The sequence below is a fragment of the Grus americana genome, chromosome 12 (genome assembly GCF_028858705.1).
Source record: "Grus americana isolate bGruAme1 chromosome 12, bGruAme1.mat, whole genome shotgun sequence".
NCBI lineage: Eukaryota > Metazoa > Chordata > Aves > Gruiformes > Gruidae > Grus > Grus americana.
This window is the reverse complement of record NC_072863.1, coordinates 9,979,475-10,265,997: the sequence shown is the minus strand read 5'-3', so window position 1 is coordinate 10,265,997 and position 286,523 is coordinate 9,979,475. Positions and strand designations below refer to the sequence as shown.

Here is a 286,523-nt window from a genome sequence, read left to right as displayed (position 1 = left end):
TTCTCTGCCCAGCCTGTAGTTGTGCTTGGGATTGCCCTGACCCATTGTGCAGGACCTTGCACTTGGCCTTGTTGATCTTCTTGTGGTTTGCACAGGCCCACCTCTCCAGCCTGTCAAGGTCCCTCTGGATGGCATCCCTTCCCTCCAGTGTGTCGACCCCACCACACAGCTTGGTGTCATCTGCAAACTTGCTGAGGGTGCACTCGATCCCACCGTCCATGTCACCAACAAAGATGTTAAACAGTGCCAGTTCCAATACCAACCCCTGAGGAACACCACTCGTCACTGATGTCCACTTGGACATCAAGCCATGGATTCCAGTGTGGTGGAAGATGAACAAGAAACACTGTCACAAATAGCAATATCCCCGAGTTCAGTTGCGCCTTCACTATAAATACTGACTAAAGATGGTAGACTCACTAAGAAAACCTGCTCATTTCTTAAACTAGGTTGCAAAGGGATGGAGCCGTTCAGTCCTGAAGGAACAGCTGAGTGTGCAGCATCCCCTCGGTGTTCAGAGCACACCCTGATACTATTCTCCAAATAGACGTTTTTCAGCAATCTGTACCCTATATTTTTTTAAGTACTCCTTAAATTAAAATCAAGGGCTTAATGATAAAAACTACACTTTTTTCCTAGGTTAATTCCCCCACAGGGCTGGGCGACTGCATGCAGCAAGAGACAAAACAGGCTTTGCACAGAAGCGCACTGAATTTGTAAGTAGCAAAAAAGCATAGCCACTGTGCTAAAAACATATTGGGAGAGGGCACAGAGTCAATTCACTCCAACAGGCATAAAATACCCCTTTCTGCCACAGTACTTAAACCACAGAATAGTTATCTCTAAAATTATCCTTGCTGTTGTGCATAGGGTGAGCTGCTGCGCAGAACCCAGCTGCTCTTTGGGGAGGGTGTTTGCGTGACGCAGCTGAGCACACTTCTTTAACCATTGCCTGCGGGATGTGTTTGTCCAGTTGGGCTGTTTCAGATTGGTTTCCGCGGTGGTGTCCAGTGCCTCACAGGCGGTCCGGCAGTCCCCTACCCGGAAGGTGGCAGCAGACGGCTGTTGGCTGAGCCCCCAACCAGGATGGCTGCTCTCAGGCTGGGGGAAGGGGCAGCTATGCAACCTGGAAAACATTTTTACTCTGTTTCAGGCCAGCCAAAGCCATTTCCAGAATAACACCTCCAATGGTGTCTGAGAGGTTTAAAATTGTAGGAGCAACTGCACAGGGTGCGAAGACAGTGCCTGTAGTGCATCCCAGGGAAGGGGGGACACCAGCACGTGCATGTGGCCCCGGTCAGTCGCTGCACTGAATGCACAGTACTGGTGAATTCTTTCTTTAGCCACTTGTATTATTGTGTTTAACAGCATTTGGTGGGGTTTTCTTGCACTATTGCTTTTTGCTATGTGCTATTTGTCTATGCCTCCAAAGGCCAATATTACAAGTGAATATTCATTCCTTTATTCCTTTGCAATTTATAGACCCATGCTGTGTTCTCCCTTGCTCCTCTCCTTTCTAGTAGAGCCTCGGTGTATCTACTTGTCCACTGCCTGGAAGCTGCTCCATCCCTCTGGTCACCTTTGTGCCTTTTCTAGCTCTGCTACATCTTCCTGAGACAGCAGGGCTGAAGCAGACATGATATTTGAGATGGATTTATAGGGAGGATCTGCTTTGTTTTCTGTTCCTCTCCTAATAATTCCTAACATTCCAGTTGCTTTTTAACACAGAATAGCCACTTAGAGTAAGAAATGGTAAGGCACAACTATATTGGTTTAATGAAGCAAGTTTCCAGGGAATGTTTTCTGCAGAAGCCAGTCTCGCAGCCCACATATTGGTGGTAGAGAGGGCACCTGGAAAGGGTGGCTGTGAGAGGACATGCCCAAGGATCTGCTTTCCCATCTAAGAACTAGCACTGACATTTGGTATTTTCTTAGCTGTTCACGGGATGTCTGGTTCGATGCTAAAAGCTATCTTTAATGAGCTTAACAGATAGGGGGTAGAAGGCCAGCTCTCCCTGCAAATTTCCCCATTTGTCAGTTCTTGCAGATTTTATGCTGTCATATGACCAGAAGGAGATGTGCGTCAGGTTACTCCCCAGTATTTTGGGGCATGCATATTGACAGGCTAGCAGAGGGTAGAGTCCAAAGCGGTGTCCCAGGAGCAGCACGGCAGTAGGGGCCTCAAGAATAAAAATGTGTTCTTTGGGGCAGACCCATTGGTCAAATCCATCCTGGTAACAAAGCAAGAGCCAAGGCTTCACACATGGGGCTGGCGGTCTCTCCTGCCTTGCACAGGGGTCCTTGTGCTGGCATTTGTCAGGCTGGCTGCAAAATGGAGTCAGATGGGCCATGAACTCGCTGCCCAGACTTGAAGGTGCGGGGGGCAGCGTCAGTGGAGGTGGAGACGAGTTTTAGTTTTTAGGAGTCCTTGGAGGGAATCAGACAGGCAGAAACAACAGGCAAAATATTTAAACAGAAACCTGAGGTCCAAACAGCATCTCGGGCACTGTGGTTCCCTCAGGGGCTGGGATAACTGAGCGACAAGCAGAGCATTTGCCAGGCAGCAACCCAGTAGAAAAGAGAGTCAAAACATGCTAAGAAAAGAGACGGAAACCCCTAGACTGAAATGTGAGGGGTGCCCCAAACTGGACCCCAGACAGCAAAACAGCCTGGAGGGGGGAAATGCTCTGTGGAAGGTTGAACGGTACTTTATCAACTAACTTATTTCCAGAAATCTTACATCATTTCTGAACAAACCACCATGCTACCCCAGCACAGCACTACGTGAGAAAGGGACGTAGGAAAGTGCTACAAACCTGAAGGATTCACTACAATTTCCTAGAGGACAAAAAAAACCTAACAGCATTCCTCCAGACAGCATCAGGCAATCCCAGTCCCTCCAGCTGAGGCGTTGCAAAGGGCAGGATGCCCCACTTTCACGGCCAGCCCTGCTGCAAGCCAGCGTTAGCTTTGTCAGGAACCCATGCCCTGCACTAGGTGTAGAAACTTGGCTCCACTTTGTACCCTGGAAAAGGAATAGCCTCTTCCAGAGTTCTAATGGGCCTTTAACTTCCATTTACAAGACATAGAGTTATTTTTCCCCATTGCAGGTTTAATTCGCTGAAGTCTTATTCCCACTGTTCATCTGGATCAACTCCGACCACTTTTATAGGCAACATAACATAAAGTGCTAAAACGTGGAGGCAAGAGGAACAGAAAAATCAGATTTGGGTTTTATCCACTCAAGATCAGAGGTTTAGGATTTAGTATTAAGCCACGTCCTAAAGCAGATCCTTCCTAGCTATGTTAGGACTGCTGCCAGCTCTCATGATTTTACTAAAAGTCCTCTGATGTTTAATGGTGCAGTTAAAACCTCTGTTCCTGAAGGAAGGTCAGGAGGTGAAAAAGTCAGCTTGCCTGTATTAAAAAGTCAATTTGCAATGCTGTGGCTGTGCGGGGAAGACCATAACCCAAGAGTAACTTAAAAGCTTGGACATAAGATGCCAAAAACCAAGGAACCTCTCAATTTTTTTTTTTTAATGTGATGTTTCTAAGTCAACCTTATCATGTTTGGAGCTTGACTTATGACTCTGAAATGCTCAGAGCACACTGCTGGGCCAGAATTAAGCCACAGTCAGGTCTCATCGTGAATGGGAATCTCTGTGCCACCACTAGCATTTGGAGACCTTTGTCCCCGCATCTCCCATTGCAGCAGCACTTTGTGTTGCACTGCAGTAATAGCCCCAGCTTGTTGCAGAAGCATAGATGCCTGAGAAACAGGAGATGTGCTCTTGCCACAGGTCAAGACTGGAGAAGAGGATGTTCATCTCTAAATCACACCAGGCTGCAACTATTAACCCTCCTCTTGCTGGGCTCCAGGAGGATGAAGACAGGGTTCAGGCTCCCCATCCTGTGCCCTCAGATGAGCAATGGCACTGTCATTCTCCGGCCACCCATCCCTGGAGGCCGAGGATGTCCCTGACCCTGGCTATGGATCGAGGAGATGTACTGTGGAGTGAAGATGGACTGTGGTGACTAGCAGGACCCCAAGGGGAGCCCAGGCTGGGGTGGGAAGTGAAGCCAAGTGTCGAGGAAGAAGGGAGGCTGCTTCATGTTGTCTATGAGTTTATTTGCAGCTGGTAATGTCTCCCTCAGCTGCTCCAGGAACAGAGCTTTTTGTCATTCTTGCCGGGAGTGTTCATAAACCTTGTGGAGCCTACTGTGTTAGCAGCAATGCCAGGAACAGGTGAAGCTCTGCACACATTGCGTCCTCCCAGTGACTGTCATTGGAGAAATAAGGGGCTGCCAGAGCCAAGGGGTTTGGCAACTCATGGGCACCCACAGGACCTGGGGCAGGCAGGCTCTCCCTCCGCTTCTGCCAGCGGGCATCCACCACCCCCTGCTCTAAAGACCCTTCCTAGCTTCAGTTTTCCAGCCTAAATGAGTTTGTGGCCATTTCTGCCTGTTCTTCAGTCAGCCTTATCCTCTGCTGAAACGGCCTTCCCCTCCCCGCTGTCCTGTGTGCCCCCAGGAGCGTATGTAGGCTGAAGTCCCAGCCTGCATTTTTTTGCCTCTTTCAGCACAGTTCTCCCAGCCCTAGTAACAGCCCTTCTCAAAGCCAACAAATGAAAAATTCCTAGTCCTAACATCCTGTTCTCAAATACACTATATGTAGCGTATAAGTTGTTTTATCTATGAGATATGAGGAAGGCTACTGCTGTAGATCGACAGCCCTTTGATTTTTGAATTTTTCATAGCTTCATGCAAAAACCCAGCCCATGGTTGCTCTGGCAGAGCACCAAGAGCTTCACTCACCGAACAGTGCTCCTGCTGCATGCAGAGACCTCACATCTCGTCTGTGTCATACCATGGAGTGCAGCTCTGCAGGGCAGCACAACCACATGATGCTACCAATAAAGACAGCAATATTTAATACCAGCCACTTTTTTACCACACTAAGTTGGCCTTGCCAAGGAGGTATCTGCAGGAGCTCCCAGGTTTCACACCTCCTCTAAGCCTGCAGAGAGCATACATCCTAAATTCAGATTTTCCCCTTGTCCTAGACCCAGCACAATGATTCATCTGTGCATTTGCTTAAAAGATTTCACTGTCGACCAATCCAAGGTTTCTTTGTTGACCACAGTTAATTTTGGTATGCAGAAAATGCCTGGGTAAAGACAGGAATCTAGCTGCAGTTTCAGTGTCTGCGAGCTGCCTGCTATATATTAACAACAGTTTAAACAGCTCTCGCTGGTTGAGTCCCAGTTGCCATCACTACAGTTTTATATTTATAATACTTCTGTGATATGGAAAGTAACTTGTGAAAACCCTCACCCGAGGAAGGACTGAGCTGAAACATCCTTCAAGGTCTGAGTAAGCAGGAACCTGTGGGTTTCTTAGCCTGCATGGATTCAGGTTAGGGAGGAAAATATGGTCTGAGATGCAACAAGCCTTGGATGTAGGACACGTGGCTGAGGGGTTTCTCCCTGTGGGAAAGACTGAGTTCAGATATCTTTATTTGCATATTAGTGGTGATGGAAGTTGTTTGTGTGCAATGAAAAAATAACACAGTCCAAACAGCTAGAGACTAGAAAAAGATTGATCGACTTTTTTTGCATAAGCCTATAAATTGTCCAGAACTTGCTCCTTTTTCTGAGAAACTGCTATCATCTGCAAAAAATTTGGCTAATTCCACATCAACACAAGAATGATGCAGGGGAGGCAGATTCCTCAGGGATCTTGGTTCCTGGAGAAAAAAAAAAAACCAACAGCCTTTTAAGAGTTCACCAGCTCTACACGAGGGGAAAAAAAAATATTTGTTTCTTCCCCTTGCTGATAGTGATAGAAAGGGAAAGGACCATCAGGAAAGTGCCCTGCTTAGACCTCGGCATCAAACAGCTGAGAAGGGTTGGGGAAGATGGAGACACTGCCAGAGGAAGTGAAAAGGAGACAAAGCCCCATGGGACATGCGGAGATCTCTTTTGCTCAAGGGGGTACACTCCAGTTGCTGGCACAAAGCTCACCTCTGTTGTGTATCTGTTCTCCCTGACCACCTCCTCCAAGGCCAGGAAACCCTGGCAGTGGGAAGGAAGCTGGTGACACAGAGGCGTTTTGCACCCTATCACAGCCATGAAATGCTGGAGGGTGCATCTGAGTGCTAGCAAGTGCCAAAGACAACCTTTTTCCCAGGGTCTCCTTGGGCGGGGGGTCCCCAGCACTGCCCAGGTGTTTGGATGACCAGCACCCTGCTTGCTGACGCTTGTGGCTGCAATCCCTGCTAAGCAACCCCAGTGGGGGAAAAAGGAGAGTTTTAGGTTATGTTTCTACAGCAATCCAGAAACACACCAACAGCCCCAGGTACGGCTACACCTGGTCTGATTTTGGAATTGCCCTGGATTTACTGACAGGCATGCAGAGCCTCTTTGGGTGCAATGAATCTAACATTGCATTTAGAAGCACTTTGATTCATGCTGTTAAATGTGCCTGGTCACGAATCTATGATGCAAATGAACACCACAGCACTTCTGGAAGGAAAAGGGACTTTTGTGTACTGCATACAAGATATTCTGGTGACGTGTTTATATCAGCTTCAGCAGTGTTCATTAAAATAGACAATAATTGCAGCATTTTTAAAGCAGGGTGATAACAGAATGTAGCTACAAACAGAATGTGAAAATGTAGCAATTCCACCCACTACCTAGCTTTAATGCAAGGTTTTATCTTCTAATTAGAGTCCCTGATCACACCTTTCTATGTGTGGTTGTCTTTGCTTGAAAATAAGCTAGGTGGTACAGATCATATGTATTTAGAGAAGTGCATTTTTATATCCATTTCAAATTACAAGCTGGTTCTCTGCTGAGATGCTCTCTTACTGGAGCCAGCCAGAAAAAAATACTCAAAATGTCATGAATTGAAGGCTAACTGGTATACTGGTGAGGTAGGCAGGATTTCTCCAGACAGCCATGCAGAGCTTAGGGAGGGCCAGGGCAGAGTTTTTCCTCTCTCTGAGCCATCCTGCCACAGTCTGTGTTAGAAACAAGCTCTGCACAAACTGTGGTGTGCACACAGACCATAGTGCACACTGCTGCTGGTCACACTTCACCTCCTTTAACTAGCTCCCCACCTTCTCCTTTGCTCCTGATCCACCCATGTATGCTGTGAGGACCTTGACCTCTTTAGCTGCTATGCAGCAGCCTCTTGGTCCCGGGCAGAGTGCAGTCCCTGCTCTGGCACAGTGCTTGCAGTGTCCTGGCAAAGGCAGAATCAAGCTCATAGCATAAAAGCTCCCATCGCTACTGCCCACCCTGGTCTTGTCAGATGGCTCCACCAGCCCGACCACCACCATGGTGGGTTTTACCATGCTGGAGCCATCAGAGCCCAACTCCATCCTGGGTCCATGTGCAGAAGTCTCCAGTCTAACACTCACTCCATCTACCCAGAAATCTTTGGTATATTTGCCTGGTTACTGATTTATACCTGGGCAATTTTCTGCTCATCTGGGCTGCTGAGGACTTTGGCTACCTTGGGGCCAGAGGAAGATCCTCTGTTATCTCAGCTGTTGGTGTCCTGCTCTGCTCAGCCACACAGGATGGCAACTTCCAACCAGCATGAAAAGCTGGAAGGAGGTAGAGCTGAGAAAGAGCCTGGAGTTGCTTAAAACCAGCTCACAGTCATTCATGATTCCCAAAGATGTTTCCATCAGAGACAGCCGGCTGGGTGATGGAGGGGCTGCAGGAGGTTATTGCATCCCAGACCTACACCACTTGATAACTTGCAATAAACTGCCAACAAAAGAGTGGTTTTTACCTTGAATGCCCTCATGTGGGATACTAGGAGCAGCTAGAAAGCAGTCATCATCTACATACAAAATCCTTACACATGACAGTCAGAACCAGGAAAGGGAATTCTGGATTTCATTCAAATATTAAAACTGATCATTGTGGTGGCAAACACGGACAAATTACATTTTCAGCTGTTCAGGTGAACCTCCCTGCTCTTGATGAGAACCAGAAATGGTTTAATGAAAATGCTGTGTTTCATCAAGAAGCTCTCACTGCTGGGAGTAAAGGAGATGATAAACATTTTTATAGGAGTTATTTATTACATACCAGTGTCCTGACAAGATAGGGGATATTCAGACTTTTTTCAGTTTCTTCTGTATACATTAAATCAAGCCCCAGAACCATTCAACAATTTATGGCCTCCTTTCCACATCGTATCAGTCTCTGCAGGTGCCATTTTAATAGATCTCCCTTCCAACAGCTGCTATTGTCTGCGCCCATCTGTCCTCTCCTTCCTGATAGCCACTGGGAACTGTAAGCTGTAACTCTGCATGCAGTGAAGAAAAATCTTTAAAAGATTTTCAAAGAATAATCAGCAAATTATAGGAGTTAGTGACCTGTATGTCAGGGTCAGATGGGCTGAGAGAGGCCCTTCTTGGAGATACTGCTTCATTTTGCAGCAGCAGTGAATTTCATTCTGCCCGAACTTGGATGAACACCTCGGGTAGCACAAAAATGACCGATGATTCTGCCCACAGCTACAGAAGCCTTGCTTCTTCCACATTTCAGACCTGAATGTGTGCTGCTGAGTGCTGGCTGGCCCTTTGGCCAAGCTACTGCATTGTCACACCGCAGCAAGGGGCTGCCCTGGGGCAGGGGCAGGATGGGGGCACCACTGAGGGCAGGCTGCGGGGCCAGGGATCGTAGTGCATCTGCCATCGTCCTCTTCTGTGCATCTGGGTGACACATCACATTTACAGCACCACAGCCACCTGCCCCTGGGCCTGCTGCTCCTCAGGGTTGCTTGGTATCATACACTGATGGATGAGCAGCACATTCAGCTCCTTTGTCTAAAGGCAAAGAGACACCCAAGGGGAGTCCCATCCTTCACCCTACTAGCAGCGGATCTGCAAAGGACTATGCAACTATGCAGAGGAGCAGGTAAAAGGGGATGATATTTTGGGTCAGGCACTTTAATTTTAAACTGGTTTTTGCTCTGCATTCCTGTAAGCCCTGCAAAAGCCCTGCTTTTCTACTAGCACTTGTATTTTTTAAAGATGTTAAAATAGATCTGACCATAAGCCCAGATGTACAGACAGTAAGAACTTTACATGTGTCATTTTGTGTCATTTTAAGCCATATTTAAAAAAAAAAAGTTTCTGAATATCAACTGGTCAATGAATTCTCTTTGGTTCAGTCTTGCTGAGTTGGATTAAACATATTTACTAAGCTATAGAAATGCTTGATAAGTTTTTTCTCTCCTCCCCCCCCGCTTTTTTTTTTTTAAACTCAGCATTCCCAGAAATTGCTGGTTGCTTTTTAAAACAACTGACAAAGTAAAACCCACACAATGCAAGAGAACTAAAAGATAGTACCACATACTATTTTGCTCAATTTGCTAAATTGCGTTAGCACTGTCAATAAATTTCTACTCCCTACCCTAAAAAGTTACAACATCTCATCCCTTTGTGTTGTTCACTTGCATTTTTTGTAAGAGGGAGACCAGGTAGAAACAGATTGTGCACAATGCTACCTACCCTTCACCGGACTTTATGCCGCCTTTGCACTGAATGGTTTAACAAGTGTGTGTCAAGTGTTATCATAAGAGCTGAATTGTAAAGTGGTGAAATCATCTGAAAGTGCAACAGGCCTAAGAGGCACAGCACAGTTTATGTCCATTAGAGCAAGCTCAGTCACAAATATTCTCTTGATATCTGCCAAGAAAATCTGTTATTTTCCAGCAAACACAGAGGCAGAAAGCTGAAAGCAAAGGGTATTTTTCATCATTAGCTCCTGTCCCTTTTGTTGCATGTTCTCTGTTCCACCAGGCAATACGGAGCCCAAATTCTACATAAAAATTAAAGAAAATAGGATGAAAAGATTTTTCAGGCTTTTAAAAAATAAATACCCATTAAGACCCTCTCTGCTTCTGCAGAGGTTCAGGGCCATGTGAACAGCAGGAGGGGTGCACTGCGTGCTGCAGGGTTTGGGTGACCAGTCTCACCCCCAGACTTCCCCTACCACTCTTTTCCCAGAGCCACAGTCAGCAGCCAGCTTTGCTGCTAGGTCGCATCTTCCTCAGAAGTGCAATTCATCGTGCAGGAAGGGCAAGTAACAGCCCTGTGTGTGCAGTCAAATAGTTTGTCATCTCTTTTCAGATCATTTTTCTATCTTCTGCTGCCACTGTGTGCTGTACTGGCAAGTGCGGTGCATTCATTCACATTACCCCGATAAACTTGTCAGCAGATTTGAGAAAGTAAATTTGTTTCTGCTCTGCCTAAGTCAACCGATGCATGCCTGTGTTTTCCTTTCAACACAGAAGTGTGGTTTGCTGGGATTTACCAACAGTTACTGAGCAGGATTTTGGTCCCCATTCAGATTCTGTCTGGTTTTGGATCTAAAATTTAATGGTAACATTTGGTCAGCTTTGAATGTCTGGCTGATTTTAGCTAAGAAATTTCTTATGTTATCTACTGGAAGCAGACCATTCATTTCTCATGACTACTCCCCAAACCAAGATGCAAGTGTTTTGCAGTACTTATATTGTAAAATTTACTGTATATCAGTCTTTAAGATCAACAGCGTGTGTCTAACAGTCTACACAAAACTGCCTTTATATCTGTATCTTACCTTTTACAGCTAATCCAGAATAAAACTGCGGATCTCTATATTGCACCACTTAGAAACTGAGAGCCGTTCTCCTGCCCTCCCCTGCCAGCACAAACTGCCTGCATGAGCCAGAACTGTCTGCACTGTAGTGAGAGCAAGAGATGGTCTCTTCCCAGACATGTCCTGGAAATGATCATCTAACAGCCCTACTCCTCCTGCTTTGCACCTGCCCAAATCAGAATCGCACACTCCCGATAAATACCCAAAGACATCTTCTGATTTGTTCTGTAATAAGATGTACCCAAGGGACTAATTAGGCATGGTTTGGGCACTAATTGCTTGGCAGTCCTGTTTGCCTTCAGATACCTTGTTACAGCAGTTGCATGAGTATTTGTTTCATCTAATCAATGGAAGGAAGTTGGGTAGCAGCCAGGTCTGCCAGGAGTGGTTTCAGTCCCTGTAGCACCCAGGGCAGAAAATAATGCACAAGATGCAGAGCTCTGTTGCCTTGACTCTGATGTAAAGCACCTCTCCTGGCTTGCAAATGGCATCTGGGACCCATGGACCTGCAGCTTATGGCGTGGGAACTGCTAGGCAGAGCTCGGTCCTTTGCCACAAGGAAGATGACATCCAATCAATCAGGTGGTGCTCAGAGTCATCCTCTGAGTCCCACAGTCTGCAGCTACATCAGTAGTTAGGCTTGAAAGAAGGTAACGTGGCATGAATGATAAGCAAACTCTGCATGAGCAGAGATGCACAATATTAAATGCATCATTAGTGCGGAAGCTTTGTTTAAAGCCAGTGAGTCTTCCCCTATCAGAAAGACTGGAAAGGTTGAAATGTCAAATTCCTGTGGGAGAGAAACTCTAACTTTCCCAACTCTGCCCATTATGTCTGTGCAAACTGCAGTGCAGTCTCTTACCACGATGCAAAGCTCTGGTTTCCCAACACACGTGGATCATCATGTTTGAGGTTTCAGGAGGCAGAGCCATTTGGGCTTGCTGCTCTGCCTCATGATCCACAGAATAAAGCAGGCTCAGTGTACTTCTCCAGACAGCACGTTCTTTCTGAAGTCAATGTCCTGGACAAGGTTATTAAGGACAACTTCTCATCAAACTCAGGCAACTAATCACTTGGGATTAGACCGTATGCTCCCTTCCCCCATGCCACTCGCTTCTGGGCAAGACCAAATAAATACCATTGCTATAATTCCAGACCAGCAGCTCTTCCAGGAAGGCAGCTCCATCTATGCACAGCCTCTTGAAGATTTTGGCCATGCCATGTGCATCTCTATTAAATGTATGGGTTTAGATGCTGTATTAACACCACTTACCATTTTTTCTGCTGCTGCAAACTACAGAATAATTTTTAGCTGACATATTCTACAGAAGCTGAGTAGGAAAGGGTTATTCTCCTGTAGCAAATACTCCTAACAAGAGAAGTATGCCAACATCCCCATGAATTCTCTGATGCAATAGTTTGAGGGACTTTAATGATCAGAACTGAGTCACTCAGAATATTTTCCTCAGAGCAATCAGTGTGTTTCACAACACCACCTACCACCACTAGTGTCCTGAGCTTACTGACCTCCTGTTCCTCCAAGACCTGCATCTGCCGTCCAGCGACACTCACAGTTACCTGGTGGGGAAAGGTACACCAGGTCAGGCCTTGGAAACAAAGTGCTGGAACCGAATGGGTTTAAGGAATTCAGGACCATAAATAAAATTGTCCAGATACTAAGTGTTAAGCTGAATCAGGGACAGTTGAAGCCGATTTATAATAACCACTACCAATTTCCAAATAAATAACAATTCTTAGTGGATTTGTCCCATTTCTTGGCTACATAGTGAATAATTGGGTCTAGTCCAAATATTGATCCAGAAAATTATTTGCTTGTATTGAGTAAACACAAACATGTTTTGCTGGGAGGCCATGACTAAATTATCCTGTTACTTTTCTTACAAAACCCTTTTCCCCAGTCTTGGCTGACATTTGCTCTCAAAAAGGAAGCTAAAGTAATTATTCTAAACAATAGACTTGCTAAACATCATCTTAGCATAGGAGTTTGAGATTCAAATTTTGTTGCTGAAGTTTCTTGCCAAGCCAGGCTTATGGTTCTTTGAAAAAACATGTCACTTCCAGGTTTTTGTTTTGCTTTTTTTCCCACTTGTGAATATGAAATCCTTCCATTTATCTGCACAGGAAAATACAAGCTTCTCCTTAGCTGGTAAAAATCTCTCTTCTGTGGTAATGGTAATTTTTAATTCTGCCACCAGGAAAGACATTGTTAGCTGTATAGCACTGCTCAATCCAAGTTTTTGCTGAACAGGGGAGTTCTGACATGAGACGACACTTCCCTCTCCAGTAAGCTGTGCCTCAGAGGCCACGCAGATGGAGCAGCAGGACCCATGATGTCTGAACTGCCTTCTGTAGCAATTCCCAGCCCCCTCTGCAGCTCTAAAGGAGTCACCAACCAGTGCTGGCATTTCTCTTTGCTTTGCTGCTGACAAGCCTGACCCTGACATCCTGGATAACACCCCTACACATTGCTATAAGCTTATGTCACCCCACCAAATACATGAAAATAGCTACACTTGGGGATTAAAGCCCTGATTGCCATAGGAGAAGCCTTGCTTAGGAGCACATCAGGTCAGGCTTCCTCCCATGGGTGGGAAGGGGGTGGCAGGTAGACTCTGGCACATGGGCAGGAGTGGTGTAAGGGCAGAGCTGCAGAGACAGAGCCGCAGAGACAGAGCCAGCTCAGCTGGCACCTGGGCTCTCAGAGCAGAATAACCAGTTAAGGTTATACAAACACGGCTTTGCTCCAGAATTAGTTGTAGGTGTTTCAAAGGCCAAGCCAGGTCTCCAGCAGATATTCCTCATGTTTTATTTGTTTTTATACATATGAGATTTCTTAGAGAACAGAACAGTCTCATGAAAGAGTTGTTAATGAAACCTTTCAGCCATAACATCCCAAAACTGCAGGAAATGCTGGAATTGTAAATAATAAATATTTTCATAAAAGCAGGCTATATGTTGTGCTCTCTCTCTGTCATTGTCTGCAGCTGGCAGACCTCATCTACAAGGTCTCTTAAAGAGATGCTTTAATCATTAATCAGAATGCTTTAATCATTTAATCAGAATGCTTCTGTGATACTCTTCTGTTTGACAAGTAAACCCAAAGATCCGTAAACAGAGACAAAAGCCTAACAGTGTGTGCCCAGGCTATCACAGCCCCAACAGCCCGTCCTTGCAGGGGCTGGCTGCCTGTGATTACTAGGATAACACCAGTTTCTACAGGAGCATAACAAGTAACATCAAAGGCAGCAATAACATGTTAACAAACCTATCCACAGAAACTGGAAACACCCACATCTTTTCCCTGGGATGACCAGACAACACAGAGCTGTGCTAGAGTATTTTTCCTGATGCTTTTCAACAAGTTGGGATTATTTTAGCCCAGATTCAGAATGGATCACAAGCCATCTCTATGCATATACCTCTTCCCTGCTGCCCAGACATAGAAAACTGCAACTCTACTCCATGGCATGCTGCTGCTCTGTCCCAAGAGAGCTATACAAGCACACCTACAGCCACACCACTGACCTGGAGAGGAGCAGGGAACTGGGAGAGGAGCTAGAAAAAGAAAGTAGCTGGTAGCCTGTTCTGCTTTATAATGAGGTGCCAGGGTTGCAAACAAGGAGCAAGTTTTACAAATGGAGAGCCACAGGTACTGCTTTAGTAACAACTAGCTCTTTACAGCTACTCCTGCTTTGTGCTATAGCTGCTTGCAATAAGTGACTGAGTGGGAAGCTTAGCTAAGGGCTGCTGTAAGCTCTGGAGTTTTTCTCCCATCTGGATCCAGAGCTGACGGGAAAGCTGGGGGAGGCTGAGGAACTGCTCCTGAACAGAGCAGCTGGAAGGGCTCTGTCCTGCACTTCACAGGGAGAGCACGGTGGGTAGGTCAGAAATGCTTCTGCAGGTCTCTGTGTTGCCTTGGCTCTGAGGCAAAGCACCTCTCCTGGCTTGCAAATGGCATCCGGGAGAGGTTCAGCTCTATAAAAAAGATAAAAGAGCTGCTTTCAAAGAGGAAATGGGCAAATTAAAACTGTAACTGGATTGGGTTGTGAGTATAACTTGCCTTTAGATTATTTATGTCCCATGTGCTTAGTCTTGATCATACTCATTACAGCACGTACAGCCCAGGACTGTTTAAACTCAGAGCCAGGACAGCTGAACAGCAGCCTTCGGGCAGCAAGGTCTTGTGGCTGCTGTGAGCAGGTTGGTAGGGAGGTGTCAGGAGGTGTCAGGAGAGTGACTGTGGCTCTGGACTTTCTTCTGAATCACACATGCTATTTCAGGATGATCACAGGACAACAAAAATATGCAAAGGAGTCACACTTCTACTTTTGGGGGGTTTTTTTGTTATTTTTAATGCATCCTTGCCTGATGTGTTGTCCTGCCACTTAATGTCTCTACTTTGTTCTAAGTGAATGATCCATAGAGACCCTCTGAGCACTGTTGATTCTGCCTGACACAGTCACCCAGAAAACAGATGGGATAATGCTCTGATTTGCAGGTGCACAACATGCCAGGCCCAGCCAGAGAGCAGATACCTGCCTCTAGTTCTTCCAGAGCAGCTGCTTGGTGCCCTCATGGGCATCTCTGCAGACAAGGACTATGGAGAAGCAGCTGATCTGTTTTGGAGCCTGTCTTTAGGGCTTCTCTAAGCAACAATGGTAAGATAACTGGTGTGTTTGACCCATCCTGAGTAAGGTGAACTCCCATTTGGGGAGCTCCAAGCGTTTATGGGCACATGTCCTTTATTCATCCATTGCAAACGTGAATTCTTGAACGCATCTTGCAGGTTTTTGAGATACTGCAGATCTGCTGAGTTACAGCAAGTAACTGTGTGTGCTCTTAGCCCTCAGCAAATGCAAGTTAAAACTCATTATGGTGCTTTGCCTGGCTGCTGATCCTTGAACGTACATAGCATGCTACTGAATCATTTCATGGCTGCGCTGCCATGATCAGCACTTTGGTTTCTGTTTGTTTAGGAGCCTGTTGGGAGGTCAGTGAGTACTGCAGTGTGCTCACCACCTCCCAGGGTAAACTCCTTACCCATTGCTTTAAATAAAGTGTCATTTAGATGGAGAAGCTCATTTCTTTTTGCGGGGAAGCAGTTTACACAGTAAACAAAGAGAAGAGAGAATAGATTCAGACTTCATTTATGTGAAAACATGGAAACTATAGATTACTGTTCTGCTGTCTCATTGCTTGAAATGACAGACTTTGAGGATTTTTTATGTAACAGATTCAAATGTTGGTTCCTGAGTCCATATTTAGACACTTGCTCAAGTTTTAAGAGTACCAAATATCCAGAATCTCCCATTGAGGTCAGACAGGATATTTCTGGGGTGAAGAGAGGACCAAGATACTCAGTCTTTTTTTATAAACAGACTAACTATAGAAGAGGATTCTGACTTTTGGCTTGTTCATTTTTGTAGCTATAGTCTGGAAGCAGCTTCTTCTTCTGAGCTGACCTTGGAAAATGTGTTAGGAGTATTTTCTGCTTTCCATATCAGGAAATGTTATTTGCATCTTAGACTCATTTTTCCTTTTTAAAAAGAACAAAAAAAGAACCAAATCACGTAGCAACAAACTGCAAACTAAGATCTTTATTTCATATTTTAAACTAAAGTATAAGTTTTTATACCTGAACCTTCTTTTTCACAGTAGAGATACTTCAGTCCAGCATCCAGCTAGTTCAGTGTTTAGCTGTTATAATTTGGTTAGTCTAAGTCTATGTAATGCATAACAATAATACTGTATTTGTGCCTTTGCCATCGCACATACCAAGACCGTGAGTGTTAAAACACTTCTGCATTTTTGTGGGAACAGTCCCTCAATGCTCTGGGAAGGTACCTCAGGGATCAATCTGAGCAGTGGAAACGAGTTGGCTTGCAGACAGGCCCGCGCCATGCCTGGTGCTTGGGGCCTGAAACGCCACATCAGCATCACTTGCAATGGCAAGTCCTGGAGGAAAAGCAGATACTGTGGAGGAAGAGCAGTGACAGGAGGGTCTTGCTGAGCCTGAGGCTCAGGGTGATGTGTGTCAAGAATGCCCATGGTTGTGGCACACAGCTGAATATACCCTGGGCCACATACAGACTTGTGGACATGCCCAAGTGTGGAGGAGGGATAAGCCACCAAGAACTCCCCATGCCACATCCCACCCTGGATGCACCATGGGCTCCTGTGCCCTTCTGTGGGTGCCAGGCTAAGGAGAGATCATGTACCCTGGCCACCACCTCCTGGTCCCACGAATGCCACGGTGAGGCCTGAGTTGGCTCCAAGACCAGCCAGATGACAGATTGCTGTCTTGTTTTCTCTGTAGCACATGCTTCTTCAGAAGGTCTCATAGCTACTGCATGAAGTCAATATAAAAAATGGTTTTAAAGAGCTGGATTCAACAAAGAAGAATCATATTAGCAAGATCTAAGATAGCCATCAATTTTTCATCTTGGCCAATTAATTCTTCACCTGTGCTGTATCTTTGTCAAGACAGAGCAGATCCAGCAAAGAATGTCACCACAAACTAATATGTTTTAGCAGAGAGATTTTCCAGAGAGCGTGGGTTGGAAAAGCAGCTCAGAGCTGTATAGCAAAAGCACAACATTACTAGAGATGCTATATCATTTTGCAATAGGATGCAAACAATTTTTCTCCTGCTTGTGTCATTTAATTCCAGAACTGCTGTGTCACTGTTACACAGTTTTTGGGCTCCAGGTCCTAGGAACTGTGAATCTGAAGAAAAATTCAGCTGACACAACCATCTTGGAAAGGTTGCCAGAATAAACATTCTCTCTAGTCTTGTATGACTTGCTCCAACACCAAATGGGGTCCAGAGTTCCTCCAAAAGTTCTGGAATGCTCTGATGAACACAATGAGTTGTTCCTACTTTCAGACTTGACACATTTTACCTAGGTGTAGTTATTACCTACACAGTCTCATATCATCAACCTGCCTGTGATGGCCTGGCTCCTGAGAAGTCCTTGTTCACAGTATGTAGAGAAAAATCTGTCATCAGTGCTGCAGAATCCAGATTAGCTCAGGAATTTTCCCTTGCTTTTTGAGGCATGTGAAGAAAAGTCTCATTAATGTTAATAATAATAAATTATGCAAGTCTTATTGCTATTCAAAGGAGAATGCTGAAAGGACAAATATTCCCCGAGCCAAATAGATGGCATCCCTCACACCTGGGAATGCTACACATGGATATATTCCCAGCAAAAGGAAAGGATGTAGGATGACATCCCTTGGAGCACATTAATGTGGGCTGTACATCCTCACCGAGCAGCTCCTACATCCAGCCTATCACTGCTGATTGTGCTGCAGAGTATTTTGTAAAAGGCCAACAGCCACTCTTTCTGTTGCTATTAATGCGATGGAAAAATTTACCTTCTTTCTGAAATGTCTTAATGATTACCTAGCTTCATTACTAGCTATTTGCATCTTAATTTCAATTTTCCCATTTTAGGTCAATTTTAAAAGTGCTTGTTCTTGAAAATGCATCCTCATGTAGGCAGACTGTGGTCAAGTCACCCTCCTTTCTTCTCCTGGATAAGTAGCCATGCTGTCATGCTGAAGGTATGTTTCTAGATTGCAAGTAATTTTTGTGGCTCTCCCTTGGTCCTCTTCCAAGCATTGAGCATCCTGGAATATATTTACATCAGAATGGGAGGTGCTGGATTTTGTTTTCCTGTTCCTCCCCCTTCCACTCCCTGAGCTTTGTAAAGCAAATTTCTGCTTCATATGCACAACTGATCGTCCTGCATGGATCTCAAGTTCAAGTTACCATGAATTCGTTTGTGTCAGAAAAGCTGTCTCAGCATAATCTGAGTCACTTGTATGCCTAGCAGGGAGCTATTTTGTTTTCTAAGGAGTTTCTACTAAAAAAGGGGAAAAGCATTTTAAAGCAGGACCTGAGGCTGACTATGAGGTTTCAAACTGCGCCAGCACAAGGTCTGGGTTTGCAGCAGTCTAGACAGCAGCCACCACATCTTGTGAGGGTGGCAGGAAAGCACGGTGCCCTCAAACCAGAGCAAGCCACTAGCAGTCAACAATTTGACTTTCTTTTGTCCCATTACCCAAGGAAATATTTTGGAACAATAAAATTTACCCAGGTGTAACAAATCATTTGCCTTGAGTGCCATTTGTCAGCTCCTCTGTCATTTGCCTGCTTTACTAATAACCTGTTCACAATGATGCATGTGATGGAGCTGGTCAGGCAGCCACAAAGCATCAGCTATGGGGTAAGCTCAGCTGCTTCAGCCTCATCCCACTAGGACAGATGGCAATGGGCAGGGAGTGACTGTCCCAAGGTGAGTGGGGCTGATGTTGTTTCATGCCTGGATTTTAGGAATTAGAAATGCTGATTGAGTACTTCTGTTAGTCTCTTGTATTGCTTTTTTGCATTTCTGCCTAGTACAGGCAGATGGAGAGGGTAAACTGGAGAGGCAACAGTTCTGGTTGTTTCCAACAGCCCATGTTCTTGAGGGGAAAGTGAAATGAGTCAAGACGTTGACAAGTTTTCAGGAAAAGGGCTCCACTGAGACAAAAAGAAATCTTAGCTACTTGACAGTATATTTTAAAGCTTTTCAGCTCATTAGTGAGAAGATGACTATATCGGTATCTGCAGGGTTAGTTAATACTGATCTTCCATCACTTTTAAATCTCATTTCATTTTATTTTTTAACAAAAATCCATAGAAATTACTTGCAGTGGTAGTACGGTACCTTCCTTATAGGTTTCTGCAGTAATTCTCCATTTTTGAAGATAGTTCAGCTTGTTATTAGGATAAATTCCAGCATGGTAAGATTTCTTCCTTTGCACTCTCGAGGTCATGTAGATGGAACTCCAGGCATTCAGCAGCCCAGTTTCAACCCTCATCAGGCTTGTTCATGGAGCAAATGAGAAGAGGAGATGCTTCTCCAGACAAACTCTGTGTGGAAGCAGGAAGCTGGAGCGTGCAGCTGTGGACAGAGCTGTGACTGACCATAAATTCAAAGCTTACATTTATCTTGCTGCAGAACGGAGTCACACAGCAGTGATTTTTCCCCCACTTGCAGATGTCAAGATGAGATATGCCCATGAAAGCTTAATGCTCAAGCCTGACCTTGAATTCGTGAATAAAATGTAATGTCCAGAAGGATTTACAGTAGCACTGTCCAGCAGAATTAGGAAGGTAGCAAGCCTGTCTGTAGTGCATGCAGGCAATAGTGAGCAATCCTTTGTAGCTCCTCCTCTCTCTCTGCCCTAAACATATTTTTTTTTTTAATGGAGGGAGGAAAGTGTGTCCTTCTGCAAGGTAACAAACAGTGTGGTTACAAAAATGTGGTAAGAATAGGAAAAATGGGAACACTTTCACTACCTTCAGCTAAAACAAGACAGAAAGTTTGTATTTCAAAGAGCACTTCTCATAATGCATCTTTTTTCCAACAGCATAACACACTTTGTTCTCAGATTATCAGTCACAGAAGGATCCTCGATGGTTTCTAGTTGTTTCCAGTGGTATAGGTGGATCTATCAGCCTGTATTGTCTTTATCTCCTGGAGTACGGCACCCTCCTTGGTGAGAAATGCTCTTTACAGTACAGTATTCCAGCAACCAAAACTCATCACATCTCCATAAAAGAAATAGTTGGACGGTGTTGTGGTATATACTGGAAATGTTTCCCTGGTGTAAACTGGTGCTGCTTAATTGCCTAAAGCAAAGTTGTTCTCTTTTAGAGCAGATGAATACTTGTACTTTTATACTACAAAGAGCCTTCAGACCTGATGACATAGTTAAATTTTGCACAACCAGCACCAAATCTCATCTTAAAAATAAAAAATGTCATAGTAGATGGGTGAGCTGCTAGAAAAATGTGACACTTGGAGAAAATCCAGTTGATCTGGTAACAGATTAAGACTGTCAAAACTTGTGGTAGGTCTTAGTCTACACAGAACTACTATGAATATTGCACAATGAGTCTAGGAAGTTTGGGGTTTTCATTTGACTCAAATCTCACCTACAGCATAAATTGATGGTGTATGAGCAATTGGCCTGGCCTAATGCTGCAAAATGTTCACTTGAGATGATATGTTCAACTAAGTGCGTCACCTTGTCTTGTCCCATTTGTGCAAACATTCATGCACGCAGGGCTTTGTGGGCATTAACGTTCACAGTGGCTGCTGCTCTGACAAATCAGGACACTTGTGAGACAGAAGGGATGATGGTTATTAGATGTCTTCCAGTACAAATGGGGTCACACTGCTCCACGTTCACTCCATGCCTGGCTGCTCCTTTCTCTTCTCTCCCAGAAATCTCTTACCCAGTGACAGGCCAGTCCAAGCAAACAGCAGCTCACAAACAACTCACCATCTCAAGTATGCTTTTTACTGAACAGTTACCGACAACAAGTACATCAATAAAAAAGTACATGTTCATTTGTAGATAACTCACAGGCAGAGAAAAGCTGGCCTTATGTGGCCTGGTAAATTGTTTGTAATGAATAATTCAACCAGTCAAAGTGCATTTGCTAATAAAAGAGAATGGGAAAGGAGATGTGCTAGAGGCAGCAATGTGTTGTCAAGTCAAGATGAAAATGAAAGCAAGAAGTAGGGCACTTTGCTGCCTTCCCTCTCTCCCCTGCATTAATACCCAAGAAAGTTTAGAGCCTTTAAAAGCCTAAGAGCTTTGCACTCTGGCAGGAACCTCCAGAAATAAGAGAGGGCACTGTGTCGTACCGTTCTTTTCTTGGGATTCTGGAGTGTGCACGAATCCCTCACTTCTGTTATTGCACATTGCCATTGCAATGGGTGCCCAAATGCTCTGGTGGGGCTGGCTTATGCCACGTGAGGGGCTGAGCAGTGTCTCCCCCCAAAGCCGCTGAGGCTCAGGGTGACCGATGAACACAATGGCTGTGCGCACCAGCAACTGGTGAGACCTGCCCTCTCTGCAGCTGTCAAGTTTCAGCCCAGCAGCAGGATTATGCAAACACTAACTGATTTCAAACACGCTCCAGAGAAATTTAGAAGCAGCTGGTGATTAAGAGGATGGAATTATCACAACAGGTTTCTTACTGCCCTGTGTGACGTTATCAGCTGGACACAGCATGCTGCCCACCAGCTGAATCAGCCAAGGCTGTCGTTAGCATCAGGGATGCTGCACGTTTTTGACCCAGTGCTGGTTAAGGTGCTGCCTCCACTTGGAAATGAATGTTAGCAAAACTGGCTGGGCATCTGCAGGACAGCATGCCTGGCCTGCGAAGAAAGCAGTGTGGAGAGCTGACAGTTTTACAGGAAAGCTTCCAGGCTTTTCTTTTCCCTCTTTTCAACTTTCACTTCAGCTGTAATATTTAGGATAATCAGATAATTCAGAGGACATTTCAGATAAGTCAGAAGGGACATTTCTATGTGCGTGTTACATCTCAGTCTCAAAAGATGCAAAGAATAATCTTTGTATGTTCAATGTGCTGCACTGTCACCTTCCTCGTGACAAAGTGCTTCCACTGGCATGGCTCCTGGTGCTGAGGGAGGCGGCAGCTGGGCTGCGGGCAATATTAGGACTGTGTAATTGAGAAATGCTGCTGTTTTCATCACACTGTGGACCATATGCATTGAGAAGAAGGATTTTGCTATACACATCTCTGCAATGGGGAGTGTGATATGGGGCAGACCTTGGGGTGGGACAGGAGTTCAGGCAGAGCACTCTCTGTAGGTGATGGCTAGGTATTTTTCCCTAGCTGAACCTCAGTCTTCTTATCTGTTCTTTGGGCGCAAGGGGTATTAACCTCATTGATAAAGGGTTTGAGATCCACTAGGGACATCCCCTTGGTAAGATGAGACGTTGTTATTAAAACATTTTTAATTCCTCCATGACTATTTTCAGACCCTGTTTTGCAACAGAGTGAAAAAAAAAATTATTAATGCCTCTTTCTTCTCTTGGCTGCTCTGCTGCAGTCCCAGGTCCTTGCTTTAATACTCTCCCCATCATGCTCCAGTCTCCTTCTGTAACCCACCACTGTGGTTCACTGTTACCTATATCGTCCATGGGCAACCTAACCATATGGATGTCTTAATTTTTCCTAGATGATCCTTGCTCCAGGAGCCACTAGAACAAAATATCGCTTGGGAAAAGACTTTCTCCAGTTCTCATCCTGATACCTGGGAATGGCTGGAACAATTCTGTTCACCTTCCCCAGAGCAGAAACTCCTTTGCTGTGTTTCTTGCTGCCCCATTCCCAAATGCTGCAGCTCCTCTCATGGCTGATTTGCATTTCAGCACACGCAATCTCAGCTGGATGGTAATATTGACTACTGACTGTTTTGGGCAGAGGATGCATATATGTCTGTCCAACGAGTAATGCACTGTGTGCACAGCGGGGTGCATTAATTCTTTATTTTATGAGGGCTGGCAGCGTTTGCTGACTTCCTCTCCTGCAGAGATGAGAGTGGAAGCATCGTGCCTTCTTACCGGAGCTGGCCTCCGACCATCACTGCTGTTTGTTATTCACACACCGGAGACCAAGACTAACAGTGGTTATTATATATGTTATTCAAGGGAAGGAGACAGAAATTGCATTAAACAGAGTGCAGTGAAACAGTTCAACAAAGGGCAGCTTTCCTCAAATGCATCTTAAACATCTTAGTGCACTGCTGGGATGCCTAAAATGCTTCTGAATTTACAGTAGGTATGTATTTCTTACAGGAGCCAGTCTTTTTCCTTGCAGGGCACAGGGACTGAAAGCACTTAAGAGCAACAAAAGGAGGCCAGTTTGGTGACTGAACACAGGTTGCTGTTTTAAGAGCCAGAAATAACAAGCCACTTTTGAAAAAGAATCACAGTCAGAGGCAAGAAAGGCACATCAGCCTCACATGCTACATGAGGCTGTCAATACCTCCAGGAGGTGGGCAGCAGATCCTGGCTCATGCCTTGCAAGAGTCAGTGTCTCATCAGCCCCATTTGGGGCCATCCCTGACCTTGTCGGACAGGGCATGGTACCCAGCCCGGATGACTGGGTTGCTCAGCTCCCTCCACCCATAGCATGCCATTTCCCTGGCTGCCTTTCCGCACTGCCAGTGCTCCTTGCAGACAGATGGGGTCAAGGTGATCTGCTAGAGTAAGATTTCAAACCTTGTTATGGTGCACTTGTTCTCAGTCAGGATTTACATACCTGGCATGCTTGTTGCTTGGCCTCTGCTTTCTCTGTCACCATTAAAATTAAGGGACCTGTGAGCATGACAGCAAAGAAGAGAGCATTCAGCATCTATTATACTGGCTAAGGAAGAAAGCTCTGGCAGGACAGCATATTCCCTCTAGGCCTGCAAAATACTGTGTCCCTGTTTGCCTTTGAGACAGCCCAGTGAAGCAGACTCTTCCCAGAGCATCAAAACTTCTTGCCCCAAATTCACAGTTCAGGAGAAGCTGCTGGCCTGAGCCACTTGCCTAACCTAAGCCTGAGGACAAGGCTGCTGTGAAGAGACTGATTTGCACCAGGGATCATCAGGAGCAGTGCAGCACCCTGACATCCAGCACCCCAACATCCAGTGCTTTCCCCCAAGCTGCATATCAGTGGGGGGGAGCAGGACAGCACCGGCTCACTGCAGTGACACAGGCTGCAGAGCTGATGTCTCACGGGTACGTCCGTCACAGGCATGCACCAGGACTGCCTGCAGGACAAGGACACGGTGTTTCCCTGCTCCCGACACCACCTCTGCTCTGCTATTTCCTTTAGTCAACTCCACAGCTGGAGTTAACTTCCCACCTGGAAGCAGTTCCCTCACACCCAGCCTGGCACCGCATTTAGAACCGTTCTGAACTTTCCCAGCTTTGTAGCCAATCAATTCTGAAAAGAATGCTTTTTGTAGAGATGCCCTCCTTCTCGCTGGCCCCTTCCTCGCATCCACGAGGTGCCCCCAGGGCTGAGCACGCGGGCTGTAGAGAGGCAGAGCACAGTTTGACGGAGCTGCATGGTACTTGAGTGCTTATGAGCTCAGTGGAAAAAACTGTTGAGCTGTGGGAAGCAATGATCTTTCAATAACCACTGAAAAGTGTATAGTCAGAGATTTAAGAGCAACCCTGGCAGAAAAACAAAGAGAAGCTCTGGGTGAACTAATCCAAAAACAACAAAAGAAGTTTTCCTTTGCCTCTCCTGGGTTAGAGCACTGCCTTTCCATAACATGAGCCTGTCTCGCTGTCTCTTTCTCACACGCACCCCATATACTCCTGACCAAAAAGTGTTCAGAAAGGAAAACAGCTCTGCTGGGGAACATTAATTTGCAGATTTTTCTGTACTGCAATACAAGAGGAGAAAGAAAGGCGGGAAAAAAGTGCCATGAGAAGCCCCACAGCGCAGGGTAGGTCAGTCCGCGAAGGCAGCTGAGGAGCAACAGAAGCAGTGCTGTGCTGCCGGCGCATCCCTGGCAGCTGCACGCTGCCTGCGCTGCCTACACTGCCTGCGCTGCCTGCGCTGCCTGCGGGCAGGTCTTATGTCAACAGATCTGCCCTGAAGGGAAGAGGGGAGCAGCAGTCACGGCATGTGCAGAGATACGCAGCAGTGGGACTGGCACAGGGATGGTCTCTTCTTCCTCACCTCGAATGCCTCTGGGCTTCGGAGGGTAGATCTACAGTGCGCGGGGAAGTGGCTGTTCAGGGAATGGGGAAGGAAAGGCACGTGGGGAACCATTACTCAGTCAAGCTTAGTTTAGTAACTCATAATCATAACACGTCACAAATGACACAGGGCATTGCTTCATGAACAACTTGGCTTGGGCTCCCACCTCAGACTGGATGGGGTTTGGTCTCCTAAATATACATATTTGGGAAGGAAGGAGAGCTAACATCCTGACATCCTTTCACAGAGGCATGAAAATGAGGATCTTGCTTGCTTTTAGGGTTTAAAAGGTTTTTAAAAGTGAGTCCCAGGAGGGCTGTGATGACTCCATCCCCAAGCATGGCTCCACACCTGGACCCTGAGCCTGCATCCTCGGGCCAGGGGCTGTCACCATGTGCTTCCCGTCACATCCGATGGGTATTTCCAGGCAAACTCTGCCTCACTTGGAAAGTTCCTGCCTGCCTGGAGGTTATTATTTGCAACAGCGCTGGCTCCTGCAGAGCGCTGGATGTGAAAGGCAATGCCTTGGGGGAGCGTCTTTCCTGCAGTCCAGACAGCTGCTTTCTGCACCAGGCCACACCCCAACATTGCCACATCTGCTACACGCTGAGGGAGCAACCCAGGGAGATGCTTGGCCATACCTACATGGAAATGCCCCATTCCTCCTCCATTTAGTGTCTTAGGAATGCAGCAGGCAGAGCTGCTCTTAGTTAACAGTTTGTGTAGCAACAGTATTCACGGGGCAGTTCTGACTCCCTCACACATTTGCCTGCATCCCTCTGCTCCCACCTCAGCAGGTCATCTGCAGCTTGCTGCCTGTACCAGGCAGGATATAGGGGCATGATAAGCCTCTCAGCTCATCCCTTACTTGCCCAACAAAGAACAAGAAAAATAAATTATTTGCTGTTTAAACAGTCAAAATTCAGTAGATTTTCAGGATTAGGGAAATTCTAGATTTTTTATCAAGATATTTTGACATCTGGCCAAATGAACACGGTTGTGTTGGAGCAAATCTGAAGATTTAGAGAAAATAGACTGACATTTTTAGCATCCTTTGCAATTACATTTCTGATTTTTGAAAAATGCCGACCACTTTAATACTTTTTTTTTTTTTTTTTCAAAAAAAAAAGCAAAGAATAAATACGTATGAAAAAATAAGTTTCCTGGAATATTTTGAATCACTGTGGAAGATGAGTTTTTAGTTTCAAGAGCTTTGGAAGAGACAAATACCTTCGCTCTTCACAGCAGCAGGCACAGCTCGTGGCCAGGGAGCTGCAGCTGGAGCAGGCTTTGTCCTTCAGGGCAGCCAGCAGCACGGCTGAGCTCCCAGGCTGCATGGAGCTGCATGCCTCAACAGCAGAACCACAACCAATTAATAATTATTTCTGCATTAGTCTATGATGCCTATTTTAATATTTACATCGTACATTTCTGCCCTTTTGCAGGCAGAAAAGCTGACATTGTATAAATGCAAACTTCTCTTCTGTTAGAGAACAGATGGTATTGTCCAATGTCTCTGCATGTTTATCTGCTCCTGAACCTTCCCCAGCTTCTTTTGTGGCTGTTATTTCTGCATATTATCTCTTTGTGCCACTTGTCAGCAGGGAAGGACGCTGGGTTTCCCTGCTGAGTGGGACCAGACATGCATGTGTGCTCCTGCAAACACCTTCCCCAAATGCATCGGCTTCTCATGGCAGTCCTCGGGGCACACACCTTATGAAATAGTACAAAAATAGTCAGCACACAGCTCAACACACTGCTCTTTCTTCAGAAGTACTCAAGACCTGGACTGGTTTGGGAGGAAAAGATTCTCCTGTGAACCATCTCCCTTCCCAAAAACAGCTCCTTTGAATGACTTCCCGAAATATCCACACAGCTCCAGGAAAAGCTCCAGAAATCTGAATTAGAGAGCCTTTGCTCCACAGTCAAGACTTCAAACATTGCCATTTAGCAGCCTTCTGAAATACAGTATTTCAGTGTCTTTTGCTCTTTGCACAATAGCAGTAATACGAAGAACTCTCACAAGCACAGCTGGTCCAAATAACTATGTGTATGAAATCTAAACAGACTTCTTGGGCCTGGTACATACATCCTGCTGCTCTGGATGATTTCTAAACAGAGAACACAGTGAGCATCAATTGACAACTCATAAACTATTGAAAAGGGATGCTGGGCTGTTTCTGTATCCTGAAAGTGCGCACTGTCTGGAGAAAATGGGAAGGAATAGTTTTAGGTTTGAGCTTGGCTTTAGTGAAAGGATTTAGACAGCTAAGTACATTTAAAAATACCTTGGCCTGCAGTTTCTTTTCTTTTTCTGGAATACCTATTAAGTAGCAACTTAACCATCTATTCATGCGAACATACAAACAGCCCAAGCCCAGAAGTGCTCAGTGAATTCTTTCTTAAGAGGGAGAAAAAGGAGACAATCTATAGGTCTGAATTTGGGAGAGACTGATCTCTCTGCTGTCTTTTCACCCCTCCACAGACCCACTTTCCTGTGCAATGGCTGTAGATGGCCACAGAGCCGGCAGACCGCTGCGGTGCAGCAAGCTGTGCGCCTCAGGCTGTGTGTGCTCCAGGTTTTGGATTTCTGTGTGACCCGTATGCATAACCCAAAAAAATTAGAGCGTTGTACCCAGGGGATCAGCCCTGAGCCATTCCTGATGGGACTTAATATATGGCACGAGATCTGCTGAAGGACAGAGGATAACAGGCTCATTTGTCAGCCTGTCCAAAGCAGTTGTCTTCTGGATCTATTTCAGCATCTCAAATATTTTGCAAGCCGCTATCTCATGCAACCATACTAAATTTTTGCAGACACCACCATGGTGGCTTCACTCTGGGTAAAGAGGCCACATTACGCTTCATTACTGTCACACCATAAGCCTGGCACTGCTGCACATGCTGAAATCCTGGGGAAGGACTCTGTATCTTGTCTTCATGATGCTGTTGACACCAAAGCAAAAAACTCTACGTGGCCCGTTACAGAGATGAGCTAAGTGAAGGGTTTAGTTAATTTCTTTCCTTCTTGGAACAAAAGGGAAACATGTATTATAACCATATATATTGGTGAACATTTTTTGTGATTTACTTGTCTCTCCTCCAAAAGTGATTCTTGGCCAGTTCAGATGATCATGATTTGATTCTTAAAAGCTTGATGGCAGACAGAGACGTGTCTCTGTCAATATGCATAAAAATAATAATTTTATTTTATATAACATGCACAAAAATTCCAAGGATTTTGTCCACATAAGTAAAAGCAATACTAGATATCCATTGATCTACTGAAATCACTAGATCTACTGATACGCTGGACACTATAGTTGGGAATTTAGCTATCTTTTTTTAGGAGCATAGAATCTATGAAAAAAGAAAAGAGGACGTGGAAGTCTCTGATAAGGGAGAAATCCTTGTTGCAGTGGTGAAGTCCCGGTAACAACGTCATCTGCTTCCAGATACCAGGATCAGCAAAAACAAGGAGAATATTGGAACAGCATTTAATGATACTTTTCTATGTAAGGATTCAAATAGAACACGCAGCGGAAAAATATGCATTTCCTTAAGACGTGCCAAAAGAGCGCTGTGGATATTGCTGGTGTGACTGTGCACCATGCCAAGCACATGGTGCGGGTACCTGCCTCCAACACGGAGAGTTGCAGGGCATAAGCCAGGGCATCGTTGATGATCAGATTGTCAGGAGGAGATTTCTCCATTCAAAGTGAGAGTTCAGTGACTTTTTTTGCAGTTTTTTGACTCTCACCAGAATATTCCTGCCAGCAAACTTGTTTATTTGGATATTTGTGGAAGGTGAATCATAACAAAGGAATCAGACGCAGCTGAAACAGGCTGCCGCCCGGTTCTCATTCTGGCAGCTCATTTTAGGAAAATGCCACTGATTTACTGCCATCCAAAATCCTGTGGAGAAATCAGGCCTTCACTTCTCAGACACGTTTGATTTTTCTGGCTATGCTGGGTAACACGGGAGTTATTATTTAAATGGAAACTGTAAGTACAGTGAAAGAAAAAGGGAGAGAGCATCATGACTGCTATGATACCTTCACCCTCAGCAGCCTGGAAGTCATGTGGCATTTCTGCAGAACATCAGGCCAAACAGTGCTGCTTGATGGCCAGCTTTCTCTGTAGTGCTGTGGGAGACCTTTGCAGGGTTAAAGAGGAGAAGGTAGCGCTCACCAGCCCCTGCTGTGCTGCAGGGATGATGCTTCTGCTGGTGATACTCTGAGTAGTGACTGTGCAGGTTCTTGGTACTGTGACTCATGTCCAAACAGCACCACAGCATCAGCCTACAAACCCTTGGACATGGTGTCTTCACCTTCCACCTGGCAGCATCAGCAGTGTAACATGGTAAAGACTGCAAGGAGCTCATCTGCTTTGGTGCTGGGTGCTAGGCAGGGCATTCCTCACCTGTATTTCTGGCCCAAAAGCCAACCTACAATACCAGGAAGATCCACCTTAAACAGCACAGAGTGCATCCTTATTTATCTGATACACGCATGTTATTTTGGGGATCAGACACCTTATTTATGATAGGAGCCATGGTCACCAGATAGTGTCTTCTGTAGAGCTAAGGAGGGGCCATGGCAGGAAAAGCTTTTCAGCCTGCACAGGGGGAAACTGGGTAGCAGCACTTGGGTTGTGTCCCAAGTTTGTGCATGTAATGGATTTTGGGGCCCAGTTCTCCAGCAGCAGTACAGGAGTGTGGGCGCTCCCCACCACGTGGGAGCCAGCCCGTGGGTTGTGCTCCCAGGATTGCTGTGTCAGACGGGGGAGGGAAGAGACAGGCACTGCTGCAGGTGATTTCTCCTCTCTGCCACTTCAGTACCACGGGCAGGACTATAAAAAAAACATTGCAAAGTTTATTTAAGGGCTTGGCTTCCCTTGCTCTGCAGTGGATACAGTCCAAGGTAAAGTCCAAACTTGAGACTGTCACACTACCTGAGGGACACTCTTTTTGCTAATGCTGACACTGCTTTTCTAATGCATCTGAAGCTTTGCTGTGGGGGTAGATGCTAAATCCAAAAAATGAGCCACCATTACTGCTGCCGTCGCAGAGTGAGACAGGATCTTTCCTGAGTGCTCCCCACTGGGCACCAGGATCCTTGGGATGCATGGCTGGCAGGGGTGATGCCTCTGGGAAGGGAAACAGAAAAAGCATGTTGTGCCAGGATCTGCCATGCCAGAGCCCAGCAGAGCAGCCCCTCTGCATGGCCACACTTGCTCTTCTCATCCATACTCTGGGTAATCAGTTCGTGAATTGAAAAGCTGCTCTCCAAAACTCTTCATAACCAAATATCCCCCTTAAATCTGTTGCTTTCTTCATGTTTTAGCTGTTGGAGAAGTTACATCCCGTTTCAGAACAGGGGGCAAAGTACCATACACTGAGATTCAAATGCTCCCATTCAGAGAACCTGCAAAACACTGCTACAAAGTCCACAGGCTGGGAGGCGGCAAGCAGAGGTGCTGTATGTCACACCCTTTGCCCCCTCACTGCACTGCTGCCCTCAAGCTGAGCTGCCCCTGACTTTGCCAGTGCTAAGAGACAAGTCCCACATAAACACTCAGAAGAAGATTTGGCCCCCAAAGGTGTGTCTGGCAGCGTCCTGCCCTAAGAAACATAGAAGCCAAAAGCCCCAGGCCCCCCTGCTTGGCAGCACCCTTGGCTCCCCCTGGTACCAGCAGCCTCTGAGCTGCTGAGCCTGTCTTGCTCCATGGCAAGGAAACTCTGTTTTCTCATCACTGCCTCCAGCACTGGAAACTCCAAAAACTAAGCCAGAGGGGGCTTATCAGGTACGAGCCAGATGCCAGGTTCAAGGGCTGGTGAACTATGGCACCCACTGCTATTTGCAGTCGGGTGATTATATGTTCACAACAAATATGCAATCGGTTCAGTGTGGTCAGGAACCTGTTTCGTCACGTGCACGCCAGGGCACAGGTATGGGCTTGAGCTGCCTTCTTCTTATTAAACTCTTTAATGATTTTCTCTTCTGCTGTATAGCCCCTGAGCTGCTGCCCACGCATAGTTCACACATCTCCCCTTCACAAAATGAATGCACAGAAGCATTTGGGGACAACTGAAATTACTCCTGATTTTGACAACAGATAGAGCTGAAAAACATGTTTGTTTCAACATCTTCTGTTTTCCCCTTTGTTTCACCTTAGGTCCTCTGTAACTATTTGAATTTCCAATGGAAGTTTTTAAAATGCATTTTTTCCATTACAAGTGACCTCAAGGGGAGTTAAATACAGGGTTAGGAAACACAGCAATGTTCAGGTTGAACTAAGTGCTTTTGATTGCTCAAGATTAAATATTTTTCTCCTCACGTCTTGCAAACCCAGATCTGTTCTCTTTTTGGTTTGTTTTGACCCCTGAGGTGACAAATGCTCCTGTGCCTGCTCGAGGGTAGGTGTAACACCAGTGCAGTAGGTGCACCTTGTAGTACATTTCGTGTTTCTCCCCCTGGCGTTCTCATTTGCCTTGAGCTCTTCGAATCTGAAGCCTTCATCTCTGCTTTCTAGCACGTTTTCTCCTTTGCCAGCTGAGAAAAGCATGTTCAGCACTGTAACGGCAGAGGCAGCCACGCTGAGCCCTGCAGGTGAGGGCTGTGGCAGAGCAGGCTCACGGAGCTGCAGAAACCTGCTGTGCCCCTGAGTGCCAGCATCAAGATTTTTCTTATGAGAAGGGAAGGATGCTTACACTTTCCCTTGGTGGATTTTTTTATTTGTGAAAGAGCCAATCTGACCTCAACAGGTCCTCTTGCACATCTTGCTTTGGGCAGAGCCAAGGCCATGGACCTGCATTACCCTTCATACCTTTCTTGGGAGTACTCCAGCAGCAGACGGGGACACAATCCTCTTTCACTGTGAGCTTTATAACATCTATTCATCCGCTCTGTCAGAGCAACCTCCACTGTCAACGTGGCTAGGTGGGCAGCAGAGGAGGCAGCCCCATCCCCATCCTCCTACATGGAGGGGCAGCATGGAAGCAGCTCCAGCTGGCACCCCCAGCCAAGTGGGTGGCTGCCTTGCCACACCAACAGTGCCCAGCTGCACAGGTGGCCATTCCTTACCATACTGCAGGTCAACTGTCACTGCTGAAAGCATCCTTACTTTGCAAGACATGAGGATTCAGAGGATTTTGAGCTTAGCAAAGCATTTTGGAGATGCATCGTGGCACAATAAGATTCCTTGGTTTGTGGTTCCTTCACTTTCTGCACTTCATTTCACACGAATTCCCAACACTGTTCACTTTAGGATGGATATTTATCACACACGTTGCCTGTCCCCAGCTCATCAGGGACAGTCACTTTATCCAGACCAGCAGTTTGATGTGTGGAAATTTCAACATCTGCATCAGCGGCTTGTCTAACTCTCCTTCCCGATGCCCCAGCATGGAATATTGCCATCCCTGATCCTCCTGCCAACGTCTGCTTAGGGTACAGAAATGTCATACGAGAGAGTCCTCACTGACAAAACTATAAACACGGGCAGCTTTACGGGAAAGCTGGTATACCATTATACATGCTGGAGATAACTGCACTGCTAGGAGAGAGATAACACAGACAATAAAATTCAAACACTGAGTATTTGCCCAGTAGCTTGTGAACTCAAAGGCTGCTGGAGGAAGCAGGGAGCAGCTTGTATCAACTACTTCATGGTCAAGGCCAGGGAAACAGTGAAGGAGAACTCAGGGATGATCTACTAACAGCCGGACCCCATTGGGCAGATCTGCATTTGTGGTCCCTTAGTGACAACTGCAGCCCCCTAGTCCCAACTGTCCTGCTAAAACGGGCCATGGACCAATCACCTGTGACTCCACCCTCTGCCTGTTTTCTTCCACACCCAGCATTTTACAAGGAAAAGGGAAGAGAAAGCAGATTCAGGTACAAGCAGAAGTGTGAACTGTTCACAGCTGAATCATGCTATTCCTGCAGCAAATGAGGAAATACTACACTCTTGCATGCATGCCACTGAATAAATTATGCTTTTAATAATAGTAATGAGGCTGAAAATCAGTTTTGCACACATGTGGGTGTGCAAGAGTGCTGTCAGGAGCTGCCCCCCATGCAACAGGTGATTCCATAAGCTGCCCTGGCTGCCCACACCGCGGGCAGCTGCCTACACCCAGGGCTCGACCTGCACAGGCTGTTGTTTTATCAGTTGTGTGTTCCTAATCCCCCCCGCCAAGTGTTACGCTCCCTTGGTATGCTCAGCGCTACCAGCGATAGCTGCAGTTCTGCTTAGCTGGAGCAGCTGAGAGCGTGAGGAAGGGTGGCCTCCAAGAATTCTTTATTTTCATGCTGATAAAGATCGAAGTTTTTCTCTTGATGGCTCCATGGCAGTTCCCAGCTGGGGAAGAGGTGTCACTTGGGAACTGAGTGATCTGTGATCTGGGGTGAAGGCAGCTGCCACACTGATAATGCAGGGCTGCACATGACACCAAGGGCAAACTGCGAAGGGCAGTTTGGGACAGAGGGACTGTTAGCCCCTGGTGAATCTGTGTCCTGTGTCCAGAAGGTAAAGCTGTCATTAAAGGTTGTTCGGATCACAGCATATGTGTCACCCAAGGCCTTGTCTATAGATAACATGGGTTTGCATTGCCGTGACCTTTCCCAGCCCATCACCCTCCTGTACCCCTTGGTGATATCAGTACTGCCTCCATAATCATGGCTCTGAGAAATCCCGCGTGTGGACCAGCACCCCACTGTGCTAGTGGGACATGGGCACCAGACATGATCATGTTTATCTCCAGGCACCTAAATACTCTGAATAAAGGGTGAAAGTCAGCAGATAGACACACAGAGCAGTGCATTCAAGGAGGTGGCATTGTGGAGGAGGGTTGAAAATTCTAAAAATCATGCAAAATATTGCAAGCCTTAACAAAAAAGTTGGGCTGTGCCAAGGGGAACATCCAGCTCACAGATCTGAAGGATTCAGCTGCTAGGTGGCATTAGCTAGGGTGGGACTTGATAGGGGAAGCTTTAAGGATCCTGTTTTGCTCACTCAGAGATTATTATCATGATGAGAAGATGCCAGGGTCTCAAGCTGAGATTTAAACCTGAGGAGCTCTGCATGCACCAGAAAGATGGATGTATGCAGAAAAGCCTTCCTCCCAGTTGGGGATGTAAAACCATTACAGGCTTATTTGCATTGCAAGGCAAAGGGTTTATTTGTTATGCAGTACACACAGCGCATCTTCCAGCTCCCAGGTCTGTGAGGCTGGTCCCCAGTGGGGAAGTTAGATTTTTCTCCCAGTTACAGGATGGGAAAATAAGGGTTTGGCTGGTGGAACAGAACAGGAAAAGGATCACTTATAGCTGGAGCAAAAATAAATACTTAATTTTGCATTGACTTAAACACTTTCAATACCTGCAGCCTTGTTTAAATGTTTAACCTCACATTCAAAATGAAGTGTCAAGTGATGTTGCTTTAAAATGTTACACTTGAATCTGTTGTTAGAATTTGTATTCCCCAGGATTTAGGAGCAATTTGCTGAGTTTGACCTGACTCCACACACTTTCTGTTGCTCACCAGAGCTGACCTTTCGGGGGAAGTTTACTATTCACCGTACAGCTGACACCCAGCTTTTGTGAGATGGGCCAGTCTGATGCTGTTTGTGGTTGAGTAGGAGCCCAGAGACAACAGCAGGGCAGCACAGAAAGATGAACCAGGACCCATGGGGCTGTGAAACAGAACCACTATTCTACACCTGTATTGCATTTGTGTGGCAACATTTTGGTAGTGGGGGGGGCTACAGCAGTGGCATCTGTGAGAAGCTGCTAGAAGCTTCCCCAAGTCGAGTCTGTTTTGCTTGTGATGGTAACTGGGGAGTGATCTCTCCCTGTCCTTATCCCAGCCCATGAGCCTTTTGTTATATTTTCTCTCCCCTGTCCAGCTGAGGAGGGCAGTGATAGAGCAGCTTTGGGGGGCACTGGGCCTCCAGCCCGGGTCAACCCACCACAGCCCATCAGCTCAGAGGAGTCAGCATCCCTTTTTGCAGCAAGTCAGTGCATATGAGCAGGACCTCTGGGCTCACAGCAGCCACCCTCACTGTGCAACTCAGTGGTGAAAAACAAAATCAGGAAGGTATAGCTGTGAGCCCGGGAAGGAGAGTGGGGATACATCTGCCAGCATTGGGTATCATGTACCTGTTGGCAGAGCACATCTGGGTCAGCGGGATGGTGGGTAGCCAGCCTTGCCAGGGAGCTCATCAGGACCTTTCACAGTGTAATTTCCAACTCTTTGTAAAACAGCTCTTTCAATATAATCTTTAAATAGTTGCATTAATAAAGAAACAAAACCTGCAGTGAACACAGGCCTTTAAAATAATCTGTAAACAAGGCCAGATTTTTACAAGCTGCCTTCATGGCTAGCTGGCCTGACAAATCCATCAGACAATATTGCAGTCATCACCACTGCAGAAAGCGTGTTTCAAAAGATAAAGCAAGTTTTAGTAGCTTACTTAGCAGCTATGTGACAGAGAAAGCTCCCTCAGATTTTCTTCCAGTACCAATTTGATGGACCGTAAGCAAATAATGATTGGAAAAGCCTCTTTTTGCAGATCAGGAGGGAATATTTAGAGGCTGAAAAATGTTTTCATGTGTTAATGCCTTTGGCAGTGCTTCATTCTCAGATTTCTTATGAGATCTATGTGTGAACACAAAACTAAGTCAATTGTAAAAATATTTAGTGCAAAATCAAACCTAAGGCCAAACGTTGCTTACCCTACTTCTAGAAGCGCTTCTTATTCACGACTTTCACAGCAGTTGAAGTTGGTTTGGATAGGAACACCAAAACTATGAAAAGTGAGGACAGATAATGCTAAAACAGCAACAAAAAGCGTAGGCAGAGATCAAAACTTTTCACGCTGCCAAGTTTAAACATGAGGTGAGATCTCTGTGGGGCAGATACATGTCACTCTGTCCATCAGAGGAGCTTCTTGCTCCATCTGGGGCATTTGGTGCTGGTAGCTCTTAACACTGTGTTTTGTCTCCATCTGGAGCACAGGAGATGCTGAAGTCAGGAGAGCTGTAATCACAGACACCACCCGCCTGAGCCAGCTCCGGTGCCTGGAGGCAGGCAGCTGGGCTGCACGCTGCTGAGCACATGGCCACCTCTCCTGCAAGTGTGGCCCTTCGAAATGTCTTGGGTCACTCATCCCTTGTCAAAAAATCTGGATCTCTAAATAAATGCAGCTTTGGGCTCTTCCATCAGAGTGGCTGCTGGGGCAGGGACACAAAAGAGGTGCAGACATGCAGCCCTTAAACCTCAGAGTGATAAAATGCCTGGGGCAGATGTTTTGGGGAATAGCCTTGGCTTGCGAGGCTGGGAGCAGAGGCCCACAGTGCCCTTCTGAGAACCAGTTCGCCCTTTCTGTATTGGTCAGTATGGCCAGGGCCTGGCTATCTCAGGGAACCTCCACATGTGGCAGCAGAGGACTTCTCACTGGTATGACCTGCCATCTTTAAAAGAACTTCATTTACTGCTGCAGAAGCAGGAGGACATGGAGTGCCCTTGCTTGAGGACAACACAGCCTGTTTTCTAATTCTGCCTGTGCCCAGCCCACTAGAGAACCTTTTTTTTTTCCCCACAAGAGTATTGTTTTCTTCTGTTTTTAAGCCACGTTGCAGCTATGCATACCCTTCTATCCTGCACATCCCTGTCAGCTCTAACAAAGAGAGCAAGATGGGCTTCTGGGAGGAATTCCTTTCTGGAGCTGATGCTGAGAAACACTTTTTATGAGCTGTTTACTTTCCTTTTCCAGTAAATGACTTTTTTTATAGACCATGTTGGTCAAAACCTGCAGACTGTTGTCAGGCTGGAATGTGAAATGACAGGACAGCGTCCAGTTAAAAGTAGCTGTCATGAAAGCTATGTGAGTGCAGAAAACGAGGTTTCTGCTCACCCATCTTAACTGGCACAAATGCTCCTCAACGTCAGTGAAGGAGAATATCCATGCAAAACATATTTTGTTATGAATTCATAAAGAATTGCCTGTCCAAATGAATTTCTAATTTTATGCAGCTTCTTTGTTGTCAAGCACTCTATGCACAGCCACGACAAGGTACAATCCTGCTCTGGGTGAAGAGGTTTTTTTGGGACATGGGAGCTTTCCGTGAACTCCTCACATAGACTGCCCCAAGGCTGTACACTCCTCAGAGGTGTTGAAGTACCATTTGCAGGACTGGGCTTGCTCTCAGGCCAGGCGACTGCTCTTAGAGAAAGGTTTTACGTTTCCTAAGGTGGTTGTCATCACATTAGAGCTGTTGGTTCGTCCTCATCTCCTCCTGCCTAGGAAACACTAAACATTAGCTACAGACTAATGGCTGAAGAGGAGGCATATGGAAAGGACTTTCTGCACTGCTGGAAATAAGTGTGGTAATGATTCCAGAATGCAGACCGGAGGGGAAATGAGCTGGGCTCTGGCCACGTGAGGGCCAATCATTTTACAACACGGAAATGCAGTTCTCTTGTTCTTTTTGAAGAAAATATTCCATGATTTTAAAATGAAGCTTGCAGGAGTTTCGATGCTGATTAGTCATTGTTCCAAAGGAGGTCTTTAGTGGGTTACCAACCTGCAGCCCAAAGCAAATGATTTCAGCAGCTGACAGCCACGTACTGCAGTGACCCAGCTACCTAATAACCTTGCCTAGAGTCAGGCACCAAAAGAAAAAATAATTTTAACATGTCTAGATCAGCAAAAACTAGAACAGCAAGAGCTAAGCACAGGGAGTACAGTGGTGGAGTCAGGAAGGAGAAAGCATTGCTGCCAGCTGGATCCAGCACTCCGCACGCTGCTGCCCTGAGGCCTGATCCACACTCCTGTGCCAGGGGGAATGGAGCTGAGCACCACTTATGGTGCTGGGGATGAGGCTAACCCCATTGCACCTACATCCTGCAACTGTTCCATGCACTGTAGCTGCACCTTGCATGCTGCTTGGAGTCCTGCTCAGGTGGGAAAGGAGAGAAATCCCAGCGTGACTGGCACTAAGAGGTGCTTTCCTGCAACAGGTAGGAACTGCAATAGCGGGAGATAAGGCTGGAAGGGCCTTGGAGAGGGTAGCTAGTCTGTCCCATGCCCCACAGCAGGATGACCTGAACCTGAACCACCCTAGACTGATTTTTGTCTACCCTGTCTCTGCAGTTCCTCATGTTCTTCTTGTCCATCACAACCGGTTCCTCTGCTCTCTGCCCTGTCACGCACATCAATTACCACAAAAGTCACATTATTTTCAGCCAGTTTTCTCTTTCCTGCCATGACTGTAACAATAAAGCTTAGGGAGTGCAAAGCACTGATATGTAAATGTTGGCCGATGTGCCAGCACCAGGCGATGGACCCCGCCTGCGCTGGGGAGACTGGCACCGACCAGAGCCTCCCTGTTTTGATGCAGCAGGAGCAGCCCTGCTCCAGCAGCACTCAGCTACCTGCAGATGCAATTCACCCTAGGAGGATGAAGCACCTTCCTCGGATCCGCAGATCTGCCTTGCTGCAACACAAGCCTGTAAAATCAGGGTGCCTGGCCTGATCTCTGCTCTGCAGGACACAGGAGGAGGCAATAAAGCCTTGCGGTTACTGGACCTGTAAGAGAAACTGCTCCACCCAGTTTGTCCCAGCCACTGCATTAGATTTCGTGCATTCTGGGCCAAACTGGAGCTACATGGGGTGTTTAGTTTGGTAGGCATGGTACAGCCTGGCCTCAGAGCTGGGAACGCTCACCCCCAACCATAGTCTGGCCACAATACTGCAAAGCAACTTCTGTACTGGGCAAGGTACAAAGGAGCTGAGCGTGTGTCACCGATATACTTCAACACATGATCCTGCTGCCTTTTATACACAGCGTAGCCTGCACAAACATGCATATGGCTGGATAGAGAGATATGCATTTAAGGATAACCTATATTTTTCCCTTTCGTAAATATCCTTATCCAAAATCAGCTTATGGGAATTCTGTGAGCCTTATCTTGTTCTGCAATTTTCCTGCTTTACACAGTCACTAATAGTTCCCTATTAGCACTGGCACATATCCATGCTGTCTCCCAAGCCCTGGGCTTGCAGGAATGTAGACAGCCCTGCTCTGCTTCCGCTCACCATGGATTTTGGAGGCTGTGAGGTGGCTGAGTTTTGTAGGAGCTGGGGGAAATTTGTGCCAGTATGAGTAAAATGGGCAAAAGGTAAAGGGGAAAAAAAAATCACAAATGTATTATAGACTAAAAAGACAAAAAAGTCCAAATTAGTTACTAGCAAATGGGGAAACATTAGGAACACTAGACGTAGTGCCGTGAGCAGCAAGACGACTTCCTCAGTTATCGAGCACAGCCTCCTGCTTTCATCCTGTAGCAGATGAATATTATTCATTAGCTGCCATACAGTGTCTGTGTACCTAATTTTAACTTGAGTTCGGCCAAAGGAAGGCAGAGTGGAGAGAAAGAGGAAAGCAAGGCCATTGCTTGCAAGCCTGACCAGCCTGAAGCCCAGTGCTGTGCAGACAGGAGTCCTCCTTGGCGGACTTTCCAGTTCATCCCATCCCCAGCTCTCCATACCATGCAGAATTGCCTGCATTAGCAGCCTTTTTGTTTCCTGCCTCCAGTCTTGTCCCAGTGCAGAACCAACTGCATGACATATCAACCCGGTCCTAGCTTGCCAAACCACCAGGCTTTTCCCCCTTCAAACCCTTCCTAAAAACTCATTCCAGGGTGACGTTGTCCAGCTCTGAGCGGATGGCCAGGATTTAATAATAAGAAGCTGCATGCAGAACTTCAAGCCACAGTAATAACCAGGTTACTGCACATCAAATTGTCAACCTAGATAAATGACCAAAATGACCAACTGTCAGCTGCATGAGCAGTGAGTGTATTTTCCACAGTTTGCAGCTAATTCTGCTTGGTTCTTCTGCCCAAAACTACCTATGTCTGACCTTCTGCATCTCGTGCTCTCTGGACACATGATTTTCTTCAAAGACAGTTGTTTGTACCTTGGCTAGGAGAAAGAGAGTGTGCATTCAGTAGCTTTTGAGAGTCTGGTCTTGATGGGTTGATAAATTAAGTAAAGAGAAGAGACAAAAACACCTTCTCATTGCCATGCTGGTTTTTGGTTTTTTGGTCCACAATGATGAAGGAGGGAAGTTCACCCTGTTGGTATGAACTGCAAATAAAATCTCAAGTCACCCACTCTCCTGCATGCTTCAATGGTCAGTGAGTCCTCTGGAAGCTCAACCCATAAAAACCCTGTAGTTAAGGGTTGTACAGACATAACGTGAATAACTCTTGGCTTGCCACTGCTGGGTTGGGAGTGCAGAGCTGTCCTTATGCTGCATGGGCAATCACTGAAAAACTCCCCTTGACAGGAAAGATCATAATTTCAAACAAATAAAACGTATACTACAGAAGAGAGGCAGCATGAAACCCCGGACAACTCCTTCGCCAAAGCACGAGCCCGCCTTACAGCAGAATAAACCGGAGGCACTGATGGTTTTACAACGCAGTCCAGAGTCCCACGACTTGTCATCAGTCTTGTGACTTGTGGCAGTCAGGACAGCGAGAGGGACGGCAGCTGGCAGACAGCTTGCCTACTGCCTGGCAGGCTGATAACTTTGATGGGTAGTCTACATTCACGTGAGGAGTCTCACAGACTTCTTTAGACTTTGAATATGGATTCCTTGCATGGGCCAACCTTGCTGGATAAACTTACTGATATTTATTTCCCAGAAGTTGTTTTTAAGTAAAGAAGTGCCCAGAATTATTTGAGTAAAAGTTTCTAGCAGGAGGTAAATTCAATTTTCTGTAGTTCAAAACATTATGCAGATTTCCATCTGCTTTCTTGCAATGGAAAAAAAATAGTTCCAGCTTATTAATCCATTCATAGCACCACTCAGTTGTTCTCCTTGATTGATGACAAGTGTTTTTGACGTTAATATCCTGGTTCTTAGATTCTGTTAATGTTGTGGGTAAGTATTTGCAGAAACCAAAACAAAAGTCTAGTTGAGAACAGATGCCCTAATTCTGATGGAAGAACTTCACACCAACTCCTTCAAAGCCCCTTTATTTAAAGGCCACTTCTTAACTCGTATGGTTACCACTCTCCCAGTATGTTTTGCAGTTTCCCTGTCTCTGGCATACTGCACATTAGGGACACAAGTTTTAAATTATCTCATCAGGCTTCCTCCCCTTCTTCCTGATTGTCAACCACCCCTCACTTATGGTCTATGATGATCTTGATCTTAAAGCAGCTAGCTTAGACGTGGGATATCAGGCATACCTTGCAAAGATGCAACCATACGATGTTTCACAGCACCTCTTAGGACCATATTGTTTCTTGAGTACCCTTTCCGAAAGGCACAACCTCCTCTTTAACAGACAATGGGCTTTTTTTCTTGTTAATGATGTTGGCAGGAGCTCTTAATTAGAAATGAGTTAGATTTGCGACTGAGAACACAAACATTATATATCATCGTAGTCCCTCTCTAACTTTATTTCATCCGAGCATTGCCTCAGTAAGACGCTCTCACAGGTAAGTGGTCATAATTATATGCTAAAACCATGTATTATTCAATAACCCAGCCAAGAGCAAAGATATAAAGCAGTATAGGAGATGTGTTGCTAAGCTATCTGATAAGAAGCTTACATTTAAACAGAAATAATTAAAATCCATTTTACTTCTGTAGGCACAGAGTCACACTAACATTAATCTGGCAGCAGCAAAGTCTGTTAAGAGCTGGTCTGGCTTTCACTGGAGTCAGTAGCAAAGCTGTACTGGAGGCAAGGTCAGCCCTTCATCTGTCTGGTGATGATTATTACAATAAACTGCATTTATGGAAATTTATATCCTTACAGTTAAAAATGTTCAATAAAAAAATCCAGCAGGCAGTCCTTCCATTGTGGATCTATAGCCAAGGCTTTTCTGATACCTGTTAAATTCACCATACTCTGCTAAAGAAGAGAATTAATGAAGCACTGTTTAAACTCATCTTCAAAAAATACAGCCTATTTCCTTCCTCCTGAGTTTCTATATGCTGGTAGTTTGTGAAGTCACCATCTTAAAAGTGCATAATTTCTACAAAAATATTTCACTACAAATTTATTTAAAAGTCATATTAAATAAAACTACCCATGGTGTAAATCAGGTTGGAAATACCTGTTGCCTGTCTGGCCCTAACCTCAGTGTTCCTGCATGCCATTATGTGGAAAGTCCCTCTGTGTAAACAGTGCTCCACGTCATTTTCTTAATAGCAATTGTTTTGAGAGGGCTTTAGAAATGTCCCAAACATAACGTCAAGCACTGGCCAACACTGTGCTCCAGTCTCTGTTCAAAATCTCTCCATCGGACTTTTTGTAAGGGCACTGTTTTTCCCCTGTGACCTTTGCCAAAATTTCACCTTTCCTTCCCCAGCTACATCACCTGTGGAAGCAGTGAAATAAGAATTCAACTGTGTGCTGTCAGGTGCTCTTGAAAACGTTTGTTCACTGTTTCACAAAACAGTAATTGCTGAGCCTTGTGTTTATTTTTCGCAAGAAAGGGAAGTTAGTATCTGTGTTAATGAGTGTTTTTAACCATAACTAATCACCCAAGAATGTGCAGTTGTGTGTTTTTGCAAAGAAGGCATTTGCTAGTTATGTGTAAATGAATCTCCACATTTTGACATCTCACTCAGAATATAGTAATTACATTGAGTGTGCAATAAAAATCTCAAACTGAGCTTGATGACTGCATCAGGATACTAGGTGGTGGTTGTAGCTGAATTAATGGATGTGTCTACTACAGCTTAACTTTCTTTGTGCATGAAGACATGAGGAAATCCTAATAAAGATGCAACTGGTAAATGTTCAATATGTTTAATACTTTGCTCCCTCATTTGGTGAACAAAGAGTTGCCTGTTTTGTACTACTGGTTTGGACAAAAGCAGGGCATGGAAACGTGTAATCTGCATTTTCTGAATAGTCAAGATCTACAAAGATGATTTCATGACTCAAGCTCTTTTATGTTGGCATGCTAGCAAAATCTGACAAAAAAAATAATCTAAAGTATATGTTTTTGCTAAAATTTGCAGCCAGGATCAGAAACATTCACAGTTCTGTTGTGTTTGTAATGCAATGTGAAGCATTGGCCTAATCTGAACACAGAACTACCACCACAGAGTGTAAAATTGAACTAATCCTTTAAATCAGTATAAAATTACTACTCCTTTCTCCTGAGAGCTAGTCTAATAAACTGATGAATATGTAAGAGTTTCTGACATGCAATGAGAAATCCATCTGTATAAAAAGAATAAAAGGACGAAGGGAAGAGAGTCTAATTCTTCTCAGGAAACTGCTCCTGCTAATGTGACGAGGAAACTCCCGCTGTGAACTGTGTCACTTCCATCATGTGGGACCACTCTGTGAGACCTTGTCATTTTGTAGCTTTGGAAAATTAACTGCAGAATGATTTTTCCTGACAGTTTTGACAATGAAATGTGTTTTGTTTTATTCTGTAATGATCGGACTGACAGTCTTTTTGTAAATAATTCATACAAAGACTCATAACGTGTGGCTATGCAATTCAGATCCAGAAATGTGCACCTGTAACATTGACAACATTGAGAAATAAATACTCATTAGAATGGATTTTACTGGACAGTTCTAGTCAAATATGTCCTACATTTATTTAATTTTTAAAGAGGAGAGAGAGAATGATCTAATGTTAGTGTGCACCTTATCTATTAATAGTTTGTTAGGTAACTGCCACTTTTCTGCAAGTTTAATTTTTCTGACAGTGGTGGAAAACAGTTAAACACACACACAAAAAGGGACATGTGCTATGACTTTATACAAGAGCTAGCACCTTGCATTAATGTTCCTGTTTTATGTCTGAATTTATTACTTCGTGCTGTTCTCACCTCCAGGCAAAGGAACGGCTCATCTTTCTGACCTGAAAAGGGTCTTGTGTGCCTGAAAATATATCTGCTTTTCTTCTAAAACCAGAAGAAGGTATTAATACCTGAGCCCATGTTTTCTCCTGGCCGCGGTGGAGATGGCAGTATTGGGTTGTTGGGGAGTATGAGGTCCCTCATTTGGGGAAACGGCTTCCCCCTTTTCTAGCCCAGCTCTGCAGTGCAGCTCTGGCTCCCTGGCTCCTTTTCTCCATTCACCTCCTTCTTCCCAGAGAAGGTTTTTGCTTTTTTGTTCTCATTTCAAGGCCTCTCTTGAATTAACTTATGTTCTCTACCATTTCTATGCAAAAGCGTCCCTAAGGCCCTTGGTTTCCTGAGCCCTTCTAGCAATTTTCAGTGTGAATGTCTGTGTGGCAAATGTAGAAATTAGGACAGTTATGAGGCCACCTATCCCAAATTGGACAGCAGAAGGCCAGGTGGGGAAAGGCCGTGGCAATGCTCCCTGCCCAGGAGCACAGGAGTCCAGGGTGCAAGGGCCCAGACACCCATACCCCACATGTTCCTTGTGGGAGCCAGGCTCTGGACCAGCCCTTAGCCTCTGTGTGGGGAGCCTCTTGCCCGGTGTGCCCACCACCACCAGTTTCTCCCGGGCATCCTCAACACCACCCAGCGGGGTTGCTCGTGTGGAGACCCGGGCAGATTGCAAAGGGAGCCCCTCGCCGCTCTGTGTGTCAGGGCTGAGGGAGCCAGAGCTGCCCATGCATGGGAGAAAGGATGCAGTCTTGCATGGCAGCGGGGATGCAAGCACAGGAGGAGGCAGGGATGCTTGTGGGGAAGAAGGGACGCCTGCTTGGAGGAGAGTTGCACGCAGCGGAAGAAGAAGAGATGCTTGCAGGACAGGAGGAGTGCACGCACGGGCGGTGGGAAGGCAGGACAGAAGACGGGGGCGTGCCCTGGCTGGGGCCGCAGCTCCTCCCCGCCCTGAGTGACTTCGCGTCCGCCTAATCGCCGCGCCGGGACGCCGTGATGTGCAGGTGCACGGCCCAATCCGACCGGGGCGGCGGGGCTGGGGCGCGCCGAGCGCGGGCAGCGGGGCTGGGGCACGGTTCGGCAGGACGGCGCGGGTCGGCATACGGGAGGTGAGTGCTCCTGGCAGCTCTTCCAGCGCGGCTCCAACTTGAGGAAGGTTGCCGGCGCTCGCCCCGCCGTCCAGAGGTGCGCTGGCCCGGGAAGAGCATCCCGGCGGGGGGCGCCGACCGTCCCCAGCGGCTCCGCGGGGCCCGGCCCGGCCCTCGCTGCCGCCCGGCTCCGCTCCCGGCCAGGCGTGTCCCCGCGCCGCCGCTTCGGGTGGGGGGGGATGTCCCGGGACAATGGGGCGGCGGGACGGGCGCGGAGCGTGGCGGGGGGGAGCGGGTGCGGAGCCGGGGCGGGCGCGGAGCCCAGCGCGCATCGGTGCCCGCCGGGACGCGGAGTACGTGTCCGCTGGGCGCGCTCCTGCCGCCCCTTCCAGCCTCCCCGCGGCGAGGAAAAGGCACTTGTCTAATTCGGTCCCCTGGAAAACCACCCCCGGGCTGAGCCGCGGCGGGCGCGGGAGATACGCTGGCCCGTGGCCGCTGTTAGGGGGTTTGGTGCGGTCGGGCTGCGCCGTGAGCCCCGCGGCCGGGATGGCGAGGGGCGCGCAGCGAAAGCCCCGGCTGCTGCGAAACTTCGGGCTTTGTGCGAGTTGGTAGGAGCAGAGCCCGGCTGCAGGGGAGGGGAGGTGCTGCTTCCCGCTGCGGCTTCCCGCAGAGCAGTACTGAAAAGGGGAATCGGTTTGCATTCAACTTTTATCTTTTGCGCAGGATAGCATTCCCCAAAGCAGAAAAAGTGAGGAAATTGGAGCCAACTTCTCATCTAATTGAAGCAGGGTGGAATAAAGTGAAGTAGTGGGACAGCTGTGTGGGTTTATTTTTATACATCTCTAATTTGGACTGGGAGAGGAAGTGTTACCCTGCTCCCCCGAACAATGGCTTCTTGTTGGGAGCCTGCAAAGGGGGAAGAGCAGGGAGTTTTTCAGGAGATGAAGCTTTAGACTTTCCTTTGCATAGGAAAGGATGGGGCACCCTGGCACTGGCTGTAAGTATTCTAATGGATAGCATCAAGTTCCGATGCTCACAGAGATAACAAACTCTACAGGCGTGACTGTGCTCCAGTTGTAAGTTTTTGTCTAAGTGGAAATAGTGGTGAGACCTGTGGATGGGAATCTAACTTCCAGTTAATGCTTCCTTGGGACAGGCTGCATGTGTCTGCTTTGTAATAGCATCCATACCTTCAAGCAGGGCATCGCTTGAACTCATTTATTTCTTTTCAGGAGAGCTGTTGGTATAGCTCTGAGCAAGTGCCGTTGAATCAGCCTCTGAGGTTGTTATTGCTGTTACACAATCCCAGTGGAATGCGTGTGCACATGAGAGCTGGGTTTCCTGTTTTTGGTCAGTCTGTAGAAAAAACTATAAAAGATAATAGATATCTCAGATAAATTGCTTTTGCATGACAACTTGGAGCCATTGTTCAACCAGTAACACTTGTGACTTCTCCAGTGAGCTTGGTAACCTGAGAAGAAAAACTCCTTAATGCTGGAAGACTTGCTCAGAGTAACTTTAAAGACAACAGCTGGAACCTGGATATAAAGAGGGAGTAGTTACAGAGATCAGCATATGTTAGTGCTGTGCGTAATGATGTCTAGAAATTCAATCTGTTTTGAAAAGAAATCTTGTGCAAAGAGGAGCTGCTGGTAGTTTGTCAGTGAGAGAGCAGTGTTTCAGGGGGGATTAGTGGACACAAGGCGAGTCCCCTGGGTGCAATATTCTGCAGCTGATTTCTGCCCCGGGGGTGTTTGATGGCCTTGTGGGATGTATGTTCTCCTTGTGTGGAGAAGTTAAATTCCAGATCTGCTGGTTTGCATCTCAATAACTTTTTTTTTTTAAAGTATGTTATAAAATAATTTGCTAAAAGAAATCTTTTTCAAAATACTGCTGTTATCACAGCCTGTTAATCTTGCCAAAAGTTTAACAATTTGAGGATGTTGCTGGATTGTTAACCAAGCTCCTTTGAAGGAATTCTCTGCTTGTGAAAGATGAATTACTCATTCTTTGTCTGTGTTAAGAGATCATAATGTGATTATTAAACTCGGTTATTTAGTGCTAGGTATAAAGAATTACTCTTAAGCAGGGTCTTTGTTCTCTTATCAAATCTAATCTCACCAAGTTTCCCCTCTTATAAAGTAGCCAAACATCTGCCCAGATTAAAGAATGCCCAAAACTCCAGAAACCTATTTACTAGTTTTGGCTAGATTAGTTTCACAGCGTGGAGGGCTCTGGGGTCTGACGACTTCATTAGGTATTTGGCTGATGGATGCTTGGATTTGGGATAAATGCAGAGGAACTCCTTCCCCTGAGGCTCTCTTACTAAATTCTCTGCTCCGGGTTTCAATTGTTGTGAGATTAAGATGGTGAGTGAAGGAATCGCAGCCTTGTTAAATGGGTTTGCTGCTGAATCCACTCATGCGGGATCTTCTAGTAACTCTTTCCTGTGTTTACTTGGCTCTCTAGTGCAGCAACTTAACTGGCTTTGGAGAAGTGGAAATACAAGCAGTTCTGACTTGAAAGAAGCAAATGAGAGTGCTACTCAATGATTGATTGGAAAGGATGTTGGGGCAGTAATTCAGTAATTTTGCTTAAGCAGCTGCCAGTGATCTAAGTGATCCAAGTGCCTTGTGAATAGCTTTATAGGTAAACTCCATGTTGGAAGTACTGTTTCTGTCTTTTGTGCAGTAAAAGTGCAAATGCTCCACTTCTTGGAGCGTCAGTGCACGAGTTGTGTCTTTGCTAATATGTATAGCGTAATGCATTGAGAGAAGAGAAATGCCTTTCTTTTAATGTGATTGGCAGTGAGTTTAGGGAGGGTGTACCCATCATCTTTCTATATAGATATTTTAATCCACTACCTTATGGTAGTGATCAGTAGCAAGTACACTTGATCAGTTACGAGAGCTTCATTTAGCACTTGAGGTTGTCTTGGTGGTGATATTTCAGGTGGTAGTAGTTTATTTGGTGACATTGCTTAAGTACACCCTATCTGTGTTCTTGGTAACCTATTTTACATAGCATTAAATGATAGGTGGTGAAACACAAAGTGGCTGTTTTTTCAGCTAAACCAAAGACTGAGTTCTGCTTTATAGCACATTTTTCAGGTGTGGGGTTCTTGTTTTTTGCTTTTAAGTTACAATGTTTTACATCTCTTTCCTTCTTAAAATGCTGAGTGCTGTGGACCAGAATGCTCTGGGGACATTTGTCCTTTAGATACAGGCCTGTTAGCTTGAGTTTCTTGCATGTGAACTGCCCGTGGCAGAGGAAGTGATGGTAGAGCAGCGTCTGGCCTGTTTGCCTTATTCCAGCACAGGTTCGATTTAGATCCAGCAGTGTCCTGCAAAGTGCAGTCCCAGCTCACTAACGGTGCTCGACAGTGGTGCTCAAGGGTGGCTCTTGACCTGCCATGTTGGGAGGCAGGGACACAGTGATGCTCCTGAGATTGAGAAGGGAGTTAGAAAGCAAACCTGGAGAAGGAAGGACAGAGACGTCAACTGACACAGTGCTGCTTTGCAGGTTGCAGAAAGTCCTGAAATTTATGTGACTACAACTTGGTTTTTATCTGTGTGTCGCAGAGTAGCAATAAACAGTAAAAGAAACATGGTTTAAGTTGGTGTTTTGTTCAGGCTTTGAACGTTACCTTGCCTCTGTGTATGTTAGAGCAATAATTCAGGGTAGAAAAGCAGATTTTCATTTCTCGGTGCCAGCTGTTTAAACATGTGACTGACAAGCTATCAACCTGCATAGTACAATAACAGATATTGATTTTTAACTTATTAGTTACTTGTTTCTTGTCATATTGGGAATAGCCACAATATGATGTGTTAATATTTATTAACTAATCACTGACCTTTGCATACTTGGCACTTTTTTATCTAAGTACTACTGTGTATTAAGTATTCTCTGTATCTTTTTGGACATTGAGCTCATGGAGTAATTAAAGTTGCTAATTACATAAAAATCCAAGCATGAATCCAGAAACTTCTACCATCAGTTCTGTGAGAAAGGTAGAGTTAAATACTGAATTTAAAAAGTTTACCAAATAACCTTAATGCATATGCAGAACAAAATATTCCTGAATATCTTTTCATTTCAAGTATGTTGCAAAACTGATACCAACTCTTTTAATGAGGGTGATGTAAGGTTGTATTAAATCAGTATTTGTTGGGTTACTCTAATGAATGTCACAATATTACCTTTCTCTTTCCTGTCCCTGATCCCCAAACCCTTTGATAGGCATCTGTAGACATATTTGCACACACATTCCTGTTGGCACTTTGGGAATTGGATTATTGCACAAGCAGCAGTGGCTGTGTTTGTGGTGAGTAGGTCTTGGCTGAGCTCTCCCTGCAGCGCTGCTGATGGGAGCGTGCATGGAAGGACTTTTTCCCCTCTGACCATCCCAGAGAGTCATTCAGGCTCTAACACAGAATTAGCTTTCCCTGCTTGCACCATTAAAGCCCTTTGCCAGCCCAGATGTACCTGCTGCTCTTGCTGCTGGTAGATGAGTAGGTGGGAAGGGTGACATGTGTGATCTCATGATTGAAGGCAGTTGGATGATGGTCTGACATTTGGGCTCTGGGTGATGTGGCTGGGAGAGATGATGCTAACCAGCTGTCCTGGAGGTTCTCTGAGCAGTGCTGGCTCAGCTGGTAGCTGGGCAGCTGTAATCACTTTCAACCAGGTGACTGCTGGCCATGACTGTTGTGTCCCCTGCTCCACACACTGAGGTTTGGGTGTCCATATGGGTGTACTGTCTCTCTTGGATTTATTGGATGGCAGGGCGTTAAAAGTAGGCATCCCTGGTGTGGTCTGTGCTGGTAGTGGGTATGGGTGGGTGGTGCTTAGACACAGCAGCATTTAGTACAGCTTCAGTCTTAGCAGCTGCCTAATTCATGCTCTTCAGTGCTGAAGTTGTAGGTGATGGGTCAGGCTTGTCCTGTCCGTCCTGGCTAGTGTTTCCTGCCCTGGATGTTCTTCCTGCCTCTAGATCAGGTTTTTCTGAAGTAGAGGCTTTGATAATGCCTCTACATCACGTTCAGTGCTGTGAGATTCACTTGGAGTACTGCAGTATGGCCTGTAAGAAGTCTCCTGGTTTGTGCACATCCCTTTCCTGAGTGAAGGGCTAGGTTAGGTGTAGATTTCCTCCAGTTTACCAGCAAAGTATGAGCCTGTCTGGGTGGCATTGCCACATTGTGCCATCAGCTTGGGGATGCGGAATCCCAGCTGTCAGAAATCCTCCTGTCATGGCCACCAGCCTACCCAGTCTCCCTTGGCACATCGCACCAGCACGCCTGCTGGGGTGGGTGTGCTGTCGCACTGAGTACGTGCAGCCCATGGAGGGTGATGGATGCCTGCCCTTTTAATTGATGATTGAATAGATGATTTAATTACAGCCAAAAGATGGGACTCATGAGTGTTTGTGGTGCAGAGCCCAACCCTGGGCAGCAGGTGCTGTGTTTGAGATTTCAGGTATTTAGTGTCACCCTGTGTGATAAGGTGTTGGTGTACCCTGTGCGATCTGCCAGTCACATAAAGAGCAACCTGTCTTCTCGTACCAGCTAAGCAAGAAAACGTGATGAATCAATGGAGCTGGAAGACAGAAGTCACCGCTTAAAAGGGCTGGAGAGTGGAGTGGGAGGAGAGGATATGCCCACCTTCCCTTTGCTAATACCACTCTGTTTGATCCAGAGGTGGTGGCATTGGAGGTAATCAAGCTCTTCCCTGTGGTGGCACGTCTGACGTCAGTGCTGCTAACAGGCAGCTGCCCTGACAACAGGACTGCCTGCTTGGCCCAGTCTACCCTCTCCTGGCAGGTCTGTTCCCATCAGAGGGGTGTGGACCTCCCTGGGCAGGATGCTGAGCTATGGTGGCCAGTGCTGTGCATGGCCAGTGCGCTCAGTCGCTGTGACATCCACCAGTCTCTTGGGAATCTGTAATCTGTTGGCTTTCTTGGTAACAGATTAAAAATGCCAAGAATGACAAGCAAGTCCTGTCTGGCCTGCTTGAAAGAATTATCTCATGTGTGCTCTTACAGCTGGTATTTCACGTCTGGGTTTTGTGGGTTAATGCTTGGGCTACTCAAAACTAGTTTTGTCATTGGTTTTGTGAGGGCATGATGATGAAGAGGCAGCCTCCATGTCCCCAGGAGAGCTGCTATCAGCAGAGATGGAGCTGTTAAGAGCCATTCTTTCCCTTTTGCTTATTTTGCCAGTTGATTTCTGTTAGTTTATCTCCACCTTTCAGCAGCCGCGAACCGTAAGGGCAACTGCTGCCCATGGAAATGCAGCGTCCTTGGCAGGTGGGCTGTTTGCCTTGAGTCCTCTTCCTTGTGTCCCCCTGTGCCGGCTGGTCCGTGCTCTCCAACACCCTGTGCTACGGGGCAATGTGCATGTTCCTGGGGGTGAACTGGCTCCTCCTGCAACATCCAGACTATTCCCATGGGCCACGGCAGCCTGGGCACAGCTGATGTTTGGGAATCGGCATGGAAGAAATAAAATAATTATTGGTTTGACATGCATCTGAGGGCTTGGGGAGCAGGACAACTCTCTGAAATGGGAAGCTCTGGTTAGAACTGCTGCCGATTGCTCATGTCAATCCATATGGGCCATATGCTTCTAACCAGTCTCCTTGTCTCATTTCCTTCTCTGAAATGCTTACAGCTGTTTTTCCTGCCTCTTCAGTAGGTTTTTTATTCCTGTAAAAAGAGCGACAGCTCACAGATGCTGCTGGGAGTCCCCACTACATAGCTGAGAAGAAAGACTATTACTGTGATCTTCAAGAGAAGATAAGGTGTAGTGTCTCTGCAGGAGGCCTAGTTTCTGATGTTTTGAAGTAAGCTTTTTTTGTCTTGTCTTCTTTTCAAAGGTGAAAATAGTTTGCTAATTCACTGTTTCCCCATCACGTACTGCCATTAGTGATGGAAATGAGAGAGCAGGTAGTTGGTGCTGTCACTTACGCGTGGAACAAGGAAGGAAGAAGTGATGTTGGCCATGAACATATTATCTAGTGTTAAGAGGTGTTCAGCATCCAGTCTTGCTGCTATGCTAAGAAAATCTCGGTTGAACTTCACAATGTTGCTTAAGTGTTGTCTTTTTTCCTAAGAAGTCCATGACCAAAGTGATAGCAGTGCCTGAGGTTCATCATTCCTGGTCCTCCACTTAGCCCAGCGTACTGACTCTTTTGTTCTTTCCTTTTTGCATTCTGCCAAGAGCAGTAATTGCAGACTTCTGTAGTGGGGTTAATAATCCAGCTCTGGTCAGGTGAAGAAGGACCTCTAGAGATGCTGATGCCTATGTGATTGTTTCACAGTTTATGGATGGATGTTAAAGGGGCATCTGAAGACAGTGAGAGAAGCTGTATGTACCCCCTTTTAGACAAATGACCAGTGTACTGCAAGGAAGGTGGGGTTAATATGGTAGGGCAAATGGCTGTGTTGAGGTGGCTTGAATGCCAAGTTGAGACAGTGCCTTTTACAAATAAACCCTAGTGGTATGTTTATGTAGGAAGTCTGTGCGATCTTGTGTTCATTTAGGTGCTGAGAGCACATAAAATATCTCTGCTCTTAGTGGGTTGGTTGCCCGTTGGCAATAAACCCTAAATAAGCAATATGTCTCTTATTTTCCAATCCTCAGGTCACTTTGGTGGCCCTGCTTTGCCTTTTTTGCAGTCCCAACATAACAAAAGAACAAGGTGTCCCAACAGCTGTTGTATTGGTGCCTGAGATAGGAAACCTTCTTGTATAGGATCCCGGTGGTATGTCCATGGCTGGTGACCATTTTCCTGCCTCATCCTCCCAAGGGTCTCGCTGCTGTGCAAGGAGCCACAGGTTGGCTCTTCCTCCTGTGCAAAATATACTGGGGCTGTACTCTTCTCAGCCTGTGTTATAAATGATACTTTATAAACCGCTGTAGAAAATAGAAAATAAAGTAATTGTGATTTGTGTTCTTTTAGAGCCCTGTTGTTTGGACCAAAATACACAGGATAAGTCTGGCGCTTCCATCTATTGACTTTTCATAGCCTCCTTTGTTTCTGATTTATATATCTTTTTATTCTAAATTCCTCCCATCCTCAAAATAGAACAGACATCAGGCTGTAAGCAAAGGTTGCCAGACATTGGTCTTGTGGATTATAGTGGCTTTTTGGGCTGGTTGGAGACTGAGCCCCACCCTACGTAGGCTTGGATTAAAAATAGCCTTTCTTTTCAGCAGGCCGAAAACTGTACAGAACACGTTCACATCTTGGTTTCTGGGACACTGGCAGCTACGGGAAACCCTTCAGCTGTAAAATACCTCAGAAAATCTGTTTGCTGCTAATTCATCCAAAAGTGCTAAGGTGACGGCTGTCAGGGAGGTGTACAGCCAAGTGTCTGACTGCCAGCCATGGTAGTTATCATAGATATTGAGTCAAGTCTTAGCTGTATTTCTTGCAAAATCTGAAAGAGTTGAAAATTGTAGACCACAGGCTCTGTAGTCCAGCAGCCTGGAAACAGCCCCTGGTCTGTCCATGTTAGTGGAGAAAGTTGGCTGGATGGGCTGAAGAAATGAATGCATGTCCTGTGGCTGAGCCTCAGGGGCAGGAAGCACTCAAGGCCTCTTCTGATTCCTTAAATGCCTATCTTGGCTTAGGCTGTTGTTAAGAAAACACTGGCAGAAGCTCTTGTGCTTCATTACCTGTGATGGTGCAACAGCAGGTGTCTCATGGGTGGCAGGGGGACCCAGAGGCTCTACTTTGAGGGGAGTGTTTGGAAGTGGAAGAGGTTCCTGGATTGGGATGTGCTTTCATGGAGAAAGGTCCAGCAGACCTGTAGGTCATTAGCTCTAGGAAGGAAGGACAGAGCTCTGGCCAGGTGAAAATGAAGGCAAGTGCTTCCTACAACTGCTCTGCTACCTGGTTGTATGAGCTTGGCAGGGAGTTGGATGAGAAAGGGCACGTGTGCTGCTCTGATGGCTAGAGGCCATGCATTCAAGGGGAGATAGCAATCCTGGCCTAAAAACACAGCCTTTTATCTTCTTTCCTTCATGTTAATCAGTTTTGATGCTTGGTAAGAACAGCAGCAACATTTTGGGGCTGCACTAGGCATTAGGCTGCCAGTTTAAGTATGTCTCAGCTCAAAGTGCTGTGGGGAGTAGTACAAGGGCCAGGAGACTCCTGCCCCACAGCCTCCAGCTCATTCCTGTCTCTCCAGACCTGAGCTGCACACTCCTCCCTCTTCTTACAAAACAGAAAAAAAGCATTAAGGGCAAGAGGTTGACCAGTATCTGGTGTGGTGATCTCATTCCTCCACTGCCTATTGGAAAAGTCAAGTCTCAAAACCAAGTCTTCTCAGACTTCTCAGGCAAGTCTGAGTGATTGGCCATGGGATAGCAGAAGGTAAGAGTCAAGAGTCTCCTTGCTCTGGGCATCTGTTCTCTGGCTTGTGAACCTCAACTGTTGACTTCTTGTGTTGTTTAAGTTGTTTTCCACTGTCCTTGGATGAGGCAGCAAGTTGGTTTGTAGGGTGGTAGCAAATGCCAGCTACTCACAGGCTCCTGCCCACTCTGTGGGGGAAGGCAGCACGCGGCTCATCTGGGATGTGGAAGCAGACAGTGCTGCCTAGCAATTGAAGCCTCCAGCTTAGCCATAAGCCTCTACAGTTGTTTAGGGCTGGGGTGGGAATATATGAACAGGGGAGTGCGATGGGAGGAGGGCAGGGAGACTTGCCTGTGTCCTGTTACATGACTGTTTATGACTAGCGTGCTCTGTGGGCCTGGAATGCTTTACGTGACCTTGTTGATCAAACGTCTTTCTGAAGTGCCTTCTTCTCTTCACTTTTTGTAGCCTCTGCTTTGGCCTGTTCTGTTTCTGGTTCTTCTATTCTTGACTGTAAAAAAACTTAAAGTGAAATATTGTCTCTCTCTTAAAACCATTGTAAACAGTCATGAAACTGGCTGTAGAAGGGCCCTAGAAGGATTTTGTTTCTCCCAAAGCCTAGGGATAGAGCCTTCAGCCTTTGTCTAACTCAGCTGCATGTTTTTACTTTAGCTGCGAGTCAAGGGACTATTTGTTCATATCTCAAATTCTTAAAGTGGAAAAACTGACTCCTGCAGTTATGTCCTTATTACAGACTTTTTTTTTTACTGGAGGAAACTGATTTTTTCTTGAAAAAAATGCTAACTAGGCTGCTTTTTAAAATTGTATAAGTACAGGAACTTAAGGCATTGCGAACCGTTGCCCACTGCAGGGTCAGGTCAAGGCAAAGAAAAACCTGCAAAACACCGATTTTGGAAAAAGCATAAAGAAGAAAAACTGACACTCTGGGAGATGAGCCGGGCTGAATGCCGAATAACATCAGAAGTGCTGCTGTCCTCTGTCAGTGTTTCCAATATCAGGCCCTGAACGAGGCTGTGGGTCAGGGGGATGCTGTGTTTTGCAGGAGGTGTCAGTGACCGCTGGTGCAGTAGCTGGAGAGGTCTTGCCTCTGGCGTGCAGTAGGTAGTCCTGTCCCTGATCGGGGTCCTGTTAGTGCAGCTCCTGCCAGAGTTTTGTTTGATAGAACTGCTTCTGTTGCCTTGGCTCCAGATGATGGGGAGATTGTCTTGCTAGGAAAAAAAAAATTAAAAAAAATTAATTACAGAGCTCTAAGGACATCCTCTTGAATTCCTACTGAAATTGTTGTGTCTCATTGAGGTGGTGGGAAATGAAGCTTAAGAAAAATCCCCCTTGTTCTCCCTTGCTTTTTTTTTTCTGAAGATAGACATATGAAAAGTATTTTGATGCTAGAAGGAAAATAGGAAGGCATGTGATTCTACACTCAATTTATATATAAAGGACTGATTTTTTGCCAATATGTTAGGGATTAAATTGGGGCTCTCCAGAGCTGAATGCACAAGACGTTTAAAAAGCAGGTTGAAGACCTTGGATAGCAGAAGCTTGTACCCTCTCTGGATTAGATCATAGAATCATAGAATGGTTGGGATGGAAGGCGATGTGCAGTGGGTTCTTACTGAAACAAGGTTGCGTGGTCACCTGTGTGCCATTTACATGTTCTTCCCTGCCTGTTGTGTTGGAATCTGAAAACTATAGCTAAAGTCCTGCTTTTCTATATGCTCTTTCCCTCAAAGTATCTTTGCAGCTTGGCATCACAGAAGCTGACTGGGCGAGCGAGGTGTGCTGCACGTAACACTCTGCATTGGTAGTGTCAGAAATAGTGGCTACAAGTGACGCAGTTTGTGTCAACATGGAGTGGTGAGATGAGTGTTTTTGCTTCATGAGAGCATCCCACCTCTGATGTACCCATTAGCTTCCAACGGAAACTGAAGACTGGAGCACTTTGGTTACCATATTTATAGCAATGTGTGTGTCTTCCTAGATTTGATCAGATTTTGTGTTTTTTAATGTTTGTATTGGTCTTTACCCCAGTAATGTTGCTAGTGGAAGTGGCACTGTCCCACTGCAGAAGCCCATGGCACCAGGACTTCTGCTCGATAGGCTGTCCTCAAAATAACAGGGGAGGGGGATTGCTGATCTGCTTCTTCCACTGTCTTTCCAATGCTACAAGGTAGAAGAGTGTCTTGCTCTACTCTCACAAACAGTAGGACTGAGCTTGCTGCCTTTGACTCTGCCCTGCTGGGAAGGATGGGGATGGTAGATGAAGTCCCATCCATTTCCACAGTTGCTGTCCGTGTTTTTCTGGGAGAGCTCAGCGCAGCCCCTCCCAGCAGGCGAAACTGCTGGGCGAGCACCGAAGTTTTCAGTGTGTTGAGATCTGCTAACCAAGTGGAAACTTGAATTCAAGCTACGCATCCCTGTAATTGGCACTCATATTTTGTGAAGCAGGGCTTCAGCTGGGTCGCTTGCTAAACAATGTCTCAGATCATAAATCCTGGGTCCTTGTTTACGTTGCCGTTGCAATCTTGTGCTCCTTCCTGCTAATCAGCTGGGAAGGGTCTGTGAAGCGTTGTTTGGATTTGGAGCAGGGCTGTGGTTTTGAGATTCCAGGATGCTGAGTCTTGTTCCAGGGACAGGCTTGGATGCTCTCCTGCCCTGGAGCCTCTGCAGCAGAACGCTAATAAGCAGGCTGATGCTCCAGCCTGTTGATGTTTTCCTTGGGTTAAACCAGTGTTTGCCTTCTGGTATAACTGCTGAGCAGCTGCAGTGGTATATACATATATATATCCCACTATAAATCCTGTAGTTAAACATTTCCTTGACCCAGCATACAACAAGGTGCTTGTCTCCAGCTGGTCACAGAAATAAAGGAAGTGAGTTCCAAAGCAATATTGCAATTAAGCTTTTTCTTCCTGAATTCTGCACAAAATGTCTTGCCTCCAAGAATGGATCGTGAGGACTTTATTTTAGGGAATACATAGGGTGTTGTAGGTGTATGTAAAGTTATGCTGTTATGACTGGTATTGTGCAGACAAGCACGGAGAAGGTAGGCCCTGCTTTTAAGAACTGTTTCTGAGGTAGCGACACTTTGAAGGAGGTCAATAGAGAACAAATGGAAATACATTTACAAATCTGTTTGTGTTTCTCAGTGCTCCTGGAAGTAATAAGCAAGTTTGTGAGTCTTTACTTAGGTAGAATTCACCTTTCCATAAGGAGAGAGGGGAAGTGGGGCCTTCTGAAAACTGAAAATATTTTGAATAAGTGGCCTTAATGTCTGACCTAAACTTTAGCCTGTTTTTTTCTGCACTGTTTGGCCGAGATGAGGACTAAGCTTTCCTTGGGGACATGGATGGGAGGTTCCAGTGCAATCTTGCCCCTGCCCTTCTGTTGCCCACCCCTTTGTAACATTCTTGTTGATGTAACTTCCAGCTGGGTTCTTGCCACCATTTTATATAAACCAAATGCTCAAGCAAAGGCAGCATAGTCAGACTTCTTGTTGAAAACTTGAAAAATGTACATTGCTTCTGCCCAGCTAAGAAGCTCCTGGAAGTTGGTGTAGCTCTCCTGGATGAATGGTTTTGGCAGCACCCAGCCTACTTCAGTTAGATCCATCGCTAATGGCAAGACCTTTTATGCCTCCCTTCACTAAGGGGTATATCTATAATTTTTTTTTCTGGGTTATATAGGGTTGTTTTAGTAGGTCACTTTGCTCCCTGTCTTCTGAAGGTCTACATAAAGAGGTTGTGGAAACACATGAAATGGAATAAGATTCTGCCCTGTACTCATGGCCTTGAAACCCCCTGTTATGCAAGAGCCATTACAACCAGTACCAGTCAATAATTCACTTCAGCAGCTAAGGCTTTGTGCATTGGGTTGTTATCAACTTGGCACATAGCAAGGTATTGCACTTTCTTTTAGTTCATTGCCCTTTCACGTGTAACACTGTAGCTAATATTCTTGATCAGCATGTGGACCTCTTTGCTGTTATCCATGTCCTACCTTGTGGTGTTATTGCTTCCAGCTATAGATCTTCCCCTCCTGCCTGAGCTCCAAACTTGCTTTGTGCCTTCTATCAAATAGCATGCCTTGCTTAGTCTTGGCTTTATTTAGGATCTGTAGATGTATTTTAATTTTTTTTTTAATTTGGATGGATGAGGTTTGTTTTTGGTCTGGGGTTGTTTGTTTTTTAATACTAATTCATAAAGCATTAAACTCAGCAGCAGCAGACTCGAGAGTCTAAGAAATCTGCAGTCAAAGCAAAGACTGACTTCACAGCATAGAGGTTAGTCTGCTACTAGTAGCTGTTTTTTATGGGCCGGAAAATGTGAGACAGCTTACTAATTAACAGTGTAATGAGCTGTATGGTGAAGATTGCACTCTAGGGACCTGAAGGCTATGGGTGACAACTTGCAGTGTATGTGTGAGTGGTAATCCAGCTCTACCTCACCTTTCTGCACATCTGAAAAGAGTTCAATAGTCCTGGGAGCCCCTGAAGTTAGCTTCTCCAGCAGGCCCATCCTGCAGATTTTCTGTCACAGTCTGAGACAAAAGGAGCAGTTAGGGGGGAAGCCAACAAATGCAGGCATGAGCTAAATACTAGGAAAAGCTTCAGGGTCCCTTGAGGAGAGATTGTGGACTAGTTCTACACAGCTGAATTTGTAGACCCACTTGCAAAACATGATGAGCTGTGTGCCAAAATCTTCTACCTCCAGCATCTGGCAGGACGTCCAGATGAGATACCAATAACTCCTTAAAAATCTTCTTAGGCTGGGCTGGGCATATGGTTGGTCTGTGCCCAGGTTGGTCTGTGACTACCAGCTTTGCCTTGACTCCCCAGCATCGAAACCTTTCTGATAGTGGGAGGTCACCCACAGATGAGTTGTGTGGGGCTGAAGAGCCACCCAGTGGTAGTCTCTCTCAGCCTCCCTGGTTTGCAGCAAGCAGACTGGTCTGGGCAGTGGTCAACAGTTGGCTAAATAAATGTGTCTTTGCTGGTGGGAGCAGGCTGTGACTGCAGTGGTATAGCCTCTTCTTGCAGATAGGTAGAAGATATTAAGCAGTTCCTGACCTCTGGTTCTGCATAATTGCCAGTCTTGCCACAGTGCATGGATTTATTTTTTGAGCCACATCCTTCTTGCTCTTATCTTATTTTGAAGATTACACCAATTTTATTAGTAATCTAATAGGCTGCTTCTGTAGGCAAGTCACTGGTGGTGCTTGGCATTAGGTAGAGCTCTTGTTTGCTGTTGATTTTTTTTTTTTTTTAAATCAAAATGAGGTACAGTGCTTGGCTTTGGTAACAGTATTTATGTTTTAGTATTTGGAAAGTGAGTGTTCTCAGGGGAAAAGTCTGGCTCAAGTAGCTGCAAACTTCAGAGCTGTTGCTGCTGCTCAGGCTGCAGAGTAGTTATCATTGACAGAAAGTGAAAAGGCTTATGATGGACTTGTATGAAAATATGAACCACTTGTGAACAAAGGTAATTTTTATTGTGGTACAATTTGCAGTTAAGATTGTTTTTTGGTGTCTCAAAACTTTTTTTTTCTGCATGTCAAAAGGCCTTAGTACAAAGAACTACATTCCTATTAAACTGCAGCTTTTGCAAATTAATCTGAAGTTTATTCCATGAGGATGCAGTCCACACAAATGCTTTATACTTCTCAATTGTAAATGTATCTAAAGTGGATGTTGTTAGAAAACATATCAGACCAGCTTCCCTGTTCAGAAATCTTGGGCAAACAGTCACTTGTGTTCTGCAATAGTGCAATTCTAATATAAAGCACTGTTTCCTTGAGTAGTGACTTAAGGTGGATAGTCGTCTGGAGTATCTTCTCCAGGTGAGCAGAGGATTGCTAAGCCATGTCAGGACTAGCTTGGGTGATGGACAGACCTGGCAGCTGAGGTGAAAGATGGAAAAGTATGTTTGTGCCGGCAGGACCCTCCTACCAGACCTAGTGCTACCCTTTCTCCAGTGGCCTGGTCTGTGGTGCGGCTGAGCTGGTCTAACTGGGGTGGTGTGCGAGGGTGGTCCCTCTCTGCTCTGCCCTCCTTCCCTGTGCTGATGTCCATTTGACCCAACAGCGAGCTGGGATGGGGGGACTGAAATGCAGAGGGGGAGAAGAAGGACAGGGTGGCCTTTGGACGGCAGCCTGCAGTGATGTCTGCCCTACTTGGGTGCAGTTTTACTGTGTGTTCAGGTCAGCTCCTCTTTGCATGCTTTGGTCTTCATCAGCCTTCACCTCGTGCAGTTGTAATTGCCCAAAGAAAAGTGTTTTCTTTGGGGGCATGGTAGGTGCAAGGTATACTTCATGGTGGGTTTGGTGGAGCTGCAAAGCTGGCTTAAAAATATTCCCCACTCCAAGTTCCTTTCAGCAGCCTCTGTTTTGGCTCAAAGACGACATAGTAGAAAGGATGGGAAAAGTGCCTCAGAACTGGTGGTATGTTGCTTAGGCCCGAGACCTGCCTGCAGGACTGACTGGAGCAAACCCCAATGGTACCACAAACCCCTGTAGCATTTTTGGCACTGGCTTCTGCCCTGGGAAGTGCAGCAGATCTGGCAACTGCTTTTCCAGTGAAAGTGCACAAAGAGTTCCCAGGTCATCTTTAGGTTTTTTTCCCTTTACAAAAAAAAAGCCACCCAACCCTGGAGTCCCCATTGTTTGTGATCTCAGGGGAATAACTTTTCCTTTTTTTTTTTTTCCCCCCGCGTATCCCCTCTCCCCACCCACTTTTTGTGTCTTTCAAATTTAATAACGTGGATGACTCAGTACTAAATATAAAGCCTGTTTCCGGCATCATCTCCCTGTGGCTCATTTCCTGGAGCTGACCTCAGTAGAGCCTCCGATTTCCTTCTGAAATAGCAAGACATGAATGTGGTGGGTTGACCCTGGCTGGAGGCCAGGTGCCCACCAGAGCTGCTCTATCACTCCCCCCCTTAACTAGACAGGGGAGAAAGGGTATAATGAAAGGCTTGTGGGTCAAGATAAGGACAGGGAGAGATCACTCGCCAATTATCGTCACAGGCAAAACAGACTCAACTTAGAGGAAAATTCATCTAATTTATTATCAAGGAAAACAGAGTAGAGCAATGAGAAATAAAACCAAATCTTAAAACACCTCCCCCCACCCCTCCCTTCTTCCTGGGCTTAACTTCACTCCCGGTTTCTACCTCCTCCTCCCTCAGTGGCACAGGGGGACAGGGAATGGGGGTTGTGGTCAGTTGATCACACGTTTCTGCCGCTCCTTGCTCCTCAGGGGGAGGACTCCTCACATTCTTCCCCTCCAGCGTGGGGTCCCTCTCACGGGAGACAGTCCTTCACGAACTTCTCCAACGTGAGTCCTTCCCACAGGCTACAGTTCTCCATGAACTGCTCCAGCGTGGGTCCCTTCCACGGGGTCACAAGTCCTGCCAGCAAACCTGCTCTGATGTGGGCTCCTCTCTCCATGAGTCCACAGGTCCTGCCAGGAGCCTGCTCCAGTGTGGGCTTCCCACAGGGTCACAGCCTCCTTCAGGTGCTTCTACCTGCTCTGGCGTGGGGTCCTCCACGGGCTGCAGGTGGAATCTCTACACCCCCTCATCCTTCCTCCATGGGCTGCAGGGGGATCTCTGCTCCGGCGCCTGGAGCACCTCCTGCCCCTCCTTGTTCACTGACCTTGGTGTCTGCAGAGTTTCTCACATCTTCGCACTCCTCTGGCTGCAAAAGCTCTCACTAGGTTGTTTTCTCCCTTCTTAAATATGTTATCACAGAGGCGCTGATTGGCTTGGCCTTGGCCAGCGGCGGGTCCGTCTTGGAGCCAGCTGGCATTGGCTCAGTCAGACACAGGGGAAGCTTCTAGCAGCTTCTCGCAGAAGCCACCCCTGTAGCCTCCCCCCAGCTACCAAAACCTTGTCAAGCAAACCCAATACAATGACATATCCTTTGCATGGTGTTCTGGACATGCTTACTGACTTCTTTGGTGACTGCATGGCTCCCTGCTCTAAGCTGTGAATAACTAATCAGGTAATTACTAAGCTGAGCGTTGTTGGAGCACAGGGTAAATCGGGCGAGTCCTCAGATCTGTTTTGCACTGCAGAATTGTACTCTAGTTTGCAAGCTTTTTTTAAATAAAGACTAACTTTCAGTCCCTACTGCATATGCAAGTTTTTTATTAAATAAGCATGAGCCAGACTAGTGTCTTGCTTTCTTCCTGATGACAGGCTCGCAGAAAGAGCAGCTCGGGAAGTTTTTTAGAGGGGAAAATCTAGCAAAGACGGATTTTTTTTTTTCTTCAGAAAGACTGATAAATTAAGGAGCTGCACATCTGCTGGCTGCCATCACCACACCCCAGTGTGGCAAGTCTCGGGGCATGACGCAGAGATGAGTGGTGCTGGCACTGCTGAAGTGCTATTTTAGGTTTGAGTGTAATTGCAGGTTGGACTGACAGGACAGGATTTGGAGTATTTGGAGAGCAAAGTGCTCTTACAGCTGTGGAAAAACTGGCTATTGCTGAATCTTTGCAAATGTGGAAGATAGGTATTTCATGGGCATGGTGTGTGCATCAGTTAAACTACTCATGGTGGAGCCACTGAGAATCTCTGCTGAGTGACAACAGTGGCTAGCAATGCCCTTTCCCTTCCCAGCAGAGGAGATGGTAATAGCTGTTAGCCCTGTAAGGATGCATTACACTTGCCTGAAAAAAGAAAAGTGAGTAAGAGGTTTGAAGTCCCATGGGCTGGTGGCTTTTAGCTGTCTGCCTCTGCAGCGTGAATCTGCTACCTGCACACTTGCAGGTGCTGCTTTTCTATCGCTGCAACATGGATGCCAGAGACTTCAGGATGCCCCCTGGAAACCAGGAGGTTTTTATTTTCTTTTCCCTCCCAAAAGCAGACATTGCTCCTGCAATGGCTTTGCCATTGATAGAAGCCACAACCTAGTGTGGGGGCTGGGCTTTGGCATGCTCCCCAAAGCCTCAGCACTTCCTAAACCTTACAGGATGAATTTATACTGTGCACCGTGCTCACACATAGAGTGAAAAGTGGAGGGACTTCCTGAAATAAGTTTCTTCAATTTTGTTGCATGTTTGCCTGAAAACTTTATAGGCTGGATGCAGTCACTGCTTACATCAGAGCGGCCAGATGGGGTCCTTGCACCCAGGGGCTGATGTGATACTGAAGCCAGTTGCTGATGGCAGGTCGGAGCAGAGCCAAAGCTGCTCTCCCCTAAACCCTGTCTGATGCACAGGCAACCTTATCGGTGGAGTGCAAAAGTGTTTTTCAAGCCAACTTCTTTTAAGTTGCAGCTGCAGTTCTGGGCATGAAAAACTCTGTTTTGTTTTCTATTACATTTACCATCCTGAGGAAGCTGGCAGGTTGTGGGTTTGGGGTTGGGGGTTTTTTTTTGGTTTTTTGGGTTTTTTTTCATACCTCTCTTGAAACTTTACAGCAGGAAGCTAAATTTTCAGGTGATACCCAAGAAGTGGGACCAGCTGATGGCTCACTTTCCTGGCTGATGTCATTTCTAAAAGGAAACAAAAAAACCCAGCCTATTGGTCAAGTATTTTTAATTTTTAGAACAGTCATGGGTTCTTCAAATTCCTCACTAATTCAAGTATTGTGTTTATTAGTAAGTGACATCCTTTCCTTTTAGCTATGGTAGGGCTCAAACCTTACGGATTTATCAGGAATAGAAATTTCTGAAATATGTGATTATAATTTGGAAATCCCACTTAACCTTTTTGGTGATTGATTCTGCTCCTGTGCATTGCATCAATAACTACATAGTACATGATGTTTCTGTTTGTGCCTTCCTGGTGGGTAGCAGATGTCTGTCCTTCAGTGCGGACTGAGGCCAAATACGTCTAGATCCTCATTGTTCTGTTCGTGAGCTTCTGGTGGTTTTAAACACATCCATAAAATGAGTACATAAAACAAAATACAAGCTCCATGTCACTGTTTGTTTGGACAAATAGAGAGCTAGCAAAGCAAAATGCATTTAATTTAAAACATTAAAGGTAAAAGAGTTCTGGGTTTTTTTTTAATTAAAAATAGTTTGCTTACCTAAAATCTTTATATCTTACTGCCTCCTGTTCCCAAGTGCCAAGCAATAAAAGAACAAAAACTAGTTGCTGGGGGAGGATCCCCCGATCCCTGCTCCATGATGCTTCGAGCCACCTATCCCTTAGCCTTTCTTAATGCATCTTTTTCCGACATGACCGCATCCCTTCTGTGGCTCTCAGGAAGCGACCTCCCATTTGCTGGGCGGGGATGACAGGAGGAATGCTGGCTGTCCAGATCGGTGTTGTGGGCGTGGGAGACGCTTCAGTGCTTGGGCTGGGCGAGGGAGCGATTTGTCTTCCCCGAGAGAGGAGGAAAGGTAAGGGTGTCTCCTGCTGCAGGCTGACGTTAGGATGCTGCTCGCACAGCTGGCTGCTGCTCAGGGTTCTGGCTGGCTGCAGGGATGCAAGCACATGCCAGAGATTGCCCTGCAAAGACTTGTTTTGCTTTTATTTTCTCTGCAAAATGTCTAGTAATTCCTAATGCTGTAATAGTTAAAGGAAGATAGCTGTAGGCAGAAAGAAAAGATTAATTTCAGGTTTTAATGTGTTTTAAATATGGAATTTATCTGTGCACCTGACTGAGCAGCACATGCAAACAGCAGCAGCGGCAAGTGCTGTGACTGACTTTGCATCACTGAGTATTTAATTTTTCAAGTGAGGGCTGAGGGTGTGCCTTCCCAGAAGTCTCAGTCTGGGGCACATCTTACCCCATCTCAGTGCAGCAGGCTTTTAAAAACCAGAACTGCTTAAACTTGCATGTTAGAAGTGTTAAATATTTAAATCTTTGCCTTGCAGAAAGCGCAAGGAGCTCTGAGTACTTTTGGGAAATGGCTGTGGGCTGCTGGCTGTGGTGGCTATCTAACTTTTTGGAGTCTTTTGCCTGGAGAGGCTGGGCTCTGAGTGCTGCTTTGCTGTTGCGGTGGGAATGGCAGGTGGCATCACAGCCTGGAAGGAGTTTGTTTCCAAACTGAAGAGTTTTTCTCACTCGCTGTGTTTTCTGGTGAAGGCTGGCTGTATTTGGTGCTGGAAGGTGGTGTAGACCCTCTCCAAATGCTTTAGCAGTTGGTACTGGCTAAAACACATACCAAGTACTTTTAAGTATTGGACTGAAATGCTGATTTAGTTGTGCTGAAAAACTTCAACTTGTCTGAAAACCTGTAAAACACATCCACTGTAGCTTCTTCATGTCCTGATTTTGTTTAGATTGAACATATTGCTCTGAGGTTTTGTTTAGTTATATTTTACCCTGTATTTATTCTGCAAAACATCTGGCTGTAAAGAATGATTTCCACAGCTGGAGGACTCTCACACCTCCTGAAATTTGGAGTGGCAATGAGGTTATGTGCTGTTTATAGTGCAGGCATTTCTTTAACCACTACATCTGTCCTAGGGGTATTGGGTGCTGGCTGAGCTGCTAAACCAAGGGAGGAGGCAAAGCAGCTTGAAGGGATCCAACAAGAAGTTAGTCCTAGGCTCCAGGAGTGCTGGATGCATCTTAGAGATCCTGCATGGTCTTGAAACCTGCTAATTAGGGTGCAGTTTGCAGAGATTATTAATGCTTGTCCAACATCCAAGAGTCAGCAGAGTAGAGCCTCCTGATCCTGGACTGGCAACTGCTACCTTTTGCTCCCTATCACTCTTCCGTGTATTAAGTTAAATTATAGAGAAGTGTGGGGAACACCCTGCTGTCAGAGTAAATGTGATTTCACTGTCATGGCAGCCTCCTGGGAGGCAAAGACAGCAGCTCTCCTGCTCTTCTAGCCATTTCACATTAATCTTTTCGATTAATGTTTCTGCTTTTGTTAACGGTAGATAGGATCTGTACCATCTTCTCTAGAGAAAGTAAGTATTGAATTTACAGGATTTTTTTCTACTTCCAAAAGCTGCTAGGACAGCCGTAAGATACTGATTTATTGCAGTCTAGTGTTGCTTTCCTGTTCTGAATCAAATTATTTTGACTTCTTTCCCTTTTTCCCAAGTGCTTTCTAAACAAGATTACAGGCAGCAGGGGAAGGACGAAAAAAAAGGTTTTTCTTTTTATCAGTATCTCTTTCTAGTAAGACATCAGTTACTGAAATTCCTGAGTTTTAAGACACTTTTGAAACATAATTCCAATGCGTAGAGTACAGTTTGTAGTTTCTAGTGTTTTGTTTCTTATTTAAGAAAACATTCATTGGCACACTTCTCTGAATGTTTATCATCTGGGCAGGGGCTGTGGGGACTTCAGCCCTGACTCTGCCATTTCAGGACAGCTCTGTTTACCTTCAAACTGATAAAACAGTCTGCAAAATCGCTTGACCACATCTGTACTTTCTAAAAGGTTGCATGAAACCCACCCTCCCAAAATTAATTGCTGAAACTCCCTATTGTCCAGCTCGCCAGGGATCGGCACCGTCATGTTGGGTGTTTGGCTTGCAGGAGCTTGTTTCCTGGCATTGAATAAGCAGTGACTGTACTGTGATTTAATTTAGGGATCGGGTTGATTCCTCTGCCTGGATGGGAGGGAAGTTTTAACAGACTGAGTAACACTTCTTGCTTTATCACAGCATATTGAGTATCAGTCGCTTTACCTGCTGAGCAAAGGTACTACCTGAGAGCAGAGGCTGGAGGTGCTGGGGAACGGGTCTGGGCTGTGTGCCCTCAATTCCCTTCAGCCTTTGAAGGGCTTTATCCAGCTGCTGGGGGCTAGGGCACAGGCTGAGGTCTGCAGCCCACCCCTGTAAGGAACGGGCCTCCTTTGGGGCTGAATATTGGGAAATTGAGAGACACGTGCTTAAAGCATGTTGAGGATAACCTGCAGGTCTTGGCAAGCAGGTTCCAATTGCTTCTGGGGAAGGAAATTCACACTGATTCAGCCTTGTGATCCTCATCCCTCCTCACTTACGCAGGCAGAGAACCCATTGGCTTTCCCACCATTTGCTCTGAGAGTCCCATCATAAAATGAGGGATGCCTTATGCCAAGTTTTGCAATGGGCTGTTAGAGGTGGGTCCTTCCTTGAAGTAATTTATGGTTAAGATAACAGAATAAGCAGAAGGAAGTGTTTAATGCTGGTCTTTATTTGGGCGACTAGGCAAGAATAAGAATTACTATCAGCTTAAGAATTTCCTGAGGGACTAGCATGATTTTTCTGTGCCTGAGCCAGGAATTTAAATGAAGCCTTCTGAATCTCAGTTCATTAGCTGACATCTGACCCGCTCCCCCCCCCCGCCCTTTTAACTTAAACCTAAGTGCAAGAAGGTATCTCTGAATGTTATTTGCTTTTGCAAGTTCCAGGCGGGATGAGTTTAGCTCTTCCTTTCCTGAGAGGTCTTGAAGAGATCACCTGTCCTGTTTCATGTTGGACTAATTAGTTAATGGGGAATATTGCTGTTCTGTTTTGACTGATGTGAGCAAACTATTGAAATTCAAAAGTTAGTTAAACCAATCTAGTGGGTTATGATCTCAAATGTGCTCTAATCCTGGAGTATTTGCTCTGCTAAAATTGGAGGTGTGCCAAAATGCGATGTTTAGGAGAAGTATTTTGCAAAGAGGCTTTTAAGGACTGATTGATTGGTGCCTTGAGCAGTATTTTATCTGGTTTCTACTGTGCTCTGTAGATACATGTAATAGAGTTGGAGCAGCGAGGCAGTCGGTACGCCGTAGCTGTGAGTCTGCAGCGTGATGGGTGTGTGCGAGTGCAGCTGCAGGGTCTGGGAAGCAGCTGCTCTCCTCCTTGAAAGTCAGCACTGTCCCTGCAATCCACTTGGCCTGGCCTTCCATGTCAGGAGCCTTCAGAGAAGAGTGTAGGTCTGCAGAAAGCTTTCCATGCTTCTCCCTTCCATTTGAGTCCCAAACCAGTTTTATGGTTAGTTCAGCCTCCTTGTAGTAAATGCTGGGTCATGAGAGTAAGCAAGCATCCATCTAATCTACTTCAGGATTGCAAGTCACCACTTAATGTGCATCACAGGCAGCTCTGGCTCATGGTCCTGCAGGGCTGGATGGGGATGTGTGTGGGGGGACTGCCCTGACAACTGGTGAAGCTTCCCTACCCTGCTGCCCCCCCCCCCGCCCCATGTGCAGCTGGAGCAGAGGCATTTGTGTTACTCTGACTTCTGCTCCCCATCAGCCTTTGGGCAATTGGATATCACATGGCTGAGCATCCTCAGCTGCTTGCTCTCTTTCTGTTTTCTGTATCTGCGAAACAGAGGGATTTCTGTACTCAAATCCATACAAATTTCTGTGTCATATCCCCAGCTTTCAGTATTCTGGATGCTGCCCTGAAGGATGTGGCTTTCCTGGGCTTTTAGCAAGAAGCTGATTCCTATTTGACACTGTGAGCAGGTTTGATGCTGAGTTTGGGTTTTCTGTGGGTACCGGCTACAGCTCGGTTCTGGGTCAGGGTGCCGAACATGCTGACTGTTATCCGAGCCTGGCTGCACCCCACAAAGCCTCCTTGGCTGCGCAGAGGAATCAGAGGCATATGAATTGCCTGATGGGTCAGCAGTTGTTTTTAGTAAGGATTTAAGATGATCAGAGCTAGTGAATCTGGTTCTGTCTTGAAGGGAGAGAAAACACTTTGACTAGCAGGCAAAAAGTGAAGGATCAGGTTGTCCAGGCTTGTCCATGGATGGTGGGGCAGCAGTTAGACTAAGCAGAAGGCATAGGAAAACTGGTTTGCTGCGGTTGTTCCCATACCATTGGAGTGACCCTGTCTCTGTGCAACCCAGATCCCTGCTGGGCATTTACCCCAGCGCTGCTAAGAAAAATCTCTGGCATTGTTCTACCCAGGTCTAGCTAGGAAAAATTGGGGTTTTAACCTGGACCTGCTGGAGGAAAGTGGGTGTCCAGAGGTGGATATCCCATAGAGACATGTCTTCAAATCTGGAGCGAGCCACTAATGGGACTTTTGCTGATTTAGCAATGCTTCAAAAACAGCAGCAGGAGGTAATCATAGAATGGTTTGGGTTGGAAGAGACCTTAAAGATCATCCAGTTCCACCCCCCCCTGCCACAGGCAGGGACACCCTCCACTAGACCAGGTTGCCCAAAGCCTCATCCAACCTGGCCTTGAACACTTCCAGGGATGGGGCATCCACAACCTCTCTGGGCAACCTGTGCCAGTGCCTCACCACTCTCACAGTAAAGAATTTCTTTCTAACATCTAATCTAAATCGACCCTCCTTCAGCTTAAACCCATTGCCCCTTGTCCTGTCACTACACTCCCTGATAAACAGTCCCTCACCATCTTTCCTGTAGGCCCCTTCAGGTACTGGAAGGCCACAATTACATCTCCCTGGAGCCTTCTTTTCTCCAGGCTGAACAACCCCAACTCTCTCAGCCTGTCCTCATAGGAGAGGTGCTCCAGCCCTCCGATCAGCTTTGTGGCCCCCTCTGGACTCTCTCCAATAGCTCAATGTCTCTCCTGTACTGGGGCCCCCAGAGCTGGACGCAGTACTCCAGGTGGGGTCTCACAAGAGCAGAGTCGAGGGGCAGGATCACCTCCCTCGACCTGCTGGTCACATCTCTTTTGATGCAGCCCAGGACACGGTTGGCTTTCTGGGCTGCAGTCTCTGTATAGGATTGGGAAGAAGTGAGCTGTAAGGTAGGAATCGCTCTCTGCAGTCCTGTGTCCTTTCCCTGCGATGCAACAAGTGGCTGTGTAACAGCTGGTGGGCTACACAACCAGCATGGACGAGTCAAAGTGTGTGCTGTGTGTGTACTGGCTGTGCTGTGTTTAAAGGCAGTAGCCTGAGGAAACTGGAGAATTGGGAGGTGGGAGGTAATCAATACAAACCTCAAGACAAGCTTAGAAAAATTCAGTATTAAAACTGAGTTTGTGTGTAGTTGGTCCTTGGCCTGTTGAGGTGAGTTGTTTGGTGCTGTGTGTGGATGATGAAAGCTGGATTAATAATGAAATAAAGCTGGCTTTGGGTGATTGCTTAGCAGGCGTTACAGCCCAGTGCTGTTCAATAGTTAAAGCATTGCAGACTTTGAGAGCAGAGCTGTAGTTTCATTGGTGTTGAGCCCAATGTGCATGTGGCTGGGAAAGCTTGGTTGAAAGAGAGAGCCAAAGATGAGAGATGCAGCTACTCAGCCAGGTCTGGCACTGCAAAGAAATACCTGCTCAAGGCTTTGTGTGCCCCTTTTCTCCCGAGGCAGGGGAAACAGCTGAGTCGATAGGAACACCTCTGTGGTTTGCATCCATGAGTACCACCTTCGTGCATAGAGCAGCAGGAAAGTAATTCTGGGGGACAGTGGTTTGTAGTAGTGGCATGCTGTTGGCAAGGTGTTAGACACCGCAGCGGTGCAGTCTCTGTGGATGGGGTAGCATCTCCTAATCACTGCTCTTATCAGGATGACACCTATCATCATGTAGAAAGACAAAAGCATAGCGAAGGTCTGGTTTCAGCCCGTGCCTCTGACAGGTGACTGGAAGGTAATTGCCAAACAAAAATTTGTGTGCATCCAGCAGCCTGGTGCTTGCTAATAACCATACGTAACAAGTGGGTGCTGTCTTGGAGGAATTTGATGAATAAAACATTGTTTGAAACATACAAACTGATTATGAGCAGGAGAGGATGGATTGCATGATAGGTTTTCATTTACAGGCTATCAATCCCTAACCTTCCCTGTCTCCCCCAAAGCAGTGATAAGTATTTATCTTGGAGGACTCATCAGACCAAGTCTGTGCACCGCAAGCTTCCACTTCCTCCTGTTGCTGTCAACTTTGAAGATGTTATCTCTAAAACATCTTTGCTTGGACTGGACCAGAAAAAGGAGCCAGTAGAGCTGCTGGGTGTGCCTGGTGATGGGGGGGGGGGGGAGGAGGTATGTGTGCCCTCTCCTGCCTGCAAGCATTTCTAAATGCAGCATGAGCCTAGGGCTGGCTGGTGCCTGTGGTGAGGGTTCCTGCAGTGTCAGGAGATCCCTGCAGCATCCCAGTCACCTGGGAAGGGGTGCAAAGAAAGCTCTGGCTTTCAGCCCTCACCAGTGACTCACTTCCCTTACTGCTTTGCCCTGAGCAGTGGCTGCCCTGGGCTGGCCCAGCAGCTCCGGGGCTTGCACAGCCATGTGGGCATGGGCATGATGCTGCTGGCCCCATGGACGGGTCTGCGTGGCAATGGGGGAAGAGTCCCTTGCAGCAGAGGGCTAGAAAGGACTTTATGGTGACCAAGAATCACACACCTTGCAAAAGGAGCTGGGGGGTGTGTGTGTGAATGGGGCAAGGGAAGTAGGGGAGTGTGGATGGCTACCCCATTCTCTGATGCGGCTCTTGGCAGGGCTCAGCCCTACCTGCAAAACAGGGAGGAAGAAGAGGATGGGGTGAGCCACAGGAAGCCTGAGGGCTGGATCCTATGTCAGCTGAATCACCGTCAGCTGAATCACTGGGATTCCCTCCAAATTAGCTCCAAATTGGTGAGGTGGCTACGTCAGTGCCCAGTGCCATGAGCCAGTGCCTGGGGCTCTCGCATTTGCCGTGGGCTGCAGGGGGACTGAGCGCCGCGCCTGGTTGTCTGTCTCGTTATTCCTAAAGCAAGGCTGATTATGTGCTGGGTTCATGGTCAGAGATGTGGGTTTTGAAATATTTTTAATTAGCTAGTGACTTGCCTTCTCATGTCTGGAGCCTTTGTCATGAAAAGGCAGCAAAACCGTAGGTTCCTCTGAAAAGGGGAATATGTACGGGATGAGTCACTGCTCCGGACTAGGCCTAGCTCGCTCACTTTTTTTTTAATCAGATGGAAAAAGGACTTATTAATACCTTTTTGTTGACACTTTAGTGTGTCTCTGCATTTGCCTGAGTAAATGAATTGATGCTATTAATCAGTCAGTTTTAGAGATACTGAAATAGGGTGGGCTAGGGAGGGACGGAGCAGCTTGGTTTTCAAACTAACTTGGAGAAGCAAATTCTTGCATTTGGATCAGCAGCAAATTCCAGCTCTGTTTCTTTTGGAAGTGTTTGAGTGGCTGTTGGGAAATATTTGGTTGCCGTGTGCTTTCAAAATTGAATTAATTCTCCAGCTTTCAGGGAGATGTGCGAATGCCTGAATGCTGCTTTCTTCCCCCTCGCCCCCCCATTTTCCACTGATCCTCTGTGCAGGATGCGGCTCCCAGGGCTTCCCCAAGAGGGGAAGAGTCTTGTGGACTTTTTCTCCTGGCTTGACTGTTGTTAAGTTGCTGTCTGAGCAGTTAATCCACCCAAAAGTCCTGGTTAGCTTCTGGCACTTGTGCTGAAAGTGCTGAGCACCGCAGCGGAGGCATCCCTCTGGTGACAGTCCCCACTGCAATGATGTGTCTCCAGGTGGCTTACAGCTGTTAAAACATGGGCTGGGGCAGTTTTATTTGACCTGCCTGTATTGCAGTTCTGTCTGGAGAGCAAATGAACTAACCCCTATTCAGTGACTGCGGTGTGTTTAGAAGCTATAAAACTTGTTTGCACAGAAACTTGATACAGCCTCTCTCTGGGACGGAGTTGATATTCGACAACCTGCGATGCACTTAAAGCAGCTCTGATCTGCAGCACGAAGTGAAGTGTTCAGAGGACAGAAACTGGCTGTGCCGTCTGCCAGCTGCTCAAGCTACTTTTGTGCATCCATGTGTTATGGAGCTGCTTTTGCTTTTCTTCTTTGGGGTGAGGGATTAAGGCAGAAGCAAAAGGGATCTAGAGCAGGAATAGCTTCCTTACACACTCTGTTTATGTGTGCATTGACTTATAGACCGTCTGTCACCAGGGTGTAAAATGGGTGTGGGATCACTAGCTCCCTTCTGTCTCCTCTTTTCCCTTGTTCTCTCTTCCTCCCTCTAAATGGGTCTTTAAATGTGAGTTTGTCTCTGGCTGTCATTGTGTGCACTGACAGAGACTTTGCTCGCGGTAGAAGTGAATGTGACATGGTGAGGCGTGAGCAGCGTGGTGCTGCGTCCCCACAGGGCTTCGAGTGAGGCAGCTGAGTGTGATCCCTGTGCCAGTGTGATAAAAAGGCTTTTTATGTCCATGAAGACAAAGCCTCTTGTTTAAAAATGCATCTGAATGAAAAACACGATTCTGAATGCCCTAGACTAAGCTATTAAAAGCAAACAAACAAACAAACAACTCCACACAACAAAAAAATGAAAAGCTCCCCTGCCCCCAGCCCAGTGTGCCAATGTTGGTGTAATACCTCTGCATTGCAAAAAAACCTGTAAAATTGCTTTGGGAGCTTAGCAGTCCCTGTCAGCTTGTAACTTTGTGGCCCACTAACCTTTTCATATACTGTTGTGTCATAACACACTTTCCCCTTCCCAGACAGTTGTAACAAGGTCAGCTGTCTGCTTTTCCTCTGTTGGTTCAAATTCTCCCTCTCTCTTCTGAAGCAGAGAAACAGAGAAGCAGCAATATGAAAACTGAGAGGTAAACCTGTTTTATAGACTTACTGACTGAGCTGACCAGCGTAGGGGCTAGAAGGGAAATTTTTTTAAGTAAAGACCCACGCAAACAACTGCAGAGCATATCCAGGGCGTGATAAAGTGAAACAGCAACTTTTTTTAAAAAGCTCTCAGCTTATGGTGGTGTTTGCTGCTTGTTTTAGTGTTAAAAATGTTAGAGATAGCAGCAAATTAAATTCCAATGAAGTGATTAGATAACGATGCATTTGGAAATCCCTTTTTAAGGGAAATCTTCATGGCTTGAAAATGAATTGGTGCAAATGAGGATTAGGAAGAAGGCAAAACTTGTGAAGGAGAGTTGGCCGAGTTTTTAGTCTTGTAGCTCAGCCTCTCCTGCCTGGCAGCTCATGCCACCTGCCTGCGTAGCCAAAACTGTCTCCGTTCCTAATAGCGTTCCCCAAGTGTTTCAGCCAGTTGTGAAATCCACCTCCCATGGCATGCCTCAAGCTTGCTCAGAGTTGACTTTCTTGCTGAACAACCCCTTTATGCCCTGGAAATAACAGCCAGGTTTGGTGGCGCTGAGGCTCGGGCCACTGGGCACCTGTGGGAGTGCTGCAGCAGAAACGGGAGGTCCCGGTTTGGCAGAGTGGGCATCCAGCAAGATGCGCAGTGCTGCACACAGCATTCCTGCATCTTGCAAGGACCTACATGGTAGCATTTCCTTGGTCAACTAGCCTAACTTAATCTGTGAAGTAGTATAAAAAATTTACTGTACTTTTTTTTTTTTTCCCTTGTCACTCTGATGCAGCTTTGCTGCAACTCCTCCCCCCTGTTCCATTCTTGCAGTACGAGCCCAATGATGAAGTTGACTGTCTTGCTGTTGGTTGTTTTTACTGACTGCTAATCATCTTGTATCCACTGTCAGCTCTGCAGACTCTGGGAGGTGGGGTCTGATGTGCTTTCCTTCATGTCTCTGCAGTGATGCAACTTGTTGACTTTCTCTGCTGCTAGCACCTGTCTGAGCTGCTTTCCCAGGCTGCCACACCTGCCCATCACTCTCATCTCTAACGACTTCATTCTTTCCAGACTGAGTGAAGTGTTACAGAAAATGAATGCTTACAGCTACAGGCAAACTTGTGTTCTTGAGCTAGCAAGTGCTTGTGAAGGCAGCTGGGAGCCTCAGACAAAAGAAACTTGCTAATCAGAGCACAGGCATTTGTGAAACTGAGTCTCTTGTTGCTTGAGCGGTGAGCCAGCCTGTTCAGGATCCTGTCTTCCAACAGTCTGTAAACCCGAATTCACCCCTCATCCTTTTGCTTACAGAAGAGGAGGTGGCTGTGTCTGTTCCCATAGGCAGAGGAGAAACCTTTTATTTCTCAGCTTACAGTGACTGTAGCTAACAAAGTGGGAGCTGGAAAATCTTGGGATGCAAATCTCATTTGAAGTTGCACTGAGCCTGCCCAGATCTCCATTTTTTTAAAGACCCTGAGCTAGAGCTAGCACATGTGCTAGAATGTGCTTATCAGTGCCTACCTTTTTGTTCATGCACAGGGATTGCCCTGTTTGCATTGTTCCAGCGATTGCTGATCTCACTTGGTCGTATTGGCCAAAATGCCAACAGGGAGTCTGATGCTGCTGTCACAAATGTTGTGGGATGGGGACGTGGGCTTTTTCCCATCCTATGGTGATTGATACCTCCTGTCCAGGCTGGCCGGGTGGCACCTAATCAGTGGTTGGAAAGGAGGATTATAACAGATGGGTGTAGGAACTGTATGCTTCTCGGCTTCTTAAACACCAGGCGGATCTGATCAAAGTGGAGTTTCTGCATACTCGGGATTTGAGTGGGGCTGATGCCTGCTGTTCCACACTTGTGGTGTTCCTGCCGTGCCTTGCTCAGGAGGGTGGAGGAGGTCAGTGGCAGTGCAAACAGCCTATTGCTTACATGGTTTATTGAGAGACTGACTCTGGGGAAATAGGTAGGTGTTTGTTCAAACAGTTTTCTTGTAGAAAAGCAGACTATTTCCTTTTTGCAAACAATATCATGTATATGACTTTGTGCAAAAAGACCTTTTTCAGGTGCTGTTCAGAATCTTTATTATTTGGGTTTGATAGCGGTGTGCTCTTGGGGGACAGACAGGTAGGCAGAGTTTTCAGTATTTCTTGCATTAATATTTTAACTCTGGATTCTGATTTTGTTCAAAGTTGTGGAAAATCCCTGGAGATGCTAGCTTTTCTGACTTACAGAACACACTGGGGGTAGCAGGTACCTTAATGTGTGCAGAACAGCATAGCCCATAAAATAAATACACAGAGCTAAATATTAACAAGGCTAATGGGATTTTTGACTTGTTAAGGACTGCATTTCCCATCTTCTGAGTTTCACACATCTGTTTTGTCAGTGGAAAGATAAACATGGCTTTCAGAACTGTAGTGACCTTGGTACTGATTGTTGCTATACTGCTGTTCAAAACTGCATGCGTTTGAATGCGGTCTGGTTTCACACTGTCATTTTTCTCTCTTTAGGTACTCCCTAAGTTCATGAGATGGCCAACACCATGCAAATCTCCAAAGATGAGCTGGAGGAACTCAAGGAGGCCTTTGCCAAAGTTGGTGAGTCACATTGAAGAGGGCACCTTGCTCCTGGCTGCTGTACATTTGAAATGGATTTACCCTACCCCTCTGAGCAGCGGTGCCAGCAGGACGTGGGCAGTCAGCTGCTCTTGTGATGTTCTCCATGCCAAGGAGTCCCTTGGCAGCCTTGTTGCTTCTGGCATGTCACTTCTAGCCAAGGAGCAGAAAGGAAGGGACATGGGCAGTCTGGCTGTCAGTGAGCACTGGCAGACAACCTTGCCCTGTTGCTCCAGAGTGGGCTTTGTTGGTTCCTAATGGCAGAAGAAATACCCAAACAGGTATTGCATTACTTAGGCCCAAGCAGTGCTTCAGGGCTTGCACAGTGCTTCATTCTGATGATGCTGGTTTTGGCAGATTGGCTGAACTGTGCATCTGCAAATGTAGGTGCTACGTTTCTGGTTTGTGCAGGTGCATTTGAGGCACTGCATTTGGTGAGCTTGTAGGCAAAACCTAATTAGTGGCTGTTTACCTGGCATTATGGAGCAGCTTGCGGTGATAATAAAATGCTTTGCGGCTGCAGTGCATGTGCATTGCCCTCTGGTGGCTCTATTTCCTCTGTGGTTCTCACCTCCCTAACAGCCTGCGACACTCAAAGGGTTGCACAGCCCAAGCTGCTCTGCCTGCCTTCCAGCTTTCCCCCTGCGCTGGCATTGCAGAAGCCTCTGGCTGCTTCGGGAAGCTGAAATGAGCAGAAAACTGACATAATGGCGCAAATTGTTTTCTGCTGGTTTGGTTTCCTGATAGGGGCTTACTGGAGGATCAGAGAAATGCCATGGAGGGGTGGGATGGGAGCTGGACTGCAGCAGTGTGGGCTGAGGTCAGCATGTGCAGCTGGGGAACCATAACCAGGACTGGCACTGGCCGGGGACGAGTTGCACAAGTGATCAGAGCCAGTGTTTTGTTTTCCTAACTGGACATTGACATTGCTTGAGCACTGGTTATAAATACAAATTGGTAGTTGCCTGGCATCTGTATCAGGTAAACTGTCCTCTAGAGCAGGGTGGCTCTTAAAACTCTCACTTGCTCTAAATTTGCAATCTGCAGAGATAAATATGAATTTCAAAGACAACTGATTCTCATAGAGCAGTATTCCTTGTTGGGACTTCCAGCAAGTTGCATTTTAGGCAGTTCCCTCTCCTGTCTTGCTCTTCCCAAGACTTTTCCAGCAGATGGAAGTGAGCTGCCACAGAGGAAGACGAATGACCATTGTGCTTCTTGCTGCCTAATGTGCCTCTGAGTGCAAACCTTAATAAGGCTGGGATGCAGGCAGCCCGTTCTGTCCTTGGATAAACTTAAAATGATTAACCTGGCTGGAATGTGGTGGCTTTTTGTCATTAGTGTGCGGGGAAATTATTGAGAGAGGCTGGCTGCCTTTGCACTGGAAACATGGAGAAACCCAAAGTCAAATCCTGGTTTGTTATAGTAAACCAGCTCACCGTGCTCAGGAGGTAGGTCATTGTTTGGTTTTAAGTTATAAAAGCAGTGTCAAAACTTAGGTATTATTGATAATTAGCCTGGACATACCCACAAGCGAGATGGGATCTGCTCCTCCTTTTCAGCCACCTTCTGTTTTGTGTGCTATAGGCGTGGTACAGGCCGCAAGTATTGCTGTGGGACGTGCCTCTCAGGAGTGTCTTTAATGCTCTCATTCCTTTTGTTTTTGCCTGAAGGAGCCATATTTGCCCTGGGATATAGAACTGGTCACTAATTGGGCAGCTGACTTTCACTGGGAGCTTCTAATGCCATCTCTAGTGAATGTGAAGAAAAGTTGGACTAAGGCTGCTATTTAAAATGAAGCCTTTTTTTCATCTCCCAGCTACCTGGAAAACTTGGAACGCAGCTGAGAAGCAAGGTTATAGCAAAGCTTAGCTGATTGGCTTCTAGGATGTTGTAAAGATGATGTGGGGAGGAGGAAAAGTCTCACAGGGTGGTTTGCTCACCAAGACGTGCCCCACTCCAGTGTGTGGCTGCTTGGGCTTCCTGGAGACCTGCTTTAACTCTAGCATGGGGCGAGTTGCTGCTCTGAATGTGTAGGTTGATGGGACTTTGAAGGTGTGGGTTTGACCAGCTTTTCTGTATGCAGCTAGACTGGATGGAGACATCTGGTGATGCTGGAAGGCAGTGAGGTGTGTTACTATGTACCCTGTCACCACCTGCCTTCCTTGGCACTTGAAGGTATCCCCTCTCTCCCATGCAGCTGGTGTGCTGTTCTCTGACAGCCAGCAAAAGGCGAGTCCCATAAACTGCCTACTGCTTACTAGAAGCAGTCCATGGGTGAGAAACCATGGTTTAAGGTTAGTACTAAAGTCAGCTACAGCTCAGACAAGCAGCTCCTAGCATCCTACAACCAGGTATTTGTATTGGAAGTGACCCAAGTGGTAAACAGCAGTGGGGAATAAAGCATTTTAACATCTGAAAAAAGTAATTAAGTGGGGCATAAGAACTGTCTAGGCTTTTAATGACCCACAGGTTAGTGGGAGAAGAGCAGGTTGCTCCAAATCTCAGCTGATCTCTGAATTTGTTCTGTAAAATTGGTGGGGGGTGTGTGTATATGTATATATACACACACATTTGGCTGAACAGTGACACTTCACAGGGGAGGCATGGCAGAACAAAATCTGCGAACTTGCTCTGTTTATTTGTCTTCCTTCTCCCTGCTTCTAATAGCAGAGATAAGCATCTTTTCTGGAAACGCGAAGTACTTAAAAATTGTAACTCAACTGAACACTTTGTTCACCGCTGCAAGGTGGTAAAACAATGCTCCGAAATGTTAGCTTAAGGCAAATAGGGATCTGTGATCCTGCTAGAGTGTGTCCTGCTGAGCATATATCCTTAAAAGGAAATGTGTGGGTTACTTTTCCCTCCTGCATCCTGTTATTTAAGCTATTTTAAGTACTTGTCGGGAGGAGGCTGAGCCAGAGCTTGAAGCGGCTTTTAGGTTTTGTTTATTGTGGCTTTACTGCCCCACCTGCATATGGGCAGAAGATGGTGCCATACATCACTGCAGTGACCTTTCCCAGGTTTAGTACGCTGGCATGCATGCATCTTTCAGTAGAAATAGGAAACTTCTGATGTGCTGTAGTTTCCTTTCCATCAGGCAGATTATAATGAATCCAGGCTGTAGCTTGTCTGTTAAAAGAATTTTGCTTTCTTCCATTAGTAATTCTGGGCCATACGCCGAAGGATTTCATTTGAGATAGCTTCTATTTTGACAGCCTCTTCAGCTGTTGAATACCATTTCAGATTTTGTGAGAGAGGGATTTTAGACCACCTTCTGTCTGAGGTCTGGCCCTGTTGCAGGACATCCAGCTAGGCACCATATGGTGTGCCTGCAGTAATACTGGATATAATTATGGAACTTGCTGGTGCTGCAAAGGTGACTACATTTTTTTTTCTTTTTTATGCTGCTACTTTGTTCATTTGTCTGTGATGCCAGGGGGGCATCAGAGACAGCAGGAAGGGAAGCAGCTGCCCTGTGGGATAGGGGTCTCAGGCCTGTTTGTCATGTTTACAGGGCTAAAGGCTTTTTGACGTGTTAAGAGAAGAATGGATCCGTATTCCACCACATAGTCAATCTCTAGTTAAGGTTGCTTGAGTCTGCTACCAAGCCAAAACCACGGACTAGCACATCTATCAGGCTTTAACACTTAAATCTGCCGTCCTGTGGCCAAGAAGCTAGAACTTGAAATGAGAGTATCTTTACTGCAAAACCAGTAACTTGGTGTGGGGTCTTACAGTTGAACCAACAGACCTGTCTTGCTCATAAATCCCACTCCCAAAGTGTCTGGGACATAGATGCCCTTTTAATCTATGACGTAAATCAGTGATTATTTTTTTTTTTTACCAGGAGACTATGGAAGAGTAACTCTTACAGGTGGGTGTTTGGGATGTTGTTAAGAGTTGGAAGAACTTGGGTCTTGAGACCCAAGGATTTTGAGTGAGTTAAAGTGCATTATTCAACAGTGTGTGTCCTTCACGCTTGATCATGTGCTGGCTGTCAGAGCCCAATGCAGGTGCTGAGCCACTGGTGTGCAGCTCCTCCAGATGGGCAGCATCTTTGCTGGTGCCATGCTTCCAAGTTGCATGTGCTCACATGTGAGTGTGTGTTTCAGATAGCTCTTCATGCTGCAGAGCTGCTCTTTTTTTTTTTTTTCTTCAGTGAACAGAGGTAAGTCTTGTTTGAGCTAGGCACACCCGGAGGACTGGGAAGATGCTGTTTTGCAGGGGTGAATGAAACCCTCAAAATGGGCAGATGTTGACCCAGACTGCAGTAAATTCCTGATATCTGCCCTGCAGCCAGATTTGATGCTTTCAGGCTGAGACTGAGGCCTGCTGAGCAAGTGTGGATGGACCAAGCAATGACTTGGGTTAACTCCTCAGTTGCATTATAATCAGTGTTTTTAAGCAATGGTTTCTATTCTGCAAGCAAACCAATATAAATGCAAGACTGGGGCTTAATTCCTTGAACTAGGTTGTACCCTTAAAAGACATGCAGGGCTTCATGTGTAGAGCTGAGCTCTAAACAGGTTTAAGCATATTTCAGCTGGTGCATCTCCAATGTATTAGAGACAGGGTCTTTGGAGCTTGGTTCCCTGCCGTTTCACCCAACAGGCTTCTGCTTCATGAAATACCATATATTGTGTGTTTTTTCCCTTTCACTTCTGAATAGGTTCAGACATGATGTATGCAAGAATGGTTCAGAAACACTTCTGAATGCTTAAGCTAGAGACATCAAGAGGAAAACCTTTACCAAATCTGAATCAAAATTATACCTGTGATCCTATCAAGGATACAATATGTATTTTTCTCTTTCCTTTGCCTACTAACATTTGGGTAGATGTAAAACTTAGGGTTTTTAGGTGGTGGATTGATTGGAAAAAGTGATGAACAGGTGTTTCTGGATTTACCTGCATAACTTGACAGCATGTCAAAGGATTGTGCTCAGTTCAGTCAAGCAATGGATGTTGGCAGTAGGCATGCTGAGGGTGAAAGCAAAGTTTTGTTTTGGGTCCATAGGCCCTGAAGATTAGCAATCCCTTCTTGTCTGATTTTCTTCACTGGCTTTGAGGCAGGGAAAAGATGCAAATTAGATTTAGTAATAAGAAAACCGTAACAGAAGAAGCTGCGATTTATCTAGAGGGGAAATAGTTTGCTGATGACATCTCAGGCTGGACTGTTTTATAAAGCTTGCCTTTGTAAGCTTATATTTTTTTGGAATAAAATTCTAAAATTGAAGGCCAGACAGCAGCCTGTTGCCATCATTAATCATTGGCTTAAACCTCTTTATTTTATCAGCATTAGTGTAAACACTGACATTTCATAAAGTAGTTTAATGTATTTATTAATCCACTGGAATTGATGCTCCTCTTTAGTTCGAGACCTGGGGACTGGGATGTAGGAGGGAGCACAGGTTTGCTCTGTGTTACTTTGGATGTTTGGCACTAAGCATTTGAATTTCACTTTCTTGTTAACTTTTAAAAACAATTTTAAAATCCCATATGGATCTGGAAAATGAGGAAGGTTGGAGTGGTGGTGAGGACACGCTGCTTGCTGGAACTTTGCTGTGAAATAAAACCTAAAAACCACCGCTGGCACCTCATTAAAATTAAATTGACTTTCAAAGTTTGCTAAAAATAAATGGACTTTAGAGCTATCCTGATTGTTTTCTTTTATGCTTGAAAGTATCTCCCTTTAAGCATAAATACTGACCCCAGTGGCTGTGGTGTGGGATTCCCTCTTGAGCAAAACCAAATACTGAGGCTGGTGCAGCTCTTGCATTGTGCAGCCTGGGGAGCCGGCAGCAGCCTGCAGTCTGCGAGGGTGTTTGGGCAGCGGAAGCTGTTGCTTGGGTGGAATTTAACTCTACATCCTTAGGGAGAGGCCGCTGCCTTGTAAATAGCACAAAAATCCTCTCATGTGGGATATGGGCAGAATGGTGGCTGGATGAAGCCAACCAAGCAGGACCAGGTGCCGTGTGGTGCGGTGCGGTTTTGGCAGCCGGTGGTGGCGAGCTGCACTCAGCAGTGCAGCATTACAGGGCCAGGAGCTCTGGAGGTGGGGGAGCAGGTAACACAGCTGCTTAAATGCAGAGACTGCATTAAAGGGCTCAGCTGATGGTTGTCAGTATAGGCACTGCATTGACTTTGCAGAGCCTGTGGTTGAATGATGATCAAAGGAGACTATCAAATCTCTGCCTCCTCAGCCCATCCAAGTATTCCCCACCAGCAGCAGTAATCCAGGGTTGGTATCTCCCGGCAGCCCCAGCCCTGGGGAGGAGATGGCGGTTCAGGCACTGAATTCTTCCCTGGGCTGTCTGTACCACTTGCTTACAGCAAAGGGATTTTGCCATCACTACTGAGCTAGTAACAGCATAACATGCCCTGAATCCCCGTCCCTCCAAACATGCCAGGGAGTCATGCTTATGTCTTGGGACATGAATCTGGGCTGTCTGACTGTTTCAAATGCTCTGGCTGCTCATGGACCTGACTCTGCCAAAGCCTGGGCACCAGCCATGCTTTGAACCACACTGTCTGCTCATCCTGGTGAGCCTGAGGAAGGAGGTACCCAACTCTTGCCTGTCCATGGTGGCAGCAAAACTTCACTTGACTGAAGAAAGGCTAGGGCTGCTGGATTTGGCCCTGTGCAGTCAGTAGATGTGATGAGGTCCCAAAATGGGTTGGGATCTGTTGATGCGAAAAGCTCCAGATTCACACTAGGTTCTTGTTTTCTTTCTTCCCAAATTTAGTAGGCGATAATGTCTTGCTAAGCATGCAGTGCTGCTGTGGCTTGGTGGTTGACAGTTAAAGCAAATGTCCTTACAGAGCATTCTTGGGCAGCATTAAAATATCTGGCTGCAATTTTCTGTCAGCGGTAAATCGATAACATCATTATCAACATGATAAAAAATGTAAATGCAGAGCTGACAGTGTTTTCAGTTCAGAAAGTAAGAAGTGCTGTGTTTCATTACCGTCTATTTTTAACACACAAAGCCAGCTGCAGTTAAATGTAAAAAGAAACACTCTGGAGATCATTTATGGAAATGCAGATGCTCTGTTGTATAACTTTTACACTCACCATCCTGGTCAGCTCTGCTTCAAAGCTGCCGTTGTCCAAAGCTGGAGAGATCTCATAGCTTGTACTGGGACCCTCTCTGAGGACGTGCCATGTGTATTTACTGCATGCCTTTGATTCCTGGTGTATTCTTGGTGGTGTCCATTAAATAGTGTACTACTGGGGCTTGGTATTTTTGGCGTGGGCATCCTGCTGTGTGTCCATGTCCTGCACAGATCTTGCTTTCAGCAAAGATGAATGCTTTGTGCAATGTGGCCCCAAAACAGGTATGCTGTGACAGGCCACACTAGGAGATTCCTCCTTACCTCCATGTGTTGTAGATGTCCCCAGTGCGCAGATTGCTCTCTGTAAAGCATTTCGGAGCATGGGGGCTGTGTTTCTGTCCCGCTGTCTGGGGCTGGTCCTTTCAGGGTACTGGTGTGTTTCTAAAATCTTCTCCTGCCCCCTCTCTTCCTCAGACCTCAACAGCAATGGGTTCATCTGTGACTATGAGTTGCACGAGCTCTTCAAGGAAGCCAACCTGCCTCTCCCTGGGTACAAAGTGAGAGAGATCATCCAGAAGCTCATGATTGACAGCGACAAGAATAAAGATGGGAAGATTAGTTTTGAAGAGTTTGTCTATGTAAGTGGTATTTGTGAATTTCCAGTAGCCTGGGGGACTCCTTTTAGACAAAGCTAAGGGAGGGGGTAGAACGGGTTGAACCTAATCCTTGTTTTCTTTCTACAAACTGATCACTTTTGAGGATTTGCCATGTAAAAATCAATTCTTTGTACAGATCTCTGCATATGACTGGTCTTTTGTGCTGTCGCTGCCAGCCTTTAGGTTTGGACAGAGGGGAAATATGTTGGGTTTTAAACAAAAAACAAAAAGAATCCGTATGCTTTTCCTATATGAGAACTTTGTTGGAGGCCGAAAGACCATTTCCACATGAGGTGACAACTGGAAAAAAGACTTCCAGTTCTCCAAGCTTACAGTATTGACTGGAAGCTCTTCAGTTTTCCAGACACATAGATGAATGCTTGTTTTCTCAGTGAAACAGTATAATTTCCTTTCTCAATTTAATGGGACTACAAGTATTTGCTAAAGATTTGAGAGGGCATTTCAAGACACACTTGGAGATTAGTCCTAGATGCCTATCTAGGAAAATTCAGATCCGTTTGCTGCCTTAAAAGGGAGGAACAGGAGTGAGGAGATAGGAGAAGCTGGAGGATGGGTCTAACCTTCAGCCTTTTTCTTTAGAAATAGGTCAGGGTGTTGGGTGTTTTTTGGTGGGTTTTTTTTTGTTTTTTTTTTTTTTTTTTTAAAAAAGCACAACACTTCTGATATACTGGTTCAATATCCATCCCTTCATCCTTTTTATACTCTGATGACTGAATGCTGAAAGAGTAATAAAAGTATATGCGGTACATTGAGGGAGCTGTTTTCATGTCAACTATTTTTCTTGATATTTCTTAATTTATCTTCACCTTCTATTCCTTAATTATTTTCAGACCCTCTGAACTTTTGAGTTCGGAGTCAACTAGTAAGTTGGAGTTTGTTTGTGGTTTGTTAACACTTGCATGCTGGGTGCATGTTCAGCTGTTGGTTTGAGCTGGTCCATAACCCTTAACTTTGCACTAGAAAGGAAGAAATAAATCTCTTCTGTCACATTTGAATGGTAGCAATGATAGACTAAACATGAAATGTCTTACAGGCAGCTAAGCTGTATAGTAGAAGCAGTGGTTAGTGGTAGGATTTTTACAAACAGAACTGTTGCTGTTTTCTAACTCTGAGCACTTCTGGTGGGGTTTATGCTACAAAGGATGACATGAATTGACTTGAGGTTGGGGCCAAATGGCTTAGTGGTATCTCAGTGTTAAAGCATGTATTTTCAAAGAAGATATGTAATACTAGTAATTAGTCCAGCAATTTTAAAATAAATCTGTATCAAAATCATGATGTTTAAAACCAACCAACTAGAAAACCCAAAACTTTTGGGCTCTTGATTCTTCACTGAGCTCTACCTGATCACTGGGGTGAGCAAAACCTCTACGTGCCGTCAGGAGATGGTTTAAGTACACTGCGTCATCTTCTTGACTTGCCACCTTCCCTGTGTTTAAGGGACAGGGAAGGTAAGGTGTGACAGCCAGCAGGCTGGCCCTGCGGTGACACCTCTGCAGCCAGGTGGGCAAGTCCCTTCCTCTGGGGTTAACGTAAGCACTTTGTTATTCTGCTTTACAGTGCTATTCATTGCCTTTTTCTTGGTAGTGTTTAGAGAACCTGCACGTTTCAGTTGTGTTTTCAGCGTGGTTGAAATTAATTTGGTTAAGTTTTGAGGGAATTGCGCCAGGCTTCCAAGCCTTTGAATACTTTTTTTTCTAATAGTTGCTCAGTTCTGTAAGAGCTCAGGGCCACTAATAGTAACATACAACCTGTGCAAATGGCACGTGTAATGTTTCTGCGCTGAATCTCTTCTCCCCTCAAAAACAAGGGTGTTTTCTCAGTTAGCCCAAGGGAGCTATTGGGGGAGGGGAATCCTCCCTGGACCACTCGTGGTTACACATTACTGCAGTTTTGACTCTTACACATGTAAGAGAATTGTTTCTTGGGTTGTGGACAAAGTTTTGTGTCAACTGAAGTCACAGTCACACGAGCATCTGGCTTACGCAGAAAAGTTAAAATTACACAACAGCTTTCTCAACTTTGGTCCTGTGGAAACTGCTGCATGTGTACCTGCTATCAGACTGCAAAGGTTTCACTTTTTTTTTTTTTCTTGTGGTCTCTTGAAATCTACTTGACAGGGTAAATGTATGTGAGGTACTTCATGCTTAATGCTTCTGTTTCAGTAGGCACTTGCAATATGTGTTTGAGAGAGTGGGATGACTCTCTGCCCACTATCCATGTTAAATTTAATGCCACTACACCCTTGTGGGGCCTTTCACATTTGCTGATTTTACTACAAAGTTTGCTTTAAAGCCAAGAAGAAATAGCTTCTTTCATGGTCCTGTCATTTTATGAGATGAGTTTTTCTTGTCTAACAGAGCACTTTAAATTGTAGATTTTCCAAGAGGTGAAAAGCAGCGATATCGCTAAAACATTCAGAAAAGCAATTAACCGGAAGGAAGGAATCTGTGCGATTGGGGGGACCTCAGAGCTCTCCAGCGAGGGGACGCAGCACTCCTACTCAGGTATCGCTCTGCCTTTCGGCTGCTCTCCGGGGTGAGTGGAGGCTGTACGCCAAAAATAGTAGATTTCTACTGCCCTGCTATGTGCCGTGCTTTTGTTCTCTGATAGCTGAATGATCTCCTGTTAAGGTGTGAGCAGGACAGAATTAGAGGGTAATGCAAGATTAGCAGTGTGTAAATTAAATGTGTGCTTATTTGTTTTATTAACTGTGCTTGCTGAGGAAGTCCTTGTGTCACACTTGAATATAATACAGTTGTTGAGTAATGAGTAAATAACAGTAATTGGAAGTGAAAGTCATATTTCTTTAAACTTTGTGTGACTAATAAAATAGTGTAGTAATGATAGTGGGGCTTTTATTTCCCTGGGCTATTGTACACTTATTCTTTTGGGAAAATCTTTGCTATGTTATGAAAAAGCCTGTATTAAATTTACAATTGGTTATCTTAGAGGAAGAAAAGTATGCCTTTGTGAACTGGATAAACAAAGCCCTGGAAAATGATCCCGACTGTAGGCATGTTATTCCAATGAACCCAAATACAGATGACCTGTTCAAAGCTGTGGGAGATGGGATTGTGCTATGGTAAGTTGTGACAGCTCCTGAATTTAAAAACAAACAAAACCACCACAATGACTTCCCAAGACTGTAGTTAGGGGAATTTTCATCCTATTCTAGGCTGTTTTTGTGACTAGTGTGTGTGCATAATGTTTTGCACATACAAAAAGGGGCTCAGTCACCCAGGCTTTCATTGTCATTGCATGATGCCTCAGCTTTGATACCAACTTCACAAGGTGATGTTTTTGTCTAGTGTTTTTGTTTGGGCTTGAGACTGAGTTTGCTGAAGGGGAGAAGGTGCCTTGCAGGAGCAGAAGTTGTCCTAGTGCAAACTCAGCCTGATGCTAGTTAGCTTGGGGAGGGCAGATGTGTTAAATAGCCTGTTTTCTTGGATGTTTAGACAGATGGTAACCTCTGTGAGAATGTTAGGGACCTTATGAATTAACTGAAAGTTGGATTTTCTGGGAATCCTCTTGTTGATTTTGACAATAGCTGCACTAAGTAACGTAACGTATTTTGCTGCATGATGAAAACAGAAGGCATCCAGGGCTGCTAACCACCAGCTGCCTTCGATGTATGCGGTTTCTTTTGGTTTTGTGGCTTTGGTTTGTTTTTTAAATATAAATGAATTAATATAGTGGAGAACTGGATCAGTCTGGAATTTCAGTAACTGTATCAAACAAAGGACGTTTAGTGGGCTGTCCATTGCTTTTAATTTCTTTTTTTTTTTCCTCCTTTAGCATGTGATCTATGTTTGTTTTTTCTTATTTCCCCACTTTCAAGTAATTCAGTGTCCTGGTTCTGGCAAGGATAGAGTTAATTTCACAAAGAGCCAGGACAGGTGAGCCAAGCTGGCCGGGGGTTATTCCATACCATCTACGTCATGCCCAGATTATTTCACAGATCTCATTCCCTTAATTCTACGGGCTATCACTCTAAAATGCCTGTCAAGTTCATTTAGTCCATGGCTTTTGGGTTCCATCTGCCATTACAGTCTCTCAGAGCAGGAGCAATGGTGCGTGCTACTGGATTGTTGCACGCTACATCCGGAGTTTTCATGGCCGGTGTATCTGGTGTGGTCCATGATCACAGTCTGGATGTCAAAGATGTGATTTTTAATGAAGTTCCTGGGCACCAGTTGAAGTCAGTTCTAGTTCCATCATCATGGCACTTTGTTCAGTTTCAAAGTCCATCCTTCATTAGTTTTGGTAGATTCTTATGGTCATACCATTGATACAGTATATAGCTATTAATATCATACAATTTGATTTATTGGCTATTTTCACCTAAAATCAAATCCCCTTGGGGTACACACCGGACTTCCCCATCTTTTCTCATCACCCACCAAGTGCACCCTGGTCCCTGAGCAAAAGCAATCCCACAGATGGGCTTGCCTTTGCCTGAAGCGGAGATAACCCAAACTGTTTTACCCAACATATTTTTCACGCGCACTACAGGAACTTTATCCCCTTCTACTGGGCGTGGAAATTTTGATTGGGCAGGGCCAGCTCGATTGGCAGATCCCCTAGTGTTAACTAACCAGGTAGCCTTTGCTAAATGTGTGTCCCAGTGTTTGAGGGTCCCACCACCCATTGCTCTCAGGGTAGTTTTGAGCAGTCCATTGTACCTTTCAATTTTCCCAGAGGCTGGTGCATGGTAGGGGATGTGATACACCCACTCAATACCATGCTCTTTGGCCCAGGTGTCTATGAGGTTGTTCCGAAAATGAGTCCCATTGTCTGACTCAATTCTCTCTGGGGTGCCATGTCGCCACAGGACTTGCTTTTCAAGACCCAGGATGGTGTTCCGGGCAGTGGCATGGGGCACAGGATATGTTTCCAGCCATCCAGTGGTTACTTCCACCATTGTAAGAACATAACGCTTGCCTTGGCAGGTTTGTGGGAGCATGATGTAGTCGATTTGCCATGCTTCCCCATATTTATATTTCAACCATCGGCCTCCATACCACAGAGGCTTTACCCGCTTGGCTTGCTTGATGGTGGCGCATGTTTCACATTGATGGATGACCTGTGAGATGGCGTCCATGCTCAAGTCCACCCCTCGATCACGGGCCCATCTATATGTCGCATCTCTTCCTTGATGGCCTGAGGTGTCATGGGCCCACCGAGCTATGAACAATTCACCCTTACGCTGCCAGTCCAAATCCACCTGAGCCACTTCAAGCTTGGCAGCCTGATCCACCTGCTGGTTGTTCTGATGTTCCTCAGTGGCCCGACTCTTGGGTACGTGGGCATCTACATGAGGTACCTTTACAACTAGCTTCTCTAGCCGGGCAGCAATATCTTGCCACAATGGGGCAGCCCAGATGGGTTTGCCTCTGCGTTGCCAGTTGTTTCGCTTCCACTGCTGTAACCACCCCCACAGGGCATTGGCCACCATCCATGAGTCAGTATAGAGGTACAGTGTTGGCCACTTTTCTTTCAGCAATATCTAAAGCCAGCTGGATGGCTTTCACCTCTGCAAACTGGCTTGATTCACCTTGTCCTTCAGCAGCTTCTGCAACTCGCCGTGTAGGACTCCATACAGCGGCCTTCCACCTTCGATGCTTTCCCACGATGCAGCAGGACCCATCAGTGAAGAGGGCATATGGTTTCTCATCTTCTGTTAGTTTATTATATGGTGGGGCTTCTTCAGCACGTGTCACCTCCTCCTCTGGGGACATTCCGAAATCTTTCCCTTCTGGCCAGCCTGTGATCACTTCCAGAATTCCTGGACGACTGGGGCTTCCCATTCGAGCCCGCTGTGTAATCAGTGCAACCCACTTACTCCACATAGCATCGGTTGCATGATGTGTAGAAGGAGCCCTCTCTTTGAACATCCAGCCCAGCACTGGCAGTCGGGGTGCCAAGAGGAGCTGTGCTTCAGTGCCAATCACCTCTGAAGCAGCTCGAACCCCTTCATAGGCTGCCAATATCTCCTTTTCCGTTGGAGTGTGGCGGGCCTCAGATCCTCTGCATCCCCGACTCCAAAACCCCAGGAGTCGCCCTCGAGTCTCCCCTGGTGCTTTCTGCCAGAGACTCCAGGTAGGGCCATTCTCCCCGGCTGCGGTGTACAACACATTTTTTACATCTGGTCCTGCCCGGACTGGCCCAAGAGCTACGGCATGAACTATTTCCTGTTTAATTTGTTCAAAAGCTTGTCGTTGCTCAGGGCCCCATTTAAAATCATTCTTCTTCTGGGTTACGTGGTAGAGAGGGCTTACTATTAGACTGTAATTCGGAATGTGCATTCGCCAGAAACCCACAACGCCTAAGAAGGCCTGTGTCTCCTTTTTGTTGGTTGGTGGAGACATGGCTGCTATTTTGTTGATAATATCCATTGGGATCTGACACCGCCCATCATGCCACCTTATTCCTAAAAACTGGATTTCCTGCGCAGGCCCCTTCACCTTACTTCGTTTTATGGCAAAGCCAGCCTGCAGCAGGATTTGGATTATTTTCTGCCCTTTCTCAGAAACTTCCTCTGCTGAGTTGCCCCATACAATGATGTCATCAATGTATTGCAGGTGCTCTGGGGCTTCACCCTTTTCTAGTGCAGTCTGGATCAGTCCATGGCAAATGGTGGGGCTGTGTTTCCACCCCTGGGGCAGTCGATTCCAGGTGTACTGGACGCCCCTCCAAGTGAAGGCAAACTGTGGCCTGCACTCTGCTGCCAAAGGGATCGAGAAAAATGCATTAGCTATATCAATTGTGGCCTACCATTTGGCTGCCTTTGACTCCAGTTCATATTGAAGCTCCAGCATGTCTGGCACAGCAGCACTCATCGGCGGTGTGACTTCATTCAGGCCACGATAGTCTACCGTCAGCCTCCACTCTCCATTGGACTTCCGCACTGGCCATATGGGACTGTTAAAGGGTGAGCGGGTTCTGCTGATCACTCCCTGACCCTCCAGTTGACGAATTAGCTCGTGGATGGGAACCAGGGAGTCTCTGTTGGTGCGGTATTGCCGCCGGTGCACAGTTGTGGTAGCAATCGGCGCCTGTTGCTCTTCAACCCTCAGCAACCCTACAACAGAAGGGTCCTCCGAGAGACCGGGCAAACTAGACAATGGTTCAATTTCCTCCGCTTCCAAAGCAGCTATTCCAAAAGCCCACCAGTAGCCTTTTGGATCTTTGAAATACCCTTTCCGGAGGTAATCTATGCCCAGGATGCACGGAGCCTCTGGCCCAGTCACAATGGGGTGCTTTTGCCACTCATTCCCAGTTAGACTTACTTCAGCCTCCAACAGTCAACTGTTGGGATCCCCCCGTCACACCAGAAATAGATATCGGTTCCACCCCTTCATAGTTTGATGGCAGTAAGGTGCACTGTGCACCAGTGTCCACTAGGGCTTTGTACTCTTGTGGGTCCGATGTGCCAGGCCATCGGATCCACACAGTCCAATAAACCCTATTGTCCCTTTCCTCCACCTGGCTGGAGGCAGGGCCCCTCTAATCCTGCTCATCATAGTCACTATTCACCTCTTGCAAAAAGGACTTAGAAGTCCCTTCAAGAGGATCATAAGTACGATCGGGCCTTTCACTTGGTCTGGGGGGCTGCCGGGTGGAAACTGGAGCGGCATTCTTTCTGGAAGAGTCCCTTTTTACAGCTGTCTTGCCTTGTAGCTCATGTACTCGTGCCTGCAGGGTTGAGGTAGGCTTCCCATCCCATTTCCTCATGTCTTCTCCGTGGTCACGCACATAAAACCACAGGATATCTCGTGGTGTGTATGCTCTATATCCCCTCTCTGGAGCAGAAAAATGCTTACTCCTAACAGCTGCAATACGGGTCTGCACAGGTGGGGAGTAAGATATATGCTCTTTGAGTTGCCGGACGTCCTGGGACAGTTTCTCCACAGCCGAGACGAGGGAGGAAGAAAGGCTCTCTTCATATTGCCGGAGTCAGCCAGCCACTTCGTCCACTGTGGGTGCCTCTTCACTTTTCCAGTCGATGACTGCCAGTGAGTTGGCGTACGATGATGGTGCACTTCGTACAAATTTTCGCCACATGGGTTGGGTACACTGGACTTCATCGGGGTCTGTGGGCAACTGTGCAACTCTATCCTTGCCAGAACCAGGACATTCAGATCTTCAGGTAACAACTGAACTGAGGAGGAAGTAGTTCGTAATATAAAGTAAAAACTTGCCATGTTTTCTGTTGACTAGAAATTTTACCCACTGAGCTCTCAAAGTGTTTGTGCTTTTTTTGGGGCAGTTTTTTCTTGCCAGCAGCAGTACACCTTTACAACAGGAGGAAGCACATTTTCATACTAGAATCTGCAGTAGATGTCAGCAGAGCGATGAGTCTGCGCTAGTTCAGTGACTGCGCTGTGAATAATTCATGTGCTCCTTTTGCTCCAGCAGCTGAGATCAGTAGTGGCCACTAACATGTTTAAGGTTTCAGGCTTAGCTATTAGTTACAAATACATTCTTGATAACATAAATATTAACTTCTGATTTACACAACCTTGATTTTAAAAAAAACACACAAAACCAAACGGGCAAAAGGAAATGCACTGTGGTGAGTATTGTAACAGTGCATTGAGTTTTGTTGAGATTAAATACTAAGTGTTGTTCGAATATTATTGTTTTTCCTCCTACCAGCAAAATGATCAATCTTTCTGTTCCGGACACAATTGATGAAAGAGCAATTAATAAGAAGAAACTCACGCCATTTATAATTCAGGTATAATACATTTCTGTATTTTTTCTGAAACTTATATTCAGATGGAATTAATGAAAACAGCATGATGGCTCAAGGGGTTATTGTGCAAGTCTGGAAAGGAGCGAGTTTTATAACTTGCATTTAATTATTAAAGGCAGTTTTGTACTGCGCATAACTGACAGTGCTGTGGGTACAGCTCAAAAGACAAAAATGCTAACTTAATGACAAAATGGGTAAAATGGCTGAAATGCTGTGCACGCTTGATATTGCTGCCATGATTATATATGGCACTGTCTTTTTAAAACAATATGGTTATTGGTGTTGGCTATCTATGAATCGTTTCATAGTACAACAGGTTGTTTTTGCAAGGATGCCTGTGCGTATGTGTATAACTTAACACTTCTCCAGCTTTGTTCCTGTTGACGCCACTAGATGCGACTAACTCAGAGGCTGAAACTAAATACCAGAGGCTGAAATTAAACCCCGGTGCCTAGTTCAGTTCTTATTGATTCAGCCTGCTGCTACCACAGCTCTGTTAAAACTTCACCGGAGAGCAACTGGGAGTGTTTCCTCCGAGCTCCTGCTGTTGGAGCAAGGATGAGTAGGAAATCTGGTGCTGGATGAAAGGCGAAGCAGCATCTCCCCTGCCTGTGTCTCACTCGGCTGTGCTGTTTGCAGGAGAACCTGAACCTGGCGTTGAATTCTGCATCTGCCATCGGGTGTCATGTTGTCAATATTGGCGCAGAGGACTTGAGGGAAGGGAAACCCCACCTGGTCCTTGGGCTTCTCTGGCAGATCATTAAGATCGGCTTGTTCGCTGACATCGAGCTCAGCAGAAATGAAGGTAAACTATAAGTGATGACTTCTAAAGCATGAACCCCGTATTGCTTGTGCCGTCACCTCCAGCACTGCCTCTTCCCTCCCCTCCTCTCTGCTGAAAGAGGTGTACTCGCCCTTGGGTTCATCGGGACGTGTGCCAAGCTGAGTGCTCTCCAGCCTGTTAATAGCTGTGAAGCAGGTTCAGGTGGGTGGGTTGTGCCATCCTGGTAATGTGTGTCAGCCTTGGAGAAGTGGCTGAACACAAGTCTGTAAGTCAAGATGCATCTTGGCTCAAGCCCTGCAGTGGGAATGAGGGCATGGCTTTGTAATGCCTTGGGCTGGGCAGGCTCTCCCGGTGTGCTTCGGCTGTAGGTACGTAATGTGTTGGGAGGCGGCAAAAGCTGCTTGCATCCTTTTAGGATTATAGACAACTGCACATCTTTCTCAAAAAAAAAAAAAACCAACCCCAAAACAACAACTAAAAGAGGAGAGCTTCAACTCTTTGGCAATGTGTTTGCAATGACATGGTTCTCCTAAAATCCTTCTTGCTACTGTCAGTGGTGCAGCTGAGCTCTTTGTTCTTGGCGGTGGGCGAGTAGTGCTGCAGCTCTCCCCCTGTGCTTGCTTGGTGCTGCACAACAGCCTCCAAAATTTCAACTTTTCAAATCATTCAAAGAGCTCTGTTATTCCTGCATGGACTATCAGAGCACCCAGATGGATGGAGGGGCTTTGGTGTCTTTTATTTAAACTTCCCAGTCATGAAGTGGTAACGTTGTTTGGCTTAGACTGGAAATTCATGGCAAGGGAAGCACCGGCCAGCTGAAAGGGTGCTTGTCTTGGCTTCTGTGGCTTTTTTTAACAGTGCATATGAAACTGCTTGGAAGCACTTTTCCATTGAGATAATATAAATGTACTTCTTAGCTTACTGTCATCAGCTTAAAACACTGCATGTAAAAATCCAGAGAATTTTGTTATACAAGAAAATGGAAAATATTATTTTATACACAGTTTTCTAGATCATTCATACTCTTCTCTGTGTAACAACCGCCTCGGGAAAACTCTGCTAATACCCAGATTATTTTGACTTAATCAGTAGTTGGTATTGTTTTCCCCTTCTCCCCCTGAAATGTTGCTGCAGCTCTAATTCTGACATGTAGGTTTGCCTCTTGAAAACTACTTCCTTCCCCTCACAAGCATTTTTCTTGTAGCACTGGCTGCCTTACTTCGTGATGGTGAAAATCTGGAGGACCTTATGAAACTATCACCAGAAGAGCTGCTCCTAAGATGGGCCAACTTCCACTTGGAAAACGCAGGCTGGCACAAAATCAATAACTTCAGCTCCGATATCAAGGTACCGAGAGCTCTCCTGGCCTGCACATGCCTGGGAAAAGGCTGGGAGCCAGCCAGGGTCATGTTTGCATGTGTAAATGAGGCCCTTCATCCCCAGACAGGACCTTTCTTAAGCCTGCTCAGTGTATTAAGGTTAACAGGGGTTTCGTGGACAGTGTACTTAAGGTACTGCAGTGCTGTTCCCTCTTGCCATGAGGTTGAGCCCAGCATTTAACTGTCTGGGGTGTTTCCTGCAGTGCTAGTGGGCTCCTGCTGCAAAGCTGTTGCATGTTTTAATCAAGTAGGAAACTGGTATTACTCATGTGTTTTCAAATGCTCTTAATCCATCTTTTTTGATGGAAATAATTTTTTCAAGGGCATGCAACTTACTCAGGGTGAAATGCTTAACTGCATCCCTGGAGAGCATGACTTCCACATACTCTTGGCAGGCAATGGCATTTCATCCAAAACATCATGGGCTGGAGAGAGGAAGGGAAACAAGATCCCTTATTCTCTACACTGGGCTGAGTAGAAGTGGGAGCGAGGAGTCTTATAGCTATGTTTCAGATGTGAGGGGGTGGCTCTCTTAGCACTAGTGAGAAATGAAGGGTGGTGACTCCTGGTCAGTGTGGGGTTTTTGGGCACTGGTCTCAGCAGGTTTCTGGAGCTTATTCTCATGGCCAGCAGTTTTGAGGAGGAGAAAGAGGCCTGAAGTGGATTCCAGGTTTAAGGACTGTTGGGATGGGAAAAAAAAAAAGAATTGATAATTGAGGTGCATGGGGAGCCCAGAAATCCCCTCTGTGTGTGCATATCTTGTCTGTTGGCTTGTCTAGTACAACCCATGGACTGCCAGGATATGCTTGAGGTCCTTCTTAGTGCTGAGGACTAAAACGACTTGCAGTTGATAAACAATTACTGCAGCTATTTGCCGCTCCTAGTTTGTGACCATCCCTGGCCTCTCTCCTTTAAGCTATTCTAGCTAATGGGCAGGCACAGGAGAAGACATTCAGGCTTCATATAATCAGCTTTTTGCCTGAACTTTGTCTCCACTGAGCCATTTTCTTTGTTGCTGTAGCAGTAGGAATGGCTGCCTTGTTTAGGGGTTAGGGCCACGTTGGGGCATCTGGCTGTGAGGGCCATTAGAGCGAGCAGCATGGGGTCACTGCCTCCTCCAGCTATTGGAGCGGAGGCTGTGACACCGGAGCTTGCAGCAAAGGCAGCTTTCAAACAGTTAAAACCCGTAATTTTAACCTTAAATATTTCTAACCTTTTCCCTTTCTGTTTCCTTTTCTGCTGCCTGGATTTCTGCCATCATACTCTCTTTTAAGCTTACAGATTTTGGTAATTCAGTAAAGGTACATAAGCCAATTATGCACAGTGACTTTTTAAAGATGAGCCTGAAATGAATTGTTATGGTGTATACACTGCTGTGCAGGAGACCTGAATTTTCTTTTTCATCCATTTCAGGATTCCAGAGCTTATTTCCACCTCCTAAATCAAATTGCGCCTAAAGGGCAGAAAGAAGGAGAGCCTCAGATCAATATTAACATGTCGGGTTTCAATGTAAGTATTCAGGCTGTTGTGTCCTCATGCTGTAGAATCATGAACTACCTGTACCCTATAATTACCCCGTGACATCTTGTGTAAAGTGTCAGTGGGCATGTGCGCACCTCGGGTATGTGCTAAATGAGTGGTTGTTGCAGCCCTGATCACTACCCGCCAATTAACATATATGGTTGAGAAATCATATGTGTTTTTGCTCCATTTGGGGCATGCTGGCTTCTGCTTTTGAACCACTAAGTTCAAAAAGCATAAAAGTTTGAAAGCATCTAAACTTGGAAAGCACCATGCTATGAAAAATACCAAGATAAATGGGGACAATTACATCCACAGCAGTAGGAATTAGCATGCATGCTTCATCTCTTTGTTTGATTAGCGATTGATGCCTAATGAAGGTGGATGGAGTTGTGACATTGCCCCAGGTAACAGTCAGGAGCTTCCCATCTGTTTTGTAGTCTGTTCTCTTCCATGACAGCTCTTGTCCATTGCATCCCCGGCAGGAAAAGGACGACTTGCGGAGAGCGGAGTACATGCTTCAGCAGGCAGATCGGCTTGGTTGCCGGCAGTTCGTCACACCAGCTGATGTGGTCAGTGGCAATCCCAAACTGAACCTGGCCTTCGTTGCCAACCTGTTCAACAAGTACCCAGCACTTACGAAGCCTGAAAACCAGGACATCGACTGGACCCTACTGGAAGGTGATGGCCATATCAGTCACAAAATTAGCAGGAGGGAAATATCTGAAGTAAACGCTTGTGTCACTAGAGGCTGTGCTGTGCCAGGGCTGGGAAGTTGGTTTTGCCGTTTCCTCCGATGGGCAGGAGCACCTCAGTAATGCAGCAAGACGTTCATGGGAGCGCTAATTGTTGGCAGAACTGGGATTAGGGCTTGGCTGCCTGGCTCTCAGACAGCACTTACCTAGCACTTGTGTGAAAGACCTTCCTGCTACTTTTTCTTGCAGAAAGTGCAAAAGGCATGCTCTTCTGAGGCCTGGAGAAATCAAACTGATATCCAAAACTAGATATAAGGGCAACCCTCTTCCTCTAAAAAAATTATAGTAGAAAAAAATACCCTTTTCTGCTTGAAAACCTAATTGATGAGCTATGCCGCTTAAAGCTCCCTGCCATGCAAGGTGGAAAACCCCACGCAGTTTTGAACTTGCAGAAGTTGCACGAACCTGTTTTCTCTCATCTAGGAGAGACACGTGAGGAGCGGACCTTCCGCAACTGGATGAACTCCCTTGGTGTGAACCCCCATGTAAATCACCTCTATGGGTAAGTGTTAGGCTCTTGGGAGAGACCCAACTAGGTCAGACTAGAGATGGGCCCGCACTGGTGTCCTGTTGCCCACAGTGCTGAGCAAAGAGCTTGAGAAAGGGTGATGGTAGGGAGTGGGAGATGCTCACTGTACCCTCCCTGCAGTTCATAGCTTAGGGATTTCTGAGCCAGCACTTGGCACACCAGCAATTGGCTTTAAGGGCTGAAGACAGTTTATTTTCCCCTATCTTGTGTAAATTGGTACCCTGACATCCCAATACATTTAGATCTGCTTAAGCAACTGGAACTAAATTTCCTGTCACCTAATTTTAGGGCTTAACCAGCACGACATAGTTAGGAGGCAAGATACTCTGGGTCTCTGTAGTCATTGGAGAGAGGTGGTTTTTATGTAGCAGAATTCTTCCCTGGATCAGTTGCTGATTACTGTTAAAACCTGCTTTAGCTCAGCAGCTAGGTGAGCATGTTGAGCATGGAGCATTTCTCCTGCCCTGAAAACTACAAAATATTTTGAATTTTTTTCTTTTTAGGGTTATTGAAATTGCAACAACCTATAGAGAGTAGTAATGGTGTCACATTCACGATGTCACAAAGTTAGAGTGCATTTAAATCGTGAAACATTAGGCTTAATCGATGTTTTCCACTTTAGCGATCTCCAAGATGCACTGGTAATACTACAATTATATGAAAAGATCAAAGTTCCTGTTGACTGGAATAAGGTTAACAAGCCTCCGTACCCTAAGCTTGGGGCAAATATGAAAAAGGTAAGCATTTCAAAAGACTTTAAAAGAAGCCAGGGATACTAAAAAGTCCTGTTTGAGGCTTCCAGTCAAGTGAGTGTATTTGTGAGTGATTTTCTGTTTAAACTCTTTTCCTATGTAGCTTGAAAACTGTAACTACGCTGTAGACTTGGGAAAGCATCCAGCTAAATTCTCCCTGGTTGGCATTGGAGGACAGGATCTGAATGATGGAAACCCAACGCTGACACTAGCCTTAGTCTGGCAGTTGATGAGAAGGTAGGACCTGTCTCAGACATGTGAAAGTTGTGAATGGAGTACAGAGTTTGAGAGGGTTTTTTTGCCATGAGAGCACCGCAGCACTGGAACAGGTCACCCAGAAAGATTGTAAAACCTCTGTCCTTGGGGAATTTCTGAGACACAGCTGGGCAAAACTGGCAGAGCTGATCCTGCTGCATGTGAGAGGCTGGAGCAGAGACCTCCAGAGAACCTGCTGGTGGATCTGTGAACATCCTGCTGACCAGAATCACCTCTCTTTTGCCTGCTGTTCAAGTCTGGTCCACATGCAGAAACCCTAAGCAGGAACATTTACGCAGCTTTTATGTTCTGGTTTTTAATTTGAAATTGAGAAACATCCCAGGGCTGCTTTATAACCCCCTTCTGCATTGGAATAGGGGGAAGAAGAAACTCATTAACAAAGTTGATCATTCTTTTTCTTATTTATTTCTGAAGAATTCTAAGATGATGCAAATATATAATATATATCTGCAAGATAGCTGCATGGTAGCTTCTTATTTGGCATTAGAGGTCAGAATGCTAACTTGTGAGTTGATCCACACCCTTTAGGTAATGTGTTACCCCTATGGAGCAAATGGTCAATGGTAAAATAGTTTAAAAAGTGTCCTGAGCCTGGGCAATTTTGGAGCTCATATTAAAGGACTTGAAAGGCTAGAAAGCCTAAATGCTTTAACAGAAATCACACTTCAGATAAGATAGATGATTCTTCCTTTTTGCTAAAGGAGTAAAAAAAAAAAAACCCAACCAAAAAAACCAAGAAAACAACAACAACAAAAACCAAACCAAAACAAAAAACAAAACAAAACCCCAAAACAAAACAAAACAAAAAACCCCAAACCAAAAGCAGAGCTGAGACAATGTGAAGACTTTCCAAGCCGCCATGGGCTTGCATTGTATCCTGGCTGCACGCTCACCAGGGCTTTGCCCAGGCTCTGTGCCTAATCTTGTTCTCTCTGCTGGTTCTCAGGTACACGCTGAATGTCCTCGAGGACCTGGGTGATGGTCAGAAAGCTAATGATGACATTATAGTCAGCTGGGTAAACCAGACCCTGAAAGAAGCTGGCAAGTCCACCTCCATCCAGAACTTCAAGGTGCAGGTTCCCCTCTTGCATCTGAAAGGAGAGGGGTGCCCAAAAAGTATTTCCTTGGCTGGAGGAACAGCAGGGACATCTTGGAAAGGGGTTTAAACGGGACAGGATTCTGTCTGTGCTGGGAACAAAGTAGCTTCAAGCTACCGGAGAGGAGACTTTTTAGGACTGCCCACAGTGGGGAATAGCGGTGGGGCAAGAGAGCTGATGGGGTGTCAAAGGAGGGGAGGGTGGTCAGGCTCTGGGGCAACAGTGGGGGCTGAGATGCTGGTGAGCATTTGTAGGTGGCTGTTGCCCCTTGGGGTCTGGTCAGCAGGGCAGACCTGCTGCCTGCACATCAGTTACTGCTTTGTATTTTCAGAGCACTTGCAGTAAATTAGAGTAAGGATCTTGTACTATTACCAAAGGAGAAGCAGCAGTTTGGTTTTCCCTGCGGTCCGGCTGGGAATAACGACTGACACCGCTGCTTTGAAATGGCTTGTTTAAAGATTGTTTTGTTGCACGTTGCAGAGCAGTTGAATTGAGGTGAGAAGGACGCTTTAAGGATTAGACATTTGTCTTTACATATCTGTCCCTGTATTCTCTAGGACAAGACTATCAGCACAAGCTTGGCGGTTGTGGATTTAATTGATGCTATACAGCCTGGTTGTATCAACTATGACCTTGTAAAGACTGGTCATCTATCAGAAGATGACAAACAAAATAATGCTAAGTAAGTTTGCTATCTCAAAAGCTGTTTTGCATTAAAAGAGTGCACCTTCTATGCGCTGACCTTAAGCTGCAAGTGTTTTTACCGCAGTTTATTACTGTGGTTTTCAATCTCTTTTAACACTGTACCTTTTAGACAGGCAGCACTTCTTGAAATCTAATTGCTGTCCTTGCTTGTAACGCTGGAGGGAGTAGTTGGCTGGACTCTCTCGCTTGTTGAGAGAAATGCAGAACAGCCCAAGCAGTTCTTAGCAATGATATTCTGTTTCCCACCTGTTTGTTCAGGCGTGTGAAGTGCTCAGCTGGTGACTCAGGGTTTTGAAATTGAACCCTTGTATGTCTCATGTCTTGCTGAATCATCATAGGTTGTCAAGTTTAAAGTATGCCCATTAAAAAATGCCATTGAAATGTGTGTTCTGTGACTGTTCTGCAGTGGCAGAATGACAGCAAAGTTTCTTACAGATAATAGTCTCACTTGATTATTCTTAAAGAGAAAACAGAAGGGGAAGTGTAAATGTTAGATGATTAATCTTTGGTTATACATACTATCTGTTAGCCCTAACAAATATTAATTACTTTTTTTTTTTAACTGTTGGTAAAGTGGACTTCACATTCAAAGGTCAATTTGCACATTAAACACACTTTCCTCTACTGTGGAAAAGGAATACAGCAAAAGATAAAAAAAAATTTATAAAACAGATGTGGTGTGATTGGACTGTTCCACATTCTGAATCTTAATAAAGAGGATAATAGGTAAAATTGTCTTAGACAGGGCAGGAACTGACTAGTCATTTATTGGTAGCGGTCTCAGTGCTGACCCACTTATCTTTCCATGGTGAATAGGTATGCTGTGTCCATGGCAAGAAGAATTGGTGCCAGAGTTTATGCTCTTCCAGAAGATCTTGTGGAGGTGAAACCGAAGATGGTCATGACTGTGTTTGCCTGCTTGATGGGCAGAGGAATGAAGCGAGTATAAAAGGGTTGATCCATGTAAAGAAAAAAAACCAAAACACAACAAAAACCCAACCTGCCACCCTGGGTGCATAAGTAGCAGATCAGCTATGATCATGTTGAAATGCTGTTGGCCTAGGAACTGTTGAAGTTCAAAGGACTTTGTTTTGCTTTGCAAGACAAACTCTTATCAAAATTCTCAGGGAGAGGAGTTTTAACCTACAGACGTGCTCTTTTCCCAAAGGAAAGTTTAACTTAACAAGAGCTCACAGAAATGCATTCATAACAGACCTGCATCTTGCAATACTGCTCTGGAGCTGTTTTCACTCCATTATTTCTCAGATACTTGGTGTGTGTTTTTTTTACCCCTGAGGGCTTTAAGGTGGTTGGTATGAGTTGTAATGGAAACAAATCTAATTTCTATCTGCAATCCAGTTTAATTTCTGTCAGATGGTCCAAGCGTATTCCAGATTTGACCACTTCCTTAACTTTGCAAATAAAGCTACAGTACAAGTTGGGACCTGCAGGCCAGCTCGCAATGCTAAATGAGAAATGTATAATTAAGATGATGGATCTTCCTCTGGTATTCTCTGTACATGGTGCTTTTTTTATACATCTAACTATTTTGATTACTTTACAAATAAAGCATGGCAGTTTTTCTCTTGCTGCTTACAAAAAGGGGGTTTTTTGTTTGGTTTTTTTTGTTTGTTTTAAAGTTATACTATATGTGAGAATACCACCATCCTTGGACCTCTTGCAGTAACATTTGGTATCATGTTGCTGATGGCACGGTTACACCTGAGAATGAAAGTGAATGCATTTTTGTATGCATCTTGGTTCAGTTCTGTGCACCTAGAAAATAATTTTTACAAAAATCTGCATGAAAACTATAACTTTTTTATTTAAAATGCTGTCGGATATAAAACCATACTACACTGTGGGGAGGTTTTGTGCAGGGAAGAGGCAAATGTTATGAACAGCAGGGTTCAATAAACTGAACAGCAAATGTGCTGGAACATAAAACTATTTTTACAGATAAAAGGAAGCATTGTCGCCAAAGAAGGAAGATGCTATATCCATAGGATTTAATATTATCTTGCTTTGGCAAGCTGTTTGCTATATTTTGAGATCATATTGCTATTCCAAGCTATTCCAAGTGATGTAATATGGTGGCAAAGCATTAGTTGAAATAAAAACATTTAAATACACCCTTCTCTCCTTATTTACAGAGACCCACCACGGCAACCTTTCCTCAGCTACTTTTAGCTTTGCTTTGGTTGAACTTTTTGTTTTGTTTTGATCTGTAAGATACCCCAGAATCAGGGTGTGCTTGAAGAGCTCTTGTTTTCTGAAATGGGCACTGGCAGTGCAGTTATTCTCAACCTGCATTTTAGTGAGGCTTTGCCTTTTTGGTAGCTTCTGTAAAACTTTGCTCTTGAAGTCTTGCTGTGTGCCCAGCGATGATGTCTGCAGGTGCAGGGGAAGAACCCCATTAGGGCAAAACCCATAAGGAGGAAGAAAAGTTGTTCCCTGTGCTAGGGACATGCTGTTGGGGCTTGTTTCCAGAAACCACAGGTCTGGAGGCATAGTGGCAGCTGACACAGGTCTGGCATGATTTGAATCTTGAGGTGCTGTGGTGGGAGAGGGGATGTCCAGCAGCCACCAGCTGTTGGCAGGGATTTGCCTACTCACTGTGCGTGCTGGAGGGACATGGTGGTCCCAGTGCACCAATTCCTTCAGTCATGCAACCCATGGGTGAGAGCCCGGGCATCTCATGAGCTTTGTCAAAACAGTGGCCTGACAGAAGTCAGGCAGAAGTCCCCAGAACCACCAGTGACTCTGGTGAAAATCAGGAACAATTTGTGTGAGACTGGTGTCATGTAAACAAACATCTGTGACCTTAACTACATAAACCTGGTTTGGGTGGTCCCTCTCCTCACCTATCTAGAATGATTTATTTTTTTTTCCCAGTGGTGAAAACAGGTAGGTGTGTTTTGTGCAAGAGGCATGTTGCAGCTTGTCTGCCTATGGAACGGGGATGAGTTTGTGAATTAACCCAGATTACAGGTTGGTGCCCAGCCTCCTCTTCAGACATCATCTGGGGCAAACAAGGTGGCACAGCTGTGGGTTTAAGCCGCTTCAAAACTCCCACAAGCCAAATGCTTGGGGGAGTGTGGGAATCCAACTACCAAACATGTCATTCCCCATCCCATGCTACAAACTATCCTATGGTGTGAAGGTGCTGGTGCGAAGAAATTCTGTTCCAATGCTACATTGTCAGGGCACCTGAACCATGTGCATGGTTTTATCCTTGCTTTTCTTTTTAAAGCAAGGAGGGGGAAAAAAAAAAACCCCAAGCCCCTCTTACTGTGATCTTGTCCTCCATGAGAGACTTCTGCAGAAGCAGATCCTGCTGGAAAGTGATTTCTGTCGAAGCAGATGTTACACAAATCATCTGGAGCCCATGGTAAGAATCGCGTGGCTTCTCTGTTCCCCTGTTCGAGTCTGTCAGGTAATTAAGCATAATCATATTGGTAAGATTATTTGGGACTCACAAGGCTCTGCCTTGGCAGTGCGGTGGGGTGATGTGGGTGTCTGTGTGTGCCAGATGAGTCCCTGGTGACGCAGGTGATGCGCTGCAAACACGCAGGTCATGCAGTAGAAGCTTCCACCCTATGAGAGATTTTTTTTGGCGACCAGATGCGAGGGTCCCCTGTGCAGTAGCAGGCAGTGAATGTGTCTCCAGCATAGGAGTGACAGAGCAGCCTGGGGCTGGGGTGCCATCCAGGGCCGACCGCTAGGTAGTACAGCCAGCTGCACCCGTGGGGCGAGCGCTGCCCAGCAGCGAGCAGTGCCCACGGGCTGGGTCCTGCGTGTACGGGCCTACGGGGGGACCTGCTCAGGGTCGGGCGGCCAGGGGAGCGTGGAGGCGGTTTGCAGTGTGGAGGACAGGGAATCACACCTGAAAACGTGGAGTGCTGTGATGCTTTGGGAATTGTAAGTTTGGGACAGAAGAGTGTGGAGATGCAGCTTCTTAGAGAAACTTTTGGGTTCAGTGCTTGAAAGATTATCTATTTCTCTATTTTCCTTGCTTGGTTTGAAAATGGTGGTTGGAGTGAGATGTTGCCTCCTTCTCAGCCCCCTTTCTCTGGTGAGAAATCTTCCTGTGCCCTTCCTGCAGCCGGTGCTTCTGGGCTGCAAGCCACATGCCACCTTTCCTCATCTGTAATGGGCAGATGCAAATCTGCTATTCAGTGCTGGACCTTCAAAGCATGTTGAGAGGTTGGTGGTGCCGAGAGCACAGCAGGGAACATTCTGTTAAAAGCAAAGGAGGAGCACGTTTATTTGAAGCAGCAGCTTCTTCTGTACTGTTATGCCTCATGTGGGCTTCAGACATGAAAGCTGATATGAGGGCTAGTGAGTGAGAGGGACTTAATTTTTCTATGTGTAGATGATGAAAACTGGGCAGGTGAAAGGGAGGAATTTGGCAGGGAGCTGGAGAGGGGCTGCTGTACCTGAGAGGAGACGTGCAGGAGTCCTGTCTCCTGCAGGGGTCAGGGCACGGGTTCCGATGGCACCAGCTGGGAGCGCTCGCTGCTCAGAGTGCGTGGGGAGTGCCAGCAAAGCCTCTTGGTGATTTATTGCACAAAGCCTCACTGTACAGCCAGCTGGGAACTTTCCACTGGTACAGTTTTTTCATAAGAAAATATATAAACAAAGCTTCCTACAGGAAATGGCATATATTTTCACTGAAGATGGAGTGATATACCACGAATAGAGTCACATTCATCCCGCTGAAACAGTGGTCTAGTGATTTATAGCACTGGCTGGAGTTATAGTGTAATTACGGTCAAAATTCTTAGACTTTGGAAGTGACCACATGTATCTGTCTTTTCTTATCGCTGCTTTATCGTAGTACAGAATAAGCACTTTAGTTGCACTCCTGTTGAGTGTTTAACAAGGTGGTGGCGTAAAAGTGGAAGGAATATTTTCTGCAAGCATCCAGAGTAGACAAGACTTTCCTTTATATAAACTTTTCACCAATTTATATTTTTCAGTGGAAAACACCTACTTTTGTAGAGACACTAAAATTTGCTGAGGTGGGTTTTGCTTGCTTGTTTTTTTACTTCTGCCTTTTTCTATTACAGATCACTAGCACAGAGGAATGCAAAAGCAAGAAACAAACTGGAGATTTTTTCCACTACCTCCCAAAGTACATGAAGCTGAGGAAAGTGAGGATGGTGCTGAATGCACAAACAAAATGTAAGCAAAAATGTATTGACCATTGAATACTTTGCACAAATCTAATCACAAATCTGATAACCAGGAAGATGTGGCACGTGTGGTATTGTTGTGCAGCCCCAGTTTGTCCCTTCACTGGTGCAACAGTAAAGGTTGGTCTTACTCTGCACTCCACGCCAGGTTTTCTTTGTCAAAATGTGCTGGTTTGTGTGTTTTCAGCACTAAGCAAAGGTTTGTTTCTCTCTTACCTCTTAACAGCTTGGGATAATTCCTCTTAAGGACAGGGACAAATGTGGCGTGTCTGCCACATGTTCTGTTACTTCCTTCTGTGACTGCTCAGTAAACATTGGGCATGTCTTGTGGTAAGTGTTTATACAGTGATAATTCCTGAAAATTTGGTCACCTCTCTGCAATGTTATCTAAGTGCTCTTCCTTTTAGAAGTCAGGTGAGAAATAATCACTGAAAGCATCTTGGAGAAAAAGCCAAAGAACTGTAAAAGTCAATGTTCCTTACACCTGGCAGTGCTGCCACCAGCCTGCATGGCCAATGGCAACGTCAGAGCAACGGAGGCAGCTGTGGTCGGCAGGGGCTCTGCTCACCGTGGCTTTAGGAATTACTACATTCCTGAAGTCTCCCGAAGGTGGAAAATAAAGAGACACCATGAGGCACAAATGCTGTCTGTGCAGATGGTGCCTTCTGCGCGCCAGCAGCCAAAGCCAAGGGAAGACCATGCTAATTCTGCAGGACAGGTCTCCGCGGGCAGACTTACTCACTCTACCTGTGGCGCAATTTAATCTCTGCAGGAAATACAGATCTGCGAAGTGCAAATACCCAGCATTGACTGTCCCTGGTGCCTGAAGGACAGGATTTGTCATCGCGGTTACTATGAGCACCAGACACCTTGGTTAAGCATCGGCAAATGGTGCTGCTGATTCTGGAGGCTGTGGGGCTGCTCCTGCAGCCCAGCATGGGGAAGTGCTTCCTGCAGAGCAGAAAGGTTTTCCCCTGCAAGGGGGTCTCTGCCAGGCAGCAGTTTAGCCCAGCAAGGTGTGTTATCTGGCCAGGAACATGTTGCAAGTCAATAATGATGCAAAGGAAAAAGCATCCAAAAATACTTAATATTTCTGGATATGACTACATCAATGGACAAGGGAAGAGCTACGGATGTCATCTGTCTGGACTTCTGTAAGGTCTTTGACACCATCCCCCGCAACATCCTTTTCTCTAAATTGGCGAGATATGTATTTGATGCATGGACTGTTCAGTGGATGAGGAATTAGTTGGATGGTCACATGCAGGGGGTAGTGGTCAATGGCTCAATATCCAGATGGAAACCAGTGACAAGTGGTGTTTCTCAGAGGTCTGTATTGGACCAGTACTGTTTAATATCTTCGTCAATGACATAGTGGGATCAAGTGCACCCTCAGCAAGTTTGCAGACGACACCAAGCTGAGTGGTGTAGTTGACACACCTGAGGGACGGGATGCCATCCAGAGGGACTTGGACAAGTTTGAGAATTGGGCCCACATGAGAGATTCAATAAGGCCAAGAGCAAGGTCCTGCATATGGGTCGGGGCAACCCCAGGTATCAATACAGACTAGGTGTAGAATGGATTGAGAGCAGCCCTGAGGAGAATGACTTGGGTGTATTGGTGGATGAAAACCTCAACAGGAGCCGGCAATGCACGCTTGCAGCCCAGAAAGCCAACCGTGTCCTGGGCTGCATCTAAAGAAGCATGGCCAGCAGGTCGAGGGAGGTGATCCTGCCCCTCTACTCCACTCTCATGAGACCCCACCTGAAGTACTGCATCCAGCTCTGGGGCCCCCAACATAAGAAGGACATGGAGCTGTTGGAGAGGGTCCAGAGGAGGCCATGAAGTTGATCAGAGGGCTGGAGCTCCTCTCCTGTGAAGACAGGCTGAGAGAGCTGGGGTTGTTCAGCCTGGAGAAGAGAAGACTCCATGTTGCAGCCTTTCAATACTTAAAGGAGGCTTATCTTTTTAGATGGGGACAAAACTTTCAGTAGGGCCTGTTGCGATAGGACAAAGGGTAATGGTTTTAAACTGAAAGAGGGTAGGTTTAGACTAGATATAAGGAATAAATTTTTTACAATGAGGGTGGTGAAACGCTGGAACAGGTTGCCCAGAGAGGTGATAGATGTCCCATCCCTAGTAATATTCAGGATCAGATTGGATGGGGCTCTGAGCAACCTGATGTAGTTGAAGATGTCCCTGCTCATTGCACGGGGGGTTGGGCTAGATAACCTTTAAAGGACCCTTCAAACCCAAACTATTCTATGATTCTGTATGAGCTTGAGGAAGGCTGTGCCTTTGAACCTGCGCTGCTGAAGCATGTACAACTTCTCTGCATTGGCGTGCCACCACGGGACACTTATTTACCAGTTTCACAGAACTGAGTGGGATGTTTGGAGTGGCTGTGCAGGGGATAGTGAGTGAGGGTGGAGATGAGACTGTGATCAGTGTTTAATCACTGAAGAGAAATGGGTGTAGTTTAACTTCTTATACTGTAGATGAGATTCATCCCATGTGGCTGCTTGTGGCTCTGGTGTGGCACACGGATGACACGAGAGCTATCTAGTGGAGCATCATATAAGCTGTTTTTAATATACCTGCAGAAATAGAAAATTCCCTTTGGGAGAATAGAGAAGGCTAATCCGTGTGGGGGAGGAAAGAAAGGTGAATACTGCTGTGATGGAGGCATCATGATGACCTGTAAGTGTCTCCCAGCAGCTGGAGGGAGGCAGCTTGGGGGTATGGCACTGGTGCAATGCCATGCCAGAGCTTGTCAACAAAATGCAGGGAGACACAACTCGTACAGACCATCCTGAGACAAATGAGCTCTTTGCAGGGGTAAATGCAGACCTGCGTTAGATGAGGCTCAATACTGCAAGGAGTAGCTGAGCGATAAAATGTTTTACTTGGTGACATTTTCGCTCACTCCTCCAACACTGTCTCATATTCTAAGAGCAAAGCACCTCGTGTGCCAGCTGTGGGAAGCTACCACGCATTCACAAAGATGCTGATGGACCTAGCCTTTTCTGGGGACTCCAAATGTGCTGGAACACATGCAGTTTATTCCTACTTCAGCAGTACTCACGATATCCCCAGCGTGAGCTGAGCGCAGGAAGGCAGCCCTTCCCTGAGAGATCACGTGTGGCTGTGGTCAGTCAGGAAATGGGGAGGACAGAAGCTGTGGTGGGGCCACGCTTCCCAGCCCCATGTCACCAAGCACAAGCCCTAGCCCTGAACTTGCTAATGTGAGCTTCTCCTCTGCATGTGAACATTACATTGAATTTTGATACTAGCATTTCAGATTTGAGCATTGTCCACGAATGAAAGCGTTTATTCCTATATAATAAAATCCCTCTATTTCCATATAAAATCTACCTGTAATGAAAAACATTGTTCACAAACAAATGGTAAGAAAATAAATAAATGGCCTCCACTTTATAATGTAAATATTGTCAAAATGTGGCCATGGAGGCGACCCATCCCCTCACAAAATACCACATGTGGCAGACAAGTGCCAGCAGGATGACCTTGCTGGGGAGAGTGGGGGGCCCGGGAGCCGTGCTGATACCCACCACCCTGCACTTGTCTTCACTTGCCAGCTCAGGTGGCACCATGCAGTCCATCAGGTCCCCTGGATGGGGGACATTGAGCGCTGTGGTGTTGTGAGAGCCCAGGAAGGCACAGTGCAGCCCTTCGATCACTCCCCTGCGTGTTGCGGTCCACCGCCAGAACCAAAGCATCTTGCAGTCGCATTTCCAGGGGTTGTGGGATAAAAACACATACTTCAGTTTTGGCAGTTCAGCGAACAAGCGGATGGGTAGGGAGCTAAGGTTGTTCTTGCTCAGGTGAAGGAAGTGCAGCTTGTTTAAGTACGAGAAAGCAGAGTCTGAGATGAGGGAGATCTGGTTGTTGTTCAGGTACAAGTTTCTCAAGTTCAGCAGATGTCTGAAGGTGCAGTCAACAGCAGTGATTCTGTTGGCTTCAAGGTGCATGGTCTTGAGCTGGATCAACCCGTCGAAAAGCTGATTAGGCAAATCAGCGATGAAGTTGTGTCCTAAATTTAACACGCCCAATCTGAGAAGCTTCTTAAAAGCGCCATTTTGAATGATCCATATCCGATTCTTCCTCAGATTCAGATCGTACAGGGTTTCCAGGTCCTTCAGGGAATCTCTGCCAATGGCTTCTATGTGGTTGCCCTCCAGGGACAGCCTTGTGAGGCTGGAGAGATTCCTAAAGGCTTGTGGGACATACCGCATGTTATTGGAGGCTAAATCAAGTCTTTCTAAAGAAGGTAGGTGTGAAAATAGAAGTGGGTGGATTTCAAAGATGTTGCAGTGGGACAAATCCAGGCTGATGAGGTTTAATAGTCCTCTGAAAGTGTTTGCATGCAGGTAGGTGAGACGTGAGTTCCTGCTGAGGTGCAGCTCTCGCAGCTTGCTGAGAGCGTGGAAGGTCCCTGGGGACAGGAAAGTCAGATTGTTTCCATCTAGCCAGAGGCTGTGGAGGAAAGTCAGGTTTCTGAAGGTATTGGTTGTGAGAATCTGCAAATAATTATTGGAGAGGTTTAAAGAGACAGTAGATGCTGCTATTTCTCCAGGGAGGGCTCTCAGTCCTGCTCTGTTACAGTGGATAATCTCTTCAGGTGCACATTTGCACATGCTTGGGCATGAATCGGAGATATTCAGACTCAGTCCAGCCTTTGCTGCACAAGTAAATATAAATATAACAAGAAAGAACATGACCAGCCACAAGTCAGCCACCGCATCTAATACCTGATGGATAGTAGAGAAGGAGGCAAGAAAAAGAGCATGTACCTTTTGGATAGGTGAACCGCAAGCATTGCAGCGTCGGTTGGGCTGTGCTTTTAGTGCACAGTGAAAATAAATTACCTGGTTCTTCCTGCTGCAGACCAATGGGGATCAAGTCTTCAGGCAGATAAAAGCCGATTAAGTGCCATCCTGCTGTAAAGAGCATTACTGAGAGGCAGGGAGATTTCTCAGCTGAGCATCACGCTCTGACAATGGCTTTTCCCACCTCCTGCCCTCAGCAAACAGCAGCAGGTAACAGACTTCCCTCGGGATCTGTCGGGGAGAGGCTCGTACTCCTGGGTTGATCACCGTTCCAAGGATCTGCTTGGCAGTTTGCGCAAAAATCCTCTGTTTTGGAGGAGCATTTTTGTATTTTTCTCCAGTTAAGGCTTCAGCAAAGGCAGCTGAGAGCAGCCCTGCCACCCAGATGTGAGATGGGGGCCTCTCACCCTGGTGTGGCTACACATGCTGCAGATGCCTCGGGCTCATTCAGGCTGTGATCCGGATGCCGAGGAAAGCAGAGCCACGACTGAGCCCTGATCACAGCCCTGTCAATGGCTGTGACTCCTCTGCAGTAAAATGGGACACTGCCAGGAGCTGTGCAAGCCTCCCGCTCCGTGCTAGCCCGGAATGTGCGGGGGAGTGCTGTGTCCTGGTGGAGCCTCTTCTCGGGATAAGCCCTGAGCCATCTCTGAGTGGTAAAAGATGATCCCTGTGGGCAAAACACAGAGCACCCCAGGGGCACGCTGCCTGTCTCCAGCAGGTTTGAAGATGTCACTGAGCAGCTGGAGCTGGGCTTGGGTCTGTAAAAGCCCATGTCCTTGGGCCCCTCCCTGGTTTTCATCCAGTACCCAGAGTGCAAAGGAAAAGTGTGGTCGGGAAGCTGATTGATGCACCCGGCAGCCAGGGATCAGCAATCTGCAGGCTGATCATTTTGCTTACAATGCCAAGAGGACTAGACCCAGGCCTTGCAGCTGACACGTCAGCAGAGCAACCAGTGACACAGTTACTGCTCTTGTTTTTTTCTCCCTCTTAATTTTTGTTTTCCCGCTCACTTCTCTCTGCTGGAGTTCATATTTTTTATGTGTTTGAAGCACCTTCTCTCAGCCCCCTCCCTTCGGGTGCATTGCCTTGCTCTTAATTTCATGGTCTATGTCAGCTTTTTTCTTTTTCATGTTTTACAGATTTGGGTTTCCTTTCTCTCCCCTGCTCCACTAGCTGTCCAGACAGTGGCTAAAAACCAAGTATATGATATGCCCAACAGTATGTGTGAATTGGAAAAATTTGCAGATCCATTGTCTTCTCGGCAAAGCAGATTGTTTCCTGTGCTGTTAAATCACTGTGTTGGCTTCAGCTAGTTCTGTTTTCTTCTTTGTGTTTTCAAGCAACAACCCCCTCAAAGAACAGCTTCTCCCTGTAAGCTTGGCTGGGATGGCTGCGTTGTGTAACTGAGACCATCTTCTAGCTGTAAACAACATCATTCATTTAGTTAGACAGGCTTTGCGGCAGTGTTACTAGGGGCCAAAAGCTGGTTTTCACCCTGAGAGCAGCGGTGATGGCACCTTGCCAAGGGGCTTGTCCTGGGAGCCCCGGAGGAAGGTGGAAATGTGCACTGCTCGCCCCATCCAACTACGCACGTTTGGGGCCACACTGAAGGTTTTGGTGAGTGAATCTTTGTTTTCTGTATTCCTGGCTCAGCTGGGACTGCTCCTTTGAGGATATCACTTTGGAGTGGTGTCCTGCTGCTGGGATCTCCATGGTGTCTCTTACCTCCTGCTGCAGCACAGCTGTGAATATCCATTGCTCCGTAACTTTGTCCGTGTATCCCTGTGAAGGAGACAGATTTCTGTTGGCCTCTTTGCAGGATGAGTGAACTGCTCTTTGTCTGCTAGGAATGGTCTCGCCTCTAGCTGAAGTTTTGTAGCTCAGGCTGAAGGTGGATCGCTTGCTCTGGTGTCCTTTTTATTCTACACAGGCTTTATTTCTGGTTGTAATTCTAGCAGCGTTGCCCAGTGCTCTCTCTAATTCTCCTTGATTTCATGTTGGAAATTTTCAGAGACCAAAAGCATGCAGCTCTTAGAGCTCATCATTGCCAGATGTTGCTTAACTGGACTAAAACATAGTGGTGAAACAGGACCACAGAGCTGCAGAATGTCTCCTTGCTTCAGAGCCTGTAGGCCCAAGGAAGCCCGTAAGTATCAAAATGACCAGATTTTTACACCTTGTCATGGTTTTTGCAATTCCGGGTGCTCCCTGTAGCATTTCCGTGATGCACAGGGGGTGGTAGCTGCCTTGCCAGGATTTCAGATGTGGCTGCTGCCTGGGCCACACTTACTGGTGACAGCTTTGGTTGCAGCTGCCCTGGGGGTGGAGGCGATGCAGTGGTGTACCATTGCTCAACACTGTAGAGAGCTAAACTTTTGCTGGGGGCTGCCTGTTGATCAAGATAATGATCACGGGTATATCCTGTGTGTGCTGCAGTGCCCAATGCTCCTTTGCAAGAAGCGCTCAGCATTGCCTGTCCAGTTTCTGCTTCCTGAGCATCATCGCTGCAGTCAGCAGTAGCCAGCATCACTACCACATCAGATGCTACAGAGACAAGATATGGTTCTTGAGAAGAACAACCACATGAATTTTCTCCCTAGTTACTTTTTTGACAAATACTTTCCCACTATGGTCCATTGAATTATGAGCATTCAGCTCCTGGGCTGTCTTTTCCAGGCTCAGCTCTTTGTGCTCCACATGCAGGGATTTTGGTTGTCTCGCTCCATCTGCTAGGAGAGTTTTCTGGAGTGCATCATGTGTTTTGGCTGAGGTGGCTCATCCTTCCAGCTTTAATGGAAAGGCTGAGACACTGCAGGTCTTCTGTTAAAATGTATTCCACCTATTGCATGACCATGATTATATTTTGTCTTTTCTTCAGTCACTGATTTATCTGATATTTGGGATTTATAGCCCAGCACACCCACTTCAGAAATTGTTTGTAGCTGATGTCAAAAGCCTTGCCTAATACTGTAGATTTTAAGGAGCTATATTCTCTTTACAGGATCAAGGTTTGATACAAGCAGTCCAAACATCCACTTTGGGATGGTCTTGCTAGTCTAATGAGTTAAAGAAGCAAGGTTTGCTCTCTTTAAACTTTCTGGTGGGCAAAGGCGGAGTGAGCAGAATCACTTAATAGTTTGTTGATAAAAGAAGGATTAAAGAAGCTGGAATACCTAAGTGTTAGGTATACTCTTACTTCCTCAAAGCTTTATCTAGCTGATGACCTCTCTTTCATGTGTATCTCAGCATTTTTGGTACATAAGAGAAATTCCTGACAAAAACACTTAAAAAGTGGGAAATGATGCTTGCAGTGAGTACAGTTCAAAACAGCAAAGGAAGAAAGATTTTTATTTTTAAAAGATCTCTGCAAAGAGACCCCCTGGGTACTCTGTAGCTCTATAAAACTGGACATGGAGTCCTAGCTGTTCCTAAAAAATCACTGTGAGACCCTAGAAAGAAATGTGAAGTATGCTCCCATACCCTTTAAATGCTGGGTTATATACACATATATTAATACTAATAAAGCAGAAGTTAGACAGGAGGGAGCTCTCTCCCACAAGCTGTGGGCATCAACGTCTTGACTTCTGCTGCTCATCACAGCAGCTGGTCTGGGAGAAGTGAGCAGGAGAAAATTACCTGTCATGAAAAATTGTTCTTTATGAAAGCTGAATGTGGGTTCCCATTGCGATCTGGCTGAGCAGGTCTCAGCTGCTGAAATGCTGTGCTTTGGCCACAGCAGCGTCAGTGGGATTTAGGCTCTATGCCCATTGTGGGCAAGCCCTGGTGCCTGGTGGTTTATCATTATCTGGGGCCATGGCTTGAAGCCACGTGCATTCGGGAACAGAGCTCTGGCTGAGTGCTGCAGTGCAGCACCGAGAGCGGGCAGCGGTGCCAGGGCGCGCGTGCATGCGCTGCCTTTAATAGCAACGAGGGCAGCATGTTTTCAAAGTCACTTATGTGCTTGTTTTCTTTACTACTTTTAGTAACTTGTAAAATGCTTACGGCCAATTATTTGAACAAACAATGTCATGGAGTATAATCTCAGTCTTGGCAATGCTATCGGCTGGACACAAACATCTCATAAAAAAATGCTCTGGAAAAGTTTTCTGCGTGCTGGAGGTGGAAAGGGTGTCTCGCTTGCCTCCAAACTGCCTCTGCCACACTCTAGACACTGAACTGCTTCAAAAACTGACTTCTTCCTGCAGGTAAAGGGGACTAGAGCTTTCTGATACCCAGATGGATCCTGGCTGGATAGCCCTTGTGTTCACCGCTGCTGCAAAGTGGAAAAGCAGGGCTTTCCTCAGGCCTGCTCAGTGCTTCCACGTGGAATCGTGGCTTCAGGAGGGAAAGTGAAACACTGACCAAGGTCTTCCCTTTAAAAAAGCCTAGTAGTTCTCCTTCCTGGCCAAAACACTGGGCTTGCAGACACCCGCTGTGAGAACTGATCATGCTTCAGAGGTACGTGAGACAGTGTTAAGACCCAGCATGCCAAGGCACGAACCACGGATGCTAGTGTGAGCAGGACTTGCTGCCTCGGCCATCAGTTTTCAGCTGATTGCTGCTTGCAACAGCTCTCCTCCCTAAAGCCCCAAAAAGCATGTGAGAAAGCAGCCTTCTCTGCAGGAGTGCTCTGGGGCTGGGGAAGGACGAGGGAGATACTCCAGTCTTACTTGCAAGACTGAGTAATTAATCCCTACAGAAACCTTTAAACAAACAAATGCGGGAGGGAGGAATGCATATAAAAGTTTATGGAGTGCTGGGAGAACTCAGCTGCAGGCAGGATGGTTTCAGTGCCTGTGTGCCTGTTGTTCGGCACAATGGAAATCATCGCTGACGCGGTGGTGTGTGGGTGCTGGGTCCCCAGCTCCAGCTGCCAGCCCCGGGACCAGGGAGTCAGGGCATCCTGCTGTAAATTGGCACCAGAGGGGTCAGAGCCATACTGACCTATGTTGGGTTATACATCCTGGGGAGCACATTTATGAGAGATTTTTTTTCCCTCTTGCTTTCTCAAAAAGAAGAAATCAAGCCCATGAATACAGTCTGCATCTGGATCCCACGTTGCTTTGAGGATTTGCAGGCTGGCAAGGTTTAACCTCAAGAGCTGGCTTCACAGCCTGCTGGCGCAGTCAGATGTGCTGCCTGTTCGGAGTATTCCATCTCTGACAGCAGCACTTCCTTGCAAAAACCAAGACCTAGAACTCGGGGAGCACGAATCCATTATTATTTTTTGCACAATTGATCAGAAGTTGCTATTTGAATTGTGTGTGTGTGTGGTTTTGTGTGGGTGTTTGTTTTGGTTTTTTGGGTTTGGTTTGGGTTGGGTTTTTTTAAACACTTCTAGTGACTGCTTTTGGTGCGCGGGCTTGAGAATGGAAAGGTAAACCTGAGTGCTGTATGTGGATATGCAGCAAAAATTCTTGCTTCTCTTTATGATTTTTTTTTCCCTTGGTATAAAAGGCATGCATAAAATCCTTCCCCAAATACATGCCCCAGGAAGCACTAACTCCTCACCACTTAATATCAAACAGGTCGTCTTGTGGTGAAAACTCCCAGCTTTCATAACTTCGCAGCCAGATGAATGCTAAAAAGGCTGAAGACACTGCGCCTGCACTGAGCTGTGTGCTGGGCTCTGATGCAGCAGATCCATGTGCTGGATTTACCAGCCTGGCTGTGGACAAACATGTCCCACGAGCTCGGGGGCATTAGCTCAGTTGCAGCACCACATGGCACAAGGATGGCTTGTGCATGGACAACTTGGGCGTCTGTATCAGGTGTACCTTCTGTTTCACAGCCATTCATGTACAGGCAATGTCAGAAATAGCGGGAGGAAGAAAGAAGTAGTGGGGGAAATAGAAGAGGGAGGGGTTTTGTACATTGGCTAAATGGAGCTTTGGAGTGAAAACTTAGGGTCAGATAAGGAATCAGATGCATTGAGCACTGGTGGGGGTAAGAACGGGAGCAGGATTTGGCAAAGGGCAGCCTGAGGTATGACCCCCTTGCACCAGGTGCATCAGGCCAATCTCTCGTCTGCTAAGAGTTATGAACCCAGCACAAAGTTTCAGTTTTGGAGGTAGAACAGAATAGACAGTCAGTATGTGTGGGGATCAAAAGTGCATCTGGAAAGGAAAATGTTATATTTAAACCTAAACAATTTGTGTTTGTTATCTTTGCAAAATAAACATTCTCATGCATTTGACATTTTCCCCTGCATACAAAGCATGCTAGGTGGAATGGAGCAAGATCTTTCACCGGTTGTTTGTGTGTAAAGCAACCAGCAGCAAGAATTTCTGGCTGAGGGTGTCCTGTCACATACTGTTAGTAAAAAATTGAATACATATGGGTCAGAGTGAGTGCTGATATCTCAGGTCACTCACCCGAGAGCCAGCAGTCCTCTGGGTCTGAGGCGGGGTATGTACAGGTGCATTTCTTCTCCTTTGTAGAAGGACATGTCACCTCTGCACTTGCACGTCCCACATGCCCCTACTGACCTGCTTGGTAGACATCTGAAGAAAGAACAGAGGTTTTGCAGCGTGTCTCTAGGAGGTGCATCATCTGTTTAACGCCTCTTGAGCAAAACAAGTCTCCTGCTAGTGGTTGTGTTATGTGGGAACTGAGTGCCAATCTTCATCTTAGAGCTTTTTGGTTAAGTTTTTACTTTTTCAGCCCCCAAGCTATTATGGATGTTAGTGTTTCCTTTACAAATTTTCTTTATTTTTTGTTGAGCAATGCAAATTTCAATGGTTCCAGGGTGTCTTCTCTCCTCCTCTGCCTTTTCCATAACAACCTCAAATGAGAGTGGGGAGGAATGAGTGGGAAAAGGAAGAGGAAGGGATGCCCCAAAATCAAACTAAACATTTATGGAATGGGTGAGTGTGTGCATTGGGGAGGTTCATATATATATCTCGAGATAAGAAGGATGTGCTGACGTGTATGTTGTCTAACTCTGAGTGTGACACACAGTGCTTGAGCCTTTGGGACAGATGAGGTCTTCCATCCTGTGCAGTGATTTGGTATTACCCTCACTCAAGATACCTGTGATGTTTGGGTCTGTTTCTGTTTTATCTGCTCTCAGCATGTCATTTCATTGAGCAATTTCAGCTTTCTTTCCCTTCCAGTGTTTGCCCCAAGCACAGGCACTGGGCATGTTTGCAGCCTGACAGTCCTGACCACTGACTGCTTTGTCATTGTGTCTGTGAAGCAGTAAATCAGCTGCACTGTGATAAATAGAAATGCTGCATGGGCTTCCCCGTCTTTAAATAACCCAGTCTCCTCTTGCACAGAAAATGCCAGGAGCTGGACTCTTAATATGAGGCAGATAAAGCCAAAAGCTGCCAAGGAGTCCTCTCCCTGCCTTGAGAAGTAGTGCTCTCCTCCAGGGGATGTATATGAGTTTGCTGATGAGCTTTTCCAGCATGCTCTTTAGCTCTATCTAGGTCAAAGATACAGCTGGGCAGAAAGGTGAGTTTGTTCTCCACAGCCTGCTGAGCCCTGAAGATGCTGGTAAAAGGCTCTTTTCCCTGTTTCATCTCTCTTCTGGGTCACCTTGGTGTAAGCAGAGCTGGTTATAGAGCCTGTGATGCCTGTTGTCCCTGGTGTGCTGCTGCGCAGTCCCAAAGCAAGGCAGGCACCAGGGTTCCCCAAAGCCACCACGGTCGGATACGCCTCACTGCAAGGCTGTGCCAGTGCTCAAAGAATGGGATGAGCTTGGGTGCAGCCCCAGCTGGTGATGGACAGCCAGCCAGCAGCACCTGGCTGGGGCAAAGGGACATGTCACTGGCAAGGACTTCTGTGGTTGCTTTCCACGTGCAGCTTTGCCTGGGGAGCACAACACACGTGTCCCCAGTAGATGGGCTGCTACTGCAGAAGGAGATCACAGTCAGGGTATCAGGGCAAAAGGTTTAAGGCTTACGGATGCTTACTTTGCCCCAGTGCTTATCCTCCAGCAGCTCCCTTGGAGCTCCTTCCAGGGAGAGGAGGCTGGGACCAGGCGGAGCATGTGACGCGAGGAAGAAGCAGGCATAAAAACTCCGTTTTCTGTGAATGGGAAGTTGGTGTGAGCATGCAGCCTTGCCGATCTGCTCTCTTTGGTTGTGTGCTACCCCAGTGAAGCCTCAGAGCCAAGCCTGCTGTCTGCCACGTGGATTTGTCCTGCTGCGCTCCTTGGTTCGAGCAGTGTGCGTATCTTTGCAAGGACATGAGCAGTGGCTTTCCTGTTCTATTAATTGGGAGAGAGGATCTGCTCCCTTACACAGGCAATACTGGTGTGAATGCTGTAATGTTCCTCCGCTTTCTGTCTCTTTGTGTTCGCCTTATGGTCAGCTCTGCCAGGACTAACAGCCTATGCCACTCTCTAATGTATTAGACAGTGCTGGGACTCCATAGAGTGCATGGGAATTCTCCTGCCCTCAGAGATGCGTGAATCCTTGCATGGAGGCTCACACATGTTGCATGTATACCTGGGGAGCAGAAGGGGCTTGCATGTGGTTGTATCTTCCTGGCCCAAGAGCTTCAGTAGAAATCCACCGAGATATTTGTGTGAAATTCTGTTTTCTTTCTTGCTTCCTTTTTTTTTTTTTAGTTGTCGTGTTCCTCTCTCCTGATTTACTGCACATGCTCACGTGGCCTTGGAAAGGGGGATTCTCAAACTGTTTTGCTTCCAAAAGGAAAAGAAGCTGGCGGGCATTCATATTTCAGTTCTCGAGTTATGTCGGTTAAAGTCTCCCAGTAGGAAAACGGAAGATATGAGAGAGCAGATTGCTGGTGGTGATACTCGCTAGAAGAAAAACAGAAAAAAGGAGCATGAAATTCTAGAGCTACATCCAGACAAATGTGAGGTTTGAGAGGTATGTTTTCTGTCTGCTGTTAGAACATTATTTCCATTGATTTGATTTGATTTGTGATAAAATGCCTCATTGTGTCTTAAGTAATAGTAGGAATGACTAGTTTAGAAGCAGATTCTAAGCCAGTTCACGTGCAGAGCGGGGGGAGCATGTTTGTCAATGAAACCTTCTCAGTAATGTAGCTGAAATTAATTATGGTGTGGTCCATCTGTTAGAATTAAGGGAGCTATGTAATGCTTTATGACTAGTTCTGAGATTTCAGCTTCTGCAGGTTAAAGTGAGGGGCATAAGATTTAATGGTGAAATGGGGCTCCAGACCCTCTCCTGAATCTTTGTCGTCCCCAAACAAAAAGCTTTTCTCTGGTTTAAGACCAGATTTAAGATTATAGAATGTGGGCTTGTGATCCAGTATTTGGAACTTTAAATACCAGCACTCTGCAGAAATGTACATTAATATTCTCCTATTTAATTTTCATTGTTGAGACAATATAATAAAAGTTAATTTTTTGTTAGTATATTCAAAGTAGCATATTGCATATGTTGCATTGAGCAAATGATAAGCTATGGTATACTAAACTGTTAATACAGAAAAGCACATTTGAAATGATCAGTTGCCTTCTGTTAAATGAGGTCATTACCCAATTCTATCGTCTCGTCTTGGTCAAAATTTCTGTTATTTTTAGGGCCCTTTGAGAATTCTTAAATGCCTGACTGGTTCCATAAGGACTTAATTAAGCAGGAATTGTCTCTTTCTATTATGTAAAATAAAATATTTGAATACGATATCTTCTTTATTGACTATAAAGTCTTAAAGTTTGAAAAATGTTCTGCTTGGAGTGCAGACATGAGCTGTTGAACTGGAACAAAGACAGACCGACCTGTCAATTAAGTCTCCTATTTTAGCAGTTTTGTAGCTCGAGTTTCCTCTACTGAAACCCAGTCCTGATGTTTCTAAGTGAATGGCAAATACCACTGTTAAAAGCAATGCCTGCAAGGACTGAGTACTTGACTGTCTATTGCTTGTATCCACATTGCAAATATTTCTTTTACTCTTCTGATTAAAAGCTGTCATGAGGGCAGGACATGCAGATTTGCTTTGAGAAGGGCTCTGACAGCAAATGACATGTTGCAAAGGCTCTTCAGTGTCTTCGTATCCAGCCCTGTGAACTAAAAAAAAGGTCAAAGCTTGCTTTCCTAATAGCCTTGTTAAAATGCTGCTTTCATGTCTGTGAAGTCCCAGGAGACCCTCAGGTGTGAAGTACCTGATCCCCACTGGCAAGTGCTGCCTTTCTATTTTATTGTGATGGTGCAGAGTGCTGGAAATAGTATGAGAAGGCTGAGAAAAGGATCACAAGGAGCTTCAGCGCTGCCTTTGGTCACAGAAGTTCCCAAAGTATCTCCAGCTCCTGAGTCAATAATCTTTCTGCTCTGCTGGCCACAGAAAGCACCATCTGTAATCACAGATAAAACCCAGCTGCTTGCTTCTCTGCCAGGCTAATTAAAAAGTGCAGTGACCTCTCTAGGGCTAATTGTGTTCTGTTAGTGAGATGGAAGAAAGGAGTCCAGCAGGGTTGCCTGGCATTTCAGCACTCAGCTTACTGGCATAATTTTAAATTGTTTTTATTTTATTGTGACTATGTGATTCCAGAGCTAAGACGGCTGCAGAGTGCGTGTCTGACACACGGTTTCTGATCTGCAGGTGAGCAATGTGATAGAAAAGTGCTGCTAGCACATGAATTTTGTGCAGGACCTCCCTTTCCACCAGCACCAACATGCAGAGCAACTACTCCTTGGTCATTACCACCAGAGAAACTCTTCAAGTCCTCTATACAGCACTGACAAACTCATCGGCTGCATTGCGCTCACCCCCTCCCTGCCCACTTACCTCTTCAGATTATCAGTTTTCACTAATTCCAGCACTCTTCTCTGTGGTTTTTGTTCTGGGGTTGGTTGGCAACAGCGTGGTGGTTGTGGTACTTTGTCGTCACAGTGGCCCCAAAACAGTTGCTAATATCTACATTTTCAACCTGGCCATGGCAGATTTGCTGTGCCTCGCCACCCTTCCCTTCTGGGCTACCTACTACGCGCAGGGGTACAACTGGCTCTTTGGCTCTCTCATGTGCAAAATCTCCAGTTCTGTCCTGTGCTTGAACATGTTTGCAAGTATATTTTTCATTACATGCATGAGCGTGGACCGGTACCATGCTATCGTCCATCCTATTCGCTCTCAAAGAAGAACTCCACAACAAGCTTATTTTATAGCATTGGTTGTGTGGGGCCTTGCCTCTTTGTCCTCCCTCCCAACTTTTTATTTCCGTGACACTCACTACATTGAAAGCTTGGGGGTCGATGCTTGCATTATGGCCTTTCCTCATGAGAATTTTGCAAAATGGTCTGTGGCAACAGCCTTCCTGAAAAATGCACTTGGCTTCTTCATCCCCTTGACAGTGATCACCACGTGCTACATCTGGATCAGGAGGCACTTGCTCAAAGCACAAGACTTTGGGAAAAACAAGCAGAAGAGGGACAAAGTCCTAAAGCTGGTGGCTGCTGTTGTTGTAGCCTTCTTAATTTCCTGGCTCCCATTCCACATTTTAACTTTTTTGGATGCCTTGGCTCATATGAACATCATCAATAACTGTGACGTGACAGGGATCATCGACACAGCACTGCCGTTCGGCATCTGCATGGCATTTGCCAACAGTTGCATCAACCCTTTGCTGTACTGCTTTATTGGGAACCAGTTCCAGGAGAGGCTCCATCGCTTGTTTAAGCGACGAGTTTATCAGTTCAACAGCCATCAAGAGAGCTCTTCTTTGAGGAAAGGGAGCTGCTTCAGAGATGCTGAGACCCCTGTGGGCAGGGAAGGGGAGCCTGAGTCCTTGCTGTAGGCACTGGGTCATGATGTGGGGCAGTAATGCAGATGGCTGTCCCTGCAGCAGTGACGCTCCTCTCTCCTGTTCCCTGTGTTTTGTGCCCGTTCATTCACCAGCTGTTTGAAGGAGACTCTGGTTTTCTCATATGTAGAGATTTATTCTTCCTTCCTTTCTGCAATGAGCACTCAAGTTTTACATGGAGGGAAGATTCTGGCCAATAAATATATTGATGGCATTTTAAATATCAGCTTGTGGAGCAGTGGAGATCAGGCGAGTGTTTAGTGTAACACAAAAAGACAAAATATATCAAAGAACAATTGCATGACAGCTACAGTTGTGTATGCGCTGAGTATTATATCCTAAGCTGATTTTCTAAAAGAGATTCTCACTAGAGAATGTGTAAATAAAGCAGTGCAGATACTTCTGTACCTATCTGTAAGAAAATATTTTGACCTTTATTTTATATATATTTATATGTATTTTTTAAAATACATGGCTAGAGATGTCATATGTAAAATGCATCACATATACCTCCTGCTTGCTTAGACCTGGGATCCTGAGACCAGGTGGAGACACATTTCTGCAAACTGCTGGAGGCAGGAGAGTATTCTTGGGGGAAAGTACAACCACGTGCATGTTTTTATACCTTTCTCATAGCAGGTTTTCAGGCCAGATGGTTCTTTGCTTTAATTCAATGTGGTCACTTTTGATAGTAATGCCCCAGGAGCCGAACACACTATGTTCCACTGCTGCGTGGGCATGCTGAGTCCCGCGCACTGTCTAGCAGCCTTCGGGAAAAGGACTTGCTGATTGTCTAGACTTTTTGAATTTTAAATGTCAATTACTACTGTAATTATGGGGTACTGTGTACAGAAAGACTAGGTGACTCTGTCTTGACACAAAGACAGAGTCTCTGAAGCAGAACCATGGCGTGACTCTTAAGACTTACCTACATCTCAGTATGGGAGTTTACTCATTTGTAAATAAAAGGGGAGGGGGGAGAGTATTTGGCAAATCCTGATTCTATTTTGAGGTTGCTTTTGATGATTATTTGAAATTTTCATTTGCTGGAGAGGTACTGGTCCTTTTGGACCCTTCAGAAAAGATCATGTTTGATAGGCTCAATCTGAAAGAGGGATCTGTTAGCACCTTGTGCAATTGCCAGCAGGTTGTCCCTAGGCCGAGTGACCCAGGGTCACCAAAAGATCATTAGCTTCAGGGAATTCTCTTTGACAAGTTACTCGAGGCTTGCATTAGCTGTTTTGGGTCCATAGGACAGAAATTATACCTGCCGGTTGGGTAACCAGGAGTCTGGCCTCCCTGGAAGTCCCAACATTGGTTGGTATTTGAAAGCTGTGGGAACCTGGTGCAGGAGCCGTCCTTCACTGTTAAGGTGGGAGGTAAGTTTCTTCACTGGTGTCTGTGAAAATGGGATTATGCAAGAAATGTGCCAGTCTGAGTGATGCGAGGTGAAAAGTTTATGCAGAACTTGGCAAAATGGGGGCTTGATCACAAATGACCCCTTCTCCCTGGTCTGGTGGTCTGTAACGGGGTATGTAGCTGGAGAGATGCTTGTCCCAGAAAGTGAAAGAGCTGCTAATGCATCTCCCCTGGAATGTTTTTGTTGAAAATGTTCCGAGGAGCTAATAGTGTCTGGGGCATCGGATATTTCTGGAAGGACAAACTGTTAATTGCTTAGCAATGAGCACAACAACGCAGTCATGCTACAGCAAAACAAATCAGCATACTAAGAAAATTACCAGGTGTTCAAAGTGGCAGGCTCAGGGAAGTAATAAGAGGTTGTGGAGGCTTTTTACCTTTGCTGCAATACAGGTCAGCAATGAACACAACTGTGCCATTAAATGGCATCTTTGTAGTCTCAAAACAAAAGCTAAACTACACCATCTCAACCCAGTGGTGCCTGTGCTTCAGCTGTACCCGTCCTGAGTGTAAGCACAGACTGCATGTTTTCCACACGTCAGTTCGGACCTGCTCAAAAAGAACAGTTTTGAACAAGTATCATGCCTTCTGCCTGGTATGCAGACCTATCCAGACAGGGAAATACTACAGGAATCTGAAATCCAGCTCCTGTTGCATTTACATCTGCAAGAGGCTAGAGAAAATGAGGACAAAGCTTGAGAAAATGAGGACAAAGCTTTCCCAAGGAGAGAGCAGTGATGCAGCATCTCCCACTGCTGCAGCTGGAGGGCAGGGATTAATGACCACTTGCCAGGGCTGAGGCAGCTGCACTCTCCTAGAAACCGGGGGGGGGGAGGATTAAATGGAAGGCAAAACTGAGAGGGGAGGAAAATTCCTTCTTTCAAAATGCAGTTTCAAAAGAAGTCTACCCTGAAGGTCATATTCTGCAAGAGTGACAAACCAAGTGACCCCATAAGCTCGACACTGACATTTCTGTTTGTCAGATCTGCCTTGTACCTCTAATAGGTCATGAATTTGAGCAGTGTGGTTAAACGAATATCCAAAAAACTCTGTCTGGAGAGGAACCTGAAATGGAAGTGGGGGAGGTGCTGTATCAAGGGCTTTGCTTTATTTTTAGAGCAACTTGAATAATATCAAGCTCTATGAATTTCTTCCATCATGCTCAAGTTTCTCATGGGATTTTTCAGGGATTTTTAATGGAAAAATGTGGGGATTTTTTTCACAGTTTCAGTGTGTTGTGTTTATTTTTTCAAGATTTTCTGCAAAAGAATGCAGATAAAAATTTAAGTAGGCTTGTTTCCTTGCAAATTTAGAAGCTACTTTTTTTTCTTTCAAGAGAACATTTTGCTAATCTATGCAAACGAGTCTAATAGTTGTGCAGTGCTACAGTATCTCTCTGTCAGTCCCCAATTCCCCCTCCCACCCTGGTCCTTTGCAAGCCCTGTGTTCCCTTAGGCGCTCCTGGAAAATGCAGACAGCCTGTCCAAGGCAGGAGCCCTGCAGTACTTTGGCAGAGTGTGCAAGCCTGGGAGCCCTGCAGTCCCCTGCTACTGCCCTGAGATTGTCCCCTGGAGTGATTCACGCAGTTTTGGCGGGGACATTGGGAGTGTGTGGGGTTGCTCAGTGTCTTGCTCACTCTGCAAGTATGGCAGGATGGATTTATGAGCAACAGCTGGATTTTGGCTGGGGCTGCACCTTCTCTGCCCTGCCATGGTGCAGTCAATGTCAGTGGAGAGGAAAGCCTGCTGTGGAAGGGGTGTGTTGTGACCTACCAGGTTGAAATGCTGACGGGTTTGGAGTCAAAGCTGAGAGTGGTGGCAGGGTTTCTTTGGAGAGGGGAATGTCCTGGAGTACTTCTGGGCCTGTCGGTGGGTCTTTCCCCAAAGAGGGATGGAAGGGATGGTTTACTACAAGGATCGGTCGGTCTCTGTCATATTTGCACAGCAAATCCTGTTTGTGGCTTCCTTTTCTAGCTGTATTGATTATTCTCAGCTTAAATGAATTGCAGAAAGAGTCTCAGTCCAAACTGAGCATCCTGTGTGTATCCCTGAGCTGACTTCAATATATGAAGCAGAGAAAGTCACTGGCATTTATTAGCATGAGCTAGTGCTGGGTGGTGAGCTAAATGCTTTGTTTATGTAAGATATACAATAAGAAATGTTTGGTACAGCATGTTCTCCCTGAGAAGTCAACACTGCCTGAGCCTCTGCTGGCACCCACTCAGCATGCTTGTCCCATTCCTCAGGCCAGATTTTGGGCAGGAATATCATCTTGCCACCCTGCAGCCGACTGCCACAGCTTGGCTGCCCTTCACAACACATCCCTTTGTCCTGTCTGAAGGGCAAGGGGGTGCCATGGAGCAAGTGAACTGCTCATGTTTCCCTATGAAAATGAGGTCTTTTGGATACTGTATTTGAGTGGTCCTGGCTGGAACGCAGGAAACCTGAAGTGAGGATTGAGGTTGTCTGGCAGGCTTTCCTCCGTGCTGGCAGACTTGCTGCTCTTGTCTCAAATCTCCTTCCCTTGAAGGAAAATGACTGCTGTTGTTGGGAAGGGCCGCTCCGTTCAGCAAAGTCCTGGGATGTGCCTTCCTCACGTCTGCCTGCCGTGGGGTCCAGCTGGATGCAACAGAGAGGGGCTTGTTGCTCTGGCCCATGGGCTCTGCTGGGAAGGGTTTGTGAGTCTCCTACATCTTTGTCTTACCAGATGCTTGCCTACAGAAGGAGCCCAGTGCTGCTGTCTTCACGTCGCATAACCTCTGGGCTGGGTACAGTGGTGTTGGGGAACGAGTGATGCACTTCACTCGCAAAAGAGAAGCAACAATGTATTTTATTGATATAAGGCAATGATTTAGCAAAGTTCAATGGTAAATGTGACAGCAGTTTAATAAGATTCGATGGCAAACTACGCTGGATTATTTACTGCATAGAGGACAGGGCCAGACAAAACTGTCGGGGAGACCCTCCCATTGAGTCATGAGGTTCAGAGAGGACCCCCTTGCATTCTAAACTTCTCAGAGAGAAATTTAGGTGCGGCTGGATTCAGACTTAGTCTCAGACTTGGTCAGTGGTTTATGTCTAAAGGATTATATATGCACAATCAATTTTTTATATCACTTAGCTAAGATTACAAAGTTTCAGTGCACTTATTCCCAATTCACTTACCAAGTATCTGAAGTGATAAGGATTCTTTCAGCCTTGAGGAGTAATCTTGAGAGGTGTCCCTGCTCAAGGGGAGATCGTGGTGTGCAGTCCACTGCCGTTCAGGAGAGCTCAATGGGCCCTGGGCTGTCCACTATTTATGGGGTAAAATGATTGACTTATAGTCATATTTGCATACCAGCCGTATTTTTGCTGGTGCATGCTCAACTAGCCCTCAGTTGTTGAGCAAGGTGTGTATAGCCCTTAGCTATTGTGCTGTTATCTGTCTCCCCAGAGTCCAACTTAAGCTGAATGCAGCCATCACGATCGCTACTGGTGGCTATTGCTTAAGCAGAAGGGGGGAAGCACATCACCACAAGTGGTCAGCCTTGCTGTTTGCCAGAGCATCCACTGAGGTACCTGGCTGAGAGCCAACACTCCCGTTTGCTAGGTTTCATTAGAATCAAAAGAGGAAAGAACAAGACCCAAAAGCCCAGACTAAAAATTGAGATTTGTTTATGGAAAATAGCAGGTTTTGTGTGTGCATGTGTGTGTGTTTAAAGGGAAGTAATGACTAACCCTGTGGGATACCCAGCTGCCAGCAGCAAGCCTGTGTGCGTTCACCTCGCCTAATGAGATGTTTGCAGACCTTCTTCCACACCGGCATTTCCACATCTGTAATCACCACTCTGCAGTATTCTGGTGCCACTGGGAAGCAGGGCTGTGGGATGCTGGGCCAGTGTTTCAATGGGGGCACACCTGCTGCCATGGACAATAAGGATGGGAACCAGAGGGGCTTATGCCTCTTCTGCATGGGAAGCCCAGAGGCACCTCCCCAGAGCGCTCCTGTCCTTGATAACCCATAGGACACCCCTCCCTGTCTGTGCCCAAGCTCTAATCCTGCCTGCTTAAATGTCAGCCCTTACATCTGTCAAAGACCATATATAGATGGTGGTGTAACTCCTTCAGCTTCCAAAACCAGCTTTTTTGCCTTTGCTGTCTGTCTGCCAGTGGGAGCGATGTGGGGCAAGAAGCCAGCAGGCGATTGCACAGGCCTGGCTAAAATGTTTCTGGATCTTGGTCTTGGAGTGGAGAGCCCTGGGACAGGGAGCAAGCCAGCCTCTCTCATTGCCTCTTTCAAATGTTTACTTTCCACTTCCTCTTCAGCTGAGACAGGATCTAAATTTGACATTATAAGCTCCAGATAGAACTCTGTTAATCCCCAAAACATTTCACAGGGACAAAGTAGAGTAATATGGAAGTGGATGAGGGTCATGACATTAATTTCCCTGCTGTGAGATACATCTGAACTTACCCCGTCTCCCCTGCTGACAACCAGTAGCTCTTCAGTTTAAGCAAACATAAGTTTGCGAAGCTCTGCTCCATCCCTGGAAGACAAGCGGTTACGGGCAGCCAGGATCTAGTGTGAGTTTTGGCTTTAAAAATTGTAAATTTAAATATTTTGTTGTTTTTACAGCAAATAAGAAAATCAACAATACCCAACCCAATGAACTGCAACAGTGCAAATGTGACTTATCCAACACAGCTGCCAAGTCAACATGACAGCTAAAATGAAACAGAGGGCAAGGCTGTCTCTAGAAATCAGACTCAGCTTGCAACAAATGAAAAAGAAGCTTTTCTAATAGGAAGGAAAATGGTATAATCATTAAATGCATTTAGACAGAGATATATTTAGTATATAAGATACAATTACTGTTGAATGATGTGTGGGAGAGCTTGCAGAGACAATGCAATGAAATAGAGAGATGTCACGTTCATATAATATATCCATAAGGAAGCAGAAGCTGAACATTATTATTGCTGTTTAAACTTTGGTTTAACAGTGTCTTCTGCATTCCCCAGAGATGCCTCTGAGGTTGTGCTCTGAAGCTATCTGCCCACACATAATGCATGTTCATTCACTGTGGAGGAAGTACGTGCATGTAAATGTGTTTGCTGTGCTGGAAGCGTGGGGCTGAACTCTGAAATAATTTGTCTGTGCTCTAAACTTGCCTCTTTGTGCTGTGCTGCAAGATGGCATGTGGGCAGCTGGCACGTGAGCCCTGAGGCTGGGCAGTGGAGAGCCGTCAACCACAGCCATCCCTGCCCCGGGCACTCTGGGGTGCTCGCTAGCTGGGGTGTAGTGTCATACACAACACACGGCCTCCTTCGAAAATCACAGCAAAACATCTGCATTAAGCGTTAGGACAGCATCCAAACATGTGGCTCTTTCGCAATGACAGGAAAGTGAAAATTATGAATACAGCATGTGCTAGGCATGCAGCTGTGTCATGACAGAGTAGAAAAAATATAGTAACTACCACTGTCTCTGGACAAAACGAAGCACTTAATCTGTAGTCTTAAAATCTGTTGCTTCCCAAAGTCTTTGATGGGATCATGTTTATGTGGCACACAACTGTTTGGTGTCTTCACGTGCAGGGGAACATGGTAGTTTTCTTTGCAGATGCTGAACAGCATTTGACTTGCTCTGGTAAGTGCTTTAAGGAGTTTTACACGTAATGAAATAGATCTCACAACTCATGCTGCTTGCCTCTTACCCTGCAAACACCTTCACTGACCCCGGCAAGGCTTCTTCCAAAGTAAGGTCAGCGCAGTTTGGCGCTCTATACAAATCTTTACTGTTGTGAACTCTGGGGTTTTAGAACGTCATGAATCCCTTTTTATCATGAAGTTCTGAACGTCCTTGTTTTACTGTATTAACTGTCTCCTCTTAGGTGAGCATGGTGTGCAGAATTTGTTCTTCAAAGTGCTTGTGCTTCTTTGGAAGAGGATTCCTCCATGTGCAATTCAGTACACATGAAATATGTTTGACAAAAGTCTACTTAAGAATGGACTTTCAGGCCCAGATAGACTTTGTAATGTAATCAACATGTTTAATAGTAAAAAGATTTGGTTTTCTTTCAAATCTGTGGTAATAGACTGCTGCAGTTCGGAACATGTGGGCTTTTACTAGGGAAATGATACAACCCAAGGGAGTCGTTTTCAAGGACAAGTCTAGGAAAAAAGACTTTAGAGTATGATACTAAATGTGCTATATTAACTGGGGAGGGCCCTGTGGACATTGCTGGCACTCAGCCTGGGATCTGGCAGTCTTTCATCTGATTTTATTTTGATCTTCATACCCTACAGGAATGCAAAGAGATCTTTCTTTCATCCACTGGAACACCCAAAAAAGAAATTACCCAGAAAAGTCAGGAATGTTTATTCCTTTAACTCTAAGGCCAACATGGATCTGAACTACAATACAACTAGCTGCTTTTCTAGCTACTAGCCATTTTTTTGCTGAGATTTGATACTTCGCAGGTAACTCTGTCTAGGATGAACTGGAAACACAAACAGGTAATGAAACCAGATAGGAAAGTTCTTAATGTTGGGCTAACCTGTAGCTAATTCAGCTGCAAGAGTACCCAGAGCAGACTTCATGCTGAAGGCAGGAGCAGATTTTATCCATACTCAAGCTGGGTGGGAAATTATGTTGTTGTGGATTACTAAAACAGCACTTGGGTTAAGCAAGACTCTTATAAGACATACCATAGAAAAAGAAATCTGCCATTTGAAAAAAATGTGAGAGGTTCATGTAGAAAGAACAGGGTGGATTCAGCATGAGGGTCTGTTGAAAACCTCTGAATAGTTACTGAGGAATGTTCACAGGTTTTCCTCGGGTCACAGAGCAGGTGACAGTGCTGAGGACTTGTTCTGGTGTGTTGAGACACTGGTAACACGTGGCCCAGTGAATCAAGCTAGATGCGGTTGGAGACACATGAAGAATTGAGAGGTTGTTCCCGGAGCTCCCTCCTACTGTGGATCCTGTCATAAATCTTTGCTGTGCTCATGTTGCCACCTGTGCCTGTCCTATAATCTTTGTCATAACATTACCGCAGGTACATATGTTAGGTATGCAGGTACATACGCAGGTACAGCTGAAGATATAACAGTAAATTCAGTAACATTTAACGTCCTCTCTGAACAGCTCATAATAAAGTACCATAATGCTGGCAGTTAACATCTACAGCTGTCGTACAGAACATTTCCTTTGCCCTTGCTGTTTCCAAGCTCTTTACAGACCCAATATTTAATGAAAGCACATAGACAAAATCTGTCTTCAGCTTGATTGGGATATTAAACCCGCCCTGTCACTGGTTCAAGAAGAAAAATACTCCAAAGAAGCAGTGGAGCTAAGTCAGAGGTACAGCAGCACAGCAGGGCGAAGGAAGAGCTATGTGTTCTTCATGTGATCACCAAAAGAAGTCACTACCCACTTTCCTCTTCATGAGGAGTGTCCATAGGACTCCCCCGAGAAGCAGCTTGTTGTAGATCACCCTTGTGCTGGCTCTTCATTTAGCGGCTCTGCAGGATCCAGTCTTTGCTCTCTGCCTGGCATGAAGCATTTACCTGTTCTGTAAACAAATTCATCCCATTTTTACTGATGGAGAAAGTTACTGATCAGCCACACCATGGCAAAACATGCTTTATTTGCTCATATGATCTCACATAACAGCACATACTGCTCTAAAGACTGAACGTGCTTGCAGGCATTTGTTCAGCACAAAGCTTATCCTGCAGAAGCACAGTGATTTTGCAATAAAGTGATTGTGCTTTCTGTGGTTGGGAAATACTGAAACACAAATTAAGAACCCCTGTCCTGAAGCCATTTTGCCAGAGCTTGCTCTTGCTGTGAGCAATGCCTCATTTCCTCCTTAGCCTCTTCAAGAAAGCTAAATGCTCCAATTAAACTATTATGTGCTGGTCTCTGTGTTAGAAACCTCAATCCCATTAGATTTTTTACCATCCATGAAAGTCTCCATGAGTCATCACAGTTTTCTGCTTTTGCAGCCCACTTGACAGCAAGAGGACACACTACTGGAGTACATGAGCTTTATTCAAAGGGGCTCTGAGTGCTTTTTTGGATCTCACCTGAGAAAACCTAAGCAGAATAGAGAAGAGTAACTATTCTACCTTCACATCCTCTTCCCTTCTGTATGCTCTTGCATCTATGAGTTGGATGAAGGGACATTGTGGGGGTTTTTCAGGAATAAAATACTATGTGTACCTCCTTGGAGGTTGCTGTGTGGATAAAACATTGTTCATGGCTCAGGCTGCAAGCCAAGTTACAGATACTCAGTTCTGTATTCTGAGTTACAGTGAATGCATTCCAGTTAGGAAACAATGACTTCTTTTGCAATATTCACCTTAAAACCCTACTGAACAAAGTTCTGTAGATTTGCTTAATGATTTTTTTTTTTTTTTTTTTTACTTTTAGTTAAGTCCTTATGTGATATAATGACATACTAGACCTTCTCTGAAAGAAAGAGGCCACCTAGTGCCGAATTATAGGCTGCTGCAGAAAACCGCCTGCTTGGAAGGTATGAAAACATAACTTTAGTGTAATAATAATACTATTTGTGTTTAAGAAAAAGAAAAAGAGAGACATAGACATTGAAAATCAGATTGCAATTGGCCATACTTTAAAAAATTCAGCATGTCTATTTTATGGGTGGATCTACTGCTTATCATAAAAATGAGTGAGATTTGGCAGTCTTTAAGTTACTGAAAGTTTAGTTTAACACTCAGAAGAAGAGCAGTTCCACTCTGTTTGGTAACTACTTGGACATACTTGTGAAACCCCCACTACCCCACGGAATACTATCATAGCTGAGTGACAGGTGAAGGGTAATTGAACATATGTTCATGAAAGGTAACTGGTGGTGCCAGACCAGCTGCTAGGACGCTACAAAAAATCCCTGTGGGCTGCTCTCATCTGTGAGCAGGGATACCACCGGCACTGCAGGACCTCTGGCTTCCTTTATATTCAGTGGTGAAAAAGGTGCCCCACCAGTTTGTTTCATGGCTTATAAGTCTGAATTGCCTGCTAGCATTGCTCCTCTTTCTGCATTGACTTTTAAGGGAGCTTAGAGCTACTGGTATGTTTAGAGGAGGGTCTAAACTTATGGGTTTTTGACCTAACATCCCTTTGTTGTCTTCTGGAGATACTTAGCTTTTCATGCATTGTCTGCACAAGGAAATTGGGCTCCTAGCTGGCTCTGATCACTTGGATGACTAAAGTGGGTGACGTGAATAGCTCCTCAAGGCATGTATCAAGCATCTCTGTTACATATTGGTCTTGCATGCTTTAGGTGTTTAGCCAGGCTTCCAGTGACACCCTTGCCTTCAAAGGGAACCTACTCTATAGAGAGTGCAGGGTAATCTGGATACATACAACCACTGTTGGGAAATGCCTGTATCCATGTGGAATAAGTCTGTCTATGTAACATGAAACAATTTCCCTTGGAGAAGAAAAGCACTTTTCCATGATCCCTTCTGAGCCTTGGTGTTGTCCAAAAATATGCCTGAAACAATTAGAGTTCTTAAATTTTAGATTCGTCATATTTTGGTGCTTAGTTTCTCTTGTTAGTCACTGGCAGCTGAAACCTTCCTAAAGTTTAGTACTTTTCAAATTAGACCTTAAGTATCTTCTCTGAAGCACCCAGAAATGGAGTTGCCCAAAAGCAGTTTCTGTGCACTTGTGCCCATTTTATTGTATTCAAGCAGTATCATGAAAATACTTCCTCCCTATAAATATTCACTATGCACATCAGGACTTTATTTTAGTGCAAGCCCAGGGAATGCTAGCATGGAATTTCACAAGTCATTGTATGTTGCCCATATTATGGTCCCCGGTAGCACGGAATTCCAGTAAGGTCAGTTTTATTTTTTATGTAGCTATAATAAGAGTAGAGTTCTCAAAAAATTCTACATAGAAGTAAAGAGTAAAACAGAAGACAAGGTAAGATTTCATTTAAGATTACACATTTGTTCTGTGTTTGAGGCATTTTGCTGCAGGCATAAATTGTCGTTTTCCAGATTAGATGGGAATAGCAAAAAGAATAATAATTTTTTTAGAAAAGTTGCATAACTTCAGACAAAAAACACATTTAGAGGACTAAATGTGACAAACTCCACAGATATGAATATTACTTTATACCTAAATAAAATATTTAATATGTTTGGAAAATGCTTGTGGCAGTTTCAAGTGACAATTCCAGCCTTTTTACATATTTCAGTAGAAACTCTAACTCAGTTTGGCACCTATATGGGTATTAAATTAATTTCAGAGCAAAGCAGTTTTTGTTTTCTATTTGCTGGAATCTAAGTTAGTCATAACTTAATAGGAACAGAAGGCCTCAGTACCTGGCTTTAATGCCTCCCAGTTATTTGGCTCATATCAAGTCTATCCCAAGTGTGCTGTTAGATATGTCCTCTGTTCATGAATAGGACAGTTCAAATAGTGTGAGCTTAGGTTTTTCTCTGTGTCTGTCTAATATATGAAATTCCAAGATTTTAAGACAGGATGGATGTTTATAATCGTCTACTCTTATCTCCTGCACAGGAGCCTGGTGAATTAAATCTTGCATCAGCCAGGGCCTGTGGATTAATTTAATCAGTGGTTTTCTACCTCTTTGGATATATGAATCCTAAAAAAAAAAGTCCTAGGAAAGTGCAAGTCCAAGAGAGTTGCAGGCTGTTGTTTTATAATTGTTCTTTGTAGACCCTTAGAAGTAGTCCACTGTTCTGCAGGGATCATGGACAAGAGGCTGCAAACCACTGAGCTGTGTTTTCCAACAGATTGGAAAGCCATGACGTATGTGATTGAATATGATTGTAACATGCCAAAACCAAATGTGCATGTGCCAAAGTGTACATGCACAAACTCATATGCTCTTAAGTCAAAAGGTATCATAGGTAGTAACGCTGATCCTCTTACGTCTATAGAGTAGTGCCTCCACCCATGAGCCATTGATATCAGTATTATTTACAAACCAGTTAGATTGATCATGGAGAAGGAAAACACTCACTGCATGGAGGACATCAAAAGCTCTCAGAAAATATTGCGGGTAAACATGTCATTCTTTGCTGGTGATGATCTATCTGGTAGGAAATTTTGTTGGAGGTTCGTTAACTTTGAAGGCAGCAGCAGACAGTATCTTCATGTCCCCTTCCAAAACACAGTCCAGGAATAGTGCACTGTAATTAGAGTCTGCAAATGATGTGTCTGACAGTGTGTTCATTGCAATGAGCAGTCCCTCCTCTGGGAACTTCTGGTCTGCAACTAAATAGTGGAGTCCTCTTCTCAATACGTACAGTCAAAGCAGCAAATTTGCTGCGTCTTTCTGTTGTACCTTTAACAAAAGCTGTTTCCTCTTCTGTCTGAAGCAAAATGATTACTTGAGTATATAAATACCAACTGGTAGATTTATCAGCAGCTCTCTTTCCTTTCAGAGTGCTAACTTCTGCCTGCAGAGTCCTCCAGAGTTTTCTGCCTTGTGCAATTGAGGAATTGTTTGTAAACCCTTAAGATACAAGAACTGAAGGAATGCTCCAGAGCTTTTCTAATAAGCTTCAAAATTCCCTAGTAGTATTAATGTCTTAAGTTTCCAAACCTGAAGAAATAATACAGATAAAAACTGCACACAGAATGAACACACACAAACAAAAATGCCACGTTTCAGTCAAGAGGGAACATTCTTCTGTAAGGTTCTTTTAAACAAGATATTACCAGATTTTTTTTTACCATTTCCAACAAAAAATAAAGCTAATATTGAGAAACCTGATGCTGCTTATTAGTGTTGTTCACTGCAATAACTCCCAATGAGAAAGCGAAGCACCCAAAGCTTCGCTTTCCTTTCCCTTTTCCATCCTTTGCTTTTGTGCAAGCCTACCGAAGCTGTCTTTTAAAAGCTGTCAGATCAGAGTTTCAGAGCTGAACCTGACCATCCTTGCCCTGAGTCAGGCTGGAGTCAGTAATCCTTGTCAGCAATGATCTCGTTAGTTTTACTTTTTTTTTAAGCTTACCTTTTCTATTTTGCAAATCTCCAACCATCTCTACTCGCACATCTTCCTTGTGGCTCACAGTTCTTACCAAGCTTTAGCACTGCATTCTTCAGAGCTGAAGTTAGATTTTTGTGTCTGATTTTACTTGTCTTTTGTCTCCTGTGCCATGGTTACTTTCGTTCTTCTGACCTTCCTTGATTTCAGGAGAACTGGTTACGCTTTATTTTTGTTTTCCTTCTGATAGAAAACTTGTTTTGCTGAGTGATTTTACTTTTCAACGCGGCAAGTTGCATACAGTCAGACCCAAGACTTGGTTGTTTACATTGAGTTTCTTCCAAATTTGTTAACCTTGCCCTCTTCCTTCCCTCGAACCCCATTACACAAATGACTGGAGTAGTGCTGGCATGCTCCTGGAATATGTAACTGTTACAGAACTTAATACAGGAATCCTGCCTTGTACTCCATTAAACAAACAAGCACATCACCGTCATCGGCTGTCGGAGTTTGCTGCTTTATTTACAAAGTGGGAAGCTATGGCTTCTTTCTCTCCTTCAGCTCCTTCCTTCATTTCAGTTTCAGAAACTGAAGTTTCTTGCCGTTGGGAATGCTTCGTAATACCAGTAAAGCCAGTAATTCCTCTTTTAGAAGAAAGGGTGTGGGTGGGCTGTCAAGGCACTTTCGAACTCCAACATCAAACCCTATTTCTCTCTCTTCCAACATGTACAAAAAGGGCTTAAAACAGAGCTTCCTCAGGGAAGAGGACCCACTCCAAGTGACTTGCAATGGGAATTTTCTTAATTTTTAGCAAATACATTTCTTTAAACTACTGCACTGAGATAAATCCAAGGAAAACCCTAAATCAAGCATCCAGTAATTCTACCTGCATCTAAATTTGTGCCAGGCTCTGTACTGGAGAAGACGACACCTCTCCAGAGGATCTTTCTTTAGTTCCTCCTTATTGTCTTTCTGTGTTATTTTTTTTATCACTGCCCGATGTAGGAAACCTAGTGGTATTTGTCCAAGATTTTTGATCGAATAGCTCTTTATTCACAGCCTTCTAAACTCCTTGTGTGAGTCATAAAAAGCAATTATTTGTGTAGGTGTAACTCTGTGAATGTTCCTCTGGGTCCCTGCACATACTGCACAGAAAAACTACCCCCCCAAAATTATGCCATGAAAAATCTATTATGTACTTCCTGAAGAACTGGTCAAGTATTGCTTCAGTGTAATCCTCTAAACTTTTTGCTGCAGGCCTTAATCCTCTAAACAGGTATTTCTCTAATTCTCAGTAATGTACTTTGGGACAACATCCAACACAGGCAGTGACAGTGCTTCCTTTTCTTTCTCCCACCAGGCGGCAGGTCAGAGGTTTTCCTGTCACTTGTTTTTTTCGATGGGAGGAAAACTGTTTCTGGGAGCACCTGGGGGTGGGGGGGGTGGGGGGGTGGGGGAAGTCTGCTGTTGTATTTACCTTTGGATGGATGGAGGGAGGACTCGTCAGTGTTTGGTTTTGATCTGGCAGCCAAAGGGTTCCTGGTTCTGTTTCAATTCCTTGGAAGCTTTCTCATACAATCACAAAACTCTCCCTGTTGAGCAACAGTTTTGTTCCTCCTCTGGAGCATAACTACCTTGGAAAGATCCATCTGGGGCACAGAGTAACCACAGGGCAAGGAACTGCAAATCTGACATCTGTCTCTCCGGTTGTTCAGTGGTGAGATCTGCTCAGGGCAGTTTGGAGTTGGACACTCTGTGGTCCATGTCTGGCTGCTGTGCTGTGCTCAGCTGGGAGGTCTCCAACACCAGTTAAGGAGAACTGTGCTCACCAGCCCTGGTACTGCAAAAGTGGAGCCCATTCTGATCAGACTGGGTGTGATTCCTAGACCAGCCCCAGATGGGTGGGAACTTCCTCCCAGCTACAGCTATGTGCAAGTCAAAGAAAGTCCCATGGGTGCTTTTCAGTTGCACAGTCTGAAGCCTTTAAGGGAAGGATGTTCCTACACAGAAGGAAAGTTGTCCGTGTTCTTCGCACTGTTGCATTACAGTGGGGAGGTTACTATGCCGTGGCACTCTCAGTGCACGCTGTGCAAAACTGTACCACAGACATGACATCAGATGCAGCCTGTGTGGGTGGGCTCCGGTTTGGTGCAGGCAGGCTGTGGGGTTTTAATTTTCCTGAAGTGCAGGGCCAGAGAGGATTCCTGAGAGAGGGTGAATATGGTGGGGAAGAGGGAGGGAGGGAGGGAGGGAGGAAGGAAGGAAGGAAGGAAGGAAGGAAGGAAGGAAGGAGTTGCAATCTCACCTTTACTTTTTGTTTCAGCAGAAACACCTTTATCTTGAGGTGAAGTCCTCCACCCCTTCCTCCACCCTTCCAGTGAGGTCACTGTAGCTGAGGAATGTGTACATGAGTTTTGAGAGAGAGAAAAACACTCCTCTCCCACATCCAAATATAGCCTGTAGAGCTTACACTGTCCTTAGACTTAATAGCATGTCACCTGCTGGTACCAGTATTTTCTGCTGCTAGTACTCCTCCCCAGTCTAGTCTGGGTCTGCCATCAGCTTCTGAGAGGCTGCCAGAAGTTCAGCTTTGTTGTCTTGAAGGGCTGCAGAGTCCATGGACATTCTCCTTGTATGTTGTCTTGATATTTTTACCCCCAGTGTGATCCTTGATCAGGCATCAGGGAGCAAGCTGGCAGTTGGTCTTTGTTTTCAATGTTCTGCAAACGTGTGCCAGCATCCACAGCCGATTGGTTATCTGCTTCCATTCTGGGCCTGAAATTACAAATTCCAGGGCAGATTGGCTGGTGGGTGATGGGAGGAGGGAGGTTAAGGAGATGTAGCTTTTGGTCGTACAATTAAGAACATCTGCCTCTTTCCTCACTGTACTCAGATTCTGGAAGGGGTGTCGCAAGGGCTCTGGGCTCTGCCTGTGTTGAGGCACATCAGGACTGAGGAACACACACACCTATACATACAGCTTTTTGGGATAACCACACGTAATCTTCAATACTGTACTAGTCCTACTGATAACTCAAACAGGTGCAAGGTCTTGAGTTGCTCTGCGCTACAAAATACTACACAAGAATAATCTTAGGTTAGATATGTAGCTTAGTAGCTATCCCAGTTTTATATAGGAGGAAACAGAAAGTTGAAATTGCCCTCTCAAGTCATGTGTCTGCATTCCAGGCATATCCCAGCCTCCCACCAGCTCCCTGACAGCTGTGGGTGAGAAAGAAGATGGGAACTGGTCAGCAGTGGGTCTGCGTCAGACTCAGGATGGATGGTAGTAGTTTCGAGTTCCCTGTTCTGTCTGGCAAGCCATATGCTCTCTGCTTTAAAATTTGTAAGAATGCACTATAAGCCATGAGAAAGTGAAACAATGCCAGTAATTCCATTTATCTCACGTGCTTTTACAATGTAATAGAAAAGGAAAATTTGTCTGTCTAGAAATTCTGAGAATTCTTTTCTTCGGAATCATTATGAAAAGCTGAATTTTTTGTTTACTATAACAAAATTTTTCTGATAGATTTTACTTCTAAAAGATCAAACCAACCTGATTAAAATAATTTTTTTTACAAGATCAAGACATTCCATGAATTTATCATTGTTAAAACCAAGATATTTAATTCTATTGAGCCAAAAGTAACATTAAAATTGAATTAATTTAAGTTGAAACAAAATATTTCTGTAAAGAACTGATACAAAATTAATGCTGCCAAAGACCCAATACACAACTCCACCAAGTTACTGCTCTTTTGGAGGATTGTTCTGTGGGCAAATTTCCAGCTAGCTCTAACAGCAATTGCAAGAATGAGACTGGTGGGCTTTTTCCATCATTCCTAAGTCTCTAAGGCAAATAATTTTTATAGGAACATCTTGCGAAGCAAGTAGAATATCTAGTTTGGAGGATTTAATTTGGCAACTGCCAATTATTTTTAGAGTAGTTTCTGAATTCACCCTTGAAACTACCGTGGGCATGGCGTTACTGAGAGCTGTCCGTGCTCCTTATGGGAAGGGCAGATGATTGGTTTCTCTACAGCTCTTGTCCTCTGCAATTGCCTTGGATCCAGTCATGTGCCTGCAGGGCAAGAGTGACTGTTTCGGTATTCCCAGTGGGAACACTGGGACTGTCTTTTCCTGGAGGTGATGAAATCCTGATCCTGCAGTGCCAGTTCTGTTTGCAGCTTTATGGTGTGTGCTTTCTGTTTGCTGTTCCCGGGCCTTTAAGTAATTTCCACTGAGTCAGGTCGGGTTATTATTACACTGGGGAATTCCTGTTCTCAAGAGAACGAATAGTTCTGACCTGACAGTTATTTCTTGTCTTTTCCTCATTTCTCTTCCAGAAACACTCACCTTGCTCTCTCCCCAACTTTGTCATTCATTCTGTGATTATCTGTGACCTTTAGGAGTGTTTCCGTGCCAAAAGCCAAACAAAATTCTCTTTACCAGTGCAGTAACAATTTCTTCAGTCAATGCAGCGCTTTAAACAGTCAGTTGTGACTATCAGTTTTGTTTTAAGCTGCTTTCTGCTCACAACTGTGTACATGACTTCATACAATATTCTTGATCAAATATGATTCCCTACTGGATTTCTAATCTCATCAATATATTCTATGGAAGGACATGGTATTTTACCGAATACAGATTGAAACTCATCCCCAAGCTCTAGCTTGCAGTTCAGAGCTTTGGTTCTGAATTTGTCCAGTGGCTCCACTTCTGAACTTCACCTTGTTTCCTAGTTGTTGTTCAGATAAACTGGCCTTCCTGTAACATTTCAGCCCTTCGGAGAATAAGAGAGCTTATAGTCTTTCCTCTATGTGCAGTCCTAAAAGCAGGTTTTGAATCCAAAGCTTAACTTTATAGTCCTGACAGCCATCCTAATGAATCTAGACATTTCTTGGAGCGCTTTTCAGATGAAAAAGGAGCATTGTACATAAGCAATCATAAATTCTGTACTCAGTAAACTTTGGAACACCGATGGATTTATTTTTATTTACACATTATTTAACTAGAAAACTATACGGATAGCCTTTCAGAAGATGTTCAAAGTACAGAAATACTGCTGTATTAATAATGAGTACAAAATGTCTTCACAACATACAAATCATCGCTGTCTTTACATGAAGAGCAAGTATTCAGTGGCAAAGTACACTTTGGTCTGAGAGCTGAAATATGGGCAGAATTCACCGTAATCAGCAACCAAAAGATCCATATGCATGTAAGACTAGGCAGAAGCGTGGACATTGCATCACAGGAAGGAAGTGTTTTGCACAATATATAAGAATTTTCACAGATTGTAAATCATTGCTTGAACAAATTGTTCATTGTGTAACGTGCATGCCTAGTCCCATTTCCTAGTTCAGCTCCCTGTACCTTTAGCAAGAGTGAAATAGCATTTTAAAGTTTTACTAAATCTTAAGAATTTTCATCTGTCTTATAAATAATAAGATTTACAAATAATGTGAAGCAGTACCTTTGCATTAGAACAAGACATTAGAATTGAAGTCACTAGAAGCAGTTGGAGCCTTTACCCATTAAGTTGATTGTGCTGCTGGATTCCCAGTCCATAGTGAGTAGTACCTGGCTAATGGGGCTGACCTCCATGTACCTCATGATATGGTCAGGGTTTTCTACCTCAGAGATGGTGTTACTGTCAGAGATTGTCTCAGTCAGAAAGCCTATATCTTGAGAATCCGATGGAATAAAATTTGGGAGGGTTATAATTAACAATAAACTTAATGACTAACTAAGCTTGACGGCAATGAAAACTTCCTAACTGAGAACGCTATAGCAGCTTATACAAGACATTTCTTTTTGTTTACACATTCTGCTCTCAACTGTGTGTGTGTCTGCAATCTCATATGATTTTTATGGTACTTCAAACAATCTTTGATTGTATTGCATTGACATCACCATTTAAGTTCATGTAACGCTTTCCCTTCTCTATGTACATACAGTGCAAACAAAAATCAATGTCAGAAGCAGAAACAGAACTAAAAGAGCAAACAATTAAACTCCCGTAACTGATACTGCTACATTTAGTAAGACAAAATCAAGATGCATACCAACCTTGACCTGAATGCCACAGTGATGGTGATGAAAGACAGTACGGGAATGGGTGCTGCTCCCGCATGAATGCTGCCAGATGGTCCTACAACCTCTTTGTATTTCTGTGGTGAATCTGCTCTGGTCCATATTTCTTTAGGAGCACAAACACATAGATATTTTTCTTCCTTACAAGAATGTCTTTTGTTTCATTAACTGCAGTGTCTTCGCAGAGGTGTCAGAGAATGCGGGAATTGATGTATGTTATATATGCATCAGCATTTTCTAAAAAATAGGCAATAAGCACCCCAAAATATTAATGTCCTTTTGAAGTCCTTATATCCTTAGATGATAATGGCTGCAGTTCTTGCGAAAGTAAGCTTTCTTCTGAGAAGTTCAGGATTTTTGGGGTTTTTTTTTTTTTAGTGGAAAGTACCTTTTATTGGCTAGTTTAAGAACCCAGCAGGAGCTTTGAGTAAGGCACTTCAGTAGCTGTACAGTACCTTCCTTTTTAAAAGTGCTTTACAGCACTGAGTATCTCTTTCCCCTGGATTTTATTCCCCCTCTCCCCATTGAACCACCACTCTGTATGTCTGCTGTGCCTCAAATCAGTTTTCTTGTGTGGGTCTGTTTCTCAGCATCTATCTGCCTTAATCAGCATGCCCAGCAAGCTCTTGGGGACCAGGACTGTCCCTCAGTACATCTGGTACGTGGGCTGAGTCTCTTTGATACCATTACCATACCAATCAAATAGCAATAAAATAAAATGGTGAAATCCTACTCATACTTCTTTATAGCTGGAGTTATCTAAATATAAGTTTTCTAATAACCTGCATGAATTACGGACAAATGCATGGGCAGGGAGTAGCATACATGAAGAACAGGATGGGGAAGCTTTCTGAGGGAAGGCTGTCACAGGGAGGGAGCTACTGCAGGAGAGGGTTCTGTGTGTACTTTTCCCCAGGTATTACAAGTTTGCTGCACAGGAAAGTGTAATAAATGAGCCTCGTGTTGCTCCGGCAAGGGAAATGTGGCTTGGATCTCTTGTCTCAGTGTGTATATCTGGTACCTAACTTTGTTCTGATTTGGATACTTTGGAAGATGATGATTCATACTTCAAAAGTTCTTGGTCCTCAATTAGTCATGACCTTGCGGTCGCTTTTCTTTCCAGGGATCCTAGCCATGGCTGTGTGCTCTGTCTGGTGTGAACAGCATTTTGCTACATAGTCACACGCTCTGGTTGTCATCATGATATGGTCGGTCATTTTTTAGGTCAGTGGTGTAGGCACTGCAGAAATGCTGGCATGGAAAGTTTTTATCTATGCAAATAAAGGGATCTGCAGGGAAAGAGACAACTGCTCTGTGACCAAGATAACAGAGTGTTTTGTGCCAGATATTAAATTTCTTCTACCAGGTGCCAACTTCTCAGCAATCTCAGGCAGCAGCTGCTGTCCAGTCCAGCTCCTGCACACTCACTGCCAAGGTGTCCAAGTCCAGGCAGACTGTAAATGAGAAATGGTAGCTTCAGTGGTGTCTGTATTCCAAAGCATGTGACTTTCAAGATCTTTTGTGTTCAGTATGATTTTGGACATGTTATTTTTCAATACACAGCCTTTCTCTAGCAGCAGTAGTTAAGCTAATATTGTAGGCCAGTTACTTACAAAAAGAAACAGATTTTAATTGTGGTAAATCCTAGGGCCAGATTAGGACATAGCAAGGGCAGTAGGAGAAGGAGAGACCAAAATGAAAGCAAAAAACGGTTGAACCCTGCTGCTGGCACCTATGGAATAACATTGCAGGTCTTTAAGGCAGTACTGGGTGGGAAGGGGAGGCTGCAGGAGGGTGTGCAAGGAGAGATTTCTTTGCAGCTCTAGGACATAATTCCTTGCATTAGTCAATACAGGAGCTTCCTCTCATCTGAAGAGAAGGAAGTTGCAAGAAAGACCCAAGTAAGGTGAAGTCCCACCTTACTTAAGTCAACAGAGTAGCCTACTCTGTGATTTCCATAAACACAGAGGATTTTCTAGGCTGGTGGAAAGTTAGTGAGTTTGATACTTCTATATCTTGAATCTTCATAAAATAACTGTCAGATCCTGTTTGAAAAAAGAAATAGCTGTTTCTTGCAGATCTTTCAGCATATTCCTGTTGACTCTGGAGGCATTTTACTTCAGGCAGTTGGGAGTTATCACAAGAATATATTGCAGTTTGGACTTTGAGAAAGCGAGCTGTACTAAGACAATAAAGTTGTTAAAGATGGTCATAATGTTGTCAAAATTTTATTTACATTATGGGATTATCTGCCTAGATTCTCCTGAGCAGAATCCAAACTGAAAATGACTGATTTTGAGTCTTGCTTTCAGACTTGGAGTGCTGCTATGAGCTTCCAATTATACAAACAAAGTTGAATCTAATTCTCAGCACTGTAATCTCTGTTTGACCCAAATTTAGGCATTATCTTTTTGCCCATTTTTGAAGAAAGATGCAGCAAACAGTGAATACAATTAAGCTACAGAGAACTAGAAGCAGTTTGTACTGAAGTGCTGAATACACACAGAATGAGCTATGAGAGCTGTATACACTTTCACCTTTGTTACTAGAACTATAGCCTAGCCCTGGTGAGGTTATGTCTCTGAATGGGATGAAGTACTGGCCTTCTGCAATAACTATTGTTGTTATGACACTGTTCTTCACCTGCAGAGTACCTTTATTGCGGAAAGATGCCCCAATAAAACAGGAGACTGTCTTTGAAGAAGGGGCTACAATATTTTCATGATTTTGACACTAACAAAAAATAACTGAAACTGAGCACCAAAACAAATCTGTTGGATATTAGAAAATATAATTATATGGAAAGCCAGCTAAGAAAAAAAGTCAGATCAAGCAAGACACAGACTAAGTACACTAGCTCAATGCTTTTGGAGCGGTAGGAGTATTAATGAATATGACGGATGAAGCTATAACTTAAAACATGCTACAGATTAGAAGCAGATGCTTGTACCAGCTTGCACCAGATGTTACCAGATAAAATAGACTTCAAGTCTAATAAAGGCAAGCTTGGTGCTGTAGTTTTTTTAACTTCATCATTATTAGAAGGAAACATGAAATTAATTAACATCAGAAGTGACCAATAAACAAGAATAGTTAATATGGGCAGGATCTAAGAAAGCCAAAAATGTTTTCTGGTGCAAAACATCATCTCAAAATTCAGTGGAGAATTTAATTTTTCTGTTTTCCACACAGGAGATCAGAAAACAATTTTCACTGCCAGTTGAACTAGCATTCCCATTGCTTTTGATTTCTTTTGTCTGTTTGCTTGAATGAGGATTTTTAGCTTAAAAAGCATTTATGAATTTTAATTCAAAACTAAAGTTTTTCAGTGTTTTTTTTAAACAAATGTCCAATACTTTTGCCTTAGGAAAAGAGACTTGGAAATTCTTTACCTGTCCGAGATCACCAACAGTACAAAATGGTACAAACCGGTGCAGTACAGCCCTCTTCACAGCTTGTCACCCGGAGCTACAGCAGAGGCTTACACAGACAACTGCAGGGCCAAGAGTTGCCTCTTGTGCCCGGGGTGGGGACAGAGCCAACCCTCCTGAGTCCCGCTTGGGCTTTTACTGGAAGGGAGATGTGTGATAAAAACTGGCACCTAGCACATTCCTCCTTACTGAGCTCGAGTATTTTCTCTCATTGCAGTGTCAGGCTCAATCTTGTTTTCAGCTTTTTGCTTTGAAGCCTGGGCCAGCCCCGTGCTGTGCTGTGTGTTTCACAAGGCTCTGTCGACCTGATCCCCAGGTCTTTGCGGTATGACGATGTTTCCTACTTTCTTGAACTTTTCACTGGCTGGCCTTTACCCTGTGACCGCTGCAGGTGGAACTACGCGCTAATCCATTTATGCCATCTTCCTGCTCGCAAATCTGTGGGAGGAGAGGGTTCGATAAAGGCTTTGAGTAAACTCCTTTTGGGTAAAACAGAGAAGGGCAGGTTATCTTGGGTTATCTTTACGTCTAAACTCCAGCCACTTCTATGTAAATAAATTACCTTCCTCAATGCTAGGCCAAGTAACTTTAAGGAAAGTTTAAAAAATACACCTCACACCTTTGAAACAAACCAGCCAGAAAACAAAACCAGAGCTAAACAATTGGTAGTATCTGGGAGTGGCCTCTTTACACAGCTCCGTGACAGGTATTAATGCCGCCTACATTTCCACCTGCCATGGCTTCGCAGCATGATATGCAGTTCTGGGAATCTGTGAGCAGGGAAAAGAAAAGTGGAGACACAGCAGGAGGTGTGCTGCTTGCATTTAACACCTTACTATGGGGGGTCTCTCTTGTTACATGGGTTGGAGAGCATGAACAAATAGAGCTTGTGGCATAGTGAAACTGGCATTTCTAACTAGGCATCCTTGCTCCTCGGTCCCTTCATTTTTCTGAGTATTTTAACTTGTGAGAACTGCAGTGTGTGCAGAGGCAATAGCCACAGCTGGAGGGCGGACAGAAGCACAGGAGGCTGTGCTGAGTTTCAGAGGAGAGGCATGGCCAAGCAAGGACAGGGAGCGCATTTGGGATGCTGGATGCCACCATTCTCCTGCCATCTCCTCTTGCCTGACAGCACAAAGCTGGAAGCAGTGTTAAGGCCTGATGTGCCCAAATAAATCCACAGCTTTGGAGGATCACAGTAATTGGTACTGTCTCTCACAGCGTCCTTCTGGATAAGCTGTCCAGCACACAGCTAGACAAGTCATAATATGTTGGGTGAGCAATTGGCTGATGGGTCAGGCTGAAAGGGTTATAGTAACTGGGGTTACATCAGGCTGGTGACCAGTCACCAGTGGGGTTTCCCAGGGCTCAGTTTTAGGGCCAGTGCTCTTTAATGTTTTTATAAATGATCTGAACACAGGAATTGAATGTACATTAAGTAAATTTGCTGTCAGTACTAAACTAGGAGGAGCTGTGGACTCCCTCGACAGTAGAGAGGCCTTACAGAGAGATGTGGATTGACTAGAGAGCTGGGCAATCACCAACCATATGGTTTGGCTTTAGGTAGTCCTGTGAGGTGCAGCGAGTTGGGCTCGATGATCCTTACGGGTCCCTTCCAACTTGAGATATTCTATGATTGTACAATTCACTTAGCTCAACATGGACTTGCAGGGGAGGAGGCTTTTAAGTTTTCCTGTGTTCAGGGCTTGCTGACAGAGTCAGGAATATGATTATTTGGAAAAACAAGGAAAAGACAATTTGCAACTTAAAAAATTTATCTTAGCTTGACAGGAGGTTACTGCAATCTTTAAAGCAATTAGCAAATCTTCATAGGGTCCATTTAGTAGGGTCTATGAAAATATATATAATTAAATGTAACCTAAAATAGTCTCTGGCAACTTCTATGAGGACCTACTGTGTCCCATTTGGGAAACAAAAGGAATTTCATGTAGCTTTGTGGAATCCAGTTCCTCACCTGGCCTACTGATCTCTTTGCTCATACAGAAATCTTTTGATCTGCATGTAGCTGCAAATAAAAAAGAGAATTGCTGTTACATCTGTTAGGCATCGCACCTGACAGGTGATGGTGTAGTTTAACAAAGAATTAGAACATCTGACATTTCTTTCCTGGTCTAAATAGTCTAATCCACAGAAAGCATACTAGGCAAGAAGTATGAAATTATCTGAGGTTTTTGAAAACAGAACTAAGGAATAGGATTTAATAGGAAAAAATATACGAAGAGAAGGAAATTGATTATATTTTCTCATTTTGAACAAATACAAGAATTAAATCATCACATTCTCTTACAAAAGCTATATATACTCTTTGCCTACTAGCTTAGGCCAACTATCAATCCATTGCTATCCAACTTCTATCTTTCCTCTAAAAAGAGAGAGGGAAAAGCTTATTTAAAAAGGTATTATTCACTGAATGAGAATGTACCTAGGATTGTATCCAAGTGTTTTGTCATAAAAAGAGGTGAAAGGGGACAGGAAGCATAAAATATGTAGAAAAAGGTGTTTTGCTGTGGATTGCTCCACATGATTTTTAGGCCATACTGGCGTTTTATCCAGATGCTGACTTTTGTTTATAGACACAGCCAAACTGCATATGTGGGACTTTGTTCCAGTACTGGAATGTTGCTATTGAATAAACAGCCTTATTCTCAACTGCCTCTGAAAAAGCCCCTCGCTAGAGCAAAGAGCCATCATTCCCAACACCAAAGGGTTGCCCATGTGCATGTCCCTCCTTGGCAGAGGGCACACTTAGCACACTCCCTCACAAGGTGTTTCAAGTCAGATGCCCAAGAGAGAAGGTCCTAGATCATTGCTGAGGTTTGAAAACTTGGCCGAGGAGGAGGAGGACTGGTCCTGTCATCAGGAAAACCAGCCCGATGGGTTTTAGTACTGTTAACACAGCTTGGTTTCTTCAGCAACTGTAAACACGAGTAATCCTTCAATAGCAAATAGTTGTCATGGAGCTTCTGGAGGAGGAAGAAGTAGTTATTTATAGAAATGGCTTGGAGGTCATCTGTGTGTCTTTGACCAATGTGACACAGGCTCCAAGGCTCATCCTCATCTCAGCTTTGCATGTACACAAGCTAAGCTTGGCATCTCATTAGAGGGGTGGGGAAAGGAGATAGTGTTAGTCAAACAAACAAGTTATGCTTGTTATCCTTCTTCCACAATTAAGCTTGAACTTTGTCTCTTTCTCACCATCCTGCTGTGAAATTGGAATTTCTGTTGTGATTGCATGTGGCTTAGGTTTTGTGTATGTTGGTTAAATGGTGTCTGGGCTACATATCAGTCAGTCCAAACTGGAAGAAACAGGAGCAGATGCACAAGGAATTGGTTGAAGAGAGAAAAGAAAATAGCCAACACACGCACACACAAACACACCATATCTACTGCATCTGCAAATTCTTCTTCATTCATGACACAAACTAAGTGTGGTCAAAAACCTTAGAGGCTGACAGATTTCAATAAGGGTGAGAAATTAGATATTGTGATCTCACAAAAGCGCTTTTGAAATATATTTAAATCCAATGAGGATAGATACAGCAGATTGACTCAGAGATAGTTGCAGAGGGACATCATGGATGACATCACAGAGCTTTATTATTTCATTATTATAAAGTTTCACAGGTCATCACAACATTTGTGTATGTGATGGACCCACCATATTATCTACGTGTGGGATAGACAGAAGTGACTCTGGAGCTACTAGTTGCTGTGATTTCTTGTTTTAATGGTTCCTGTCAAGTCTTCAGTTTCCTGTGTCATCTCAAATGCCATCTCAGCAGAAGAGTCGATGGGGGGGGGGGGGGGAATGGGGGGGAAATGCGTGGTTTCTTTATTGGATGTGGGTTTTTTTCTCAGAAGAAAAGTATCTTCTATTTTCCTAGCATTAGTCTGGCAAGAATTTGTGTTTCACAGGCCTGGGGAGGTGACCTATGTACTGCTTTCTACCTGCTGAGCCTCTGAAGTGCCATACTATATCCAAGCTGCATCTCCAGACTTCAGAAACATTAATATCTTTTATCTGCCTTTTCCTGTTTAATTGTTTCTCTATGGCTGTCAAAGCCTTATTTTAAAATTTTTCCATAACTTTAAATGACTTTAGGGTGTTAGAAGCTTTTAGCTGTTCTATGTCACTATTGTTTCTTTCTCTCAACTCCAGCAGTCTTTTGCTTTGGTGTTGCTTTTTTAAACACTGAAAATTTTTCTGAAATTCCTTTTTTTCAGGAGTCTCATTTGTATTACTACTGGTGTTCATCAAAGTGGATCTCAGAACTGTCAGCAGAAATGTTTGTGGTAACAATATTAAAACAGGACATCACTGACTGCCTCTGTTCAGTCTGAGACAAGGATAAGCTACTTCTCTTGGCTAGCTTTTAAAGGAAAAAGCAGTTTCAGCAGAAGGGACAAATTAAGCAAGACCTGAGTCCTTGCTTCAGCCTAGAGCTCCATCCTCTCAAGTGGTATAATATTCCAACTGCAGAGGTTTACTTCATTTCATATGAAACAAGCACAAAGCATGTTCACTTCATAGGCAGGAGGCTGGACTAGAGGTACCTTCCAGCCTGACTTGTTCTGTGATTCTAAATAGTGTATTTCTCAGTTCTGTGGCAGAACTAATATAATGCTTAGGTTAAGTTGAAAGAAAAAAATGTCAATTACAACAAAATTTAAAAATCTTTTGAAAAGAAAAATGAAAGATTATGTTACAACATTTTCCTTTTTTTTTTTTTTTAATGCTCAAGCTTTTTGCTGAATTTGAGACTATTTAGGCCTTTGGAAAATCAGTTACGATGAATTTGCTATTTATAAAGACATGTGTCACACCTCCAGTGACTTCCTCCCAGACACTTTTCTCATTATAAGACAGACTAATAAAATCTAATCTTCTGCAAATATAGTTTAGCTCATTTTGTCTCCAGTGTCTCAAGTGTTAACCAAAGAAACACCTTAATAAATAAATGTATTGAAGTGATAAAAACTTTAGACTTACTGGTTCTGCTTTATCATCCTGCTAGGATTAACAGCTTTTCAAATGGTTGGAGAATGTGTCTCTTCTGTTTGGGTTGTCATGTAAACATGATGCTTAGATTGTCTTCAAAGGTTGCATCGTTGTCCTCCCTGCACTTTGTCCTTGGCTGTGGTTACCCATGTTCAAAGAAGCTTAATCCAGACTGGAAGAGGTGCAGAGAAGGGATGTTGGAATGACTAGAGGAACTGAGATGTGACTAGAGGAATTTCGTTTATTTACCTTAGAAATACCAAAGACTGAGAGGAGATGTGATAGGTCTCAATACACAAAGGGCAAAAGGAAAGATGGGAGGAAAGAAGGGGAAGAGGGGGATAGCAGCAAAGGAGAAAAAGAAAGCTAATTAAGAACAAGTACAGTTGTTAAAAAAAGTACGTTTGATCTTCAGAGGTGTCAGATTGTGGAACAATGCTCTATCTGGAGTAGCAGGGGGAAAACCTTAACTGGTTAGATTGTGGTTTGATCATTTTGAGAAGGGAATGGAATGATACTACTGTCTATAGCATATTGGATTGCATGACCTAGATCTGCCCTTCCCGAAACTCCTGCTTTGTGTCTTCTGACATCACAGTGACCCTTCCTACTAAAAAAGCAGACTAGAATAAACCCTTCTAGATCATCCATTCTAACAAATCTTTATAGATATGTTTATTTTTTATTTTTTTCCCCTGATCCTGTAATAAGAATGCTTGATAGCTTCTTTTGGTAAAGAAGATCCAGGTGCCAAGTTAGTAAATACCCATACTATTTTGGAGCAAAGCCAGCAAGTTAGCCATTTGCAGTCTGTTTTATCATTTGTGACCTGAGCGTGTCTGCGAAACTCCTGACCTTGTTCAGAGTGCTATGTGGTGATTGTATTCTTGTGTTTGCAATCTTTCTCTTTATAAGTGAAAGGCCTCAAACAGGCATCCATGTAATTAAATATTGTACTTGAAATATTCAAACTAGTGTAGATGTTATCTGACCTTGATTTAGGCAGATAAGGAAGGACCATACCTCAATCTTTGTATAAACAGCCATCAGCATAGCAGTAAATCTGTATGCCAGTATGGCAGATTGAACTCTTCTCTAGGGTTCAGTTTCCTCTTGCCATCCACACCCCCTTTATCAGCCAATGCATGCTCACGGAGAAAGCATATTCATTGTCACGTGAACCAGTGAACCCTGAAAAGCCTTAGGAAACAGTCAAGATAAATGTACCAGAATTTCTGATTGAATTGGTATCACCAATAGTCTTTTAGTCTTTGGGACTAAATGGGAAAATGTTTCTTTCACAACACCATCAACCTCCTTGTAATCTTGTTGAGGTTAACAAATGAGAATATGTATTTGGCTAGTGTCTCAGTCAATTACCTCACACACAGAATAAGCCCCAAGTGCATGTAATTTGAATGCAAATGAAAAAAAACATGATTGTCTTCTCACCAGTTGAGCAAATGGGTAAATGCAGCCCTCTTTGTTTGTTTATTTTCTACCACAATGTTTCCTTCCCCCTACTTCAAGATTCACTTAGCTAGGAAGGATACTAGTTAAAGAAGTTTGGACACAAAACTCTAATTTAGCCTGTAAAGCAACACTATATGGGCAAAAGCCAAGAAATGTGAGCACTGAAACATCTGAAAGAGAAACCCTCCCAATATTAACTACTTATTGGAAGGACTCATGTCCCTGTGTTGCCCCCTCTACTACCAGTGCCTAGATTAGTATCAGTGTCATCTTAATGCTGCACACTTACCTGGAGCCCTTCCTCAGTGTCCCAGTAAAGAAGGCAACCATGATTTAGACCCTAGGAAGATTTAGGTGATGTCTTGTTCTATTGCTGTGCACGTATATCAGAGTAGAAGTGACCAAGTTACGTGCTGAACAATTCCTTCTTTCTGGAACCACATTCCAACATCGAAGCTTATTTTCCAGGGAACAAATGAAAAACAACAGCAAAAACCCCTCTCACGCCAAAGCAGAAAGCAAATTGTCATGTAACTAACAAAGCTCTGCCTTACAGGAGCATCTCCTACCCACAGAATCTTGTATAAGTAGAACTGGTAGGTCTTCCTAAAACTGGATGTTTGCTGGCACCAGAAAAGCATGGCTGGAACCAATGCTTGTGAGGTTACCATTTGTTTGTTATCTACCACTAGAATGGCCTACATGAAATGCCACCTTGAAACATCTGTAGAACAAAGTGGCATGGGATTAGTTAATGGTATTCTACAAAGCAACAATCAATAAACATAGAATCTTACAGTTTGGTCATGAATCATCAATTTTTAAATTAAAATTAACACTCAAACATTATTGTTTCAAATTAATCTAATTTCTCCGTACTGCAACAGCTCTGGACTGTTTGTACTAAGTTTTGGAGTATCAGCTCAAATGTGCTTGGAATCAGATGGAATAAAGGAAGGAAGTTTGCCAGGACTTTTCTCAGGTCTCCTGGCACTGCACCGTGCAATTGGGAAAATGATCATGTTACGTGATTGTCTGTAGGCCAGGACCTGCTTTGATTAAAGCATCTAATCGCATTACTTGATTAGATTCTTTAATTGAGCCAGGTCCTCTCCTTTTGATAGCCTGAAAATATAAAGGTTTTTGACTGCATCCTTCAGTCTGCTATAATATGACAAATATGCTTACTTATTCTGGCGTGGGAGGTATGGCTGCAAAGCATGTATCTGGATATGCAAACAAATGCAGTCTCTGTGCTCATTTCTTGGTTTTGACATAGCCGTTCTTTAAACTCTGGGGCTTGTTACTATTTTTAACTTCTTACTGGCTATCAGGACCCAGCAATAAATCTGTACAGCCTCTTTACATGGTCCTAAAAACAGTTTCATATGCTCAGTGCTGCATGGAACAGTCCTGGAGACTTTCTCATCACGGACAGAAAATCTGGTTCTCTCCTTCAGCTTTTACAACTGTTTATAAAAAAACCCAGAGAGAAGATGAGCCTTTGGCAAAAAGAAACTGAACATCATACAGCCGTCACAACCTGATTTTCACTATAAACTGGAGCATTTCTCACAGCTAGTCTTCTACGAATCAGTATCTGCTATCCATCACAGATTATACGTTAACTTTCCAGGGGCTGCTCAATCCCTTTTTTCTGGTAGTCGCTGCTGCTGTGACATATCCTGGCGTTCCCTGCCAGGTGCATAAGTGTGGGTTCTTGTGTCTTGCTTCATCGCATGGAAAGGACATCAGCCCAGTTTCTTACTTTGCATTCCTGCACTCCTGTGCAAATTTTACTCCCTTGCTTGCCAGTCAAGGAGAGGTTGTAATGACGAGTGTGGGAGATTACAGGATTGCCAGACCAAGATTATGCAAAGAAACTCACAATTGAAGAAAAGTTTGCAAAACTTCACAATCCATAAGTGTCTGGATGAGTGCCATAAGATGCTGTTAATTGCCCCAGCTTGAAGGACAAAATGTACCTTCGTGAGACTTTTTTCACTTGAACATTAAAACTAGCTACAGAAAATGCAGGTTCTCTGAGAATAAAAAAAAAATAACAGTGTAAAACTCAACACATTATGAAGAAAATTAAACCTTTTCAGATGTGAGGAAAGTGGAGTGTATTTTTTTTATCCTGTGGAGTAAAACATTTGTAGAAGTGGGCATCCTTTACACTTCAGAGCAGCAGTAATCTGGTGGAAGCAGGTTGTTAACATTGAGTGTACTAATACTTTCAGCAATTCAGCAGAGGAGAAAGTGATAGCATTCTTGTAAAATTTTCAAAAAATTTAGGAACAGTAGATGTACATTTTTTTCTGCTAATTGTGGCAGAATATATCTTTCAATCTCTTCTTATATCTGAAGTAAAAAAGACAAAAAAGCTTTCTCTCTTCACTGTGCAGTGATGCTTGCCATGGAGGCAGAAGAGATAAAACTCTGTTCCATCTGGAGCCCTGATCCCAGATAATTCATGGACACTAAAATGCTGAAATGAGATGTAAGTTGAATTGCCAGGAAAGATGAATTTTCACTCTGCACAACTAATGGCAAAGTGTCTTCTGAGAAATTCCTTTCAGATGCACACCTGCACTGAGACCTCACATCAGGACTGTACTCAGTCCCCTACCTTTCTGTACTGAGACTCCTTGAAGTCTGATAGAGACTTTGGCCCTTCCCCTAAATAAATTTCCAGCCCAGAGTGCCAATTAAGTGGAACTGCAATCCAAAACTCTAATCCTAGAAGCTGCATGCTGGGATGCTGCCTAACCCTAACATGTTTAAACGCTGTAGGGCCTGAGTTTAGGCATGGGAAGCCAGGTAGCCTGGAAGACCCTGAGGTTCCTCAGTGTTGGCAGCTCTGAGTGGCTTGATTAAAATCAGTGTTTCATCAGAAAATGGCATCCCTTTGGCTGTTGAGGCAGGTGCTCTGGGAGTGTGCTAAGAGGATGCACTTCCAAGCAGGTGTTGCTCTGCCACCGTGCTAATGGCATGGTCGTGTGAAGGAGGGAGCTGCCTTCACACCCCTTTTACCCAGCCAAGGCTCTGGGCTTTTGGGGCCAGATATGGCTGTTCCTGATAGTGCTGGAGAAGAGGAGGTGCTGGACTGAGAGGATGGGCAGCTCAGAAAAGCCTGAGCTGGAGGGAGAGAGGCCTCGGGGCCTGGAGAGGAAAGCCAGGGGAGTGGCAAGGTTTGTGACAGCCAGGGTGTAGATCATGGGTATTAAAATAACTTATGGTGTTTCTAGTTAAAGCTTTTTCCAATCAAGTATGGATTATTTGGGGAGTGGTCAGTTTTTTTCCCTGCTTGAGAGGAATACAAACACACTCCTGGGTGTTAAAGGGGAGGACGTGCTGTGGTGAGGATAAAGGAGGTTCTTTATCTGAGGATAAGGTTCTGGGATTCATGGGGTCCGGTCCTTGTGTCCACTCCAGTTCATGTGCTGCTTAAAGTACTTGAGCAACCCTACCTCTGCTCTCCTTTTTGTAAAAGGACCAATTTCTGTTTTAAAGAATTTCTAAGTCTAGTGATGGAAAGAGCTGTAGAAGAACTAGATAGTAGTAGAAATAATAATAATAATAATACCTCTATCATTCATGTTCTTCTGAATACCTTCTAAAAAAAATTCTGAAGGTGTTCAGCTAAGTAATTGTTATTGTAGTGTCCCTGTAACATTGTTTGCTTAGGGGCATGGAGAAGTAGTATATTGCAGTATATATTAATGTATGAATCCTGCTTTTTTTTCTTTTAGACTTAGAATTGTGTTATTGTTAACAGGTGATTTTATGCTGTTATTACTTGATATCAGCTTGCTTTTGCTTGCATGAGAAATCCCACTGACAGATAAGCTATTTCTGAGAGTAATTGTTAACCTGCAGGAACAGATATCACACAAAGGAAAGTGTTGATGGAGGTATTTCCCTTCCTAAGATGTTGGGCATGGCTAACAGCCTGGCTTTTATCCTGCTGTGAAGGAGGACAATAATAGGATAATTCTCTTGGAGATCACATAGCAGGGCTGCATGTTACCATATAAAACTAGCTCAATAAAAGGTGGACTGAGCTGAAAGGTCGTCTTTTTGCTGTGTGGTAGTCAATGCCTGTATTTCAAAGCCTTACTGCTAGTCAAAAGCTTCTCAAGAATATGTGTTTATGTTATGCGCTGTGAAAAGCTGTTTGTGTGTAACTAGCAAGAAGGTATAGAACTAAAAAAACCCCACCTTCCAGCATCTCCTGGATTTGCTGAACTCCACAAATATTGGCACTTTATACTGGGCAAGAATTTGAAAATTAAGCTGTTAATGAGATTGATTAACTCAGTTAATCATATTTGAAGATTAGTATTGTACTCGTTCCTAGGCTTTATTTTACTCCATTAAAAATGACTCCTTGGCTTCTGCTGATCACACCTCTGAAATATTTCCCAGTAGACAAGTCATTATATTCCGACACTTATGTGTTTGCCAATCATTAAGTTTTGATAATCGCACGCTCCCAGGTTTTAGTTCTCCTGTACTTTATCTCTTCCCTTTTATTAGCTGTATCTGTTGTTACGTCTTTCATGCTACAATACCTGAGGTTTTGCATTTACACAGTGTTTCAGTACCTCACAGACAAGTTGAACGTGTTTGGAGCATGCCTCTAGGATCGTCAGGGAGGGGGCAGGTGGAGTGAGACCTGCGTGATGTGTCTTGGACAGTCTTGGATGTTTGTTTGGCACCAGGCTGCTTTGTCCAGGGAAAGCTGAGATGATCTGGACCATGTGTGGAAGCAGAACTGTGGGAATTAGGAGCCCTGGGCCACAAATGCAGTTTTTCACTGCACTCTGGTAACTCTTATGCAAGTCAGTTTTTCAACAGAAATTATCAGAGGTTTGCACAGTTGATATAAATGCCTAGCCTCTATTTAATCCTACTTCAAACACTTTAGTCCTTTTTTGGTTGATTTGCTCCTTATTCTAGATGGAGCTCCATGTTTGAGAAGTGTCATATATTCCCATATAGCAGCTTTAATAATACCTGACAGATCGACAAGTTCTCAGGGACTGAAGACAGCCAGCACTACAAGGGAGGCCATGTTATCCTGGAAAGAGCTTTGGTCCAAGAGAGCGAAGTATTTGAGGAGCACATTCCATCCAACAATTTCTGAAAAGACTTGAGTGTCTTCTCAGGTTCTATGCAATTAAAACTAAAAAATAATAAAAACAGTGGAGATCTATGTATCATAGATACAAAACTGACAATCTTGCAGATAGCATTGAAAACATGTTGATTAATTTTGTGGATGGAGATTTGTGGCTCCCTTTTGAGTGGCTGGGACAGTAAAATCTTCTTCCAAACTCAGTGTAGTAGAAGAGCAGTATTGTAGAGCCTATTCAGTTTTACTGAGTTTATTTCTGCCTTATAATTTTTTCCACATGCATATGGTAAAGCTTCCCCATCGCTAACTTGATTACTGTGTATTATGTTAACTGCAGGTTGCAGCCTGCTAAAAATGCCTGAAGACAAATTTGCTTTCCATACAGTTTCAAGTCTCCGCCCTCAAATATAAAAAAGGGATTTTCCTAGGAGCATGACTTAGAAGGCATTTTGCATCTACAGCACTTTTGCAACTGTTCTGTTGTGAGGAGATAAATGAGTGAGTAAGCTTTCAGCTGCCTCTTTTGAGTTATGATAGCAGACTGTCCATAGAGGCAAGTAGCTCAGCAGAAGTGACCTTTCTGCACTTATCAACTCTGAGATGGCCACACAGATGAATCCAAAAGTGCTGAAGTTGGGGAAAAAATCTGATTAAGTACCACTTGTTGAGCTTAGGCCAATACAGGTCTTTTTAATATGATTACATAATGCATAATAGAGTGTATTATTTAGTATTACATTAGTGAACCAAACTCTTCAGGCATTACTCCCCCTTTCTAAGTTTCTGAATCAAAATGTCATACAATTTCTATTCCATTAAATCTTTAATGAAAATGAACTTGTGGTTTGAGATCCGAATGGAGTAGATGTGTGCTTCCTGCAGCCTGTCGAACAGCAGCAATGAACATCCCAGCTATGCAGAAAAGGCACAAAACTTATAAAGAAAGAAAATAGAACCAGGAAGAAGGATGTGTAAAAGATCATCTCCTTTTGCCATGAGCTAAATCTCACCCTGAAAGGATCAGCAGGGTTGGAAGCAGAATCTGCTTCATATCTCATTTGTCTGAGGCACACAAGCCATTGGATGAGGGCCATTAGACCTAGGCAAGCCAGTATTGGCACGAGGCCTCTTAAGTAATTATTTTCCACTCTCTTTGTGTTTTGCTATAACCCTGAAGTCTGCTCCATAAGTACCTCTCTGAAGCAGCCGATGGCTATTTCAGAAACAATTGCCTTTGTCTCTGTAATTTGCATTGCCTGTGCCCTTGAGAATATGTTCATCGCTTCTCCATCCTGTATTCTGAGCGGTAGGGCCACTTCTTGCTATGCCTTCCTTCTAGATATACTTCTACCTTGCTTATAGCTGGCACACAGTGAATTAATACATTTCTCACCAGATGCAGAATTCTCCTTTACTTTCATGGGTTACTTGCCCAGTGATTGATTTTATTTTATTTCAAGTTAGTGGTAAAGGTTTGGTCTAGATCACCTGCAGTTCAGTTCATCACCAAGGAAACTGGTGCTCTCATTATCACTTGGTCTTTAAATCAAGGCTGATACTTTCTTAAGCAGAAAGCATTAATTTAAATGTGAATTGTAGGGCTTGATTCTGTTCACCTGTAGAGGATAATGTCTGCTGGTGCAGGAGCCAATAGCCTAAATTTTCTGCCTTGCTTTATCTGACAGTTTAGAGCAGTCCCTTCTGCCTTTCTGATCTTCTCTTCTAAAGAGTGTGATGTGGCTGTGGAGTTCTGGATGAGAGTAATTACATGTTGTTGAGGGATGGTTAGATGGTTTAGGTAATCTTCCTCAGGTCCTGAAGGCCAACATGGTGGTGGTTTTGTTTGGTTTGGGTTTTTTGTTTGGTTTGCATTTTTTTGTGGGGTGTTTTTGTTTGTTTTTTCTTTTTTTGTGGTTTTGTTTACTGCCATTTGGTTACCTGATGCTTGTCTGTAGCTATAGGGAAGCTGCTGTGCTTATACTGGAATAAAATGTGAGGAGGCTGTTTCTATCAGCCAACAAATACAGCTATGTAGTCCCTCACTCCGATCTTTGGCTTTGTGGGAAGGTACCAGCATCCTTATCATGACCATCTAATGCACACTGGTACATGCCTTGTCATTTGGAGGTGTGGAACAGGTTCATAACACCGCACTGGGTCCATGGGGCAAGTGTCACGTAGTTGCACTCACAGGTATACCAGAATGGCAGCTGTGTGTAGTTTGATTCCTGTGGCAGGGATCTCCACAGAAAAAAATGTTTTGGTCTGTAGGTAGCCAGACACAGCTACACCAGCTTTTCATGTAGCACCTTGTGTGCTGCTGGTAGGTTTGACTGTTAGCCTTGCAGAACACAAATAATTATCCCTGCACTTGGGCTCTTGCTTACTTTGGGCTAGGGCAGACATTATTTTGAACTACATGATTCACATCTGGTAGGTGGACGCTTCCATGTGCAGCTGCCAGTGCTGATCAATCTTCTCTGGATGGGAGAAAACTTAAATAGTTTTGAGATTCATGACTGTTTTTCCAGGACTTGTGCACGTTAGAGATGGCAAGGCTGCAGGCATCTCTTGCCCCTCTTCTGTATCACTTTATCCTAGAGAGGACTGCCTGCCTTGTAGACACCCAGTGATTTCTTTTTACCACTTTAATGCCAGGATTAGTGCTATTCTAAAGCCATTGCTCCTGTTTTCAGAGTGGGTTTTCTGGTCTTTACCTCCTGCCAGTTGAGAGCGGGAGAGATAAACGAGCCCCAGCTTTGTCTGCTGAATCAGTTTTGAACATGTGTGTCAGGTGCCAACATTAGTAAGCATGGCTATTGCAGAAGATAGAGATTAAGAAACAGAATTTACTCACTGTATTCTTAAATAAGCACACCAAATACGTCTGCTTCCAACGCCATAGCTGTGTTTGTGTTAGCTAAGGGCAATACCCAATGTCTGATAGTATCACTGGTGCAACCGAATGGAAAACACGGGTATCTCACTGCTCCTAAGAAATGTCAGAATTGTTTGCTGTGTTGTCAGCATGTTAAGGTTATCATTAATGGTCAGGCTTTTTTTCCCCTTCCTCCCCCCCCCCCCCCCCACTGGATTAACAGAGTGTTCAGTAAGTGGAGTTCATAGTAATCCAGGGGTGCTTTCCAAAGAAAAAGGGTTACTTAGATACCTCAGTCCATCTCCTGACCAGCAGCATATCTCATCTATGGCAGAGCCAAGCTGGCTTTGGTTTGCTGGTTATCTCTGTATTTCTAGCTGAGACATTCCAGCGGTAACTTGCAGGGTGCTTGGCCGATGGGTGGCTATGCTAGCTGCGAGGAACCAGCCCTTCAGGGCTCAACCTGATGGACCTCAACCTCTAGTGAATGCAAATCAAACTGCTGTGCTATTTAGCTGCGTAGCTAACCTAGAGGCAAAATGAAGCCCTGCTTCTGGTGCAATTTTCTTTTTAATGATACTCATCTCTCCACTGTTCACTCCTGGAATTTTGACTGTGCTGTGATTTTCATGTTTCTTCTTTAAGTACAGAAGATGTATTAGAAATGAAACTTTCACATGGTCAGAAAAAGAATGCATCCCAAGAGTGGTTATCTCCAGTATAGTTTTACTTTTAGTCATCTTGAGTTACACAGAGAGAATGCCACAGTCAGTGACTCCGCAACATTACAACATGCACTTAATCCTAATAAGGAGGGAGAGGCTGTGGCTAACAGGTTGTTTTTCATCTCATTTCAGTTCTAAACAAGCTGATAGCCAGTTCTGAATCATAAGTTTGGAAGAAAACTTGGTGCATTTGTCAGGCCCAGCATTATTTACAGGAACATTTTTGTTTCCCCCTGGGGAGATAGTGACCCACAGATACTGAAGTTACCCAGAATCCAAACCAAAGCCATGCTATCCCATTTTATTTCAAATTCATAACTCAGATCAGGATTGTCAAAAAGGTTCATTTAGTTTATGTACAGTTCAGGTAGGCTTTGGAAGAATATGAACTGATTTCTCAGTGTGTCCTTGGCGTGGGTGGATTTTGTATTGTTTCATACAGAACTAGCCTGAAGATTTGTGTTTGGTATTGTGGCTTGGCCATTCGAATCCAGAATTCCCAGGCAGCCTGCAAAGGAGTGTTTTCTCAAATTTTTATTTATTTATTCTCCCCAAACCCTGTGTCCTGCCAGGACACCACACTTGTACTTGCTTTCTGTTCCAAAGATAGAGTATTCTGGCATGCTTCCAGTTTCTGAAGCAGAAGGCTCCCAGAGAACCTGCTGCACAGGGTGATAAAATACAATCTGATTTTACCTTCCTACCTTTCAGACACTGTCCCACACGCTCCTGGTACACCTTGCAGTCATGGCTAGATTGAGCCATGCTGAGGAGCACTTTACTCAACAAAAAGTCCCACTAATTGAGGACAGAAAGTGTGTTTGTCATGGTGTGGATCTGAAAGAGCCATGGAAAAGAGCAGTTAGAAATGGAGGAGAACAATTAAGCAGCCAGTCAACCAGTGTCCCTTTGTGCCTGTACATGGAGTGTGCTTTGGCCAGTGTCCTCCTGTGTGTCCTTAGGGGGATGCCTGGGGAAGGTCACTTTGATGGGTGAAGCAGGGGAGTGCTTCAAAAAAGGTCTTTAAGTCGTTGCTTGTTAAATTCCTCCTCTGGTGACGGCTTTGCTTTTATGACCTGCCCTTTCTGTGCCTGTCATGTGCAGTGGAAGGTGTGTTCAGAAGCTGAAATTTCCATACTGTTTAATCCTCTTGTGCCCTTTGCTTTTGTGTGTCTCCTGAGCCCAGACTCCAGCATGGAGCAGGTTGAGAAGGAATGAGAGGCAGGTACAGGTGGAGAGGGACCCATGAACAGGGTCTCTGGGTGAGTGAATGAGGCAGCTGGGCAGTGGCTCTGTGGGGAGGTGGTGGGGTCAGGCACGCATGTGGTGGTCAGTGTGCGATGCGGAGTTGGCAGCCCTGTGGCAGAAGACAAGGAGGTGGGTGTGTGGGTAGGTACTGGCAGAGGGGGAAGCAGGGCAAGGAGTGGGGGGCATGCTGGAAGGGGAAGGTGGGCAGGCAGGGGTACAGGGAGGGCTGAAGAGCTGGGTCTGAGGGGCTGAGCCCAGGCGGGTGCGTGGCAGGGGAAGTGGGTCGGGGTGAGGTGTGGAGGGCAGGGGGTGTTTAGGAGGGGAAGTGGGCAGGAGGCCGAGCAGGGTTAGGCAGGTGGGTGTTCCCAAGGAAGTGGGCGCGGGGCTGGAGGAGGGTCAGCGGGCGGGGTGCGGTGGGGAAGCGGGCACGGGGCTGCGGCGGGCTGTGGGGGGTGCCCCAGGGGCGGGAGGTGCCGCATCGCTGGGGGCCCCGCCCGGGCCGCGGGGCAGCCCAGGGGCCGCGGTTCCCGGCAGGGCGGGGGGCGGGCGGGAGGCGGCTCCGATAAAGGGCCGGGCGCCGGCCGGTGCGGGCAGAGCGGAGCGGCTCTGGCGGCGGCTATGGGGATGCTCAGCCTGCCGGGCTTCCTCTCCTGCGGGAAGAAGAAGGTGGGGCGGCCCGGGGGGGGCGGCTGGCCGGCCGGGGGCACCCGGACAGGTGGGGTAGGGGGACACCTGGGCAGGTGTGGGGGTACTCGGGAGGTATGAAAGCACCTGGTCAGGTGTGGAAGAACGCAGGCAGGCGTGGATGCACCTGAGCAGGTAGGGTATGGGGGTGCCCAGGTAGGCGTAGGGGCACTTGGGCAAGTAGGGTGCAGATACCTGGGCAGCTATGGGAGACTGGGCAGGTGAGATACCTACCAGGCAGATACCTGGCCAGGTATGAAACTATCTGGGCAGGTGAGATCCAGACAAATGTGGGCATATGGGGGCACTGGAGCTGGCAAAAAGCGCCTGGAACTGTGAGAGCTGGAATGAGCACCTGGGCAGGTATGGGGGCACCTGGGCAGATGTGAAATGCACCTGGACAGGTGTTTTTAAAGTGGGCATACGGGTATGTGCTGGCGTGAACATCTAAAGTGGTATGGGGGCATCTGGGCATGTGCAGGGGCAGAGTAGAGGAGTTCTCTGGAGATGCTGCCCCCAGGAGCTGAAAGCACAAGGGACTAAGGTAGGAGCTGGGTAAAACTGGCCATGAAGATTGTTTGGGCTCTCTGGTAGGAGCCTCTCTTACAGGCCTGTGCTGTCCTGCCAGAGATCAGCTGGACTGGCAGTGCACCTGGTTCTGCCCACCCTGTCTAGCTGCCCTGCCCAGCAATGCCAAGGAGAAATGAGGATATGACTGCCCCACTTGCCTATGGAGTGATCCTGAGCCTTTCCTCTTCTTCTCTTCCAAGGACTTCAGTTTATCAAGTGTCAAAGATGCCCATGCCAGTGACAATGATGAGAACGCGGAGCGTGGTAACTGGTCAAACAAAGGCGACTACCTGCTCTCCATGGTGGGCTACGCTGTGGGCCTCGGCAACGTCTGGCGGTTTCCCTACCTCACCTACCAGAATGGCGGAGGTACCTATATTGAATGGCAGTGCTGGGTGGGCACGCCTTGCTATCCCCAAGAGAGATGAGGGCCAGCCCTGAAATTGGGCATGTTTTGTCAAAGCTGGATGTGAGCATCACCCTGGGAACTGGGATAGCACCCGCTGATGGGAATGGGAAGAGGAATAAGAGGCCTCTCTGTGCTTTTTGGCTACCATCTGAGGAGGGAAATAGTATTTAGTTTTACTTGCAAACTTCCACCTGAGAATTCCGGAACTCATCTGATTTACTCATGACCAACATGCATCTTTTTGTCCAAGTGCCAATATCCTCTATTTAACTAAATAGCTGTTCTCCCTCCCCAGTGCTTACCTCCCTGTTATGTTTATAGAGAGCAATTGAATTCCCTCTCAACCTTTGTTTTGCTAGGCAAACAAGCTAAGCTGGAATAATTATCCAGTTTAATAATAATCTCTATCAGATACTTGGTGAGTGTGAGGCAGAGAGCCTCTACCTGCTTATGCGATGAACTAGTGCCAAAGCCAAATGGAGGCACTGGCTTCCCTGGCTGCTCTTCCAGAGCTTTGTCTACTTGCCAGGGAGCCACTGGTAATTAAGGAGAGCATGAATGCCAAGTAACTGCAGAGGACTTACTTGTCTGTACTTACTTCCACTGCCTGACAGTCATTAGAAGTCACAATCTGGACTGTAAATGCAGCACAGCCCATACAGCCGCATGTGGAACACAAGGTGGCATTCTTGGTACAGAAGTTTTATTGGAGTGAGTTTGGCCAGGTTGCGTTACTTACAGTTTTGTTGAAGAAAATTGTGAAAACAAAATAAGGGACATTAGCCCTTCTACTAGATGTTTTTTTTCTTATCTGCTACAGCAGAAAGCTTTACATTAAAAGCATAGTTGTGCTGCTGCTTGTAGCCTGCTCTGTGCCCCTTGCCCATGATTGATAGACAACTGTTACATCCTTGTTTCGAAACACTGGAGTAATCCAGTTAATTCTGTGGGACTATTTACTTCCTTAAATTACAACAGGTATTTGCAGTTCCTTGCAGAACTGGGTCCTCGATTGCTTTAAGTTCACTGAGAGTGAAGAAGACAGATTTCTGCAGGGATATCAGGTTGTGTTTAGGAAACCTGTGCTCTCACTTGCCCTATCTTCTGCGCACACACAAAGAAGTGCCAATCCCTTTCACAGAACAGGGCTGTCATTGATATCAGGTTAATGTGCACTTTAAAATGGATTCAAACAAGAGCCACGCTGAGATGCTGTTTGACACAGGAGTCAGCCAACCATAGAAAATAATTTTCATGCTTTGATGTCCAGTAGCTGCTCGATCAGGCCAGTTGCAACTCAGCTAAATACATGAAGGAATGGTTCTGTTCCTTTTTAAATAAAAAGCTGGAAGATGAACTACAAAGCAGACAAAGCTGATGGTCCCTACAGCTGAGCAGTGTTCCTTCTTGCATGACAGCAGTATGTCTTCCATAGTTTATGCAAAATCCTTTTAATTTTATAAGCGAAGCCATCCTACGTAAATCACCAGTTCTGGTAATCTGTGTCTCTTCATTGCAGGTAGTATTTAGTCGTACAGCAAACAGGATTTACAAACAAATCTCTGTATTCTGCAAAAAGCAAAAAACCCCACAGTGGGATATTTGAGCCAGGGGGAAGAGGGGAGTATAAAATGTGATAGATCTGTGGTGAATACTGAAAGATTCATTGTTTTCTGTTTGTCGGGTTTTTTCCCGTCTCTTCCCTCAGGTGCTTTTCTAATCCCATACACCCTGATGTTGGCATTAGCTGGCTTGCCCTTATTTTTCATGGAATGTTCCCTTGGGCAGTTTGCCAGTCTAGGGCCAATTTCCGTCTGGAGAATATTACCATTGTTTCAAGGTTGGTATTGTTATGTTTTCTTAATCTTTTTTATCCTAGTAATAAACAGATGTGAGTTAATCATCTCTTCAAAAAGCTACTAATTCTGGGAAGCCAGCTTCCGTGTAGAGAATATTCCCAATGTTACAAGGTCACTATTATGTTCCCAGGTAGATCTTCCCTGTTCAATTAATAAACAGATGTGGATTAAAGATTTCCTCAAAAAGGTTGTCAATTATGAGAGGTTTTATCAATGATTCTCCTGGTGTTACGCATCATACCACCCTAACCACAGCTGTCCAGGCAGAAGGAAATCACCCCGTTCGCTGTGTGAGGGAAAACATCAGTTAAACACCTGGCACTGTGTGCAACAGACTGAAAATAATTTTTAGACGTTAACTTTACCAGTGTTTCTTTACACTTTATGTCCTGTGTAGCTTGCAAGGCAGTTCCATGTTGGATGGGCTAATTCTGTGTTTAGCTGCCAGCCTTGGCACAGGCATGTGGGTCTGATTGCATTATGCAGTGCTGTGTGTGTGTATTCATCCAACTCACTGCCTTGGGAGTCGTCTGCTGGTGTGATAAAACAGGCTAGACTCTGGCCTCATAAGCTGAGGTGCCTCTTGTGCTAAGAGAAATAGTTGCACTCTGTAGTGGTAGTTTGCCACTACAATGGCAAACTACTATCTCTGTGAGGGTTTGAATTTCATAGGGAGATTTATGTGTTTGGAAACAACTAACCATGTGCTTTACTCGTTCCTATCCATCCAGGTCCTGTACCGATGGGTGTAAAGGACTATGTAATTGGTCTTGTTTGTCCTCTTTATCTACCAGAGGAATTAATGTAGGAACAAGGAAGTTTGTTTCTCATGCAATAAGAATTTTACCTGCCACCTTCTACAGAAACAAAACGGATTATGGTCTGGCTTTTTCTGCCTGTCTCTGTTCTGTGGCATAAACAACCTTTCACAAGAGCTGTGTATTTAACTTTAAAGCAAAAGTCTATAGACACAGCAAATATTTTATGTGTCTGTGAAGATATAAACTTAAATATAGTCTCTGAGATGATTGGGAGAGTTTAGCAGACTTTCCCAAACTCGCAGAACAAAGTTCATTTTAACAAAGGAGGAGAACTGTTATTGGCACAGATTTACTGTTCTGTGTTGTTTCTCATTTACTGGCAAAACTATTCATTACAATGAGATCTTGAAAATCGTTTGGTCAGTTGTAGTGTTTGTATAGTTTCTTTTATTTTACTAAGCAATCAAAGCTTCCCACTGAACTGGGAGAGAACAAAATATTGAATTTCTCCTTTAGACTTGGACTAGTCAAATTTTTCTGTGGGCCTGATTCAAACTCTGTGTCACATTTGAGATGGTCAGTTTAGATTATAACCCTCATTTCATGGCTTCACGCTTTCCCTGTTTGGTTGCTGTTAAAAATTATTTGAAAAACAAACAAAAAACAAACTCAACTTCTTCCCCAGTAGCCTTTTAAAAGTCAAGTGAAGACCATTCTTTCTTTTTTTTTTTTTAACCCAGGTTTGGAGTAGTTTAGACATTGTGTCTTTCTCTTTCCTAGGAGTGGGTATCACAATGGTCATCATCTCAACATTTGTGGCGATCTACTACAACGTTATCATTGCCTATGCACTCTACTACTTATTTGCCTCATTTCAAAAAGTGTTGCCGTGGTCAGACTGCTTTTCCTGGGCAGATGATTTCTGCAGCAAAACTCGATTAGGTATCGTACTTAACAGATATGGCTTAATGTTACTGTTTTGGATACTTGTACTTTGTACTGTTTTCTGGGAGAAATTACAGGGGCCAGAAAGCTACCTGTGGCTCAAAAAGTCCTTCCTGGAGTTTTGTTTCTGAACACACAGGAGTGATGCTTGTCTGCTTCCCTGCCACCAGTTCTGGGTGCTTGGGAAATCTACAGAGAGCTGGGCTGAAACCACCTTGTTTAATCCTTTTTTTTCCTCCTTTAAAATCTAAGGTTTCTTCTAGTACGCACAGTCCCTGGAAATACTCCATTCCCATTTCATCAGGCCTCATGGCAAAGCAAATACCTTCCTTACCTGAAGCAAGAGTATTGCTATAGCTCTTATCCGGGATTCTTTCATTACCCCTTGCCTGCCCTGTGGCTATGGTAATGCTGAGCACCAGTGAGGCACTGGTTTCACACTTTATTAACTCTTTAGAACATATCTCCACTCTATTGTTCTTGATGTTTGGCAGCACATGTACATGTGCTTGTTATCTCACCGGTTTCCATATCAGACCAGTTTAAGGCAAAAGGTGAAGTTGGTGAGCTAATTAGTAGTTAGTAGCTGGAAATGTGTTGCCAAATGTTAATGTAATTATAACTCTTAACCATATATCCGAAAATGTCTTCTAAGATTCATAGGTTTCATAAAATGAAGTTGAGATGCTTTATTGAACAAAAAGTTGACGATTGCTTATGGGCTAAACAAAAATATTTTATCCCAAAATTTCTAAGTGCTGGAGGGATACAAAACTGAACTGAAGAAGCTGTCCTGAAAGAAGCTTCAACAAATTTTTTCCAGTAAATGCTGATACAGTGTTCTTTATGTTCTGGCAAAAAAAATCCAAACCCAAAAAACCCAAACAGTGCCCATTTTTTGTCCTGTGTGTCCCGACCCTCTGCCCAAGGAAAATGTTTCAAGAGCTCTAGTAAGCCCTCTGCCATAAGAAGATGAAGTTGCTAGAGGATGATCTGTGTGTAACCTTGGTTTAGGACAAAGGCTTTTGTAGAATAACCAATGCTACAATTTTAACTATCCTCAGTTCTGAATTTTGCAAGTATTCTTGACAATAAGTGAAAGGTGGAGCTGAGCACACCAAATTTTTGGTGTTTTGATTTACAGTCAAAGTAACAAAGTCACAGCTGCAAGTGATAGTTCAGGTTTGTTTCTAAATATTGTTAGTAGGCAAACTGAAGCTGTAACTGTTTAGAAAACATATTTGCTAAAATAATCTGATTTTTATAATAGTCATCACTGTGTTAACAATCCCTTTTTCTTGCTTGCTTGCTTTCAGTAAGCGACTGCAATGCAACCTTACATGGAGAAATAGTTCATGCAAATTACTCATTCATCACAAACAATAATCTCACATGTATAAATGGCACCATGAACTACAAACCAGTGCAATTTCCCAGTGAACAATACTGGAAGTAAGTAAATATTTAAAAAAATTGCTAAAAATGTATTTATTATGCATTATGACTTTGAATGTTTCTTCTGTTTTTGTCTCATCTTGCTGTCCAGAAAAAAAAAAAAAAATCTAGTCAAGGGAAGTGGGCATGCAAATCTGTGCAGACAGGACTTAAAACTTAATTGATGAGCCTGGGCCTTCAAAAAAAAAAAAAATTAAAAAATTAAAATATATATAGAGAAGCAAAAGAGCCAATCTGTGGCAAATTGAAAAATATCCAGCTTAAAGAAGTCCTCTTCTATGGAGTCCTGGTAGGGACTACTTAGCATCTTTATGTATAGCATATAGGTTTTTTCAGGAGTTACTGTGCAAAATAGATTTACCTCATTCTGAATCTGGGCCTGTTGTGAAATTGTCATTTCTTTAGCCATATGGTTTCAATCTGCATCATGTTCCTTGGGTTCCTGAGGACTGATTCTTCTTATGGGCTCTTCTCTTACCTTTAGAATTTCATGGTTAACACAAAAGAGCTGAGGTAGGCCTGATGGGAGATGTATGGAGAGCTGAGGGCCAATAGACTTTAAAAAGAGGGGAAAAATGCAGTTAAATATTCAGTTTTTCAATGCCAATCATGCAACTCTAACTGCACGCTCATGGAAGCTGCTGCAGGGTCTTGGAACATTGGCAGAAACCGGCTCACTTTACTTCAAGAAGTGACTGAAGAGGAGCACTGTATGCTGCTGTCTCCCTCTTCTCATTGCAGTGTTTTGTGCTTTCAGTAAAGTGGCTCTTCAGCGCTCGAGTGGGTTGGACGAGACCGGTAACGTTGTGTGGTACTTGGCGCTCTGCCTCCTCCTCTCCTGGATGATTGTTGGAGCCGCGTTGTTTAAAGGAATAAAATCTTCTGGAAAGGTAAGTTAGGAAGAGCAACTAGCGGACTTTTGGCCTGATCCTGCCGTTCCAATGTCAGGTGGACCCAGGGAAGGTTAGCATAAGGCAGGCTGCAGTCCGAACCCACTACCTTCTGCTGGATTCAGCATTAGACTTTCTGTTCCTTGGCTTCATAACTGTTACATAAAATATGAGTAAGGTGCTGACTACACAGCAATTACTTAACACATGGATCTCTTAGCTCCACCAGGACTGCCATGTATTTGGGGATCTTGCTGTCATGCAGGTGATTCCAGCCAAGTTTTGGTAGTCGCTTGGCCTGTTATGACGGACATATGCATGTGACTGCACACGCGTGCACACACCCTGGGAACACCCGGTAATTATTTGCACCTCCAGACTAGTTCAGATGTTTGGAGAATACAGGTCAAGTCCTGCAAACAGATGTGCGTGTACAGGTTCCTGCCAGATTGTGAAATGTTGTTGGTACTCAAGATTTCTAGCTGCTTTTAGGGTGCTTGCTTTCAGACACTGGCTCTGCTGAGCTCCCATTTCCATGTGCTGGAGCATGGCTGCCTGGAGTCTTCCTTTTAGGTTAGGTTGGTTCCTCTCCAGACTTCAGGCAGGCTGAATTTCTTTCATTTCTGCCTGAGACCCTTTTATGGTTTAGCTCCTTCCTCCTCATACTCCTTTCTTACCTCCATGTTGCATCTCCACATTTCCACTTCTTAATACTTCAGTCTCTGTTGCCTTCATTCTTTCTCTTGCCTTTTCTGCACTGATTTTTTTTCCCATTCCTTCTGTTGTTGTGTCTTTCCATAGTTCCTTGCTGCCCGTCTTCCTTTCCTCAGTCTGATGTCTCCTATTCTGCTTTCTATTTGGAGCTTTTTGTCCTCCGTCTCAGCACTTCAGGGTGGAGTATCTGTGCTTTCCCAGCCACAGTTGTTCTACTACCACATGGCTCCTCTTAAACTCACATTCCTTGGGTTCCTGGCAATTGGCTCTTCCTGTTGTCACTTCTCTTCTGGCATGAAGGTAAGCCCCTTTGAGGAGTAAGGTAAGACGCAGAAGAATCTAGCTAGACAGGAACAAGGCAAAGATGAAGAGCAGTGAGAATTGACTATTCCAGGTGAATATGAAGGTCGTCTTCAGAAATGGCAGATTCACCATATGATGGTGCAATGCTGTGGCTTGGTGTAACCAGCAGTACCGGCTCAATTATCTACCTGCGTAACACTGAAACTAAGACTTGAGAAACAAGAGTATTGTTGAACGTAGCCTGCATGATAATAGCACTGCTTAGCTCTACTTCTGGCCTGGATCCCGTTGTGCTAGAAATTGAGTAGACAAACAACAAAAGATCCATGTCTGAGAATGTAAAAGTCCTTGTTCCCAGTAAAGAAAGCTTCCAGCATGGCTTGCTGGTTTTGTGGGGGTTTTTTGTTTTGGTTTGGTTTTTTATGGTTTTATTCTGGGGTTGTGTGTTTTGTGGTTTTGCTTTGGTTTTTTTCCTTCCTACTTTACAGCAGGAGATAATTCCATCCTGGTCACCTAATTTTGACTGGCTTTCAGTTTGCATTTGCTAGAAGCATTGCCTAGCAAGAGACCTTTGGGGTAGTTAAGTCCAGGCCTTGCTACAGCAGTAAGTCATGTCAGAAAACACATTTCTGAAACTGGTCAAGTGCTATTTGAAAAGTGGATATGTGGTTTGGGTCTTCTGCTTCTGCTGGAATGCAGCTCCAGAACCGGCTAAGCCAGATGGTTTAGTGCTTGGTGTGCGTTCACTTCTCTGGTCGCCTGTTTTTCATTTGTACCAGCCAACCTTAGCCTAAAACCTGGCCATTTCTCCTGCACAGAGGTCTGTGCATCCCCTCGCTTTTAATGTGTGTCCCTGCCCTTCTTTCTGCAGGTCGTCTACTTTACTGCACTCTTCCCATATGTCATCCTGCTCATCTTGCTGGTGCGCGGCGCCACCCTGGAAGGTGCTTTGGATGGCATTGAGTACTACATTGGGAGGCAGTCCAACATCACCAAGTTGATGGAGGCAGAGGTGAGAGGTAGCGTCAAGTCCTGAAGCATGACATGCTTCTGTGGTTCTATGGGCTTGTCACGGAGCAACTTCTTTTTAATCCAGTCACGGGCTTGTTCATGTCATGCCCCTGCATTTTGTATCTGGAGCCGGCTTCTGTGTTTTCAGCAACCCCCAGCTCTATCGGAAGTACAAGCCCCTATTCTAGCTACTCATAATCTAAAAAAAATAGCCACCCTCTTTCCTCTCCCTGCCACACCAGATAGTGATGACAATTGCATCTGAGCAGCTCTCAGCAGTCATGTTGGAGTTTCATCTTAACAAGGCCTGCTGAGAAAGTTCTTGCTGTGGGATCAAGAGTTGCTCTTGCACATGTCCCACTTGCTTTGGTTACTGATAATTTCAGGGGACTTTATCAGAAGGTTGGAGGCACCCCTGAGTTTGAAATTCAGGCTGTGCCTTGCCCAGGAAATTAGCTTGGGAAACTAGGTGGACTGGGAAGAGCACCTTGTGCAAAGGAGGTCTGGATTTTTTTTGTTCTGGCTTATGCCAACATTAGTTCAGCTTTACCAAAACCAGGCATTAAGCATGATATTTATTTGTGGTATTTTATGTGAACATTTGATGCTGAGGGGCTGCAGCAGAGGCAGCAGTGGTTTTTGTGGGTCACAGTGTGAGGAACACAAATGGGAGAGCACATGGAAGTTCTCAGTCCTGCAACCTGGTCCTGGTTTTCCTTATTCATTGGCACTCTTACAATATTTATATCTTGACAACCCACATATGTGAATTAATTTAATCTCTTCTTCAGGGCTAGCCCAGTAAGATTTAAATATTTGGCAACATACTCGGGATGTGACCTTCAGAAATCAGAGAAGATACCGTTTGTACTTGAGACTACAAGGTTATGCTATATCCCATTTACTCTAAATTTAATATGAAATAGAATTAGATTTTCAGGCTAAATGTGGAAAAACCCTAGAGCTTCAACAGATGACAGGCTTATATGTTTATGATATGTACTGTAACTCATACAATAATTTCCATGTTCTTATTTCTGGTAGGTTTGGAAAGATGCAGCCACCCAGATATTCTACTCCCTGTCTGTGGCATGGGGGGGGCTTGTTGCTTTGTCTTCGTACAATAAGTTCCACAACAACTGCTACTCAGATGCCATTTTAGTTTGTGTAACCAACTGCGCCACCAGCGTATTTGCCGGGTTTGCGATATTCTCCATCTTGGGACATATGGCATTCGTGTCCGAGAGACCTGTCTCAGAGGTCGTGGACTCAGGTAGGCTGATCACACTGTCGGTATTGAGACTTGCTTTGACCAAGGCATGACAATAACTTCCTTCTGTCCACTACTTTTCAGGATTTGATCTGGCATTTGTAGCCTACCCAGAGGCTCTGTCCAAGTTACCAGTTGCTCCTCTGTGGTCCTTCTTGTTTTTCTTCATGCTCCTGCTCTTGGGCCTTGACTCTCAGTTTGCCACCATAGGTGAGTGGGGGTTTTAAGTAGCCCATGGCTTCTCAAATGAACATTGTCTGTCTTAATTGTGCTGCTCAAAACACATACTTCTTCCTTTGCAGAAACACTTACAACCACCATACAAGATATATATCCCAAAGTCATGAAAAAGTTAAGAATCCCTATAACACTGGGTGTGTGCATATTGCTCTTCTTTCTTGGTCTTATCTGTGTTACTCAGGTAAGATATTAAATTCTTTTTTGGCATTGGGTTTAGTTATGCTGCAAATAGTAAATTTAAGTCAAAATCTCCTTTCCAACTGTTCCTGCTTGCATGGATTAATCTGAGAGACTCTTGAATTCTGCCAGTGTGCCTGGACATGCAAATAAGAAATTCCCAGAGGGAAGCTTGAAGGACCTAAGGTTTTCTGTGATTATTGAACTGAGATGTGCTTTTAAATAGAAGGCCTGTACAGACCCTGTGAACCATCAACCTGATTTACTGCTCCTCAGTTCAGGAGGTTATTTGTGTAATCTCAAGCATACGCATACGGTGTGTCTGCAGTGCTGTGGGTACTGCTAACAGCCAATAGATGCTGATGGGATCTTTTTGTTCAGAACTGACTACCAAACAGGACAGGATTTGAGAAATGGCCTATTAACATCATAAAAACCTATTAGCTCGCAAGCATCTGTGGATTGTATGGTTACTTCTCCTGTGTGTGTGTGTATATATATATGCACACACACTCACATACATAAAAGGAATTTTAAGTATACTGTGTAAAATTTCTTGGGGCAATTGCTTTCAAGGATATATAAAGGTTCGTTGCAATGACTTCATCTAGAAATGCAGATTTATATATGCGATTAGACTGAGAATGTGAAGATGGTAATTGTGGTGAATAGAGAGTTGTATGGTCAAGCAAAGCACATAAGTTATGAAATATGATGGCAGGGAAGCTTGCAAAGGACATGGTATTCAAGAGTGTGAAATGGCTTAAAGCTTCTTCCCTGCTCTGTGATCCTGTTACCGCATGCTGGTGTTCAAAGCTGTGTTTAACACACGTGGAAAACTTGTGCGTGTAGGAGTATACAAGCCTCCCAGAACTGATCATGGGTATAGCTGTTGCTGTAGTTGAGTATTAAAACTTCAGCATGAGCTATCATACTGTAAGCTCCAAATTTAAATCTTGCTCTCAGCTGTTTATACAGACTCTGCATATACGTATCTCTTGTTATTAGTATACAGATCTACAGTATTTTGTCAGATGTGATTTTCAACCTCTCATAGAGATATTTAAACAAAATATTCACAAATGTGTACTTAACCTAGGAAACTGGAAATTTAAAAACTCAGACTGGTGGTTAGTTAAACTGGCTTGAACAATGCAACTTATTTTATTTGCATAAAGACTTTACTGGAACTGGGTACATTTTTACCTCTTTATTGTTTGTTCTACAGGCAGGAATTTACTGGGTTAACCTAATAGATCACTTTTGTGCAGGATGGGGAATCCTTATTGCAGCTGTCCTGGAGATAATAGGCATTGTCTACATTTACGGTAAATTATTTGCATTGAAAATCCATTATTTGACCATGCAGTTCCAGACACAATGTATATTAAACATTAGTTACTGCAATAAAGCATTTATGACTTAACTGGCTGAAAAGCTTTAACAGTTACCACACAACTGGAGGAACTGACCTTCACCATTGCCTTCCTTCTATCCCTTTTGAGTAACCACATCTGTAAGCGAGGCACCTGCTTTACAATGCACCCTGCAATTGTCTTTCAACAGGAGGAAACAGGTTCATTGAAGACATTGAAATGATGATTGGAAAGAAGAGCCGTTTATTCTGGCTGTGGTGGAGAATGTGCTGGTTTTTCATTACTCCTGTGCTGTTAATGGTGAGTATAGATGACTGGATTGTGTTAGTGTGGCAGAACTTATTAATTTGATATTGAAGAGATTTCCATGTGAAGATTCAGTGCTGAATGCCCAGGCCCTATGTATAAAGACAGGGAATGGCTGTGCCAGTGAAGCAAACTATGTGCTATCTGTACTTTCGGATATATACTGCTCCTCATTGGGTTGTCTCCAGGAGAGGCTGGACCTTCAGATCAGTTGCTAGTGATAGACAGAGATAGTCCATTCTAGCAGCTGGATTATCTTCATTTCAGACTGAGACAATGTTTTGAAAACCTAGATTTTTATTTTTTTTTCCCTTTGAGGGAAATCCCTTTTTTGGGACAGGTCCCTGGCTTGGGTTTGCTCTTTGGATGTCCAGCTGTTCCCCTGTCTGAGACTTTTTTTTTATGTCCTGTTATTTGTGTCTCATTTCTTCATTACTCCTGTGCTTCTAATTGTGAGTGTAGATGGTTGGATTATGTTACTATGAGAATTCATTAATATCCCAAATCCAGGAGCAGTGGCAAGTCACTCTGGCCAGCACATTACTTTTAACCTGTTGGATTAGAGTTTAGATAGTGCTGCTCCTAAAAATATCTTATTTCTGCAGCAATATTTGCCAACAGTTAGATTCTTGCCCATATTTCTGTAAGTAATGGAATGTGGGAACATACAAAACATACAAATGAAGGTACTGTGCTCATGCAGCAACATACATATTCTCCAACATAAGATTTCAACAGAACTCATAGATCAAGTTATGTTTAAACATAGATGTACTTAAAGTGTTAGGGTGCATGTCAGTCTTACGGCTTGGCTATGACTTGAACACCAAGTCCTGCACAACCATTCTCACGCTCAAGGGAAGAACTGTGCAGAATTTGTAGATAACCCCCTTTTTTTAACCAACTTGGAAATATAGTGCAAGTTCAAGTTAGCTGGAAATCTGCTTTTTGCTCTTAAATTCTTTGCCATTTTTTATAGGCAATTTTGGTCTGGTCTCTGGTCACATTTTCACCTCCCACTTATGGCTCGGTGTTATATCCAGCCTGGGGAACTGCTGTTGGCTGGTGCATGATTATCTTCTGTGTCATCTGGATTCCTATCGTCGCTATTCTAAAAATAGTTAAAGCTGAAGGAAATCTTTGTCAGGTAAGGGCACAAAAAAGCTGTCATAGCCTGAAATCTTGCTTTCCTTGGCATTATCAGGAACGTCTGTGCTTTCTTCTCAAAAACACGTTCACTACTTTGAGGTGTTCATTAACTGGATTTTTAGACCAAAACACATCTCTGGTAGTTGCATCAGAGGCAAATTAACCCTACTGTGTTCTGATAAGAATATAAAGTCTAATTCTTTGGGAGTGCACCCGTACATTCAAGAGTGATTTTTTTCATGGTTTCTGTTGTTCTAGCTGCCTTAAATTCTCTAAAGAATTTCTATCGCTTTCTATCCCTATATTGTATTTTGGAGTTTTGCCTCCTATTCCTCACAGAAACAAGCAAACGCAAGATCTGAGGCATGCTGCTCTTGTCAAGCTCTGCCAAAGAGTCCTGTTGGTCACAGCTTTTCCTGCCTGTTTGGCTTCAGTGTCCAGAATCACAGAATGGTTTGGGTTGGAAGGGACCTTAAAGATCATCTAGTTCCAACCCCCCTGCCATGGGCAGGGACACCCTCCACTAGACCACGTTGCCCAAAGCCCCATCCAACCTGGCCTTGAACGCTTCCAGGGATGGAGTCTCTGCAACCTGTTCCAGTGCCTCACCACCCTCGCAGTAAAGAATTTCTTCCTGATATCTAATCTAAAACTATCCTCTTTCAGCTTAAAGCCATTACCCCTCATTCTATCACTCCATGCCCTTGTAAACAGTCCCTCACCGTCTTTCCTGTAGGCCCCTTTAGGTACTGGAAGGCTGCTCTAAGGTCTCCCCAGAGCCTTCTCTTCTCCAGGCTGAACAATCCCAACTCTCTCAGCCTGTCTTCATAGGAGAGGTGCTCCAGCCCTCTGATCATCTACTGAAACCAAAGATATTTGACATTATTTTAAAAAACTTTGGTGATTTGTTTGTAACTTGTTGAGTTGCAGGGCATATCCAGAGTTACAGCTTTATTGAACTTTAAAAATAGCCCAGACCAAGGTAAGACATCAAATGCCTCTTGTGCTTGCTTTCCAGCGCATTGTAAGCTGCTGCAGGCCCGCTGCAAACTGGGGTCCCTACCTGGAATGTCACCGAGGAGAAAGATACAGCCATATTGTAGATCCCAAAAAGGAAAAGGAACACGAGATTCCTACTGTGTCTGGATTTGTATACACTCAACAATGAGATGGCCATTTGGATGACAGATTTTTAACATATGTGTGTGGGTTTTTTTTTCTTTAACTATTAGAAAGTGACAATGTAAAATAACAACAAAAAGCAAATCAACCCTCTGCTCTTCAAAACCCAGCCCTCAAATGAAAGCGAGCCATTTTATTTATTTTTAGTGCTGCATGTTTGGGGAGGAACAGGTACATTAGACACTGAGATCTCCCCAGATATTCAGGTTGAGAGGACAGGAAAATGCATTGCAGGCTCTCCAGGCTGATGGACTGGGCATGCTTAACCCTATCCAACCCATATCCAGCTGGACTGCAGATACGGGTGTGGAAAAGAACAAAGACACATTCTGGTGCTCCTCAGCTACAGGCAATTTGAGCCAAAAGGTGCATGCCCCAATGTGCTATGGACAGTTACTACCTTCTGCTGTGCTTTGCCATCCACAGTGGTGTGCAGTCGGCAGAGAGGTGAATGGGTGTGCTGCTGCCTGGCACTGTAGCTCAGGGAACAGGAATAATTTTTCTGTCTAAGCCTTGCTTAGTGCTGTGAGGCTGCTCAGGATTTGATGTTGATTACAGTGTGTGTGTGTTTTGTCTGTGCATCTAAATATTGAGTGGCAAAAAATTGCCATCACAGGAAATAAGGCCTTAACATGGTGAAAAGCAGGGATCTTTCTATTTCTCATTATTCCCCTTGGGATCCCCAAAGAGCCATCTTCTATGTCTTGCCCCATGCTCAGCATTCATCAGGCTATAATTCAAAAAATCCCATCTTGCCATATTCTGTCACTAGGCTCTGCAGAATGAAATAGTAACCATTGAATTCTGGTGTGTCTGCCCTCCCTACAGCCATCAAGGCTTTACCTATCACTTAGTTCTCTGCATCTTTCACTCAGACTTGGATTTTCCCTTCCAAACAAGACCCAAAGTGCATTTTCAAGATTCAAACAGTATTATGATGTTGTGGTAGGGCCAAAAGAAGCAGAACTTTACCCCAAGTAAATTCTTGTAAGATTGCAACTGCCTTGTAGTGCTGTTACTCCAAAATTTGCTGAAATCATGAGATTATTGAAAAGTTAAGAAGTTTGTAATGCATTTGGGAACACAGACTTATGCTTATACCTAGGCAGGAAGGGCTTAGGTTAAGAGAACCTGCCTTCACTCCATAATACAGGTGAATTCCTGATAAAGGAAAAATCATCTATGGATTATATGAATACATTTTGTGTGGCAAGGAATGTGTCTCTTACTGTGATAATGGTTCCTTGGGAACAATGCAGCAGGGTTTTTAGCTGTCACTTCCTCTCAGGGCTTTGTCACTGTTTCTGGACTTGAAGGAGTGTGGATAGTGACTTGTTGCCCAAGCTGCATACTTCAGTGTATGTTTTATACTGATCTTTTTGTGACAAATCAACACATGATGGCAAATAAAATGCGATTTTGTGTTTTTAATGGTTTTGGTGCTGGAAAATGAGATTTTAGGCTTTTGTATGGAGTTGGTGGGAGGCAGTTGGTGGGACGTACTACCGACTCTTCTGTGATCCTAAGTCTTTGGGAGATTGAACTGGGAAGATTCCAGGAAGTCTTTTCTTGTAGAAGTTAGGATCTAGGGCAATAACCATGTTTTGGAGCAGGGTCAGAAAATACAGAAAGTAATTGAGTGGGAATTTATAAAAAGGACTGCAGGATTAGAGCCCGTAACAGAAGGTGGTGAAGACGAACCCTTTCCTGCACTCCAGCTTCTTTTAGGGTCATGTTCTAGCCACAAATCAGCAGGAAACGGTGCTGTTGCTGGCCCTGATGTGTGGAGAGGCTGGGAGTGGGAGGGAGGCTGAGGTGCTCAGCCCCCAGTGCACAATCCATTGGAGCTGCCACAGTGGGCAGCAGTTCATACCTGGGAAGGAGAGACAAGTTAGACAAGCAATGAGTGAGAGTGCTCCAAGAGGTGATGGGGAAGTTGGCTCGCCAAACCAGCTTCAGAAAGAATTCGGGAAGGTTTTGGCAAAAGAGATGCTGAAGGCTAATACCAGCCATCTACTGCCCTGCAGGAAGCCCCTGCTGCTGCACAAAGGGCTCCTTTGAGGCTTCTGCTCCGGACTTGTCTTACAGGCTTCTAGGACCTGTTTTCATGATGTTGCACTATCAAAGCCTCCCAGAAGAGCGACAGAAGACAGTTTCTCAAGGGCTGGGGATCCATTTTTGGTGCTTTCTCCTTTCTCCAAAGTAAGAAAATCCCCCAGTTCTGAAGGCAAGATTTGCTCAGTTGGCCCCTGGCAGAGCTGGGATCCCTCTCTGAGTGAGCATGTCTGACATCTTCCTGGTACATCCAATTTCTGTTGATCTCTTTGGATGAGCTGACTGCTGGCATCTGCTGAGGAGTCTCAAAGAGTATTTAGGAATTGACATTCACATTCCTTACCCATCACAGCTCTGGCCCAGCAGCTAGGATTGTTCAATAGCCCCCACGTGTTACATGGAGAAGCAATATGTCCCTTAGCGCTGCTCTGGAGGTAGACTGGGCCCAGCAGACCTGGGTGTAATCCTCACCCACACAGGCTGATGCCCAACATCCTGGTGTTTGTTGAGTTGAAAAAATCAACAGTGTCAAACAGTGCTGCATTTCTGGTAAGGGACAATGCTCTGTGCTGAGCGGGTGGTCAAAATGCCTGGAGTTTGGGGTTTTGTTTTTTTGTTTTGGGTTTGGTTTTTTTTTTCGTTTGAGGAAAAAAAGAAAATGGTTTTGTCTTTGGATCCAGTAAACAGGATTGAAAGGAAAATGCTTGGAAAGAGAAGAGTACTTCTTTTCCACTTCTACGTTTGCTTTGGATTGGGTCAAAATGCAAGTGTGTTTCAGTCAGGGAAGAGAGCACAGACATGTACAGTTCCAGTAAGCCACATCTATAACAGCATAACATTTTAAAAGAGTTATTTCAACTGGGATTTGTATATGTATGTCAAACAATTAGTTAGGTGCCAAGTTTATGAAAGCCAATTTAAAGCCCCTAAGTTATTTCTATTGCAGAGACTGTTCATATGCATGAAGTCAAATTTAAAAAAAAAAAGTATTTAACTTTGTTTCTACCTCATCCTCTATTTGCAATGGGACATTTTCCAGCCGGCCTGCGTGGTGGTGCACTAACCAGCAGAGAGCAGCGTCTGCTCGTGTCTTCTGCCCAGCTCCCGGCACCCGGGGAGTAGGACCTGCCAGGGGTCGGCGCGACCCCCCGGCACAGCCTGGCTCTGCCCGGGATGCTGGCCCGCTCGCTCGCTGATCCGTGGCTCTGGAGACTGCGTTATAAAGCAGCAGCCACTAAAGCTGAGTCATTTGGCACTTGCTCCAGCCTGGCTGGCAGCTGTTGAATGGCGTCTGAGCTTTGAATCGGACCGGCCATATTGAAAGCTCTTTTTTTTTTTTTTTTTAAATCCAGTTCCAAATGTGTGAAAAAGATAGCTGGTGTGCCCGTTGAACTCCTGCTTGGCTTCGAGCTGAGCGTTACAGTAGCAATACAGCTGCCCTGTTAATGCTGCTCTGGCCTCTGCAGGCATGGGTTATCTCAGCAGACCAGTTGTCCCTGTAAGTGGACCTTTCCAGCCCCACATTGCAATTCTGTGATGCTTTGTGCACCCCTACTCCCAAGTCAACAGAGTTCAACTGAGCCTCACCCTGTTCTCCTCCATGCCTGTGGATGATGTGGCCTTGCTGAGGTGTTCCATTCCTGGCTTTTTTATTTATTTTATTTTTCATAAGAAGTATCAGTATAGAGCCAGAAGCAGCATGAACGTTTATAATGGAAGGCTTTCTTTTCTTGTTTCAGCTTTACATGTAACTTTTCATCACTATGTATAGGAGAGCTTTGTGTCATTTTTTGGCTTAAGATCCATGGCCATGGCTGTGCTTGTGGGCACCATGGCACCTCAGTCAGGCTCCGAGGGCTGGGGCATCTGCTACACAGCTGTAGCACAGCTGTTTAGAGAGGAATGAATGAGAAGCGAGAGGTACCAGTGTGTGAGCTGAGCTGACTTGCTGGGGGGCTGCACAGGAGTGAGGAGGTGATTGCACAGCCCATCTGTTGAGGGCAAAATCATGTATTTCCTGTGAGTCACCTTCTGAAGGGGTTGGAAATACTCCACGAAGTTTGATCCAGCAGAAAAATTCCCAAATGATCAAATTGAAACTCATCTTGAAACAAATTAATGTCTGTTGACCCTAAAGAAATTACAGGGGCAAAAGGGTTTACATTGTTGGAAGAACCTGGTTTCAGTGGTTTCAGTGATGTTTGCTTTTTAACCCAAATGGTCTCTGTTTTGGAAGGTTAGTAAATACAGACTACAAAGTATTGAAGAAGGAAAATACTGAAATTTAACAAGCCCTTCTTGAAATTTAAACAAAATAATTTCTCACCGAACTGCTTTGGAAGGGAGGTGAGAGGGAAGTTGACATTTTGACTTCTTGATTTGGAATGAGGAAATTATTGTTACAACTATCTGAAAGATGAAAAAAATCTTTTCCAATTTAGCTCTGTGATGGAAATAGGGCAAATGCTGGTAGAACCCTTTAAAAAGAAAAAAACCTGTTACCCTAGTGGTGTTAGTTATTTTTTTAAAAGTTAACTTTCGGCCATCCCTTAAGGGGGTTTAGGGAGCCAATATCTAATCTCAGGTTCCTGTGAGTCCCAGGGAACCTCAAGATCCTCTGTGTAGATTAGCCTTTTGGACAGACAATATAGGGGAGGGGAAAAAAACCCCCTGAAATCTATAGGCTGTAGGTAAATGGCACTTGATGAAGGGAATGAGGAAAAGATGATATATATATAACTGATTGTTCCCATGTAAGTATTTTTCATTGATTTTTGTAGATTAATTGCCTATAAAAAAATACAGGATAACTGGGTATCTGAGCACATAGAGGGCAGACGACCAGCTCCTGGCTCTGGTTCTCCTTGTCCTCTCTCTTGCCCCAGTGGAGGAGTCTCTCACTGATTGACGCAGAGGGAAATGAAATATGTGTGATCTGAACTGCATGTGGGGAGAGATTTTTCCTCCACAGTGAACAGGACCTGGTTTATCAGCTCATGCTGATTGGTCCTGGTGCCTTGTTAGCAATACTGTTGAGCTCATTGCTATGCAAGAAGTAATGACCTTATAGCAGCCTTCAGTACTTAGAGGGGGCCTACAAGAAAGCTGGAGAGGGACTGTTTACAAGGGCATGGAGTGATAGAATGAGGGGTAATGGCTTTAAACTGAAAGAGGGTCGATTTAGATTAGATATTAGGAAGAAATTCTTTACTGTGAGGGTGGTGAGGCACTGGAACAGGTTGCCCAGAGAAACTGTGGATGCCCCATCCCTGGAAGTGTTCAAGGCCAGGTTGGATGGGGCGTTGGGCAACCTGGTCTAGTGGAGGATGTCCCTGCCTGTGGCAGGGGGGTTTGAATTAGATGATATTTAAGGTCTCTTCCAATTCAAACCATTCCATGATTCTATGACCTCAGTCTAAACTAGTTTGGTGTAATTTTTTGTTCTGTATTTTGAACGAATAATAAGCAGTGCTGGTAGTTTTTGTCACAGGATCACTTAGTAGATCCCCCTAGAGCCGTAGAAATTAGGTGACTCGGCAACTTCTGACCAAGCAGGTGAGGAAGTGGTGTGGGACTGAGAAGCTGTGGTGAAAGGGAAGACAGAGCAGCAGGTTAAAATGGATCTTCCACTGAAGGAAATGCAATGGGAAACAGCAGCCTTACCTGGGCTGACTCTGCTTGGTCAAAGTCAGGCCAACTCATACCACAGTCATAGCTACTGAAAGAAGGTTTTCTTCCTCAATAAAACAATCTCAAGAAGGCTTGAGATTAACTGATAAATCAGTTCAAGAAAGTTATCAGTGTGTGGTAACTCCGGCCTCTTACAAAAGAGTAAAACTGCACCTCACTGAAGCATGGAGTCAGTGTGGAGGTGAAGTGTATGTGTGCATCTTGAACATGATGTTGTCCTGGTTTCAGCTGGGATAATCTTCTTCCTAGTAGCTGGTATAGTGCTGTGTTTTGGATTTAGGATAAGAATAATGTTGATAACACACTGATGTTTTGGTTGTTGCTAGGCAATGTTTACACCAAGTTAAGGACTTTTCAGCTTCTCATACTGCACTGCCAGGGACGATGCTGGTGGTACACAAGAAACTTTCCTTTTTTGTCTCAGTAAAAAAAGGGAAGACTCGTGGGTTGAGATTAAGAGTTTCAGAGAACAGAAAAGGAAGAGAATACTGATGATGATAAAAGAATATACAAAACATGCAGTGATGCACAGCACAATTGCTCACCCCTGCTGACTGATGCCCAGCTAGTTCCTGAGCGGTGGTTGTGCCCCCAGCCAGCTTCCCCCAAGTTATATATTGGGCATGACGTCATATGGTATGGAATATCACTTTGGCTAGTCTGGGCAGCTGTCCTGGCTGCGTCCCCTCCCAGCTTCTTGTGCACTGCTAGCCTCCTCCATGATGTGTAGAGGGGACCCTCTCTTTGAACGTCAAGCCCGGTACCGGCAGTCAGGGTGCAAGGAGGAGCTGTGCTCCAGTACCAATCACTTCTGAAGCAGCTCGAACCCCTTCATATGCTTTTTCAGTCAGAGTGTAGCGGGCCTTGGATCCTCTATATCCCTGACTCCAAAACCCAAGGGGTCGGTCTCGCATCTCCCCAGGTGCTTTCTGCCAGACACTCCAGGTTACAGCAGTTCTCCTTGGCTGCGGTGTAGAGCACATTTTTCACATCTGGTCCTGTCCAGACTGGCCCAAGGGCTACTGCATCATCTATTTCCTGTTTAATTTGTTCAAAGGCTTGTCATTGCTCAGGGCCACATTTGAAATTGCTGTTCTTCTGGGTTATGTGATAGAGAGGGCTTACCATCAGACTGTAATTTGGAACATGCATCCTCCAAAAAGCCACAACGCCTAAGTCCTTTTAGTTAGTTGATGGAAACATAGCTGCTATTTTGTTGATCACATCCATTGGGATCTGATGATGTCCATCTTGCTATTTTGTTCCTAAAATCTGCATCTCCTGTGCAAGTCTGACCTTACTTTGTTTTATGGTGAAAACAGTTTTCAGAAGGATTTGGACTATTTTCTTCCCTTTCTCAGAAAGTTCTGCTGTGTTGCCCCATAAGATGATGTTGTCAATGTATTGCAGGTGTTCCAGAGCTTCACCCCATTCTAGTGCAGTCTGGATCGGTCCATGGTAAATGGTGGGGCTGTGTTTCCACCCCTGGGGCAGACGATTCCAGGTATATTGGACACCCCTCCGAATGAAAGCAAACTGCGGCCTGCACTCTGCTACCAAAGGGATTGAGAAAAATGCATTTGCAATATCAATGGTGGCATACCACTTGGCTGTCTGACTCTAGTTCAAATTTAAGTTCTAGCATGTCTCACATGGCAGCACTCAGTGGTGGTGTGAGTTTATTCAGGCCACAATAGTCTACTGTCAGTCTCCACTCTCCATTACACTTTCTCACTAGCCATGCAGACTGTTAAAGGGTGAGTGAGTTCTGCTGATCACTCCCTGGCTCTCCAGTTGATGACTCAGCTTATGGATGGGAATCAGGGAGTCTTGGTTGGTGTGATATTGCCACTGGTGCACCATTGTGGTAGCAACTTGCCCCTGTTGCTCTTCGATCCTGAGCAACCCCACAACAGAGGGGTCCTCCGAGAGACTGGGCAAAGTAGACAACTGTTCAGTTTCCTGTGTCTCCAAGGCAGCTACTCCAAAAGCCCACCGGTATCCTTTTGGGTCCTTGAAACACCCTCTCCTGAGGCAGTCTGTGCCCGGGATGCACAAAGCCCCTGGGCCAGTCACAATGGGGTGCTTTTGCCACTCATTCCCAGTTAGACTCACTTTGGCCTCCGGTACAGTGAACTGTGGGGATCCCTTCTCACTCCAGAAATACAGATGGGTTCTGCCCCTTCATGGCTTGATGGCATTAGGATACACTGTGCACCAATGTCCACTAGAGCCTTATGCTCCTGTGGGTCTCATGTGCCAGGCCATCGGATCCACATGGTCCAATAAACCCAGTTGTCCCCTTCCTCCACCTGTGTAAAGGTTACTGATACCAGCACAGGTTGGGTTTCTTTGTTCAGCTGCACTGCCTCTCACCAGGGTTTGAGTAGACACAGCTCCTGTCCTGTTTTTCCTGTCATCCCCCTGATGGCACTGCCTATTACTGAGCAGTGTTTGGGAGACACTGGCCAGGGCCCAGCACAGTGCAGTGAGTTGTGTCTCTTTGGAATAACCACAGCATTTTCTGTCCCTTTATCAGGGTCCTCTAGTTGTTCAGGAGTGAAGTTCCAAACCATTGGAGGTGAGAAGTTCTCTAGATACCTGCCCATATTCTCCCACATGCCATGCCACCCACGACTATCCAGCCAGCCTCGGGGCAGATCTCTGGGTGCTATTCTTAAAACAATTTCTTGTAACCCTAAACAGGACTTGAAACACATTCAGGAGACATAGCAATAGGAGTATGCTGGCTTGAACATCCCAAGAGTATTCAAGTAAGGATTTACATACCACAGCCACGTGAACAAACAAAACATCATTGTGACCGGTGACTCTTTAAATATTACAATAAATGCTTACAACTTTGTTTTAACATAGTGTGGTCAGATCGGTCATTATGTCAGCACTTCGAGCCCCACATTTGGTGCCAAAAAAAGGACTGTCATGGTTCAGCCCCAGCTGCAGCTGAGCACCATGTGGCCACTCGCTCACCCCTCCTACCACCCAGTGAGATGGGGAGAAGAATCAGAGGAAAAAGGTAAAACTCACGGATTGGGATAAGAACAGTTTACTGGGACAGCAAAGGAAGAGGAAAGTAACAACAACAGCACTTATAACAGCATGTACAAAGCAGGTGATACACAAAGCAATTTGTTCACCACCCAGAGCCCAGCCTCACCAGCTTCCCCCATATATACTGAGCATGACATCACGATATCGAATATTCCTTTGGCTAGTTTCGGTCAGCTACCCTGACTGTGCCTGCTCCCAGCTTCTAGTGAAAATTAACTCTATCCTAGCCAAAACCCAGAAAAATAACTTGGGGGAAGCTGGCTGGGGGTGCAAGCATGGCTCAGGAACTGGCTGGGCATTGATCAGTGGGACTAAGTAATTATGCTGTACATCAATTGTTATGCATACTTTTTAAATTCTTATTATCATCATTTCTTTCTGTCCTATGAAACTGTCTTTATCTCAACCCACCAGCTCTACCTTCCCCCCCCCCCCCCAATTCACTCCCCTATCCTGCTGAGGGGTGGGGGGAGCGAGTGAATGGTTGTGTGGTTGTTTTAGCTGCCTGCTGGGTTAAACCACAATAGTCCTTTTGGTGCCCAATGTGGAACACAATAGATTGAGATAACAACAAATCTGACCAGACCATGCTAGAACAAATTTGTTATATTCATTACATTAAGTAAATAGTTGCTGGTCACAATGTTGATTTATTTGCTCTCAAAGTTGTTGTGCTTGTTCTCAGAGTTATGTCATGTAACACCTTACTTGCAATATATGTTCCCTGTTGTGCTGTTTATTATTTCTGCAAACTGGGTCAAGGTTATCATTGTTGTGTACTTCATAATACTGACTTATGATATGATAAACTTGTTGGTCGCAAGACTAATCTGGTATTTGTGCTCCACGTTGCTCTTATCTCTGTACTTAGGGAGCCATCTATTGGAAATTATTAGTAATAATACTTCTTACTTTGTCTCCTCGGAGAGCCAATCTATGAAGGAGATACCTTCCGTCACCTTCTCCTTCTTCTCCAGGGTAATTACAATAGCTCTTCAGAATGTTGAATATCCTTAGCATGTTCAAACTAGCATGTTCCTATTGCTATGTCTCCTGAATGTGGTTCAGGTCTTGTTTAGGGTTAAATAACTATTTAAGAATATCACCTGCAGATTAAGCCCCGCAACAGGCACTGTGGCTACTCCAACCCCCACAACACGCATTGGAGTTACTCAAACCCCGGTGACAGGCACTGCAGCTGAACCAGAGAACCAAGCTGTGCCAGTATTAGTCACCCCTATATAGAAGAAGAAATACACAAAAAAATTGCTTAGTAAGGGATGAAGATGAACCAGGATCACCAAGAGAACAGGAAGAAGAACCCACAAATGAGATGATAACCACCCAATCCCTGTCCCTGAGTTAGTTGTGAGATATGTGAAAAATTTCAGGTGTGTCCAGGCAAGCACATCATTACCTGGCTGCTCTGATGCCGGGGTATGGGGCCAGTAGCCTGGAATTAGAGGGTAGTGAGGCCAAGCAGCTGGGATCCCTGTCTAGGGAAGGGAGTATTGACACAGCAATTGGAAAAGGGACACAAGCCCTCAGCCTCTGGAGGCGACTCCTGTCAGGCATGAAGGAAAGGTATCCCTTCAGTGAAGATGATGTATGTCACTCAGGCAACGGGACCACCATGGAGAGAGGTATCCAGTACCTGAGGGAATTAGCTGTGCTGTGATGATTTATGATGACCTGAACAATGAGCAGTCATCCAAGGAGCCAGACGAAGTCTAGTGCACATAACCCATGTGGCAGAAGTTTGTACAGAGCACACCATCATCGTGTGCTAACTCATTGGCAACGGTGACTTGGAAAGAAGGTGAGGGACAAATGATGGATGAGTTGGCTGGCCAACTCTGGCAATATGAAGAAAATCTCTCTTCCTTCCTAGAGGCCTGCATCTTGGCTGTGGAAAAACTGTCCCAGGAGTTCCAGCAACTCAAAGAGAATATGTCCTACTTTCCACCTGTATGGACTGGTATCTTAGCTATTAGGAGTAAGCATTCCTTTCCTCAAGAGAGAGGATATACAGGGTACACATGATGAGGCACTCTGTGGTTTTACCTGTGAGACCACAGAGAGGACACGAGGAAGTGGGATGGAAAAAATCTACCTTGACCCTAGAGGCACGAGTATCTTAGTTGCAAGAAGAAACAATCACAAAAGGAGGTTCTTCCAGGAAAATTTCTGCTCCAGTTTCCAGTGAGCAGTTCCCAGGACAGAGTAGAAGTTCTGGTCTTAATAAAGGGATTTCTGATTTATATTCACAAGAAGTGAGTAATGAATATGATGAGCAGGATTAGAGGGCCCTGCCTCCAGCCAGGTGGAGGAAGGGGACAACTGGGTTTATTGGACCATGTGGATCTGATGGCCTGGCACATGAGACCCACAGGAGCATAAGGCTCTAGTGGACATTGGTGCACAGTGTATCCTAATGCCATCAAGCCATGAAGGGGCAGAACCCATCTGTATTTCTGGAGTGAGAGGGGATCCCCACAGTTCACTGTACCGGAGGCCAAAGTGAGTCTAACTGGGAATGAGTGGCAAAAGCACCCCATTGTGACTGGCCCAGGGGCTTTGTGCATCCTGGGCACAGACTGCCTCAGGAGAGGGTGTTTCAAGGACCCAAAAGGATACTGGTGGGCTTTTGGCATATGTGCCTTGGAACTGCACTGGAACAGGGTGAAGCTCCACAGCACCTGCAATACATTGACAACATCATCTTATGGGGCAACACAGCAGAAGAAGTCTCTGAGAAAGGGAAGAAAATAGTCCTAATCCTTCTGAAAGCCAGTTTCACCATAAAATGAAGCAAGGTCAAAGGACCTGCACAGAAGATCCAATTTTTAGGAATAAAATGGCAAGATGGATGCTGTCAGATCCCATTGGATGTGATCAACAAAATAGCAGTTATGTCTCCATTAACTAACAAAAACCCCAAGCTTCCTTGGGTGTTCTGGCTTTTTGGAAGATGCATGTTCCAAATTACAGCTTCATTGTAAACCCCTTCAATTTACCATGTGGCAGCTTTAACGTGAAAGGAGGAATGTTTTGTCCAATGCTCAGGTCAGCTGTGGAGCTGCTTGCCAAAAGATGTTGGTACTAAATTGTTGCATGCCTTCAAAATTATTCAGAAAAGCTAATGAAAAAAACCCCAAACCTTAAGAAGATACTATTTCCAGTTCAGGAAACTTTGAGGATACTAGGAAAGTGGGTTTATAATGCTCCTAATGCTCTTACGCTCTTCCCTGGGTGTCTATGCCAAGCTGGTTTCAGACAAGCTGCTGGCCTGGACCTTTGGTTTGATCTCATACAGCTGTCCTGGAGAGCAAACCTTGAACTATATGATTCATATTTGAAAACTTAACTCATTTACAAGAAAAAAAAACCCGCAGATTGTTGCCAAGAGAAACCTATTGAATTTTCTCTCTTGTGCATGCTCTGCCAGATGCAAACAGATTCATATTCAACAGAGTCTGAATGCAGTTTCATCTGGACATGTCCCTGTATTGCACAGTCTCCTGAGTTCCAGACTTTTATTATTTCTCTTCAAACAATCAGGAAAGCAGAACCTCTTTTGGTGCAGACTTTCTTACTACAACCAAAAAGCAGGGAAAGCATGACTAGCTTTGCTATGGGCAGCCTGAGCTCCACAATGTGAAACAAGCACCAATGACACCAACTTCCCACCCCAGGTAGGGTAATTATTCTTCACCAGTGTTAATAAAAATAAGGTAAAGAAAGATAATTTAATTTAAAAGATGAATCGTGGACCAAGCAGATGAAGCCCTCTATAGGCGGATAGGAGCAGCCTCACGCTCACAAGCCCTGGTCCTTATGGGGGACTTCAACCACCCTGACATCTTGCTGAGCACAAGCAATCCAGGAAATTCCTGGAATGTGTCGATCCCAACTTTCTCCTCCAAGTGACAGAGGAGCCCACGAGAAGAGGTGCCATGCTGGACCTTATTCTCACCAATAAGGAGGGCCTGGTAGGGGATGTCAAGCTCAAGGGCAGCCTTGGCTGCAGTGACCACAAAATGGTGGAATTCAGGATCCTCAGGGCAGCGAGGAGGACGCACAGCAAGCTCACTACCCTGGCCTTCAGGAGAGCAGACTTTGGCCTCTTCAGGGATCTGCTTGGTAGAATACCATGGGACAAAGCCCTGGAAGGAAGAGGGGCCCAAGACAGCTGGCTAATATTTAACGGTCACCTCCTCCAAGCTCAGGAGCGATGCATCCCAACAAAGAGGAAGTCAAGTAAAAACACCAAGAGGCCCCCATGGATGAACAAGGAGCTCCTGGGCAAAGTCAAACAAAAAAAGGAAGCCTACAGAGGGTGGAAGCAAGGGCAGGTAGCCTGGGAAGAATACAGGGAAACTGTCTGAGTAGCAGGGATCAGGTTAGGAAAGCCAAAGCCCTGATAGAAATTAGTCTGGCCAGGGATGTCAAGGACAACAAGAGAAGCTTCTATAGGTATGTCAGTGATAAAAGGAGGACGAGGGAAAATGTGGGTCCCCTCTGGAATGAAACGGGTGACCTGGTTACCCAGGATATGGAGAAGGCTGAGGTACTCAGTGACTTCTTTGCCTCAGTCTTCACTGGCAAGTGCTTGAGCCACACTGCCCAGGTTGCGGAAGGCAGGGACTGGGAGAATGCAGAACTGCCCACTGTAGGAGAAGATCAGGTTTGAGAATATCTAAGGAACCTGAAGGTGCACAAGTCCATGGGACCTGATGAGATGCATCCGCAGGTCTTGAGGGAACTGGCGGATGAAGTGGCCGGGCCACTCGCCATCATATTTGAGAAGTCCTGGCAGTCTGGCGAAGTTCCCACCGACTGGAAGAGGGGAAACATAACCCCCATTTTTAAGAAGGGTAAAAAGGAAGACCCAGGGAACTACAGGCCGGTCAGTCTCACCTCTGTGCCTGGCAAGATTATGGAGCAGACCCTCCTGGAGACTATGCTCAGGCACGTGGAAGATAAGGAGGTGATTGGTGACAGCCAACACGGCTTCACTAAGGGCAAATCGTGCCTGACAAAAGGGCAGCTGATGTCACCTACCTGGACTTGTGCAAGCTATTTGACACTGTCCGACACGACATCCTTGTCTCTAAAATGGAAAGACATGGATTCGATGGATGGACCGCTCGGTGGATAAGGAATTGGCTGGATGGTTGCACTCAAAGAGTTGTGGTCAACGGCTCAGTGTCCAAGTGGAGAATGGTGATGAGTGGCGTTCCTCAGGGGTCAGTACTGGGACCGGCACTGTTCAACATCTTTGTCAGCAACATGGGCAATGGGATCGAGTGCACCCTCAGCAAGTGTGCCGATGACACCAAGCTGTGTGGTGGGGTTGACACGCTGGAGGGAAGGGATGCCATCCAGAGGGACCTTGACAGGCATGAGAGGTGGGCCCGTGCGAACCGCATGAAGTTCAACAAGGCCAAGTGCAAGGTCCTGCATGTGGGTCGGCGCAATCCCAAGCACAGCTATAGGCTGGGTGAGGAACGGATTGAAAGCAGCCCTGAGGAGAAGGACTTGGGGGTATTGATTGATGAGAAGCTCAACATGAGCCGGCAGTGTGCGCTTGCAGCCCAGAAAGCCAACCGTGTCCTGGGCTGCATCAAAAGAGGTGTGACTAGCAGGTCGAGGGAGGTGATCCTGCCCCTCTACTCCGCTCTTGTGAGACCCCCACCTGGAGTACTGCGTCCAGCTCTGGGGGCCCCAGTACAGGAGAGACCTTGAGCTGTTGGAGCGAGTCCAGAGGAGGGCCACGAAGCTGATTGGAGGGATGGAGCACCTCTCCTATGAGGACAGGCTGAGAGAGTTGGGGTTGTTCAGCCTGGAGAAAAGAAGGCTCCAGGGAGATCTAATTGCAGCTTACCAGTACCTGAAGGGGCCTACAGGAAAGATGGGGAGGGACTGTTTATCAGGGAATGTAGTGACAGGACAAGGGGCAATGGGTTTAAGCTGAAGGAGGGTCGATTTAGATTAGATGTTAGAAAGAAATTCTTTACTGTGAGGGTGGTGAGGTACTGGCACAGGTTGCCCAGAGAGGTTGTGGATGCCCCATCCCTGGAAGTGTTCAAGGCCAGGTTGGATGGGGCTTTGGGCTACCTGGTCTAGTGGAGGGTGTCCCTGCCCATGGCAGGGGGGTTGGAACTGGATGATCTTTAAGGTCCTTTCCAACCCAAACCTTTCTATGATTCTATGATTTTGCAAGAAAGCAGAGAGCTAATGTTCACTGCCACCACAAAAGTGGATGTAGAGAAGAAAAAAAAAAAAAGGCAAAAAAAAGGCATGCAGGGCTCTAACCTTCCTGCCACTGCCCTTGCAGAGTGGAACGCACTCAGTCGCTGAGCCAAGCCTTGGCCAAGAGCCACTGACACCAGGGCCGACAGGCATGGGAGGCTCTCCAGCAAGGGACAGGACATGCATGCAATCCCTGGGGGTCATTTTGTAACTCACTGAAATGCTGTGACCTCCCACGTGGTTCCTCAAGCCTCTGAGATCTCCTACTGCTGTGAGACAAAGGCCATTTCATGGTGATGAGAAATGCAGTGATCCTCTTTGAAAATGAGGGTTCAGCACAGAGGAGGCTCTGATGCTGCTAAGAGCATCCAGTCAGTGGGGATGGTCCTGGGAGATGGTAAGTTCTTCTGCTCCAGCCCTGAGGAGACTCTGGCTGGCTAGGTCTCCAGCTAGGAGCTGGGTGCAATTGCATTGCATTGGTACGGCAGATCTACTCGCCTCAGTGCTTGGAGAAGGTAGATCCCCTCTTGCAGCCACAAACAAAAAGCCTGCAAGGCAGCTTGTAGCCACACATATATGTTAATAAAATATTACCAGCATAAAGACAGGTAGAATTTCCCCAGGTGTTACATGACCAGAATGATTAAACTCAAGTGAATGACCACCAGGAATTTTAGTCCTTAGTTCTACTTTGCTGAATATTGTTCTAGTACTCTGAAAGCAAAGAAGGGAACAAATAAGCAAACCCCAAACAGGAATCAAAAAGACCAAACACTTGTCATATGTACAGGGCAGATTGGGAAGGCAGACAGCAGTGTGGGAAGGAGTAATATAGTGGTGTATTTGATGCAGCTGGTGATCAGAGAAAGGGAAATGCTTAGGGGAAAATCTATAACTATGTAGAATACCGTGAATTAATATTGGTTATTTGACAAAGACTAAAATAATTAGAGGAATCTGCCATATTCCACCTGTTCAGATAGAGCTACTGGGCTGTGAAATGACAGATCAAATTAAGGTACCAGGCAGAAAGGCTGTAATTAGAAACTTTGATTGCCAAGGCATCGGCCAGACTCTGGAGTTGGTGACCTGGGAAAAGCTAGCGGGAGGATGAGTCACTGGGTGAGTCCTGGGTCCACTTGGAGGGTCTGAGGCTGGGCAGTCCTGAGTGCACTGCTTCTTCTGGGATATTGGAAATGATCATTTGGGATTGATATTTTCATGAAAATCAGGTTGGGAGGATTGTTTGAAGTTTTTCATCTAGGAAGCTAGATAGCAATTAGATATAAATTAATTTGAGGTTTTTTTCAACGAACCTGTTAAAAGCATGCCAGTGAGAATTTCTGCATGGGTCAAAACATTTCTGGCGAGCTTTGGTCATCCTGCTCCTGTTGAATGGGGACACAAGAGCCTGGATGTTACAGTGTGGAGGTCCTGGGGCAGGCAGCATCCAGCCTTGTTCTCATCACCTGGCTGCCAGACTGGACAAAGCTCGTGGCTGCGCAGTGCCTGTGGCCAGCTCCAGGCTTTGGCTGGCTGAGAGCTGACCACGCTGCTGTGGGAGACCTGAAATCCTGCAGGTGGATCATAAATCCCTGCCCCGAGTCGCTAGACAGTCAGTTTGGTGCCATCAAATGAGACCTGTCTGCTGTGTTGGAACAATGATCCAGGCATTAAGAAGCCAGGCAACTGTACATGCAATTTTGGAGATGCAGACTTTGATTAAATCCAGGATTTACAAAATAAAATCAAAAGGAATGGGAGTCTAGGGGAAAAGGCACAAGCAAGGAGAAATGATACTGAACTGTGAACCAGCACAATTGGACTTTCCAGCTCCTCTCTTGGCGTTTCAGCAGGGCTAACTTCATTAAAAGAACTAAAAGACATAGGCCTCAATAGAGAAGCATCTCCATTTGCTCTGAGAGCCATGCTCCTCCAGAGCTCTGCAAATGCTAACAGATAAGTACTGTGATCTGCACTTTCATCAGCCAGTGTACTTTCTGAGGACCTTGGCTGGCTAGTGGCATTGTCTCACAGAGGTGAGACACATAGATGCTGCTTCTGCACCCCAAATTCACACAGAACTGGCTAGTGCTATACTTCATCTACTAGATGTAATTTTCCAACTTCAAAGCTTGTACTTTTATGAAATATGAATGCATGTTCAATTTATCCTTCATTTCACCTTCTTGAGGGCCACTGACGGTGTTTCAAATATGCCTCCACTCTGTGTGTATGTGTGCGTGAGCTGGATTTTTACCGATATGGATGAAAGGCAAACCAGCCTTGTTCTCTCTGGCTTTCTGTAGCAGGCTAGACTGCAGGCGTCCAGATCCCCAAATCGCTGCCTGGTGCACTAGCGTGCAAATCACTGCAGGAACGGGGGTTGCTCTGCTCTTGCTGAAACTCAGTGCTGCCTCTCAGTACTCCTGCACTCCTGGCATTGGGGATTATTTTTTTCTTTGGTTGGTTTTAGTTTTATAAAGAATGTATAAGCCATTTTCTTCTTTTGGGCCAAGACACTATCTTCAATACAGAGAATCAAGATATTTCTACATTTAAACTCCACTGCAGCAACATGGTCATATTGACTCCAGTTATTCACGACAGCATTGCTTAATGGCTCCAGTGCAAGTAGAGGTCCTGGCACAGACTTTGGAGTTGGTCACAACAATAGAGTCACCTTTTCATTCTGGAAGTGATGAATGGTTTAGGCATGGTAGGCAGGAAAATAAAACCTGTCATTGGAAGACAGATGAGGGCAGCATTTCCCCGTAATGTCAGGACATCCGTGTGCCTCTTGGAATAGGTTTTCATCTTATGTTGGCTGTTAGTGTCTAAGCTCCTTCAAAAGGAGCCTTGCCAAATGTTCTGGTTCTTTGTATGAAATTTGGGGGCTGCATTGCTTTTGAAGTATGCAGAAAGTATAGAAAAAAATACAGGTAATCTTTGCAATTCTGAGAACTCGTTAAAGAGATTTTTCCCCCCTTTTCTAATGGTTTCTTTAGCATTGCTTAGGAATTTTTTGATTGTTTTGTTTTGGTTTTAATAATTGTATCCAGAGAATGGTGTATTTGCTGTTTTCCTGTTTTTTTTTTTTTAAAGGGAGGAATGGCCACAGTAGCCAATGGGAAACTGTGTTGATGAAACAAAAGTGCCACAGAAGTGGGCAAAGGTCATGTTACTGTGCTTTTCCGTGCTGATGCTGTTGCCTCTTTCTCTGTTGATAACTTCCTTGTGTGATGACCAGGCCAAGGATGATATTTAACTGCCAGGACAATCTGCGAAGTCTCCAGCTGATACTGTTGGTCCTGGAAGGCTATCCCTAAAGAGCCAACTCTGGCCCTTGCACCTATCACCAATATGCAGACCACATGGCAGATCCCCTATTATTCTTATGATGTTTAGAGTTCATTTTACTTCTCTGGGCCAGATAGGAGCCACGGTATTCCCACAGCCAGGATTACTCTATACAACCATGCCAGCAGTGGGTAAAACTCCTCTCTCATCTTGCTGCATTGCTGCAATGGATGAGTTGTGGACTTTTAGTTTAAAGTTGGATTCTCTGGTCCTGCTTAGCATGCGGCAGCACCGAGCCGGCACTCCTCCCGCTCATCCGGAGTGCTAAGATTCATTAGCCTGTATTTATCAGCTCTTGCCAGGGAAATGGTGAATAATGAGGCCCAGTTCAGGTAATGAAATGATCTCCCTCTCACATCAGATTACATTGCTGCATATTATTTCCGCAGTGTGTAATTTTGCTTCCCTGGAAACTTGTTTTGCAAACACTAATGACTGTGCAGTTATTGCCCAAAGTTAAACCTCCCAGCAGCACTGCAGGAGCCTGGTGAGCCCTGTGGCCTGGCTGTTTGCGTTACGACATGTGCTTCATTAGCTAATGTGAGGATGGAGACAGCCCCTGCCCCTTTGCTGGAAGGTACAGGGAACGGCACCAGGAAAGGTGTAGCCCTTGGCATCCATCATGAGCAGCTTATACCCTTTGTTCAGGTATTAGTGCTGTGATTTACCCTACCTAACTGCCCTTCTTCTCTGGCATTGAGTTTCTGAGAGAGATATCTACCACGATCCCTTTCCATTTGTAATTTATTAGCCAAGAAAAAGACATATTCCTCTCATTTCTTCCCTTATTCCTTTTCCTCTTGAGTAACTTTCTTGAGCAACCAGAGCAGTGCAGGCTATTCCAGAGGTCTTATATGAGAATACTAAAATTGTTTTCTCTCTACTGGAATGACTTTGCTTCTACATCTTGGAATTTCATCTACTTTTTCCATGGCAGCATCTGCTTGGCAGCCTGGAGTCACCCTAAGTTAAACAAATGCAGCCAGAAATCCTCATCCTTAGCCCCAAAGAAATGACCTTGCACTGTGGGCTTTTTGTCTCATTTATATAACACAAGCCCTTGAGGTCATCCAGTTTTCCTAGGTGGCCTTCTCACCAACCTTTGTGTGAACTTGGTGACACCATCCCCACTTAAGCCACCTTCTTCTCCAATTTATCTCTTTTTTAAGAATCTCCAGTTCTCCAAGCATAGTATTTGTACCTGTGAGAGATGTTTTACTGAAGTCTAAGCAAATGAGAGTTGCCCACCTAATGTGAGTAGCACACTGGAAACATGTCATATATCTATGATAAGCTCTACTCTTGAACAAATTCCTCTTTCAGTAAGATAGCTCATTGCAATGGCTTTGTGTATGTGTTTCCATGACATACATAGTTCAGTAAATGCAGGACCACTTTGTGTTACTGTCGAAGAAGTAAAGTCCTATTTATGTAGGGTGTAATTTATTTTCCTGCAGCTCCTGCCACCCCCCGTAATCATTATATATCTTCTCAAGATGAGTCTCTCATTTCCCTCTTCCTCACTATTTCTTCACCAGACTATGTAGGAGCTCCAGGAACTGCCTGGGACTCCCTTGTGCAAAGAATTGTACAAACAAGGAGCAGAGGAGTCACCAGCTCAAGTCTAAGCACTACAGCAGTATGCATGAGCCAGTCCCTAAGAGTGCAGGCAGATGTTGCCCGTGGTTTGAACAAGGCAGTAAGACCACACTGTTTCACCAAAGCCCCTGGAACACTGTGCAAAGCCCTGTGTGACAGGGAATTTTCACTCTCCTGCCCTCCCCATGCTGCACTTGGGGGGCTGTGCATCTTTCAGGAGATACATTTCCCTGATGGTCCCTTTGGTCACACAAATGGTGCTGGGAGTAAATCTCATCCTACAGGTAGGCTGTGTCTCACCCAGGAGTGTTTGAAAGAGTTTTATGGTCTCTTTAGAGGGATTGTCAAGACACAGTTGATAAATTTGAGGAGGCATCTGGCCCTGTTATGGACTACTGTGGTGTGCATTGCTGCAACAAACTGTCTCCAGGGTAGTGCCTCCCCCTGTGTTACCAGGGATACATTTGCTCCTGTATTGATTGCATACATATTCAGCCAGTCACTAAATGGGGAAATTTGACCCCACAGTGCATGGGCTCAAAACGATGTCAGCAGGTTTATTGGCCTGATCGATGGTACATGACTTCTCTGCAGGAGCTGAAAAAAATTTAAGTCATCCTTATATTAAAACAAGTGTAGGGAAAACACATTTCCACAAAGAATTGTTCAATCTTTTTAAATTAGGTTTCTTTTTTCCCTAAACTATTGACTAATGGACTGAAAAATTTCTAAATGCGTCTGTTTTTGAAGACAATGTCATTTTTCTCAGGAAAGAAAATCATTAAGTGACAAGTGAATGAGTCTGTCCTTGTCAATGTGTTTCTCAGACTCAGCTGGGGAAACAGGTGTGGAAAAGGTTTAAATTAAATGGTTCTCCAAACTCTGAGTCAAAATGTAAATTGTTAGGATTCTCATGATTTTGATTTCCTTTCAGGGTTTTGCACATTTTTGCTCTACGGTCCAATTGTGCATCATTTCAAAAATCAGAGGCCTGGTGGAAAGCTCATCAATGCATTAATTTCCTTGGTTATAAAAACTGCAATTTCGTCACAACACCCTGAATACCTTGGAGGATTTACCGTGGGTCCTGGGGTCTTTGCTGCTTGCATCTGGCTACTCCTCCATGATGAAGCTGGACGTAGGCAGCCACCCCACCTTTCAGCCCATCGGTAGGCGGCTATGGCATGTGCCAAGTCACCCTGTGCCGGAGGTGACGTGCAATTTCATTGCCTCTGTATGATCATTCTAAACCATGGGAAAGGTCATACTGGGGCTTTGCCAGAGCAATGACTAACTTTTGTTTTGCTGCTGTGAACTTTGTCCTTCTGACAACAGCTGTTATAAACCCTGCACTTCATACTAAGGCCACGTCAGAGCCATCCCAAGCCCTTTTTTAGTATTTGTTTGCAGAGGTTAGCGACTCTAGGTCCAGCTCAATGCTCCACTGAATTTGGCTTCTATTAAGACAATTCATAACTGCATTCCAGTGCCCAAGAAATATTCTCTCACATTTTAGCTAAAAACCTGGCTCCAACGGAAGGGAACGAAGCAAGTGTGGCTTATGGGTCCTCTTGGCTACAGCAGTGTCCTTTGTTTATAGGCATTTCCATTACCATCAGGAGAGGTAGGAGTGGGTTCTTGTGCTGTTCCAGAGGTGAACACACCTTAAGCTGCAAAACATCCAGGCTGTTAATTGGGGTTTAACTCCCTTAAGAATAAATGTGCTTAATGGCAGAGAAGATGAATCTTCCTAGATAAGGATCATCTGGAGATCCTTATCCTTGCAATGTTGGGCACTTCTGCTCAGGTCCAACACACTCAGGGCCAAATTCTGCTCATTCTTGCGTTACTGGCAGGCATGCAAAACAGCTCAGATCTTTTTCACCTGGGGCAAATGACTGTTCCTGTTGTAGAAAATACCAAGTATATCAATTGTCTTTCCCTATTAAAAGACTGATGCCAAAAGGCTCATATGATATAAATTAGGCAAGATTTACCAGACTCAGTGGAGTTTGTGGATTTGGTTACTATTATTTTTTTAGTAGTGTGGCTTAGTGTCTTATTTATGGTTGCTAGGCAAGATTTTTCAAATGGTAGTGATATAATCAAATTTGGAGGAATAGGGACAATAATGGTAGAAAAAGCAGGACCTTTCAGTAACTGGATAGAGGAATCCTGATTTCATTTTTTTGTAAAGGAAAGCTGAAGTTTAACAAAGAAAGAGGGGAGGGACTCCTTCCTTCTCACTGTTCTCTTTTAGCAGATGCCTTGTTTTACAGATAACACTCAAGATTATAAAAAAATTGAATCTGAGTGTCCTGAAGCGATTAAAACCTCATGCTGGTGCTTGTTTTCAGAGCTCTTTACAAACTCTCTGAGTCTGGTTCTGCTGCAAGATGCTGTGACTGTTCCCTTGATTTGACTTGGCCACCATGAGAAATAGTTAAGGAGCTTTTAGTTTCTTGGGCTTTGCATTTGAGTTTCTGTAGGGTAGGCAATTTCCTAATATGAGGAGGATATGATTCACCTCCTGGAGAGAACTGAAGCCCTGGGAGCACTGCTCCCTAGGGACCCTGGAGAGAAGGGACAGGCTCTTGGGCTGGGAGTCTGCAGGTGAGTGAGACATTTCAAAGCAATTCATTGCTCTTGCTGTGTTAAATTGCGCTCCTGGAGAATACACAGTCTCGGGGAGGGATATTTCCTGACTCACTCAGAATTTTATAAGCCTATCCAGGATTGCTTGTTTATCTCGTCTAGGAACCAGGACAGAGCTCTGCTGCATATTTAATTAGACGGAGGAAGGCAAAGAATTTTAAGATAAGATTATCTTGTGCTCCTCATCACAGCCCTCATGTAAAAAGTTTGCATGGCATGCAAAACAGAGCCTGATGGTAAGCCATTTGATTTTGAGGACACTGCACATGAAAACAGCTTTACAGACTAATACTTTTTTCAGTTGAATACTCCTGTGAATTCTTTTCTGTATATGACTAAAAAAAAATTGTTTTGCAATTTTATGAAAATTAACCAGGAGATGTAAAGAGATGTGTGGAAATCTGGAACTTCTGGAGGAATAAACTCTTTCATTCTGTGGTTGTTGAAAGCAGAAAAAGAACAGGTGAAAAGAACCCGAGTCCAAGTTTCTCACTGCTGCAATAGACTGACAATAATCAGAATTAAGGTACTGGGAATGAAAGTATAAAGTCAGTCAGAAATCACAAAGAGCAATGGATTTTTATATTGTGGCCTTTCAGTTCCAGTTCTGCAAAAGTTTTTGTGTACATTTAGGAAGGGGAGGATGACTGGCTGCTAGTCTTTGCTGCAGAGTCAGCTGCAAGAGCAGAGTCTGAGCTGGCAGAAGGGGTGTGACAGTAATGCAGAACTGGGATGGAGTCCTGTGAGGTTTTGTGTTTAGTTTCCTATCTTTAGCGTTGGCACCAGTGTGCAGCAAGTGTTACAACTACATATTAATCTCGCACAGAAAACAGAAATGTCAGGAGCACCACAGCTGTGAACCAACCTCTGCTTTCTCTGAGCTAGCCAACTTTGTAACTCAAAAACCTTCAGATCTGTGCTCTCCCCTTGCAGCGAGGGTCAGAGCAAGCCTGGGGGACGTCTGTACAGCTAGTCGGTGTGTGAGTTGTTATATGTACTGTCCAGGGCTTGCTGAGGAGCTGGGGTCCTGCTCTCCTCCTGGCAGAAGGATGTGGGAGGAGAAGATGGTGGTGCTTTAAGCCTAGTTTTGCTAATTCTGCATCACTGAACATGTTGTTACTGCTATGCAATAAACTCCCTGTCTGTGAGCTTAATGGCCATGAAATAATGGTTTCACTCTGCTAATGAGTCACTGATAGGTATCGAGTGATGGCTTGGTGAGGGGAGTGAATGGATGAGGAGCCTCATGGGGATGTTTTGTAACCCGGGCAGGGGGGGGATGTGCATGTACTGGGCTGGGCACAGAATATCTCTGAGGAGGACTAAGGCCATCGGGCTACACACAAGGCTGTCTTGGTCTCAGAGCATTCTGCATCTCTCTGCTGTTCAGGAAAGGATTCAGGATGCTCTGGACCAGAGAGAGATCCACAGTGCACAAGGGAACACTTGATTTCCTAACGCAGTGGTGTATATAGCTTTTTATTAGCTTTCATGCACTGCAGTAAAACTCACCCCAGCATTAAGCATTCACAGTGCCAGAGAAACAAGTAAAATTCAGGAACAAGTAACTACTTTTGTGGTTTCATGAGGACCTCTGTGTCTTTGCACTTCTAAATGCTGACATAATAAATCCTGAAGTGCTTTTTTGCTCACAGCAGATGTGATTAATATAGCTGTTAGCTGGTGTGTCTTCTAGGGGAAACAATTGGCAACCCCTGGGTGGATAAGCACCAGAAGCCTGAAAACCCCATGTTTTTGTCTGCATTTGAGAAATGAAGAGATATAATAAAAACGTTTTTTTTCTTTTTTTTTTTTTTTCTCATCAAAGCCATAATCAGACATGATGTAAAGACAGTCACTTTTGCAATAAGCATTTTGGAGAGTGGCTGTTAAAGTGAAAATGCTCTGCACAGCCAGAGCTCCAGCGGGGTTGGGCAGCTCCAAGCATGATGTGAGCATCGTGGCAGCATGTCCCATCCGCTGCCCCGCAGCCCTTCCTGCCTGCCCAGTTTGGAGAGCAAGGGATGTCCAGGTATACAATGCCTCTTTTCCACTCAGCAGCTCTTCTGCAAGGTGAGAAGGGAGCCTGCGGGGATGCTCAGGGGTGCTGAGCCCTGCAAACTTCGTGCTCTAAATGCACCTTTCCTCCTCCTCGCACCTATCTCCCCCCCCAGAGAAATCTTCAGCAGGACACAAATATCCTCAGTAGCTTTACTAAGTTTCCCTTCTGCTTCTTCCATCATAATCACATCCACTGATTTCTACTTGTTTGCAGGTCTCATTTGCAGCTGGAAGCTCAGACCACCATTTATTTTCTGTATGGGTTCCTAATCTGGAAATGAATCCAATTTGCTTTACTAAATTACAAGCAAATTAAGATAAACACATTGCGTTATGTCCGGATGCATTGTGGAACTTTCATGAAAGAGGAAAAACCACGTTTGTCATTGCTGCAAGTTTCTTCTTTCCTTAATATCAATAACTTTGTGTTCTCAAAAATTATAAAACGCCTCTATAAATTGTAGAGTTTTTCCTTCGGGCCAGGAGCAGGGTAGCTGGAGCTGCATCTGTCACATCTTTCACCCTTTCAGCCCTTAAAGAATGTCCTTGCCAACACCCCAAGCTTTATTCCCATGCAGTTCTTCCCCTTGCTTTTAGACGCACTTTGATTATCTGCAATATTGCATTTGATAGTATTACTAAATAGTTCTGAAAATTTTCCTTTTGGCAACAGCTTCTTCCCTTTCAAATGGATTTTTTTTCCCTAGCTGTAAATCAGCTTTAGAGTCTTGTATGTCTAAGAGACTAAATACCCCACTGCTCCAAATGAGACAAGTATTTTGCATTTCCATTTCCTCACCCATCAGGGAGAATTTTGTGTAAAATGCAGGAGAAATGTCAAAGTGATAAAATAGCATTGGTTTTGGTTCATTCTCTGGGTAGAACAGCTGATGTTATGGAAAACATCCAGCACTATCCGAACTTTGTGAAGATTGAATTCAAAGAGGTCAAATACTTTATAGGTACTGCTACATTTCAGTGACAATTTTACTGACTGACAAATACTACATCACCTGAGGTTTTTGACATAATTTCTTAGTTTACTGACTTAAACCTGAAATATATCTGAAATATTTTTTGCCAGGAAAGTTCACACTCTGGATGTGAGATGGACTCCCCATCTGCATTTATAGCCACAAACATTGGCTTTAGTTTCCTTCTACCAAACCACATCTACTCAGCTCCTCTTCAAAAAGTCTGTTTAACACAACTGATTTGCAAGATTATTTTTTAGCTGAGAACAATTAAGAACTCTAACAGATTCACTAGCTGTGATAATTAGCAGTCACTAAGCCTATCCTTGGGAATATAGAGCACACTGTCCTATTTTAGTCCTACCATAGTAAGGACTGAGAAAATAATGTAAATACCCGTTGCTCTCCCGAGCAGCTCCTTGGGATGGAGAGAATGGGGCAGAGTGATCTCTGCCCGCCTAGCTCAGAAGGTGTGTCATTTCGGTAAACACAGGCGATAAATTTAACTAGTCATCGTGACGCAAGCAAAAACTGTTGGCAGCCTGGGTGGAAACGCGTGCTACTCCCTTCTTACAGGAAGGGGTAGTTTTATGTTAATAACTCCTAGAAGCAGCCTTCTGGGCTCCTGCGGGTCCCCCTGTGTGCTCCCAGGCTGGCGGGGAGGCAGTGTCGCGGTGCCATCCGGGGCGGGATGCTGGGGAGGCTGCTGGGGCACAGCCTGGGGCTGTGGCAGCGGGTGGCTCGGCCGGTCCTGCATCCTGCCAGAGACATTGGCTACAAAGCAAAGGGCTCTCAGGATGCAGCTGTGCAGACGGCTAATCCAGGTAGGTAGAAAAGCTTTGGTCACTGTTTCATGCTGCAGCATGGAGGGAGGAAAAGGCGAGAAAATGACCCTTGTTCTTATGTGTGTCTCTGTTACTGCAGTGCGGTATCTCCTGGGGTTACAAACGCTCCCAAGACATGGAGCAAATTGAGACCTCTGACTAGCACAGTGCACAGGGATAAAAACAAGTTTTTTTGTGTTAAATAGTCCTCCTCCTCTGGCCGCAAATACAAACTGATACTTCATGTCAGGGAACCTGTTAATTAAAAAAAATAAATAAATGTTCCTCCTCCTACCCAGCTGCCAGGTTTCCAGAGGAGGACTGGTGCCAGGCTTGAACCCCTCTGCTCCCCCTGACGCTCCCTGCCACATTACATGCACAACTGTGCATCCCTGTGGCAGGCAGTGCCCTGGCTTACCCGGCAGGCAGCAGGCATGGGCTGCTCCCACATGGGCAAGCTCCCTGGCATGGAGATAGATAGTTTCTGTACCACCACTTCCTTGGCCATGCCGTTGCAGACTCCTCACCCTAGCAAGGCTGAACTGCATGGGGCTGCCTGTGCTCACGTGGGATGGCTGTGGGTTTCCAGCATGAGGCTTTGCCCTTGTTTTTCCTGGGATGGAGCCCATCCTTTTAGCAGTCCATCTTACTGCTTGCTGCAGATCTGATTCAGACACTTGTTGATATTTCAGATGTAGCTATCCTGGTCTCACTGGCACTCTCTAAGAGAAACAAGAGAAGCAGGAGATTAAATCTACCTGGGGGTCTGGGTGCCAAGATTTATACCTGGGATTTTTCAGCCATTCACAAGTCCTGGCATGCATGAGCAGGCCTGGGACCAAGGCACTCAATGTAATTTCACCATCTCAGCACAGGCAGGGAGAGATGCTCCCTGTGCCCTGTTCTGTAGAGGCAGTGATTTCCTTTCAGCCAAGCACCAGCAATCCAGCAACAGCCAAGGACTGCAGGACATCAAGACTGGGGGCATCTTCATGTTCATCCCTTCCTGCATGCCCTGATCACCCACAGAGAATTTCTAAACCCTAGTCCCACATCTGCAAGCACAGGACACCGTAATCTAGCATCTTGGGTGCACCTACCTGGGTGTGTGAGCAGTGCCAGCTACCTTGTGATGACCACCCGTACAGATGTGCAATGCAAAATCAAGATTTGAGCTAGCTGTTGCTCACTCTATTTTTGCAGGGTCTCCCTGCCACTGCCCTCATTGTGGCCTGTCATTGGGCTTGTTTCCATCAAGAGGAGCCAGAGTCCCTTTCTCATTGTGCTCACGGTGATAAGCATGCTAATGGCATCACCCTGGTAGTCTCGTGGGGTGTAATGTATCATCATTAGAGTACAGTAATGTGGTACCCAGCTTGCATGAGAACAACTACCAGCCTCCCACCAGGCTGTGTTTTAACAGACCTTGTCTCTCCATCAGTGCTTTCAGAAAGAGATGCTGTCGAGGAGTTATTAGTGCTGCTGGCAGTTTGCTTAACTCACTAGTTGGGCCATTTAAAAGCAAGATACAAGCAGGGTGATAGCATGCTGCGGGCTTGGGTGACTGCAGCCCCACATCCTTTCTCCCCTTAATCAGGAAGGCTAGAAGAGATTTTTAGTTTAAAACGTACCTAAACTAAAGGAAAGAAAAATTAAGCAAAATGAAATAAGCTGAAAATGTAACAAAGCATTTCACACCAGCTGCTAGGTCCTTTTGACATTAGAAAGCACATTTGGCTCTCACAGAATAGAAAAGTGCCATTCTGAACTTTCAATCCTTTTACCCCTGTAATGACAGCTTTTCTCCTCTTCCCTTCTTTAAGCTTAGCTCACTGTTTTCTTTTATAAAATCTCTTACAGGTTACAAAGCTTTCAAAAATGACAGAATGCCTACAAATTTTGATAAAAAGGTGTTAGTATGGGCAGGACGCTTTAAAAAGGAGGAGGACATTCCCAAGCACATATCGTAAGTAGACTGGTCTGAATGATGCTTTTGGATGTGAACACACAGATTGAGACCCCAGTCTACATTACCCAGAATTGTGCCCACATGGTGAGGGTTAGTGCTCCTCCATGCTGACAGGACCTGCTGCTACTGGTGTCCAAAAATAATCTGAATTTTTGGGAAAATGAACTTTTTATCACGCCCCGTGAAGTAAACTGGATTCCCTTGCAGATACCGTACATTTCAGACTAAGTTGAAGTGTCTTCTGCAGGACAAATGGCTTTGTAACTCAGAAGTCACCATGGTAAAATATCATCCACTTTGGGTTTTTGCATGCTTTGCTAGATTTTATTGATTAGCAATAAATAATGCTGCATACATTTTAAAAAGAAGTCGGGGCTATACACAGCTTTGGTGACAGACATCTGCAATGAGTTCCTCATGTCTGGGCTATGGTTTCACCTCCTTGTTGGGATATTTTGCTAAAGGATTGTTACTCAGTTTTGGAGATCCAATGCTTCCTGACTTGTGACATCCTGGGGGCTCCTCCAGCTGGCCTTCCCCTTGCAGGTGTAAGTAAGTCTATGGCTGGATATGGTTTCATGAATGACTCATTGCCATGCTGCAGTCTCTTGTAAGCATGAACTGTTGGATAAATGCCGTGAGTCACTCATGGAAGGTGGTGGAGATTTCCCAGCAGTGGCTGTGGCTGCTCAGCTGCTTGGGAAGACAGCTCCGGACAGATGGTGCAGTTGTCCGCTCCAGCTCAGGCTCAGCCTCCCACCACAGGCAGATGTCTGTGGGGCTGGTGCCAGCTGCCTGGCAGAGGGCTGCACTGCAGTGGGACAGGGCTCAAAGCATCACATGCAGCAGATGGGGATGTGGCCACAGACCACTGTGCCTCTTCACTCTGTGAAAACTCTCCATTGCTCTTACCCAAACTGTCATGCATGTGCTTTTGTTCCACTGAGGGTGGCATTGCCTGGCCGTGGTGGCATGGGCCCAGTGTCTCCTGGTGCTGTGCAGCATGCCATGCCCTGCCCTGCAACACCCAAAGCTGGGCCCCTCGTAATCCTATTAGCATGATGAAAAGCCTTTCCTGTCCCTGTCATTTTTCAGGTGTTCACTCTCAAATGCAATAAAAGAAGGCAGAAGAGCAGGATTTGTTATTCCTGTTGTTACTGATGACTGTTGGGAGTAGCAATACCCCACCTGTGTGAGAGGGTGGCTAAATCTTTCCCCCATAGCTAATCTTTTGAGTCCTCCTTTAAGTACTTGCAGAAAGACAAGGCTGAAACATATTGTACATTAATAGGCAGTTGCTGGAAGACTTGAGGATTCATTACCCAGCTCCTCATGATCTCATTTCACACATGCTGGTGCAGGATGGAAACTCTGCTCTGTCATCTGCAGGTCTGAGGTCCTCGACGCAGCAAGGAACAGCGTCAGGATAAAGGTTTGCTACATCATGATTGCACTGACCTTGCTGGGCTGTTTGGTGATGGTAATCACAGGCAAAGAAGTGAGTATTGTTTCTGGGTGAACTAATCCAAACTAATGTTTGGTCTATGGATGGTTTCAGTGTAAATAAGCACCTGGGTAACAGATATGTTTGAGAATAAGTCCATATAAGCAATATTTGCACAGGATCTGTATCACCCCATTCTCCAGAGGAGAGATTGGCATGGGGAAGCACAACTTACTGGTTAATCTGTTCCTTCTGACCCACCTTGCCATAAATCTGTGCAGTACAATGCTCTGTATTGTAGTATCTTGGCAAGAGGCCAGTCCAAAGGTTGTGGAGTAGCTCAATGTCAATGACCCTGGTCCTGCCCTGCATCCATGGGTCATGAGGCTCCCGTGGTCCTGCCCGCCTAGCCTGCGTACCACCATGGCCACCAAGAGCTGTGACACTTGCTTCTTCCCATCCCAGTGGTGGGGAAGGAAGGTCTCCAGCCTGACTTGCATGTCCTAGCGCACCTATAAACAATTTACAGTGTAATTGTCCTGCTAATCAGAGCTGCAAATTCTGAAGATTTGGTAAAACAAGGAAACACATTAACTTCTGTCACTGCAAAATATCAAAAAGGACAGTGGGATGTAAAAACAAGTGGAGCAAATGTGGTTGGAAATGTGTGCGTGCAATGACTTTCACCACTTCTTTTCAAGGCTGCTAAAAGGGATCACACGCTGCTGAGGATGAACATAGAAAAGAAGGCCAAATGGAGGGCTGAAGCGGAGACGGATGAGGAGGCAGCTGTTGGGAAGCCACAATGATTGGGAACAGATTTATTTTAACAGCGGGAAATAAGTGATTTGCACACATGGCATGTGTACCTGTCTTCATTTAACTCTTTGGAGCTTTTTCACTGAAACTCTCAGGGCAAAGACTTCACTGCTTAAAAACTGCTCCATACAAACTGGGAAACTCCTATGGAAACTCCAACAGCTGCTTTCTGTGGCCTCTGGTCTTTGGCACTGGCCTCTGCTGAAATATAGAAATGTCTTCTAAACTGGAAAGTGTGGGAAGGACAGATGCAGGACTCCCCAGCTCAGGTGCTGCTGATGCTCAGCAGGGCCACGGGGCTGCCTCCTCACAGTCAGGAAGGATGTAGCCCTACATTAGAGAGCATCCCATTCTATGCAATGCCTCTAGGGCAACAGCCTTGGCCAAAGTGACCCGGAGCAGGGGGGAAAGGAGTCTGAGATATGTTTTGCAAGCACGAAGAGGTCAATTATCTCTATCTCTGAGCCTGCTGCCCTCACTGTCCCCTCTCCCTCCCCAGCCCCTCACAGTGTCCCATGGCTGGGGGAGAAGGGGAATATGAGCATGAAGAGGGGCTGGGAAGATGGAGGGGTGTGAGCAGACCCTGATGACTGATTTGAGCCAAAAGGGGCTTTGGGCCAGAGGAGGTGGCAGTGATTTGGAGTGGTAGTGTGGGCATGCGGAGTGATTTGGTGTCTGTGGGACAGCCTGGGATACCCAAGCCTGGCCTGGAGGCACCTCTCATCCTGTTGTACCTCACTGGTTTTTCATCTTCTGCTTCCAGTCATTGTCATGGAAGTTCTCTAGCACTTGCTTAGCTGTGATTTTAGTCAGGAGTAATTGTTAATACATGATATGCTAAAACTGGATTCTTTTTAATCATCATAGTTCATTAATTCATAATATAACAGCTGTCCAATTACATCTAAAACAAACGCATCTCTTCACAGCTTCATTTAAAGCGCCACCAAACTCTCTCAGATGATGTTTAACAGATGGGAGAGATCCTAATGAAATATGGAAAGTTTTGCTGTCATGAGGTGATTAAACTGCAAGACAGGCCTTGTTCATGCTTATGGGTGCTGACAGTCTGAGCCCCTGCACATTGCTCGTAACCCCTCAAGCCCCGTAAGACAGGCTGGTGGAGCTGGGTGCACTGCATGGGGTGCCAAAGGACGTAGAGTGACAAAATCCAGCCATCTTACCCTGGCTGCCAGAGGAGACTGCAAATGCTGTAACCACACTCAGCCTTTGTGCAGTGTACTGAGCATTACACCAAGGCTTGGCCTTTGCAAGGTTTATTACTCGAAGCAATTGCCCTTGTGCTCCGGGGGAGTCTGGAAGCTACTGCTCAGGTCTCAGAGGTTTAGTGTGTCAAAAATCACGTCCACTTATCGCTGGTGTGTCACTACATGAACAAGCTGCTGGCAAGGACAGGCTGGGGCATTGGCAGGTGGTCAGCAGTTGTTGGGCTCTGGGACTCCATCTCCTCTGCCTGTGGTTGTGGAGCAGCTCTTTCCCTCTGATACTGCTTAGGAGCACTTTTCTCCACATTGCACATCTGTTCAGGATGAGGAGCATGTATGAGGGGGATGTTACATCTGTCACATCTCAGTGTTTGCAGTGCTTGTTTCCAACTCACAGCCCTGTGCAGTACAATTCACCAAAAGTGATGTCTGCTCCCTGTAGTATTCCTCACGAAGCGCATCTCAGGGAATTGAAAACAATGGTCTAGGACAAGCACAGAGTGAGCAAATCTCTGCTGACCAGGCACTTGCCTGCACAGGTAACATGGGCTCTTTCATTTTACATGACCTGGTTTTCTAGGTTAGTGCAATAAACTTCAAGAATTACCTCAGAGTTAGTGTTCATTTGGAGATAAACTAAAACAGCTCTGGTCAGTCTTTTAGATGATTTTTTTTTCAATTCTTAAATGGCTTTCATGTGCCCTTTTTAAGAAGGCACATGTAACACTTAAAGGAATCCATTTTGATGCTTGTAAACAAATACGCATCCACACTCTGAGCTTCCCTGACTTAAGCAGGAAAGGAGATGACCATGACCGTAGTCATATATAAAGAACAAGTAAATCAATCGTGACTTGTTGCACTCTGCTCTGCACTTCCCTCTGCCTGGAAAAAGAAAAAACTGCTTCAGGTGTGAGCTATTATCAAATCCTCTTAAGCAGCTTTGGTCTCTGTTGACTAGTGCATAAAGCTGCTGCATTACACATCATCATTAAGAAAAAGAAAAAAATCTATTCCTCCTCCCTGAGCCACTGATGATGGGCCACTTCTGAGCGATCAGATGACCCAGGTGCTCTTGGGCTCTCACAAAGAGCTATGACTATTATGTAGGGAATAATCCTTTACCAGTCCCAGCTACATGATTATTCATTTTAATATCATAATATTCCCCCAAAAAATCAATCAGAGTAATTGCTGGCTTGCACTCAGTTGGTGGTGGGTGGCTGCTGGCACTGGTGTAGCACAGCCTCGGCTGGAGCCACCCCCTGTAGTATTTGGAGATGCCAGCAGAGGACATTGCACTACTGATGCCTCTCCAACACTGGGACTTATCACTGCTTGTTAAAATCAGTTTCCATCTGTGTTTGCAAAGTCCTTTGACTCTTCTCTTGAAAAGCCACTAATTAACACAGCTTCCTGACTGTATAATTGGCTAATCCTCACCACCTTAGGGTTGTGGTGGGGTTTTTTATTTCCCCTCCCATCTATATTGCTTCAGTGTCACACCTGATCCCCCATTTAAAAAAGGGATGGGAGTTGCTATTAGGTAGGAGCTATTCTTTCCTTTTTAATTGCATGCCCTTATTTTCTCAGCTTGGCCCTGAGGACATTGTGAGGGGGCTGGCTCCTCTCCAAGGCAGGGGATGGAGTTGACAGTACTGGTTTGCCATGATGCTTATGGAGACCAAGGGTGAGTCCTTTCAACTCTTGCTTCTTCATTTATTGTTCTGTACTGGGAGGAAAGAATGCTTCCTCCCTTGCAGAATTTTTGCTGTTTTAATGAACTCTTATATGGAAATGGTTAACAATGTGCTGGTGGCTGGTGCCATAGAGATTTGCATTATAATAACAATTATTGGGGTAGATTTTCCCTAGTAGCTGAAGTAGATCTAATTCTGCTTCCATTAAAATCAGTGCTGCAGTTCCTCCTGGCTGTGGATTATGGGTATCATCCACCATATTTTAAAGTTTCAGTGATTTCTGGAGACTCAGCTTCCCTAGGGAGCCAGGCTGCTGTGAGGCAGAGCTGGGTGCACCGAGCTTTCTTCTGCCAAGGTGGTGAGATCAAACTCAAAAAAAGGTGGGAGGCATTGTGAGCATCCCACTGCCTTGGAGGAAAAGTGTGAGATGGGAAAGTCTGAGCTTGGTCCCTTCCTTACTCATTTTACCTCTCTCTTTGACCTACTCAGGGGGTTTCTAGTGACACTTGATTTCTTTCTATCCATCTGCTATGTGCAGTTCTCCCTGGGATGCGGCAAGGCTGATGTGATCCTGCACTTGCAAAGGACTTTTTCCCTGGATGCAGATGAAATCTTGCCATTCAGAAAGATCTCATTTTAAAGACTTCACTGTTCTTCCAGTGTTTAGTCTCTCACCAAGCTGGGAAACTGCTGCTTATTTTAAGGCTGAATGCACCCAGCTTCAGCTTCTAGACAGTGGATATATTGTCTTCAATATGGAATATAAAACACCCCATCTCAACTCTATCCTGTGTGCAACTAGTCACCCCTCAGCTATTGTCTGCAGTAGGATTCCTGCTATGTTCAAAACACTTGTAGTTTCTAACCATTGCTTGTGGGTATCACTGGCTTACTGGTCAGTTAAGTGATCAACATTATAGTGAATTTACTCCTGTATCAAGTGATTTACAACAGTAGTAGCCCCTTCAAAAACAATCCACATAGATTTTTTTTGTTTGTTTTAGCATAGAATCAATAATCTAGTACTTTTTTGGAATGAAAGGATGTAAAAGCTTTCCAGACTTTACTGACTACCTTGGAAAATTAAAAAGGACAGTGGTTATGCATTAGAAACTTGTTCTCTGTCTGTGCCCAAGGCACCAGTGCCTACGGGAGCAGCACGGCCAGCCAGTGGCTGCAAATCTGCTTTTGTTCCTGGGACTGCCAAGGGTTAGTTCAAAGGAACTTCAGGTTGAAGGTCTCCTCTGGGTGAGATGCAATGATGGTTTGGATCTGTAAAAGGACCTGCTCCCTATTACCACAAAGATCTTTCCAGCTTGGAGCAGCCTCATGCTTTCTCCTTTACTCAGCATCATTGCAGCAAATAAGCACTGGCTGCTGCTGGCCCACAGGTACCTGGGGTCCTCATGCCCATCGTGATTTCAGAGATGCCTTAAGCACCACTCTCCTGTTTGGATTTGGCATTCTAGCCTAGCAGGAAAGCAAGGCCAATGTTCAATAATTTGAATTAATAAATGGATCATTCATTAATGGATTGAGGTAGTATTAAAGCCATTTTCCATGGTTAAGTAGTTTGATGATCATTAGTACTGTATGATTTATTGCAAAATATCTGTGATGGTCATATGACGAGTAGGTAGCTCCTGAAGGGCTCTGAAAGGACATGGCCACTTCATTTCTTTGCTTTGTGAAGGATCCAGACACAAACCTCAACACTACATTAGTCTAGCTGGCTTCACACCTTGTTTGTGCATGAGACAGCTTTCTACATCGAAATCTAAAGCTGGGATCTGACTCTTCCTCTGTGGCACTGCCTTCCTCAGTGAAGGGACCCAAACCTTGAGCTATTTGGGCAGGGACTGATGTTTGCTGGGTGTGCGAGGGCTTGGTATAGGGAGGAGGTCAGTCTGGAACAGGATTTCATAGGAAAGAGTTGGGCTCACTCATGGCTTATGTATGCTCTGCAGTGTGAACAGAGTTATCAGAAACCGCTGGTGAGACTAGAACAGAAAATTGAGCGATTTGCATGCTGGTCTGTAATACACTTCTCCCAGATGATGTATGGTCCTGAGACTTTTCTAAATGAAATGGAAAACAAAATAGTCCAATGAATTAGTCATATGCTAATTACAATCATGCCTGATGGTTCATATTTCTGTTTTTGCAGAATGTATGAATGCAAACGCAACTCTTAGCTCCCCAGTAGCTATTTTATCATTGTTTAAGCATTGTCCTGCAACAAATTTCTAACAGCAGGGCTATAATCTTTACCAACGACATCCATTAGGGCTGTAAAGATGTCATTAAAGCAACGCTGCTCCAGGGGGGATGGAACAATCTCCAGTATGGTTTCAGGGGCTGGAGTAAACCTTCAAAGGTAGGCAGTTAAATATCCCAGCATTTCAGTGCTCTAAGCCCCGTGAGAGGGCAATTTTACTCAACAAAAAAACCTTAACGCAAACAAAAATACAACTATTGCATGTTGTTCTCTCCCACTCATTTCCTTTTTTCTTCTCCTAAGAGCAGTTGTGCAGGTGGCACAGGGGATGCTGTGAGCTGGGGACAGCTCGGCACTCACTGCTGTGGCATGAGCCCACGCATGTAGCTGTGGGATGCCGTGGGGCTGCCAAGCACTGCACAGTGAAACTCTGCAGAAATGGGTAAGGACCTGCCTGTGGAGCTGCAGTATCTAATGTGCCAATTCCCACAGCCTCTCTGTAGCTGCTAATGTTTAGTGTTTGAGGACTTTTTAATCTTCTTTCCTCTTGTTGCCTTTGCTGAATGCATTAGGGAGGGATTTTGAGCTCATATCAGGTGAAGATGGTGAAGATCCAGGTGTCTGCGGACTTCCATGGGTGACAGCTGGATGTGTGAATATCTCCTGCTGCTGGGAGGACACAGGTGTCCTACCAAGATGGGCTCTGGGAGCCAATGAAGAAACTGCACAGGCTAAGAAGCAGAGACAGCTGCTGCTCAGATGGCACTTTGCATACAGCTCCCCAAAGGTGGCCGATTCCCTCCCGGTGTTCTTTGCTCCAGGCCAAACTCTGACCTGGCACCTGGGTTCTCTGCAGCAGATGGTGCCATCCTCCCAAAAGCCAGGCTGTGAGAGCCCAGCTGCTCTGGGGATCCCAGGGCAGCATCAGCTCAGCCAGGACAGGTGAGAGCTGCAGCCCCACAACCTGGGGTTTTGACCTGCCCATGGGGTGACAAGGCTGGGAACGGGGTGCCTGGCTGTGGGGGAGCAGAGTGGTATATCTGCCCTGCTGTCACATCCTTCCTCTGGTCAACCCACCAGCACAGGCAGTCGCTGTGATTCACTGTTCTTAACTTCCCACAACACATGGACTCTACAGTGTTCACCAGGTGGGACACTGGCCTTCTTTTTAACAAGTTCTTAATGTACAGTCTCTGCCTCAGGGCTGGTCTTCTTTGGGAAGAACTAGGACAGAGTGTTCAGCAGAGCAACTGGAGCCCAAATATTTTATTTGTCTTCAATTAGCCAGAGAGAAATAATAATAATAAAAAAAAATCCTGGCAAAAGTGTGCCTGCATATGAGCCTGAGTCACCCATCTCCAGATCCTCTTTCTGTGCACAGTTATGCATCAGCCTGGAAAATGATTTGCAATATCCCTCAAGTTTTGTCCTTTACACATATATTTACATAAAGGAAAGTAAAATCTTTGCAGCCTACCTTTATCTCAAAAGTAGGTTTCCCTTGAGACAGAGTGAAATAGTGTGTCAGTCTCATCTGAAGGAGGAATGATGCAAATTTTGCTTTCAGCCCTGTGGAAGGAAACTGAAAGTTTTGCACTGGTAAGAGGCAATCAAGACTCTGCTTTCTTACTGCGGCGGGATGATCTAACCCCTGCCTTACTCAGCAGCTCCCAAAGTATACCACAAAGGCAGTCAGTGCCATGTCATCCCTTTTACAGGTGGGTAAATCTGCACCCTTGGGAGCAGAGCTGCTCTGAGAGGGGCAAGTGCAGGCTGGCATGGGCATCCCTCCTTTATGAACTTGTTTAGCTTTTAGAGCTGAGAACTTAGGATGAGTGGGGTTTAAGGGCTGGGGTTTGGGGGGCTAAGAAGGGGTGTCCCATTACCCAGGGGCCTGGAGGTGCTGCTGAGCTCTCCCTAAGACCCCCCTGTAGTGGCCAGCCCCTGTGGGGCTCCCCTGGAAGCATACCAGAAAGGGTATCACTAATGAGTGGTGATATTTAATATAGAAAGTGGCAGAGTGCAGAAATATTCACAAGCCTGGGAGGGAGATGGGGGAAACAGCCCAAGTGTGACACAAGAGAAGACAGGGCTTTGCCCCCCTCTTTCTCTTTCCTCCCTGTTAGCAATGTTTTCATCAACAAGGAAAAGTGATTTGAGTTGCTTTTACACATCAGCCAGGGATCATGACCTGGAAATTAAGGCAGCCTTCTGTATGCACTTATCAGCCCTCTCACAGAGGCTTGGCCAGGGTCTGGATGTTCTCACACAGCAGTTGGTGCAAGCTCTGCACTTCCTGGCTAATGTGCTCCCTTGCTGCTCTGTATGCAAGCATACTTCTATAAACAGCAAAAAACCTGTGTACTTAACCAATGAAACAGGTATAGGAGCACCGACATCCAGGCATCAGTGCTGAGATAACGGCTCTCTTGGAAACTAACCCTCTGCATAGGCTGAACCATTATAATTTCTAACTCTACAGCTATTATCCTCCATTATCCCACCGCTGTCTCGCTTCCCTTGCTGGAGTATGCACTGTGTCATATGCCATCTTTCAGCCCATGATTAGTGTCCTTGAGTCCCCAGCACCGATCCCCCTGGATGCTATGTGGTTGGGGCAACTTGGGTGCTCACCAGCTCACGGTGTTTGACTGAGTGTTGCTGTAACTTGCTCAAGTTTTGCAGCCTGGCAAACCCAGTTTCCACAAGGAAAAGCTCAGCACTGTATGCACTGCTCATCATGCGCATTGTGCATCCAGGCTAATAACATACTTATGTATTTTACCAGCTGATTCACATATTGGCCGATAAAGCGTGTTGCTGAAGGGGAAACCTGTCTGCCTGCTGTAAAATGGTGTGTTTAAATCAACTGTGTGCTGTTTGCCTGGCTCCACAAACCCAGGAGCAGTTTTACAGCACTGGTCCTCTAGAAACACGGGCTTTGCTCTGGAGAGGCAGAGGAGCAGGCAACAGCTCGTGGTCTGAGATGAGGGAGTCGGAAACACACGTTCACGTAAACTGCCCTGCTAAGAAGTGCAAAATTCTGCGGTTTTGAACTATGAGCCATTTGATGCTTAATTTTGGAAGTGTAGATCAAGTGCCCCAGAAAAAGGAGGATTGTGTGATATGGTCACAATGGTTTTTGTAATACAGGCAGCGAGCGAAGCACTGGGGACTGTAGGACTGGGAGCTTGGTGCCCATGGCTCTGCCTGCTGCTGTAGGGCAGGATGCAGCAGTGCTTGGCACACTCATGTGTGTGTTTAGTGCTACCCTGCAACTTCCAAATTTGCTGCTAAAAAGTAAAAGCCAGTGACCCCTTCCCTGTGCTTCTGGCAGGGGTGGCATGGCCAGTGCTTGTGCAGAGGAGAAGCAGCATCACTCTGCAGGCTGTGCAAGGGCTGAGCTGAATGCAATGCAGCCTGATGCAGGGCTGGCAGCATCTCCTGAACCTCTCCTGAGGCTGAGAACATCGAAAAGCCTTGTGAGCCTTTGGACAGAAGGTTAGCAAGGTTTTTTGTGGCTGAAGAACTCCTGCTTCATCCTAGCTGCCAGCTGTGTTTGTGCCCTGGTTTTGGGCACTGCTCTGACCTAGTGCCCTGCCACAAAACCAGGAGTTGTGTCCCAAGGCTGTGTTTGATCCATAGCTCGGCCCGATCTCAGCCCACCTATATCAGCCTGCCAAATGCTCTGCTCTTAGCCAGGTGGCACCCATGCAGACTGTCTGTCCTTGGTCTGGGGTGGGACCTTGCTGGGGTGGCTGCAGGGGCTTGCTCAAGGCAAACCCACTGCTCTGGTGCACCTGCACCAACATCCTCCTAGTGTGTGTCCCCTCCCCTCCATCTCTTGTGAGAGAGGAACGGGGCTCCAAGCTACATTTTAAAATGCAAAATCACAGCCTGATAGCTATGGAAAGTTAACCTTGGTGCAAGAACCACTGCAAAGACTCTGATTTTAATTGACTGGAGAATTGCTTTTAACCTAAGTTGAAACTAGAAGCAGATTTGCATAACAATCCATCTAAAAGCTGCCTCCCACAGCCAGAACAAGGAAACCTGTTTCTGCTCGGTTTTATGTTTTAAGTGCTTCTGACAATGGAGCAATTCAGTGTTTAAATACAATTTGCAGGCTCTACAGCAACAGCCTGCTGCAGAGAAAACTTCCTCCTGGCATTTCCTCATTTCTCAAGTTCGGCTGAGAGGCCTGAGCATATTTTAGTAAAAACTTTCTGCTCCCTTTGGCTTATCATTCTGTTACTTGTTTAAGTAGTTCCAGAATATACTGTTTTAATTATTTTTTTTCTTCTTGTGGCAGAAAAAGCCGTTAAGCCCAGATTCAACTTCATGCATGTGAGCAAAATAGCTTTTATTTAATGCTTTTAGCTGTGATGAGTGAAAACTCCAAGCTGTCAGCTCTAACTGCAGGAGGAGTCCCGACACTGTACTCATGTTTTATATCAAAAAAGGATGAGAAACCACAAGTCAACATGTCAGTGAAAATCCCATGAAAGTGAGAACACATGATACCTTGTTTATTAATATTATGGTTCAGTCTGTGAAATGCGAAAGCTGTCGAGTGGGGAGGAGAAAGTAGGGCCTGAGATTCTATCCAGTCAGGCTTTTCAGTCTCTGTTGGACTATTTTCTTCCTCCTCTTTCACCTTTCCAAGTAGGAAGCTCAGGGTCCAGCCAAAGGGCTGTTTATTTACCTCCTTACAACGAGCAGGTATCAGTGCCTCTTCTTGCTCAGATTACCTCCACCGCTGAGCAAATCTCTCTGGGCTCTCCTGCGATTAACTGGCGACCTCCTCTGTCTGGTCACAAAATCCAGTTTGTGGGTGTGGAAAGTGACTTGCTGAGCAGGGCTCCCTGTCCAAAAAATGCAGATCTCCTTTTTTTTTTCTACCTAGAAGCTTCATCTCAGCACTGTGTGGCTGTCTGTCTGGGGTTTTTGATGTTGGATAGTAGTGCTGAGCAGCTGGGCTGGAGCCATGCAGCCCTGGCCATGCACATCCGCTCCCTGGTACTGCAGCCCCCTGCCCCGGGGTGCTGGCCACCAACCACAGCACCCAGGTCCCACCACAGTGGCAGGAGCTAAACCTGCCCTGCAGAATAGAACTGAAAGAAGGAAACTGCCCTTACTGGGTTATCCATCCTTAGCCAGGGGCAAACATGAGGTGGGCATGGGTTGGGAAGTGCTTCCTTCTTGCAGTGGTTCACCTTACAATGGCTGCTGTCAGCCAGCTGGGATTCGTGCTTGAATATGCACAGACGTTTCCTTTTCTACTTAGTCCTGCAGCCTTGTCAATAATGAGTTTCCATTATGTAGTTGGACAGGGCCTGGATGTAGCCCTGATTTGATCAGGGATACAGAAAGACAGCACGCTCACACCTTGCAGAAGCTGCTATCTCCTCTGCCAGAAACACAGCATTTCTTTATTTTTAAAGTAAATCTCTGGTTGCCATGGTTTCAGGGAAGCACAGGTCTAGCATTGCTGAGAGCCTTGAGCAACTGCATGAGAAGTGTGATGCTCCCCACCCCTGCCCAGAAGGCTGATTTGGCCACTGGTTTCCATGCCAGCATTGCGGCCTAGGCCACCTCCAGCTGCAGAGATTCCTCTGGCCCAGACCTTAAGGGACTACTTGGCTGTAGAGATCTTTCCAAGATCACACCTACCCCATGCAGTTGCAATTCATGGGTACAGACCAGGTAGTTTACACCTTCAGAGAAATAGGAAAATTTGATTTAAGGAAGCCCTCCTGTGCCAACACTCTGCCTGAAAGTTTCAGCAGGACATGTAAAATTTATCCTCAGAGCCCAAAGATTTTCCCACTGCTGTATGTTTTGTGTTATAATCCTTTTTTTCAGCCTGTTTAGCACCCAGGTTGTCAATCAATGCATCTTGTCTCAAATAAAGGATTTTGACCTTGATTTATCTGACACCTGTGGGTGAAATCTTGTAGCCATTAGAGGCAGTTCATCTGTTACACACCCAAGGAACAGGCAGACATTATTAGAAATACTATCACCTTTTGGGCATCCGTGAGGATTGAAAGTAGAAGCAGCGCATCCAGGTGTCTTTCAGAGGGAGGCTGGCAGCTTAGGAAACGTCCTCAGAACTCCTCCTGCCTTCGCTGTCGGCCAGCACTGTGCCGATTAATCACTTCTAAAGTTCAGCTGGGAAATGTTAAGAAAGCAAATTTGCTCTGAGTAGAAGGCAGTGAGTGGGCTCTGAGGGTAGGACTTGCTCCTGCTTTGTTGGTGCAAAACTAAGTTCATATAGAATCCATAAGTGTCTCTATTTTTCCTTCCCTTGGGCTTTTTTCCTTTGAGGGAAGACAATTTCTTCAGTTTTTCACTGCTCTTGCCTTTCAGTGAGAGCTTTGGAAATGAGGGATTGTTTCCTTCTCCTCTTTCCAGCAGGGATGTACAGTGGGTGAAGGCAGAAGCTGATCTTAGGAGGACAAGAGGGCGCTGCTCATCCTCGTCTGTCTACCCTGCCTAATCCATGCTGGCCACCGAAATCAGCTTTGCAAGGGAATACCTGTCCTTTGACTGGCACAATTTTTTGAGTGGAGGAGTGACACAAACCAGAGCTGTAGTTATGATGAACAACAGCTATAAAAGGGAAGAATTTGCCCCTTTGCACTTTCTTCTGTGAGTAAATGGCAACACTTCAAACTCAGCATTGTTAAACTGTTCAGGAAAAACAGGAGCTCATAAAAAGAGAGGTCGATTCCTGCTTCTGTGTGGACTGGAGCCACCAAAATTACTCTTTCTATGACATCAGCTCCTCCATCACCAGCAGAGTGAGCCCAAGAGGAAAAAATAGTCAGGGAGGCAGGAAAAAAAAATCCACCTCTATTTTTTTTCTTACCAAATTAAATGACCTGCACTGGGGAGTTTCTAACACTTCTAAATGGTTGAATGAAGGTCCAATTTATTTCCTGTCAGACTCTCACACACTTCAGTGTGATGAGGACTGCCCTGTGAGCACTGAGCAACATCTCCTCGCTCAGAGACAGTGTCCCTGGTGCACCATGCATGCTCTGCTCGTGCAAGCTGCTCTGGACCATGAGTTCCTTGCCTGCATCCAAAAGCCCTGCTCACCAAATGTGCTGCTTGCCCTCGCCTCCTTGGACATTTATCAGGCTTTTGAGTTTGCAACTGCTCAGGCAGTGGGTGCAGGTTTTGGTTTGTTTAGTTCATGTTGTTGGTAAATAACTGCTGTGTTTGCAGCTTGTTTGGGGCTCCCCATGGCTTCTAGCAAAGGCAATGCAGTATGAGCTGTTGGTGTGAGTAACTCTTCTTCTCTCATATATTCAGTGTAGCTCCGTTGCTGGTGTAAGGTGTCTTGCTTCTGTTGCAGGTATATGGATACATGAGGCAAAGAGGAAAGTTTGGAAATGGATAGAGGCGGCTTTTGGGATGTCGGGGTGAGGCTCCTTGCAGTCTGTACTGTAGCTCTGGCCAAAGGGAAGGCAGCCAGAATGCAGCTGTATTTCTGACAAAAGCCATTTCTGCAGCACTTGATGATTTTGATAGCTTTCAGTTAATGTGAACAGATGAGGCTAAGCCAGGAAGGACAGCCCAAAACGTGAGGCTTGCTACTTTCTAGGGAAAACAGCCTGGTGCCAGGCTCCAGTGGGCAATTGAGGTGCTGCAAACCAGTCAAGCTCTGCCAAATGCAATGCCATGGGGCCATGCTGGCTGGTGGAGGCAGGTGTGGGTAGCAACAGCTTGTCTAGGTGTTGTGGTTTAACCCAGCAAGGAGCTGTAAACAACCACACAGCCATTCGTTCATTCTCCCCCACCAGTGGGATGGGGGAGAGAATTGAAAAGAAAAAACAAGTAAAACTTGTGAGCTGAGATAAAGACAGTTTAATAGGACAGAAAAGGAAGACAATAATAATAATGATAAAAGAATATACAAAACAAGTGATGCACAACACAATTGCTCACCACCAATGCTAAGCTAGTTCTCGAGCTGAACCGCCTCCCGGCCCACGCCCCAGTTATATACAGGGCATGACATCATAAGGTATGGAATATCCCTTTGGCCAGTTTGGGACAGCTGCCCTGGCTGTGTCGCCTCCCAACTTCTTGGTCACCCCCTGCCTTTTCATTGGCAGGGCAGTGTGAGAAGCTGAAAAGTCCTGGACTGCTTGGCAACAACTAAAATATTAGTGTGTTGTCAACATTATTCTCGTCCTGAATCCAAACCACAGCACTATACCAGCTGCTAGGAAGAAAATTAACTCTATCTCAACTGAAACCAGGACACTGGGTGAAGAGAAAGCCAACTCACAGTATGTCACACAGACCTGCTGCTGCTCCTTGGCTGGCTCAGATGGGCTAGGAGGTGGCTATCCCAGAGCCTGGCAGGTTGTCTTTGCCCACCCACCCTCCCATGACCCTCAGATGTTTGTGGGTGTTTAAAATGCTCCGTGGTGTGACTGAATAACCCCAGTGGTTCTGAAACCTCCCATCCCAAATCTGGATAGAGCTTGTATATTAGGTCTGGATAGACCCTGCTCCTACAGCTCCCAGCCTTCACCCAAGACTCCTGTACTGCATGGCAGGAGCAAGAGAATGTGCCTGAACCTCACCATCAGCTTTTCAAAGGTGTCTGAGCCCTGAAATCCGAAATTTGGCCAATACAATACTCTCCAAAGAGCTGTGTAGAAGCTAAAGAGCGCATGTTAGTAAAAACAGCATCACTCTCCTGCATTGCACAGGGCCGCAATGCTGACAGCTGAACAGCACATTATGGCATGCATAAAATTAGTGACATTGTGTTTTTGTTTCCGCCTTTGATTAGGAAAGCTTGTTGCAAGTGGTGTGTTTAAACAGATATTGTGCAGGATGGTGATAACCAGTTTTAAGTCATTATACAAGCAGTTTAATTTGATGTTGTTCTATAAATAATCTAACTCTATTTGCATGTACGTTTTGTTGACAGGAAGATAAAAACTGTAATTCCTACAAACAACACAACGATGTTATATCTGTGGCAAAAAAGAGGAAAAAACTGCCTTTCAAAAAGCAGTGGTTGAATCATTAAAAATAGAACTTCATCACATCAGTAATATTTATTAAAAAAAGTACACCTCCATCCATAACCTCCGTGGAAGTAAAGACAACCACGAAAGTTGGAGAGAGTATGTTTTGCTTCATAGCTGAAAATACTGGCTGATGTCAGTGTTCTCTGGATCAGATCATTACGTTGTTATAGAGGGTATGTCCTGGTTTATCACTTAGATATGAAGAGTAAACTCAATGTTTTCTGACTATTCTTTGTAAAAATATCTCGTGCTTACAAAAGAAGAAAAGAAACCCTTTCATAATTCGGTCAAGAGAATCTTTTCAAACAGATTTCTCTTTGTTGTGAGCCCAAATGCAAATTTCACAGCCCACTGCTGTGACTTGTAAAGCTCGGGGGTCATGTTGCCCGAGCACAGCTGCCAGCATTGGTGAAGAACTGCTGCCAGAGCATGACCTGCTACTGCAGAAGGCAGGCAAAGCTCACAGTGGAAATAATAGCCTATCTTTTACAGATGGCAAAGAAAAATCTTTTATATGGAAGTTTCCTGACACCTGGCTTGAAATATATACATCATACAGCCCATAAAAATTTCATCCATCTTGCTGCTTTTCTGTAAGCAAAGCTCAGCAGATATAAACTTGTACCAAATAAGGTAAAACTAAGCTCTACTGGGAGTCCTTTAAGTGATAAGAGCTGACAAATGTGCAGATCTTTGATACTGCTGTCTTGTGCAAGAGGCACCCAAAGAGTCAAGCTTCCTGGACAGCAGAGTGCAGATAAACGCATCCATTTCTTGCCAGGCCAAACAAGCAAAAAAAATTACTTTTCCTGAAATTTTTCACTACATTTTACAAAACTGGCTGTCTGGATCTTCAGTCCCCAGCACCTGCAGGGAGACCCGGGCACCTCCTCAGATCGCTCCCTGTGCATAAAGATGAATTTTTTGAGCTCACGCTGTGTTTGCTGCCTCGCAGTGAAGTTTTCTGGTGAAGTTTCCTTGTCGAAGTGTCCTGCTCGGTGGTGAGTGCAGCATCCCCAGGACAGGGCATCCTGGCCCTGAGGGTTAGTTTGATGCAAACCCATGTTTTGTGTGGAAGGAAACCTTGGGTGAGACTTAGCTGCACCCAGCTGTGCTCACCTCAGGGCCACCTAACCCGCCCAACACTGCAATGATTAATTCTGTAGAAAACAGCAAATTCGTCCTGCAGATCTGTCTGCCAGATCCCAAAAGCTTCACTACGAAGAAGTGAAAGAAAACAAGGCGCATTCTGAAGAGACAGAGATTCTGTCAGCAATCCTTTAACTAGCTTCTAACTTTTACTTATTAAGAGTTAAGTGGTTTTTGAAAAGAGAGAAGAGTGTAGCCTTCTTTCATATTTTTGCTTACTCAGTTTCTTCTGAATGAAACATTAAAGTTGGTAGCTGGTGCTGATAGTTTGGAAGAGGGACTCTGCTTTTAGTGTTGGTCCATTAGGCCTGTTGTTTGCTCACTATTTATTAGTTCTTAAGACTTTGCTTTAATTTAACAAGCAATTTCATCTGCCTGCAATAAATAAATAAAAAAATATAACATTTATTTTCCAAAGCCACATTTGCCAAGTCAGGGATGTATTACCATTTTGTTGAGACACAGCACTGGTAAAGAAAGTCATTGTATATCTGGAGAACACACGTCATTCATTTCACAGTGGGTGGTTCTTGATTATCTGAGTTTCTTAATAAAAGATGCCTGTTGTTGGAAATAAGCTGTAATTTAGCAAATGCTCTTAGTGCAGAAATTAATAACCCAACTATTTTAGAGGCAGCATTTTTTAGATTTTACATCTCATTTTGGGTCTATGAGAAGGCGCAGGGTCTCTCATCAGGTCCTAAAAGACAAACCTAAAAGACATTTTCTTGACTTGGACAGAACCTCCATTTGTTGTCATCTTGAGCAGCTGAAAGTTTTTCCAGTCTCACATAACTCCTCTCTGCTTTTTGTTGTTGTTTTAAAAACAGGAAATTTCAATACAGAATAGGTTCCTAATAAGGAACAAAAGGAATAGAGAATAAACAGCACAGAAGTTCGAGCCAGCTCCAAGCAGAGAGTTGACCAAGCAAGGAAGTCAGCAGGAACACCAGGAGGTGAACTTTTAGCCTTCTTGTAGCTTTTGCAAGAAATTATCTTAGAAACGTGAAATTACTAAGAATTAATCCAACTGACATTTTGTGTCCCAGTCTATTTATTGCTAGTCTTCCACCAGGCAAAATCTAGATGCCCATCTTATTGGTACCCATCGCCTCTGTGTAACGCTCAGTGCGAGGCGGCAGGTGGGACTGGCACCCGTCACCGTGGCTCATGTGGGAGTCTCTACCTTACATTCATTAAACTAGATTTTTCCAAAGAGCAGCACACACAGAGTTTGCAGCAGGTCTGGGTAGACTTTATGTCTTCCTGCATTGAGGACATTCTCCCAGACTGGTGAACAACAACACTTTCTCTGTGCTTCACTGAACACATCTGGGTATAGAGTTATTAAGCAAATGACCTTTGATTAGCGATGGGGAATGGTAAGTAGCTCGCTCTGGGTTTACCAAACAGTATGCTATGTAAGATGACTAATAGTTTATCAACACACAGTATGCATTTACTGCACATCAGAACTTAAACTAAATTGGTCTTGGATCTGAAATAAAATAGAAAAACAGACAGATGAAAATAGAAACAGTTCTACTACAGGGCTTCTGATCCCATGGGCACAAAGATGGGAGATGTGAAGAACTATCCAATGCTGCTCCCATCCACCCGGGAATGTTTCACTGACCCAGGGAGCCCAGGAGGTATCTAATTGACTCTGCTTTTTTAGCAAATGGATAATTGATGTGTTGTTTGTAAATGACATTCTCATGGTTGGTTGGATACCCAGTGAAATCTGTCTGAAGTGATGGTTGGAGGCACTGGCAAGCTCTGGTCCATTTGCAGAGGAGCTGTGGTAGGTAGAGCAGAAGCGCACGTGGCCTCCTTGGGGATGCCCGGGCAGACACATTGTGAGGGGTGGCTTCTTGGACCAGTTTCACTATTCTGGCAAGAACAGGCATTTTCACTGCCAGAACAGAAACCTGCTGAGCACAGGCCAGACAGCTCCTGTGTGCTGACCTCTCTGCACTGTGGCATCCCCCAGCTGGCAACTGTTTGCTCTGCTGCACTCTCTCACTTCCATCACCATCATTTCTCACTTCCTTTCCTGCTTTTCCAGCTGCTTATAATTTGTCCTTTTTCAAGGTGTTGCTCCACTAGGCCCTTTTCTGGGGTGAACAAAATTCCCTCTTATAATTTGTGTTTGTCTTTCTCCCTGCAGCATTATGGTACTTGAAAGGACTGTCGTGCAGTTTTCATGAATTAAATGAAGCAATGGGAAAACAAACAGTTCCAGGCCTCACAGAGCAATTGCTTGGCTTACAGCATTGCTTGGGCTTTGCAGTTCACTATCTGTTGGACATGGAGAGAGTCAGGCTCCCTAGGTAGATGGTGTTGGGTTTGGAAGTTTGCTGTCCTTGCAGGAGATTCCTTGAGTGTCTTCCGTCTGGCATGCTGGACCTCTTTTCCTTTGAGTTTCTTACTTGGCTGTTGAATTGAATAGTCAATCCATTCCTGGTCCTCTCTGCTCAGCCAAGGTGCTCAGGGACATGGCAAATGGAAATCAGTTTGGCAGGGGAATGGGTGCCAAGGAGACTTTCCAAAGGAAGCAGCAATGCATGGGAAGACTCAGGTTTTCCAGTCCAGGCTTCTTGCAAGCAGGGCTATGTTTCATGCAGAGAGTATGCAGCGTTGTCTTCACCAGCAGCTCTGAAAGGCCTCCTTTATCCAAAATGTACAGATGTCTGTGCAGTGCTGGACTTAGCGACATTGCTGTCTGATTTCTGTAACTCATTTGTCTAACTCATTTATATGAATCACTTGATTTTACTACAGAAACAAGTTTGTCTTCCTTCTTCCAGAAATTTTTCTATCCCCACAGAAGAAAGCCTCTTCAGTGTTTCTTTCAAGAACCACAAAATTAAATGGTGAAATATTCTTAAAGAGGTATGGCACTTCACTGACAAGAGAAAAAAATACATCCTTCAATTCAAATAGCTCCTGGCCCTTCTCTCTGGGTAATGTTTATACCCTCCATGCCTACTCCATGCAATCAATCAGAATTACAGGTCCATGCAAGAGCAGCTCTCATTGCAGAGGTACATCCACAGATGTGGAAGGTAATTTGAATGGAGCCTTGTGCAAGGAGTGGTGCAAAGAGGACCTCTGTCCCACCAGCTGCTGCTGCTTGGTCCTGCCTTCCTCCATCTCTGTAGCTCGAGACCTTTCTGGCAACTTCCCAGACCCCTTTGCATGTCTCCAGTGGGCCCAAGCTCCAGCTCTGGCACAGTGGAGAATTAAAGACAGCAAAACCCTTCTTTTTGGGGGACTCATGTGGGATAAAGGAGGTGTGGAAGGCTTTGGGGAATGGTTGCAGAACTCAGGAAGCAGCCCAAACATACAAAGTTTAGGGAACTGAAGCAGTGTAGACTATCGCTGCACAAGCCCAGTGTGGGAGGCAGAGAGTGAAAGGCAGGGACGTTGCCTTTGTACAGCATTCTCACCTGAAACCACAGTCCAAAGAGGCTTTTATGTGCTTTACCCCGTCCCAGGATCTTCTGATGTTTATAATAGCTGGTCCACGTGGTAACTTTCTCAAAACTGCAGATTATTAGTGCAAATCAAGTTGGCTCAAGTTCTTAATGTCAGATATAGACTTTTTTGATCAGAAAGTAGAATTTCACATCAGAGAAAACCATAGCTTCAAATCTGGCATGCAGACAGGCAAGTGACTTCTTTGCTAAAGGACGAGATCTTGTGAAATAATATTCATCTGCTTTAATTGTCATGCAGCTGGGTTAAGCCTTGCCTCATTATATTACCATTAGGTGCATTAATATTTTTTGACAAAACTGCATTAAAACTGTAGATTGATCTTGGGGTGCTGTGGAGGCCATGCTGACTTTCCAGAGTGCCCAGAAATGTTTTGTGTTTTGATGCGAAAGAAGATGAAAAGAATGAGAGTCTATTAGAAAGATCTCCTGTGTGGTACTGTGCCATTTGGTATATCATGTTTTCAGAGAAGGATTTGACATGGAGCGTGGTATGATGGAAAGAGTCCCTAGCCAGAATAAGTCAGGATACAGTAACAATAAGACAAAGGATATATAAAATGAAAAGCTGCAAGTTCAAGTAACTTCAAATTTTTAATGGAAGATCTTTGATTTGCAAAGGGTCTGGAGTCTAGAAGTGAAGGGTGGGAGTATCATTAATTTCAGCAGTTGTCTGTTCTCCTGCATCCATACATCTAACATTAAGACTGAATATCTGTCTCTCCGCAATAACTATGCGTACCTACCAGAAGTGTTCCCTGTGTTGTAATTTTTTCTGTTGGGATGTTCTTACTGGCTGGATTTTAGCAAAGAGATCAATCATCTTTTTCTAGGACATGGCAGCCTGGGCGCAGGGCAGGCCTGGAAATTGAGGGAAGCTCAGCCTTGCAGAAAGCTCAGCTCTGCCTGGTAGTTATGGAGATTAACACAAAAAGCTGAAGTCACATGCAGGAATTAATTATTATTTTTAAATGTGTTGATTTGAAGAAAGGGAGCAGATTATTTGTACATTTTTTTAATATAACTTTAAGTTAAAGAAAGATGAGGTTGAGATCAGCCTGATTGCCACCATGGGGGATTTGGGACAGGCTCCTTGATTTCTTGACTCCAAGATGTTTTGTTCCTGGCTCTGCTGTACAAACAGCAGTGACTGAACTTTAAGAGTACTTGTGAGTAGGTTTTAGCTCTCTTGACTTAGCCAAGAGAAGCCAACGAGGACTCAGCCTGCATTTTAATTACCACAGGATGAAAAGTGTGCAGCAGTGATTGGGTGGTTTCAGAGGAGATGAGACTGGTATTTGATGGGAGTCCACGACGTGTTCCTTGCTGTCGTGCACAGAACAGCTCTCCCCTCTTGTGCTGAGGACACCGATTATGCCCTCACTTCATCTCTGGTTTCACTAATCATCTAGAAGCATTTTGTTAGCTGTTGTTTAGAGATGTAACTAAATATGGACCCAGCCTCTCATCTTCATGCAGTGAATCTAACAATGTCCTTTAAAGTGCGATTTCTCATTACAAAAGCTCCTTGACTGGGTGGGTTTTTCCCTTGTACTCTGTACTAGCTCAGATCATCATTTGGGTTTCCTATTATGGTTGTGAACCCCAGTTCAGGTGCCTTCAGCATATTATTTACAACATCACTGAGCACTCTGTTCAGTCTTGAAAAAAAAAAAAAATCTCTTCCCCTCATGACATAATCTTTGCTCCATTTCATCTTTTAAAAATTTACCTGACCAGCTGGGATCAAGCCTAGGATATTTCTAACATCCCTTTCTCCTATCAAGCAAAATCAACGCTGCTGAACTCCACAGGGCTGGCTGCTGATTGAAGTGCAATCACTCCTAATCATTGCAGCCTGCAGGCAATTGCCTTCTGGCACTTCTGGAAGCCAATGGCCAAAGCTGACCACAGGGCAGGGTGGAAGAGCCTCATGTAGATGAGCACCAGGTGGCTGTGTCCCTCTGGCTCAGGAAGATTAGCTGGAAAATACAAGCAGCAGCTGATGGACTAAGGGAAGAGCTGCAAGGAATCAATTAATGTAAGCCTCAGGCATAGAGAGAAATGATGGTTGATGCTGGCAGGTAGGAGCTGGAGCAAGTAGGAGGGGACTGGGGGTGGAAAGGTAAGTGGGAAACAAAGGTGAAAAGAGAAGGGTGTAACAGGAGCCCCTTTTCTGAGGAGGTGGAGGGACCCAGTTCTTTCTAAGGCTTTTTGCTGTGTATGAATCAGCAGCTACCTGAGGTGCTGCTGCATTTGCTCCATATCTTTAGTTTCAGGGTGAGCTTGAAGCACCCTTGTTTTAGGAAGGAAGACCTTTCCTTGAGGCAGTAGTTGAAGCAAAACTCCCTAGCCCCAAAAGCATGGCCCTTTCCTTTGCTACCTTCTGGCATCAACTCGGGGTGGGGGCAGGCAGCATGCAAACCTCAGCTTCTGGGCCCCCTTTTCTCCAGCTCTGCCACACAGGGGCTTTCTGCACTTGAACCCCAGAGCCCTGGGATTTCAGAGGTAAGCAGAGACCTGAAGCCCCTCTCAGAAAGGCAGTGTCTAGTCTCATGGCAATAAAGACCTTGTGTGGTGAAATGGGTGGATTTGGTGCAGCTGTGGAGGCTGGCATGGTGCTGGAGGGCAGCCTCCTTCGGAGGAAAATTAGCTCCTATTAGAACTAAGCTTCAACTTAATTATTTTAGCTACACTGGGATAATTTCAATTAGCTCTTCACATCTGATGCTATCTCTCCTGTTTTGCTTAGGCAGCATTTGCCCTGATTTTTTTGCTCTTGTGCTAGAGTTTGCCATGATTAAAAGTCTCACCTGTTTTTGAGGTGCTTTGTATTTATGCTCTGTGTCTCATTGTTTATCAGATTGTTCAGGGTATTGAAACAGCTTATTGGAAGCAGTTTCTTTTTGATTAAACCTCATCTGGTGGCGTGAAGGTTGGGCTTGTTTCTCTGCCTCTCTTATTGCACCAGAATCAACTCTCAGCCAGGCGCAACCCCTCAGATGATTACAAACATTCTTATAAAGTCCTGTCTCCACCTCCCCCCCCACAGTAGTCACTTAGCAACTGCATCCCTGTCATGTCACATGTGTGATGGAGCTAATGTGCAGGCAATATCTCTTCATTTAGGGGAAAAAGCATGCTTTGAAAAGGAAAAATGTTAAGTAGAGAAAATGAGCTCTGTGAGCTTTGGTGCAAGTGACTTGTTCCCCTGGGGTAAGGCATATTTAACAACTTCACCCAAAAAACCTCCCCTTGTGCTGGTCACAGTCCCAGAAGAGCCTTATGGATCTGCTCTCTGTTCAGGAATGGGGCTGCTGACTCCCCATTCCCTGGCTTGTACTAAGGTGTCGTGGTTTTTACCCCAGCTGGCAGCTGAGCACCACGCAGCCGCTTGCTCACTCCCCCCACCAGTATGGGGGAGAGAATTGGAAAAGTTAAAGTGAGAAAACTCGTGGGTTGAGATAAAGACAGTTCAATAGATAAAGCAAAAACCGCGCGCACAAGCAAAGCAAAGCAAGGAATTCACTCCCCACTTCCCATGGGCAGGCAGGTGTTCAGCCATCTCCAGGAAAGCAGGGCTCTGTCACGCATAACAGTGACTTGGGAAGACAAAACACCATTGCTCTGAATGCCACCACCCCCCCCCCCCCGCCCCCTTCCTCTTCCCCCAAGCTCCTTATAAACTGAGCTTGACATCATATGGTACGGAATATTCCTTTGGTCAGTTTGGGTCACCTGTCCTGTCTGTGTCTCCTCCCAACTTCTTGTGCACCCCCAGCCATCCCGCTGGCAGGGCAGTGCGAGAAGCAGCACAGGCCTTGGCTCTGTGTAAGCACTGCTCAACAATAGGTCCATAGAACAAAAACATCTCTATATTATCAAAGCTGTTTCCAGCACAAATCCAAAACATATCCCCATACTAGCTACTATGAAAAAATTTAACCCTCTCAGCTGAAACAAGGACATAAGGTTAAGAGAAAATAATATTGTCTTTTGTTTCCCACCCCACACAATCTACAACTCTGGAATGGCTGTACCCCCTCTCTTTGTCATCCTTCTTTCCTCCCTTCTTTCCTTCCTTCCTTTATTTCTTTCAGTTTCTAGGCTGATGTGTGATGCTGTCATATTTATTTTCCTTTTTTTTTTTTTAATATACATTAGCTGTATAATTACATGATTTAAGCCACTCTGCCATTCTGGTCCTGCTCCGAGGGGCCAGTTACACAGATGACTAGGACTAAGTCTTGGTCGACAGCAAGTTGAACATGAGTCAGCAGCGTGCCCAGGCTGCCAGGAAGGCCAACCATATCCTGGGGTGCATCAAGCACGCCATTGCTAGCCAGTCTAGGGGTGGGATTGTCCCACTCTACACTGTGCTGGTGTGGCCTCGCCTCAAGCACTGCGTGCAGTTTTGGGCGCCACAGTACAAAAAGGACATAAAACTATTGGAGAGTGTCCAAAGGAGGGCAATAAAGATGGTGAAGGGTCTAGAGGGGAAGACGTATGAGGAGAGGCTGAAGTCCCTTGGTTTGTTCAGCCTAGAGGAGACTGAGGGGAGACCTCATCGCGGCCTACAGCTTCCTCACGAGGGGGAGCGAAGGGGCAGGCGCTGATCTCCTCCCTCTGGTGACCAGTGATAGAGCCCGAGGGAACGGAGTGAAGCTGTGACGGGGGAGGTTTAGGTTGGATATCGGGAAAAGGTTCTTCACTGAGAGGGTGGTTGGGCACTGGAACAGGCTCCCCAGGGAAGTGGTCACAGCACCGAGCTTGACTGAGATCAAGAAGCATCTGGGCAATGCTCTCAGTCATACGCTCTGATTCGGCTGGTCCTGTGTGCAGCTAGGAGTTGGACTCGATGTTCCTTATGGGTCCCTTCCAACTCAGGATATTCTATGATGATTCTATGATTCTTTACCCCACAGAAGGGTGCTGTGCAGCAGTATCTGCTTTGGTCTTTCATCAAGGACAGGAGCTCTGCCTGTGACGGGCTGGACACCTCTGCTCACTTGTAGTTATTCTCTTTTGTTTTTAACCTAACCAATCCCCCTGGTGATTGGAAATGTCAGAGAAATGTGATAGTGTGATCTGAAGGATTGTCTCTGTTCAATATTAAAGTAAACTTGTGGTTGTCTTGTAATAATTAAAACCAGCTCAGCTAATCAATATGTCTCAGTTTAACTAACTCTTGCTCAAGTTCAGACTTTCTCTTTAATTAAACTTGCTTCAGTGACCTTTTATTTCTTTGCTTGCATCAATAATACCATCCGTTTGCATATATTAATGTGATAGGAAGGATGCACTCAAGCCAGCTGCATGGGAAATCTTGATTAAACAATTTTATGAGGAAAAGGCTGATTTGCCAGGAAGGTTCATGATGCATTTTCAAGAGAAAGACACACTCAGCTGGGAGAAACTAGTTTAACTCCTTCACAGGAACTGGAAGTGTGTTGGCAGTGAGTGTCCTGACTTCTGTTACTGTGGATCCTCTGGTGATCTTCCATGGGGCCTCAATTTATTTGCTCCGCAGCTAGATGCTCATTTGTTATGGCATCAGCAGGGATCCCCATTTACTGTAAGTCTTGTTCTAGCTATGCAGAATCTAAGACCCCATATGGTTAAAGCTAAGCAGGTCCATATCCAAAACCACAGAGTAGTTTCAATACCATGTGGAAGGTGATCTACCAGATCACCAGTCTGCTCTGACGTGTCACTTCTGCTGTTTCTGGGAACTGCCCAGATTTACAGACTGGGAATTTACAATTGTTAATTCTTTGCCCTGTGTGAAACTGGATCAGTCAGGAAACTTTGCTATGACTGTAGCAAGTTTACATGTTAAATGCTTCCATGGTAAGAAGCTGAGTAATACAGATGACATTTTGTCTGGCTCCAGATTTGCAGCCTCTGTTGGTGCGTGCCATCCTGAGATCACTTGGCATCACACAGAGACATCCATTTGGCTGTCTTATTTCCTCTCCCCAGTAAAAACAGGCTAATCTTTCTTGAATGCACAGTTGGAGAATTTCTAATGGAAATAAGTCTGCTTTGTGGGAGCCAGCACAAAAAGCCCAGTCCTAATGTGGACATTGGAGTTCAGAGAGTCTTAATGAAGCCAGTGGGGCTTTGGGCAGGGCTTAGTGCCAGCCAGCCCCGTGCTGGATTGGTGCCCTTAGCTGGTAGGCAAGTTCATCACCCTGTGATTCATCCTGAAATGGGGAAAATAGCTGAACTTTTAAATGACAAGAGGGCCGGCAGCTTCGAATTGTTTAAAATCACTGTTGCATAGACAGTGCGTGAAGCAAAACAAATGTGCTTGCTTCATACATCCCCTGACACAATCCACTCCCTGGCCCTTTGGTATTAAAGGGTCGCTGGCTACGCTGCAAAACTTATCAAAATCTTACTACATGATGTCTTTCTTTCAATCTACTCCTCTGTCATTGCAAAGCCCAATGGAGGGAGGCTGCCTAGGAGTTGGTTATAATTTCTCTGCACCATCTGTCTCCTCATGGCACAGGGAAGCAGGAGCAGAGCTGAGCATGGAGCTCTGCACTGGCGTTGCAAGGGCTGGCAGGTGGCAAGGCTCTGCTTTGTGGGCACAGCCAGGGTTTCAAAAGCCGCTTCTGTCCCATGCTGGAACAAAATGAGAAATACACTGACATTTTTGAGAGCAGGGGAGAGAGGCTGACCAACTCCAGAATCGCCAAAAGGCTGGTGAATGGGATTTGCTCCCAAAATGAGCATCAGCTGTTGGCTCCTCTGAAGCAGGATGTTTCTGCTTGAGGTGAAGTGGGATGTGGTGCTTCTCTCTTCTTCCCCTTCCTGCATTACAGCAACCACCCAAGGTCGATTGCAAAGACCTTATTCTAGAGGCTTAATTGCAAAGACAATTTTTCAAAACATTTACTTTAATGCATTCTTTGATGAGGTGGGGGTGGGACACAGGACGTGTTGTCTGCAGAAGGCTGTCTTGTTCTGCCTGTCCCTGACCTGCCATCCAAGATCTCCTAGCACTTCTATTTTTAGATGCTCCTGAATGCTCTATTTTACAGTTTCCTAACTGACTGTCAGAACTGGAGTGGCTGCAGTTACCAACTGTCAGAGGACAGAGTTTACGCTGTGTCATTAAATGACTGGCTTTGACACCTACAAAGTAATGAGAACTGTTTATTAGGTTGCTAGTATGGGACATTTTATTCTGTATTTTTTCTGAGCGTGCTTGCTGTGCTTAGCTCAACATCTAGGTCAGAAACAAGTGGCTGCTGTGCTGCCCTGCCTGGCTCTACCCCCAGCTGCAGCCAGAGGCATGCTGAAACTTGGCAAGGGAGATGAGCCCCTGTCGCCTCACAGGTCTCTCCTGATACTGACATACACCTTTCTAAGCCTCTGCAATGCACCTTCTGATATTATCACTCCCTGTTCAATGGGATCCAGCCAGATCATGTGTTTTCCCCAAGGAAGGGCAGAGTTGTTTTGTTAGGTCTGTTAGAAACCTCTCTGGATTTACAAACCACCCAATCTGCCCCTCTATGCTTTTCTCTTGTTGTTGTTGCCTCTCAGGGATTTCTTCTGCTTTCTTCCTCATTTTCTTGGGTCTTGAGAGCTTCAGTTCTGGGGCGGGGGGGGGGTTGGTTGGTTATTATGCGGTTTTTTGTTTGTGGGGGTTTTTTGTGGTTTGTTTTGGTTTGGTTTTGGTTTGTTTTTTAAACTAGATGTTTCCCCTGTTCCTAGGGTTTGGCCTAAGCCAAGGTGAGGCTGTGAAGTGCTATGAAGTCAGAGAAGGTACCACTTCTTGCATGTTTGGATCTAAAGCTGAGTATTTGAGAAGAAAGTTCCTGATTTTTTTTTTTAACCTTCTCCCTGTATTTCTAAGCACTACGTACCTTAGACAAAACAGCCAATTTCAGAGCAGTCACACTGTGTTACATTATACTGAACTACAAAATGACTTGGGTTTGGCCAAGAGTAGGGAGAGAAAGGAAAAAGAAAGTATCAAAACATGTAAACTCTATAGTCCAAATGCATTGTCTTATTCCACTGAATTTTGCTGTAAAATATTTGCATCGTGATGTGTTGTTTTGTCTTGTTACTTTGTTTTTGTTCTAATGCTGTATAACACTAACTTTCTCCATCTAAACGCGCAACCGCTTGTGTGCTGCGTTCCCCTTTCTGGAGGCCCTTGCTATGAGCTATTTCCAGGTGCCTAAAGTCAAGGATAAAACTCAAGCTTTCAGGGAAGGTTCTGAAGAGATTATTTATTATTAAAAGTCCATAAGGCATTTAGTTAATTAGTAAGCAATTAGTTAATTGTCCCTTATAAGCAGCAGGGTTTTCAGAATCGAGCATCCCCACCTCCCAAAAAGCAAAAGCATTTTCCTTTTTGTAGAGTTTGGCCAAATGCTCATCTGCAAGAGTTTAACAGTGTTGCTGATATATTTGACAGAACATGGAACCTCGATGTTCCCACCTATAGCAAACCATTTCTAGGCAGCGCTGGCAGCTATAAATAAGATGCAGTTGGGGGCAAAGCTCACAGGGGAGCTCATACCCCAACTAAGACTTTTTGAGCCCTAAGAGCATCGGCAATCAGCTAAAAGGAGCACTGCATGCTCTTGTGGTAGCATCCATGTCCCCTGAGACAGCACAGAATGTGATCACCCCATTCCTCATCAGATCAGGCCTTCTTCATCCTACTGTGCAAAGGGTTCACCTTGCACCCGGGCTCCATGGCAGTAAATAAACACGCGTGCAAGGTTGCTCGCTCCCTGCCAGGCTGCAGATGCTACCTGAGCAGGCATGGGAGGTCACCACACGTACCGAGGGTGCGCAGCAGAGCTGAGACCCAGCCAAGGCTCTGGCCATCTGGGGTTGCACTTTGACAGCAACAAGGTCATCCTGTTTCTGCAGCTTTGCATCAAGCAATCTCTTGTGCTGTTGAGGTGACACAAGATAAAATTCAGGGCTGCTCAATTCTGCTTTCAGCTGGTTGAAAAGAAGCTTGAAGGCTGGAAGCCAAATGAAGCAAAGGCAAAAATATTCATTTTGCATGAATATATTCATAAGCTCTTAGCAGGTTGAGGGCAGTATCTCCCACATCCCTAGAGAAGAGGGTCCTGAGTTGCCCTGGCAATTACAGTTGGGCACAAGCTGAAAACTGCACTGAGTTATCTCAGTTGAAATATAAAACAAGGAGAGATGAGTATGGCTACCCTGAAAGCCAAAAGGAGGCTCAGTTTTTTATTGGTCTGGGCTGAGCTCCTCACTGCTGTTATGTTTCCCCTCATAAATACCAACATACAGAAGCTGGTGTTTCGAGGAAAAGCTGTGAGCCTTTTTGTGAGACTCTTCTGTGATGACAGTCGGGTAGGCAAAAACTTAATCCATTCGAGCAATTCTGCTTGATCTCCTATGTCTGCTGAATTTCTGTTTATTTAGATCTGTAACTGTAGATACAGTCCGCAAAGGATGCCTGCACAGCTTGGAGCAAAAGCCCTTTTGCCGCCAAAGGCAGCGGACTGGCGAACGCAATCCTTTGGCTGTGTGTAGGAAGGAGATGAAATGCAATCGTTGCACGGTGATGCGTAGAAAGGCAGGTAATGGCCCCGTGGAATGAACTGGGTATCAACCACTGAAAAGAAATAATTACTGGGCTTTCCATTTGCATGAAATATCCTCTTTTCTATGTGTGCCAGTCGGGGGCTGGTAAAGCCACTGATTATATTTAGCAAAATTGTACATTTCTTCCCTGGTTCTCTTTTCATTATCTACCTCCCCTTTTTGACATTAAAATTAAAGCCGAGTAGGATCTTTTTTGTTATTGAATAGGAAAGCTGTAATTAACTAGTCCATCACAATTGCTTTTCATACCTGAGATCATTATAGGTAAGGCAAAGTCACATCTGTTCCTGTGATATACTGCCATGTTATTGAATGTATAGATAAATTTTGAATGTTTTCCTGGGAGAGTGCTATTTTAACTGAAAGTTCCTGCAGCCATAGGCCTTTTTCTAAGCAGGGAGCTTCTATTCAGTAGTTTGGTACTTATTTATAGGGTTGGGGGTTTTTTTTGTTTTGGGTCATCACCTTTCCTTTTTGCTCTGGATGACCACCAGGAGTTTATTTGGTGCAATACCATTTCTCCTAATTACAGTCTTAAAAATCTTCATTTGTGTTGCTACAGAGGTAAATGCCCTCTGGTTAGAAGAGACAACATATTCTTGGTATTTCTGTCCAGTAAATGCTGTTAATGGATTGATCAAGGCATGCAAAAACAAACACAAAAAATATTAAATAGATTAAATTAAAAGATCCAGTCTGAAAAGCCCCTCCACTCCCACAAGAATTGGGAGGACTCATTGAGTTTGTGGTTAATTTTAGATGACTGCAGTTTTGTAATCTTTATTATGAACCCCGGAGCTCTTGTGTATGCATCTTTCAGCTGCTCCCTTAAAGAAAGAAAAAAAAAACCACAACAAACCACAAACCAAACAAAAAAAAATACCCACCTCCCAAGAGCATCAGAGTTTGTCTGGCTCAGGGCTGTGTTTCACCAGACTGTGGTGTAGGCAGGCACCATACCCCAGGTACAGCCCATCCCACCCCACTCTCTTCCTCCCCTCCTTGCCTGTAGGGATCAGAGCAAAAATTTTAAAGAAAGATCATAGATGAATGAGAGCTGGTCAGAAAATTTTCAGTAGAATTCTGTTAGAAAATACCTATATATCGAAACCTTTTGTGGGTTTTTTTTGTTTGTTTTTTTTTAGTTCCATAGGGAAGAGCCTGTTTTGCCAAAGTAATTTTTGCAAAGCTTTCCTCCTGATAGTGCCGAAGGCTCCGGGGCACTGAGGGCACGGGGCAAAGCAGGACAACCTCTGGATCCATGAGCTCTGCTCCCCCTACAGCAAGGAGAACCCAAAGCCTGCCAGTCACAGGAGAGAGGGGGGAAATTCCTGTTTCCCTCCCCATTTGCAGCTGTCCTGATACATGACATAAGATGTGGGAGCTGGAAAATCTAGGTCATTGCAACCTCAAAACTTCAGCCAGGGCTGTGCTGCCTCCTGAGTAGGGAAGCCGGGAATGAATTCTTTGTTTTGCTTTGCTTGCATGTGCGGATTTTGGTTTACCTATTAAACTGTCTTTATTTCAACCCATGAGTTTTCTCACTTTCACTTTTCTGATTCTGTCCCCCATCCCGCCATGGGGGGCTGTGTGGTTGTTATAGCTGCCTGCTGGGTTAAACCACAACAAGCCTTTAAAAGATGATTCTTGATGACAGCCATTATGGATTTTCTCTTCCCAGGGTGAATAGCAGAGCTGATTCACAGCTGCAGTTGGGGATGCCCTGACAGACTTGACCAAGGTCAAGATGCAAAGCACTTGTCTCTTGTCCTTGGGTGGGTTATATCTTTCCTGGAGATATAACTTGGGTTTGGGCTGACCAATGTTCCAGGCCATGTAAAATCAGCCCAGTCTGGTCTCTGCTCTCTCTGGGCTGGGTGGTCACTGGTGCAGTGATCTCAGTCAGCAGTGATGTCTGAGAGGCTTTGTCTGACTCTGTTTGCTGTGCTCACTGACACCAAGATTTGGGGTGCCTGCCCCAGGTTTCCTAGTACTCTACCAAGCTGTGGTGCAATGTTTTGCAATGCCCTCTAAGGGTTGCGTTGGCCCTTTGCAGCCCCCTGCGTGGCACCCATTCTCAATGTTGCTCAGACAAGCCCTGGGCACACAAGACGTGCCCACGGTACCATGCTGTGGGAGAACTGGGCCTCTGGGACCCCACACGCCAGGCTGCCTCCAGGGGCTGCTTTTCATTAGAACTCCCAGGCACCAACCTGCCTTTTGCAAAAGTTGTGAGATTTCCTTAAAGGGCTTGGAAATTTGTGAGCTGCCTCCTCTAAATAAGCAGCAGCTCTGGAGGCATCAGCCCACTTCAAGGAAATACCTGAGAGCGGTGCCGTGTCTTTTCTGGGAGCAGGGTATTTCTGGGGGATGCTGTGTGCCATGAATGGTGCTGGCTGTCAGACCTGTGGTGCTCAGGCCAGGTCTGGGCCTGGGAGGCTGTTATTTAATAGCGAACCGACAAGGCTGCGTTTCCTTTGAGGCTCTGTATGTGAGAGGGGGAGAGGCAGGGCAAATCTGTGCAAAAATTGGAAACAAGATCAGAACAAGAGCTTGTTTGCATGAATCAAGAATGATGAGTCCATCCCTCTTACAGCTCTCTAGGGCTGATGGCCCAGCATGGCTGCCCCAGGTCCCATGCTCCTGCCCATCATCATCTCGTGTGAGCAATAGCAGGGGCTGTTTTTTATTGCGTGCAGCAGAATCTGGGCAGTAGCACTTTTAGCTGATACCAAAGAGCAGTTTGTAGCCTGGGTGCACTTTTTGCCCTTCTCCCCACTAAATGTTTCTATTACACTGGTGTGGGGAAGAGGATCCCAAAGAAGAATGTGAAGGGGTTTCTGCAGGGAAGGAAGAGAGAAGCCATTGCAGGTGAATGCCCTGTGTAGTTGAACTTAAGGACGGAGCAGGCTGTCTGTCTGCGTGGGTTTGTAGAGCAGCAGGAACAGGACTGGCAGCTTTGTGCCTCCCTGGCTGGCATGGCACACGGGAATCTGTGATGCTCCTGCATTCTCTGCTGCTTCTGCATTGGTGCTTATTTGTGCATCAGTGACCTGAGCTCAGAAGTGTGTGCAGACAAAAGCTCCTGAGCTCTGGCACTGAGCTCCCTGTGTAAGGCTGGGTTGGCATCCTAAACTCCCAAACCCGAGAGCCCCTTGCTCCCAAGCTCGCCAAGGTAAGGATATGGCTGACTGAGCCTCCTGCTTGGTGGAAGTTGCTGCTCTCACTCACAACCCAGCAGCTTCACGCTTGCTGGGGTGCAGAGCAGGAGGGATAAATGACCTCAGCACTTGTTGACAGCTACTTTGCAGATGGTGGCTGACACGGAGCCATGGTGTCACTGGATGAGGGGCAGAACTGGACTGTACATCTGGGTGCTGCTCAGCTCCGGACCACCCTTTCCAAAGACCTTCTTGTACTATTAGCTTACCAAACAGAGAATTTTCTTTTCTGGTGAATCAGGAGATAGAAAGGAACAAGTCCTGCCCTTGCCCTTCCTCCTGCCACAGGGCTTCTGTCTGTATTTTTAAAACCAGGCACCCAAACAGCCTGGTCACAAGGCAAGGGGCACTGCTGATGGGTCCAGCAAGTGCTTGGCGGTGTGCAAAGCTGGGCATCACGGAGGTGCTCTGACACAGCCAGACGCCTTTGCTAATGTTGGCCATCAAATGTTAACTAGGTCATAAAAATGTCTGTGGGTTGGCTGTAATGAGTCTCCTAACGAGCCACTATTTCAATCCCTTCTCCAGCAACCATGCATGCGAGAGGGACAGCTTCACAAAGGCTGTGTTTATGAAAATGTTTTAGGGTTAGTAATTGTTTTGCTCTGAGTGATGGCAATGGCTGTGGGCTGTGAAATGGTTCTTCAGTTTTTTAGGAGTTGCTTTGGTCAAATGTTTTCCTGTCACTTGGCATGAAGAGATGGTGTGCAGAATGGCTTAGGTTACACACAGACAATTGCACTGCTCTTCTTAGAGCTGAACAGAGGTAGGATAATAGCCAAATATATTTTTACAGCTCTTTCTTACCCCCATCCCCCTGGATTTATAAATCATAGCGGGTTTTTTTGAGCATTTGCAGTTTAAAAAACCACAACCCAACAGCTTTCCTGTGCTGTGGAAAGTTGTACTGAGATTTTTCACAACCTGGCTTAAAACTCTAAGCAACCAAAAAGGCCAAATGAAAATGGTAGAGACAGCATTTCCTAGGCAGGAAGCAGTGTGGGAATGCCTATGGGAGTCAAAAGCAAGGAGCTCCCTATTTCAGGAGGCATTGCACATAAATGTTTGCTAAACCGGCCCTTCCCTTGGGATTACCCCTCCTGCCTTCCCACAGGGAGTATCACTTGGTGGTGGTAGACGAGACCACAGGGGATGTTGTGTGTCTGTCTGCACTGCTCACTGGTTCATCTGAGCTCTCCCCATCCTCCTCATGGAGCCATGGCCCTGTGGGTGTTGCTATAGCAGTGCTGAACAGCCGCCTGCAGCGCTGGACCATCTTTCTGGTCCCACCTGAGAAAACAGATTTCTTGCTGCCAGAAGGGAAGCAGAAGTCAGATGCGCATACACTGAAACCTCTCATCAGCTTTGCGGGAGAGCTGACTTCCCCCAGACAGAGTGGCTAAACCCCAAAGTGGGGCAGTCTGAATTTGAGCACCTGAACCCAACTGGAAAATTTGGGAAGGAACCCAAGAGGTGGAATTGAAACTCACAAATTACCTGTTATGACAAGAACTGTGCAACTTTCATCAAGGGCAACTAAGGACAAAGACGTTTCCCTGTTGTAGGTCACTGTTTTGCAAAATTTTTGTTGATTTTTTTTGCAAAAGTTTGCATGCATATCAAGTTTGTTTCCATATCCAGGTCCAGAGGTGAGGTAGGGTTTGAAGGTGCATCCTTCCACTCCTGTTCCGGCTCCCTGACCTGGGGCAGCATCACTTGAGCAATGTGAGCCATTGCAAAGACTGCCCCAAAAGTAGCCTTCTGCAGACACCATGCTCCTGCATTCCTCTGTGTAGCTCAGCCACATTTCTCTCCTATTGGCATTTTTGTTGTCCTACAAGTGGTGGGTGCCCAAGGAAAGCCAGGCCTCCTCCTTCCCTCCCTTCTGCCTTGCCCCACAGAGCGTGCCTCCCACTAACTAAAATAATTGGAGCCCTAATTCAAGCCCAGTGAAACCAGTGGAGGTCTTTCTGCTGACTGCCTGACATCTGCCTGCTTTGGGTTGCTCTAGGTACTCTGGGGAGCTCTTGGTTTCTACCCTCGTTGCACCTCTCCCGGCCTTGGCCAGTGCCTTGCTGTGCAGGGCTGCTATAACTAGACTTTAATGAAGCATGAGCTTGATTTAGGCAGGGACCATGTCCCTTTGCACTGGAGCAAGGAGGAGGAAGCCTTGCTGTGACTGCCTATGCAGACTAGCAGAAATGAGCTCCAGGTGGAGCATAAACTACCACCAATCCTGCAGGGGAGGTAGAAGAAAAAAAATAAAATCTTTGGCTCATTGAATTCAGTAGGTTTTGTTCTCATGATTGTCCAGATTTGGAGCATGTGTAGATTCCTGTGGGATGGTAAATTAAACTCTGAAAAAATCCATTCTTCAGAATGGCTCATAAAAAATATCTTTTGACAGGAGTGCAATTTCTGCTATTATTTTATTCTGCTTTTCTGTCCTTTGGAGCTAAATGATCAGTCAGATGACGTGCTGTGCTTCGTTACTTGAGAACATTGCAGCGACGAGCTGGAATAATGAGTGCAAAGCTTCATTCAGATGGTAGCTGAGATTCTCAGAGCTTCAAAAGATCAGATTTATCAATGAGAAATACTGAAACATCCTTATTTAAGAAGTGTATATTTTATAGGATAGTTCTGAAAATTACAGCAAAATCAGCTGAGATGACAGGCATAAAAAGAGATACAAAGCCTGACGATGGACCATGTGATTCCCACTAATACCATCTGAACTCTGTCTGTCTCGGCTGCCCTTTCTGGCAGTTAGCATTTTGCAGTTCTCATTTCCAACTCTTTATATAAACAGCCAGATTTGGCTTTATGTATGAGAGAGAGATCTTTCCGCTAGCAGTAGAAATAGAAATAACTGACATAGTAGCAGCAAAATGTAGAGAATGTAATCAACTTTGCAAGCTTTAAAATCCTTTCTGGAGGGGAGAAATGGTAGAACCCATCAAACTATTCTCATCTCTCTCAGCTTCTTAACATTAGGTTTCAAGCACCATGTAATCCACAAGAATAAGAACAATATCCATTTCAAATGCGCAAGGCTGCCAGGCTGCCTTTGTTCACATGAGCTATTGTGTAAGGAAAGATTTGGTTTACCCTTATCTCCTTTATCTTCTCTGAGCTAAAATATTGGCATCACTTTTCCAAAAATACATTTTATCTGTGCAGAAATGAATATAAATGTATCTTTAAATGAATTTTTGTAAGTTGTCTTTCATGATAGACTTTGAAGAGTATCATGAACTAACTGGCTTTGTTCCCCTTCTTCAGAGAAAGTGACACTAAGAAACTTTTGGCTTCATCCTGAGATATCTTGAGACATTTGTGTTCTCTCACTGGGCATTTTGGACATAATTTTGTCCCTTCCTGGATTAGTTCCACTTTACCAAATCACTCAAAGATTATCACTTGTACCTTGTGTCCAGTATGACTCCTAATTCCCTGGTCTATAATTCCCATAAAGTACTTGATTAACTTCTGAGGTATTCTGGATAACATCCTAAGTCTGGTTAAGTATCCTCAAAGCAATTCAGCAAGCCTTGCTGCCTTCACAGCATTAATGTTCGCTTAATGTTGCATTGTGATGATAAACCTTATTTTAAATAAATAAGCCCACAACACTGAGTATGCATTTTGATCAGACTAATGCTGATCTCCTGTGCATTAATATGAATGAGCAGGATTAGCATGGGAAAATTTGCAATTTCATAAGTGCTGGAAGTCTGAGCCAGACTAACAGTGTTAAAATTTTGCCTTGGCTTGTTTGTCCTTAAAGTTTTTGTGGGTTTGTTGGGGTTTTTTTCCAAGTTATACCAAGCATATAAACTCAGTCAAAGGCTGAGAATATGGAATTTATTTAAGATGGTGAAACTTTTATGATATAAATTGGAGATGTGATAATAAGCAGGCATTTTTATTCTGAATTTCCTACATTGTTAATTTGTGGGTTATTTTTGTGTTTGTTGTGTGTGGTTTGTTGGGGGTTTGTTGGGTTTTTTTGTTCTTTATTTTTTAAATTGAAATGCATATCCTGAGCTGTGTGGGGCTGGAGTGTGGGATGCATGGGGAGGGTTGAGAGTGCTGTTCAGCCTGGAGATGAGGAGATGAAGCAGGAACTAATTGCCGTCTTTAACTGTCCACAGTGAGGGAAAGAGGACTCAGGCTCATCTGGAAGGTACACAGTAAAGGGCCACAAGGCACCTTCCACCTAATTTATTCTGTGGCTATATGAATTAAGCAGATATTTGCATGTGGATTAGTGCCTCCAGACGTGTTTTTAACATGGTTTACAGAACCTCAGGAATGACAAATTGTCCCTGTCCTAAAAGGCAGTGGGAAGGAGGATGGGCTGGGTGTGCTGTTCAGAGCCAAACTGTGACAGTGACAGGGCTCTTGTGGTCTGCGAGCTCATCCACCCTGGTCTGCAGAGTGGCTCCTGCAAGGGTGTGGGCTTTCACGGGTACCTTGCTTTCATGGCCTGTGCATTCATTTGGACTCACAACCCTCCTCCCAAATTGAGACACGAGGCAAGCTTCTGGAAACTGCAGTGACGAATGGCATTTTTTGCTTCTCCTCTTTGAGACATCCCCCTCAAAAACTCTGAGTAGCTGCAGTCTCCTTGCCCAAGCAATTTAATTTTAAACTCTCCAGTGAGCCAAGCTCTCCTCTTTAGGTCATTGCAATGAGGGAAACAGAGCATCATGCATCAAGGATGAACGCAACGTCAGTTACAGCTCAGAAACAGAACAGCCTTGATTAGTGCAGCTGTATGAGCATCACTGCACTTCCCACTGCCCTGACACTGATTTATCAGGGGTGTCTCTGGCACTTGGGCCATAACACACATGGAGCTGGAAATTGGAAGATGACACCATGGATCATATTTTCTACCCAGAACTTTCCTTCCTCTGATTACTGCCTTCTCCTTCTGAGCATACGTTAACTTTGTTATCAAATATACATCAAAGCATTGTATGCTGTAACCACCCACAAATATTCCCTATCATTATTAAACAAATGAGATGCAACTGCCAGATGAAGCTAGTGAGAGTGCCTAGCTGGAGAGAAGAAAAAAAAAAAAAGAATAGGAGAAATCTCTTTATTGGGGGTCTTGTTTACTGTGCTAGGGACACTGGATAATTAGGACATGGATTTTCTTGACATACCATCTTAGACTGTGCTGTCAGAAAGCACATGTCTCCCTTGGGGTCTGGAGCAGGAGTGGAAACACAGAGGCAGATGCCAGGTCTGCCAGGAGGAGGGCTGGCTCTCTGCAGCTCCCTGTCCAGGTGACTTTGACCTTTTATTTGTTGTTCTTAAGTTGTGATACTTCTTGTCTGCAGAGTTGGGGCTGATCCTGGAGCTGAAGATGTGCTGGGGAGCAGGGTTGTACCACCTTTCCCATGAGGGAGAAGAGTGCAGGGGATTTAAAATCACTCCCAGGAGTACTGAATATGTATCTCCCGTGGAAGCTAGCCTCAGCAAGGCGCTAGAGTTGCCTTAAACCAGTATGTTATGATTTCACCACAACTGTGTCATTTTGACTTTCCACATGTTTCTGCAGAACCATTTATATGCATATATATATATATATGAATAGATTCAACTCCCTAGGCTGTTGCTAGGAGCTTAAGCCACTAGAAAAATCCTATTTTCAGAGAGAAAAAACATGAGAACAAGAAAATTCAGACACTGGGATCTGTTTTGGTGCTCCCAAGGACTGAGAGTGCCGGTTCCTTCAGAAACAGTCCCAGCTCCTTTTTGGGAGGCCCTGCTTGTGCAGAGCCAGCAAAAAAAGTCTCTCCGTCACTGATTTTTTCCAGTGCAGAAGGTACTGCAAACTTGCTTTCCTGCTCTTGAGAAGTGTTAGCTGCTGGGGATGACTGCTTCCTCTGAACCCTGTTTCTTGCTCAGCCAGGAGAGGCTGTGAGGAGGAGGAGGGTGCACGTGGGATAGCTTGGCTTGCTCTCCCTTTTTGCTGTCTGTGTTGTGCATTTGGGTTTGCAGCAGCTCTTGCAGGTTCCAGGACTGCAGGGGAGTGGGCAAATGCAGCAATCTCTTAGCGAAGCCGCTCTGAATGCTATGTGACTCTCTCCACAGAGAAGAGAAATACTTACGGGCACCATTAAAATGCTGGAGGCACGAGGTATTTGTGACACTGACCTCCCATGAATTTTTTTATTTTATGATATTGCAGCATACCAGACTCCCCACGACAGAGCAGCCCCGCACCCAGGGGAGCAGCCAGGCTGCTCCCTGGTGAAATGAGCCTTTGTGTTTGAAGATTCCCTGGCAACCAAGGTGACCTATCTGGTCCTCTTTTCTTTTAAATGTAAATATAGTTTTGTAATTAAAGGGAAAATGCTTGGAAGCACAAAATGTGAGGCATTAATGGGTTATTTTGCAGGATTTATTTGCTTGTTAGAGTGATGGGGGGGCTCAGTCTGGAGGCACAGTGAGGTTTCTCCAATTGCTTTCATGCTGTGTCAGGATTAAGCCCCGGGTTTCTCTGGCATTTGGGGATTGGAAACCTCCAGCATGGGGTGAGTTAGCAGGTGGTTTTGCAATAACACCCCTGGTGATGAGAAGTCAGACACCTGTAAAGATCTGGTGGGATTGAAGGGATAGTGGTACAGCAAAGATCCTGCATTGCCTCTGTGCTGAACTTTGCAAATAAGTGACTTTGGCAGAAATCCTCTGGGACAAAATTTCCACCTTTTCTGTGGAGAATGGCCCCACTGGAGAGGACCTACTGCTGACCCTGTGCCTCCACCCCTCCTTCACTTTCTGCAGACTCAGTCACTCCAGGGTTGTCCACAGATTTCCAGGCAAAGGGCACGAAAGGCAAATTTGCAGCTGCCATGGGGATGAGCCAAGCCTGCAGTGATGCAGATTTACCAGCCAGGGTGGCAGGGCAGTTCCCAGCCCCTTGGGTCTGTCACAAGAGTCTCTCCCTGTCCTCAGGGGGATCCAAAATCATGGAGAAAACTTTGCTGGTGGATGCCCAGCTTTGCAATGGACTGACATTTCTGTGGGCTTTGGGGCTGCATTTTGTTCCTCCCTTCTCCTTGTCAGGACAGCTGTAACCTTGGTGGCTTGTTAAGAGGAGTGTGTGTGTGTGTACACACAGCACCAGAAAAAAGCAATTTGGGACACTGTTATTCAGACAGTGCAGTGTGAATTCAGGAAATTGGACCATGGGGTGAGAAAGCAAGCCTTTGCTGAGTTTGAAGCGGTGGGGAATACAGCCTAAGGAAAGATGGAAAATAAGTGATGAGTTTGTTATTTCCTGGTGCTGAATTCCTGCTGAAGAAGCAGAGCTGAAAGCATGCAAAGTGAGCGTAAACAGGTGGAAAACCCCTCCAGTTCTTCTTGCCTTTTCTGGAAACAGCCTCATTCACTCATGATGTGAGGGTAGGGAAAGTGGTCTGTCTGCCTTTGCCAAGCCAAGATGGGTTAAGTGATGATTGTAATTTTCAATTGCTCTAAATGTTAGTAATATTTGGAGGTAAGATGGTAAAATCTTTAAGCATGGGTCTTGCAGACAGCAAACTGTAACCAATAGCAAATGATATACATGTGACTAATATGAATTGAGAGATAACTGTGCTAAAACTTGCCAAACGCTGAAATTTGTGAGCACTTCTAAAAGATCTACAATCCAGAATCACCCTTGAGAAAAGCCGATTATGCTGCCATCCTCCCCTCCTCAGAAGAGCGGTGGAGCAAGGCAAAGAGCTCTGAGTACCTGGGTGTAGAAAGCAGCTCAGCAGAGGCAGAAATTGCCATTTTGAAGCTGCATTGACATCCGAGGAAGAAGTGAAACAGAGGGTGCAGAGGGTCTGCAGGGCAGGCAGAGCAGGAGAAATGCAGCATGTGTTGGGCTACACACTCTGGTGTAGGTGTTTTGCTGCGTTTGGTCTCCCTAGTCAAGGCTGCTGTTGGTTTGCTTTAGGCTGGGATGGAGGGTTTGTCTTGTATGAAGAAGAGGGTGAATTTCCCTGGATTATAGCAAATAATGTGAGCAGAGGCTGTGCAAGGTCACATACAGGCGTTACGGCGGAAAAGCAAATAAAACTGGGATCTCCTTGTTCCCAGTACAACTCTGAGCAGCAAGGAATGTGAGGGGGAAAGGGCATAGAGATTTTCAAGTTGATTTAACATGGGAATTATCCAGATGTTTATGCACTGGTTGCATAGCATGAGGGGTTCCTGCACGCACGCCCAGTGTAACCAGTGTGAAGCCCGATGGAGCAGCAGCCTGGGCCATCTCCTGTTCCTCTCGTGCTCAAGCAGCAGAAAATCCTCACGGCAAGAAGAGGGGTTTGCACCCAGAGTGCCGCACTGCATTGTAGTGGGCTCTAAGTTAAAAAGTTCAATTCGAATTAAAACATGCTCTTTAGATTTCCACTGAAAATTCTCTGTTACCTGGTGTAGATCATGAAAGATTGGAAAGGGGACTCATTTTGAGTATTTTTATATTTGCCATGCTGACAAATTCTCCCCAGTTTTTGATGAATGGGCTCATAAAAGTAGCTACCTACACAAAGGTGGGATCTAAATCTCGTCTGCTGGAGAGACTGGCAAAGATGTTACTGATCTGAGTGGGTGTGGGACCGGGCAGGTAGCTGGACTGTCACTCTGGGGAGCGCACTGCTCAATGCCTATAATCTGTAACTTGCACGTAACGATTCTGCTGCCAGGGCTTTATGGATTAGGCATATGAAACCAATCAATTTATGTGATGCTGGCAAGAATTCTAGTTTAAATATGGTCATCCAACAATGATTTTGCTAGTAAGTGGCTTGTTTCATTCTGGAGGTTTTTAGAGGTGCATTTTAGAAGTATGAATTTATTGATTGCTGTCTGTACAAACTGCATCTCTCTTGGGAGGGTTTGCCTGCAAAGCAGTACCAGCAAAGGTGGTAAGTGGATGAGGTAAAGCACAGGAAGCAGTAAAGACGTACTCATTTTCCTCCACTACTAATAAATTAGTACAGCTGATGTCCTGTAAGGACTTCACGTGATTTCAGCATATGACCTCACAGGGCATTAATCACTGAGCCTTTCTCTATGTCACTGATGTATATTGCGGGAAGAATAACAGCACTGTTAATCAGCCATCATTCTGCAGGAACCCAGAGCCTGGCTATTCAAGAGGGTGATTTTATTTATTTTTTTTCCTGTCTTCAAAAGTGCAATTAAACTATTGGAAGATCTATAGGAGACAGTTCTCCTGCTGAGGAGCAGTTATTTATGCTCCGAGAAGCTGCCCACAAATACTCTTAAGTAACTAGCAAAAATAACCTACCCCGTTACTCTCTCGTGACTGCATTTCGGGAGGATTTCAATAATCTCTCATGACAGGCTCTAAACATAACATGATTATCAAGACAGGAATAATGTCCTGTTTCAAATATGTCCATTTCACTCCTGAATATGAAAATCTAAAGCTGCTGAGAGATAAGGAACATGTGGCGATTATGTAGTGAATCGCTTTGCAACTGGAAAGATTTTCTTGTTAGGTTTGCAGACAGGAAATGTTTGTTTAGCTCCTTTGATCTGCGGATGCCGAGTTGTCTTGGAGTGGGAATAGCCATTTCTAGTTGCTTTAGAATTTCAAAAAGCGTTTGATCTGGAAAGGTATTAGAGATAAATTCTCTGAGTTTCAAAGGGTGTAGATAATACATCACATGCAGTAGGAGACACCACTGTTGCTCTCTGAAAGATTAGACAGGGCTATCTTAACATCATCAGGGAATTTTAAATCAGACATTGAAATGTATTTGTTCTGTCACTTATGAGGACTATTTGATGAAGCTTGTTTGATTTGATTGTTTCACTACTGTGTGAGCTCGTTTATCTAATTATGGTATTGACCACTTTCTCATTGTATTGAATTTTAATAGTCCCAAGATTAATTAGATGTGCATAAAGAGCAGCTGCGAGAGATGTGAACCTTTTGTTCTGGATCTTTTTTTTTTTATACTGTTTTGAGAAGAAAGAGATGAGATATAACTGAATGCAATCAAAATGCAGTCATGCTCTTGATTAACAACATAATTAGTTAAAATCTGAAAGTTTTGCAGGGAATATCTGCACTTGATATACCGAGTTCTGAACAGACTTGAGAGAAAGACAATGTTTGGGTTTTGCTTTATTATTTATAAATATGATTGAATGTGTTAATAACAAAACCTGGTTTTTTTCAACAGTAAAATAAGTAAATAATAAATAAACAAACAGCTAAACCAGGAAGATATGTTGGTTTCATTGCTGTTATGCTAACCCCAAAAGTGAGAGTTTGGCCTCCACCTGCAGCTATTTTGCAGCTAGCTTTGCTCTAGCTCTTCTAATGCACACCCTGTCCTATGTTTCATAGAGAAATGCAGAGGGAAAAGGGCTTTTTTCCTGGGATCGGGACCTTCTCTTTAAAATGCTTCAGCCTAGGTGGATGCTTTTGATAGGCACAGATGGAGGAGGTAGGAGAGTGCCGACCTGGGGTGGCAGTGGCTGGCAGCACGCGGGGATGCACAGAAGGAAGTGAAGGAGGCCGTTATCTTTTTAGCTGAGGGCTAAAATGTATACCCTGCCTTTTTTACAAAAAATATTAATTTTCCAGACTTATTTAGGAGTTTGAATTACAAAAAATATCTCCCAGGCTATAGATGTCTTCTGCTTCAATGAAAACTTTATTGCCAATGATTATGTGAAAATGCCTATTTTCACACTGAGTGAAAATCATGTCCAACATTTAACAAAAAAAAAAAAAGTCAGCATTGTAATTGCTATTATTTGTGAATACTCTGTTTATTCACCAAACATAAGGCACAGGATAGAGAACTGCAAGTGATAACTTATTTACATTTTATGTAATGATATGTTTTACTTTGAGCTTTAAACAGAATAAGCTTAAAAAAAATCCTTTGAAATTGTGAGATGGCACAAACTTGATAGCAATGAATCTGTATGATCTCACAAAATAAAATATGTGTTCTTGCTGTTCTAGAGGTATTTACTTCAAGATTTAAGTATCTCCACTCCAAAATTCATCCTGTATAAAACCTGAATTCTGTTGGTATGTCTGCATGTTTGCAGTGCATTCCTTACAAGCTTTCCACCTGTCAGTTTTAACTTACCAGATTCCACTTAGCAGCACTGCTGAGAATCATAAAAAAATGGTAGACTGGAAAGCTAGCAAATTTATTTTGCTGTGCAAGTGAAAATATTAATTTTAGAGTCTGGAGGAAATCTGGCTCAGCTATAATTATTTCCCCAAAAGTTTTGATCTTATTTTTTTAATGAAAAGTAGATTGATTTTTGTTCAATACATTTTCAGTGCCCATAAATACCTATTGTACATTCCTTTACTTTGCAGAAGGAATTAATGGTATAGATTTCCTCCTTTCACCATTCTTATAGCTTATAAATATGCAAAAGTAAATTCTGGTAAGGAAATGATGATACTTTTATTAATAAATGTCTTTTCTGAGAGTAATTTTTGGTAAAAGACCATCTTCATTGATTCATCTTGTAGATTTGCAAACCAGAAAAGAAAGTATCACTATACCTCACACAAGGGATTCCGTGGGGGACAGATCCACCCTTTTCCAGCAGGGACCTGGGGAGGACAGGAGCAAGGGTTTGGGCTCAGGAAGAGCTGTGCCAGTTTGATTCTGTTCTGGTCTTGTCGATACTTTGGTTCGAAGCCTTTTCTCTATCCCAATGTGCTGAAGCACAACACAGAGGACTTGTCTTATTTATGCTGAATGTCTGATAGTTAGAAATTAACTGTGCTTGTAGCTACTTCTTGGTGGGCTCATAAAAATTCCTTTTAACTCTGCACGGTCCTTCAGTATGCAGGAATTCTCTGGCGCACCATCTGCTCAGGGCTTGTGGACATCTGCAAGTTACCTCTCTGTGACAAGGATATCTGAGAGCTGTGCATCTTTAGCATCTGTAACTAGCCGAAACGTTTCAAAGCCGACTACTGGTGAGAATGCAAAAGGGATTCTAGCACAAACTGAATGTGTGCTATGAAATAAAATACAGGGACATACTTGCAACTGTTTACCTTCTGCTAAGCTTGTTGCCACTGAATGAATTCTGGAAACATGATCATTTCATTCTGCTAAAACTGTAATTCATGCATGGGATGTGTCTTTAGAGCTTTTGATCATCTGAAAACACTTTTCTCAATTTATCACCTGCTTTCCGAAAATCTTAATTTGTAATTACTATGCAATCAAAAACCTATTATTGAAGAGGCTGTCACTCAAAATTTCCTCCTTCCCTCTTGTGATGTGCATATTGGAAAATGAGTTCTCTGTCAAATGTGCTTGTGGAATTCACTGGGGCCAATTCTGTTCCAGATCTGATCCTACTTTCACAGCTGTAAACCATGAGAAACTCCTCTGAATATTCACTGCAAATTATCTGATCAGCTGTTATCCAGTTTCTTGTTAGCAAAACCAGAATGTAACAACCATTGGGTGGATGTACAGTGTGCTAAATAGCCTCTCCCTTAAATCATTGTGCTCCTAAAAAGGCCAGTCATGTAATGCAGAGCTGAGATGAGGATGCCCTGACTATAAGGCATTGAAAGGCCACTGTTATACTTTCCTTTCTTCAGGCAGAGAGAACAGATCATTTGAGTTCTGTAATCTGTTGCTGTTGATAGCTGACCTAATTTCTGAGTGCAGAAATGACTTACTAGCAATCCCATCTCTTTGATAAAGGCAGTGAGTAGAAGTGGTGTATGTTGAATGGCCTCTGCCAAGAAGGTCAGCAAGTTCTTAAGGGAAAATGTTTGATAGATGCTATTAAATGTACAAGGCTTCTGCCTATTGCTTATTGACACATTCTAAAATGAAATGATTTTCTCTCAAGCTTGAAGGTCATTTCTGATACGTGTCTTGGCACTAAACTCAGGATCACTTCAAATTAAATGCCAAGAGCACATATGAAAAATTAAAAAATGTTCATATGCTGCAATTACAAAAAACCAAACAAATCAACAAAGGAAGCAGACTTAATGAGACTCACAAATGTCAGAAAGCAACTTCAGGACACATCCACATCCATGGCTGAGTAAGACTTTACTCTGTGCATGCCCATATTGCACAGCTGATAGAGAGGAAAACTGAACCTCACTGACACCCTTTATCTATTTAAAATAATTGCTTCCAATACGTTGCAAGGGAAGGCAAAGTGGATCTGTAATTAGACATCTCCCTTGGTGAAAAGTCAGTCTATAGGCTTGGATGTCTTTTTATTTTTTACATCCCCAATGCCATCTGGAGGTTACTCTAACCCCCAAAAGTAAGACTGCTGCTGTTGGTAAGACAGCTCTAGAGCAGCTTCAACAGGGTTGGGCCCTGAGGTTCAATTATCATGCCTGGTGTAACGTCATAACTCATTAATTTTCAGAAATATAAATTTATAATGTAATACAGCAGACATAAATATTTTTGGCATTTGATGGGGGGGATTAGAACACAATCAGAACAGAGCCATACTTGGAGTGGCCTTTTGGAAACATCGATGCGGTGCCTGCTCATTAAGGGAGCAGCCAACTGCCGGACGTGGTTGATTGCATTGCTTTGTGTCTCTGGGAGGTATTTTTCTCTGATTCTACAAGCTGTAAAAATAGCCCCCATGAGTCTGGGTTCAGACTTCATGCCGCGTTTGCACATTCCATGAGTGAAATAGGAAATTTGCTATTACAGTATGGGAGGTAAAATAGGGTAGCACTTTTTGCTTTAATATATTTGTATGCACTTACATAGCATGCCCTGCAAAGCTTTATTTGGTTTTCTCTCTGTGTGTATACTACTAACCCCTAAACATCCAGCTATCCTGCTACCTATTACAAGGAAACTACATAACTGCTAAATTTAGTCTTCTTGTCACCATGCTGCATTTAGGGAATACCAAGGGACCTTTGAAGATCCCTTTGATCTTGACTCTTTCCCTGGTGCTCCCACAAAGCTGTAGCCTTCATTTCCCCTGCTTCTGCAGCTCTGTGTAGATGCTCACTGGGTGCAGCAGTAATAGGTATGGGACAGGCAGCCTGAGAGACAGGGTCAGGCACAGTCCAGTGCAAGTCACCTTGCTGCAGAGTCTGCAGGGTCTGTATGCAGCTTTCCTGCCCCCTGGTGCCCCTCTGATGGTTTTTCTAGCAAGGAGCATTCGGAGCTGCAGCATGTGGTATTCATGGGTCAGCTCACCTTCCTTTCAAATGAGACTGGTGACTTGGAAAGCCTTTATCAAGAGTGATAATGCATTCTGGAAGATGGATGGAGAAATTCTTGCTATGCATAATACATGTTCCCCTCCCCCAAGGACAAAGCTGAAAGTAGTTCTTGTAGGACGCTAACGATGGAGATGAGATGGAAATTCCCACCTTGAATTCAGATCCACAGTGCCATTTAGCAGCTGGTAAGCCCTGGAAGCTGGAAGGCTGGAGTTTCCTGGTGGATGCTGTGCTGAGTGCTGCCAGGATGGGGTTTTGGGGCAGGATGGCTATAATGCAGTGTTTCAGCTAGCTGTGTGTCTGGATTCAACCTTCTCAGGGCCTGGGACCTTCCTGGTGCTGCTCAAGTGGTGTGGTGATGCTGTTGGCATGCAAGACCAACTGTCACTTGTGCAGGGGAGAGATGCCAATGGCTCCACATCTGTGCTCCTGCACCGAACCACTAAGTATATGCTCTGCAGGCCTTGGGGCCAGATTCAAGCTTTAGGTGATAGGGTTGGCTGCTGGACTGAGGATATTGCATTCGAAAGGGTGTAAATCAGTGTAGAAGAAAAGGAGACTGTGTGAAAGGGTCATTAAAAATTAATGAAGCAGTAAGACCTGTTTTTCTTCTGTGGCACTGAGAGGGCTGGTACATACATGGGCTCACTTATGGGGGTGTTCATGGGGCTGGCACCAGCACTTAAGGCTTGCAAGATGCCCCAGGGTTCATCATTTGAGACACTTCTTTCAAATGAACTCATCTTTAAGTGCACTAAAAATACCCAGCGAAGGAGCACTTATTCTGAGGCTTTTTTGCTAAATGTGCTTCTTCCACTCAATGGTGTGTCTCAGCAACACGCACTGGTGTTCAGCAGCTGTAAGTGGCTGTGTCCATGCTCTTCTCTGATTTACCAAAACCTGCCTGCCTCTTATGGGCAGAACTTGCAAAAGGGTCCCTTCAAGCAAAGAATCTCAATGTAGGTATTTGTGTGTCCAAATACATTCAGGACTACTTTCATCTGTATATAACAGGTTTGAATTTGTCCCCAACGTGCGATATATAGAAAACAAAGAACCCCACGTACATTTGCTTTCTCAGTAAGAGAATTGTCTAGTGTAGATCTATGCCATCCTGAAAAACCTAGGTTGTCTTCCTCTGAATAACATTTATTGATATGTACTAGAGACAGAAGATTTTTTTTTGCTGTTAGGTGTAAAATGGCCTTAATCTCTACATGTGGATGTTTGAACAGGAGCAGATGTGAATATACTATTGAGCTGCTGAAAAACCTTTGGCTGCAACACTTTGGTATATGTGCGATTCACAGAAAACAGATCAATTGTGGGACTGTGGAACAGGTTAGCAGATGGCCAGCAGAGTCTCTGACATTATTCTGGGTTGGCAATCCTGCCTGGCATGGATGCTTATGTGGGGGATGAAATGGAGAAATGATGCACTAGCATTGGATGCATGAGTGTGCAGCCATGGCATTGCATGGCTCCTGCCAGCAGTGCTGGTAAAACAGTGGTTTGAGATTGTATTAGTACAAATGACCACATGAACAGGCCTTCCCTGGGTCCTTGTTAAAAAAGTACAAAAGCACAAAGTGATTAGCAATTACTTCTCAGTTTCCCTGTTTTGAGATCAGAAATAACCCTGGCTGTGGCCCTTCGTGTGTCTTGCTCTTGGGCGTTGCTTCTCCACTGGCAGAGCCCCTCATCTTCCTCCCCTGTCTGTTGCTGAGCTGCCACCCTGCAGTCATGGCTTGGCAGGGGGGTGCTGGTGACGTAGGCGCTGTTTCTGTTCCCCGGGTGTATACAACCCTTGGGACCCCTCTCAAGAGTATATATAAAATGTGGCACAGAAGGCTTTTGGCACCAGCAGGGAAGGGAAGGCAAGAGCCTGTAGGTCAGGTATGAATGCTGGGTTTGCACTGCAGCAGGGAAGATCATCAAATTAGATGATCATCAGATATCTGGAAAAATTTCCTAGTGGGCAGTGTAGGGAAGTACTTGAGTAGCTTGAGGAGGTGGTTAAGGTCAGATGAGACATATCTTACAGGCAGAGGTTTAGCTGATCCTGTCTGAGGCAAGAAAATGTATGAGCTGGACCCGCAAGGTGCCTTCCAGCCCTGTTTTCTGTGATTCTGCAAATGCGTCATTTAGTCTGACACAGCATTGCCCATTGCACTCTGATGGCCCAATGGCTCTCAGCCCTTGTGAGCCCCTGCACCATGTTCAACAGCAGAGCATCAGAGAACTGAGCACTACGTGGCATGCTCAGCCTGAGGGGGCTGCTTGGGTCTGAGATGCCTTGTGAGACTACTCCAGGAGGAATTTTCCATGCAAATAACACATCCAAGACTGAGCAGTGTGGTGGCACCATGTCCCTCAGCACAAGGGAAAATACCTGGCCTTGCAGTACTTGTGCAGTGGTGCCAGCTGAGGGGATTATCATTGCATCAGACTGCACAGGGGCTGGCAGTCGCCAGCTCACCTAAAGGGCAGTGTTTGGGACAGCATCTTTCTGATCCTACACCCAGAGAGCATCTGTGCAGGGCAAGAAGAGCACAACATGCCATTCTGGGCTGACAAGGTGCAGCAGCTTGTTTTTGGAAAAACTGCAGGAGCCGTAGACTGGCTGCCACTCTTTGTACTTGGTCACCAGGATAAACAACTCTACTTAGGAGGCAGCTTTTGTCCTCAGAGTGGCTTGCTACCTTGTGAATGGAATAGCTGATTTACTCCCACATAAGCATATGACTTTATTTGCCACAAAGCATCAATAAGCACTAATTAGCCCAGTTCATGTACACTGGCTTTAGTCTGACACCAAGACCCGTTTCCTTTGACCCTTAGAAATCCTGTTCACGTCACTGAGACTTCTGGTCAAGGCATTTGGCGTGCTGCGGCAGCCCCATCGAAATGGAGATTTACTCCAAACTCTACTGTTGTTGCCTGCAATGTGCAGTTAGTAATTCTCCTTGTATCACCCCAGGTTAGAAAGCCTTTTTGCTTGTCTTCATAACTTCTATTGCAATAAAAATATGAATGTTCACTCTCCTCACCACAGTGGAAAAAGAAGTTGTATTGGGTTATTGAGAAATGCTTCATACATGGTTGGGCTGTAATATAAGAAAACTGCTCTTTCTAGGCTGCTTGGATTCAGGACTTTTATCCATCGTTGTCATTCTGGAGAAAAGACCTGTGTGGAAATCGAAATCTGGCTCCAGATGGTTTCCAAACAGTCAAGTCCATGGCTTGGGTCAGGAATGATGTTTGGTTCTTTGCTCTTTTTCTGGTGTCTGTTTTTGTGGACTTTAAGATGTAAATTTTTTTTTTTCTTGGTCATCAACATTGCCAGAAGTAAAATAGCTTTTTGATGAAAATAGCTTTTTATGAAAATAGCTTTTTGATTTGAGGCAAGCATGCTAAGACCAATGATAGGCTGTTGCTTGCACCTAGATTCAATTTTACCTCCCGTGAAATACAGATTTCATAAAATGCTCCATGACTTCTCTAAGCTGTTTCAATTTTCTTATATCAGTTTTGAAAAAATATTTTACCTCCTTCAGCCAGTCAGTTTTCCTGACTTTTTGACCTTTAAATTCAATCAGTTGTATCCAAATTAGTTGGCACAGAACAAAAATACAATACCGGAAAGTTAGCTGCCTTACAGAAGCAATGGGCAAAATTCTGCTTGCAGTACAAATCTGGAGCAAATTTAGTGGCTTTGTGCCAGATCTAAACTGAAAGCAGAAGAGGGCTGTTTATTTAGATACCAAATTATATATAAATGCTGTACAAATTGTGTCCTTGCAGAACATCACTCTTTCTACAGATACAAATATTTACGTGATGAATAGACTGTATAGCAGAGATACTGTGGCACTAAACTTTCAGGCATTTGTACTGGAACAACTATGTAGTATGCTGTTATTTTAAAAGATGCTGCACTTCTAAGCCTTTGCACCTCATTGGTTTTGTATGGCAAATTTGCCATTTTTCTAGATAGTTATAAATGTGACCATAATGTACCTACAAGGCCACAGTAATTAAATATATAATTAATAAAGCATTATGCATGTTAAAGATGTGTTCAAACTGTAAGTGATGAGATGTTAAACTTCAATGCTACTTTCATTAAAGATATTACAAGAAAAAAAATCAGGTATCTACTACTGAAAAACCCTTGGTTACCTATTGGGTGAGGGGGTGTGAATTTTATTGTCCATCTAATTGCTTGGCTGAAGATTCTGAGATTTAAAATCCATTTCCCACCCCAATAGGGATGTTAGATACTGTTTCCTGGCCCAGATCCAAGCTGAAGAGTGAGTTTATGCATACCAATGTGCCACTGCTGCTACAGCTGAATATACTTCTTGATGATTTGTCCTGAAAATATTGTCTAGTATTGCTTTTGCTCTCTGCTCCACTGGCAGGTGATGTGACAGAGTACCTAAGCAATATAGTGAGTGACATTTTGCCAGTCCTTCAGAGCGTCTGCCAAGGAACCCTGTTAAGTGCAGACTGGTGACCTGAGGGTCTCCTAACTCCACCAGGCCATTATGCTACCTTTATGGTCAGCGGGAGCCAAAGTGAACCTGGTGTGTAAAGGTGGGATGCAGCTATGGGCCAGCTGTGAGCCTCCGTGTTGTCCTACAAAACATCAAGATTCTCTGGAAAAGCTCCGTAAGAACTGATGGATAATGTACATTGCAGGGGAAGCCCCTTAAGTGTTATTGAGAGGAAACCTTTGTCATATTTTAAATTAAATTTATTAATTGTCTGTGCAATTTTGAGCTTGAAGACAAAACGGTAACATGGGAAATGGCAGTGTTGTGTGTGCGAGTGTTGTATCAGCAGCTCAGAACTCCTCCAGCTCCATTGATGGACCAGGTACTGCACCCATGTGGGGAAGCCTGCGGGGAACGATGCTTTACCTGCCTTTGTGCTCCTTGAGTTCAGGGCTGGGCTCATGTCTTCTCTCTTGTCGTCAAGGCAAATCTACGGGAGCAGCACAGAATTCCCAGAAATGGAAAGCCAATTCATTTTGCCTTTTTGCCTGCGTGCGGTGTGGGCATTGCGGTGAGGATCCAGTCATTTAAATTGTGGAGACCTGGAGGCCCCACCACGAGGTTTTCAGCCACCCTACTGATTTACAAAGAAGCAAAAAAAATACTAAACTAGGCAAAACAAGGGATGAGATAATAAGTATTTCAGATTTTTCCCTCCAAAGAGTAGTAATTTATTGAACATTTAAAGCTCCTAATTAAGTATATAAAACAATCAGTCCTTTTCCCTCTCTCTCTTTTAATAAGGTTTCTAGAGCAAAGCAAAGGTGTGAAGTCGGTCAGGCTCTCCTCAGAGGATTAAGGCAAATTGTATAAGTTATATTTAATTAAATTAATCTTTCCAGATAGGTCCTAAATCATGTCATCAATCTATTTGATTCCACAGGCATAATCCTTAACATGCAGCTGCCTTGCACAATAAGCCAGGGAGATGCTCGGTTGCATTCAAGGGAAATAAATTTAATTATAAACACATCATAGAGTTGAACATTTCCTGAATTTGGAATTCAATGTCTTGTCAGCCTTCCAGCTGAGAACACCATCAAACTTTTATAAGGAAGCAGACTCTGTCCTGAATTTATATGTACTGGCAAGCACCTTAACCAAGAGAAAGCATAAAAACTATGTTTTCTTTTTTTTACATTTTTAAACTTAAAGCTACTTTCCTCTTCAGTAGAACTATCCACAGTGTTAAATAAAGCCAGGAGTACAGTTATCAGAACTTGTCAGAAAACGGGAAAAATACAAAAATCTACCAGGTCCAGATGCATCACACTCAAAATACTGAGAGCTGCAGAGGGACTGGAGGTGTGGGTGGGTGCAACAAGCCATTCACAGCCCACGTGCACAGCCAGAAATTCAATCTCTTACTGTATTTTAAACCTGGGGGTTCCTTTTGGTCCTGGTTGTTACTCAGCGATTCTACCAAGGACCTTAAATGCGGGGCTGATCTCACTGTGATCACTGTGACCTGGTAAGTTGAGGTACAGTGGGATTAGGAGTCACCCAGTGAGCCGTGACCTCCTGTGCAAAGAGGGACAAGCACCCTGCTAAGGGCAGCATCGGGCCCTCCCGGGGGTGCAGAAGCCAAGCCTTGGGTGTCCACAGGAGGATCAGAGCTCCCTTGGTGACCAGCAGAGTCCTGTTAACACTAATTGAGCACATCATAGGGCATCTGGATTTATTAGAACTTCTGGTTTCCTCTTTTATTTTCTTGTTATTGTAACTCAGAATTGTCTCCTCAGCCATACAGATGCCCTGTTCTTTCTGGATTCCTTTAAGAGGAATGATTGACAGGTTTTTTACTGCATGATTTATTTTTTTTTTTAGCATAACCCCAGGTTTTGGTAAGTATTCCATAATTTATAATGGAATATTATATAAGAGATGTTTTCAAGGAATGTTATGCTTTAGAAATTCTATGAAAAAGGGCAGAAAAAAAATTTTGGAATCCCTGAAACATCCTCTTCCAACATTTGCTCACAATGTTCCAGTTAGGGAGTCAAAATTAGTTTTCATTTTGAAATGTGAGGTTGTTATACTTTAAAGACTTAACAAAATGAAGTGTTTTCTTTGCTCCTCCAGTGTTAAAGTGAGAGCCCAGGAAGTGAGCAGCAAAGATGTGAGAGACAGTGTGGCTCTGAGGTGCTCCAGGAGGCTGAGCAATGGGCTTTAGTGTTCTCAAATGAAATCGTCTGTATTAGTGTATTATATATCATAAATGTATAATGGGGGAGAACTGTTCTGCTGATAGCTTCATTTAGTTAAGAATAAATTTTTAATCTTCACTTTTTGCAGGCTTAATTATTAAAGCCAGTTTCACACTAGTTGGGGTGTTTCACACTAGCTTTGGCCCTTCTTGGGGAGGTAACACATATTTGTTTACGTGGCAGTTTTCCAGCGACCTGCCAGCTCCTACCTACCAATTTAGCTTCTCCATGGTTTGCATTTAGCTTGTTGTTTCTAACATTACAACGATAAATAGGTTTTGTTTATAACCAAACCAAAGCTGTGCTGGTCTCGAGGGCTTGCGGCTGCTTCCATGTTGCCCTTTTTTCAGTGCCTGTGTGGGACGTATTGGTGCAGGTTTGTATTTTCTTTTCCTCAGCTGTTCTGCAGACTGTTTAGTGGTATTTTATCATCCACTGAGACAGAGAAATTCTAGCTGAGGAATAAGAGATCAGACATTTTCCTCCTGCCAGGGAGATGCTCTGAAGCAGATGCTGGGGGAAAGGCAGAAGTTGCTCGGTGGGGCTGGGGGGGCTCAGCCCCGAGTCCCGGGGCAGTGGGGAGACGCTGGGTCACCAGTGGCAGGCTGCCTCCTCCTGCACATGAGTGGAAAGGTGGCAGCTCCCCTACATCGCGTGCAATAACCCCATGGTGCCTGCAGCACAACTCCTGCCACAGCAACAGAGGAAAGCTATGAAACTATGAAAACAAGCAAGCACAGAAGCCCAGGGGCGAATCTGAGGGGAGGAAAAGGCCACGTTTTCTCCGGTGTGTAATACCTGCTACATCACTTTCCCATACGGTCTACCAAACTTTTTCTTTTCATATTATATTATAATTTGGGTTGTGACTGCTTTTTCTAAGTGCCCCTTAAATAGGCAGAGGAAGTGTAGTAAACAGAGAGAGGTAATTATCTGTTCAACCCTCTACTGCAACCTTATGCACAAACTAGAAAATCTGAGTCAGAGGAAAGGAGAGCCTGAGCACTGCTTATTGGCTTTCCTTAATATGTAGTGTTAGGTACACTCATTTCACCTAATATTTTATTAACGGTTTCCCCACGCTTGCCTGGGGTGGTGGCAGGGCAGGTGTAGGAGAGAAGCAACCTGCCTGCATGTGCTGCCCACACCATGGAGGAGAGGCACCTGTGGTCGCTAAGCTGTATCAGGAGCCATTATTTTTAGATGACATCTTCATCTGTGCAGGATTTGCATCCATCTCAGGTAACCCTGAGATACCTGTCAGCAAATTCAGCTGCTTCCAATTTCTAGATTTGTTTTTACATACTTGGTACCTTCCCAGGAAGAGTTAAGCTTTCACTGGTGAAACAGCAATATTCATGATACTTTTTACTAAAGGTTCTAGAAAAAATTTTGTTACTCATATTCTAAGATATTTTTTATTTACAAGAAACTAGATACTAATATTGAAAAATAGGTGCCAAGTATTTTGGTGATGGTTTGAAAGTGTTTTCATAAGCATCTCAATACAATGATCATGAAATCTGAAGAAATATTTTCTACAGCTAATTTTTCTATGGCAATTAATACAGAATATTTTTCCAGATTCTAGGTGATGCCTTCACTGTTATAAGTGCATGAAGCTAAAGATAGCATATATCAAGGTAAAGATGTCACTGTTGCCTGTGATTAACCTCTTAGACTATAATCTCTCTATCTTGAAAACAGCGAGGATGAGCAGGCGGGTCTTGCCAGGGATGGCAAGATACCGTCTGACAGTGCAGAAGCAAATGACTGTGGCTGCTTGGGGAAATGTGTGCTGGGAGATGGCCCAGAAACTGGACACTGACCACTGCTGCAGGCTACCATGTCCCATGGAAGAGCAGGGTAATGGGCTCCTTATGCACCCTACTGTCATTTGTGGAGAGGAAAGCTGATCTATCACGAGGGACTTCAATCTGACTGACGCACAGAGGTCTTAGGCTGTCAGTGCTAAAACATCCTTGAAATATTTCATAATTATAGATGACAATCTCCTAACTCAAAAAGTGTTGCATTTGGCACAGGACAAATCTGTATTTGACCTTCTCCTGATGGGGAGAGAAGAAAGATATGTTTCTAAGAACTGAAAATGAGTGATTTGCCTGGTTACAATTAATTCTGGCTGGACTACGCTGCCAAGGCCATCTTTATTTGCCTTCGTGATGGAGGGAAATTTGGAAAAAGGCAGGTGCTGCAGTGTAGTAGACCAAGTATAATGAGATTCAGTGGAAACTGAAGCTATTTCAAACTGGAAAGAAAAAAAAAAGCAGTACTTTTTCTGGAGTGAGGAAAATTAACTCTGGGAACAATTTGCAGAAGAGTTGTGGTCAAGTCGTTATTACAGGAAATTTTCCCAAACACGACCAGATTTTTCCCTCTGAAATCTATGCTCTGGTTCCCACAGCAATTGGACTCATGGCAGGAATTAATGCAGGGCGGCGCTGCGGCCAGCCAAGGCACTGTGTTGGGAGGGATAATCACAGCGTTCCCCTCCGGCTTGGCAATTTCTGAATCTCTGAAAATATCCATCCAAGTAGGTATTTCACTCTGTTCTCCTTTTCCCTGTTTGCATTTAAAACAATGTATTTAGGCACAGTGATACGGCATGGCAACCGCTTCTTTAGACAGAAATGATGTTAAGGAGAAACAAGCTGTAACAGAAGGGAGAACATTTTTCTGATGCTTCTTTGCACCCATGCAGTCCTTGAGAGAGTCTGTTCCCCTCTCAGTGCTGGGCTGATTTGGGGTGACAGATTTTGATTACAGCATCGTCTTTGTGGGTAGTGGGTGTCTCACACCCCCCATGTTGTGCTGGGTAGGTGTAATCTGGCAGTGCCTGGAGGGAAAATTTGCATCTCCCTCTATTTCTGGGCTGCCTAGAGCCAAGGAAAATCCCTTCAGGCCCCAAGTTTGGTAGCCAGGGTTGTGGCATGTGCCTGGAGCTGGTCCAGTGCCCAGAACGGACAAGCCTGGCTCTAAGGCTTCATTTTCAAAGTAATGTTTCCAAGTTACCTTAGAGAGCTCAGGGGGCAAGCGCAGCTTTCCAGACCCCAGCACTTGCTTGGGGACAATCTTTGGGGTGAGATTTCATCTTTATGTCTTTGGGGAAGTTGGGGGTCAGAGCAGCTAATCAAGATTAAATTAGATCCAGGTGACAAATGTTCCAGCTTTGGTGGCATTGTATTTAGTTGCACCAGCAGAATTTTGACCCTGATTTGGAGGAAAATGGGAGAGTTTTTGCCTTCAAGATTAACTTTGCTTTACTTGGCTAATACACCAAAATTGGACCGTTAGGTATATTGTTATGCGTTTGCTTGTGCTTTAATTATTGTTAACAACCCTGCCCTTTACGTCATGTAAAATTACTGCTCTCCTTGAGTTTCTCTCTGCTCTCTGGGAGACAGCAGCATGCCAATTAGTGTCTCTACTGGTACTTGCTGCTTCAAAAAGGGTGAGATGTCTGTCTTTCAGAGGGCTTCAAAGTACACAGGCAGACCTGATCTTTTCAGTGTGTGTTTAGCAGGAAAATGCTCCACAGAGAAAGCCATGAAGCTGGGGAATGGGCTTTGGTGGAGGTGGAAAAAAAGATAGAAAAAGGGATTTTCAAATGGTATCAGGCATGGACATGCATCTGAGTGGAAGAAGTTGTGACTCAGCTCATTCAAGAGGGGTAATACTTCTAAAATACTGATGTAGCTCTGTGCAGAGGGCAGTTTCTAATGGCTTTAGTGCTGGCTATCTGCTTCATATCCTTAGAGGAGTTAGCAGGGGTGATGGTGCACACATGATGCTACTTCTGGTAGGAAGGTATGAAGACAACATTATTTTACTCTGCAACCTGGCAGGCAGGTTAGTGGTGTGGCTGGGCTCCCACTTGGTTACAGCCACACTCGCGGAGACAGTCACGCAACTGCACGCTGTGTCATCTGCAAGAAAACTGCCCAGCTGGTCTGGATGGGGAGGAGGACGAGTATAAATGTGCCCAAAAGGCTTCCTTCCATGCAGTCAGTCACCGGTAAACACTTAGGTTTTTCAGCAAGGGTGAAGTGCAATTTAATCGCATTCTGCTGCGTTAAATTAACATGACAGATTAGCTCACAGCAATGGATCATTGTGCGTGAAGATGTCTGAAAGCTCGCTGGGAGCAAAGTTCTCTGAAAGTCCTGCAAAAGGCCATCCTTTGACCAGTAAAAGGCTGTCCTTTGACCAGTTTTGAGTGGGGTCCTCTTTGTCCATGACATTTTAGCCTAAAGGCATCACGCGGTTAAATCCTCCTCCTCCTCCATGCTCCATCCTGGTAGTCTCATGACGAAAAAAGAGATGTAAATCAACTCCTACCCCCTCCCAATGTCTAATATGCATATCCCTCTGCTTGATAAGCCCCTGAGTAGTCTGGAAGGACGTGTGTGCAAAGGAAATGATGCTTCTGAGATGTAACTGAGCAGCACTGGTTTTGGGGCAGGGCTTTGCGCTGAGATGATTACCAGTGGTGCAGCAGGGATGGAGAATTAGCTGTGAGGCAGTAGATTTGCCAGCTGATGGAGGCTATAATTAAGCATAGCACCTGTGTGTAGGGGCTGCCAGAAGAGGCTTCCAAAAATACCTTCCAAAAAAGGCTTCCCCACCCACAAGGCAGGAGCTCTCTCCTGTGCTCCCCTTCAGAGTGGGCCTGTCTCTGAGCAGCCCAGGGAGCAGAGAGGGACGGGGGGAGCCCAGGCACCATCACTGGTAACTTGGCACCACCCTGGCATGGGGTGGTGTTGGGGTCCATCCTCCTGGTCTCCTTTTTAGCTCCACCTTAGCAGCCATAGTGAACGAGCAGCTCTGCTTTTATCCCATCGGAAAACAAATGAGTGGAGAGTGCTGCTGTGATTATGGCCTTTCCACTCCTCCACATCTCTGGAAATGGATCTTTGTTAGCATTATTGTCAGTCATAATGAATTCATTTCCATTCCCATCACTAAAACAATTTTGGTGCCTGATAAGTCACATTATTTTCACTTATATTCAGAGCTAATTGATTCCCCATGTTTATTTTCTCAGGACTGAAAAAGCATCACTCAATGCCGAGCAGAAGCTTTCTCCACCCTCAGCCCCGCTCTTCCTCCACCGCAGCATGGTCTCTCCTCTCTTTTCCTGATCACTTAGGGGCAGATGAAGACATTGTGCCTCCATCTTGAGTGCAAGCTCCCTTTCTTCATAGCCCTGAGGGGCTGGCTGGAGGAGACACGGGGACGTGACATCTTTTTTTGTACTGACACCCGGGTCCTCGAAGTGCTGCCAGTCCCAGCTCAAAGCATACAGGAGGAGCAAAAATCCCCCCCCTGTTTGTAGGTGAGCATTAACTAGCCCACAGCAGATGCACAGACGCTTGTGTGCAAGTCTGGGACGAGGAAACCGAAGACAGGTTGGAGATGTTGCCCCCAGGCAGCCAACCTTGCAAATAGTGATTTCTCTTGGCAGGAGAAAGAATGGATTTTGCTCTTGGATATCTGTGTTTAGGAAAATGGTCTGGTTTCCTTATAACTCTTCCTTATGCTTCTAAGTCCTTAAAACCCTTACAAATGTATAGATATAGATATATAGAACAACAACAACAAAAAAGCCTTTTTACTTGTTTTCTATATAAGTAGGATAAGGCTTGAGTTTCTTCTTTCAGCTGAAAGTGTCAGAAAAGCCAATGCCAATGCTACAACCTCTTCAGTGAAAAGGTTGGAATCATATCCGAGGCTTTAATATTTGTCAGAGAATGGTTTCTTATTTTTGTGTCCAAGAATAGGACAGAAATAAAAGGAGGGGCACATTTCTTTTAAAACCTAAGGGACAATATGTTGAATTTTACATTTCTATAGCAACATACACATTGGTAATATGCGCACAAGGACCTGAAAAACAATTATAGCAATCTAATATTAGAGATCAAAAGTAAGGCAAAGCAGGGGAATCAAGCATGTAATTCGCTCATTGTTCATTTATCAGACTCAACATGAATATTTTTGTATCTGAGACTTGGACTCAGGGGAATTACATCATGCAATCATGGAGCCTTTCTTTGAAAAGAGCTTTTTATATTAAAAAAACAAATAACAACAACAGCATTCTTCTAACAGATCACAGCTGAAGCAACGCAGTTTTATTTCCAGCAATAGAAATTGGTTAAGAGAATTAGTGGCTGTCTGAGGCATCAAGCTGTGTGTGATAATGAGATGGGTTATAAATAATGTCATTAATTCACATGTCCTTCTAACACATGCCACTCCAGTTAACATACAAATCCCAAATCCCTCAACACAAAATACACTGACCTCCTCATTAAAGTATCTAATGGCATGAAGCCTGGTTTGCATGTATCTGCTGTCTAGTGCTCCAGATCAGGAATAATTACAGGGTAGCAATTCTGCTTTTGAGCTAAGAGGCAGAACTATTTCTGTCACCAGAAAATAAGATTTTCCTCACGTCTCATGTTGCCTTTTCCAAGTGTTGGGGTGTGTTACGGGGCAGCATGTCTCCCTGTGCCCTGCAAGGAGAGGCTGCCCTGGCACCAGTGCTGGGGCACTCCAGCATCCTCCGAAACCTCTATCTGTCTCGCAACGTCCCTTCACATCTTGCTGCTGGCCCCCTAAAACTAAATATACCTTCTTCATCCCTCTGCTTACTCCACTAGCAGCAACTTTTCTGCCAGGGAAGGGTCACTGCTAACGGCAGCTGGCATTTGTCTCTGTCAAAGGCTCGGCCAGGTTCCCGGGACCACTGAACAGAGGGATTTCCTGTGGCTGGCCCCGTCCCTCACAGGGAGCCCCAGGTTTGTCACTTACTGGAAAAGATACACTCTTTATGGGGAGCAGAGATGGGGTGCTTGCTCTTCCTGGGGTCATACAGAAAGGGCCCAGCACCTCAGTGTGCATCACAGCTAGTGAACAGCTTTATACTGGAAGGAAAGGCAGAACCCACCGTTTTGTCTTCTTTTTTTCACTGTTTTTCAAATAGGCCTCTGGAGAAGTAACTGTACTTCTGGAAAGTGCCTGGAGAGAGCAGTTATCTTCAACACAGTCTGCAGTTTCCAGCAAATGCATCCTGCATCACCTCTCTCAGAGCGCTCCGAGATGTCAGTGCTGCAGACGCGTATACAGCTGGTGCATCAACCGAAGGAAACCACCGCTGCAGCCCACAAACTGGTCTTTTGTTCTCTATCAGCATCACATGCAGCCTGAGTAATACTTGTCCCATTTCCGTATTAAGAGAGAGAATGTGCTGGATGGCCAAACTACCTCTCTGCAGTATTATGGCTTTTGTCGGTGACAGTTTCCATGGTGTTCATGTCCTTTTTCTCAGTCTCAGAGTTATCACAATTTCATTATCACTGAAGATAGTGTTTAAATTGTCCATCTTATTAATAAATTAAACCCTGGTTATTATGGGCTTTTCTAAATAATCTAATAAGGATGCTTCTGCTTTGATGGGGAGAGTTTAACTGTAAAAGCAATATTTATAATGTACTTATAGAAACTGTGATCAACAGGAATGACTTGTTTGGAGAATAAAAGTCCTCTCTGCCCTCCATGGCCAGAGTCCAACCTCCTCTTGATGGGGAAGGAGCTACTGGTTTAAACACCAGAGCCATTGAGCCAGTGGTCATTTCATCAAGGGATTCAGGGAATCTTTGGTTAAAGCTCACCTTTCCCACTCCTGACACCTTCTCCAGCTGATCTGATCCTACTGCAACTGCACTGGGCACAACACTGCCCACAGGACAGGATGCCCTGTGGAGTGGGGATGGTGCATCCCCACTTGCCATCTATGTCATGGAGCTACAGTCTGGTTTTGTTTGGTTGTTTTTTTACCAGTGACATTGCTCATTTTGATGTTGCTGGAGTGGATCTGCGCTGTAGCAGAGCATGGGGCTGCATCAAAGAGGTCATACTGCTCAGCCCTCTCTAATGTAAAATATTCACAAGAGCTAGATCTAAGGTGGAGCAGGAGAGTTGTGCTGTGTGTCCCTCTTGTGTGCTGGCTGCACTGCCATGATTCAAATGTGGCTTGGAAAACCCCATTCGGAATGAACTCTATTTAGCCTGGCTATTGTTCAAAAGAGCTGTTTAAAATTCATGCATGCACATAGGTTAGAGCAATAGGATGATAAACAGTAAGTAGGATGAGTGCTGCCTCCAGCTGATCTATGTTTTGAGGGATTTCATTCCTCATAGTGTCTTCCTGGAGGTTAAGCTATGGAGTCAGAACAACCTGAAGGACCTGCAGGGATTGAGGTTGCTGCTTTCTTTCCAATGACTTTCCTGGCATTGAACTCTCCTCCCAACAGAGACCACAGGCTGTTCCTGCAGCACCAGCGCGGCCACTCTTAAATTCTTCTGCACCAAGGGATCCTTGCTTTAGAGGGCAGTTACTGCAAAGCCTAATCCCACAGTCATCAGACCACTGAAACACACCGGCATTTGCTTGTCTAGAGACAGAAGGGTCAAGCCCATGTTGGAAAATCTCCCAGTCCAGGGTTTGCAAGGGGAGATTCTGCTCTGAGACTGCTTGCCAAGTCCAAATGCCCTGAAATCATGATATCGACTTACAAATCATGAGATTTAGAAAGTAATAAAGCTGATGTTACTTTTTTTTTTTCTTCTAGGATTTAAGTCCTCAGAGTGTATCTATTCAGGCTTTATTCTGAGCCTTTCAGGGAAGCAAAGAAGACACTGAGATCCCCCTGTAATCACCTGCCTCTGGGAGCTACAGCTCCACAGATGGTACCACGTATCAGAATAGTTGGTGAAATCACAGGGGTTCACAGCTGGCTCATCTGTCTGTGGTAGGTAACGTGTTCACTGTAGTGTCAGGGAAGTGTTACTGGTGTCATGCAAGAATATTCTGTATAATACCCAGTGCACATGTTGGAAAAAAGAACCCAGAAATCCACAGCAGAAATGTGGAGAGCCGGGGTCCAGGGAACCTCCAGGACTAGGGAATACTCAGGGCAAATGGAGCAGAGAGGGAGCTGGATTGTGATTTTTGGCTGAGGAACCAAAAGTCAACCCACGTGGCTCCTCCGAAACCAGCCCAAAGCTGCAGCTATGAAACATCTATGGATGCTTCATTATGTAAAATTATTCCTTTTTGAATCTATGCTAAAATGATCTGGTTTTGTAATACATCCTGCTGGCTAGCCAGTGCTGGCTTGCAACGTCTGTGCCAGTGTTTCTGCAACACTGGGATGAAGATGAATCTGTGCATCAGGCTTGGGACTAATGCCAGAAGAACTGATTTAATTCCTGGTCTGGCCTCAGCAGTTACTCCATGGATTAGGTAAGACATTTTGCTTTTCAGTGTTTATAACCTGGTCCTGTGGATAGTGGACTTTGCCTTCATGACGGCTGCGGCCTGCCTTTGTCCTCTGCTATTGCTGCCCTAGCTGCCAGTCCTGGAAGTGGCATAAAACATATATAGCTTTTTCTGGAAGAAATTAAATCTGACTCTTTTATATTGGTAGATGTCACACACCAACTGGCTTATAAATATAACTTTAATGCCTAAAAAAAGGTGATAATCACCTTTATACTTGCTTAATAGCATCATTTTAAAGTGAATTACCGACATCATATATTACCTTCTTCCCCTACAGTAAATGGTCTCTCCCTGCTGTATTTTATTACTTATTGTAAATTCATTCAAGCAGTATATTTTGCTTTCAGCAATGTGCCCTCAGTTACTTTTTCTGTCCAGGATAAATTGAGATAAATTTTGCCTGTGCCTGGGTTTTGCTCATGGCATCCATCTTTGCCCATGAAAAGTTACAGCTGGAGTTGAACAGGACTTGAGAAATGATAGTATCATACTGCAGAAAGTTACAGATCACCAGTCTGCAGTCAAGCTGTGTACAGAGGGCTCATTGAAGCAGCCAGAAGTTTAATAGGAAGTGAAAAACATAAAGAAATGTGATGTATTCTCTAATGTTTATCCTGATAAAGTAATAAGTACATTACAAGAAAATGACACTAGTTATTTACCATGCCATCATAAGATTATACAGTAGCATATTACCACAACCACCAATGTTTGTCACTAGTTACCGTTTTTGCCCTTGGAAGTCTATGGATTTATTGCTAGAGATATAGAAATGTGATTTTTTTTTTTTTTTTTGTGGGGGGTGGGGGGAAGAGGCGATTTCAAATAAAAGAGATCTCCATCCCTTTGCTGACAATTCCACACTCCCAAGGCTTAGCAAATCTCATCACAATGGCCACTGTGTTGTCAAACCCACAATAAAACCCACAATGCTGGCACCAATTGCCTTCCTGCAGAAGTTGCAGAACCCCTGTGAAAACTGCTTGATTGAAGTCTCTGGTTTCACAGCCGTGGGGTAAGATGTGACCCCAAGGTTGGTCGAGCTTTGCAGTGGCTCTGGGGAGACCTGCCTGTGGCAAGGAAATCTCTATCTTTGCATGCTTTTTGGGAAATCCTACCAGGTCCCCCCAGATGCCACACTTCTATGGGTCCATCCAGCCCTTGGTTTGTGCTTCCAGCTCTAGAAGCCCCAGGATAGGAACATGGCGGGGTCCAGTGACCATGCTGGGATGGATGTTGGCAGATACTCCATCACACCTACCCTCGCTGCAAAGCAATGCCTGCTGTGACTTGTCAGAGCAGTAGCTCGAACACAGAGTTCGTATGGATGGAAAAATAATAATTATTCAGGTCCCCCAGGTGATGGGGCTGTCTGCATCCCTGGGTCAGGTCATCGGCACTCAACATCCCAACCGCTTTTCCTGCAGCAGTGGAGAGAGCAAACAGCAGAACTGTTCTCTCCTGCTCCCCTCCTGAATTGTCATCGTTTGCTCCTCACCAGCATCAAGTGTTTTATTTAAAAGTGTTTAAATATGCAAAGCTCATTTTGGATTTGTATTATTAGAATTTTTAAGTGGACAAGTGGCACAATTTTCTCATTACAAGGAAGAAATGTCACATTTTAGCTCAAAGTGAGTTTTCAGTGCGAGGTTACAAAATGCAGGTAATGAAATATGCAGACTTTTAACAATGGTAGTGAAATCCTGGCAGGGCTCCATGTTTTCAGGGAGGCAAACCTCTCTTGTCAGCTCAAATCCACGAGTCAAGGGAAAGGAAACCTTCCGGGAGCTTCTGCTCATCTTGTAGCAGTGTGGTTCAAACCACACCTTTGGGGATACTTCTGGGCATCGCTGGAAATCCCATTTAAACCTGACTCTTTTTGAAGCCAAGCAGTGTGATAAAGCCTACTGTGTTTCCAGTTCCCTCTGTGAGGGCTCACAATACATTTCACTCTGCAAATTCCCCTTATTTTTTATGGTACTGATGAAAGGGCAGGTCTGTATGCTAGAGGGGACCAGAGCACTTGTGGAAGGAGATGCCTGGTCTCTACTGAGTTGTCTCTGTTGGCTAACCACTGTAAAACCTCTGAAGTTTATTCTGTCCACATGCTGCTGAGAAGAGAGGAGCGTTTCCTCTCAACGTTTTAGCATTCTGTAAGTAAAATCAATTGATTTTTAGATCATGGGACTGATAGCTGAAAGCCGGTTGGGATGGATTTTATTTAACTTCCCTATTTAAATAGTTCATGGTCTTTGAATACATATACTTGCCTTTTTATTAGCTCACCCATGTTAGCAATTTGTATGGCTATATCTTGTGTCTTTGAAAAAAATAAGCATCTGGGATGTAGGGATATAAATAGGTATTAGCCAATGTCTGATGTAGAGAGTTGTTATGGCCAAGCAGGGCACAAAAACCTCAGCTTGTCAGGTGCCACTGGGACATTTTGCTATACTTTCCGGCCCTTCTTGCTGCTGATTTTTCCCATGGTCAGTGTCTTTTGGGCTGTCAAAAGCTTTAGGATCACCACTGCACTGTTGTTATCTTGCAATAACCCTGATCACTGCTATAATATCTAAGCTGTGGAGGGCAAGGTCACCTCTGATACTTGCAAAGCCAATTAGGACTTACAGAGCACTAAACTCAGATTTCTTCAAGCCATTTCATTTTATTGATCAGACACATTTTTATTTCTAGATTGCTCACTCTTGGGAACCATCCAGGTTTCATAGTGTGAAGGACTGTATAAAATGTAATGATTCAGCACTCCCAGCATGGCCGCCTGTGGATTTTGTTAACCTTGCAAGCTACATTTAAGACGCAAGATAGGGCTTGAAGAGCACCATCATATATTTGATGCTCTTCTGAAAGAGTTCTCCAATTTGCATTTCCCTCCTGTCCTCTTTAAAATCAAAACACATCCTTCACCTCTTTCTTGGTTAAATCCTAGGATTTTCCTGGAGGGGAGATTCCTAGCACGTAAGAGAGCTCAACAATTCAGACGGTGCATGGACTGGTACTTAACCAATTCTTCTTCCAAAAATTTCTGTACAGGTTGGTAAGTTTTTCCCTATGGCTAAGAGGTCTCAGATCAGACAGTTGGCACTTCAGGCGGGAAGCCAGAGCTCACCCTCACCCACAGAAAGTGCAGCACAGCTACATGTTGTCACTGCTTCTTTACCAGCCTTGTGAGTGCTGGCTCCAGGCACACACAGGCATTTCTATTTTTGCTCTAGAATGAGCAAAACAGCTTTACTGGTAATTTAATGCCTTTTTGCTCAGGAAAGATATATTCTTTTTGCCTTAACTGAATGAGAGGCTTAAAATCCCAAGAAAGGAAATACAGTGATTCTAGATCAATAGAGAGAAATATACAGTAAAAGCTTTAGTATGTTGTGCAATAAAAAGAGCTCTCATGCCTTATAAATACATGGGCTTAGCTTATCGTGTGCATGCAGTCAGTCCTCCAGTCCCCACAAGCTGCTCGAAGGGCACACAGCTGAGCGGGTCCGAAGCCACTGAAGCTGCCTTTGTATGTGTTCCTCCCACTTGGTGAGATGTCTTGGTCTGAGAATGAATCTGAGAGGAGCCATTGTCATTGCCCTGGACCTAGGTGTACTGGGTGATGCAGGACAGAGAAGCCTGTGCTGACTGTGCAAGGATCTGGCTTATGGCTAAAAACCAGTAGCAGCCATTACTCTAGGTAATACAGAAATCTCTTTTACACTGCTGATGGCACACAGGTTGCCTGGATATAGGGAGCAGCAATGCAGATCGGTCGCTGTAGAGTGAAGGTTGGAGCATCTTTGTGTGAGGGATTTGCATAAATATCTGCAGAGCTGAGAGGGTAGAGCTATCTGCAGAGTTATTCTCCTAACCAAGCCAGCTGTGGCTTCAGGGCTTGCAGGTTTTCCTTGCTGTATAGCCATGTAGTCCTATAGTCCTGGAAATCTGGATAGTGAATAGCTGATTGAAATCCATGCTGTCCCGCTTCATTAGAGGATGACCAGGGACAGGCACAGGGAGAAAAGGATAAGCTGATTGCAAATGCCTCATTTCCTTCAGAAATCAGACCAGAAATCTTCCCAACACATAGGCTGGCTGTGAGCAGCTCTGAGAATATGTGAGATGAGAATGGTGGCCTGCAAAGTCAAACAAGAGCAGGATGCTGAGAGCTGCTAAGATATCGAGCCTTTCCTCATGAGCAGCCTAGCCTGAATTTTGTGGATTTCCGTGGGTTTTCTTTTCAGTCTTCAGTCATCATCTCCTCCTTTGAGGTTATTATGGCTGTGGCTGCTCGGCTCCCCTTCCCCTGCCCGTGCATCCCACGGAAGCACCAAGCCAAGAACTTGCACAAACCCAATCGGGCACTTGAGGGGCTGCCAGCACTGGGCTGTCAGAGGCCCTCTGCAAGACCATGGGCCACCTCTCCTCTGGAAAAAGTACCACCAGTGGCTTGACTTTGATGTGATATATTGTATTTCTGTACATCACAGAAACATAGGAATTGGACGTTTAGTTGAGTGGCAAGCACAAGTTGTGAATTACAACACTTTCCAAGTATTATTCCCCTGGCCTTGTCTACAAGCCAAGGAGGAACTGATCCGAACAGATTTCTCCTTTTGCTCGCCTGAGGCTCCCATTCATCCTTCAAAACACTTTTTCAAATTTCTTTTGAGAAACAATACCTACAAATAAGGTAGTAAAGAATATATAATGAACTATGAGAAGATTTCTGTAGAATCCATCATATTGTCACATTCCCAGTTCACCTCCTTGCCTCAGATTCCCTTTGTTCCCCCTCCAGCCTCACACCAGCCTCCCTGTTTGTTCTTTTTCTTTTTGACTGCCCACTTTCACATTCGTTTTGGCTTTCCTTCAGTCTTTTAATGCTGTATCTATTCCTTGAATTTACTATAGTTTGACATTCTGTTTCATGAATCACTGCTGGGGATAGAGCTTGAAGTAGATCAAATCACACAAACTAGTTCTTACAGCTCCCTAAAACTAATTTGAATTCATTCTTTTTTTCCCCTGATAAACCTTTGTGGTTTCTCTCTTCCACATGCTCCCTGGAAAGGCAATGAAGTAAATACATGTATTTATTGCATGTGGTGACGACTGTATGCTGGGGATCGAGGGGACTGACAACTTCTTTCCTTTTCCGTCTGCTAAGGGAGGGTGCTAAGCTAACACACCACTGAAAGTCTAAATCATGTCTCCTTCCTCAGATTTCTCTACTCCTTTTTTCCTCAATTAATTTAACTTTATGACCCACAGTGAGGAAATTCAGTGATAGCAAACTGAGTATTCATTCCCATTTACATCTTTCCTAGTGAAATGCTACATGGCAGCAACACTGAATCCCCCACCACTTCTCTGCCCAAAAATTACTTTTCCCCACCTTTTCTTCCATCATGCTTTATTGAACTTGTTTTCTCTAATACAGTAGGAATAATGCTGGTGCTTAGAGGAATGCCTGCTCACCAAACAACAACTAAATTCTCCATACAACTCCACTTCACTTTGGTGTTTAATCACCTTCAGAAATTGTTCCTAAGCTTGTATATGCTACTAAGCACATTAGTCTTTAAATAACTGCCTGCTACGGTGGTGCGAGATGATTAGGTTGGCAGAGATTTCTGTTGTGGTGTCATCATAATTTTCATTAGTACAGTGAATTATGAAAGCTTGTTCTCTGCTCAAATTGATGTGATTACTACTCTGAAACCCTTGCACATTTCACTAACACCTGACATCTGGAAGAGAAAGGTGGGAGGCAAAGCAAGCTCTCAAAGTTGCTGCATGATGCACATTGATGGTCTGCTCATTTGTTCCAACATCTGCTGCAGCCAAGCGTAATGGCCTTTGTTGGTCAGCAGAGCTAATGCAATTCTTGCAATGGTAAAACAAATAGCTCTTGTGATTAGTGATGGAAAATACTATCAAATGATGTGTTATGCTGAATAGGCAGCGACTGAAATTAGCAGTACATCCCTATATAAACTAGCATAACATGTCAGAAGTGGGTGGATGAGTTGGAGAAAAGAACAGAAAGCATGCATCAAGTGTATTGAAGGCCCATATCAGAACAGAAATGGTTGTTATAGCTTGTTAAGTGGAAGACTGTTCTACCAGCCAAACTGTAAAGGGATGAATTTCTAGCTCGTCTAACAAAGGATAAACTCTAGCTGTTGCATGATCGTGATCCCTGGCTGGTACTGCCAGGTGACATTGGTTCTGCAGGAGCAGTGCAGACACGGAGCCAGGTGCAGCACACCTCTGCTTTATACCCAGCTACAAAGGGGGAGACAGATATACATCCCCTTCTGTGATATGAGTACAGCTCAGCTGGATGCTGTGACCTCAGTGGGAACAGCCACCACCTCATCCTTGTTCTCCCTTTAGGGTAGGCCACTGATGCTGTCAGATCAGTTCTCACACTGTAGTTGCCTGCAGAAGCCCCTCGGTGTGGGATGGCATCAAGGGCTGCCCAGTGAGGCCAGGGGTGCCCACACTGGCCTGACCACAGCCCTGTCTGTGACCCTCAACAGCCTGCAGTTTCCCTGTGCGCATCCAATGCTGCTGATAAAAAAAGATGCTGCCAGCCTGCCTTGCTTCATACCTGCTATTTAACAATAGTAGCAAAAGGAGCCGCCAAGAATAAGGCATGTTCACAGTGGAAGTGAATTTTTTTTGCATTACAAGAGAAATTCCTTTTCTGCAGCATTAAACCTCTCACCAGCAGCTCAAAATGCAGACCGTTGGCAATGTTTTTCTGTGCAGACATATATATTCCAGCACTCGTCACTGGTGATGAATCTTTTCACAGTGATCTCGTTCCCTGCGGAGTCAGCAAGCCCCACACGCTGCCGGTGCTATGAGTGTCCGAAAGGAAAATCTGATTTGCACTTCCACCATTAAGCTTCTATTTCCAGCCCTGAAAATTATGCTGGGTGACATTAAGTAGCCAGGCTCCGTAAAACAGTGTAGACAAGACTGTCAGATCGCTGCCTTGGCAGAATAATCTGCTCTGACACTGAGGAAACCACTGTACGGGTAAAACCGAGACCTAACCCAGCCAGGGATACACATGAGTGTACACCAGCACTGCCACCCCAAGACCTGGGGACCCCTGGGTGTGCCACACATGAGACAGCACTGCCCGGGGACTTGGCTAGCACTGTACATCTCCAACCAAAGCCAAAGCACCTTCATGCAACCTTTGTGCATGAGCTGCAACTGTATGAAGCTAACCCCCAAAAATGCTGGTGGTGTGGTCTCCCCTGCAGAAGGTATCTTAGGCTGCTGGTAGCAACCATGCCTGTGTTGGGACACTGGGGAGGTTGCAAAGGGCCTTGGCAGTGCATTCATCTCTTGTAAAGTTTATGTGCTCTTAGCAAAAAACACATGCGACTTCCACAGCTCTATATCCAACTTTTCTTACAACTGAGTGAGGTCTTGTGGCTGCCATTATCAGAGCTATTTTCTGTACAGCTACTTATTAAACTTTTAAGAAAGTAACCAAAACCCATTAATCACTAGCATATTTCTTACTACTGTACCAGCCAAGGATTACTTCAATACTTCTTTTAATGGATTGCTCAGCTATGAATGATTTTAAGGGTAAAGGTCTTGCAAGACTCTTTTTATAAGCTTTCTGAAATCGAATCCATCACTAATTTCCATATGTCTTGCACAGCACTAGGCTAATGTAATGCATCACCACATAAATCCCTCTCTGATAAAATTATCCTGGGTATTACAAAAACTCAAAGCATTGTTCTTAACTATGTGTGCCTTTTTCAGATGTCTCGCTAGTTGAGACATAAGCTTAATGTATTCAAGATTTTTTTTCCTTAATGATAGCTGGAATAGGAAGTTTCAGATGACACCTGGCAGCTTAGATTTTCCATGTCAGCAAATGTCACAGACAGAAGTGGCTTTTTTAATAACACCTCTTAATAGAAAACTAGCTTCCTACTCTTGTGTCCCCAGACAGAAGTTTTGGCCCCATTTCCAGTGTTTTTCATTCCACAGCCAACCTGCTTCCTCTAGCACCATGTAAAACACTGACATGACTCCTCTGCCCTTTCATCATTGATTTTCCCAAATGATTTTGGTATTCTCTACTACCCAAGATGTACAACCACCAGTCTAAGCATCAACAGCACTCTGCTTCTGATGTGCTGCAGATAGGTTGGTACAGAGCTGATGGAGCAAGCATCATTGCCTTGTTGGTTATCCAGCCATGACCTTCAGCAAAGGAGACAGGGAACGGTGTCATCCGACTAATTCTGTTACACACCACAACTGTATGCTGAGCTAAGACCAGACAGCTTTTTGCCTTCTCTATCTTTGAGAAAGAAATTTCCTATAAATGGTGGGAGAAGGGCAACATGAGAAGCTAGGCCAGGTCTACCATGGAATGTGTTATGTTAGGGGAAAGTTTGTGTCCAAATGCAGAGTCTAAGAGAAGCGAGCAAAAATTTGATTTTTCCAAGAAGCGAAAGGAAAGCTTGAAAATACAAGCCCGTTAGCACCTCACAAAGTCAATACAACACCTGCAAGAGTATAGAAGAGGAGATAAACAAACTGGAAAGGAAGCCTTGTTAGTACATTTGTAAAAAATATGGTAATGGAAGAAGTTTCGTATGTGGAGTTATATGCAATGATTGTGGCAAGGGAAATCGTTATATCAAAGCCTGCAGACAAGAAAAGACAAGAAAAGATATACACTATGTTAAGTGAACAGTAATTCAGACGCAGAGACTGTGCAAGTATCTGACATTACCTCAGCAAAACCAGCAAAAATAAATTGTGTACATTAAGCTATCTTCAGATGCAAGAACCAGCCCCACGCAGGCCCCTGGGAAGCAGCACGCTGAGGAGGAGCTGCAGGAGGTCACCCGTGGGGACTTTGGGTAACTTGGGAATAAGTAAGTTCAGTAGTCTGTAATGTAGCAGTATCGCATCTGTACTAAGCCAAAGCCAATTGTAAAGCAAAGCTGAGCCAACAGTCCAGAATTAAAGGTGGCTGTGGAAAGCAAAGACAGACATGAATTTACAGAGAAACCAAAGGCCTCAGAAAACATCTTTTAAGAGATTTTTTTTTGTTTTAACCTCATACATCTGTCACCTTAAAGTCCTTGAATACCATTACCAGTGCAGCTGCACTGTACATGAAAGGAATACAAAATTCTCCTGGCTAAGTATCACCTATTCAAGGCTGCTCGGTGCTTCTGGGTGCTAAGATATTTCAGGCGTTTCTGAAATTATAAGATGCCCAGGCAGCTGGGCTCTTGCCCTCACCAGCAGCGAAGCTGGTTACTTTCTGAAAACAAACTTTGTTGGGGCTTGCAATTGGGAGGAGCTTCCCTAAAAGGTTATTTGATGCAAGTCCCATGACAATTCTTAAAATTACAAGCTGCCAGCCAGATTTCCCAAGCCAATATGTTTCCAATAAGAAGTGCTTGTTTATTTACAGGTTACCATTAAAGACAAGATTTGCATCACATTATTAAACTAATATTGCTGAGAATGATGTGACCAGAATAGCTATTCATGCCTTATGGCCATAAATGATTCATACTGTGCCCACCTCAGTCCCTCCCCCTGTACTACCTCATCTGTGCTGACATTTCTTCGTGAATATTTAAGGTAATGTTTGCTCTCATCTCTTGCTCAAAATCAAGCACAAGCACACTACAGCACATGATGGGCAGCTGCTATTCAACATCCAGCATGCTGACATGCAATGAATGCTGGTTTATTTGTAAAAAGGAAATACTTGCAAGGCTGCTTTGGGGTGTGGGCTGTATAACTCTCACCAATAAGCCTTTAAAACTTTACCTGGAAAGTGAATGCAAATATTGGAGCCCTGTTCCAGCTTTTCCTTATTTAAGTACAGGAATGTTTGATGAGGTAGGAGTTAAGTGGTGGTGATGTCATCAAATGTGAAGGGCAGCTGGTTGGCTCAGCCTCCGGTTGGAGATTCACCTTCCCAGAGCATGAGTGCGAGCAACGGCTGAGCCTTTCAGAGAGCTTCCCTCAGTCCCAGGAGTTTGCTTGGGAGTTCATCTTTCTGGGAGGGCAGCTCTGCTGCTGCTGTGCCAGCACAGCTATCTGTGTGTTAGCCAAATAAATGACAGCAGAGCTCATTCCTCCATGACTGCGCTGACCTTGTGTGACAGTGTTGATAGTGAAAGACATTTCAAGATACTCCTGAATGGGGATACCAGGTCACTTGTTCATTTATTGAAAAGACATCTCACTGCTTGCAGGGCCATGTACCATGTCACTGTTAAACCTTCTCAAACAATATATATTTATCTAAAGAAAATTCTGCGCAGCTATGTTTGTGCATTCTTCTCATTGCAACCTCTTGGACATATTCCTGGCCTATGATCGGGCTGCCAAAACCACAGTAATCTGTCCCCAGTGCCTGCAGGGCTTGTGCTGCAGAGCTACTGGGAGATGTACATGATGTAGGAGGGACGGGGCACTGGGGTTATTAATAGCACCCATCTTTGCCATGCAGCTTTTTAGCAGAGCACTGGACCTGTGAAAGCAATCTCTATCATGCTTCTGCACACCCTGGCTGAGGTATTGGAAATAATTCAGCCTGCAAAATAAAGAGAGGCTTGAGGCAATTGGTCTGTCACACTCACAGGACACTGCGTCCTGCTGCATCCTCCCTCCCTCTGTCTGCTCTACCTAAAACCTCCCACGGACTTTGATGTACCCCAGGCCGAGTCATGGCTCTGCTCCCTCCTTGGCCATGGGGTGTCTGCTAGAGCTGCGTGGAAATGAGATTGCTCCAGGGTGTTCCTGAGACCAGCGAGAAGGATGCTGAACACCCTCCAACTCTCCCCTGCATGCCATATCTGCTTTGTCCCTGTCCTCCAGCATCAGCCTGGCACTGGGCTGAGGCTATGGCTCACCTTCACCAGGATGCATGCCAGTGAAAGGGAGCGGGTTCTGCCAGCTTTGCAAAGTCTTTGTATGTTTTAGGCACTACAAGGAAATACCAACATTTAGGCAAAATACTATAAGTGTGTGTGTGTGCCCACCTCCATTTTCTTACCATACCTCAAAGCTAGGTGGGAGCCGTGCTCCTTCCTCCTGGCTTGCTTTTCACTCTATGTAAGTGGAAACTGGGGTGTCATGGGGCCATTTGTGATGGGGGAACAGCTTCACTTCATCTCTCCATTCTTCCTTGGTTCATTTGTTGCAGTGACTCTTGCTTGGAGACTGCTCCCTGTGTTTGAAAAGGTCTCCCTGCTTATAAACCCCTGGAAACACCACTGTAAGTAGCTTTGCCTGTCACACAAATTATACCAGCCCACTGCAAGATTTAGAGAGTTTTCATCACCTCTGGCAGTGTCAGAGCAACACCATAGCAACTTCAGCTGCAGGAAAAATCACCCAGCTACTGCCCTTGGGCCATGTTGGGGCACAGACAGGAGCCATGCTGGTGACAGCCATGCTGAGACTGAGGACATCCTTGTGTGCCATTGTGACCACGGGCTCTGGCTGTAATGTTTCTGTCTGTTCAGAACATTCTCTAAATAAAATCCTATGTATTGTTCACAATTTTTACATCTGGGGAGTCTCCTGGGAAACCTCCATTATGCCTTTGGAAGAAAAGAAATACTGTAAGTGCTCCTAAGATTATTAATGATATAAACATCTCTATTGTGCAAATTCATGAATATTCACTCACATGAAGTTGGGCTTTTGTTATATTCAGCTCCTGATTAAGGTGTTGGACAAAGCAGACATTCTCCAGGATACTTCATATGTGTATTTGGGGGGGGGCTAAATAATAACCTGCATCATTGCTGTAGTTGCAAATATTCATTTAGATCTATATGGGAAATCATGTTCTTCAAAACATAAAAACAAAAGTTAGGGGGATTTTGTGGTTATATAGTCAAAATATGTGTGTAGAAATAGCTGGAAAATATTCTGGTGGTTGGTCTCAGCCTGTCTCCTTTTGAAGGGGAAATAGTGAAGGAAGTACAGGCCAGTTTGAACCTGCAGAGGATCTAACAAGATGATGGCGCTCTACAGTAGAGTTTACAAAACATTATGTTCTGCTTAACTTAAAAAAATGTTCATTGCAAGCAGTGATATAGCAAACTTGCCAAACGAGAAGGAGAGTCTTTTACCCAAAGAGTGGTAAGACATTAGAACAGGCAACCTCCTCAGCTTCAGTGTGATTTATTCACAGTGCAATCTGCAAATCCTCTGTGCTACTTTGCTGGCATAAAGAGCCAACAAGTGCTGAAGAGCTTCAGAAGAGACTGAGTGAGGTTTGCTGTGCCTTTTGGGGCCTCTCCCCATTGCTCGCCAGCCCCTGGGCAGCAGCAGAGCTGGGTGCTGCAGACCCCTGGCTCTGCTCCAGCTCAGCCTTTGCTGGCACCCTGTGCCATACAGCAAGGGAGAGCTGGTGCCCAAGAAAATGCATGATAGCACAGTCTGCTGGCAGTCTGTTCTCTCTACTACAGCTGAGATGTTTGAAAAATATCCCTGTTTTTGTTCACCGGAATGTTGGCAACAAAGCAGGGAATCTAGGGGAGCATCACATGGGGAATAATGACAGGCTAAATGTTATTTTCATTACAGCCGCATTAGCGTGATTAGAGAAGGTGGTCACAGTGCAAGAGGAATTTTCTGTCCTCTCTCAGTTCTCCGTTACTGGAGACATTAATCCAAAAACGAACCCACCCCTCCTTCCCAAAATATTACTCGCATCTTTCATTCTCCTTTCCTGCTGCAGTCTGCGAGCCTTCAGCTTGCTGGCATGCTTTAGATGATTTTTAAAACACCATCAGATGTAGCCATGGATAGCTGGATAGTTAATACCTGTGGATGTATTTTCTGTGCATAGGTTTCCCAGCACAGGGACTGCCTTCCTCACTACACACCACCTAAGCACAGAAATCTTCACCTGTAAGAAGGTCCCATGCTATTGTCAAGACAGAGCAGCTTTTGAGCACCATGCTTCACATCTCTAAAGAATCTGGAAAATGGGCAGAAGGTCCTCCCCTTTCAGAAAAGGGAGAAAGAAATCCTCTAAGTCTGAAGGACAGAAAGACAGGGAGTGGGCAGGGGCAAATGGTGCCGAGGGAAATAATCACCCAAACTTAGGAAGCAAGTACCTTGAAGGAAACAGAAAATTGAGCTTGGATAATTTTCCAATTCATTAACTGTTGAAATGGAGCAAATTCCACACCTGGACCTGGCTTCATTAAATTGCAGATTTAAGTCACTTTGACACCTTACTGCCTAAGCCCATCCCTCTCTACCCAGACTAGGAAGCCAGTCCCTTAGCAAGGCAGTCAGTGGTGCTGTCCCATTGCAGACATTCCCATCAAGCAACTCTGAGTTGCCCATCCAAGATTTACTACCAGCCTTTTGAACCCAACTCTGCTTTTCAAAGCCACAGCAGCTCATGTTAATTCATGCCCTAAAATCCTGGAGGTAAAGCAAGCATCATCTGCCTTCACAGAGCTAACATAGTTTGGAAACACTGCTACTCCTGCACTTCGATGCCACCGAGACGGTCTGGAAATGCTGCACTGTGGCAGTGCTGGGCGATGAGGAACAGACCCAGAGCGCCAGGCTGCAACAGGACAGCTGGCCGTTAAATTGCGCAGCACGTAATCACCTCCATGATTTCTGACAGCTCAAAAAGTTTGTGGCCAGGAGGGCCAAACAAAAAAAAAGAATTGACACACATTTCTAGTCACCCTCAGTAGATATTTAGGCACCTACATACAATGCCCACTTTCCAGCTGGGACAGACAGGATTTTAGTTGCAAGGAACTGAGATTAAGCTTAGCAGGATGCCCACACATTTCGGCATCCCACACACTTAATACTCATGATTGTTACAACATAGCAACTAGTCTGTAATTAGTACAGACGTTGCCAGAGCTGCCTTTGTATTACTTATGAGTCATGCTACTAAAATATTCTTTATTCATTATCCAAGTCCTTTTCATTTCAGTGCCAGCCATTACCATGTTGCAGGCTACATAGGACTCTGTCAGGCTTGTCGAAGCCAAGTGCTTTCTGATAGGGATCTTCATATTTAATCTGATGAAGAGCTACTTTACAAAAGAGTAAGATCAAAAAGGCTCATCTCTGCACAAAAGAAGAAAGAAAAACTTAAATGCATCTCAAAGTAAGGGATTTTCTCCTTGTTGCTTCTCCAGGCACACATCTACAGTTAGAAGAACCATTTTCAAACTCGCCTTAAATTGTTCTGTCAGTTAATTAAATATTTGTATTTTAATGCCTTTCTAGTTAACTAGCGAGGAAAAAGGCTCATGAAAAACTCAAACTGAACATGAAACTTTTTTTTTTCATCTTTAATATGGTATAGGGAACAGAAAGGGGAAAATGTAGCTGAAATGAATTATGACAAGCAAATAGAAGTAATATCAGAAAATTCCTTTGGGCAGATTCTGTTCTAGGCCACTAGTATTTACTAAGATTTATTTTTTTATTCACCATGTTATTAAATCACTGGGTTGGAAAGTCCATGGGTCATTTCAAACCACTGTCTCATTGATTTCTTATTCCTAAAACATCTTTAATATAGGATTGTCATTAGAGCTGATGACAGCGATCCCTTGATTTCCCTTGGCAGTGGGCTAATTGTCTAAATGTTCTTGCTGTTGAAGAGGAACAATGACAGATTAATTCAGGCCTCAAGATCAGGTTTGTAAATAAATGAGTGGGTTAAAAAAAAATAAATCTGACATCATCAGAAAAGTTCCTGTACAAAACACAGTAGAAAATGGGTGCCTCAGCTCACTGTTTCCCAGCTTGCATGCAGCCAGCAGGATGCAGGGAGCAAGCAGGGACTGCAGCATGGCAGGAGAGCATCCTGCTGCACAGCAGGGCCCTTGGGTGCTGAACTACTGCTGGTATAAAGATTGTACATTTTGGTGCTTTAAGTTGTATCTATTATTTCTTACTGCTGGAATGCAAGTTGCAGACAGAGGTGTCTCCCCTGAGTAATATTTTATGGGAATGGTGGTTTTATATTCAGTTAATTTCATAATCTCATCATGTTTTGCATTTCTAAAATCTTTTAAAGTTTTTCTTGAATTTTGCTATTCTTTTCAGATTTAGTTTTACCATAAAGTGGTATTCATTGTTTCATATTTTGGAAAATACACTCTTAAATGCATCTGCTTCTGACATTGAGAGAGTAGCTTCACTTTATTTCTGAAGTTTCTTGAATCCCTTTTCAATGAGCATACAACCTCCAATAGAAGTCTCTACACTTTCCTGTTTAGTACATCTAACTGGTTAATGCCTTCTACTTTATTATTCCTCTTCTGTTTTCTATGCCTTTTTACTCCTTGCTAATTTACTTAGCATTTCTCTTTAGCCTTTGGAAACCTGCTGTATCTATGTTTCAAAGAGCAAGCACTCTCCCTCCCAGATCTGCACCAGAGCTGGAGCATTTTTTCTGAGCCATGTAAGCACTGGAGAAGGGAAAAGGCCAACCCTGGTACCTGTTGGTGCAATGCTGGGCCAATGTAACCAGATTACTGATGCTAGTGACGCTTGAGACAGGCCTGTAATGTATTATCTGTGTCAGAGGAAATCAAACTGCAGTCAAGAATAATATTTGAACTGTTCAGTTTAGCAATCTAATTATTTCCCAGTTAGAAAGGACATGGCAGAAATGCAGTACAGAATGCTATCAAGAAGACAGAAAGAAAACTTCCAAACCATTAATCTAGATATAAAATTAAAGTTCTATTTTTAAGCTGAATAATTTTTTTTTCCCCCATGTCATCTGTCTTCTTCCTTTCAATAAAATCCCTGGGTGCATCCATTTCTGAAAGCACAAAAGCTTGGCAGTAGAATGTACTTACTGCCTTTCAGGAGAAACCAAACTCGGTGGCATCATTTTCTGCAAGCATTACAGATCTGGAAAAACACATCCACATCTGTATGGGGCATGGCACCAGCCCCTTCTCCCAGATCAAAACCCAGTGGCAGTGGCTTGCCAAGGAGCTGAAAAGACTGGGCTCTATGCTGCACGGAAACAGATGGGTGCAGATGACTTGCCCCACACTGGAAGACCCCAAATTCATGTCACACAGGCTACCAAACCCTGACACATTGCAGCGTGGACTGAGCAGGTTGAGGGTCGTGTTTCCCACCTCACTC

The 286,523-nt window shown here is 44.9% G+C and overlaps 5 protein-coding genes across 18 annotated transcripts; 4 read left to right on the top strand and 1 right to left on the bottom strand.

Moving 5' to 3' along the window:
* The first annotated feature begins 45,165 nt into the window (after positions 1-45,165).
* PLS3 (plastin 3) lies at positions 45,166-103,069 on the top strand. Of its 3 annotated transcripts, none has more exons than XM_054840075.1 (16): positions 45,166-45,289; positions 76,539-76,625; positions 84,176-84,339; positions 86,756-86,885; positions 87,331-87,463; positions 93,040-93,121; positions 93,779-93,944; positions 95,128-95,270; positions 96,716-96,811; positions 97,309-97,504; positions 98,002-98,080; positions 98,730-98,844; positions 98,963-99,096; positions 100,082-100,205; positions 100,790-100,914; positions 101,754-103,069. In XM_054840075.1, the coding sequence occupies exons 2-16, from the start codon at positions 76,559-76,561 to the stop codon at positions 101,884-101,886; spliced, it is 1,887 nt and encodes a 628-aa protein (XP_054696050.1). In that variant the 5' UTR covers positions 45,166-45,289; positions 76,539-76,558; the 3' UTR covers positions 101,887-103,069. The 3 variants fall into 3 exon arrangements, with proteins under 3 accessions (XP_054696050.1, XP_054696051.1, XP_054696049.1); XM_054840076.1 differs by having other exon boundaries at positions 45,205-45,365; XM_054840074.1 differs by lacking the exon at positions 45,166-45,289 and adding an exon at positions 64,934-64,993.
* A 149-nt stretch (positions 103,070-103,218) lies between these two features.
* On the top strand, positions 103,219-178,875 carry SLC6A14 (solute carrier family 6 member 14). Of its 10 annotated transcripts, none has more exons than XM_054840057.1 (15): positions 128,097-128,710; positions 132,567-132,669; positions 163,598-163,766; positions 165,515-165,646; positions 167,207-167,368; positions 168,688-168,823; positions 169,584-169,716; positions 171,605-171,745; positions 172,789-173,017; positions 173,099-173,224; positions 173,317-173,435; positions 174,660-174,759; positions 174,998-175,107; positions 176,093-176,260; positions 176,602-177,176. In XM_054840057.1, the coding sequence occupies exons 3-15, from the start codon at positions 163,697-163,699 to the stop codon at positions 176,824-176,826; spliced, it is 1,851 nt and encodes a 616-aa protein (XP_054696032.1). In that variant the 5' UTR covers positions 128,097-128,710; positions 132,567-132,669; positions 163,598-163,696; the 3' UTR covers positions 176,827-177,176. The 10 variants fall into 10 exon arrangements, with proteins under 10 accessions (XP_054696028.1, XP_054696032.1, XP_054696031.1 ...); XM_054840056.1 differs by lacking the exon at positions 128,097-128,710 and adding an exon at positions 129,855-130,645; XM_054840053.1 differs by lacking the exons at positions 128,097-128,710; positions 132,567-132,669 and adding an exon at positions 103,219-106,124 and having other exon boundaries at positions 176,602-177,177.
* LOC129212037 (nyctalopin-like) lies at positions 109,439-111,046 on the bottom strand. Its single transcript, XM_054840077.1, has 2 exons — positions 110,951-111,046; positions 109,439-110,838 (listed from the first exon to the last, which is right to left on the bottom strand). The coding sequence occupies exon 2, from the start codon at positions 110,792-110,794 to the stop codon at positions 109,589-109,591; it is 1,206 nt and encodes a 401-aa protein (XP_054696052.1). The 5' UTR covers positions 110,795-110,838; positions 110,951-111,046; the 3' UTR covers positions 109,439-109,588.
* Positions 116,947-123,124, top strand: AGTR2 (angiotensin II receptor type 2). Of its 2 annotated transcripts, none has more exons than XM_054840078.1 (2): positions 116,947-119,832; positions 121,529-123,124. In XM_054840078.1, the coding sequence occupies exon 2, from the start codon at positions 121,602-121,604 to the stop codon at positions 122,718-122,720; it is 1,119 nt and encodes a 372-aa protein (XP_054696053.1). In that variant the 5' UTR covers positions 116,947-119,832; positions 121,529-121,601; the 3' UTR covers positions 122,721-123,124. The 2 variants fall into 2 exon arrangements, with proteins under 2 accessions (XP_054696053.1, XP_054696054.1); XM_054840079.1 differs by having other exon boundaries at positions 121,478-123,124.
* A 24,821-nt stretch (positions 178,876-203,696) lies between the features above and the next one.
* On the top strand, positions 203,697-259,571 carry LOC129212040 (protein FAM162B-like). 2 transcript variants are annotated; one of them, XM_054840081.1, is made up of 4 exons: positions 203,697-203,989; positions 205,850-205,955; positions 207,348-207,456; positions 259,488-259,571. In XM_054840081.1, the coding sequence occupies exons 1-4, from the start codon at positions 203,857-203,859 to the stop codon at positions 259,554-259,556; spliced, it is 417 nt and encodes a 138-aa protein (XP_054696056.1). In that variant the 5' UTR covers positions 203,697-203,856; the 3' UTR covers positions 259,557-259,571. The 2 variants fall into 2 exon arrangements, with proteins under 2 accessions (XP_054696056.1, XP_054696055.1); XM_054840080.1 differs by lacking the exon at positions 259,488-259,571 and adding an exon at positions 208,104-209,135.
* Positions 259,572-286,523: the final 26,952 nt, after the last annotated feature.

Coding starts and splice junctions, on each gene's coding strand:
- LOC129212040 (XM_054840080.1), top strand. CDS start 203,857: ATGCTGGGGAGGCTGCTGGGGCACAGCCTGGGGCTGTGGCAGCGGGTG. Junction 203,990..205,849: donor TGTGCAGACGGCTAATCCAG/GTAGGTAGAAAA, acceptor AATCTCTTACAG/GTTACAAAGCTTTCAAAAAT. Junction 207,457..208,103: donor TGGTAATCACAGGCAAAGAA/GTGAGTATTGTT, acceptor CTTCTTTTCAAG/GCTGCTAAAAGGGATCACAC.
- PLS3 (XM_054840075.1), top strand. CDS start 76,559: ATGGCCAACACCATGCAAATCTCCAAAGATGAGCTGGAGGAACTCAAG. Junction 86,886..87,330: donor GACGCAGCACTCCTACTCAG/GTATCGCTCTGC, acceptor TGGTTATCTTAG/AGGAAGAAAAGTATGCCTTT. Junction 93,945..95,127: donor CGAGCTCAGCAGAAATGAAG/GTAAACTATAAG, acceptor TTTTTCTTGTAG/CACTGGCTGCCTTACTTCGT.
- AGTR2 (XM_054840078.1), top strand. CDS start 121,602: ATGCAGAGCAACTACTCCTTGGTCATTACCACCAGAGAAACTCTTCAA.
- LOC129212037 (XM_054840077.1), bottom strand. CDS start 110,794: ATGTGCAAATGTGCACCTGAAGAGATTATCCACTGTAACAGAGCAGGA.
- SLC6A14 (XM_054840050.1), top strand. CDS start 163,285: ATGGGGGCATCTGGGCATGTGCAGGGGCAGAGTAGAGGAGTTCTCTGG. Junction 163,767..165,514: donor CACCTACCAGAATGGCGGAG/GTACCTATATTG, acceptor CTCTTCCCTCAG/GTGCTTTTCTAATCCCATAC. Junction 167,369..168,687: donor CTGCAGCAAAACTCGATTAG/GTATCGTACTTA, acceptor GCTTGCTTTCAG/TAAGCGACTGCAATGCAACC.